This window comes from Mobula birostris, chromosome 18, assembly GCF_030028105.1.
Source record: "Mobula birostris isolate sMobBir1 chromosome 18, sMobBir1.hap1, whole genome shotgun sequence".
NCBI lineage: Eukaryota > Metazoa > Chordata > Chondrichthyes > Myliobatiformes > Myliobatidae > Mobula > Mobula birostris.
Genome location: NC_092387.1, coordinates 57017744 through 57261536, shown reverse-complemented (window position 1 = coordinate 57261536; position 243793 = coordinate 57017744). Strand labels below are relative to the sequence as shown.

The following is a 243793-nucleotide window of genomic DNA, read 5'->3' as shown; positions in this document are numbered from 1 at the left end:
TAATGACCATGCAGCCCCCCACCCCTCTCCACACAGCTGATGACCATGCAGCCCCCCACCCCTCTCCACACAGCTGATGACCATGCAGCCCCCCCCACCCCTCTCCACACAGCTGATGACCATACAGCCCCCCCACCCCTCTCCACACAGCTGATGACCATACAGCCCCCCCACCCCTCTCCACACAGCTGATGACCATGCAGCCCCCACCCCTCTCCACACAGCTGATGACCATGCAGCCCCCCCCACCCCTCTCCACACAGCTGATGACCATACAGCCCCCCCACCCCTCTCCACACAGCTGATGACCATACAGCCCCCCCACCCCTCTCCACACAGCTGACGACCATGCAGCCCCCCCCCACCCCTCTCCACACAGCTGATGAATCGAAAGGAACGGCAGAGACCGAAACAGTTTGACACCAGAGTTGCCAGTCATCTCAAATTAAGACTGCCTGAGGGACCCTAGCTCTGGATTTTTCCTCAGGGTTTAACTCCCGAAGCCTTCGCCACGTGTGAGTATAGCCGCAAGGCAGCGGAGGTTTGAGATCAGAGTTTTCCTTCTCCACGGCTGACTAGCCCCGACTGCCCGAAGCGACAGGATTTAAGGCGCCAGTAACCCGCCTTTGCTGTCAGTAGAAACGGTTCCGCCGGGTTTAGCAATTAAGGTCAGGATCTGGACTTGTTTGTCAGAGGCCATTTGAGAGGCACGACATTGAGAGTGTTTAATAGGTAACGGGAATTTATCCCCACTACCACCCCCCCTGCCGGCTATGGTAATCTTAAGGAGGCAAATCATAAACACGAGAAATTCTGTAGATGCTGGAAATCTTGAGCAAAGCACGGAAAATGTAGAAGCTCAACGAGTCAGGCAGCATCTATGGAGAGGAATAAACAGTCGACGTTTCAGGCTGAGACATTTCATCAAGTCTCTGACGATCCGGAGCTGCTAGGTTAGAGTGAAGTAGTGGGAGGGATGTGCGCGGTGGGTATACGGGGTGGAGGGAGCGTCAATTTCACCTTGTCAGTTACAGGACACGGTAACACCAGGTGGGGGGAGCGTCAATTTCACTTTGTCAGTTACAGGACACGGTAACACCAGGTGGGGGGAGCGTCAATTTCACCTTGTCAGTTACAGGACACGGTAACACCAGGTGGGGGGAGCGTCAATTTCACTTTGTCAGTTACAGGACACGGTAACACCAGGTGGAGGGAGCGTCAATTTCACCTTGTCGGTTACAGGACATGGTAACACCAGGTCAAACTGCTTCCCAAAAGCAGTGCAGAGAGTTCCCGTTTTTATTCCTGGAGGGAAAAGATTGGGGAGACCCGTCGGCTGGGACAGAGCCAAATTCTCCACCCTCCTCTTGCCTGTCCCACATTGCCCCGCTCTCCGCTCTGGGACAGGGGATTTGCGCATCGTGTGCTTAACAGAACAACTCTTCCACACCTCCAGGTCTGCCCCCTCCCCCCACTGAACCAAACCCACGAGGAAATCAGAAATTACGGCCAACCAGCGCTGTGTCATCTCCGGCATGGGAGGGGAATCTTCATAGGTCGCCAAGGACGTGAACTGCGGAGATAAAGTGGCGATGATTTTCGCCTTCGTCCTGGTGTCATCCGTTCGCCTCTATTCTATCGTGCGAGCCCAGCTGGAGAGGTAAGAGTTAATTAATCTCCCCCAGTGTTAACGCGTTAATACAACAGGAGACGGGGGCTAAACGGAGCACTATGTGGATGTCCGCGCTTTATAACCCGAGGCGTCCCTTACAGCGCGTTAGCGTCTGTTACAGAAATCCGCACTCGCACCCCAGAAGTTAAGAACTCCGCTGGGAAGCAGTTTCATTAAAAGAACGGGCATCCAATTTGTCCCACAAATTCGGGAGTTAACTGTGAATCGCGATTCTTCTCCAAATTACTTCACAGGGATCCGAGTGAACTCTAGAAACCCCCAAAACAACCAGCAAAGATGCGGGAAATTCTGCACCAGGTTGCCAATTACTTCTCCACGCTCTGTTAATTCTCTGTGCTGGGGCAGCGGAACTTTGAACGTTTCTAAAATATTCTTCAGGGCGAAACAAAAAAAATAGTTGCCATGCACTCGGGGAGTTAGTGAAAGTGAGTTGGTTTAGATTCGATTGCTAAAAAGGATCTTAAAATAAAATTGCTGACATCCTCGCCTTTAACTCAGAGGGTTTCGTCCGAACCACTCAATACACAACAGTGTGAGAGCACTCTGTAATTCCTTCGTGACAACCAACGCATAATGGCTAAAGGTTTCATATTGTTTTAATCAGCGAAGCTTGCTCTGCGAATCATGTGGCCACGTTGGAATATCGCTGCACCAAGGCGTCTGGGGAGGTATCCACGTGTTTAAGGTAAGGTTTTGGGGTTAACAAGGATTCTCCCAGCGGGGTTAATATGGTGACAAGAGGGTCAAGTTCCTGTACCCTTTGAACTACAGCTGCAAGGAACTGAGGTTGGGAGTGGATTTGAGGCATGATAAGACTGGACACCTGTGTTTTGTTATGCTCAGTGTATAGTTAGGGTTAGAGAGGCCAAGGGACAGAGAGAGAACGGACAGCTGGACCTATAGAATTATACAGCATGGAAACAAATCTTCAGCCTATCTTGTTGATGCTGATCAATTTACCCTCATCAGCTGGTCTCAGTTAAAGATACAGATTAGCTTTATTTGTCACATGTACATGAAAACATTGAAACACACAGTGAAATGTCTCAACGACCAACACAATCCTTGGCATTGGGGTCAGCCCACAGGTGTCGTCAGGCTTCTGGCACCAACATAGCATGCCCGCATCTTACTAACCTTGACCTAATATGTATTTGGAATGTGGGAGGACACCTTCTGTCCCATCGGTTGTGGAGAGCATACAAACTCCTTTAAGACTGCATCGGGAATCGAACCCTGACTGATGACTGGTGGCACTATAATGCGATTGTGCCAGCTATGCCACCCACTAGCTATCATATCCCTCCAAAGCTTTTCCATACATGTACCCGTTCAAATATATTTGCAATTGTATCCACCTCTAGAGCTTCCTCCACCATCCTCTGTAAGAAAAAAGTTGCCCTCGGGACCTTCTTAAATCTTTCCCCTCTCTCCCTAAACCTATGCCCTCTAGCTAAGACTCCCCAGCCTTGGGGAAAAGACTGTGACCATTAATCTTGTAATCCTCCCATGACTTTACAAGGCCAAACCTCAGCCTCCAATATTCTGGAAGAATGCAAACAGTCAAGCAGTGTCCTTGGAGAGAGAAACCAGTAAGCATTTCATGTCAGGATAAAAAAAAAGCAGAAACTGCAGGAATCACTCAGTGGGTCAGGCAGCATCTGTAAGGTGAGAAACAGAGTTAATGCCTCAGATTGAAGACGATTTTTCTAAACTTAAAACACACTTGGAGCATTGTGTTCAGTTCTGGTCACCTCATCATGGAAAGGATGTGGAAAGTTTAGAGAGGGTGCAGAGGAGATTTACCAGGATGCTGCCTAGATTAGAGAGCGTGCCTTATGAGGAAAGGTTGAGCAAGCCTGGGCTTTTCTCTATTGAGCAAAGGAATATGAACGGTGACTTGATAGTGATGTACAATAAGTGGCATGGATTGAGTGGGCAGCCAGAGACTTTTTCCCAGGGCAGAAATGGCTAATATAAGGCGGCATAATGAGAGAGAGGGGGATGTCACAGGTAAGGTCATTTTTTGAAACAGTGAGTGTTGGGAGCAGGGAATGTCTTGCCAGGGATGGTGTTAGAGACAGATACAGTAGAGACATTTAAGGAACTCTTAGAAAGGCACATGGAAGATTGAAAATAGAAGGCTATGCATGAGGGAAGGATTAGATTGATATCAGAGTAGGCTAAAATGTTGGCTGAACATTGTGGACTGAAGGGTCTGTAATGACTGTGATGTTGTATGTTGTATGTTCTATGAGGTATCAGCTCCTGCAAGTATTCTCATGGTGGAAATTTTCTACTGTAGGATCCAACGGCACAGTCTCAGAATAAAGGAATGTGTCTTTAGAACTGAGTCAAGGAGGGATTTCTTCAGAGTGTGGTGAATCTGTGGAACTTATTGCACAGAGGGCTGTGAAGGCCAAGTCATTGGCTGCATTTAAGGCAGAGATTGATGAATTCTTGATGGGTAAGGGAGTTAAAGGTTGTGGTTGAAATAAAAAAAACTTGTTAGCAATGATAGAATGGTGGAGAAGACTTGATGGGCCGAATGACCTAATTCTACTCCTATATCTTGTATCTTATGGAGCTCATTAAAACTGTTAAGATTATGACTGGAAGGGATATAGGTCATTCATTCTGACAATGGAGTCTGGAAGTAGGGATCATTGTGTTTTGATAAGGGTCAACTATTTAGGATAGAGGTGTGGAGAAAAGTCTTTATGCAGTGGAATGTTAATCTTTGCAATCCTCTACCTCACAAGTTTGTACGCTCAGCATGAAGCACATTCACTGGGATTGACAAATTATTAAGTAGCTGCAAAGTAGAAGATATGGAGATTGAGTGGTAAAATATGTGAGACATATTTTGAGAATGAACAAAGGGCTAAAATTGAGGGGCCAAATGGCTGAAGTTGTATTAGACATTGGTGAGTCCCAATGTGTGCTGTTTTGGTTACCCACCTACAGGAAAGATATCAAAAAGTTTGAAAGATTGTTGAGAAAATTTACAAGGATTTGAGGACCTGAGTTGTGGGAAAGGTTGAGTAGGTTAGGACTTTATTCATAGGAGAATGAAGGGAGATTTGACAGTGGTATACACATTATAAGCAGAGTAAACAGGATAAATGGAAGGAGGATTTTCCATTGAGGTTGAGAGAGACTAGGATTAGAGGTCATGGGTTAAGGGTGAAATAGTTAAAGGGGAACCTGAGGGGAAACATCTTGTTGCTGTATCAGAGGGACATCAGGGACTGCTGTGTGCTTTGCTTCCCAGAAACTTGGATGCCCCTGCTATTTCAGATACAGCACAGCAGCTCGATGACTTCATCATTCTCTGCAAAGACAGAATAGCTCAATCTTTTAAAGGCAAGGAGATGGGGTATGCTTTATGACTAACTCATTGTGGTGCACGGACATGGTGGTTCTGTCTCAGTTCTACTCACCTGACCTGATGTTAAATGTTGTCCTTTTTATCTGCCAAGGGAGTTTTCTGCCATCATCCTGGTAGTGGTGTGCATTCCACCTCAGGCAGGCAGCGGAGGAGCTAAGTTCTGTAAGCAACAGGCACGAAACAGTGCATCCTGATGCCTTCCCTATCATTGCGGGGGATTACGGGCCAGGACAGCTTGAAGAAGTGTCTGAACAACTACCACCAAGTTATCACCTATGGAACCGGGGAGCCAACACGCTTGACCACGGTTATACCACCATCAAGCTCACTTACTGTGCCATCCCACACCCACACTTTGGAAAGTCCAATCACATGGCTGTACTTTTACTCCTAGCGTATAGGCAGAGACTAAATAGCAGCACTAGTGGTCAGGATCAAGAAGGTGGAGGAGTGCTTCCAGGACTGCATTGAGTCAGTGGACTGGACAATATTCAGGGATCCGTTTTCAAATCTGAATGAATTCACCACATTTGTCACCGACTTCATCAAGAGTGCATGACTTTGAGAACGTACCGGACATACCCAAACTAAAAGCTATGGATGAACCAGGAGATTCATAGTCTGCTGAGATCTGCGGCATTCAAGGCCAGTGATCTAGAGCTATGCAAGAAGTCCAGGCATGACTTATGAAAGGCTATTTAAAGAGAGAAAAAAAACTTACCTCCAACTGAGGTTAGAAACAGAATCGAATGCACGTCAGCTCTGACTAAGTTTGCAAGCCATTTCTTCCTACAAGTGGAAACCTAACATCATGAGTGGCTGTGGTGCTCCACTCCCAGACGAGCTCAATTATGCACCCTTTGTAAGGGAGAGTAAAACTACACCTGTGCAAATACCTGATGTATTTGGTGACCCTGTGATCTCTGTCTCAGAAGCTGACATCAGAACATCTTCCAAGAGAGTGAACTCCTGCAAGGCATCGGGCCCTGATTGTCTACCTGGTAGGACTCTGAAAACCATCTGAGGAGGCTGTGTTCAAGGACATCCTCAATGGCTCACTGCTGCTGTCGATGGCTCCCACCTGCTTCAAAAGGGCAACAATCATACCAACGGCCAAGAGGAGCAGTGTGAGCTGCCTCAATGACTATCTCTCAGTGGCACTCACACCTACTGTGATGAAGTGCTTTGAGAAGTTGGTCAAGGCTAGAATCAACTCCTGCCAAACAGGGACCTGGACCTGCTGTAATTTGCCAGTTGCCACAATAGGTCTACAGTGGAAGTAATCTCACTGGCTTTCCACTCAGCCTTGGATATCCTGGATAATAGTAATACCTTTGTCAGGCCGCTGTTTGTTGATTATAGCTCAGTGCTCAACAAAATCATACCTTCAGTTCTTGTCAACTAGCTCCAAAACCTGGTCCTCTGTACCCCCCTCTGCAACTGGATCCTTGACTTCCTCACTAGGAGACCATAGTCTGTGTGGATTGGAAATAACATCTCCTCCTTGCTGATAGTCAACACTGGTGCACCTCAAGGATGTACGCTTCGCCCACTGTTCTACTCTCTTTCCTTGACTGAGTGGCTAGGCACAGCTCAAGCTCCACCTACAAAATTGCCAATGACACAATTATTGTTGGCAGAATTTCAGATGGTGATGGGAGGCACACAGGAGTAAAATAGACCAGCTGGATAAGTGGTGTCACAACAATAACTGTGCACTCAATGTCAGTAAGACCAAAGAATTGATTGTGGATTGTGGACGCACACCAGATCAGAGGTGGAATGGATGAGCAGTTTCAAGTTCTTGGGTGTCAACATCTCTGAAGATCAATCCTGGGCCCAACATATTGATGCAATTACAAAGAATTACAACTCCAAGATGGCGCTAGTGAACCACGGCAATGTGTTGTGAGCTGCTTACAAAACTTCTAAATATGCTTCTTCTGAATTACTTTCACTGCAATCTGCAGCCTGTAATTAGCTATAAGCCACGTACATTGACAGTCTTAATGAGCAAGCGATTTCATGATCTTCTTACAGACTCAGCAGATTTAATTCTCAAGCGTGCGTGTATGGCACCTTTAAGCGGGCAAAGGTACATCACCAAGGCCAAAAGAGAGGGAGGAGGGGAGGACTCCAAGCCAAACCGAAATGCTGAGGAATGGAAGTTCCTCTATCCAGCATCTTATTAGCAAATGTAGATGCTGGAGAACAAGTTTGAGAACATAAGGGCAAGATTGCTGTATTGGTGGGAAATGAAGAACTGTTGTCTTCTGTGTTTCACAGAGATATGGCTCACTTGCAATACAGTGGATATGTTGGTAAGAACTGAGGGCTTCTCGATACATGGGATGGACTGGACTGAGGGCTTCTCGATACATGGGATGGACTGGACTGAGGGCTTCTCGATACATGGGATGGACTGGACTGAGGGCTTCTCGAACCATGGGATGGACTGGACTGAGGGCTTCTCGATACATGGGATGGACTGGACTGAGGGCTTCTCGAACCATGGGATGGACTGGACTGAGGGCTTCTCGATACATGGGATGGACTGGACTGAGGGCTTCTCGAACCATGGGATGGACCGGACTGAGGGCTTCCCAATACATGGGATGGACCAAACTGCTGATTCAGAGGAAGCAAAAGGCGGGGATCTGCGAACGAATACATCATGGTTGTCATGGACTTTGTAAAAACAGCCATAGGCGCTGTGCCCCTCACAAAATTATTCAGAAGTCTTGGGTGAACCATGAGATTCACAAGCTGCTGAAGGTCAGATCAGTGGCATTCAAGGCTGGCAGTCAAGCAAGGTACAAAAAGTCTAGGTACGATCTCCAGAAAGCCACTTCATGTATGACATGGCAATTCTGGACTAAACGTGAATCACTGAAGGATGCTGGACAGGTGTGGCAGGGCTTGATTGCTATTACTTCCTACAAAATGAAACCAAGCAACATAAATGACAACAGGGCTTTGCTCGTAAATGTGTTTAATGCCTTTTATGGTCACTTTGACTGTCAAAACATTCATGAACCTTCACGGACTCCCACAACGCCCAGTGACACTGTGATTTCAGTCTCTGAGGTCAATGTGAGACCATCCTTCAGGAGAGTGAACCCAAGGAAAGCATTCGGCCCAGACAAGGTACCTGGCTGAGTATTAAAGACCTGTTCTGGTCAACTGGTTGGAGTGTTCACTGAGATCATTAACCTCTTGCTTCGACAGTCTGAGGTACCCCACCTGTTTCAAGTTGGCTTCAATTGTACCAATGCTTAAGAAGAATGTAATAACTTGCCTCAACGACTATCATCCAGTAGCACTCACATCTGCTGCGGTGAAGTGCTTTGGGAGGTTGGTGATGAAACATCAACTCCTGCCAGCAAAGCGACTTGGATCCACTCCAATTTGACTATCGTCTCAACAGGTGAACAGCAGATACCATCTCACTGGGTCTTCACTCAATTCTGGAACATCTGGACAGCAAATATGCATGCATCAGGATGCTCTTCATTGACTACAGCTTGGAATTCAGTACTATCACCCCATCAAAACTCATCGAGAATCTTCCAGTCCTAGGCCTCAACAGCTCCTTGTGCAACTGGATTCTTGATTTGCTCACGTGTACACCTCAGTCAGTTTTGACTGGCAACAACAACTTCACCATAATCTCCATCACCACAAGGTTGTGAGCTTAACCACCTACCCTACTTGCTTTATACTTACAGCAGTGAAGCTAAGCACAGCTCCAATGCCCTGGACCGAATAACAGTTCGGCATGGACTAGATGGGCTGTTTTGGTCCTCTGTGACTCTGTAATTCTATCAAGAGATGTGAGGTTAATGCAGAAAAGTGTTGCTGAGGTATGAGATTAACCTGGTCTTGCTGAACAATGGAATAGTTCTGATGATCCACTCTTGCTTCTCTCTCTTATGGAGACTTGAAACTTCAGATTGTGGAATCTGGAGCAGCACACAATCTGCCGGAGGAACTCAGCGGGCTGAGCAGCATCAATGGGAAGAAAGAAAAAGTCGACATTTCGGGATGAAACCCTGCATCAGGCAGTCCTACATCAAGAAGTTTTGATGAAGTTTTTCAACCCGAGACATCAACAATTTCTTTCCTCTCGCTGATGATGCTTGATCCGCTGAGTTCCTCCAGCAGGCTGTGTTTTCTTTCCGTTTTTTATATTCTTCTTCTTATAACTTCAGCCAGTCATTTACCCAGTCTCAGTGCCAATAATCTACCTGAACTCTGAATTTCTTGATTAGACTGATTTGTATTGTAATTTGCCGACTACCAATGCGAGGGATTATTATAGGGTTTTTCTACAAGTGAGTGGTTTAACCAATGTGGGATAAATTTACTCACCTCAACATTGAACTGGTTGCACAATCTATGGACTCACAGTCAAAGATTCTACAGCTCAATTTCTCATTTAATTATCTAGCTATTTATTTATTATTTGCTCATTTTTTGTATTTGCACAGATTGTCTTCATCTGCCCATTGATTGGTTATTAGCTTTGTGTGGTTCTGTTGTATTTCTTTGTTCTGCTGTGAATGCCTGCAAGGAAATGAATCTCAGGGTAGTACATAGTCATAGTCATAATCATACTTTATTGATCCGGGGGAAATTGGTTTTCGTTACAGTTGCACCATAATAATTAGTAATAAAACCATAAATAGTTAAATAGTAATATGTAAATTATGCCAGGAAATAAGTCCAGGAGCAGCCTATTGGCTCAGGGTGTCTGACCCTCCAAGGGAGGAGTTGTAAAGTTTGATGGCCACAGGCAGGAATGACTTCCTATGACACTCTGTGTTGCATCTCGGTGGAATGAGTCTCTGGCTGAATGTACTCCTGTGCCCAATCAGTACATTACGTAGTGGATGAGAGACATTGTCCAAGATGGCATGCAACTTGGACAGCATCCTCTTTTCAGATACCACTGTCAGAGAGTCCAGTTCCATCCCCACAACATCACTGGCCTTATGAATGAGTTTGTTGATTCTGTTGTATGTCTGCTACCCTCAGCCTGCTGCCCCAGCACACAACAGCAAACATGATGGCACTGGCCACCACAGACTCGTAGAACATCCTCAGCATTGTCTGGCAGATGTTAAAGGACCTCAGTCTCCTCAGGAAATAGAGACAGCTCTGACCCTTCTTGTAGACAACCTCAGTGTTCTTTGACCAGTCCGGTTTATTGTCAGTTGTCATACTTACTTTGACAATAAATTTACTTCAAAGTTCAGTGAAGGTCAGTGTAGATTTGGTGAGTGAAAGGGCCTTCGTCTATGTTGTTTCTCTCTTTGGCCTTATCTAAGGCTGTATTAAATGTAATTTTCCTTGCCACGGTGAAGTTTGTGGATGTCGGGTAAGTTGAGATCAGAAGAAAGGAATCGAGGCAAATCTGTTAGACCTCTGACTCTATGACTATTTTTAGCAGTGGTCCCAATCTTGGCATTTAAAATTCATGCAACACACACAAAAGTTGCTGGTGAACGCAGCAGGTCAGGGCAGCATCTCTAGGAAGAGGTACAGTTGACGTTTCGGGCCGAGACCCTTCGTCAGGACTAACTGAAAGAAGAGCTAGTAAGAGATTTGAGAGGGGGAGGGGGAGATCCAAAATGATAGGAGAAGACAGGAGAGGGAGGGATGGAGCCAAGAGCGGGACAGTTGATTGGCAAAAGGGATATGAGAGGATCATGGGACAGGAGGCCTAGGGAGAAAGAAAAGGGGGAGGGGGGGAACCCAGAGGATGGGCAAGGGGTATAGTGAGAGGGACAGGGGGAGAAAAAGGAGAGAGAGAAAAAGAATGTGTGTAAATAAATAAATAACGGATGGGCTACGAGGGGGAGGTGGGGCATTAGCGGAAGTTTGAGAAGTCAGTGAAATCCATCATGTGTTAGAGGAGATGCTGAGACAGGATAGCAATGAGCTACTCACAACTTCAGGTGGGTAAAAGAAAGTGAGACCACGAGATGTTTTGAGTCTTGACAGCGGAATGGCAGTATGGTAGTACCTCTGGGATGGAGGTAGAATGGTGTACAAGTAGTTTCTTTTCCAGGATGGAGGACTTCAGTTATGAGCAGAGACTGGATAAGCTGTGGCTTTTACTTTACTTTGGAATGTAGGAGGTCAATGAAATATCTTACAAAACTTATATAAAATCATAATGGGCAGGATAGAGTGGATGGCCACAGTCGTTTTCCCAAAGTAGGGGGAGTTTAAAACTGGAGGGCAGAGGTTTACAGTAAAAGGGGAAAGTTTTAATGAGAACTTGAGGGGCAACTTTTCTACACAGATTGTGATGGGTGCATAGAACGAGCTGCAAGAAGTAGTAGTAGAGACAGGTGCAATTACAATGTTTGAAAAATATTTAGGCAAGTACATGGACAGGAAATATTTAGAGGGATACTGGATAAATGCAGGCAAATGGGACTAGCTGAGGTAGACAACTTGATCTACATGGAAGAGCCAAAGGTTCTTTTCTGTGGTTCCCAGCATATCAGTGTGGCAAGAGCAAGGTCAGAGAGTGAGGAACGACTCGAGGTTTGGATGATTTAAGCACTGGGCCAAATAGAAAAGGTAGTAGATGGAGGTGAGGGACTGGCTAATGCAGCTTTCTGCTCCGCGAAGTTTACTCATCTCTCTGCTGAAGTGAGGCTGTGGCCTGCACCTAATGGGCTCCTGAATCGGTCACAGTGACGACTGGTTTCGTGGCTGTGGACTCACTTTTGTGAATTTCAGTTCTGGGTGTTATTTATTTACTTTTATTGTTTCCAAGGTACGTTCTTTTTTTTCTGCACATTGAGTGTTTGACGGTCTCCTCTTTTAATGGGTTCCATTGGGTTTCTTTGTTTTGTGGCTGCCTATAAGGAGACAAATCTCAAGGTTGTATATAGTGTACATACTTTGATAATGAATGTACTTTGAACTTTGAAGTTAATTCTCCGACTCCGTGACCAACTAGAGGAGTAACAGTTGCCTTGTCCAGTACGATACATTTCTACCTTTATTTGCATATTCCAGAGAACAAAATCAAGTAGTTCAGTATTGTGCAGTCATGTGCCTGCTCCTTCGCAATTCACCATTTCATTTTTCTGATCACTACTTTATCTGGTTTTGTGCTTAGGAAGGATGTAGACTGTAATAACTTTGCAATGGAAGTCTTAACAACTCACCTCTCTGAAACGCTGATGAGAATCTCCTGCAGCGTCACGAGAATTTCAAAGGCATGTTTCTGGGCTTTGAGGAAATCCTAGTAACAATGCCGAGCAGTATCGGATAATCATCAGATCAAAGAACTGGATCCAACCGCACTGGACCATAAGGAAATTCCTTTGAAAGCAATTCACTCTTTTATATGTGGCTAAGTCCAAACAAATAAGTGATGGTGAATTTATGTAATTAACTGGTGCACTAAGGTTTGTAAACACTTTGCCACTTGTTTTTGTGACATATGATATCTTCTAATATTCTTTAATTGATTTACTGCCCTTTATCTGATTTGTACATATTCACTGTTCTCCACAGAATATAGTGTCTGTCAATTCTTCTTTTCAGTACACTGCAGTCCATTTATAATGGACCAGTTTGTGCATGTTCTAATATAGGTGCTAGCATGCTTCATTAGAAATGAGATTAGTCAGAGTGCATTGGAATAACTTAGAGTGAAAAATGCAGAACAACTTTACACCAAGTAAGTCAAAAGTTCAAAGTTCAAAATAAATTTATTATCAAAGTACATATATGTCACCATAAGCACCCTGAGATTCATTTTCCTGCAGTCCTACTCAGAAAATCTATGGAATAGCAACGATAATGGGATCAATTAAAGATCAACTAGAGTGCAGAATTCAACAAACTGTGCAAATGCAAATATAAATAAATAGCAATAAATAACGTGAACATCCGATAACAAGATAAAGAGTCCTTAAAGTGAGACCATTGGTGTGGGAACATCTCAATGGATGGACAAGTGAGTGTAGTTAATCCCCTTTATTCAAGAGCCTGATGATTGTGGGGTAGTAACTGTTCTTGAACCTGGTGCTGCTGAGCCTCTTGTACCTTCTACCTGATGGCAGCAGTGAGAGAAGAGCACGGTCTGGGTGGGGGGAATCTCTGATGATGGATGCTGCTTTCCTACAACGGTGTTTCATGTGCTCAATGGTTGGGAGGGCTTTATCCACGATGTACTGGTTTGGTAACTACACGTACCAACTAACTTGCTCAGCTAAACTCATCCTGAAAGAGATTTAATGCAGGTAATTTCACCTTTCAAGATTCAAGTTGTCATATTTCAGTGCACAAGGATAAAGGAGAGTAAAATGATTGCTACTCAGAATCCAATACACCATAAAAGGACACTCGAAGCATAATAAACATAATAAGTAAACTGTTGAGGCAGGTTCGATGTTGTCATTTAAAGTTAAGTTGGACAGTTATATGGACAGGAAAGGAATGGAGGGTTATGGCTGAGTGCAGCTCAGTGGGACTAGGTGAGAGTAAGAGTTCGGCATGGACTAGAAGGGCCGAGATGGCCTGTTTCCGTGCTGTAATTGTTATATGGTTATAAGAGCACTCTTATAAACAAAATGTACAAGAAAAGGTTGAGTTTGGTCATATGTACATAAGATTAGCTGACGTACATAGATTGATTGTATGTACATAAAGTAACACTAGGTGCAGCAGTATCTGACCATAAAGTGACTGACAGGAAATGATAAAATGATTCATGGTGAGAGGAACTCTTCTAGGTAGGATGAGAACATATGAAAGCACAGTAAAACAGGAACTGTGTAGGTGTAAGTATGTGGGCTTGAAGGGTAAATTGGTGAAGCTTATCTGATGAAATCTTAAACCTAAAACTAAACTGCCTATCTAAAGTTTTCCTCTCACACTGTGCTTGTATTGAGATTGTATTGTTGTAAATGGCTGGCAGTTACAAGTCCGGTTAGAGAGGTTGAATGGGTGACTCTCACCTCCACATCAGGAGGCTGTGTGTTCAAATTCTGAACTAGAGATGAACACACAAGCCAAGCCGGGCTCTGCCTGAGATCCTGCTGTAGAGTCATTATTAGCAACCTCTGAGTAAGATTTTGCTGAGGCTCTGTCTGTGTGGTTCAGGGGATCATCGAGTTATATAGTACAGAAACAGGCCACTTGGCCCATCATCTCCGTGCTCACCATCAGCCCACAGGGCATAGCGATTAGCAAAATGCCTTCCAGTGCCAACAACCACCGATTGGGTTTCAATTCCTGCTGCTCTCTGTAAGGACTTTGTACGTTCTCCCTGTGACTATGTGGGTTACCTCTGGGTGCTCTGGTTTCCTCCCATCTTCCAAAGGCATGCAGTTAGGGTAGGGGTGTGAGTAATTTTGCGGACATGCTATATTGACGTAGCAATGGTGACACTTGCAGACTGCCCCAGCACAATCCTCTGACTTTGCTAGTCGTTGACGCAATCAACACATTTCACTGTACGTTTTTATGTTTTGATGTACCTGTGACAAATAAAGTTAATCTTATGGCCATGTGGCAGCTGAACTCCCTGCCCTCACCGAGGTCTCATCACTTATGAGGTGCCAACAGTGTAATACTATTACGTTTCAACTTGCGTCGCGAGTCTGTTGATTTTTTAACTTGTGTTGTAAATGCACTTTATGCTAAATGTCAATTTTCTGGAATATATTTCATTTTTGCTGGTTTGTTTGTGGTAATATTACTTAATGTATTGTGTGTGAGTTATAGGTACTGTATTGTGCACCTTGGTTTGGAGGAAGCTTGTTTCATTTGGTGGCATACGTGTATTGTATATAGTTGAATGAGAATAAAATTGAAGTTGCATTTGAATTTACACTGATCCTGTATATCCTTCATACTGTTCTTGGCCACTACCTCAACAATGCATTACTCTGAGTAACATTAAACACTCCCTGAACGTTCTTAGAGTAGATGATCTGATCAGTCCTCACATTATGTTTTCATGGAACAAACTGTGTGCAGTTTGGCTGATCTCTGTCCTGCATTGTGGAAGTTCCTTCCAGGTAACACCTTGGGTTTGAGGACAAGCTTCTCCTGTGGGTTTGTGGGTTCCAAAGCAGCCAATGATGCCAGTGTGGGAAACACCCTTTCACAGGTGGGGCAGGCGTGATGTAAGAGGTGGGTAGGTGGGTAATTTATGAAGTGGTAGCCTCCCTCACTCACCTACACAGTGTGATCTTAAGGTTATCCACTACGAGTGCTAGTGGGGCAGTCAGTGGGGGTGTTTCACTTCTTGAAGGAAGCTTTGAGTGGATATTTTAATCTTTATTGCAGAAGGGATGACTTCTCAAAAATACTGATATTAATATTGGTTTATTTTTGCCCCATGTACTGAGATACAGAGAAAATCCTGTTGGTGTGCCATCGAATCAGATCATGCCTTACATAAGTGCACCGAGGTAGTAAAAAGAAAATCAGAATATTGAATATAATGATGTAGCTATAGAGATTGTGGAATGCAGATTCACATATAACGTGCAAGGCCCAAAGCGAGGAGGCTTCTGAACCAGTGTGGACCACTTCTCTCGTCACTACTCTGAACTTATTCTACAACCTGCCGATTCACTTTCATGGACTCTTTACAACTCGTGCTCAATATTTTTTATTTGCACAGTTGTCTTCTTTTGCACATTGTTTGCTCATCAGTCTTTGTTTTTTTTGGTAAATTCCGTTTTTTTTTACCCTGTAAATGTCTGCAAGAAAATGAATCTCAAGTTGATATATGATGAAGTATGGTATATGTAATTTGATAATGTATTTACTTTGAACTTTGAGATCAAGAGTTTATCTTTTGGAGAATGAGAGGTCTGCTCAACAGTTTGATAACAGTGGGATAGAAGCTGTCCTTGAGTCTGCTGGTATGTGCTTTCAAGCTACTGTGGCTTCTGCCTGTCAGGCGAGGGGAGCAGAGAGAATGACGGGAGTATGATGTGTCCTTAATTACGAGGGGTGATTGATAAGCTCGTGACCTAAGGTAGAAGGAGTCAATTTTAGAAAACCTAGCTCATTTATTTTTCAACATAGGCCCCTCCTACATTTACACACTTAGCCCAGTGGTCGTGGAGCATAGGTATCCCTTCTTTGTAGAAGTCGGCGTCTTGGACCTCCAGAAGGTGGTCCACAGCAGGGGTGATTGATAAGTTTGTGACCTAAGGTAGAAGAAGATGAGTTATACAGCTCTCGTTACATACACGTGCAATTTAACTCTTTGAGTGATAATGTAGAAAGTTTGAAGTTAATAACTCATCTTCTACCTTAGGCCACGAACTTATCAATCACCCCTGCTGTGGACCACTTTCTGGAGGTCCAAGACGCCAACTTCTATAAAGAAGGGATCCGTATGCTTCACGACCGCTGGACTAAGTGTGTAAATGTAGGAGGGGTCTATGTTGAAAAATAAATGTGCTAGGTTTTCTAAAATTGACTCTGTCTACCTTAGGCCATGAACTTATCAATCACCCCTCGTATGTTGGCTGCTTTACCAAGGCAAATGGAACTGTACATGAAGTCAGCGGTGGAGAGGTTGGTTTCCAGATGTGCTGAGCTGCATTCACAAATCTCCTGTGGTCTTGGGCAGAACAAAGCTGAAAGTTTATTTATTTTCGAAGTACATATATGCGTTGCCATATACTATCCCGAGATTCTTTTTCATATTTATTTTAGAGATACAGTGCAGAGTAGGCCCTTATTACCCTTCGAAGAAATTGGAGCACCTGGGAAAAGCCACACATTCCACAGGGAGGACATACAGACTTCTTACTGATAGCACCAGCACTGAACTCTGAACATGAGAATGCCCTGAGCTGTAATGGGGTCATGCTACAGTCACAGTAGGACAAAGAAATATAATAGAATTAATGAAAAACTATACACGAAAATGGCTGACAACCAACCAATGTGTAAGTACAAAGAACAAATAATAAATAAATAAATAATGCTGAGCATATAGGTTGTAGAGTCCTTGAAAGTGAGTCCATTGATAGGCTCTTGCCATACCAAGCTGTGGGGAACATGGATAGCATGATTTCTATATTGGATCTGTAAGAATTGGCAGGTTTCACTGAGACAGGCCAAATTCCCTTGGCCTTTGGAGGACCTAGATCATCATGGTGCTTTCTTGGCCATTTTGTTTACATGGCCGGATCAGGACGAATGGTTGGTGGTTTGGTTGTAACTTGTTCTGGAGCATTCTGAAGGGAAATGAAAGGCAATATAGAATGCTTTCCTGAATTTTCCAGTTTTTATTCCCCAGTTGCCCTTGAGATATTGTGATGAGCCATCTTATTGAACCACTGTTTCCCCAATAGTTGTTTAGGGAGGGAGCCCCAGGACCTGAACCCAATAACAATGAAGAAATGATACGTTCAAAGTTCAAATAAATTTATTATCAAAGTACATATATGTCACAATATACAATCCTGAGATTCATTTTCTTGCAGGCATTCAGAGTAGAACAAAGAAATACAATAGAATCAATGAAAAGCTTTGTCTCATCATTGATGGGCACCTGGTTGACATGGAAGAATTGGGCCATGGAAGAGTTGACTATAATAAAGATGGATATTTTAAAACTGTTACCTTGCAGAAGAGGGAGCAAAGTGGATCAGTGAGGACTTAGTATGAAAGGAGATGTATAAAGAGAAATTATTCTTCATTATAGCACTCTTGTGCCATGATGAGCCCATCCTCAGGGTGGAGAAGCAACACCTTATTTAGGTAGTCTTCAACCTGAGGGCATGAATATCGATTTCTCATTCTGATTTTAAAAAAAATTCCCTTCCCCACCCCTCTTCTTCTTTTCCCCACTCTGGCCTCTTACCTCTTCACACCTGCCTGTCGTCTCCCCCTGGGTTCCCTCATTCTCTTTCTCCTCTCCTATCAGATTTCTTCCTCTCTAGCCCTACCCCCTGGCTTCACCTATTACCTTCTAGCTATCTTCCTTCACCCAACCCCACCTTTTCATTCTGGCATCCTCCTCCTTCCTTTCCAGTCCTGAAGAAGGGTCTCGGCCCAAAATGTCAACTGCTTATTCATCTTCATGGATGCCTCCTGACCTGCTGAGTTCCTCCAGCATTTTGTGTGTGCTGGCTTGGAAGTATTTACCACAGAAACAATTACATCTCAGATATTACTAACACTACACTGAGAAATAATGAAAAGTCAATCCCCAGTATGCTTAGTTTGAGCAACACACACAAAATGCTGGTGGAACGCAGCAGGCCAGGTAGCATCTATAGGAAGAAGTACAGTCGACGTTTCGGGTCAGCTTTTTGTATGCGTTGCTTGAATTTCCAGCATCTGCAGATTTTCTCGTGTTTGCGTGCTTAATTTGAGAGCAGGTTTGAAAAATATAATCATCCAGGAATTGATTTAAATCGGTTAATGTGGGGAAATTATTTTAGCATCAGGATGTCAGGTTGGTAACAATCAGACCGATTAGTTAAACAAAATCAAGAGCTGGACTGAGTATTTTGGAGGAAGATTATGGTACTGGGGATGAAGTAGGCAGGGTTAAACTCTCTGCTCTGTCTTGCTTGTGTGTTCTCTATAGAACCCTTTGCTGAGGCCGTCAGGAAGGGTGAGAGCGTAAGGGGCGTGATGTTGCTGGGCAATGGAGGGACCAATTAGTTAAACAGAATCAAGAGCTCAACTGAGGATTAGGAAGGAGAATTATGAATCAGGTGATGAAGTCAGGCAGGGTTGCCCATTCTCCCCTGCCTTGTCTGTGTGCTGTATAGAACCCTTTGCCGAAGGCATTCAACAGTGAAATTGGTCTCCAATTCCTGATGTCTGGAAACATGTCCCCAAAGTCATGATGACCTAAAAATCTGGACATGCAGTGCTGTCTTTATCAGTACCCTGCATCAAAAAGTTATTTTTTTCTGGAACAGATGACCACTTTAAGTAGTTACAGTCTGAATTCAATGCCCAAGAATGTAAAAACCTGCAAAAAGTGATGGATCAACACTGAATGCAACCTATGGACTCACTTGCAGGGACTCTACAACTTATGTTTCCGGTATTAATTATTTACTTGTTGTTATTATTATTATCTAGTTTTTGTGTTTGCACAGTTAGTTTCCCTTGCACATTGGTTGCTTGTTAGTGTTTGTGTGCAGATTGTCATTGATTCTATTGTATTTCTTTTTTGTATTGTGCATGCCTGCAAGAAAGTGAATCTCAGGGTAGTATGTGGTGACGTATACATACCTACTTTACTTGCTTAAGCCCCTCACCCCCTCTGGGGCATAGGCTGCTGACAGCAGCTCACCAGAGTCCTCTGTCCTGGGCCAGTCTTTCAAATTATCCCCAGGTGGAGCCCATCTTCTCAGATCATGCCTCACCCAGGGCTGAGGCCTCTGGAGCTTCTGTTGGAGTCTCCATGGCACTGGAGTTTTACAAGATGGGTTGCTAGTCCCATGCCAACCCTCCTCCTTTCTCCCTGGGCTTGGGACCGTCCATGGCAGAGTTGACAGATATTTAATTTGGTTGAATTTGACTTTATTACTTACATCCTTCACATACAAGAGGAGTAAAGATCTTTACGTTACGTCTCCATCTAACTGTGCAATTTATAGTAATTTATAATAAATAGTATGTACAACAGAATAATCAATACAACATAGAAATACAGTTGTGTCAGCATGAATTAATCAGTCTACTTAATCAATGTTCTTTGAAACTTGAGTCACTGCACTCTAAATTTGACACGGTGTTTCTCGTACAGTTCACAATTTTAGGCCCTATGCAAAGTTTGTATTCTTAGTCAGAAAGTTGTAATTTAGAGATTGAGTGCAGAATCTGGGTTAGTAATCTAGGGCTAAAACGTTGCAAGTTAATCTGATCTGGTGGGACAGGCAAGGTGAACTAATGTGATACAAAGGTATTCCTCAATGAACTTCACATGAAATAACTCGGTAATGATTACATCTCCCACTGCTGTTGCAAACGCCATGGCATACAGAGAGTCACATTGTAAAATATTTATAAAATGCTTTGAGATGCTACTAAGAAAGATGAAATGTAAATACAGTACATCTTTAAAAATTTAAAAATTCTCCAAGCAATTTATAAGAGAGTGTTCAGGGTTGAACCAATATATTTTAGTCCCAGGACTGCCGGTCACTGGACGCTTTTTGTTTTTTGCACCATTCTCTGTAAACTCCAGAGACTGTTGTGCATGAAAATCCTAATAGATCAGCAGTCATTGAGATACTCGAACCATCCTGTCTGGCACCAACAATCATTCCATAGTCAAAGTCACTTCGATCACATTTCTTCCCCATTCTGATGTTTGGCCCGAACAACAACTGAACCTCTTGACCATGTCTGTATGATTTTATGCATTGAGTTGCTGCCCCATGATTGGCTGATTAGATATTTGCATTAACGAGGAGGTGTACAGGTGTGTCTGAATCCAAACATCTATGATCCTGCTGCAAAACAGGTTGTATCTCACTGTGCTTGTGCATGTGGCAATCAACTTCATTTGATGTTATTTGAGAGGCTGGGAGAGGACATGACAACAAGGACAGTGATTTTAAAACTGTGACCTTGCAGAGAAAGGATGTGAAAGAACATACCAAAATGCTGATTTTTTTCTTCATGACTTGAAAGTAGTTGTACAGGCAATGTTGACAGGTATAATTACATCTACGGTTTTGCAAACATCCTACTGAGAAACCACAATTTTCATATCCCCTCTCAACTGTAGGATTGTGTCATGGAGAGCATGGATTTGATGGGTCGAAGGACCTGTTTCAGTGCTATATCTCTCTAAGGCTCTGTAACTTTAAGAATTACCACTGGAATTATGCCTTTCTTGTCCTTTAGTCACAACCTTTTTTTTTAAAGTTTATTCCACAATTTAGGTAAAAACCAGTGAAGGCCTTTCAAATTGTGGTCCCTGACTGGACACTAGAAAGTTCTCCTCTGCTCTTCTGACATTATGTGATGGAATCTTTAACACTTACCTTGATTAAGCAGAGGTATTACACAGAGATATTATGAAGAGGTATTAAGAGTTATTCTTAATATCTTATCTGAATACAAGAACCCCTAAAGCCTTCCAAATCTCAGTGGAAGGGCAGCCTACGTTGATGTACTTATTTCAGAATGAGGACTTGAACCCAGAAGCTTTGGACTTGAGAAGTGAGAACTGTATCAACCAAGCCATTGTTGACATTCAGAATTGCTATTTCTTTGGGATTCTGAGGAAAACTGACAGTAAGTCACAAGCTCAATTCAAGACAGTGATCTAGTCCCTTCTACTTAATCATATTTACAAACTGAGTGTGAGAGAAAAGGCTGATGCTTACGAATTTTAACTCATTGGAATTGTCAGGTATTTATCCATTTGGTGGAAGAAGTGGCAGTTCCTGAGCTGGGCCGACTCACCAACCAATTGCTGTAGGGTGGGAGAGGGGTAATGGGTCATCTGCTGCCTCCTTCAAGAACGGTTAGAGCCAGAGCAGACAACTGTGTTCAATGTGTGTTCCTCAAACTTGGCTTAGTGTCTAATACACAGGATGTTTTGACAACACGTCATCATATATACTGCCAGAGATTTGAAGCCCCTTGGAATAATTCAGGGTAGTTACCATATGTTTGAAGAAATATTTGATTAACCCTGATTATTGTATGCAGTTCTAGCCACTCTGCTACAGGAAAGATGTAATTAAGCTGGAAAGTGGACAGAAAATACTCAAGAAGATTTTACTGGGACTGGAGGGCTTGGGTTTCAAGGAGCTGCTGAATAGGCTGGGATTTTTGTCAGTGAAGTGTAGGATGCTGTGGGGTGACCTTAACCAAGTATATAGAATCATGAAAGGTTTAGATAAGGTTTATGCATCACTGCCATTTTCCCAGCATAGAGTCTAAAACTAGAAGGCATAGGCATAAAATGAGAAGGGAATAATTTAAAATAATTGGTTAATGAATTGTCTGAGCTGAATTGGTTAACAAATTCTCCAAACTGCATTAATTAACAAATTTTCCGAGCTGAGTTGATTAATGAATTTTCCAAGCTAAGGTAGTTAATGACTAGCCCAGGCCGATTTGATTAATGAATTGCCTGGATAAATTTTCCGAACCGAGTTGGCAACTTTTTCACACCGAGGGTGGTGGGTGTATGGAACAAGCTGCCAGTAGAAGCTGTAGGGCTGGGTACATTTACAATGTTTAAAAGATTTTTGGGCAGGTACATGGATAGGGAAGGTTTGGAGCAGGCAAATGTGGTTTGCTCAGGTAAGCACCTTGATCAGCATGGACTAGTTGAGCTGAAGGAAATAACTGAGTGTAAAGTGGCCACAATACTTTCAGATGAGTAAAAGGCCTTGGAATGCGGAGTGCAAGTACTGTAATAGAGTCTACTTTTTCAACACTATGTCAGCACTATCAGGCAGGTGGTGGTTTGGATTGACTGATGTTCTCTAGAAATTGGTCCTCCACCCCAATGAAAGTTTGGCATGTGTTTGCTCCTCCCTCACAAAAACATGGATAATGAAGTCTTGTAGCTCCTTTGGTTGGTTCCTCAGAACTACCACTGGGTCAGGAGATCCTACCTTGGAATAGCTACACTGATCTCTGTATCCAGTATGTTTTGGGGTGTGGATGAGGTGGCGGTGGGGGGATACTTCCTTGCAGAAATAAGAGCAGAAAGTATTGCAAATACCGTTGGACCTGGGTGAAAAGAAACAGCTTTAACATTTAAGTTTGGGAGAGGGAAAGAGAGGAAAGAAGTGTTTTATGCTGCAGGAAGAGTGGGATCTCTAATGGCCTAACAGGAGTGGCCATGTGAAGAAGGTGTAAGTGTTATTGAGTAAGAGGGAATGGGAGCAGTTCAAGAACGAGGAAAAAAGAGCGTAGACAAAGGAATGCAGGAGTTGTGAAAAGCACAGGTGGGAGATATATCCCACAGGTCGTGCTGGGTGTATACTCCACACCAAGAAGAAGAAAAAATTTTAAAAAGGAAAAGAAAGCACAAGAAATTCTGTAGATGCTTGAAATCTAGAATAACACACACATAATGCTTGACCCCAATCGTCGGCTCTTTATTCCTCTCCATAGATGCTGCCTGTCTTGCTGAATTCCTTCAGCCTGTTGTGTGGGGGTGGGGGGTGGGGAACTAAACAAGCTTAGCCAATATATGATTGACAAAGACCCAGAAATCAAATTGTAGAATTCAATATCAGCACTTGCACTCAACATCAGCAAGAGCAAGGAATTAATTGTTGACCTTGGGAAGGGGAAGTTGGGAGAATACTAACCAATCCTCACTGAGAGGAAAGCACTTGAAGGGGAAATTCTTGGAGGAACTATCCTGGGCCAAACAATTCATGCCAGTAGCTCTACATCATTTGAAGCTGAGGAAATGTTGGTATATCACCAAAGACTCTTACAAATGGTGGAGAGCATTTTTTGATTGCATCACTGAGGCTCCAATGCCGAGGATCGTAAGAGGATGCAGAAGGTTGTAGACAGCCAGCTCCATCATGGGCACTACCTTCCCACTATCAAAACACCTTCAAGAAGTGATGCCTCAAGATAGGTGGTATCCAATATCAAGGGTCCTCGCCATTGGGGACCTGCCCACTTCTTGTTACTACCATCAGGGAGAAGTTCCACATTCTACAATTCAGAAACAGCTTGTTCCCACTGTCATCAGATTACTGAGTGGTCCATGAACCCTACCTTGTTAATGCTTTAATTTTACACTATTTGTTTATTTTTGGAAATTGTAATAATTCTTATGTATTTTTTCTATACTGCAGCTGCAAAACAATAAATTTCACATCACCTAGTCAGTGATAATAAATCTGATTCTGATTCAGTATCGAGTTAGAAGGCTACAATGGTCCTAGTGGGCCTGTTCCTTAAGTCTGCATTGACCTCCCTGGTCTACAGGCTCCCTAGGAGACTACAGGTCAACAGGTCAGTGTGGGAGCGGTGATGGAGATTTAAAGTGACAGAGAACAGGAATCAGAATCGAGTTTATTATCGGTGACATAGTGTATGTTGTGAAATTGTTGTTTTGTGGCAGCAATGCAGTGCAATATGTAAATAAAGTTACTATTACTTTCAATAAGAGAACAAAATAATGAGGTAGTGTTGGTTCATTGTCCATTCAGAAATCTGATAGAGGAGAGTAAGGAGCTGTTCCTAAATAGTTTAGTGTGTGTCTTCAGACTCGTGTACCTCCTCCCTGATGATGGTAATGAGAGGGCATGTCTTTGATAGTGGGGTACTTAATGAAGGATGCTGCCTTATGAGGCTCTGCCTTTTGTAGATGTCCTCGGTGGTGGGGACCTGTGCCCATGATGGAGCTGGCTGAGTTTACAGCCCTCTGCAGCTTTTTCTGATCCTGTGCTGTGGCCTCTCCACACCAGACAGTGATGCAACCAGTCAGAATGCTGACCGCAGTTCATCTGTAGTAATCTGCTAGAGTCTTTGGTGATACAACAAAGACAAGATCATGAAAAAACAAACTCTAGGACAAAATCATGATTTTTTTAAGGAGCATATTAAAGGTTGGTGAGGGCAGGAGTGATTGATTATGGAAGCAGTTGAAATTTAGGGAGAAGGATATAGAGGAGTGATTACAATCAAAGAACTTGCCAAATGAGTGACCTAATTCAGGGAGGTGCAGGAGCCTGGAACTGAAATCTTGGTATGTCACCAAAAACTCTCAAAAATTTCTACACATGTACCTTGAAGAGCTTGGTGGCTATATCACTGCCTGGTATGGGGGCAAAGGGCGGGGCAGTCTACTGCACAGGATAAAAATAAGCTGCAGAATCTTGTAAAATTAGTCAGCTCTATCATGGGTATCAGCCTGTGTAGTATCCGAGACATCTTCAAGGAGCGGTGCCTTAGGAAGGCAGCATCCATCATTTAGGATCCCCGCCACCCAGGACATGCCCTCTTCACACTGTTATTGTCGGGAAGGAGATACAGAAGCCTGAAGGCACACATTCATCGATCAGCTTCTTCCCCTCTGCCATCCGATCTCTTAATGGACATTGAACCATGAACACTACCTCACTACTTTTTTATTTCTGTTATTTCGCATTACTTATCTTACCTTAACTATTTAATAGATATATATAATGTAAGTAAAGTAAAGGCATCCGTTAGTCTTGCGAGATCATGGATCTGCGCCTGGAAAGTCTTCTTCCAGGGCGCAGGCCTGGGCATGGTTGTATGGAAGACCAGCAGTTGCCCATGCTGCAAGTCTCCCCTCTCCATGACACCGATGTTGTCCAAGGGAAGGGCATTAGGACCCATACAGCTTGGCACCAGTGTTGTCACAGAGCAATGTGTGGTTAAGTGCCCTGCTCAAGGACACAACACGTTCCCTCGGCTGGGGCTCGAACTCATGACCTTCAGGTCACTAGTCCAATGCCTTAACCACTTGGCCACATGCCCACTATATATAATATAATTCATTTTTTCTATATTTACTTATTATGTATTTAATTGTATTGCTGCTGTAAAGTTAACAAATTTCATGACCTACGTGATGATATTATATTTGATTCTGACTCTGAAAGAGCATAGACATCTGGTGGGGTGGCAGGGGTTACATGAGACAGTGATACAAGACCATTGAGACAATTAGAAGGAATAATAAGCCATAAGAGTTTGTTTAATTCAATAATAGCCATGACCCAGTAGTCTGTTCCCAGAGAGTTCCCTTAACAACATTTAGAACACGAGTTTATACAGAGCATGAATCATGTTTTGATTTAAAGTAATTCAATCCAGATCTAATCAAGTTGTATAGATGTGCTATGTGCTTTGGTGAGCATTACTGGAAGTGATATGTCAGGAAGCAGCCCTTTTCAGCTTCTTTGCTTGTGCACCTGGATGTGAGCATGTGGCCAATTCATATAATACTAAAACAAAAACTGTGAGCATTAAGCTGTGAGTGCGTGCTGGATAAACTCAACTTGTTTTCTCTGGAGTGGTGGAGAGTGAAAGAGGGGCCTGAGAGAAGCTTATAAGTTTGGAAGAGGCATACACCCAGTGGCCTCTTTATTAGGTACAACTGTACACCCACTTGTTAATGCAAATATCTAGTCAGCCAATCATGTGGCAGCAACCACATGCAGAGGAGCATGCAGACATGATCGAGAGGCTCAGTTATTAATCAGATCAAACATCAGAATGAGGAAGAAATGTGATCTAAGTGACTTTGACCATGGAATGCTTGTTGGTGCCAGATGGGGTGATTTGAATATCTCAGAAACTGCTGATCTCCTGGGATTTTCATGCATAACAGCCTCTAGAGATTACGGAAAATGGTGCAAAAAAAAAAACAAAAGTATCCAGTGAGTGGCAGTTCTGTGGGCGAAAATGCCTTGATCATCAGAGAGATCAGAGGGGAATGTCTTGAATGGCTGGACTGGTTCAGGTTGACTGGAAGGCAAGTATAACTAAATAACCAACAGTGGTGTGCAGAAGAGCATCTCTGAACACACAAGGGAGGCACTGTTAATGATCTTTCAAGAATCACTAGACTCTGGAATGGTTCCAGAGGACTGGAAAATTGCAAATGTCACTATACTCTTTAAGAGGGGAGGAACACAAAAGAAACAAAATTATAGGACAGTTAGCCCGACTTCAGTAGTTGGGAAGATGTTGCAGTCCATTATTAAGGACGTGGTTTTGGAGTACTTGGAGGCACATTATAAAATGGGCCAAAGTCAGCATTGTTTCCTTGAGGGAAAATCTTGCCTGATAAACCTGTTGAAATTCTTTGTGGAAATAACAATCAGGATAGACAAAGGAAAGTGAGTGGGTGTTGTTTACTTGGATTTTCAGAAGGCTTTTGACAGGGTGCCACACACAAGGCAGCTTAATAAGATAAGAGTCCATGGTATTACAGGAAAGGTACTCACATGGATAGAAGATTGCAGTGGGCAGCCAGTGACTAGTGCTGTTCTACAGGGGAGGGTGTTGGGACTACTACTCTTCAAGTTATATGTCAGTGATTTGGATGACAGAATTGATGGCTTTGTGGCCACGTTTGCAGATGATACAGAGGTAGTTGGAGAGGCTGGTAGTGTTGAGGAAGCTGGGAATCTGCAGAAGAATTTATACAAATTAGGAGAATTTCTTTAACCAGAGGGTAGTGGATCTGTGGGGTTCATTGCCACAGACAGTTGTGGAGGCCAAGTCATTGAGAACATTTAAAGCGGAGGTTGATAGGTTGTTGATTAGGCAGGGCATCAAAGGTTGCGGGCAGGAGTCAAGAGGATGGGGTTGAGAGAGTTAATAATTCAGCCATGGTGGAATGAATGGTGGAACAGACTCGATGGGGCAAGCGGCCTAATTCTGCTCCTATGTCTTGTGGACTTCCTTTCAACAGACCTATCAGTATTTCTACTCAACAATCCTCAATTTGACAGCGTGACACTGCAGAGATTTGTGGAAACGCCCTCCTCTGTATGGACACTGTCCACTTTTTACTGTCTCGGTAAGAAGCCACCCACCCCAAACATTCTCTCTCCTCCGCTTTCCCGTCAGGCAGAACCTGAAAGCAGGTATCACCAGGCTCAAGAGCAGCTTGCATTGCACCTTTATTAGACCCTTTCTGTGGACCTCCTGTACGATCAGATGGACTCTTGTCCTCACAATCTGCTTCACAATCTGAGGAGGGGAGGAGAAGATGGCGCAACGCAGTGCGCACGGCCGCTCCGAAATGATATCATATTTGTTAAGTAGGGGCCATGCACAATCCTGATTTGATGGAGACAGACATGAGAAGCACAGAGGAACACCTGGAGAAACTTCTGAAATGCCTGCTTCGCTGCTGCTGCTACTGTGTGATCGAGAATCTCCGGAGGGGAAGGCCCCAAATGCTTGGCTTTGCCTATTACCTGTTGCCGGGGCCGGGGTTGAAGTGTTCGGCAGAGATGGTGCTCGGTGCTCAGCGTGGGAGGGCTGATCGGAGGCTCGAAGTTTTCGGACGGACTCAAAAGTCGGCTGCGGTTGGGTGCTTCCAGGGTGCTGCATCGGCAAGTTTGCGGCGCTGGAGGTTCATGGCCGGGAGAGTTTTTTTTCTTCCTTCTACCATCTGCGTGAGATGATGGGACTTTCGAGAGACTTAGAGACTTTTTTTTTACCATGCCTCTGGTTTGTTCTTTATCAAATTACGGTATTGCTTTGCACTGTTGTAACTATATGTTATAATTATGTGGTTTTTGTCAGTTTTTTAGTCTTGGTTTGTCTTGTGTTTCTGTGATATCATTCTGGAGGAACATTGTATCATTTCTTAATGCATGCATTACTAAATGACAATAAAAGAGGACTGCATGTCCTCATAATCTAATCTAATCTAAAATTATGATCTTGAATTTTATTATTCACCTGCTCTGCTCTCTTTCAGTAGCTTTTACATTTTATTCTGCATTGCTATTGCTTCCCTTATTCTAGCTTGGCGCACTGTGTAATGATTTGATCTGTACGAACAGTATGCAGGACGAACTTTCCACTGTGTTGTAATGACAATATTAAACCAATATCAATGTCACATCAATGGGTGTGCTTTTAGCCACATGACTCACCAGCCTACACATCTTTGGGAAGTGGGAGGAAGCCGGAAAACTCAGAGGAAATCCATGCAGTCGCAGGGAGAACAGGGACACTCCACACAGACAGTGCCCAACGTCAGGTTTGAATCTGCGTCACTGGAACTGCGAAGCAGCGGCTGTACAAGCCTTCCTACTGTGCTGCCAGCAGGTTTCATGGTGAGTTTCCCTGCATTGGCCAAGGATTTGTTCTCTCTTAATGCAATCAATCACCGACTTCATTCTCACAGTTACTTGAGCAAGGATTAGTTCCTGCTACTCCCTTTTGGAGCCATTCCCAATGTCTGCAGCTCCCAAACAGTATTATAAGGATGAATCTTATATTCAAATCATTCTGGAACCAGAGTTCTTGATTTTTGGATGTCATTGTAGTTAAAAATCCAAAGATAAATAAATAACTGAATAGGAAACCCATCAAATGAAAGGCCTAGATAGAGTGGATGTGGAGAGGAAATAAAATGTAATTTAAATATCCATAAAATAATTCTCTCTTCTGCACTGATTCATTCTTCAATACCAAACAGATTCACAGAGTATGGACACAATCCCAATGCAGCAGGAGTTAATAGAACATCACCCTGTCCAACTTCTCAGTTAAACTATTTGTTTGGATGGCAGGCAGGCTTTGTTAATTCCCTTGTTTTGATTACTCAAAATCCACACCATCCACTACAAGTGTGACTTCCTGGTGGGCAAACATTTTAATTCTAATTCCCTTTTCCATTCCAATGTGTCAATCTGTGGCCTCCTCTTGTGCCAGGATGAGGCCACTCTCAGGGTGGAGGAGCAACACCTTATATTCCATATGGGTACCCTTAAGCCTGATGGCATGAATATCAATTTCTCCTTCCTGTGAACAAATTCCACCCCTCCTCTATTCCCTACTCTGACCTTTCACTTCTTCTCAACAGCCTATTACTTCTGCCTGTGTCCCTCTTGTCCTTTCCTTTCTCCTATTGTCCACTCTCCGCTCCTATCAGATTCTTCCTTCTCAGCCCTTGACCTTTCCCACCCATCTGGCTTCACCTATCACCTTTCCTCTCCCCACTCCTTTTTATTCTGGCATCTTCCCCCTTCCTTCTCAGTCCTGAAGAAGGGCTTCAGCCCGAAACATCGACTGTTTACTCTTTTCCATTGATGCTGCCTGACCTGCTGAGTTCCTCCACCATTTTGTGTGTATTACTTTGGATTTCCAGCATCTGCAGACTTTCTTGTGTTTGTGATTGAAGACTCCCTTAGTATCGAATAAACTTTTCTTGGGCTTCTAACCAGTGTCGATTTTAACCGACATTTCAATGACAAACCCTGCCATCTTCATCAGGGATGATGCCTAAGTATGTCTGGCCCAGTAGTATTTATACTCCCTCATAGTCTGTCCCACCGATTGGTTAGTCATCAACCAATCAGGTTTCTGCTGTCCTACCTTGTTTACAATTGATTTCCAGTTCTTACTTGGAGCAAGACCTTCATCTTTATTAAAATCCTTATTCTTTAGTCTTATTTCGATGGCTTCCTTCACCACGCAGTCCCAAAAGCCAGTGGCGCAGAAGAATAGTTTTGTGCCATCAAAGTCAACCCTGTAGCCGTTGCACTTGCACATTTAATATTATATAGAATATTCAGATTTTCATTTTAAGGACTTATAATTTAAATAGGAGATGGCAAATAAACATAATGTAGGAATTACATGGATGGACTGAACAGAATGGTTGACGATCATTGACAATCTGGATGATATCAAGCAAAATAGAGTCAAGATAGAGAGGATACAGGTCTATCATATTGAGAAGAAATGGAAAGATCCCTCCCTTGTAAAGAGATTAATGATCTAGATTTCATTGACTTGAAGAGTGGTGATTCATTTGCCACTTTCAGAAAGAGGTTACATCGGGAGATAGTATTGTGTGACCACAGAGGGAGAGGTGGACAACGGGACAGATTAGATTGCTCTGGCAGAGGATGAATATGCACTTGATGAGCCAACGGGTCATCTTCTGTTCCACATAGATATAAGCAACAGGAATAGAACTCTTTGACCCCTCATGGCTGAACAAATTCAGCTTCAGTGTTCTGTTCATGCTCCCTGTCCACACCCCTTGACTCTATTTTTAAGGATGCATCTATCCCTTTAAAGATGTAATGCCTAGGCTTTATAAGGTGTTGGTCAGACCGCATTTGGAATATGGCGAGCCCCTTACCTAAGAAAGGATGTGCTGGTATTGGAAAGCATCCAGACAAGGTTCACAAGAATTATCCTGGGAATGAAAGGGATAATTTTTGGATAGCATTTGATTGCCCTCAGCCTGTTTTTGATGGAGTTTAGAAGAATGTGGGTGGAATGCATTGAAGCCTAGACAGAGTGAACGTGGGGAGGATGTTTCCTATCGCGGGGGAGTCTATGACTGGAGGGTGCAACCTTAGAATACAAGGACATCACTTTAGAACAGAGGTGAGGTGGAATACCTTTAGCCAGAGGTTGGTGAATCTGTGGAACTCATTGCCTCAGATGGGTGTCGGGGCCAAGACATTCAGTACATTTAGAGTGCTTATGGGGGAGAAGGAAGGAGAATACCATTAAGCAGGATAACAATCAGCCATGATAGGATGATGGAGAAGACTTGAAGGGCTGAATGGCCTAATTCTGGTCCTATGTATTATGTAACTTCATTGGATATGTGATTAGGAAAGAGGAGTTAGAATGCACAGTAATTATGGGAAAGATCAAAGGGAAGAAAGCAAGAGGAAGGCAAAGACAATTGATGTTGGAAACAGCAGCCAGAGAACTGGAAATGAATATCAATGAATTGATCAACTTGACCCGAAACAGAAGTGTGTGGGCCGTGGCAGTCAAAGCTCAATCTGGGCATGTCACATGATGATGATGATGTATTATGGTCTTATTTTGCTATCCTATTGCTGTAAATGAGATGTGCTATATGATCGAAACAATCAATTAGGTGGACAGTTATTACTCAGTTCCACTGGTGGAGAATGAAGGTGCAATCATAAAACCTGGAACCCAGGGGAATTCTGAGGTGATGTTAGGAAGTAGTTTTGACACAAAGTCAGGATGCTGGCAGGGGGGTGGAGGCAGTGGAGTAAAGGAGATTAACTACTGACACTTCAAATACGATAAAGCAAGAAGTTCACAAGCCTAATGGCCTGTGGGAAGAAGCTTTTTCCTGTCCTGACTGTTCTTGTCTTTATGCATTGGAGTCTCCTGCCCGATGGCGGAAAGTCAAAGAGGATGCTGGATGGACGGTTGGGATCCTTAACGATACTAAAGGCCCTGAGTACACAGTGCTCCTGATAAATGTCACTGATGGATGGCAGGGAGATCCCCATTATCCTCTCAGGCATTCTCACAGTCCTGAAGTGAAAAAAAATCATGTCAGCAATGGTGACAATGTTAGCAGGGTCATAGAAACCTGACCAATTCACTGATGCCATTCCCTGTCATCCTCACCTGTCCGCTCTGTTTGTTTTACGAAACTACTTTTATTACAAGTTCAAACCACTGTACTAACGTGCAATCATATCACAAAACAAAAGACCAGAAAAAAAATCATAACTGATATACAGTACATTAAACTAACAAATTCCCATCTTCATTAAGGATGGCATTTAAGTCTCCTGGTGCCCAACGGTTCCGAAACACTTCCAGGTTACCCATGCGTACCACATGTTCTTTTTCAACAACTATCCGGGCACGTACATACCCCTAACCATTGCCAGGCAGCCAGCCCAGTCAGAACCCCTAGTCTGCTCGGTGTGTGACTTCAGAACCCGAGCAAAGAAGCTGACCTTCTTCGTCTTTTGTGGCACTTTTGTTGCTTGTTTGTCATTGTTTATGATTAGTTTTTCGTAAATTCTTTTGTACTTCTTTATTCTCCTATAAATACCTGCAAGAAAATGAATCTCAGGGTTATACTGTATGTGGTAACACTAAGTACTTTTATAATAAATAATACTTTGACTCTGAAATAACCCATCAAATGACTCAATACAGGGCAATTAAGGGTGGAGAGCAGAAGCTTCTGTTACCAATTACGTCCGCATCTCACAAATAAACTGAAATTAAAATAAAAAAATGTGGAATGTATTGCATTCAAAGATCAAAGTACAGATATGTTACCATGAAATTAATTTCCTTTCAGGCATTTCCAGGAAAATAGAAATACAAAAGAATTTCTGGTAAACAAAGACTGACGGAGATGCAAAGTGCAAAAAAATACAAACTCTGCAAATAAAGGACTAACACTGAGAACATGTGTTGTGAAGAGACATTGAAAGTGACCCTTGGGTCATAGTATCAGTAAAGAGTAGTGGTGAATGAAGATATCTATGCTGGTTCAGGAGCCTGACGGTTGTAGGGTAATCACAAACAAGAGAAACCCTGTAGATGCTGGAAATCTGAGCAACACACACAAAATGCTGGAGGAACTCAGTAGATCAGGCAGCATCAATGGAAAAGGGGACAGTCGATGTTTTGGGCCGAGACCCTTCGGCAGGACTGGAGATAAAAAGATGAGGTGGGGGGATAAACAGTCAATGTTTTGGGCAGAGACTCTTCATCAGGACTACCTTGGGTCTGAAACAGTGACTGTTTGTTTCTCTCCTTAGATACTACCTGACCTGCTGAGTTCTAAGAACATAAGAACATAAGAAATAGGAGCAGGAGTAGGCCATCTGGCCCATCGAGCCTGCCCCACCATTCAATAAGATTATGGCTGATCTGTCCGTAAACTCAGTTCCACCTACCTGCCTTTTCCCCATAACCCTTAATTCCCCTGCTATGTAAAAATCTATCTAACTGTATCTTAAATATATTTAGTGAAGAAGACTCAACTGCTTCCCTGGGCAGAGAATTCCACAGATTCACCACTCTTGGAAAAACAGTTTCTCCACATCTCCGTCCTAAATCTTCTCCCCTGAATCTTGAGGCAATGTCCCCTAGTTCTAGTCTCACCTACCAATGGAAATAGCTTTCCTACTTCTATCTTAACTATCCCTTTCAAAATTTTGTATGTTTCTATAAGATCCCCTCGCATTCTTTTGAATTCCAGAGAGTATAGTCCCGGCATCTCAATCTCTCCTCATATTCTGCCAGCATTTTGTGTGTGTACCACTGGGTTTTCACCATCTGCAGAATCTCTTGTGTTCATAACTTTTTTTGTGAACCTGGTGGTGTGGGAGCTTCACAAGAAGAAATATTAATTAAGAAAATGCTTCCTTGACTGGGTCAGTCTGAGTTTGCACTAAGAATATCAATGTTACCTATTGGCTGGTTGGTTTATTATTGTCACATGTACCAAGGTACAGTGAAAACTTTGCTTTGCATGCCACCCATACAGATTGTTTCATTATAACAGGGCATCGAGATAGTACAAGGGTAGACAATAACAGAATGCAGCATAAAGTGTTACAGCTAAAGAGAAAGTGCAGTGCGGGCTGACATTAGGACGGAAGACCATGATGAGGTAAATTGTGAAGTCAAAAATCCATTTTATAGTACTAGGAAGTCATTCAATAGTCTGATAACAGTGGGATAGAAGCTGCCCTTGAGCCTGGCGGTACGTGCTTTCAGGCTTTTGTATCTTCTTCCTGATGGGAGGAGGGATAAGAGCGAATGTCTGGCGTGGGCGGGGTTTTTGATTTTGCTGGCTGCTTTACTGAGGCAGTGAGAAGTGCAGACAGAGTGCACGGTGGGAAGGCTGGTTTCCATGTTGTACTCTTTGTCCACATTACGTGCTTTCAGTGCAGAAGTGAATGTTCTGAGATCAGAAATTAATTGAAATAGAGATACCAAACTATTCTTTTATCAGCTGTGAGAACACTTGTTAACAGTGGTGTACATCTCAGTTCAGATGGACGTATTATGGATTACGTTCCAATCATCCTTTATCAGATTTAGAGTAGTGTCTCTGGATAATGTATAAAGTTGATGCATTCCAATCAGATATAAAATGCCAGCGCGTATTATCTTGAGCATGTGGAAAAACTCAACCAATAAGGCACAGTAGCAGATTGATTTACACAGTAGTAGTATTGCATTGATGTATTGAAGTAGATATGCTTATACATACCATGAGAGGGTTTTCTGAGGATTCTGCCGCAGCCAATAATACAGAATGGAACCTATGACACTTTCAGGGCACAATCTATTAATTAATGTACAAGAGAAAGCAGTCCGTGACAGGAAGTCACAGTTTCTGATTTGCGGATTAACAATGTGAATGTTTCCAAACATGATTCAGGATTGTTTAACGTCATTTCCAGTACACGCATAAAGGAGAACAAAATAATTGTTACTCCAGATCCGATGCAGCACAAAATAAAACACAATAAGATAAAGATAATAAAAAACAAAATAAATATGAATATATAATATAACTTACACACATTGATTGTATGTCCATAAAGTGATGCTAGGCACAGAAGTGATTATACATAAGGTGACTAACAGGAAATGCTGAAGTAGTGGTGGTGGATTAGTGGGTGGAGGTGTTGATCAGCCTTACTGCTTGGGCCTGGTGGTTCAGACGTGGATGCTATGTAACCTTCTCCCTGATGAAAGTGGGACAGACAGTCTGTGAACAGGGTAGTACCCTCCTTCTTGATGTTACTGAATGTAACATCAGTAACATCAATGATCATTGATGGAATCACATACCATCAATGGTATGTGACCTTTTCCAGGACTTCTCTGTATATACTGTATATCCTTGATGGTGGGTAGGCTGATGCCGGTGACGTGCTGAGCAGTTTTCACTACCAGCTGTGGGGCCTTCCTGTCTGCCGCTGTGCAGTTTCTGTACCATGCAGTAACGCAGCATGTTAGGATGCGCATCTGTCGAATAACATGAGTACAGACATGCATAGTCCAGCTCTCTTCAGCCTCATCAGAAAGTAGATGTTGGTGAGCTTTCCTAATTGTGTAGCGGTGTTCTGGGACTACGAGAGGTTGTGTGAGATGTGCATTTGCAGGAATGTGAAACCGCTCACGGTTTCCACCGCTGTGCTGCTGAGGTAAAGAGTGGTGTGAGTTTTCCTGAAGTCAATAACCACCTCCAATGCAGCACAACACAACCGAACACAATGCAACACAATGCGTTCTGAGATGCTGAAAATTTATTTATCTAGAGATGGTGTAGAACAGGCCCTTCCTGCCCAACATGCTGCACCACCCAGCAATCCACTTATTTAACCCTAGCCTAATCACAGGACAATTTACAATGGCCAATTAACCTACTGACTGGTACACGTTTGGACTGCGGGAGGAAACCAGAGCCCCTGGAAGAAATCCATGCCCTCACGGGAAGGATGTACTTTCTTCTCACAGCAAGCAGCAGAATTGAGCTCCAAACTCAGATGCTCCAAAGTCGCTAAGTTACTATCACACCCCAGATCTGGAGCATCACACACAAAATGGTGGAAGAACTCTTCAGGTCAGGCAGTACCTATGGAAGGCAAAAAAAAAGTTGATGTTTTGGGTGGAGATCCTTTGTCAGGACTGGAAATTAAGGCATCAGAAGCCAGAATTAGAAGTTGGTTGGGGGGGTGGGGAAGAAGGGTGGATGGGAAGAAGGAGTGAAACTACCAGGCAATAGGTGAAAACAGATGAGGGGAAGGTGGGTGGGTGGGGGTAGGGGGATGAAATAGGAAGCTGGGAGGGGATAGGTGGAAGAGGTGAAGGGCTGATGAAGAAAAATTTAATAGGAGAAGGCTGTGGACCGTGGAAAAAGGGAGGGAGGAAGGACACCAGAGGGAGGTAATATGCAGCTAAGGAAAAGAGAAGGGTAAGAAGATAACCAGAGAATAGAAAATATGGATATTTATACCCTTCTCACCTTAAACCTTTGCCTTCTAATTTTTGGTTCCACTCCCTCTCCTTGGGAAAAAGATTGTGTGCATTCACTCTATCTATGCCCCTGATGATCTTATACACTTCTCTGAGATCACCTCTCAGACTAATACAGTCTAGTGAATAAGGTTCTAGTGTACCTGACATCTCTCAGGTACTATGGCCCTCAAGTGCCGGCAACAGGAGAGATCGGAAAGCACACAAACTGGACATCCATTGTCTCAGAAGTCCCACACCACTAAATATAGTATGACTGTGTATCTAATGAGGTGCTTATGGTTTCTTACTTTTGCACAAAATGGCCGCACTTTCCTCCCACTGCAAGTCATTTCGATTCAGAAGGTCAACAGGGGCTGCAAAAAAGTTTGGACCATGCTATGTTAATGAAAATTCCCACACAAAGACTGCCTCCCTCTCTCTGTTTTAACTTCTTCAATAAAGACGTGTCGTAGGGAGAGCCATTATCTGAAAGCTGACCTTTCTGTGGCTTCCAAAACTCCACAAGTGCCCCATACTGTAAATAGGATGAAAATGTTTTAGGAAGCCACTTTTCCATGTCAGTTTTTGCTTATTGACTCATTGTATACTTGTTTAAATAGAAGTTACAGTGGATTCCAATTCATTGGGGCACATTGGGATCAGTATGTTCTGACTCATAGGTGGCTGCCCCAATTAGCCAAAGTTTCATGGAAATAGTTTAAAAAAGACAAGCTATGTTTAACTGAGTAACAAATTATGTATTTAAAAGAAATACAGAACATATTAGAAAATTCAAACATGAGGAAATCTGCAGATGCTGGAATTTCAAGCAACATACATAAAAGTTGCTGGTGAACACAGCAGGCCAGGCAGCATCTCTAGGAAGAGGTACAGTCGATGTTTTGGGCCGAGACTCTTCGTCAGGACTAACTGAAAGAAGAGCTAGTAAGAGATTTGAGAGTGGGAGGGGGAGATCCAAAATGATAGGAGAAGACAGGAGGTGGAGGGATAGAGCCAAGAGCTGGACAGTTGATTGGCAAAAGACAGAGGGAGAAAAAAGAGAGAGAGAAAAAGAATGTGTGTATATAAATAAATAATGGATGGGGTACGAGGGGGAGGTGGGGCATTAGCGGAAGTTTGAGAAGTCCTCGTTCACCAGCAACTTTTATGATATTAGAAAACTACTAATATTACTACAGTGCTATAAAACTCTGTATTAGTTCCTAATAGTTATCAACAGAGGAATTCATACAGTTTCAGCTGCCGGGTTCATTTGATTGACTATATATGAACAAAATCTGCGCAGACACTTTGTGAAGATAATTGACTGCCTTCATTGTCTTCCTACGTGAAGTAGTATCAAAAATGACTACTTTTAGAATCGGTGTCGATCGGCCTAAGTGGATAGCATAACACAAGTACGTGTAGCTGACACTAATTAAAAATAGCTTGCTCGAAGCACGGTGTGTCTAACAGCCACACGAGTACACGTTACTGACACTAGTTAGAAACTGTTGCATCATCCAAATCTTCATTTTTATTATAACAATCAAGATGATTGTTGATACTGTATCTTTTAATTATTGCTAACTTGCTGAAGTAGTGAAATCATTTCATTTTCACTCCTGGCCAATTTTTGCATCACCAATGCTTGAAAGTGCAGTGAGCAAAACGGTTCTGAATTGTCTTGCTGATTATTTCTCACCAGCTGTCAGTGACCGAAATCACTGCTTTTTGAACACAAACACATGCAATGGACACTAATTAAAAACTGTTCACTCAAGCACTGTGTTGTGTCTAACAGCCATGCAACACTGAAACTGTTCAGCAGCAGTCCCTTGTCCCAATTAAGTGGCATAGTGTCCCAAATAAGTGAAGGAAATCCCAGCTATTTTCTTGATTAGATTTTGTTCTTGAAGAGTTGTCCCAAATGAACGGCTGCCCAATTAACTGGAATCCACTGTATTTAAAAATACTATTTTTTAACACATTGTATAATTGTGTATTGAGACCATGTGTGTCTGCTGACTTGGACATTGGCCATTAGTTTGTAATAGACTCCCATTTTACTAATTTTCCATACAGTCTCAATCCTGTGACCAGCCAAGGCAACAGGATTCAGAGGCACGGAATCAAAGAATAACATCATCTTGCCTCACTCTTAAAGTGGCAAGAAGATGCCGCAGTTTGTGCTCCTGCCTCACAGCTTCTCTGACCTGGGTTCAGTCCTGATCCATGATGCTGTCTTGACATGTCTTGTCATCAATTTTAATAACGGCATCACAGAAAGAATCCTATCCAGATGCATCATGGCTCGGTATGTCAATTGCTCTGTCTGCAATGTGCTGAGCTGCGTCATACTGCTCGGTGTGACTCAGCACAGCACAGCACATCACAGAGAGTAAGCTCTCTTCCATGGACTCTGTCCAAACTTCTTGTTGCCTCAGTAAAGCAGCCAGTATAATCAAACACTTCATTCGCCTCAGACATTTACTCTCCCCTCGGGCAGAAGACACAAAAGTCTGAAAGCTTGTACCACCAGGCTCAAGGACAGCTTCATTCCCACTATTATAAGACTATTGAACAGTTCTCTAGTACAATAAGATTGGCTCTTAACCTCAAAGTCTACCTCATTAAAATTCAAAGTTCAAAAGTTCAAAGTAAGATTTATGATCAAGAGTACATACATGTCACCACATACAATCCTGGGATTCTTTTTCTGTGGGTATAATTAGTAATTCCATAGAACAGTAACTGTAAACATCAGGAATTACAAACTATAATTAAACTGAGCAAATACAGATGTAAATAAATAGCAATAAATAATGCACATGAAATAACAATATAACAGAGTCCTTAATAAGTGTAGCTATCCCCTTTTGTTCAAGAACCTGATGGTTGAGGGGTAGTAACTGTTCTTGAAGCTGGTGGTGCGAGTCCTGAGGCTCCTGTACCTTCTACCTGATGGAGCAGCAAGAGCATGGCCTGGATGGTGAGGATCTTTGATGATGGATGCTACTTTTCTATGGCGACGTTTCATGTAGATGTTCTCAGTGGTTGGGAGACTTTTACACATGATGTACTGGGCTGAAACCACTACTTTTTGTAGGATTTTCCACTCAGTGACGTTGGTGTTCCCATAATGGGCTGTAATGCAGCCAGTCAGCACATTTTCTACCACACATCTCTAGAAGTTTGCCAAGGGTTTTGATAACATGCTGAACCTCCGCAGACTCCTGAGGAAGTAGTGGTGCTGTCATGCTTTCTTCACTATAATATTTATATTATGGGTCCAGGACAGGTCCTCCAAGATAGTTACACCCAGGAATTTAAAATTACTGATCCTCTCCACCTCTGATCTTCTATCATCCATGATGACCTTGCACCTTATTGCCTGCCTGTACTGCAGTTTTATTGCCTGGAACACTTCATTCTGCATTCCGTTATTGTTTTCCCCTCTACTACCTGAATGCACTGTTGTAATGAAATGATTTATACAGATAGCACGCTAAGCAAAGATTTTCACTGTGCCTTGGTACACGTCACCAATAATAAACCAATTTACCAATTGACCAATTTAGCAATGTTCTTCCAATGACCAAGATGAGGCCACCCTGAGGGTAGAGGAGCAATGCCTTGTATTCCGTCTGGGTAGCCTCCAACCTGATGGTATGAATTTCGATTTCTCCTTCCTATAAACAAATATCCCCCTCCTATATTCCCCCATGTTGATCTTCTACCTCCTTTCAATTGCTTAGTACTTCCCCGTGGGTCCCCTCCTCCTTCTCTCTCTCCTCTCCTATCAGATTCCTTGTTCTCCAGCCGTTGACCTTTCCCACCCACCTGGCTTCACCAATCACTACCTATCTAGTATCCTTCTCCCCAACCCACCTTTTTATTCTGGCATCTTCCCCTTTCCTCCTCAGTCCTGAAGAAGGGTCTCAGACCAAAATGTCGACTTCATTCATTGCCATAGATGCTGCCTGGCCTGATGAGTTCATCCAGCATTTTGTGTGTGTTGCTCTGGGTTTCCAGCATCTGACGTGACAGGCTGGTAGGTTAACAGGGCTCCTATAAAGATCCCCTCTGTGGGGAAAAGAATATAAGGGGAATTACAGCCATGCGAGAGTGTCAATAAGTCTGTTGGGGTTTATACCTGTGAGGGGATGGACAGGGAATTATTTTGTTGGACTTAAAGATAGAGGGGAGACAGCCAGAAGGAAGAGGGAAGGGGAGAAGCAAGAGCTGGCAGGTCACAGATGGATCAAGATAATAGGCAGATAGAGGAGGAAAGAATGGGTTTAGTGACTGAGGCAGGAAGGTGATAGGGGCTGCAGATGTTATCTAATACCTAGCTGCCTGCTTGAAGTAGCGAAGGTGATCCCAGAGGATCGTCAGATTGGGAGTCCCAGGACTGAGGCGACAAGGAACAAGCAATGTAGTTTTGATTGTTCACAGGATTCAAGATCGTTTCTTATCATTCTTCAGCGCACGAGTGTAATGGAGAATGAAATGATTGTTACTCCCGATCCGATGCAGCATAAAAAACACAATAAGCATAACAAAATGTTATAAATACAGGTATAAATATAAAAGCAATCCCATAAAACACAATGAACAAATGACTACTGAACATCACTGTATAAACACAAGATTAGCTTGCATGCGTGCAATGATTGTATGTACGGAAAGTGACACTAGTTGTAGGAGTACCTGAACAGAAGGTGACTCTGACATGAAATGATGAAGTGTCAAAGTGACTCTGGGCAAGAGAAACTCTTCTAGGTAGCAGTAGGGTACATGAAGACACAGCAGGACAGTGACTGTTACAGTGGAGGCATGAGGGTGTGGGGTGTAAATGTAAAGTGGCAGTGCATGAAGAAGAAGCAATACCTAGTGCACGTTCTCTGCCGTCTCCAACTCCGTGATCACCCCTTTGTATTGTTGTTGGGTGTCAGTACTCCACCAAATCATAGTCCTGGCCACTGGGAACACCACTGTCTTTGTCGATTAGAAAGTGAACTTTCTGTGTCTTTATGAATAACGTTGATAAATTGAAGGGGAAGGTGGATCTGGGGTTGGGAGGATGAACACCTTCAAGTTCCTTGGCATAAACATCACTGAGGATCTCACGTGGTCTGTACACACCGGCTATGTGGTGAAAAAGGCACAACAGCACCTCTTTCACCTCAGATGGTTGAAGAAGTTTGGTATGGCCCCCCAAATTCTAAGAACTTTCTATAGCAGCACGATTCAGAGCATCCTGACTGGCTGCATCACTGCCTGGTATGGGAACTGTACTTCCCTCAAACGCAGGACTCTGCAGAGGGTGGCGTGGACAGCCCAGCGCATCTGTAGATGTGAACTTCCCATTATTTAGGACATCTGCAGAGACAGGTGCGTAAAAAGGGCCCGAAGGATCATTGGGGACCCTAGTCACCCCAACCACAAACTGCTCCAGCTGCTACCATCTGGGAAACGGTACCGCAGCATTAAAGCCAGGACGAACAGGCTCCAGGACAGCTTCTTCCACCAGGCTGTCAGACTGATTAATTCATGCTGATACAATTGTATTTCTATGTTGTATTGACTGTCCTGTTGTACATACTATTTATTATAAATTACTGTAAATTGCACATTGCACATTTAGACAGAGACGTAACGTAAAGATTTTTACTCTTCATGTATATGATGGATGTAAGTAATAAAGTCAATTCAATAACCACACAGAGAAAAGGGAATGGAAGGTACCAGAACTGAGTGAGAGAGATATGACAGACAAGGGAAAATCCGGAGATGCTGGAAATCCAGGCAACACACACAAAATGCAGGAGGAACTCAGCAGGCCAGGCGGCATCTGTGGAAAAGAATCCCGCTGAAGGGTCTTGGCTTGAAACGTCGGCTGTACTCTTTTCCATAGATGCTGCCTGGCCTGCTGAGTTCCCCTAGCATTTTCTGTGTGTTGCTTGAGAGAGATAAGAGGAGGCTTGTGCAGAGTATCAACTCTGCCAGAGTCTAATTGGAACAAAGGCGCGTTTCTGTGCTGCGAATAGACCATGATACAACATAAATCATAGATCCCTTAAACATGCCGTGCAAGATGAAAGGGTGGTTAAGAAGGCATCATGCGTGTTGGCCTTTATTAATCAGGGGATTGAGTTCAGGAGCCGCGGGACAATGTTGCACCTCTATTAAACTCTAGTTCAAAGTTCAGAGTAAATTTGTTATCAAAGTACATATATGTCATCATATACAACCCTGAGATTCATTTTCTTGTGGGCATACTCAACAAATCTATAGAATGGTAACAATAACAGAATCAATGAAAGACTGCCCTACTCGGTGCAGAAGACAAACTGTGCAAATGAAAATATAAATGAATAGCAATAAATAATGAGCGCATGAGGTGAAGAGTCCTTGAAAGTGAGTCCATTGGTTGTGGAAACTTTTCAATGATGGGGCAAGTGCAGTTGTGTGGTTGTCCTATTTTGTTCAAGAGCCATGGCTGAGGGGTAATAACTGTACTTGAACCCGGCTGTGCGAGTCCTAAGGCTCTTGTACGTTCTTCCTCTTGGCAGCAGTGAGAAGAACGCATGACCTGGGGATGCTTGATGATGGATGCTGCTTCTCTGCAACAGTGTTTCTTGTAGATGTGCTCAATGGTTTACCCACGACGATCTTGGCCTAATCCACTACTTTTTGTAGGATTTTCTGTTCAAAGGCATTGGTGTTTCCATCCTAGGCTGTGATTCATCCAGTCAATATGCTCTCCAGCACACATCTATAGAAGTTTGTCAAAGTTTTAGATGTCATGCCAAATCTCTGCAAACTCCTAAGGAAGTAGAGGCACTGCTGTGCTTTCTTCGTAATTGTATTTATATGCTTGGCCCAGGACAGATCCACTGAAACAGTAACACTCAGGAATTTAAAGTGGCTATCCCTCTCCACCTCTGACCCTCCAATGTGGACTGGCTCATGGACCTCTGGTTTCCCTCTCCTGAAATCTATAATCATTTCCTTGGTCTTACTGATATTGAGTGAGAGGTTGTTGTTATGGCACCTCTCAGCTAGATAGAGTACTATGTTCGTTTTGGGTCCTCTCATTAGAGGAAGGACGTAGAAGCTTGAGAGAGGATACAGAGGAGATGTGCCAGGGTGCTGCTTGGCTGAGAGCATGTCCTGTGAGAATAGGTTGAATGAGCTAAGCCAAGGAGGATGAGAGGAAAGGATAGAGATGTATAAAGTAGTAAGAGGCATAGAGCAGACAGCCAGCACTTCTTTCCCAGGATGGGGATGTCTAATATGAGGGGCATAGGTTAGATTATGAGGACATGCAGTCCTCTTTTATTGTCATTTAGTAATGCATGCATTAAGAAATGATACAATGTTCCTCCGGTGTGATATCACAGAAACACAAGACAGACCAAGACTGAAAAACTGACAAAAACCACATAATTATAACATATAGTTACAACAGTGCAAGCAATACCGTAACTTGATGAAGAACAGGCCATGGGCACAGTAAAAAAAGTTCAAAGACTCTTGAAAGTCCCACATCTCACGCAGACGGGAGAAGGGAGGAAACTCTCCCTGCCATGCCCGACCACAGTCCAACTCTGAGTTGTCTGAAAACTTCGAGCCTCCGACCAGCCCTCTGACACCGAGCACCGAGCACCATCTCTGCTGAGCTCTTCGACTCCAGCCCCAGCTGCCAGCAGCAGGCAAAGCCGAGGATTTGGGGCCTTCCCTCCGGAGATTCTCCATCGCGCAGCAGCAGTGGCAGCAAACCAGGCAGTTCAGAAGTTTCTCCAGATGTTCCTCTGTGCTTCTCATGGCTGTCTTCATCAAAACAGAATTGTGCATGGCCCCTATTTAACAAATACGATATCATTTTACCAGAGAGGCTACGCGCGCTGCGTTGTGCCGCCATCTTCTCCTTCTGAGGAGAATAGTTTAAGTGGATATGGGAATTTCAGAGGTAGGTTTTTAATGCAGAGAGTGGTGGGTGCGTGGAACACACTGCCAGGGGTGGTGGTAGAGCCAGGTACGTTAGGGACATTTAAGAGAGGGATGAAAGAAAAATGGAGGGCTATATGGAAGGGAAGGGTTCAAGTGATAACAGAGTAGATTAAAATGTTGGCACAATGTTGTGGTCTGAAGAGCCCGTACTGTGCTGTACTGTTCTATGCTGTATAAAACACCACCAGGTATGTAAAGTGGGAAATCACCAACACCAGTAGTTAGGAATAGGCAATAAATATGGCTATGTCAGTAACTGCCACCTCCCAAAGTGGGAATTCATATACTTATATCTGCAGCTTTAATAACAACTTGCACTTTATAGGAGCTTTAATGTTGCCAGCAGTCCTAAGTAGTGTACAAAAGAGAAATTCCATGCCTGGTACTGAAGGTATCAGAATCAGAATTATTATTACTGACATATGTTGCGAAATTTGTTGTGTCTTTTGGGGAGCAGTGCAAGACACAATAAAACATATTGGATGCCACGGTAGCATAGTGGTCGGCACAAAGCTTTATAGAACGAGGGACACACATAAAAGTTGCTGGTGAACGCAGCAGGCCAGGCAGCATCTCTAGGAAGAGGTGCAGTCGACGTTTCAGGCCAAGACCCTTCGTCAGGACTAACTGAAGGAAGAGTGAGTAGGGGATTTGAAAGTTGGAGGGGGAGGGGGAGATCCAAAATGATAGGAGAAGACAGGAGGGGGAGGGATGGAGCCAAGAGCTGGACAGGTGATAGGCAAAAGGGGATACGAGAGGATCATGGGACAGGAGGTCCAGGAAGAAAGACAAGGGGGGGGACCCAGAGGATGGGCAAGGGGTATATACAGAGGGACAGAGGGAGAAAAAGGAGAGTGAGAGAAAGAAAGTGTGTATAAAAATAAGTAACAGATGGGGTACGAGGGGGAGGTGGGGCATTAGCGGAAGTTAGAGAAGTCGATGTTCATGCCATCAGGTTGGAGGCTACCCAGACGGAATATAAGGTGTTGTTCCTCCAACCTGAGTGTGGCTTCATCTTTACAGTAGAGGAGGCCGTGGATAGACATGTCAGAATGGGAATGGGATGTGGAATTAAAATGTGTGGCCACTGGGAGATCCTGCTTTCTCTGGCGGACAGAGCATAGATGTTCAGCAAAGCGGTCTCCCAGTCTGCGTCGGGTCTCACCAATATATAAAAGACCACATCGGGAGCACCGGACGCAGTATATCACCCCAGCCGACTCACAGGTGAAGTGTTGCCTCATCTGGAAGGACTGTTTGGGGCCCTGAATGGTGGTGAGGGAGGAAGTGTAAGGGCATGTGTAGCACTTGTTCCGCTTACACAGATAAGTGCTAGGAGGGAGATCAGTGGGGAGGGATGGGGGGGGGACGAATGGACAAGGGAGTTGCGTAGGGAGCGATCCCTGCGGAATGCAGAGGGGGGGGGAGGGAAAGATGTGCTTAGTGGTGGGATCCCGTTGGAGGTGGCGGAAGTTACGGAGAACGAGGGACCAGGTTTCAGTTTGTGCCGCTGCCTGTAAGGGGATTGTACATTCTCCCCTGTGCTGTGTGCTCCAGTTTCATCCTGCAGTCCAAAGTCATACCAGTTGCTAGGTTAATTGGCCTTTGTAAATTGTCTCATGATTAGGTTAGGCTAGGATTAAAATGGGGGGGGGGGGTTGCTGGGTGGCATGGCTCCAAAGGCTAGGGGGACCTGTTCTGCACTGTATCTCAATAAGCAAGTAAATAAATAAATAGAACGGTGTAAAGAGGAATAGTGAGGTGTGTTCATGGACCATTCAGGAATCTGATGGCAGAGAGGAAGTAGCTGTTCCTAAAATGTTGAGTGTGTGTCTTCAGGCTTCTGTACATCCTCCCCAATGAGAAGAGAACGTGTCCCGGATGGTGAGGGTCCATAATGGTGAATGCTGTCTTCTCGAGGCACCGCCTTATGAAGGTGTCTTTAATGGTGGGGAGACAGGTAAGAGGTAGCACCTTAACGGAGGAAAGAGGGAGGAACTTCAGGATGGAATTTCAGAGGTTAGGGTCCTGGCATCTGAACGTACAGTCACCAGTAGAAAAGGGATTAAGCTCGGGAAGATCAAGGGGCTAGAATTGAAGTGTAGGGACACTTTGGTGAGACATTTTGGGATGGAGGAGATTGCAGAGATGAAGAGGTGTGACGTCATGGAGATTTGAAAACTGGGTGAAAATCTTCACGTTGATGTGATGCTTAAACATGAGGTGGTTAGTGATGAAGGGACAGAAGCATATGGCCTATATTTTAGTATTGTATCCCCCCTCTAACTCCTGCAACTCGGAATGACTCCTCAAGTCATAAGAATAAAGCCAGTAGGGGAGTGCAATGGCGCTTTGGGAACACCGACACTGATCTGTTCGACAATAATTCTGGATGTTTGTATTTTCTCGTGTGCACACTCAGAATGAATCAGAAATCAGGGATGTCATTCACACTCAACTGGCTTCCTTTCACATTAACACAATGTGGACAAAATGACTTTACAACAATAGAGTGCATGAATTATTGGTTCGTAAATGGTCTGAATTAGTTCCAGAAATCAGAATTATTTCCTGTACCCTTATGAATGCAGCAGATTATTTTGTTAAACTTCCTGTGGGAGACCAGCTAATGCTCAACACTTCTGAAAAACAAACAGACACACGCACAAAATACAAGCTAGCCTCCGTATTCCAGATTGCCGGCAACAAATTTCCTGGTTGCATTATTTTTTATATCCATTTCCACACAAGGCTTGCCGTGGTGTGTTGTATAGAAGTGTCAGCATGGTATAAATGCTTCTGAAGTTTGGTTGAATGACCTCAGTGGAATGAATTTTGAAGTACCCTGAGGTCTGCTGAAAGGCAATGAATTTTTAAGCAAAGAAACTCAGGTCACAGGAGTCCCTGAGTTTGAAGATCATGGTAGAAGATTGTTTGTGGTTGTCTTAAACTAGCTGACCCACTCACAATCATTTTGGTTCAATGGCAAGGGAACCAGGATCTGGAGCATGGATCTCATGTATAGACACACACTGATCCTCTCCTCATGAAAGTGGGTGACTTCTCAAATTATACACCCCACACACATAGACACACCGACACACAGTCTCACAGACACTTCTCTTCTTCTTTGGTTGTCCATCGAAATCTGATGACAACGTCCACACCTTTAACGGTGAGATCTTTGATGACTATACAGTCCTATCCTGAACCCACAGGCTCTATTGCAGGTGGGACATGTATATGTGGTAGTGGTGGCAACCCTGGCTGCATTTCTCCTGGCTCCTTCTGCTGTCTTCTGGTTGTTCTTTCCATCTCCAGAATACGAACCCCGTCCCTACACAGCTGTCGCCAAGTGGTACGGTCAGCAGCAACATCCTCCAGGTCCTCAGGTCTGATCTTGCACTTTCTTAAAGCATTCTTCATCTGATCCTTATAGCGCTTCTTCGGCCCTCCAGCTGAGCGTCAACCATGATGTCGCTGGCCGTATAACACTCTGCGGGGTAGTCGACATGGGGGCATCCTTATCACGTGCCCCAGCCACTGCAGCTGGCGCTGGGTGATCATGGCCTCAATACTCCTGCAGTTGGTCTTTACAAGTATTTCAGTGTGAGGCACCAGCTCACGCCAGGTAATTCCCAGGATGCGCTGGAGGCAGCTTATGTGAAGGCGCTCCAAGGACTTGATGTGACGGCTGTAGCTTACCCAAGCTTCACAGCTATAAGGAGGGTGGTGACAAAGACTGCTTGGTATACGGTGACCTTTGTGGAGGGATGAAGGCTCCTGTTCTGAAAGACTCTACGCCGAAGTCTCCCAAAGGCAGCTGATGCCTGCTTAATGCGGCTCTGGATGTCGTTGTCAATGCCGCTATCCTCAGAGAGAATGCTCCCCAGATATTTGAAAGATGGCACTACTAACAGCTTTTCATCACCAACAGCTTTTCACACAGACACACACACACACACACACACACACACACACACCCCCACCCCTACCTGGTGGTGTGGGACCTGATGGTTGAGGGGTAATAACTGTTCCTGAACCTGGTGGTGTGGGACCTAAGACTCCTGTACCTCCTTCCTGATGGCAGCAGCGAGAAGAGACCAAGGTCTGGATGGTGCGGGCATCAGACATATAAATGCCCACAAGTGTGAGAAAGTCTGCAGACGCTGGAAATCCAGAGCAACACACACAAAATGCTGAAGGAAAAGAGTAAACAGTCAATGATTTGGGCCGAGACCCTTCTTCAGGCACATAAGTGCCCATGTGTTTAATTATCTATATTTCTGCATGGTGAGAAAACAATAGGAAAGCTTGAGGGGAGTAGATTTGATTATCTGGTCATAATGAACACCATGAGACCATAAAACCATAAGACATCAGAGCAGAATTAAGCCATTCAGCCCATTGAGTCTGCTCTGCCATTCCATCATGGCTGATATTTATCCCTCTGAACCCCATTCTTCTGCAGTCTCCCCTTAACTCTTGAGGCTCAAGGACCTATCAAGCTCCACTTTAAAAATATTCAATGACTTGGATTACACAGCTGCCTGTGGCAATGAATTCCACAGATTCACTATCCTCTGGCTACAGAAATTCCTCCTTATATCTGTTATAAATGGGTGTCCCTCTATTCTGAGTCTCTGCCCTCTGATCCTAAACTCACCCACTATAGGAAACATCCTCACCATATCCACTCTATCAAGGCCTTTCAATATTTGATAGGTTTCAGTGAGATCGCCCTCATTCTTCAAAATTTTAGTCAGTACAGGCCCAGAGCCATCAAATGCTCCTTGTGTGTTAACCCTTTCATTCCCAGAATCATTCTTGTGAACCTCGTGTGGACCAGCTCCAATGTCAGCACATCTCTTCTTAGATAAGGGGTCCAAAATTGCTTACAATACTCTGAGTACAATCTGACCAATGCCTTATGAAGCCTCAGCATCACATTCTTGCTCTTATATTCCAGTCCTCTTGAAATGAATGTTAACATTGCATTTGCCTTCCTTTCCACTGACTCAACCTGCAAGTTAACCTGTAGGGAATCTTGCACAAGGACACCCAAGACCCTTTGCACCTCTGATCTTTGGATTTTCTCCATGTTTAAAAAATAGTCTCTCCTTTTATTCCTTCTATCAAAGTTCGTGACCATACACTTCCCTACACTGTATTCCATCAGCTACTTCTTTGCCCATTCTCCCAATCTCTTCAAGTCCTTCTTGCTTCCTCAACACTACCTGCCTTTCACATAGCTTCGTTTCATCCACGAACTTGGGCACAAAGGTGTCAATTCCTTCATCTAAGTCATTAACATAAAATGAGAAAAGAAGCGGTCTCTACACCAACTGCTGCGACACACCACTAGTCACCAGCAAAGGTTGCCTTTATTCCCACTCTTCGCCTACTCCCAGTCAGCCAATCTTCTATCCATGCTAGTATCCTTCCACTAATATGGCGGGAGGAGAAGACGGCAGCGTGCCGCGCGTGCGCAGCTCTCCGGTGAAAAATGATGTCGTATCTGTTAAATAGGGGTCGTGGGCAATTCTGATTTGATGGAGAATGGACGTGAAAGCACAGAGGAGCATCTGGAGAAATTTCTGAAACGCTCGTTTGCTGCTGCTGTTACTGTGTGGTCGGGAATCTTTTGGAGGGTAGGCCTGAAGATCCCCGGCCTTGCCTGCTTTTGGCGACCGAGAAAGAGGTCAAATCGCTCAGGCAGAGATGCCGCTCAGTACTCGGTGTCGGAGAGCTGATCAGAGCCCGAAGTTTTCGGATGACTCAGAGTCGGATTGTGGTCGGCATAGCAGGGAGAGTTTTTCTTCCTTCTCCCGTCTGCGTGAGATGTGGGACATTTGAGAAACTTTGAACTTTACTGTGCTCACGGACTTCTTCATCAAGTTATGGTATTGCTACACTGTTGTAACTATATGTTATAATTATGTGGTTTTGTCAGTTTTTTTTTAGTCTTGGTTTGTCCTGTGTTTTTGTGATATCACACCAGAGGAAATAATGTATCATTTCTTAATGCATGCATTACTAAATGACAATAAAAGAGGACTGTGTGTCTTCATAATCTAATACCATGGGCTGTTATCCTGTTAAGCAGCCTCATGTGCGACACATTGTCAAAGGGCTTCTGAAAATCCAAGTAAATGATATCCACTTACTCTCCTTTGTCTATCCTACCTGTTATTCCCTCAAGGAATTCCAACAGATTTGTCAGGTAAGATTTCCCCTTGAGGAAACCACGTTGACTTTAGCCTATTTTATCATGTGCCTCCAATTACCCCAAAACCTCATCCTTAGTAATGGACTCCAACATCTTCCCAACCACTGAAGTCAGGCTAATTGGCAATAATTTCCTTTCTTTTGTGTGTCTCCCTTCTTAAAGAGTGGAGTGACATTTGTAATTTTCCAGTCCTTGGGAACTATTCCAGAATCTAGTGATCTTGAAAGATCATTACTAATTCTCCACAATCTCTTCAGCTACAGTACCTCTTTCAGAACCCTGGGGTATAGCTCATTTGGTCCAGGTGACTAATCTACCTTCAGACCTTTCAGCTTTCCAAGCACCTTCTCCATAGTAATTGCAGCTAGACTCACTTCTGCCCCCCGACACTCTCGAATTTCTGGCATACTGCTAGTGTCTTCCACAGTGAAGACTAATGCAAAATACTTATTAAGTTTGTTCACCATTTCTTTGTTCCCCATTACTACCTCTCCAGTATTATTTTCTAACAGTCCGATATCCACTCTCACTTCACTTTCGCTCTTTAAATACCTGAAAAATCTTTTGCTATCCCTTTATTTATATTATTGGCTAGCTTATTTAATCTTTTTTCTCTTTATGGCTTTTTTAGTTGCCTTATATTGGTTTTTAAAAGCTTCCCAATCTTCTAACTTCCCACTAATTTTTGCAATATTATATGCACTCTATGTTGCTTTTTCTGCTGTCTTTGACTTCCCTTTTCAGCAACGGTTGCCTCATTCTCACTTTAGAATACTACTTCATCTTTGGGATATATCTATTCTGTGCCTCTTGAATTGTTCCAAGAAACTCCAGTCATTGCTGTTCTGTTGTCACCCTTGCAGATGTCCCCTTCAAATCAACTTTGGCCCATTCCTCTCTCATGCCTCTGTAATTCCCTTTACTCCAATGTAATACTGATACATTTGATTTTATCTTCTTCCTCTCAAGCTGCAGGGTGAATTCTATCATATTATGACCACTACCTTCTGAGGGTTCCTTAACCTTAAACTTCCTAATTAAGTCTGGTTCATTGCACACCGCCCATTGCAGAGTTGCCTTTCCCTTAGTGGGCTTAACCATAAACTACTCGATAAAGCCATCCTGTAGGCATTCTACAACTTCCTTTCTTTTGGGATGCAGCACCAACCTGATTTTCCCAATCTACTGGTATATTGAAAGTCTTCATGACTGTCGTAACATTGCCCTTAATTCATTCCTTTTCTATCTCCCATTGTAATTTATATCCCACATCTTGGCTACTGTTTGGGGGCCTGTATATAACTTCCACAGGGTCTTTTTACCCTTGCAGTTTCTTAACTCTACCCACAAGGATTCTACATCTTCTGATCCTATCTCATCTCTTCCTAAGGATTTGATTTCATTTTTATCAGTAGAGCCACGACACCTCCCTACCTACCTGCTTGTCCTTTCGATACAATATGTATCCTTGGAGTTAACTCTGATCTTCTTTCAACCATGACTCAGTGATGCCCATAAAGCCAAACCTGCCAATCTCTAAAATGCAATGTTTTAGCAATGCAATTGCAAAATTTTAATTTGATGTAAATGTGAATTGAGAACTAAGTACATTAATAATTTTTTTTTGGAAATAGCAACAACATTACACATTATAATATTAATATTTTGTAGGGACATTATTAAGATAATGTATGGACTGTGAAAGTCCTGAATGAAACTGAATAAGGTTTTTAATTTACCATGAGGAGCAACTTTAGCCTCATCGAGGTCTTTGCGACTTTGCTTTCTTTAAAACTCAGTATTTAATTCTCTAATGGCAAAGGCATTGTGATTCATCTCCACATCCTGCTACTCATTTATCCAAATGGTTTGAACAAACGTGTATATTCACATGATTTGCAATTTGCGAAGTTGACACTAATTCACAACAGAGGAAATAAAGTCCCCTTGATAGAAAACATGATGGTGTGGCCACAGGATAGGACAGGCATAGGCTTCCTATTGGAGGTGGAGGGGAGAACTGTTATCTAACACCAAAGAACACAAATATGAGCCGGTCATTAAATCCAAAAAGTGCATCAGGATAAACTTGTTTACTCAGGGAGCACCTACTGTGGAAATCAGCCTCCGTAAAGAGTGACATATTGTCAAACTCAGCTCCGTCTTGGTTACTAGACTCCCCCAACATTGAGGACATCTTCAAAAGACGGCATCCAGCATTAAGGACCCCATCACCCAGGGCATGGAGGAGGTAGAGGAGGCTGAAGACACACACTCAACGTTTTAGGAACAGCTTTTCCCCTCTGCCATCAGATTTCTGAATGGACAATGAATCAAACCATGAATACTATCTCCCTATTTTTTGGTCTTTCTTTGCACTGCTTATTCAACTTCACAGCATATGCCAGTAATATTAAATATGATTCTGAAGTTGTCTGAAGTTGTTGTACAACACAAAAAAAGGCCCTTTGGCCCAATACCCACATACTGACCCTTTTTTCTCCATCTACAGTACACTAATCCCACGCCTCCATTACATCCACATCCTTCTATCTTGCCTATTTAATGTCTGCCTAAATCTCTCTGAAAATTAGTGATTGTATCTGACTCCATTACCTTCTGATATACTGTATAACCTTCCAATATTAACCTCTTTAAAACTTCTCTCTCTCTCACCTCGGCGAGAGTAAGGAGATCCATCTATAGCAAAGGAGGTATAAGGCACTTCTTCCCTCTGCTAGCCTGTAGGCCTCCCTTGCACAAGGTGTAGCCCCTGCTTACCACCCCCCCCCCAATGATCAGGGTCACATAAAGCCATAGGAGTAGGTGGTGGCCGGTCGTATAGGTAGCTGGTGAATATCAGAAGTCCTGGTTATGCAACTGCTGATGCCAGGCGGATAATCCCTGAAGAGTATAGAGGATGGCTGTGGTCACCCATCTTGTAAAGCCACTGCCCAGAAGAAGGCAATGGCAAACCACTTCTGTAGAAAAATTTGCCAAGAACAATCCTGGTCATGGATAGACCATGATTGCCCACGTCATACAACAGGGCACATAATGATGACGATGATGGCTCTCACCTTAAGTGTCTGTCTTCTTGCTTTTGGTACCACTACCAGTGGAAAAATATTTTGTCTGTGCACCCTATCTATGCATCATATAATTTTATATATTTAGGTCACCCTTCAGCATTTTTCGCTTTGGGGAAGACGAGCCTAATCTCTCTTCAGAAATAAAGACCTCTAATGCAATTCACATCCTGGTGAATGTCCTTTACACCCTCTCTGACACAATTATATTCTTCCTAAAGTTCAGTGACCAGAACTGCACAAGATACTCAAAGTATAGGCTCACCAGTACTTTGTAAGGTTGTCAAATAACAGCCTAACTTTTATACTTGGTGCTCCAACCAGTGAAAACAACCATGCCACTTGCCTTCTTCACCCTAACAATTTGTGTTGCTGGTTTCGGGGATACAGCTGCTGAAGAACTGAGGAATGGAACTGCCATTGAATGTCAATGGTTAGATCCTTTCTTGTTGGGTAGCGCAAATTATGTGTTGGGGCGGCACAGGTTAGCACAACGCTTCACAGTACAGGTGAGCTGGGTTCAGTTCCTGCCACAGTCTATAAGGAGTTTGTATGTTCTCCCTGTGACTGCGGTGGTTTCCTCTGGGTGCCCTGGTTTCCTCCCACAATCCAAAGACATACATTGGTAGGTTAATTGGTCCCATGGTTAGGCGAGGATTAAATCAGAAGATTTCTGGGTGGTGTGGCTTGAAGGGTTGGAAGGGCCTATACTGTGCTCAATAAATAAATGTATTGGAAGTGCAAACTCTATTGTTATGAAAAGAACATCCCTTCATGTAACATTTTCTCACAATCAGAAAATGGGATGAATAATATATTACTTAGTAGGTAATATTGACTGAGGGATAAATGTCAACAGGATACCTGGAAGAACTTGGAAGAACCTGACACTCAAGGTTTCAGAATCAGAACCTGACTTATTATTATTATTATTGACGTACTGTAGGTCATGTATTTTGTTGTTTTGCAGCAGCACTACAGTGCAAGGCATAAAAAATGACTATAAATTACAAATCAATAGTGCAAAAGAGGAATAGTGAGGTGATGCTCATGGGTTGATGGGCCGTTCAGAAATCTGGTGGCAGCAGGGAAGAATTTGTTCCTAAAATGTTGAGTGTGGGTTTTCAGGCCCCTGCACCTTCTCCTTGATGGTGGAAACGAGAAGAGGACATGTCTCCAGTGGTGACAGTCCTTAACGATGGATGCTGCCTTGTTGAGGCACCACCTTCTGAAGATATCCTCGATAGTGGGGACGTTTGTGGAGTTGGCTGAATCTACACTCCCTCTGCAGTCTCATTCAATCCTGTGCACTGGAACCTCTGTACCGCCTGGTCAGAATGTTTCCCTTTGAATCATCCATAGAAATTTGCGAAAGTCTTTGGTGACGTACCAAGTCTCCTCAAGCTCCTCAGAAAGATGGAACCTCTGGCACTCCAACACCTACTGAAATTGGCAGCATTAGTCTCCAAAGTGGGAACTTATTCTGCCTTTTCACTCAGAGACGAGGTCACTACCTATGCATCACAGGTCACCTTTCTAGGACCCTTTCATGTAGATGCCATTTCACAATGAAGTTCAAGAATAGGAAGATCAATAAGATCTGGGCTGATGTGATTTGGCCTCAGCTTTTGCCTGTTCTTTGTTATCCTTGACTCTCTTGTCTGCCAAAAATCCATTTCCGCAGTGACTGTATTACATGACTCAGCTGCCATTGTACTCTGGGGGAAGGGAGGGGTACAAAGTTTCAAACACTCATGAAGGAAGAAGTATCTTCTCACATTCAGTTTAAATGAGTGATTGCTTAATGTGAAGTTAAACCTGCTAATTTGAGGTGGTACGGTAGTGTAGCACTATTACAGCATCAGCAACCCGAGTTCAATTCTGCCACTGTCTGTAAGCAGTCTCCCTGTGACCGCGTGGGTTTCCTCCGGGTGCTCTGGTTTTGCCTAGAGTCCAAAGATGTATGATTGGTAGGTTTATTAGAGCAATTTTTGGGTTTAGGATATATACATTTAGGAATTGACTTTGCCTACCAGTTTTTACACCTGAAAATGTGCCCTGTGCATTTAATTTGGAGTGCAGCTTTAAACAATGGTTTCAAAGGTACATTTAATGTCAGAGAAATGTATACAATATACATCCTGAAATTCTTTTTCTTTGCAAACATACACGAAAACAGAGGAGTGCTGCAAAGAATGAATGACAGTTAAATATTAGAATCCAAAGTTCCCCCCAGCTCCCCCACCCACACATCAGCAGCAGCAGATCAACGACCCCCCCTCCATCAGCAAAAAAGCATTGCCACCCTCCACCAAGCACTCAAGTGTGCAGCAAAGCATCAATAAAGACACAGACTTGCAGTACCCCAAAGACTACTTGTTCACCCAGTAATTTGACATACCACAGGCTCTCTCTCTCTCTCTCTCTAATAAAGGAATAAGAGATGTCCCAGTTTCACAGTGAGAGGGGAGACATAACAACAACTCGCTGATTTATGACGCTAAAAGTCTGTTGCGTCGCTTTTTCCGAGCTCTGTGCCCAAAGAAGTTGGGTCACTGGGCACACAGCCAGCAGCCAGCCCACAGCTTTCGATATTCCATGTATTCCCATGACACATCAGGTGGCAGCAACACTGAGCTCAAATCCGCCTGCCCCCAGAGCCGTGAAATCCTGGAACCCTGAAGGCGCGCTAGTCTTCTAGGCCATGTCCTTGGCATAGCGAATAGCGGCCAGTCGTGAGACCCCAAAAGCGGGTCCCATTCCCGCAAAGAACCGAAGTCAGCGGGTAACTCCAGGTCAGGGTCTTCAAAAGGGAAAAATAGAGATATTAAAAATAGAAATAGGGCTGTTTCCGAAGATGCAAGCAAAGGAGACGCCGTTAGGCACTATTGTTCTCCTAAGCTCCTCCTTCTCCTTCATGGGCAATGGGTTCCTAAACGCAGTGAATCCTAGACCAGACAATGCTGATTAAAATTCTTTTGGATGTCTGTGATGTGGATGTGAATGAGGAGGTGTGAAGGTTGTATGTAGTTTCAAAGAAAACATAGTTCGTATGTTGTAAATATGGATTTGGCACATAAAATACCGAGCCCCACATTGGACCAGGAGACCTTTTGATTGAAAATATCTCTATATGATGCCTGCTGTACCTTGTTTTGTCAAATAAAGAAGCTGCTTTGTATCTACCAGTTCTTGTCTCCGATGGCTTAGTTCACACAATGCCAGGTTAAGTGGTCACATGGGTATAATTGTGTGGCGTAGGCTCATTGGGCCAGAAGGGCCTGTAGCAGCACTGAACCTCTAATTAAATAAATTTCCCTGCAAACATTCTCTCACCTTCTCCCCTTCTCCCCTATGGGGCACCGAGAATAGAAGTTGGAATGTTCTGTTGGAGTTGTCCAAGGCATTGGTGAAAGTGACCAAGAAGTTGGAGAGACTGCAGAGGAGATCAATAGAGATGTTGCTGGGACCTGAAGGAATGAGTTATGGAGAGAGGTTGTGTAGATTGGGATTTTTTTTATTGGAGTGGCAGAAAATGAGGGGTGGTCTTATAGAGGTATATAAAATCATGAGGGACATAGAACATGTGAGTGTACATGGTCCTTTTACCATGATTGGAGAATCAAGAACTAGAGATCATAGGTTTAAGGTGCTAGGGGAGAGACTTAATAGGAACCAGAGGGCAACTCCTTCACCCAGAGGGTGGTCTATGTATGGAATGAGCTGCCCGAGGAAGTGGATGAGAGAGATAAGTTTCATAATATATAAAAGGTATTTGGAAGGATATACGGATAGGAAAGGTTTAGAGGGATACGGGCCAAATGCAGGCAAATAGGACTAGCTTAGATGGGAATCTTGGTTGGCATGGACCATTTGGGCCGAAGGGCGTATTTCCATGCTGTATGATCTGTGACTATGAATCCACCAAGTTTCAATAAATTCATCATGTGTAAGCCCACCAACGATGAGGCTGGAAAAATCCCGAGGAAGCAATTTGAAAGAACATAAAACCTCAAAAATAATAACAAAGATTCCAAAGAGATGATTGGGATTGAATACAATTTCAGTTCCACGAAATATGTTGAGGTCAGATTAAAAAAAAAGTTTCTGTTCTTTATAACATTAGCTGTTCCAAGAAGCAAGTTTATAAAAGCAATAGGCAGCAAAAAGCATGGAAGGGAATAATGTGATACTGTGGAGAGAGTGCTTCATGCATGAAGATACTGCTTCATGATTTAGGGAAGAACCCAGATCAGTGCTCGTTTCCCATTTTAAGCAATAAAATTAAGAAGCCTGCATTGGGTGGTCGGGGGGAGGGGAAGCCTGCAATTATTTCTACCAATGTGTGTTTAGTAAGATTGAAAGCAGTCCGTGACAACAGTCATTTCCTTGCAAACACTTTCCTCGCTGAAAACTAATCCTAGGTGGCACCACTGAATTACATGCGTGCCAGTGCCCTTGGGCACAAGGGATAGAGGAAGCAAGGTGCTGAAATTCAGCAGCCATGTTTCATTAAGAGTTTGAGGGGATTTGTTACGCAACCAAAGACTCAAGCAAATTTCTACAGATGTATTGTGGAGAGCATTCTAGGGTTGCATCACTGTTTGGTATGAAGAGGCCGTTGAACAGGATCAGAAAAAGCTGCAGAAGGTAGCAAGCTCAGCCAGCTCCCTCTTGGACATTAGCCTGCCCAGCTTTGAGGACACCTTCAAATGGTGATGCCTCAAAAAGGCGTCATTAAGGCACCCCCATTACCCAGGATATGCTCTCTTCTTCCTACAACCATCAGAGAGGAGGTACAGAATCAGAATCAGATTTATTATCACCGGCGTGTGACGTGAAATTTGTTAACTTAGCAGCAGCAGTTCAATGCAATACAGAGTCTAGCAGAGAAAATAAAATAATAATAATAGTAAATAAACAAGTAAATAAATTACATATATTGAATAGATTTTTAAAAAGTGCAAAAACAGAAATACTCTATATTTAAAAAAAAGTGAGGTAGTGTCCAAAGATTCAATATTCATTTAGAAATTGGATGGCAGAGGGGAAGAAGCTGTTCCTGAATCACTGAGTGTGTGCCTTCAGGCTTCTGTACCTCCTATCTGATGGAAACAGTGAGAAAACAGCATGCCCTGGGTGCTGGAGGTCCTTAATAATGGACTCTGCCTTCCTGAGGCACCGCTTCCTAAAGAAGTCCTGGTTCCAAGATGGAGCTGACTAGATTTACAACCCTCTGCAGCTTCTTTCGGTCCTGTGCAGTAGCCCCTCCATACCAGACAGTGATGCAGCCTGTCAGAATACTCTTCACGGTGCAACTATAGAAGTTTTTGAGTGTATTTGTTGACATGCCAAATCTCTTCAAACTCCCGATAAAGGGTAGCCGCTGTCTTGCCTTCTTTATAACTACATCGAGCTGTTGGTTAGATCCTCAGAGATCTTGACACCCAGGAACATGAAGCTGCTCACTCTCTCCATTTCTAGTCCCTCTATGAGGATTGGTACATGAGCTTGAAGACACAGATGTAAAATTTTAGGAACAGCTTCTTTCCCACCGTCACCAGATTTTTGAGTGGACCATGAACTCTACTCAATATTTTTGTTTTCTTTTTGCACTACTTACTTAATTTAATTTACATATATATATTGTAATTCATATTATTTTATGTATTGCTTTGTACTGCTGTCACAAAGCAACAAATTTCATGACATATGTCAGTGATATTAGTCCTGATTTTGACTTTGATTCTGGATGATGTTCTGACTCTGTCCCCCCCACCCCTATGGAGACTCTTGTCTGCTGGTAGCACAGAGTGAGAATTGTGTCCATTGCTCCCAGAGGTTATTTGATTCCTGTTAATGCTCTGTCCAACATCCTGTGTGCATTTATGGATGTTGGAGTAACTAATTTTTTTTTTCAATTTTCTTTTTGTAGGAACTGATATTAGAATTTTAGAATCATAGAGAACAGAAACAGGCCCTCCAGCCCAACTGGCCCTTGCTAACTCAGGTATCCAACTAAGCTAGTCCCACTTGCTCATGTTCGGCCCATATCCCTCAAAATCCTTCCTATCCATGTGTGCCTTTTAGTTTACTGATGTACTTCAATGAAACATCCTACATGTTTCACTGGTCTGTCCTTTATGTGACTTCAGTCTCAATCCAATGTAGTTGACTCTTAATGAACTCTTCAGTCTGATGGCAATTGGGGGCGAGCAATAAAAATTTTGCTTGCACGCATCCCATCATTGGACTAAAAATAAAGTGATTATGAGAATTAAGTGGTTTTTGTGATGTTGGTTGAGAGATAAGACCTGGCCACAGCAATCAACGAGAACTCCCCTGTTCTTTGAACTTTATCTTACATCTATCTGATAGAGCTTGAAGACTGCCTTTGAGTCTTCATCTCATGCGGTTCATTATATTCAAGTTCATTGTCATCTGCACAAGTCCATGTATGCACAGATGTATTGAAAAACTTACTTACAGTGGCATCAAAGGGACCTACCTTCATATAAGCAGCACTCACAAGAACAAAAACGTAAATTAACCATAATTGATACAAGAAAGGAATTAGAACTAAAAATGTCAATTTTAGTGCAAAGTGATCCAAGTGGTCATAGTGTTGCTAAACTGCAGTGATTAGGGTTTTGCTGATTGGTTCAACAGCAGAATCATTGAAGGGAAGTAATTGTTCTTGAACCTGGTGGTTTGGGACTTCAGGCTTCTGACCACCTGCCTGATGGTAATTGTGAGAAGATGGCATGGCCCAGATGGTGAGGATCTCTGGTGATACATAGATATTATCCTCTTGAGGCAGGGCCTCCTGTAGATACTAATGATACTGAAAGTGGGGAGGGATATGCCCAGGATGTATTAGACAGAGTCCACTACGCTCTGCTGCTATTTACGTTCCTGTGCATTCAAATTGCCATTCCAGGCCATGATGCAACCTGTCCAAGTTTGAAGTAAATTTATTGTCAAAGTACGCAAATATTACAATATATGTGACATATATTGAGAATCACCTCGAGATTTGTCACCATATACTACCTTAAGAACGTTCAGGATACTTTCAGTACACAACTGTAGAAGTTTTGTTGGAGTGTTCAGTGACAACTGACCCTCCTTAATCTCCTAAAAAAATAAAGATGCTGCCGCGCTTTCCTTAAGATTGCATCTATGTCACCTCCTTAAGTCATAAACATTTGAGCAGAGTGTCAAAGGTGGGTGAATTTGTCAGTTTGTTGAAATAATTTTGCAAAATGTGGAAGAATTCATTTGGAAAAAGCAGCAACACAAGACCATCTTAGTTTATGGAGAAGGAAACATACTCATTTTCCCCAGACTGTCAGCCAAGACCGTCTCCTTAGGGGAGGGCAACCCTTGGAGAAGGAATTGCTTTAACAGTTTAATAGCTAGTGTAAATATTTACAGATGATATAGCTTCCCTGGAGAGCAGCCAAGATCAGAAAAGCTTGTAAATTTTGTAACACCAACACTCAGGATGGTCTTTTAGAGAGAATGAAAGTCGGACTTAATCAGTCTATCTGTTGGCAAACCAAATGATTTCGTACTGAATTCAAAAAACGAGTCCGTGTTTGTAAAGAGGGTGTTGGGAGCGGATGTGAACCCCATCTATAGTGAAGAACTGGCACAAACACAGCTGGAGATGTGGAGGCCCTTCGTGTTTAATTAAAATATCAGGGGACTCCAGCCCAACAGGAGAAGGAATTTAGTGGCAGCAATCCGTGGGAATGATTCTTGGACAGCTGGTGTGGGGGGCCTCTGTGTGAGAGGTGGTAGATTCCAGCAAAGCTGGATCTATGATGGGGGCTGCGGAGTGGGTGGGCTACAAGGCAGGGCTGGAACAGTCCAAGGACTTCACAAGGGGCTCCGAGCTTAGAGATCATAAGAAGTTTACTCACAAGATGTGAGCAAAGCACAAAATCACAAAATAGATACCCCAGGGAAGGAGGCCATTCAGCCTCTTGAGTCTGTTCTGGCTCCAGGTAAGAGCAAGCCAGCAAGTCCCACTCTAGGTCTTGGCCCTGCAGCCCCACAAATTATTTCCTTTTCAAAATATCACCAGCTCCCCTTTGAACCCCATAGCTGAATCCGCTTCTGCTGCTGTCCCAGGCACTGCCTTCCTGTTCCCAACACGTGTAAAAAGACTTGCCTCTATCCTAATTACTTTAAAATTTCTAAGTAAATTTATTATCAAATTACGTATATGTCACAATATACTATCTTGAGATTCATTTTCATGCAGGCATTTACAATCGAACAAAAAATACAATAGAATTAAAGAAAGATGAAACACAAAGACTGATATATAACCAATATGCAAAAGAAGGTAAACTGCTCAAATAAAAAAAGCAAATAATAATAATAACAACAATAACAATATTGAGAACAGGAGTGTAGAGTCCTTGAAATTGAGTCCATAGGTTGTGGTATCAGTTCATTGCTGAGGTGGGTGAATTTTTCCATACTGGTTCAGGAGCCTGATGGTTGAAGGGTAATAAATGCTCCTGAACTTATTGTTTTGGACCTAAGGCTCCTGTACCATCCTACCTCTCCTAGCCTTTGACCCCTCTACCAATACTATATCTTTTGGAATATACAGTAAATTGCTTCCAATTTCTTTGAGGTTAAAACTGTAAAGTGGGGTAAAAGGCATCTTTAATGGATTGATATGACAACAAACAATTATACCATAAGACACTGGAGCAGAATTAAGCCATTCGGCCTATCATGTCTTCCCTGCTATTCCATCTTGTGGCAGTGATGGCAAATGAAGTTGCTAACTGGGCTAAATACTGTTTTATCTCCACTCTGGTCTTGCAGGGTCAGATACTGTTGTCATGTTCATGCATAAGAGATGATTGCTTTGTGAAAAATGATGGGTTGTTTGCTGTTGGTCTCCTTAGTATTTTGGTCATAACTTTCAGAATTTGAAACACCTCAGCCAAATCTTCCCTCATCTGTTCTTTGTTCCAAAAAGGACAGCCACATAACCAAAGTCCGTCATCCTTCTCCTGAAGCTGTTCCAAAGCCATTAATTTCTTTCTACCATGGCATCTAGAAACAGACACGATAATCCAATACTAGCGCTAATAAAGTGGCCACTGAATGCATGTCATGAAATTTGTTGTTTTGTTGCAGCAGTACAATGGAAGCCATACAAATTACTATAATTTACAACACAAAATTAATTGTGTAATAGAAGGATAATGTGGTCGTGTCCATTCAGAAATCTGATGGCAGAGGGGAAGAAGCTGTTCATAAAACATCTTCAGGCTCCTGTTCCTCCTCCCTAATGAAGGTATGAGAAGAGGGCATGTCCCAGGTGATGAGGTTTCTTAATGATGAATGCTGCCTTCTTGAGGCATTGATTTGTGAAGATGTCCTTGTTGATGGGGAGTCTTGTACCCACGATGGAGCTGGCTTAGTCTACAATCCTCCAAAATGTCTTTCAATCCTGTGCATTGGAGCCTCCATATCAGTCAGAATGCTCCCCATCACACATCTGTAGAAATTTGCTAGTCTTTGGTGACATACCAAATCTCCTTAGGCTCCAAATGAAGTATAGCTGCTGGCATGACTTCTTCGTGTTTGTATCACTATCTTCTTCACTGCAGTTTGGTACACGTGACAACAATAAACCAGTACCAGTAAAGCCTAGGACCTTGTATGTTTTTTAAACCAGTTTCTCATCCTGCCCTGTTCATTCAATAATCAATGGGCCTGTTTCCTCATGATCATGATCTCAAATAAAAACTGGAAATAATGAAAACCCTTGGCAGGCCAGGTTGTATCTGTGGAGAGGGAAACTAAATTAATGTTTCAAGGCAAAGACTCTTCTGCATCCCTCCCTCACCCATCTCAGCACCTTAAACCCAGCAACACACATCAAAGTTGCCGGTGAACGCAGCAGGCCAGGCGGCATCTCTAGGAAGAGGTACAGTTGACGTTTCGGGCCGAGACCCTTCGTCAGGACTAACTGAAGGAAGAGCTAGTAAGAGATTTGAAAGGGGGAGGGGGAGATCCAAAATGATAGGAGAAGACAGGAGGGGGAGGGCCGAATATCGACTGTACCTCTTCCTATAGATGCTGCCTGGCCTGCTGCGTTCACCAGCTACTTTGATGTGTGTTGCTTGAATTTCCAGCATCTGCAGAATTCCTCCTGCTTAACCTTAAAACCAACCTGTTTTGTGATTTCTGATTAAAGGTCTTCAACCCAATGAAAAAACTGACAGAAAAATCATTAATAACTAGTAGTGATATTAGTATCACTTACACTTGGATTGATATACAATGCCAAGGGAAAGTCTTACTGGTCACTGACACAGTAACATCGGCCTGTTTATCCTCATCCGATCTGATACGAGAGACAATCACCAGCAAACAACTAAAACCAAAAGAACTGCAGAACAACTGAGTTGCTTCAATTCCACCATGGACGGTCCCAAACCTGGCTGTGAAAGAAGGCGGCTTGGGCCTAGCAATCTTATCCTTTAAAAACCCAGTGCTACAGAGACTCCAACAGAGGCTTGAAATGCCTCATCTCTGGGAGAGGAATAATATGTATGGAGACAACCTGAAGGACTGGTGAGCCACTGTCGGCGGCCTATGCCACAGTAGGAGGGATGGGGCTTAGAAGTAAGATGAGCTGTCTCAGCAGAGGGAAAGGTCCCATGATGCTTCTGAGGGAGTGCTATCCAAACATGATCTATCACCCTCATGTCAGTGGATCTTAAAAGGACAAAAGGGAGATGGAGAGGTTTAGGGAGGGAACTCGGGAGCTTCAGGCCATGGCAGCAGAAGTGATGAAAATGGGGGATACACAGGAGGCTATCCTTGCTGGAGAAACACAGATATAAAACATCTGGCCGTTTATCAATAACGACAACATGTTCACTTTAACAATGATTGCAACAGTTAAAAATGGCAATATGCAACAAGTTAGTCAAGCTTGTAGCAATCAAAAGAATCTTGGAAGACTTATTTTGTGCAGTAATTAGTTAATGACAAACAGACTCGGGGTGATGTTCAAGCAGGGGAAATAGAGGCTTGTGTTGTGGTGAAGTTATGTTGCTGTATTACATAGAAACAGTAAACTAGTTCACGAATCTGAGAATTGTTTCCCAACCAAAGAAACTCAGAAAGTGAAATGAAATGTGAACAGCTTTAGCCTGACCTATGAGTAAAATTACTGTTTTCCTCAGAACACGGTACTGGGTAGTGTCAATATTCTAAAGAAGCTCTTTAACTTTATTGATGGCTGATTCAAGATTATGCTCGTCAGGATTGGCATTGGTTATAGGTTTATTATTGTCACATGTACTGAGATACAGTGAAAAGCTTTTGCATGCGTGCCATCCGAGCAGATCATTTCATACATAAGTACATTAAGAACTAAAGAGAAAGCAGAATTCAGAATATTGTATTGAAGCTGCATAGAGGATGCAATAAAGATAGACAGATGAAGTCCAGGAGCCATGTCTGTCCCTACCCCACTGGCTACACTCACCAAAGTGTCAATGAGGTTTACTGGGGTGTGGCCACTTCCGCATGCAAACAGGTACTTGGAGCCATGGGTGGGAGCTGAGTGTATGGTGGGGACCAAATGTGAGTAGGCTGCACCTTTGATCTCTGAGAACCAAATATTGATTGGTTTCTCTTTCCACGGGTGCTGCTTGACCAGCTGGGATTTTCCCAGAGTCCTTTGTTTTGGACACCAGGACATTCCTGGAACATGGGCATCCCAATATTGTTCTAATTACACTTGGACAGCACCCAAATGACACTGTGAAGCTGGGATCTGCTCAGAGCCAAAATATCACTGCAGATCCTGAACTGTTGGTCTCTGAATATTTATTTTGTTTAAGATCTGTACAGTGGCACCAGCAGGGGGAGGGATATGTTGTGGGCATGATTGGGAATGGATATATTTTTCAGAACATCCCATGGCAAGTGTTCAGAAACAGCAGACCTTAAGTCCCTGTCTAGTACTGACTTAATCCTCATTATTTTTATAGCGTTCCTTTGGCTAATAATTTTAAGACCTTAAGTACTTTATCAGAGGTCATAGGAATCTTGGCGTCAGTTTGCAAAGCTATGCAAATCCTCGAGTTTTTAAAATTGTGCTCTTTAATGAGCTGTTCAAAGAGGGTGAAATCATAAGAATCAGTACACTTTGGGGTTAAATGTCAACACATGGGCACTTATATATTTGTGATTTGAAGAAACATTGGATTACAATTTGGAAATATTCCTTTGGCACACCATGGATGGGTGAACAAACAGACAGGAATGCTTGGATCTGCTGTGCGATTGACTCCAACTAACCAGTGTTGGGTTCAAAGCCTTTTCATTTATCCACAACAGCACTGCAACTTTCACACCATACCATCTTTTTCTGGGAGCAAATGTGAAGTACACGTGATACTGTTTGCTTCATCAACACATCTGCTTCACAGATGATCTGCTCTTAATTACACTGCTGGATGTGTATGCGGCCTTTCTTATCTTGCACAGTCCCTCCTCTGACTATCTTGCAAAGATTCTTCTCTGATTACAGTCCAAAGGTCTCCCTCTGACTGTTTTTCAAAATCTTCCTCCACCTTGCAAAGGTCCTTCTTTGGCTATAAGGCACTTTGTAAGAGCGTTGACGCGTGGCCAGGTGGTTAAGGCGTTTGTCTAGTGATCTGAAGGTCGCTAGTTCGAGCCTTGGTTGAGGCAGCGTGTGTGTCCTTGAGCAAGGCACTTAACCACACATTACTCTGCGACAACACTGTATGGGTCCTAATGCCCTCCCCTTGGACAACATTGGTGGCGTAGAGAGGGGAAACTTGCAGCATGGGCAACTGCTGGTCTTCCATACAACCTTGCCCAGGCCTGCGCCCTGGAAACTTACCAAGGCGCAAATCCATGGTCTCACGAGACTAACGGATGCCTATTTATTTACTTTGTAAGGACACAAGGCTTTGAAAGTTGATAAAATGGACCACCTTCAGCGTCCTGTGCACAGTCCCATCTGGAGGACTAATGCTCTCCAGACAGTGAACTGACCCTCCTCGCGTGACCAACGGGCCACAAAGTGTAGCAGGGTCCAAGCGGTGACCACACCTCTGACCTCATCCCCAGAATGCTTATTGACTGACAAAGGGATTTGAATGCTTTTAAACACCTCTGAGAGTCAGAGATAGTTGAAAACAGCTCAAATAGATTTAGCTAATTGAAAACACTTTGAAAGAACATAATCAAAAACATATTAAAATACAAACAAAACATTAAAATTATTGGGCACTTTTGCTGCAGGCTCAGCTTGGCGACAGTCTGCACCCCAGACCTCTTGGCATTGTGCTGTGGAACAGATTGTCCCTGCTCTGCTGCTAGGCTCAGTGGGAAGTCTAGCAGTGAGCTGGAGGCCAGATGGGTCCTTGATTGTGTTTGGACAACAATGTACAAGACCCTGAGATGAATGGACCTGCCAAAGGCTGACAGTCAGGATTTCCTGCTGATGCACAGCGGCCAATCAGTCCGATTCATCCTAATGTAGAAATGCAAGACTGATAAGACCAGAAGATATAGGAGTAGAATTGGGCTGTTTGGCCCATCAAGTCTGCTCTGTGAGTCAAGTTTTTTGAACTAACACATCATATGCATTCATAACTCTATTTCCATACTGAATTCATTTGTGGACCATGAGGGCACTGTTTACTACCTGCTCCCAAACGCCCTTGAGGAGCACTTTGTTGAACTGCAATAATCTGTGTGGTCGAAGGGGTCCTCCAATGATTCTCATTCAATGCATTAACCTTCTTAATTTCTGCCGCCTTCAATCCGATTTCACAAACCTCCCATCTCCTTCCCTTCCAGCAATCCAAGCCTCCCATTCCCTTCCCTTCCAGCAATCCAAGCCTCCCATCCCCTTCCCTTCCAGCAATCCAAGCATCCCATCTCCTTCCCTTCCGGCAATCCAAGCCTCCCATCTCCTTCCCTTACAGCAATCCAAGCCTCCCATCCCCTTCCCTTCCAGCAATCCAAGCATCCCATCTCCTTCCCTTCCAGCAATCCAAGCCTCCAATCTCCTTCCCTTCTGGCAATACAAGCCTCCCATCTCCTTCCCTTACAGCAACCCAAGCCTCCCATCTCCTTCCCTTCCGGCAATCCAAGCCTCCCATTCCCTTCCCTTCGAGCAATCCAAGCTTCCCATCCCCTTCCCTTCTGGCAATCCAAATGGATCATTCCCTTCACATCTCCCAGCCTGTCCCATGAATAATTGTTAATGGGAATGAGTTGTCAGAGTTTAGCCATGTGACCATGAGAAATAGTAGCAGAATTAGGCCACTTGGCCCTCTGTGCTGCCACAGAATCATGGCTGATTATTTTCCTCAACCCCATTCTCCATCTTCGCCCCATAACTCTTAACCCTCTTACCAGTCAATAACCTACCAATCCCTGCTTGAAATACTCCCAGTGGCTTAATGTCCACAGCCTTCTGTGGCGATGAATTCCACAGTTCGCCACACTCTGGCTGAAAAACATTGCTTCTCATTGCAATTCTAAGGGGACATCCCTTTATTCTAAAGCTGTGCCCCGTATCCTAGACTCTCCTACTAATGTTAACATCCTCCCCATTTCCATCGACCCAGGCCTTTCAGTATGCAGTATCTTTCAACCTAATTATGATGTTCCTGTGTATCCGTTGCCTCTGGACGACGGAGGTCAAGATAGTGAATCATAGTTTGATCTCTGAGATGGGTGTTTCATGGAAGATTGGGCAATATGGGCCTTTACACTCAACATTTCATGCTGCCCCAGAGACCCAGGTGGATTCTGACCTTGGGTGCTACCTATGTCAAGTTCGCACATTCTCTCACTGCTTCCTTCTGCAACCCAGTGTTGTCCTGGTCAGTTAATTGGCTATTGTGTATTGTTTTCAATTTGCAAAATAAATGAAGTGGTAGTTGATAGGCATGAATGATTAGAACTAAAGGGAAATAAGAAGGGGACAATGAGACTGATGGGTTTGCTTCCTTAGAAGTTGGCTCTGACCTGATATGTTGAGTAACTTCATTCTGCCTCATTATAAACTCAATACAAGATAAGATCTCATTGAAAGACATAGATTTCTTTTAGGGGATTCTTAGTAGTGTGGAGGAACAGAAGTATATGGGGGCCTATGTCCATAGATCTCTCAATGTTGCTGTGTGAGTTGATAGGGAGTTTAAGAAAGCGTATGGTGTGTTGGCCTTCATTACCTGGGGGACTGACATTAAGTTCTGTGAGGCAATTTCGCAACTCTATGAAACTCTGGTTAGACTATTCTGTTCAGTTCTGGTTGCCTCAGGATAGAAAGGATGTGGAAGCTTTGGAGAAGATTTGCCAGGATGCTGCCTGGATTAGAGAGCATGATTTATGAGGAAAGGTTGAGTAATCTAGAACTTCTTTCTCTGGAGCACAGGAAGATGAGAGATGACTTGATAGAGGTGTATAAGTTGATAAGAGGCATTGATAGAGTGGACAGCCAGAGACTTTTTTGCTAGGGTGGCAATGGCTAATAATTTTAAGTTGATTGGATGAAAGTATAGGGACGATGTCAAAGTAAGTTTTTTACATGGTGTGTTGTGAGTACATGGATCACACTGCTAGGGACAGTGATAAAGGCAGATACATTACGGACATTTGAGAGATTCTTAGATAGGCATAAAAATGAAGGGCTATGCGGAGAGAAGGATAGATTGATTTTGTAGTAGGTTAAAAGATCAGCACAACATTGTGGGCCCAAGGGCCTGTACTGGTCTAAATTCTACGTTCTATGTTTCCTGGGAATGTCAGGAACCAGATGCTACTGTGTCAGATTATTCATGTCAGAAATGAGAAGACATTTCTGCATCCAGAGGATAATGAATCTTTGGAATTCTCTACTTTGGAAGTTTATGGGAGGCTGGAACACAGAGTATATTCAATAAACGATCAACAAACCATTTGATATTGAGGGAGTCAGAGGACAGAGAGTCAGCATGGGAAGCTGGTGCTGAGGTAAAAAGAAAATCAGCTACGATTTTAATGAGTGGTGTGAAGGTCTCTTCCTCCTGCAAGTTGTCATGCTTATAGCTTCGTCGACACTCCTAGAGTTACGCCCATCTGAAGCAGGACTGGTACTGAGGGAGAGAGCCTGGTGCAACACACTGAGTCATCTTTACTGGCTCCACTGAGTGAGATCAACATCAGCATCACAAGAGATTCTGCAGATGCTGGAAATCTTTAGCAACACATAAAGTGCTGGAGGGATTCAGCAGGTCAGTTAACATCTGTGTAGGAGGGGATAAACAGTCCACATTTTGGACTAAGATACCTCCTTAGGTCTTGGCCCGAAAAATCAACTGATTATTTACCTCCATAGATGCTGCCTGATTTGCTGAGATCAGCATCAGCGGTACCTCCTTGCCTCACGGAACTGAAATTTGCTGATTCAGGGGAGTGGAGGATGGATTATGATGGAACACACTGTTGGAAACATACCTCTCTCATGCAGCCATGTGTATACATGAGCTGTAGGTTAAGCTGAAAGGAAAGGCTACTCATTGTCCAGGCATTGATCGTGTGGATAGCCAGAAGCTTTTTCCCAGGGCTGAAATGGCTAACATGAGGGGAAATAGTTTTAAGGTGCTTGGAAGTAGGTAGAAGGGGGATGTCAAAGGTAAGTTTATCAGATAGAGAATGGTGGGTGTGTGGAATGCACTGTCTGTGAAGGTGGTAGAGGCAGATACAACAGGGTCTTTTTAGAGACTCTTAGAGAGGTACATGGAGCTTAAAAAAATAGAGTACTATGCAGTAGGGAAATTCTAGGCAGCTTCTAGAGTAGGTTACATGGTCGGTACAACATTGTGAGCCGAAGGGCCTGTAATGTGCTGTGGTTTTCTGTTTCTCTGTTATGAAGTGGTACTTGCTAGGCAAATCCTACAAGGTAGCTGCCTCCCATATTTGCCAAATTGTACTCGCTTCGACCCAACCACTTCATCTGGCAGCTCATTCCAGGTGCTCACTAAGCTCTGTGTAAAGAACTTAACTGTCAGGTCTCTTTTAAATCACTCCCCTCTCATACCTGTGCTGTCTAACTTTGGAGTCCGCAGCCTGGAGGAAAAGACTATGACCGTCCATGATTTTATAAACTTTGATGAACTCAGTGCCCTGGCTGATGAAGGCCAGCACACTTCCCACCTTCATCACCAACCCTGATGACTTGCGCAGCCTATTCCAATGAACTGTACACTATACTCCAAGATCAGTCTGCTCCAGAACACTCATGAGCACCCTGACATTTACTGTATAGGTCCTACCTTAGTCTGAATGGCCAGGATGTTGGTGATGAAGAACATGGAGGTGGTATTGCCATTAAACATCAAGGGTAGGTAGTTATCAATGATAAACCTGGTTTGTTGTGCTAACTAGTTGTTTAGTGCGAAGTGGCCTGAATAACTTTGATTTATCACTATGGACCAGAACTGCCTCCGTAACACAGTGTGCATGCAAACTGTGAGAAATTGCAGATAACGTTTATGCTGTACATTGATACACAAAAATTCTGGAACAGATAAATGATTACGTGCAAGAGATTCTGCAGATGCTGGAAATCCAGAGGGAAAAAAACACACACAAAATGCTGGAGGAACTCAGCAGGTCAGGCAGCATCTATGGAAAAGAGTAAACTGTCAACGTTTTTGGCCAAGACCCACTTTGTGTGTGTTTCTTGGATTTCCAGCATCTGCAGGTTTTCTCATCGGAGTAGAAACTCGGTTTGTGCATGGGTACACATCCTCTCAGTGAGGTAAAGGATAGCATAATCTGGTACAAACTGGGCTATAGGAGCACCGTGGCTAAATTACTGGACCCTATCAGTCTGAATCCCACTGCATACACCACCAGTAACACACACAAAATGCTGGAGGAACTCAGCAGGTCGTGCAGCATCTATGGAAAAGAATAAACAGTTGATGTTTTGGGCCGAGACCCTGAACTATTGACGAGCAAGGTAGCTCATCTGTTTAAGGACATGGTAACCATCTATTTGTTCCCCTCCGTAGATACTGCCTGACTTGCTGAGTACTTCCAGCATATTGTGTACGTTGCAAAGTATTTAAATGTGTACTTATATGGTCAATGGCGTGCTTGGGGTCACTGATTCAGAATAAATAAGTTCTCTGAGCCTTTGTTACTTTAGATCTGCTTTAGGCTTCTGTATAACAAGCAGATACATTTACACAAACATTGAATAAGCAGTCTGGTATTCGTACATCATTCTGCTTACCACTGAAGTGTGGGCAAAGCACTCCCCTTTGTCAGTGAATGCCTGTAATTAGTTACTGCTTTGAACCAATATTTAAAGGAATTCAGCTGTTTCGCAAGTTAGTTGGGGGTCAAGTCTCTTTGTGGTGAACTGTGACCCATTAAAAGCTCTGTTTTCTCAATGACTGCTCCCTCGTGTTGCTTTCATGTTCAGGGGAAGGGAAAGCAGACTATAAAGGACTCTGTGTAACTGGGGCTAGAGAGTGTGTGTGTGTGTGTGTTTGTGATTGTTTCTGGTGGGTACATCCGCACACAGGAATGTATGGCCTCAAATAGGCACATTTCGAAATGTAAACTTTCAACACTATATTTTGTTGTGCTAAAGAAGAGGCAAAATAAATACATGTGGGACAGGAATAGGATAGGATGATAAGCATTTATGAAGTTTGGAGAAAACGGAGAAGAAATATAAATCTCTGAATTGACACAATATGCTATAAAACAAGTCATATTGCTATTTACAAACTCAAATCTTTTTGCAACATGCTCCGTGCCTGAGTCAAACAAGGACTAGGGGAGATGGTTAATTATTTGAGATGACATTTGCCTTCCTGCTTCAAAATAATACACTCAATGGCCACTTTATAGGTACAGCTGTTCATCAATGCAAATATCTAAATCAGCCAATCATGTGGCAGCGACTTAATACATGAAGACACGGTTAAGCAGACACGGTCGAGAGGTTCAGTTGTTGTTCAGACTAAACATCAGAACAGAGAACAAATATGATCTAAGTGACATAAACGTGGAATGATTGTTGGTGCCAGACGGGGTGGTTTGAGTACCTCAGAAACTGCTGATTTTCTGGGATTTTCACACATCACAGTGTCTAGAGTTTACAGAGAATGGCTCAAAAACAACAAAAAAAAATCCAGTGAGTGGCAGTTCTGTGGGGTAAAACACTTTATTAATCAGAGAGGACAGGGGAGAATGGCCAGACTGGTTCAAGCTGACAGAAAGGTGACAGTAACTCAATTAACCAGAGCTGGTGTGCAGAAGAACAAATCTGAATGAACGACACCTTGAACCTTGAAAGTGGAAGGGCTACGGCAGTAGAAGACCACAATCATATAATCAGTGGACACTACATTAGGTACAGGAGATATGTAATAACTGCGTGTATAATAAAGTTCGTGTACTTCCTCTGAGATTCATATATGTTGCGAAAAGTCATAGTATTACCCTGGGTTCTTTTGACCTTGAGAATGACCCTGACAAATGACTGCATTTTAGTCAACCTCAGCAATGCAAAGAAAGTCACAGTGGCTCTTTCTGCCGCAGAAGGCAGAGTCCCCTGGTGGCCACCCATTTCAGATTGGCTTCCTATTCCCTTTCTGACATGTCTGACCACGGCCTCGTCTACTGCCATGGTGAGACCAAACTCAGGTTGGAGAGCAACACCTCCAAGTTAAGCCAAATCCAATTCTCCATTCTATCAGCCTGTGTTGCCACTGTCAGAGAACTATGGACTAGTCTGGTCTGAGGGGGAGGGAAACTGGCACCTTCTGCCTCACCGGCTGACCTTTCCCTTCCATTGATGACATTCCAGGCCTGGACTCATCACAGAAAGCTCAACTAATCTATTCCAATAAAAATGCGATTTCTAAAAGCATAATTCATCTTCGCGACAGCCAGACAACATCTCAGGCAAATAAAACATGGGATTTGATTCCATCAGTTTTTAATAACTAGAACTTTATAAAATATATATCTTTTCCTCTTTTATTACATTCTTCCTTTCTTTATCTGATTTGACATTGAGCTTACTTACATTTTCGGCTCAGATACAGCCCTTCAGTTTGTTGGTTAAGAAGATTTGAATGTAGAACAGAGAACATTACAGCACAAAACAGGCCCTTTGGCCCTTGATGTTGTCTTGACCTTTTAACCTACTCGAAGATCAGTTTAATCCTTCCCTCCTACATAATCTTCCTTTTTCTATCATCCATGATTAAGAGTTGTTAAATATCCCTAATGTATCTTCCTCTCCCACCTCCCCGTCAGCGTGTTTCATTCACCCACCACTCTCTGCCTAAAAATCTGACTTCCGACATCTCCCAATGCTATCCTCCAATCACCTTCAAATTATGCCCCTTGCTTTCTTCCAATCACCTTGAAATTTGTTGCTCAGTTGGAATGTAGAAACTCTGTTGAGGTCTGACACCATTTTCCTCACTCCGCCTGTCAAAATATGCTCAGTCTGGCTATTGCGAGCACTTTGATTCCTGCTTCCCCATTTCCCGGACATACATACACAGAAGCACTATCTGAGCATGGTAATTTATCCGTCTTGCCCTATCGGAATCTATACTTCACTGCCAATTACCGCTCATGCAGAAAATCCGGGAGACTTTCCAGTAGAAAGATGCAGAAATGAAGAGAGGAATAATGCAGTGTGATTGGAAGTTGGTGGCAGACTTAGGCCAGAGGCTCTGCTTCCCAACTGAAATCGCGGAAACCAACCTCAGACCAGACTTTGTGCTATGGTCGGCCTCACTCCATCTCGTTTACATCATTGAGCTTACAGTGCCCTGGGAGGATGCAGTGGAGGAGGCCTACGAGCGCAAGAAGCTGAGGTATGCTGAGCTTGCAGCCGATGTGCAACAATGAGGCTGGAAAGCAAGGATCCGACCGGTCAAAGTAGGCCGCAGAGGATTTGTAGCCACATCAACATCAAGGCTGCTCTGGGAGTTGGGAGTGCGAGGGAAGACACACCGACAAGCAGTCAAAGACCTCTCCAGAGCTGCTGAAAAGGGTAGTCAGTGGCTCTGGATGAAGAGAAAGGATTCCATCTGGGCCCCCAGGTGAGTGAAAGGCATCTAGGGGGTGAGCCCGGGACACCGGGATTCACTGCTGAACCCTTCGGAGGTGTCGTGGGCCTATCAGCGAAACACTGAGGAAAGAGGGAGCCCACTTGATAACCCAGAAGATGCCACCTCTCACTTGGCCACCCCACAGAGTCTAGGCAGCATGTCTCAGGAGTGCAAATAAGGGATATTAACACCTAGTCCTACATAACATACCTAGTGTTAGACCACAAGACATTGGAGCAGATTTAGGCCATTCAGCCCATCGAATCTGTTCCGCTTCATTTCCTGAACTGAGGACTTTGCTGAGAATGCAGCTAAGATAATTTGCAAGTTGATGTTCTTTACATTCCTTATCTTTGAAATGTGACAAATCAGGAGAGGATAAATTTCATGGCATACTTTAGACAAAGTAAATGATTAATCCCACAATTAGTCAGTTTGGATGCCACAGTAGCTTAGCGGTTGGCACAACGCTATTACAGCTCGGGACGTTCCGGAGTTTGGAGTTCAATTCTGGTGCCATTCTATAAGGAGTCTCTGTACATCCTCCCTGTGAAATGCATGGGTTTTCTCTGGGTGCTCTGGTTTCCTCCCACGGTCCAAAGACATGTGGTGGTTAATTAGTCACTGTAAATTGTTCCATGATCAAGGTAGGGTTAATCAGGTTTGTTTGGAGTTGCTAGGGCAGCGTGGCTCAAAAGGCTGGGAGGGTCTGCTCTGCATGGTATTTCTAATTAAAAAATAAATAAACAAACTATTGTTCCTTTCTTGCTTATTGACTTTCATACATTCTCTAAAGACTGCCTGTTGAATCTAGTTCAATTAAACTGGATGAACAATCTGAAGTATTTCAGAATCAGAATAAGGTTGATTATCAGGTTCACTGACTATGTTGTGAAATTTGTTGTTCTGCAACAGTAGTACAGTGCAATTCATAAAATATACTCTAAATTACAATAAGAGATATATATATCATATTGTCAGGGTGGAACTGGCTAATATGAGGGGCATAATCTAATCTAATAATTTTAAATTGATTGCAGGAAAGTATAGGGGTGATGTCAGAGTTAAGTACCTTGCACAGAGTGTGGTGGGTATGTGGAACGCCCTGTTGGGGGTGGTAGTAGAGATAGATCCATTAGAGTTCAAAGGTTCATTTTATTGTCAAAGTATGCAGGTACAATACAACTCTGATATTCGTCTTCTCCCGATAGCCATAAGATACAGAAAAAAACTATAGGGATTGTTGAAAGAAAAGACATCAACTCCCCCGGGCATGAAAAAAATACTCACAAACCCCAAAACCACAACCCCCTCAGAGAAAATAATAGCGACTATAACATCAAAATCCCCAACCCCCTCCTACTCAGAAAAAAGACAGCGATAAGGGCATCAAATCCCCAAACCCCTCACTCGCAGAAAAGAAGAGTGACAGTAGCGTCAACCCCACCCCCCACCCCTTCTCTCACACACAAAAAAAACTAAACGCCATCAAGAAAATCAGACCCCAAGTCCCCAACCCTTCTCTATCACAAAAACTAACATATCAGCCCCCCACCGATTGTTATTTAAGAAACTTTAAGAGGCAGGAGGATGATAGAAAAATGGAGGATTATGTAGGAGCGAAGGGTTAGATTGATCTTAGAGTAGGTTAAAAGGTCGACATAACTCTGAAGGGCCTGTATGGTGCGCTGATGTTCTACGTTATATGTTTTAAAATTAAACAGGTCGTGCAAAAAGAGAGCGAGAGTAGTGAGGTTCATGGGTTCATTGACTGTTCGGAAATCTAATGGAGGGGAAGAAGCTGTTCGTGCTTAATTGGACTCCATAAAGAATCCAGCTGAGAAGTGCATCGAGTCATGGAATTAGATACAGCATGGGAGACAGGCCCTTCGGTCCAACTCCGTTTATTTCTTTACTTAGAGATACAGTGCAGAAAAGGCCCTCCCAGCCCAACGAACCGTGCCGCCCAGCCACCCTGCTTATTTACTCCTAGCCTTTACAATAACTAATTAACCTACTAACCAGCAAGTCTTTGGCCTGTGGGAGGAAACCCACGCAGTTACGGGGAAAACGTACAAACTCCTTGCAGATAGTGCCGGAATTGAGCTCTGAACTCCGATGCCCCGAGCTGCAATAACGTTACACTAACCACAATGATACTGTGGCGCCCAACTCACCTATGTCAACCAGGTTGCCTAACCAATCTAACACCATCTCCCTTTATTGACCCATATACCACAAAACCTTTCCTAACCACATATCTGTCCAAACGCTTATTAAATGTTGTAAGCGTACACACCCCTACCTGCTAGAATGAGAACAGTGAGGACCTTTTCAGAGTGAGAATGTTAGTAAGAGTCACCAAAGACTCATGCAAATTTTTACAGATGTATGGGGGCAGTCATTCCAATTGGCTGCGTCATCAGTGTGAAGGCTTCAGTGCATGGGATTGAAAGAGGTTCCACAGGGTCATAGACTCAGATATCTCCATCACAGGTACAACCCTCCCCACCATCGAGCACATCTTCAAAGGTCGGTGCGTCAAGAAGGCAGCATCTATCATTAACTACCTACACCATTCAGGACACGCCCTCTTCTCACTACTACCATCAGGGAGGAGGTACAGGACCCTGAAGACCCACACTTAATGTGTTAGGAACAGCTTCTTCCCCTCCGCGATCAGATTTCTGAACGGTCCATGAATGCTAACTTGTTATTCGTATTTTGCACTATATACATATATATATTTTTTGTAGCTTATTGCAAATTTTTTATCTTGCGTTGTACTGCTGCTCTAAAACAAGGCATTTCACGACATACTGTATGTCAGTGACAACCTGATGATGAAGAGTGGATTTTGGGCTCTCATTCTGACTGACGCTGCTGATAAAACAATATACAGACCTAACAGGGTCTAAGCATAACAATTCACATTTTGTTGCCAGTGTGAAGGGACACTTACACCTGCACATCAAGTTACCTTAGTTGGAAATCCCATAGGAGCCAGTTGCCCATACAGGACATGTGTGAACAAGCAGCATAACATATTCTTAAGCAAACAAAAGGGTTCTTCCCATGACCCACAAGGCCTCTTGTGCAGGTCAGAACATTCAATTACGAACACTACATTATGCCCCCCACCTTTTTATTCTGGCATCTTCCCCCTTCCTTCTGGGCTCTAGTCATTGACTGTTAATTCTCTTCCATAGATACTGCCAGACTTGCTGAGTTCCTCCAGCATTTTGTGTGTGTTGCTTTGGATTTCCAGCATCAGCAGACTTTCTCGTGTACATAATTGCAAATGCTTATGAAGGGATTCTACTGGAATAGTTTGTCCAATTATAATTATGACCATTAGATTGGAGGCTGAATGCGTTATATATTGCCATTACACAATAGAAGTTGAAGATATTTAGATTATGAGGACACGTAGTCCCATTTTACTGTCATTTAGTAATGCATGCATTAAGAAATGATATATTATTTCCTCCGGTGTGATATCACAAAACACAGGACAAACCAAGACTGAAAAAACTGACAAAACCACATAATTATACATATAGTTACAAACAGTGTAACAATACCATAACTTGATGAAGAAGTCCATGAGCACAGTAAAGTTCAAAGTTTCTCAAATGTCCCACATCTCACACAGACGGGAGAAGGAATAAAAACTCTTCCTGCCATGCCGACCGCAATCCGACTCTAAGTCATCCGAAAACTTCGAGCCCTGTTCAGCTCTCTGACACCGAGTACTGAGCGGCATCTCTGCCGAACGATTTGACCTCCTTCTTGGTCGCCAAAAGCAGGCAAGGCCGGGGATTTTGAGGCCTACCCTCCGAAAGATTCCTGACCACACAGTAACGACAGCAGCGGACGGGTGTTTCAGAAATTTCTCCAGATGTTCCTCTGTGCTTTCACGTCTGTCTCCATCAAATCAGAATTGTCCACGGCCCCTATTTAACAGATACAACATCATTTTCACCGGAGAGCTGTGCACAGGAACCTTAATGATTGCATTCTGCGATTGTGGCAACGTTCTTTAAGAAGCCAAAACTAAGAATGTCTCAATGTGTTTTAAGTTTAATGAAATAAATCCTTGAACCTTCCCCTCTGTCCACCTGGTAATCTCCTCCCATGACTGAGCTCAGGATAAACTGTCTATTCTAGGAGTCTAGCATGAGACATTTGAATGTCTTATCTGCCTCACATGACCAACTAATGTAACTAGGGCCTTAAAGTTGCCTCTTTTTGTATGTGGTTGTCATTGTACAGCAGCTCATGCATACACATCACAGAGCCTGATCCAGATCCAATGGAAAGGGGACCAAGCATGGATATTAACATCCATATACTGGTGAGCACAAATGTAGGTGACATGTGGCAGGTATAACTCACTCACTCACTCTTTCTCTCACACACACATTTACAAACACAAACTTGCATGTGCACATGCACACACATACACACATATACACACACAGATAGACACAAAATACAAAAACAAGTGTGCACACGTACATACACATGCAATGTACCCAGATAGACACAGACAGACATATAGAGAGACACACATGAATATACACATGCACATATAAACACACGTAGATTGACTCACACACACGCACGTCCACACACGCACACACAAACACACACAAACACACACACAGAAAAGCACTTGGGTTCAGGCAGTCAGTAATCATACAGTATAGCAAGTTGACACAAACAATAATGACTGGATGATAACTTTTCAAGAGGAGTTTGAGGGATAAATATTGGCCAGGGCCCTAGGGAGAACTCCCCTGCTTTTCTACAAAATAATGTTGTGGAATATTTTTATATCCACTTGGGAGAGCAGATGATGCCTGGCCTGAGAGTGTCAGTGAATAATTCCCTCCCTGAGAGCAAAAATGAACTGCTAGTCTGGATTATGGGCCTAAACCTTCGGGAGGGAATCTTGAACTCTGAATCCTCTGGAAAATTTAGCCATTAATTGCACACAGTGCACAAAGGGCCCTATATGTTACATCTAATGTAAATCAAAAGCTGGCTCTATTAAGATTCCGTAAACCCAAAATTAATTCCCTTGTGAGGAAAAGTTTCATAACATTATAACTAGTAATTCATTAACTGTCCCCTTGCTGGTGGGCAAGTACTGAATAACGTATTATGCTTTACAAGTAATTATGTACAATTACAAAATGCCACAGCTGATATGTTGCTTGGTTACAAAAGCTCTTGTCCTGAGGCTATACACCTGGTTTTATCCTCAACATTAATGAATCTGAATTGTTCTACATGACAAATCCCCAGCCTTATATATGGACTGTTTAGAATTGGTACTGTATTGATAAGCCCTGATAGAGTGGACGTGGAGAGGATGTTTCCAACAGCAACAGAGTCTAGGACCAGAGGCATAGCCTCAGAATAGAAAGACATCCCTTTAGAAGAGTGATCAACCAAAAATCTCACTTTAAGAACTCTTTACCTCGTTATTTCATGTTCTTGTTATTTATTACTATTTATTTAAATTTACATTTGCACAGTTTGTTGTCCTCTGCACTCTGTTCGATCGTTCATTGATCCTGTTAGATCCTCTATTGGATTTGCTAAGTACGCCCACAGGAAAATGAATCTCAGGGTTGTATATAGTGACATATCTGTACTTTGAGCTTTGAATTTTGATGAGGAAGGATTTATTTAACCGGACCATGGTAAATCTGTGAATTCCTGCGTTTTGGCCCTGGAGGAATGCTGTTTTGTTTAGCTGTATATATGTGTATGGTCGAACGACAATTAAACTTAAACTTGAACTTGGAATTCATTGCCACAGATGCCTGTGGAGTGCAAGTCATTGGATATATTTAAAATGGAGGTTGATAGGTTCGATTAGCAAGGGTGTCAAAGGTTACGGAGAGAAAGCATGAGGATGGGGTTAAGATGGATAATAAATCAGCCTTGATGGAATGGTGGAACAGATTCAGTAGTCCAAATAGCCTAACTCTGCTCCTAAATCTTATGATATTATAGTCTTGTGCATCCTGTAACCTACCCTCTTCTCAGTTTTGGCTATTATGTCACTTCCTGGAATAAAAGAAATAACAAAGTTTTCTCCTTTCAGCGACTGTCTGTTTCTCTTTCAGTATGTAGTTTATTTTGTTGTTGTTTTTCATGTGTTTAGTCAAGAACTTTGTGCCTCATTGAGTTTCTTCTTCCTGGCCCCGGCTCCTGGAACCTTGATCTATGCCACTGGTACCACATGGACAACTATATTAATGTGACTCTTTCAGCCGTCCTCGCTCTGCCCATTGAAAACTCTGCTGCCTCCACTACCGGCACTAAGACTCAGTCACCCCTGAGCTGGCTAATCCAAATTACCCAGTTGTAAGCATGGCTCAGTTTTAAAATCCATAATCTCAGATCCTTCCCTTCTCTGGTAATCTCCTGCTCTTCCATGGTGCAAAATACCTCTAATTCTGATGTCTTACTTATCCCCAAATTTAGCCCAATTCCATAAATGGTGCCCTTGTCTTCCTTCACCAAGGACCCAAGCTTCAGAATTCTCTCCCTAAACTTTGTAACTTTCTTTCCTCCTTTAAGGTACACTTCAAATTCTACCTCCTTGTCTGTTGGGTAATCACAGACCCCAACATTTCATTTTGTAAGTCAGCATCGAAGTTGGTTTGATAATGTTCTGTAAACAGGCTCAGAGCAGGGTCCCTCTCCTCCAGCTTCACCTGTCCATACCCCAAGTACATTCTTTTTGTCCTGTTTAAAACCAACCTTTGCTCGGCTGTAGCCGGTGGCGAACGTTCTGACTGGTTTTGTCACCTCCTGGTATGGAGGTTCCGATGAACAGGATTGCAAAAGGCTGCAGGGAGCTGCAGGTTCATCCAGCTACATTACAGGCACAAGCCCCCCTCCACTGAGGACACCCCCCCTCCATTGATGACACCCCCCCTCCATTGAGGACACCTCCCCTCCATTGAGGATGCCTCCCCTCCATTGATGACACCCCCCTCCATTGATGACACCCCCCTCCATTGAGGACACCCCCCTCTGCTGAGAAAACCTCCCCTCCACTGAGGACACCTTCACAAGATGGTGCCTCAGGAAGGTGGCATCCACCAGTAATGACTCTCACCATCTGGGACACGTCCTCTTCTCATTACTACCACTGGGAGGTACAGGAGACTGAGGAGCCACATTCAACACTTTAAGGACAGCTTCTTTCCCTCTGCCATCAGATTTCTGAACGGTCCATGAACCTAAGAACACTACCTCACTATTTCACTTTTGTGCTATTTATTTATCTATTGTAATTTGTAGTGATTTTTTTACATCTGGCACTGCACTGCTGCCACAAAACAAATTTTATGACATCTCAATGATGATATACCTGAATCTGACCTCACAGTCTACACCATTATGATCTTGGGCCTAAGTGTTTGACAAGAACTCCAGCGCATTTATACCAAGATTTTTAGTTTATTGAGATACAGTGTGGATTTGGCCTTCCTGGCCCTTCGAACCACACCACCCTGATTTAATCCTAGCCTTATCTCAGGACAATTTATAATGACCAGTGGAGTCTGAACCGTGGGAAGAACTGGAGCACCTGGAGGAAACCCACACAGTCATGGGGAGAAGAAACAAACTCGTACTCTCCTTCCAAGAACTCTCACTCTTACTCTCGTTCCAAGAACTCTCACAATGCTTTATTATTTATAAACACCTTGAGCTGGATTTGAGGGATTCATGTGGTGTCTAGCCAAAATACCAAACATCATTCTCTCATGTGCTGTTGGGCATATCAGTAAATATTCAATGAACTCACTTTAATATCGCTCTGATTGCCTTCTAAACCAGATAGCAACCTGTTTTATGTGCATTAATGTCTCCACTGAAACTATAAACCTAAGAATGCAATATAAATTCACTGATCACTCATTCAATATCACTGACAGTAATTGCTCCAATTGTATATGCATTTCTCTTAACCCTTAGCTGTTCCAGTCTTCTTTAGATGGTTGACAGCCAGCCTTTGGGTCAATCTTTGTTGATCTGACTTAACCTCATCTAAGATGGTGAGGTAGCCAAGGGTGTTCAAGATTATCAGGCTAAAGAACTGCAGATTATGAGTTGGAGTAAATGTGATCTGGTCTTTGCTCAGGCCAGCATTCCTGCCTCTTGCTTGTGACTGAATGGCCATGACTTGCTCCCTGGAGTGGCTGCACAGGTTTATAGCATGGTAAAGAAGGCATATGGCATGCATGCCCTTATTTGTTGAGGCACTGAGTGCAAAAGTCAGAGTTTATAAAACTCTGGTTAGGCCTCATCTGGAGCATTGTATTCAATTCCAGTCAACACACACAGAATGCTGGAGGAATTCAGCAGGTTAGAGAGCATCCATGGAAAAGAGTAAACAGTTGACGTTTCAGGGCAAGACCACTCTTCAGGACTGAGAGGGAAGGGGGAGGTGCCTGGACTAAAAGATGGGGGGAGAGGAAGGAGGCCAGCTGGATGGGTGATGACAAGTGAAGCCAGGTGGGTGGCTCTTCCGTCTGGGTGCTCTGCAGCCTGATAGTATGAATATCGATTTCTCTTTCCAGTGAACAAATTCTTCCTTCCCCCATTCCCCACTCTGACCTTTTACTTCCTCTCACCTGCCTATTACTTCCCCCGGACTCCCCCTCCCTTCACTTTCTCCTATTGTCCACTCTCCTCTCCTATCAGACTCTTTCTTCTTCAGCCCTTGACCTTTCCCACCCACCTGTTCTCCTTGTGACCGTGTGTGATTCCTCCACATGCTCTGGTTTCCTTCCACATTCCAAAGATGCATGGGTAAGGGTTAGTTAGTTGTGGGCATGCCATAAACATGGCATCGATTGCGGGCTGCCCACAGCACAACCCTTGGACTGTGTTGGTCGATGCAAACAATGTATTTCGCTGTATGTTTCAATGCTTCAAAGTACATTTCACAAATAAAGCTCATCTTTATATTTATACACACTGCCATATTTCAATAGTTTGACAGCATCAAAAGTCCAGACGTACTCAAGGGAATGATCCTTTGGAAAGATACTGTCTGTAGCAATGGAACTGTTTGAAAACCAGAAAATGTTGGAAATCTGAACAGAATCTTTTGCAAAGATTGAAACAACACAGCCTCAAATGCAGCTTGTCTGCCGGTTACTCCCAGCATTTTCTGTTTTATTTTAAGGTTAATTATTTTAAATGTACATTGCAGGCTTAACTCTTCCATCACTTCATTATTGTTCTTACTGCTTGATAGAATAACTAAGCACGTTAGTGGTAGCTCTGGCAAAGAAAGGTGGTGAGTAAAAGAAAGGCTATTCTGCAGCTAACAAGGTGGTTACCAAGAAATATGCAATGTACACTCAGTGGCCACTTTATTAGGTACACCTGCTCATTAATGCAAATATCTAATCAGCCAATCATGTAGCAGCAACTCCATGCATAAAGTCATGCAGACATGGTCAAGATGTTCAGTTGTTGTACCAAACATCAGACTGGGGAAGAAATGTGATCTAAGTGACTTTGACAGTGGAATGATTGTTGGTGCCAGACTGGGTGGTTTGAGTATCTCAGAAGCTGCTGATCTCCTGAGATTTTCATGCACGACAATCTCTAGAGCAGCCTTTCTCAACCTTTTTGCCTGGGAGGAACCCTTGAAATAATTTTCAGGTCTCAGGGAACCCCAGCATAAAAATCATTATATCTACAGCTCACAGAATGTTAGCATGATCAAAAATAATTGTCAATGCTCTTTTGAGTAGAGAATGAATTTTTAGCCAACCTTTCTTTTTAAAAAACAGGTAGTTAAGTTTAGTTTATCTTTCTTGAAATGAACTTCTTTCTTTCCCTTTCATATATTTTGAAAACCACAAGCGCATAATGCAAAGTTCAAAAAACTTTTTTTTATCATGATCTCTCGCGGAACCCCAGTTGAGAAACCCTGCCCTAGAGATAACAGAGAATGGTACAGTAAATAAGAAAACATACTGTCAGTGGCAGCTCTGTGGGTGAAAACACCTTGTTAGTGAGAGTGTTCAGAGGACAGACTGGTTCCAGCCACGATAGTGACAGTAACTTAAATAACCATGAACAACACGTTACAATAGCAGAGTGCAGAATGGCATCTTTGAATGCATAACTCTTTGAAACTTGATGTGGATGGGCTAAGGCAGTAGAAGACCACAAACATACACTCAGTTGTCATTTTATTAGGTATAAGAGATACCCAATAAAGTGACCACTGAGTATATATGCAAATGCATATCCGCAGAATTGATTTGACGAGGTGTGCTGTGAAGGAAATAGGCTCCTAGTGTTCGCATTGACACTTGTCTAAACAAGGCTATTTGGGCTAAAGGTGTAAACAACAATCCATTCCACATTTGTGTGCATTTATCTAGAAAACATCATAAGGATGAGGACTCTACTAACACACACTATACATTGGTAACCTATGTTCTTGTCACATTATTTAAAATTTTAGAGACAGTTAATGTTGATGAAAACTGAATCACAAATGGTTTAACAAATATACACAGTAATTCGAAAAGGAAACATCAAATATTCTGAATCTAGAACTTCCTCTTCTCCATTTTCTGCTGAGAAGTTGATTAAAACTTTTTTTTCCTGAGGTAAAATTCCTGCAGTTTGATTTATCTTCAGCATTTGTTCTTTGTTTGGTTTGTACATCTTGTGGGCCACAGTAAACCCATCTCATGAACAGCTGTAGCGTTTTTGCAGATACATCTGTTATCTGTCTCCCTCGATAGTTATGACACCAGTTGCTTTTGGTTGGGTGGTCTTTATTCTCTACAGAGCAGAGCAAAACTATTCCCAGAATCAGAATCAGATTTAGTATTACTGGCAAAAAGTCGTGCAAAACAAAAAAGAAATAAGTGAGGTACATTTTCCATTCAGAAATCCGATGGCAGAGGGCAAGAGCTGTTCCGAAGCTGTTGAGTGTGTTTTTTCAGCTTCCTGTCCCTCCTCCTTGATAGTAGCAATGAGAACTTGCCACGTTCTGAGTGATGGGGGTCCTTAATGATAGATGATGCCTTTTTGAGGCATCACCTTTTAAGGTATACTCAGTGCTGGGGAAGATAGTGCCCATGATGGAATTGGCTGAGTTTGCAACTTTCTGCAGCTTTTTATGATCTTGTGCAGGAGCCCCTCCACACCAGACAGTGATGCAACCAGTTACAATGCTCTCCACAGTACATCTGTGGAAATTTGCTGGAGTCTTTGATGATATACCGAATTCCTCAAACTCCTAATGAAATATGGATGCTGGAAAGTGCCTCGGAGAGTCAGATTGTTACAATTTATCAGTGCCTCTAGGATAGGGAGAGGTGACCAGGTTTCCTTATTATAACTGTTGTCGGAAGAACCTCAGATGGTGACAAGGAGGCGTACAGGGGTGAGATTATTGGCTGGTTCAATGGTATCACAACAACAACCTTGCACCCAACATCAGTGAGACCAAAGAAGTGAATGTGGACTTCAGGAAGGGGATGACGATGGAACACACACCAGTCCTCTCCAGGGTTCAGCCATGGAAAGGGTCAGCAGTCTCAAGTTCCTGGATGTCAACATCACTATCCTGGGCTCAATCTATTGAGGCAATTAGGAAAAAGGCACAACACTGGCTATACTTCATTAGGAGTTTGAGGAGATTTGATATGTCACTAAAGTCTATCACAAATTTCTACAGAGGTACCATGGAGAGCGCCGGCTGGTGGCATAGTGGCATCAGTACTGGACTTCGGAGCGAAGGCTTCCAAGTTCGAATCCAGCCGGCTGCCTTGCACGCTTTCCGTCCGTGCTGGGTTGAGCGTCCAGCTAGCAACTTGGCCTCGTAAAAAGAAGCCTGCTAAAAAACCGCTGTCATGATGGCATCCCGATGACTCCACTCAGAGATAAGGGCTTTCTTCTTCACCATGGAGAGCATTCTAAGTGATTGCATCAGTCCCTGGTATGGAGGAGACACTGCACGTGACTGGAAAAAGCTGCAGAGGGTTGCAGAAGCTGCAGCCTCTCTATCATGAGCACTAGTATCCTTTCCATCCAGGACATTTTCAAAAGGCGATACCTCAAAAAGTTAACATCTATCATTAAGGACGCCGTCCCCCACCCCACCACCCAGGACACGACCTCTTCTCATAACTACCATCATAGTGGAGGTGGAGGAGTCTGAAAACACACACTCAACATCTTAGGAACAGCTTCTTCCCCTCCACCATCAGATTTCAGGATGGACAATGAACCTATGAACACTACCTCACTATTTTAACTCCCTTTTTGTGCAACTTATTTAATCTTATGTATTTATTTCTTATTGTAATTTATAGTATATTTGATGTATTGTACCCTCCTGCTGTTGCGAAACTACAAACTTTACCACATACGTCAGTGATAACGAACCTGATTCGGACTCTTTTGGTGACGGTTGCTGGCAGTAACAGCTGTATGGACTTAGATCAAGGAGAACTGCGATGGAGGGATAAATTCACCCAGAACCTAGTGGACAACACTTGCCTTTCACCAGTGCCTCCCCTGAACAAAAACTTGCCTCTGAGTCGTTTATGAAAGAAATAGGAAGACATGAAGTACAACACAGGGAATGCTATCACTGTGACAAAGTTACTGAACTACCGTTGTATTAACCCTCTCAACCCCATTCTCCTGCCTTCTCTCTGTAACCTTTGACTCCCTTACTAATCAAGAACCTATCAACTCCACTTTAAATATACCCAATGTCTTGGCCTCCACTGCTGTCTGTGGCAATGAATTCCACAGATTTACTGCTCTCTGGCTGAAGAAATTTCTCCTTATGTCTGTTCTAAAGGGTGCCAAAAATTTATGGGAGAAAACAGGAGAATGGAGTTGGGAGGGAAAATAAATCAGCCACGATCTAATGGTGGAGCAGACTCAATGGGCCAAATGGGCTAATTCTTTTTTTATGTCCAATGGTCTTATGATATAAGGTCTGTTTTCATGCTGTATAACTGGAAGATTCTATAATCCTCTCGAGCAAACAGGTACAAAAAACAAAACTCCTAAGGGTGCTTCACCTCTCATTAAATGAGAGTGCAGCTCAACAAAGGTTAGTTTATTATGAACATAGTTCAGTGAAACATCACTTGGCAGGAACAAAGGTACTGGAAATCTGAAACAAAAGCAGGGAATACTGGAATCACTCAGCAGATCAGGCAGCGCTCGTGGGGAAAGGAAAAGAGCAGATGACTTGGTTTAAAGGCCCTTCATCAAAACTGGAAAAGTGAGACTACAAGTGTATATCAAGTTGCAGAGGGAGGGAGGTGGAGGGTTTGAACTCCTCACCTCTGTGGAGCAGTTTGAACATTGCCTATAAAGTTGAAAAGACAGTGTTTGATAACAGAACAGAAAGGGTTAAAAAGTCTGGAACTCCATTTACTACCTAGATCATTAAAAAATATCCAACCTTCTCAATTACAGCTATTACAGTGCCAGTGACCTGTGTTCATTTCCCACTGCTGTCTGTAAGGAGTTTATATGTTCTCCTTGTGACCTCATGGGTGTCCTCTGGGTGCTCTGGTTTCCTCCCACATTCCAAAGACGTACGGGTTAATAGGTTAGGTGATCACATGGCTTATTAGGACAGAAGAGTCTGTTGCTGTGCTGTATCTCTACTTAAGTAATTAAATAACTCATCAGTGAGTGAAGCACTCCAACTTGTTATAAGGCATCTGCCCAAATACAGCTCAAAATGCTCTGCTGCAACACAAAAACACTAGGTGATCAGTGCAGTTGTTTGAAATTCCACTTCTTTCTGGGGTTTTTCAAAGGACGGCAAGGAGCTCCTTGGTGCCCAGGCATTCCCTCACCAACAAATCAACTATGGATTGACTCTATGCAGGATGCTCTGGGAGACTGCTGCTAACTTTTACTGTCTTAGAAGTTTGCGCAGACTCGGCATGTGATCTAAAACCTTGGCAAACTTCTATAGATGTACAATGGAGAGAATCCAGACTGGTTGCCTCACGGCCTGGTATGGAGATGCTGAAGTTCAGGAATATACTAACCTACAGAAATTAGTGGACACAGTCCAGTCAGACAAAGTCCTCCCTATCATTGAGCATGTCTACAAGGAGTGTCACCATAAAAAGATCAATCACCCATCAAGGAGGCCCACCATCCACTCTATGCTCTCTTTTCGCTGCTGCTATCGGAGAGATGGTACAGGAGTCTTAGGTCTCACATGACCAGGTTCAGGAACAATTATTAACTATCGACCATCAGGCTCCTGAACCAGTGTGGATAACTTCACTCATCTCAACACTGAACTGATTTCACAGCCTATGGATTCACTTCCAAGAATTCTACAACTCATAGAAACATAGAAAACCCTTTGGCCTACAAAGCTGTGCCAAACATGTCCTTACCTTAGAAATTACCTAGGATTACCCATAGCCCTCTACTTTTCTAAGCTCCATGTACCCATCCAGGACTCTCTTAAAAGACCCTATCATATCTGCCTCCACCACCGTCGCCGGCAGCCCATCCCACGCACTCACCACCCTCTGCGTAAAAAACTTACTCCTGATGTCTCCTCTGTACCTACTTCCAAGCACCTTAAAACCGTGCCCTCTCGTGCTAGCCATTTCAGCCCTGGGAAAGAGCCTCTGACTATCCACATGATCAATGCCTCTCATATTCTCATTATTTATTAAACTTGCACAGTTTGTCTTCCTTTTCACATCAGTTGTTTGGTAGTCTTTGTGTTGTTTTTCATTGATTATATTGCAATCCTTTGTTCTACCGTGAATGTCTTCAAGAAAATGAAACTCAGGGTAGTATATGGTGACAGACGTACTTTGATGATAAATTTACTTTGGACCTTGAGCAGAACAGTCATCCAGAAAACAGAGACTGCACCTCTGGTTCACTCACAACGAGCCGGAGATCCACAAAACAGAGACTGCACCTCTGGTTCACTCACAACACGCTGGAGGAACTCAGCAGGTTGGGCAGCATCCATGGAAACGATCGGTCGATGTTTCAGGCCGGAACCCTTCGTCAGGACTGTAGAGGGAAGGGGCAGAGGCCCTATAAAGAAGGTGGGGGGAGGGTGGGAAGGAAAAGGCTGGTAGGTTCCAGGTGAAAAACCAGTAAGGGGAAAGATAAAGGGGTGGGGGAGGGGAGGCAGGGAGGTGATAGGCAGGAAAGGTGAAGAAAGAATAGGGGAAAACGCAATCGGTATTAGGAGGTGGAACCAAGAGGGAGGTGGTAGGCAGCTGGGGGAGGGGCAGAGTGACATAGGGATAGGGGAAGGGAGGGGGAGGGAATTACCCCAAAGGGCTGGAGAATACCTAGACACTATATGAGGTGTTGCTCCTCCAACCTGAGTTTAGCCTCATCATGGCAGTAGAGGAGGCCATGTATGGACATATCTGAATGGGAGTGGGAAGCAGAGTTGAGGTGGGTGGCTACCAGGAGATCCTGTCTGTTGTGGCGGACGGAGTGGAGGTGCTCGACGAAGCGGTCCCCCAATCTGCGTCGGGTCTCACTGACGTAGAGGAGGCCGTACCAGGAACACCAGATGCAATAGATGACCCCAATAGACTCAGAAGTGAAGCGTTGCCTCACTTGGAAGGACTGTTTGGGGCCCTGAATGGTGGCAAGAGAGGAGGTGTAGGGACAGGTGTAGCACTTGCGCTTACAGGGATAAGTGCCGGGTGGGAGATCCGTGGGGATGGACGTGTGGACCAGGGAGTCGCGGAGGGACCGATCCCTGCGGAAGGCAGAGAGGAGTGGAGAGGGAAAGATGTGCTTAATGGTGGGGTCCTGTTGAAGGTGGCGGAAGTTGCGGAGGATAATGTGTTGGATCTGGAGGCTAGTGGGGTGGTAGGTGAGGACAAGGGGAACTCTGTCCCTGTTGTGGTGGCGGGAGGATGGGGTGAGAGCCGAACTGTGGGAAACGGAGGAGATGCGGGTGAGGGCATCATTGATGACAGCAGAAGGGAAACCACGATCTTTAAAGAAAGAGGACATTTGAGATGTCCTGGAACGGAAAACCTCATCCTCGGAGCAGATGCGGTGGAGACAGAGGAACTGGGAATAGGGAATGGCATTTTTGCATGTGGCGGGGTGGGAAGAGGTATAGTTGAGGTATAGTTGCACCTCTGGTTATAACCCTGAACTCGTTTTGGAACTTGTACGCTTGTACAATCAAGGGAGAAGAGGTGCACCTGTCACTAAACTCTGCTGTTACACTCCATGTGGAGTTTAGCTATAAGCCCTGGTCTCTCTGGAGCCCCTCAGCACTGCGCCAAGTCAGAGTCCGCACATGATCTGAGACCCCATCAATTTTAATCGAGGTAAAAAGATAGGAAATAATTTCTTTTTGACCAATTAGTTTGCTTGAGTCTTTTTTTTACTTTCCAGGCATTTTTATAGATTTTTAATACAGAACACAGAACAGTACAGCACAGGAACAGGCCCTTTGGCCCTCAGTATTGTGCTGAACTAATTAAGCAACTGACTTCTAATCCCTTCTGACTGCACATGGCTCACATCATTCCATTCATCTGCCTAAGAGCCTTTTGAATAGGTCTATCACATCTGCCTCCACCACTATGCTTGGTGGCACATTCCAGGCACCAGCTAGTCTCTGCATAAACGTCTGCTTTGAACTTTCGCCCCCCCCCCCCACCTTAGATGCATGCCCTCTAGCACTGGACATTTCAACACTGGCAAAAAGATACTGGCTGATCTCTCTCTCTACCAACATCTCTCATAATTCTATGAACTTCTAACAGCAATTTTAATTTTAGTTAACAAGTTTAAGAAGAATTAGACCATAAGACCATAAGATATAGGAGCAGAAGTAGGCCATTTGGCCCATCGAGTCTGTTCTGCCATTCAATCATGGGCTGATCCAATTCTTCCAGTCATCCCCACTCTCCTGCCTTCACCCCATACCCTTAGATGCTCTGGCTAATCAAGAATCTATCTATCTCTGCCTTAAATGCACCCAATGACTTGGCCTCCACAGCCGCTTGTGGCAACAGATTCCACAGATTTACCACCCTCTGACTAAAGTAATTTCTCCACATCTCAGTTCTAAAAGGACGTCCTTCAAATCTGAAGTCATACCCTCTTGTCCTAGAATCCCTTACCATGGGAAATAATTTTGCCATATCTAATCTGTTCAGGCCTTTTAACATTTGGAATGTTTCTATGAGATACCCCCTCATTCTCCTGAATTCCAGGGAATACAGTCCAAGAGCTGCCAGATATTCTTCATATGGTAACCCTTTCATTCCTGGAATCATTCTCGTGACTCCTCTGTGGACCCTCTCCAATGTCAGTATATCCTTTCTCAAATAAGGAGCCCAAAACTGCACACAATACTCCAAGTGTGGTCTCACGAGTACCTTATTGAGCCTAAACATCACATCCGTGCTCTTATATTCTGTACCTCTAGAAATGAATGCCAACATTGCATTCACCATCTTCACAACTGACTCAACCTGGAGATTAATCTTTAGGGTATCCTGCACAAGGACTCCCAAGTCCCTTTGCATCTCTGCATTTTGAATTTTCTCCACATCTAAAAAATAATCTGCCTGTTTATTTCTTCCACCAAAGTGCATGACCATACACTTTCCAACATTGTATTTCATTTGCCACTTCTTTGCCCGTTCCCCTAAACTATCTAAGTCTCTCTGCAACTCTCTGTTTCCTCAACACTACCCACTTGCCCACCTATTTTTGTATCATCGACAAATTTAGCCACAAATCCATTAATCCCACAGTCCAAATCATTGACATACATTGTGAAAAGCGGCAGTCCCAACACCAACCCCTGTGAAACTTCACTGGTAACCAGCAGCCAGCCAGAATGGCATCCCTTTATTCCCACTTTCTGTTTTCTGCTGACTAGCCACTGCTCCACCCATGCTAGTAACTTCCCTGTAATTCCTCGGACTCTTATCGTGCTCTTATCTAGCTTACCTTGTCAAAGGCCTTCTGAAAATCCAAGTACACCACGTCTATTGCATCTCCTTTGTCTACACTGCTTGTAATTTCCTCAAAGAATTGCAGTAGGTTAGTCAGGCAGGACTTTCCTTTCAGGAACCCATGCTGGCTCTGGCCCATCTTGTCATGTGCCTCCAGGTACTCCGTAATCTCATCCCTAACAAACAATTCCAACAATTTCCCAACTACTGATGTCAGGCCAACAGGTCTATAGTTTCCTTTCTGCTGCCTCCCACCATTCTTAACTAGCAGAATAACATTTGCAATTTTCCAATTTTGCAATTTACCAGAATCTATCAATCCTTGAAAGATCATCGTTAATGCCTAATATTATTTTCTTAATATTGTTCATTTCAATGTAATAGTTGTGAAATGTCTGTAAATGACAGAGGCTCAAACACAAATAAAATCAGTTATAATTTTTGTAGTATTTTGAGTTGTGTAATTGATTACTACCAGGAGTTATAAATACAAGTAGCTGCAAACAGATCAACCAGTACATATCTCTGTCTTCCTCTGTAAAGCAGGTTCTTACAACAGTAGGAAGGATTCTGTTTCAGATTTATTTATTTATCACATATACAACAAAATATACATTTGTGTTAATAACCAACACAACCTAAGGCTGTACTGGGGGCAGCCCGCTCACACATGCATTCCAGTGCCCAGAATAGCATGGCCACAATGTTCAGCAGGACAACACAAGCAACAGCAATAGAATAACAGCAACAAAACAACACAACAACAAAACAAGCCTCTTTCATCCCTCCCACCCATCCACCCAACCACTCACACACAGATAGTCTCCGGCAGTCTCCGGGCCTCCAGCCTCCATCTGACTCATTGACTTGCTGACATCGGATCCACGTCTTCCCCAATGGACGCGTAGGCTTGCGAACCCAGGGCTTCAGCAATCGGGCCTCGACTTCAGACTTCTGATCGACTTTCGGGATTCGATCTTTGGTATCAACCCTTTGACTCGCCAATGACAGGACCCCGAACTCCCAGCCTCGAACTCTGAACCCACCAATAACAGGACCCTGAACTCTGAACTCACCAATGACAGGACCCTGAACTCCAGACTTTGAACTCTGAACTCACCAATGACAGGACCCTGAACTCCAGACTTCGAACTCTGAACCCATCAATGACAGGACCCTGGACTCTAGGCCTCGAACTCTGAACTCACCAATAACAGGACCCTGAGCTCCAGACTTCGAACTCTGAACTCACCAACGACAGGACCCTGAACCCATCAATGATAGGACCCTGAACTCCAGGCCTCAAACTCTGAACTCACCAATGGCAGGACCCTGAATTCCAGGCCTCGAACTCTGGACCCACCAATGATGGGACCCCGAACTCCAGGCATCGAACTCCAGACTCGCTGATGATAGAACCCCGAACTCCAGGTCTATCCAGCAAAACCTTCGTTCCACTGCTTCAGCCGTCTATGCAATCCCTGATCACCAGTACTAAACTAACCTACTCCTCTCACAGTCTTGGTGCCATCGATGTTGAGGAGCTGCCATTTGGAACACTGACATTTGCGCTCACACGTGAATGTAAAAGGAGACCTGTCACTATTGGAATAATCATTCTCCTCAGTTAAAAAAAACAGTTGGCTGGAGGAACACAGCATGCCAGGAGGTAGAAGGACAGTTGGCATTTCGGGTTTAGACTCTTTCACATCAGTCCAGGCTAATATTTAACCTTCTGTCCAGATCATAGAGAGGAAATGATCTGTTCTCATTGCATTGCTGGGGGTGGCATCTTATATTGCAAGAGCTGAGTGAAGGAAGGTGAGAGGTGACTTGGCAGAGGTGTACAAGATGGTAAGAGGCATAGATTGGGTATACAGCCAGAGACTTTCTTCCAGGGTGAAAATGGTTAATACCAGAGGGGAATAATTAAATAATTTTAAGATGATTGGAGGAAAGTACGGGGGCAGATGAGAGAGGTAAGATTTTATACACAGAAAGTGTTGGCCACATGGAATGCCCTGCCAGGGTGGTTGCAGTGGCAGATATATTAGGGCATTTAAGAAATGCTCAGATAGGCAGATGGATGATAGAGAAACAGAGGGAAAGGTTAGATAGATCTTACAGTAGTTTATATGGTTGGCACAACATAATGGGCTAAAGGGCCTGTACCGTGCTATAGTGTTCTTCAAATACTACTTAATTGCTTGTTAAATGTCTTGGAATGGCCTGAAGCCATAAAGGGTACTATGTAAATACAATTCCTTTCTTTTAATTATTAACCTTTGACACAATAGGGAGTTCAGTGTGGGCACTTCAATGTGTTTTTGAAGGAAGAACATCATGCAAGACTTCTTGGAAATCTGCAGATGCTGGAAATCCAAGGCAACACAGACAGAAAATTGCTGGAGGAGCTCAGCCGGTCAGGCAGCATCTATGGAAATAAATAAATAGTCACCATTTTGGGCTGAGACCCTCCATCAGGACCCTTCAACCTAAAGCATTGACTGTTTATTCATTTCCTTAAATGCTCCCTGGCATGCTGAGTTCCTCTGGCATTTTGTGTGTGCTGCCTAGGTCATCTTGTAAACCTTCTGTAGGTTAAGGTGCAGCTGTGGGGCTCTTGTATTCCGGTAAACAATTGGCCTCAAAGGGAGCAACAAGTTCAGGGGCCTGCTGAGGTCTTGAAGGCCAACCTATCTATGTCATAGGGGCCAGAAAGTGGGGATTCGGGCACTACTGAGACTTGGTTCCACATCTCCTTGGACTGTAGTGCATCCAGGAATGAAAACATCTGCTTAGTAAATGGGGTGACAGTGCAGCACATCATAAACTATTGTTAAGATTCCCAGATTCTTGCTAATAATTTTATCAGTGATGACTGGATCTGTTCCAGTGACTTCATACACTGTTGCACATTGGCAGAGAGAGTACTCCTAAAGTTTTGTGAGTGGTGTCCAAGTATCTTTCTGTGTGTCTAACAGTGAATTGTGTGCCTAACTATTTCCAAAGACATAAATTCCACAGCATCTCTCTGACCTCAGGAGGCCTTCAATGCTTTCGTTAGCTCGTGAAGTGTTTCTTGAAGTGAGGTTATTGGAGTAATGTGCAAAACATTGTTATTTTGCGTTGTTCTATCACAGCTAGATGAACACTGAAAATTTAACCGGAAAAAAACACGACACTGGGACACACTCAACGCCCAACACACACTCATCATTTTAGGATTAGCTGTTTCCTTGTTGCCATCACATTTCTGAATGGACAATGAGCTCTTGAGCACTACCCCAGTCTTTTTGTTCTCCTTTTGCACTACCTATTTAATGTATGTATAGTTATTATTGTAATTAGTATTGTACTGTACTGCTGCCACAAAGCAATACATTTCAAGACATTTGTCAATGATAATAAACCTGATTCTGATTCAGAGGAACCACTTATAGGAGAGCAATCTGTTTCCATTAACAAACATTTTCATTAGCTAAAACACATAAAGGGAATAAATATTGCACAGTGTAAAGGAGATGGTGCTGTGCAGGTACAGAGCTAACACTGCATTGTCCGGGAAGTAGTCAATTTGTTCAGTACAGTAGTCTAATTTGCAGAGGCAGTTGACCAAAACAACTTCTCCTATTAAAAGGATGATAATACACTCACTGGCCACTTTTTTGATGCCTCCTATAACTAAGAAAGTGGCCACTGAGTGTATATTTGTGTTCTTCTGCTGCTGTGGATTATCTGCTTCAAAATTCCATGTATTGTGCGTTCAGAGATGCTCTTTTACATACCACTGCTGCACCTTTCTGTCAGTTTGAGCCAGTCTGGCCATTCTCCTCTGACCTCTCTCATTAACAAGGTGTTTTCGTCCACAGAACTGCTGCTCACTGGATGCTTTTTGTTTTTCACACCATTCTCTGTAAACTCTAGAGACTGTCATGTGTGAAAATCGCGGGAGATCAGCATTTCCTGAGATACTCAAACCACCTCGTCTGGCACCAACAATCATTCCACAGTCAGCCATTTAGATCATATTTCTTCCCCATGCTGGTGTTTCTTCAGCCCATTACCTTTTCCACCTATCCCCCTCCCAGCTTCTTACTTCTGCCCTCTCCCCCACCCACCTAGCTTCCCCCTCACCAGGTCCTACATGTCACCTGCCAGTTTGTACTTCTCTTACCCTCCCCACTTTCTTATCACAGATTCTTTTCCAATGCAAAATCTCAACTGTTTATTCCCCTCCACTGCTGCTGCCTGACTTGCTGAGTTCCACCAGCGTTTTGTGGGTGTTGCTAAAGTTGGTTGCTTGATTGTCTATAGATTGTTTAATAGAAATATGGGGAAAATAATAGGCAAGTGGTGTAAATGGGTTCTTCAGGTTTAATATCACTGGTGTATATCGTGAAATTTGTTGTTTTGTAGCAGCAGTATGTTGCAAACATAATCAAAAACTATAAATTACAATAAGAAACATATTTAAAACTTAAATAAAATAAGTAATACAAAGAGAGAGTAAAAAAATGAGGTAATGTCCGTGGGTTCATTATCCATTTGGAAATCTGATGGCGGAGGGGAAGAAGCTGTCCCTGAAATGCTGAGTGTGTGCCTCCTCTTTGATGGTAGCAATGAGAAGAGGGCATGTCCAGGGTGATGGGGTGGTGGGGTCCTTAATGAGAGGGATGTCAACTTTTGAGACATCTCCTTTTGAGGATGTCCTCAATGCTGGGAAGGCTATGGCCCATGATGGAGGTGGCTGAGTTCTCAACTTTCTGCAGCTCTTTCTGACCCTCCTCCATACCAGATGGTGATGTAACCAGTTACATCATAGCACAGCTCTAGAAATCTGCAAGAATCATTGGCGACATACCAAATCTCCTCAAATGCCTAATGAAATATAGTTACTGTTGTGCCTTCTTTGTAATTGCATCAATATGTTGGGCCCAGGATAGATCTTCAGAGATGTTGAAACCCAGGAACTTGAAACTGCTCATCCTTTCCACTTCTGATCCCTCGATGAGGACTGGTGTGTGTTTCTTCGACTTCATCTTCCTGAAATCCACAATCAATTCCGTGGTCTTACCGATATTGAGGGTGAGGTTGTTATTGCAACGCCACTCACCCAGCTGATCTAGCTCACTCCTGTACGCCTCCTCATCACCATCTCAAATTCTGCCATCAATCGTTATGTCATTAGCAGTTTATGGATGGCATTTGAGCTGTGCCTAGCCACACAGTCATGGGTGTTGAGAGAGTAGATCAGTGGGCTAAGCACTCATCCGTGAGGTGTGCCAGTGTTGGTTGTCAGCAAGGAGGAGATGTTATTTCTGATCCACACTGACAGATGCAGAGGGAGTTACAGAGGCCCAGGTTTTGATGCGAGTTGATTAGTACTGAGGGTATGATGGTTCTGAACACTGAACTGTAGTCAATAAATAGCAACCTGACATAGGTATTGTTATTGTCCAGGTGATCCTAGGCCGAGTGGAGAGCCAGTGAGAGTGCATCCGCCGTAGTTGTCTTGTGGTTCTTGATGGTTAATTTGGACAAGGGTCCTGTTTCTGCCTGTGTGACTCAACAGCTCCATGATGTGGCAAAGGTCAAACTGTGAAGAAGTAATAGGACTGAAATGCATTAAATTGACTTTATTTCTTACATCCTTCACATATGTGAGGAGTAAAAATCTTTACGTTACGTCTCCATCTGAATGTGCAATGTGCAAATTATGGTAACTTTTAATAAAGAGTGTGTACAGTAAGATATACAACAGAACAGCCAATATAGCCTAGAAATACAATTGTATCAGCATGAATTAATCAGTCTGATGGCCTGGTGGAAGAAGCTGTTCCAGAGCCTGTTGGTCCTGGCTTTTATACTGCGGTACCATTTCCCAGATGTTAGCAGCAGGAACAGCTGGTGGTTGGGGTGACTCGGGTCCCTAATGATCCTTCGGGCCCTTTTTATACACCCGTCACTGTAAGTGTCCTGAATAGTGGGAAGTTCACATCTACAGATGCGCTGGGCTGTCCGCACCACTCTCTGCAGAGTCCTGCGATTGATTGAAGTACGGTTCCCATACTAGGCAGTGATGCAGCCAGTCAGGATGCTCTCAATTATGCCCCTGTAGAAAGTTCTTAGGATCTGGGGATTCATGCCAATCTTCTTCAACTGTCTGAGGTGAAAGAGGCGCTGTTGTGCTTTTTTCACCACACAGCCGGTATGTACAGATCACGTGAGATCCTCGGTGATGTGGATGCCGAGGAACTTAAAGCTGTTCACCCTCTCAACCCCAGATCCATTGATGTCTGTAAGGGTTAGCCTGTCTCCATTCCTCCTGTAATCCACACCCAGCTCCTTTGTTTTTGCGACATTGAGGGAGAGATTGTTTTCTTGACACCACTGTGTCAGGGTGATGACTTCTTCTCTGTAGGCTACCTCATTATTATTTGAGATAAGGACAATCAACGTAGTATCACCTGCAAATTTAATTAGATTGGAGCTGTGGGTGGCGACACAGTCGTGGGTGTACATTGAAGCACTAAAGGTCTTTGTCATCAGATTTCTGAATGGTCCATGAATCCATGAACCCATCATTACTTCTTTTTTCTGCATTATATACTGCATTTATTTTGTAATTTCTAATTACAAAAAATTATGAGAAGGCATAATTTGAAGGTGATTGGAGGAAAGAATAGGGGGAAATATCAGAGGTAATTTTTTTGACTAAAAGAGTGGTGAGCGTGTGGAATTCACTGCCGGGATGGATACATTGGGGACATTTGAGAGACACTCTTAGATAGGTACGTGGATGATAGAAAAATGGAGGGCTATGTTGGGGGGAAGGGTTAGATTGCTCTTAGAGTAGGTTAAAAGGTTGGCACAACATTGTGGGCTGAATGGCCTGTATTGTGCTGTAATGTTTTATGTTCTATTATAATTTTATAATTATAACAACAAATTTCACACCATATAAAACATTGATACAGTACTGAGGAGCACACTATCAAGTGGGCTTTCTGTTGTGAAAGAAGGGAAAATGAAGTTGAAGTACCAGAATATTTAGATAACAAAAGGCTTGAAGCATCTCTCCATTCAGTGGTGAACCATGATGATGATGCATCTGGCTACCACTGTTGCTATAGAAACCTGCAGTGCAAACTTCCAAATCTCCCACTCTTCTATAAGTGCTAGCTGTCCAAGACAAGCACAGAGAGTGCAGAGATGGCAATCCTTTTGTCTGTAAATGCAACTAAATTCTCCCAATCCAGGAATAGTAATATATTCCCAGGACATCCAAAATGGGGAAACTCCACATCTCCCCTCTCTTTGCCTTCACTTTGCCCCACAGTCTTTAGACTTCATCGTTCCGCAGAACCGTTCTCAATGACCTTGACGCTTTTCCCCATTGTTAATCGCACCTGGACTCAACCAGATGAGATGAATTTAAGTAAGTATCTTACCTTTAACAAAGACCCAACCAGTAATAAATTGCAGGCGCCAAAACCCAAGTGAAGTGGTGTTACTCATCTCCGATCCAGCTCAATTTCAACGTTTAAGAGAAATTTGGATCGATACATGGATAGAAGGGGTAGGGAGGGCTATGGTCCCGGTGCAGGGCAATAAGAGTAGGCAGTTTAAATAGTTTTGGCATGGACTAGAAGGGCCCAAGGGCCTGTTTCTGAGCTGTACTTTTCCATGACTATTAAAGGACCAATAATTTGGGTTGAGTCAAGTAAGTTTCTGTTATTCTACACTCTCAGCAATCATTGAAGCACTGTGAGAAAGCATTTAGTCCCAGTGATAAAGGAAAGGCAATTCTCTCTGCTCAGAAAGCAGACCTTTTTCAGTCCAAGCATGTACTTCATTCCCACACGGAAGTTATTTTTGAATCTGTTTCTCCTGCCCCCTCTCTTTCCCAGCCTTTTCCCTACCCCGCATAACAGAAGCAACTCCAAATCTTGCAGTTGTTTCAAAGGTCTAACAAGTTAGCTGCCTGTTATAAATTATGTTGTATTGTGGCTGAGTGGTCTATGGTGCTGGATTAAGGCCCTAGTCTTCGCAGATGCTGGATGCCATTATGTGTATGTGTATTCTTTATGTTCTGCTGAACATGGTGGGCATGCTTTGCTGGTGCTGGAGTGTGTGGAGACACTTGCGGGCTTAGCCCAGCACGTCCTCAGATTGTGTCGGCTGTTAACACAGATGTCTCGTTTCACTGTATAGTTCAATGTGCCTGTGGTTATCTAATCTAATCTAAACAGAGACATGCCAGTGTAAACTAACTCAGATCACATTGCCCACTGAGGGATTGCAGAGAGGCCCTGACTCAGTGACACTGGTGGATCCTGCAGGTCAGTGTGGAGTCCGTGCAGCACCTTGTGGACAACCCTCAGCTCTGCAACCAGCTCGATCAACACCAGAGACCGAAAACTAGCCACGTACTGCTTGATGGCCTGTCCGCTGTAACTAATGCTTACAATGTGTAATTAAGTTATTGAACCTTATGAGTGTTTGCAGTTTATTCAGTGATCAGAACTCCTTCAGGCAGCATCCCCATTGCTATGTAATATACCCTGTCCATTATTTTATGCTTGAATTACCGTTTCAGGTAATCTTCAAATCAGAATCAGGTTTTATTATCACCGGCATATGTCGAAAAACTTGTTAACTTTATGGCAGCAGTACAACGCAATACATGATAAACATAGAAAAAACTGAATTACAGTAAGCATATATATGTATATTAAATAGTTAAAATAAGTAGTGAGGGAGTGTTCATGCGTTCAATGTCCACTTAGAAAGCGGATGGCAGAGGGGAAGAAGCTGTTTCTGAATCACCGAGTGTGTGTCTTCAGGCTTCTGTACCTCCTTCCCGATGTGGGGAGGGCACGTCCTGGGTGATGGGAGTCCTTAATGATGGATGCCACCTTTCTGAGGCACCATTCCTTGACGCTGTCTTGGATACTATGGAGGCTAGTACCCATGATGGAGCTGACTAATTTTACAACTCTCTGCACTTTACTCCGATCCTGTGCAGTAGCACCCCTCCCCCTCACTGCCCACCATACCAGACGGTGATGGAGCCAGTCCGAGTGCTCTCCACAGTACATCTGTAGATGCTTTTGAGTGTTTTGGGTGATAAAGCAAATCTCCTCAAACTCCTAATGAGATATAGCCACTGCCTTGCTTTCTTTATAGCTGTATCAATATATTGGGTCCGGGATAGATCTCGGAGATATTGACACCCAGGACTTTGAAATTGCTTACTCTCTCCTCTTCTGATCCCTCCGTGAAGATTGGTTTGTGTTCCCATCTCTTACCTTTTCTGAAGGCAACAATCAGCTCTTTGGTCAAATAATCCTTATGTTATACTTAGAGGTACAGCGTGAGCACGCACCAGCAATGACATCCGTGTGACAAATTAACCTGTACATTTTGGATTATGAGAGGAAACTGGAGCACCCACAGGAAACTCCCGTGGTCGCAGGGAGAATGTACAAACTCCTTACAGACAGCAACAGGAATTGAACCTGGGTCACTGGCGCTGTCTTGTAAGGATAAATATGACCATTTCATGTTCCATTTTAAGGTAGAGGAGAAATTTATCCTAAATGTCTGGACTAGGTTCAAGATTAACATGCTTAAGATAGTAAAATACCTCTAATGTACTTCCCAAGAACGCTCATAAACACTGGTCCACATTTTAAGAAAAGTACAGTGCTGTGTAAAAGTCTCAGGAACGTGTGTGTGTATATATATATAGATAGATAGGTAGATAGATAGATAGATAAATAGATAGCTAGGGTGCCTAAAACTTTAGCACAGTACTGTATTTGTCAATGTGGAGCGGAGAGCAAGTTTGTAAATCTGGTGGGAGGAGAGGATGTTAGGAAGGGCGGGTAGAGCACCTCGGGAAGGGTGTGGACAGATGGCAGAGGAGGAGTGCCAGGGGTGTGGGTGCAGACACACCCAACCCTGAGACACCAGGCAAGCTCACTTGATTCCAGACAATTAGTTTATTGATCATTATAGAACGTCTCTCTGGTGTTTCTCACTTACTCCTCTATCCCTTCCCCTTTTCCCAGCCATGATTCCTCTCTCTCTGCCCCCTTCCCACTCACAGTCCACCACAGAGACCAATATCAGAATCAGACTTATCATCACTCACATATGTCGTGAAATTTGTTTCTTTTTTGCCGCAGCAGTACAGTGCAATACATCAAATTACTACAGTACAGTGAGAAAAGCCTTAGGCACATTAGCTATATATATATATATATACGTGCCTAAGATTTTTTTCATAGTAGTGTATATATCAGTTTCTGCCATTGTCACCAGTGTTAACCTGTATTAAAATAGCATGTTCAACGTGACAAGAAGCACATATTTACAGGATGCACAGCATCCTATACAGAAATATTGGGACAAATGCTTTGTTGAAGGAGTGTTTTACAGAGGAAGAACTCAGCTAAGAGTTTAAGGGCAAGCCTGTAAGAGTTAGGACCTGGATAGCTGACAGCACTGCTGAAATTGTAATGCAATGAAAAAAAAAATACTAAAGTCGTGAAAGTTGGAAGAAGACAGGTTTCTTGGAGCTGTGGGGGGAGTTAAGAGGACAAGTCCGACTAGAACACTCATTTGTCAATCAGGTGAAGTAATAGCAAAACTGCATGATCCAAATTGTCAATCAATTTCTGTCTCAATCATCTACATGCAAGCTGATGGCACAGTGTGGTGAATGGCATCTATCACTTCATCGATGCAGGAGAAAGAGGAGTGTTCTTGTAAAGGTGTTTTAAACCATGTGGGGCATAGGTAGGGTCAATGTGCACAGTCTTTTTTCCCCAGGCTTGGGGAATCAGGAACTAGAGGGCACAGGTTTTTTTCTGGTGTGTGCCTGCGTGAGTGCGAGTCTGTGCGTGTGCATCTATGATGATGTCTTTTTCTTGGCTTTTTACAAGGCGCGGAGCAAGAGAGAGAGACTGTGTGGCGCACCACTCCTCACACAGACATTTTTGCAGTATTTTTCTCTTTATTTTACGAGGTCGAGTTACGATCTCAACACTCAACCCGGCACGGATGGAAAGCATACTCGGGAGCGGACCCGACTGGTTTCGAACCCGGGAAGCGCCGCTCCCAGGTCCAGCGCCAATGTCATTGCGCCATCAGCCTGCCTAAGGGGCACAGGTTTAAGATGAGAGGGTTGAGATTTAATTGGAACCTGGGGAACAACCTTTTCACCTAAATGATGATCTAAGGTGCAGAGGAAGTGATTGAGGTAGGTACATTAACAACAATTAATAGGTACTTGGGCAGAAAAATTGATAGGAATGTTTTAGGGGAGGGGTTCCCAACCTTTTTTATGCCATGGACCCCTACCATTAACCAAGAGGTCCGTGGACCTCAGGTTGGGAACCGCTGGTTTAGAGAAATATGGACCAAATGCAAACAAATTAGACTAGCTTTTATGGGTATTGTGATCAGCATGGACCTGTTGGGCCGAAGAGCCTTTTTCTTTGACCCTGTGACTTCATAATTGTTTATCACTCTATGAGCCCAGGAAAAGAGCTTTCCGTCTGATAGTGCTGGCTGTTATCATTCTGGCGTTGACCCAATAGGTGCATCCAGCAAGATCACTGGGAACTGATCATGAGTTGAGAAAAATCTCCTTCCCCGTTCTCATTTGGGAACACAGCCCACAGCCTGCCAACTCAGGACAGAGTCATAGAAACGGGCCTTTCCTCATCCCATGTAGCCTACACTGTCCATCAAACACCCATTTACACTTGCTTCACATATCCTACACTGTCCTTCAAACACCCACTTACACCTGAGCCAACAACCCTTTGACTTGGAGGAGAGCAGCTGAATCATTGAGATAAATAGGGTGAGCCAGTGTTCGGTCTTAAGTTGTCCACAAGTCTCAGTTCACCGCTTACTGTATCAAGGAGAAAGGATTTCACTTGCCATGATGCTAATTCTTGTGTTTCATTTGCAGGAAGAGATGTTGCAAGGGTTACAGATATGTACTAGGACAGTGTATCCCTGAGGGTAAGTTGGGACTTATTTATCCTCCTGTTGTATTACTCATTGTTTGCATAGTTTAAGAAACATCAAAGGCAACAATTCACCTGCAAATCTGTCGATCTACTGTATCCAGTGCTTTAGGTGCATCTTCTTCTGCGTTGGTTAGACCTGATGCAGATTTGGGATCCACCTTGTCAAGCAATTTTGCTCTTCCTCCACAAGAGGCAGGATCTCCTGGTGGCCCCCCATTTCAGTTCAACTCCCCAAGCCTCCTCTGTTGCCAATATAAGGCCAAACTCAGGCTGGAGGAGCACACCCTTTCAATTCTTTTATATAAACATTTTACAATGCCAGTCTGTACTAACCTCTGCAACACACACACACACAGTGTAGGAGGAAGTCCCACAACGTCAACTGTACTCTTTTCCAGAGATGCTGCCTGGCCTACTGAGTTCCTCCAGCATTTTGTGTGTTGTTGCTCAGATTTCCAGCATCTGCAAATTTTCGCTTGTCTGTATTAACCTCTCCTATGATGGAGATCTGGTAATGTTCTGGTGAATTTCTGCATAATTGTAACAGAATTTCCTCCTCTCCACCCCTTTAACATTGCTGGAAGCCACTATCTCTGTGGATCTATCCTGAGCAACATATTGATGCAATTACAAAGAAAGAACGCCCCTCACTATATTTCACTTGGATTTTGAGGAGATTTAGTACGTCACCAACGACTCAAGCAATTTCTACAGATGTACTGTGAAGAACATTCTAACTGGTTGCAGCACTGTCTGGTATGGAGGGGTCACTGCATGGGATCAGAAAAATCTGCAGAGACATCTCTAAATGTGAAATACCCTTAGAGAGTAAGACCATATATTTTGGGTATATACCTCAAGAATGGTTAAAAAGAGATAAATATTTAATGAATGTACTGCTGGTGGCTGGTAAAAGGACCCTTACCAGGAAATGGTTATCACAGGAGAGCCCAACTTTAAATGCATGGATGGAAATTACAATGGACACTTACAAAATGGAGAAAATAATAGCATCTGTTAATCATAAGTTGGAACAATTTTATTCATACTGGAAAAAATGGCTTAACTACATAACACCTCATAGGCCTGATTTTATTCTCACAAATCAATGAATATGTTGTAAAAAAAGATCACTCCCTACTCTGTACATAGTTTTCTTCTTTCGATTGTTCTTTCTTTCCTCTCCTTTCTATAAGTGTATACCTCAGATAAATATTATGTGGAGATTTGTGACAAATATGATTATATGATATATATGTACAGTATCTGAAATACATCTTATGGAAATGTTTGTTTGATGATGAAATTCAATAAAAAATAAATTACAAAAAAAAAGAAAAATCTGCAGAGGGTTGTAAACGAAGCCAGCTGCATCATGGGCACTAACCTCAAAGGGGACAGCTTCTTTCTCTCCGGCATCATATTTCTGACTGATCCACGAACACAGTCTCAGTATGCCTCCTTACACAATTTATAATTTTAATTTTTATCGTAACTTAGAGTAATGTTTATGTCTTGCACTGTACTGCTGCCACAAAACAACAGATTTCATGACGTATGTCGGTGATAATGTACCTGATTCTGATGCTGAACACCATCAGGGACAAAGCAGGCCTCTGGAAGGGCAGCTCACCAACAGAGCTAAACGCTCTTCTCCTCCGCTCCCAACACACCGTGATGGAGGAGGCCGAGCCTGCAGCCCTCTGCAGCCTCTTTTGATCCTGTGCATTGGAGCCTCCATAGCAGGCAGAGATGCAACCAATCAGGATGATTGCCAAGTGCATCTGTAGAAATTTACTAGAGTCTTTGGTGACAAACCAAAACTCCTTAAACTCCTAAGAAAGTATAGTTGCTACTGTGCCTTGTTCATGATTGCATTAATATATTGGGCCCAGGAGAGATCATCTCAGGTGAATTCATGTGTTGTACTCATTCAGACAAATGGAGGGTGCTCCATCACACTCTTGACTTGTGATGGTAGAAGGACTTTGAGGTGTCTATGAAATGTACTGCAGTTTCTTGCTTGGTTTACACTGAGGGCACCACCCAAGCCAAGAAGAACATGAACGTGCAGACATAATCACTATGGAATGGATGTCGTGATGCCAGAAAAAGTCCAGTAACGTCTTGAAGGATTCCACCCACCCTGCTTGTGGATTGTTTGTCCCAGTCCCATCAGGGAGGAGGTTATGTAGCATCCATCCTAGTTATCCCCTCTATCTATAACCATCACTGCACTGTACTGTAAGCTCTCTAAACCATTTTTATTACTCATTTTATTTTGTACTTACTTGCTAGTGTTTCTGTATTTATGCACAATTTATTCCATATATCTACATCATGGCAAATTCCTAATACAGGTACATGTAAATGTACAGATATAGGGCAAGTAAAGTTGATCATTGAAATTTGCAGGGCCTGTTGAGACTGTGGTTAAAACAGCACAAGGATCTGTGTTGCCTACACTGAAGAAGTTTAAATCTTCTGTTCGACAAGGATCTGTGATATTCATTTTCCACATTGGGGTTGCTGACAAGGCCGCATTGTGCTCATTGAGAAGGCGTTGGCGAACCATCACGGTTGATCAGATTAGCTGCCTGGGGGACAAACTTTTAAGATGGCATGAAGTTTGTGTTTTAAATGCCTTACAGTGCTTTCCAGAAGTGAGCTGATGGAAAAGGCAGCTTGCAGGGAGGGTAGTGTCCACAATGATATTTTAAGGATATACGTGCATGTAAACCCAGCTCCCTCATTCCTACTCATCCCAGGGGCTACAACCAAATCTGAAATTGTACCTTCCTGATCTCCATTGTCTGAAGCCAACACAAGCAGGTGCTACCAGAGGGAATCAGTGGGTTCTGACATGGTGAGAGAAAAGGGAATGGAAGATTTGCATTTGTATACCACCCTCCAACATGCTGGGATATCAGCTGATGAAATGCACTGATGTGTGAACACGGGCAGTGTGAAGGGTACCGCTGACAGTTCAGACACAGGAAACTCTCAATCATCATCAAAAAATATGTTTTAGCGATGAAGACTAGGGAATAAAAATTTGGTCTAGACATTGCGGAGACCTCAGGCCCCTGAAATGATCAGATCTTAGCGTGAGGTGATGGCGCCTACAAGAACGTAGCACTTCTCTGGGACTTGAGTGGAGTACGTTGCCTGTTTTTTTGTGTGCATATGAACAAAGATCCATAAGTAAGTCTGCAAGCCCAGTGAGCCCCAGCAGACATTTTCAGGCAGTTTAAATATTGTGTAGTTGATGAGAAAACTAAACATTTGCCTTAATGTAACATCTTTTATACCTCAAGATTATATAACGGACTGCCTTGAGTTAGAGGGCTGTGTATGTGCGCGGCTGGGAGGGAGGAACGGGGCTTGCTTTGTGATTGTTTTTTTGTTGCTTGTTGTCTTCTATATTGTTCTGCCAAACATTGTGGGCATGCTATGTTGGTGACAGAATTTATGGCAACACTTGTGGGCTGCCCCCAGCACGGTTGTGCTGGTTATTAATGCAAATGACACATTTTACTGTATGTTTCGATGTACATGTGCCAAACTTGAATCTTGAATCTTGTATCTCAAAACTTACCAATCCCCTTTGTGGCTCTTGAAATCCCTTGAAGTTTGATCAGCTGGAAATAATTCAGAAGATGTGTAGCTCGAGTGGTTGATGGTTGGGCTGAGTTGTTCTCCGACCTTGGCAATTTACTTGCAAACGATTTGTCCCCACGTGAGGAGACATGTCAGAGCGCTGTTGATTGTGGTATTCCCCCCGAATGCTTGGCCTTAATGTATCTTTCAATCAGCTGATTTGTCATCATTTTGGAAACTCAATTGTGATGTTTCTGAAATGACGACAAATGAGCTGATTGGAAGGTATATAATGGCCAAGCATTTGGGGGACACGCCACAATCAACAGCGCACTGATGATGTCTCCTCGCATGGAGATGAAGCATTTCCAAGTAAACTGCCAATATTGGAGAACAACTCAAACCAACCGGTTTAATCGGTGTTGTAATGTTACCCTGAGAAAACTAAAGACAAATTTACAGTCTAAGAAGTGGTAGGTTCTTCTGTAGATGTTGGTCAATATTGAGAGCTTTGGACAAGGCAGTGAGTATTTCCTTTCACATCATCTCAGGAATCAGAGTTACAGTTCTATTTCTTCTGTCAGCAAGATCCAAGGTGAGCAGTACCTGACTATGGTTACTACCAGCCTCACCATAGCTTCTTACAGTCAACCTGTTCAAGAGAGAGAAAAAAAGGGGGAAAAAAAAAACAAATCTAAGGTCATTTTTAAGTATCTTTTAAGACTAGAGAACCATAAGACATTGGAGCCAAATTAGGCCATTTGGCCCATTGACTCTGATTTGCCATTCAGTTCTGGCTGATATATTATCCCTCTCAACACCATTCTCCCAGTTCCACCCCATAACCTTTGATGTCCTTTCTGATCAAGATCCTAACAACATCCACAGCCATCTGTGGCAATGAATTCCAAAGGATCACCACCCTTTTCTGGCAAGGTTCAGGTCTGAGCTTCGTATGACTGTACTTTCAAAAGCTTATGTTTGGTGTGGCACCACAGGGACAGGCTGTTCGGTCTCTCTGGTCAATGGCAGTGCTTCAGCTCGCATCAGTTCCTTCCAGCCTCCCTTCAACATTTCTTTCCATTCCTCTCTCCCGCATGTACGCATTCACCTTTCCCTCAGGAGCACCAATAGCAGGTCCCTTGTCCATGTGATACCAAGTTACACATTCTTACTGCACAACAGACGCTTCTTTAAAATCATAAACCCAAGAGATTCTGCAGATGCTGGAAATTTCGAGCACCACACACAAGATGCTGGAGGAACTCAGCAAGTCAGACAGCATCTATGGAGGGGAATAAACAAATTGATATTTTAGGTGGAGACCTTCCATGGTGGCTGGAAAGAAAGGGGAAAGAAGCCAGACTGAGAAGGCAGGAGGGGAAGCGGTACAAACCAGCAGGTGAGGGGGAAGGTGGGGGAGGGGTGATGAGGTGAGAAACTGGGAAGTGATAGGAGGAAGAGGTGCTGTGAAGGACTGAAGAAGGAATCTGATAGGAAAGGACATTTGACCATGGGAGAAAGGGCACCAGGAGGAGGTGATGGGTGGATGACGAGAAGGAGTGAGAGGAGAAGCAGAATGAGGAATGGAAAAAGGTCAAAAAAAAGGAGGGAGAAATTAGCAGGTTAGAGAAATTGGTGTTCATGCCCTAGGGCAGAGGTTACCCAGACTATGCTCCTCCAACCTGAGTAGGGCCTCATCAGGGCAGTAGAGGAGGCCATGGACCCACACTTCAGAAAGGAAAGTCAAATTTAAATGTATAGTTACCAGGGAAATCTCACCTTTTGTGACAGATAAACTGAAGATGCTTGACAAAGTGCTCCCAATCTACATCGGATCTCGCTGATGTAGAGGAGGCCACACCTGGAGCACAGGACGCAGCCGATGAGCCGATAGACTTGCAGGTGTACAGTCGATTACCCCGACAGACCCTTGAAAGTTCCCACTTGGATTACTTGCTGGGAATCTCGGATTCAATCACCATGCATCTATCCATTCTAAGAGTTACTTCAGCAATCCAATAATATTGAGTAAAATCCCTAGAGGAATTATCTACTCATCTTAAACATCCATTTTTTTTAGATTATGAGCACACTCAGTCCTCATTTATTGTCATTTAGTAATGCATGCATTAAGAAATGATACAATGTCCTGCCAGTATATCACAGAAATGCAAGACAGACCAAGACCAAAACTGACAAAAACCACAAAATTATAACATATAGTTACAACAGTGCAAAGCAATACCATAATTTAATAAAGAGCAGACCATGGGCACGGTAAAAAAAATGTCTCAAAGTCCCGATAGCCCCATCATCTCACGCAGACGGGAGAAGGAAGAAACTCTCCCTGCCATGAACCTCCAGCGCCGCAAACTTGCCGATGCAGCACCCTGGAAGCACCCGACCACAGCCGAATCTGAGTCCATCGGAAAACTTTGAGCCTCCAACTAGCCCTCTGACACCGAGCACCGAGCACCATCTCTGCTGAGCACTTTGACCCCGGCCCCGGCCGCCGAGCAACAAGCAAAGCTGAGGATTCGGGGCCTTCCCCTCTGGAGATTCTGGATTGCACAGTAGCAGCGGCAGCGAAACAGGCATTTCAGAAGTTTCTCCAGATGTTCCTCCATGCTTCTCACGTCTGTCTCCATCAGATCAGGATTGTGCACGGCGTCCTACTTGACAAATAACAGATATTTATCACTGGAGTGGCTGCTGTGCGCTGCGTCGCACCGCCATCTTCTCTTCATTTTACCTTTGAATTGCATTAATATCGCTTCTGCACTTTCTGTGTTCTCAGCTTCCTTAGCGAGCTTATGTAAGCAGAGATGTTGCCACACCTCCTCAGAAGGACAAGTTTCATTGCCCTTGAAAACAGGCCACAACACAATGGTGACCTCAGTGGCTATGGCTGGTGGCAACCAGCACCTTCCTGACAGTGTGCTGGTAGCTCCACCCCTTGATGTGTTATGTGGTGGGTGGATATGGTGTCAAGTGAAAGCAAGGCTCCAGTATAGGCCCAGAACCACTTTACTATCAATTCAGGTCTGTTTCAATGCACTTAGCTGGTGAACTCCCTGTCTGGAAGAGTAAGGGAGGCACAATCCCCTTCCACAGGAAGTACAATGAGAAGAATCATGATCTGCAGGGCCGTGAACTGAGAGCTGAGAAGTGGGATTAACCTCTTGAGATTTGCCCTACAAAGACATGATAGGCCAAATGGCCTTTTTCTCTGATTCTCATCAATCTCTGAAAAACGTACCTCCCAACCCCAGTGATTCTGTTATATCAAAGCTGAATGTATTTACTAGCAGCAGGCTCGGCATTGCTTGAAATCAGGGGCTGAATGAACCAGTGATCAGCCCCATAAAGAAGCCAGCTTACAGTTGTCAACAGTAATTGGGATCCAAATTTAGTTTTCCGGGTTGTGACCGGAATTTTGAAATTCCTGGCTGCCCGTTATCAGCTGCAATCCTTGTGGAGGATTGCCAGTTCAATGAAACACTTCTCAAAAATCATTTTTTTTACAAGTTTTACTCAAAATTAATGACACATCCTTTACAAGAAAATTGCCCCGTTCATCCATCTTCAATTATAAATCAAGCTGAAGATGGAAGAGAAACATCTGGTAGCGTACGATCCTAAACATTGGGAGATTTGTTCTGGCTTTGTTAGGTCTCACAGTAGTTTGAGTGAGATTTTGCCAAGTTGCTTTGGAGCCTCTTTCCACCCAGGCATTTTCTACAGGGTTGGCAGTGGACGGAGATGGGGTAGTGGGGTTCAAGAGGCTTTTAGATAGGTCCGTGAAAATGCTGGGAACGGTAAAAGATTAAAGATAAAGATAATCTTGTATTTGTCACATGTACATATGTGCATACAGTGAAATGCTTTGTTTGTGTCAAATCAAGTCAGCAAGGATTGTGCAGGGCAGCCTGCAAGAGTCGTCACACTTCTGGCGCCATCATAGCATTCCCACAACTCATGAAGCCGAACTGTACATCCTTGGAACATGGGAAGAAACTGGAGGAAACCAACGCAGTCACAGGGAGAATGTACTAACTGCTAAGAGGCAGCGACGGGAATCGAACCCTGATCTTACAGCTTGCTCTGTAAAGTGTTTGCGCTTACCGCTATGCTGCCTTACCGGATCATGTGCAGACAGAAGAGATTTGCTTAATTTGGTGTCACTTTCAGTGCAGACATCACGGGTTGAAGAGCTTGTTCTTCCGTCATAGAGTCATAGAGCAATAAAGCATGGACACAGTCCCTTCAGCTCAACCAGTCCATGCTAACCATGTTTCCTGGACCATTAGGACAAGGACTGTTAGAGTGGGAAACAGCTTCTTCCCCAGGGCGTGAGAATACTGAACGCGCTGCCACCACCCAGGTCTTATCACATACGAATCGCCAGTATTGTTTACATTTTAATTTGTATTGTAAATGCATTTTATTATTTGTGGTAATATTGCCTTGTGCGTTGTGTGTGAGTTATGTGTGTGTGCTGTGTTGTGCACCTTGATCCGGAGAAAGAAATCAGAATCAGGTTTATTATCACCGGCATGTGATGTGAAATTTGTTAACTTAGCAGCAGCAGTTCAATGCAATACATAATCTAGCAGAGAGAGAAAAAAAGAATAATAAATAAAATAAAAAAAACAAACAAGTAAATCAATTACGTATATTGAATAGATTTTTTTAAATGTGCGAAAACGGAAGTACTATATATTTAAAAAAAGTGAGGTAGTGTCCAAAGCTTCAATGTCCATTTAGGAATTGGATGGCAGAGGGCAAAGGTTGTTTCATTTGGCGGTGTACATGTATACGGCTGAATAACAATAAACTTCAACTTGAGTCCCTGCATCTGGGCCCATCTCCCTCCAAGCCTGCCCTCCATGTACCTATCCAAGTGCTTCCTCCAGCCACTCACCACTCTGGGTGAAAAATTTGCCCATCGGGTCCCTTTTAAATCTTTCCCTTCTCACTCTAAACCTATACACCATGGTTTTTGTCTCCCCAACCCTGGGGAAAAGACTGTTCCCGTCCATTTTATCTTTGCCTCTCATAATTTTAAGCACCTATCTAAGGTTGCCCCTTCACTCTCCTGCATTCCATGGAACAATGTCTCCTTTTAACTCTGAACCTCTAATCCTGGCAAACACTTCTGCACTCTTCCCAGTTTAACCATGTCTTTCCTATAATATGCTGAGCAAACTAGTACGCAGTACTTCAAGTGTGGCCTCCACAGAAACTTACAGAACTGCAACATCATGGTCCAATAGGGAACACGGAACTCTGCAGTACAGTACAGGCCCTTCGGCCCACGATTTTGTGCTGACCTTTTAATCAGCTCCAAGATCAATCTAACCCTTCCCTGCTACATGGCCCTCCATTCTTCTATCATTCATGTGCCTATCTAAGAGTTTCTTAGTGTATTAACTTATCTACAGTACCTCTACCACCACTGCCGCTAACCATTCTGTTTACCTCCGACACTCACACCCCCCATACTTTCCTCGAATTGCATTGAAACTATTAGCCATTGCCACTGTGGGAAAATGTCTCTGGCTATCCATGCAATCTAAACCTCTAATCATCTGATATAGCTCTATCAAGTCACCTCTCATCTTCCTTCACTCCAAAGAGAAAAGCCCTAGCTCGCTCAAGCTTTTCTCATAAGATGTGCTTTCTAAGCCGTCCAGCATCCTCGTAAATCTCCCCTGGGCCCTCACTAAAGTTTCCACATCCTTCCCAAAATGAGGCAACCAGAACTGAACACAATATTCCAAATGTGGTCAAACCAGGATTTCATAGAATTACATACACGGCACTTGAACTCAGTCCCCTGACTGATGAAGCCCAACACACCATATGCCTTCTTAACAACCCTATCAACTTGTAAGGCAACTTGGAAAGATCTATGGATGTGGACTTCAAGATCCCTCTGTTGCTCCACACAGCTGAGAATCCTGCCATTAACCATGTATTGTTTTCAGCTTTGACCTTCTAAAGTGAATCACTTCACAAATTCCACTTAAGACTCCTTCCGCCACTTTTCAGCCCAGTCCTGCATCCTGTCAATATCCACAAATTATGGGCCGTTTCCCTGTTGAGAAAAAGAGATGGCTTTAGGCCAGCACCAGGGGACAGTCTGCCACCCAGGGGTTGGCGAGATTGAAGATCATCCTCTCGCTCAAAGAGATGCTGAGGCTGCAACCCATTAAACTTTGGGAAGACAGGGTGGGGAGGCTAAATGCAAATTGAGTTGCAGTACAGAGCAGTGATAATGTGACACTGCTGGAACAAACCAAAGGATCTGGTCATCCTGTTCAGCTAAACAGCTTATATTTTCAGTCTGGCTCATATGTTCTGCTGCATTTGATCTCGTCCTTTGTGCTGCAGCCAGACCATTGTCCAACAATATCATATTGGCAACCAAAATAAATAAGAGTCTGAAATACATTCCATATGAAGACACTAGTCATCCCACACAAACTGCTGGAGGAACTCAGCAAGTCAGGCAACATCTATGGAGAGGAATAAACAGTCGACATTTCTTATCAGGGCTGGAAAGAAAGGGGAACAAACTAGAATAAGAAAGTGGCAGGGAGGCAGAGGAGAACAAGCTGGCAGGTAATAGAATCTTTCCCATTTACCCATCTGCTAACATTTTTTAAACTTATTCATCTTTTCTCGATCTGGATATTGCTGGCAAAGCCATCATTTCTGCATTTCTGCACATCTCATTACAGGGAGGATGTGGAGGCTTTGGAAAGGGTGTTAATGTGGTTCTCCAAGAGGCTACCTGGTATGAGCTATTAAGAGAGATTGGACAAACCTTGGTTTTCTCAGGAGCAGCAGAGACTGAGGGGAGACCTGACAGAAGTTTATACAATTACGAGAGGTATAGATAAGGTAGACAGTCAGAATCATTTTTCCTTCCCAAAGTAGAAATGTCAAATACCAGAGGACATGCACTTAAGGTGAGAGGGAAACAATTTAAAGGAGACTTGCTGGGTGTTTTTTGATACAAGGTGTCTGGAATGGGCTGCTAGGGGTAGTGTTTGTTTGGTTATTTATTTAATTATTTATTGATTGATTGATTGAGATGCAGCACAGAATAAGCCCTCCAAGCCCTTTGACCCAACCTGCCCAGCAATCTCCCGACTTAATCCTAGTCTAATCATGGGACAACTTACAATGGCCAATTGACCTACCAACCGGTACGCCTTTGGACTTTGGGAGGGAACGGGCACACCCGAAGGAAACGCATGTAGTCATGTGAAGAACATACAAACTCCTTACAGGCAGCGGTGGGAGTTGAAGCCAGGTCACCTGTACTGGAAAGCATTGTGCTGACCACTACGCTACTGTGTTTGAAACAAATATGATAGTAACATTTAAGAGGCAAATGCAGGGAATGGAGGATATGGACCTTTCATTCAGTCGGCTGCCCATTTCCCTCCACAGATGCTGCCTGACCAGCAGAGGTCCTCCAGCATTTTACTTTTGTTTTGCGTCAGCTTCCAGTATATGTAGTGTCTCATGTCTCTAAGAGTAAATGAAGGTCAAGATCACAACAAGGCTGCAATTTTCTGATTAGACTGTTCAAATGTAAGCTCAGGAACCATTGCTACGTACAGAAGCTGCTCCTATAAAAAGCATGGGCTGATTTTTCTAACTCAAAATTGGCACTGATGAATTTTATTCAGATCAGTGTACTTAGGTTGATAGAACCATGATGTGTACATAGAGCTGAGATACTAATCAGGGAAGGTTAACTTTAACGGCGGCTGAGGCCTAAGGGGGTGAGTGACCTTCTCGAGTTAATAAGAAAATTTAAGTTCATACTATCTAGTTGCCATCTGCTTATATGCCACTAGATGGGGCTGCTCACTGTTCTTGTCTCACAGTGGCAAGTGCTACTGTGTTGAATGGCTAAGCACAGAGTTAAATGTCAAAAACTACAGATGCTGGAAATCTAAAATAAAAATCTAAAATGCTGGAAATATTCAGTAGGTCAGACAGAATCAGTAGAGAGAGAAAAATAGTTACCACGTCGGGTCTGGGATCCTTGGTTAGCGCTCGGCAGATCTTTGATTGTCATTTATCGCAGATGATGGAAAGCTGAAATAAATCAGAAAAAGCCGGGAAAGTTCAGCACATCAAGAAGGTGCAGTAGAGTTGTGCAGTTGTGATTGGGTTAAATAGGGTAAAAGGAGACAAGTTGTGTTAGCCAGAAGTTTGTCAACTGGACTCAGGCTTACTCTGATGGACACAAGAATGCAATAGAATGTGAGGGAAATTATCTTTTAAACAGAGAGTGATGATAAACCTGGAACTCTGGTTAATGGTCAGCTAGTCAGTCTCTGGAAAAATATTTAGGGCTAACATTTTAGATTCAGGACTTGAAGCATTGTCATATTTCTTGAACTTTGGATGGTCTTTAGGAGATTTGAATGCAGAACATCTTTGCTGCCAAAGAAAGCTCATGGTCGTCTTTCAGTGGAAATGCCAGATTTTTGTGTTGGACACGAGACAAAGCCATTTGAGCTGAGATTTAATATCTACAACCTTTCATAAAAAAGTTCTCCCAAAATTCCTTCCTACCTCTCAAGGGAAACATAATAGTCAAATGAGATGTCAGGACATTTTTCATAAAACTGATGCCGCAAATTAAAGAATTACAGCTTGTTAACACAAGTTTTCAGGCAAGGTTATAATGCTATGTTTGCTCTTGGGATTCTTAGTGCGGAAGAGATGAGTGCGGGATTTGCTGCCTTGCAAGCATTAGGGGTGGCAGCATGGTAGCGTAGCGTAACTCTACAGCACCAGCTGTAAGATCGGGGTTCAATTCCTGCCACTGCCTGTATGCTTTTTGTACCTTCTCCTCATGACCACGTGGGTTTCTTCTGGGTGCTCCAGTTTCCTCTGACTTGCCAAAGGTGTATGGGTTACGTTTAGTGAGCTCTGGACATGCTGTGTTCATGCCAGAAGCATGGCAACACTTGCAGGCTGCCCCCAGCACACCCTTGACGCAAACAACGCATTTCACTGTATGCTTCCATGTTTTGACATACACGTGGTGAATAAAGCTAATCATTTTGTACGCTGTGAGCACTTATCAGGCAGCTGGCGATCCAGGTAACTCCCGCAGTAACATAAAACCTAATGCAACAACAGATCTACTTCACTGGGGTCTATCGCTGTCTCTGTCAATGCTGGAATGACCATACCCTTCCTCTGGTTAGGGAGCAGCCCCTTCCCCTGGCAGCCTTGACTACTCACACACCTGGCCCCTCTCTCCCAGGCAATAATGGGCAAATCCCTTTATTCCAGCTTGTCACATGAAGAGCGTTTGATGGTTCTGGGCCTGTATTCACTGGAATTTAGAAGTATGAGGGTGATCTAAATGAAACTTTTTGAATGGTGAAAGGCCTTGATATAGTAGATGTGGGAGGATGTTTTGTATGGTGGGAGTGTCTAAGACCAGAGCATACAGTCTCAAAATAGAGGGACGTCCTTTTAGAATGGAGATGAGGAGGAATTTCTTTAGCTAGAGAGTGGTGAATCTGTGGAATTCTTTGCCACAGGCAACTGTGGAGGCCAAGTCTTTATGTATATTTAAGGCAGAGGTTGATAGATTCTTGATTGGTCAGGGCATGAAGGGACATGGGCGGGGGGAGAAGACAGGAGATTGGGGCTGAGAGGAAAATTGGATCATCCACGATGAAATGGCGGAGCAGATGTGATGGGACAAATGGCCTAATTCTGCTCCTGTTTCTTATAGTCTTATGGTCTAAGTTAGACTGTGACATCCTACCAGCAAGTTGAAGCAAACTAAGAAGATATCTGGAGTCATGGAGTCATGGAGCATAGAAACAGACTCTTCAGCCTGATAGGTCTATGCCAACCAAGATTACCATTTAATCTGAAATCCCTTCACTTGGCCCATATCCATCTAAACATTTCCTATCCACGTACCTGTCCAAGTGGTGTTAATGTGCCTGGCTCAACCACATCCTCCAGCATCAACTGACAGCCCTCTGGATGAAAATGTTGCCCCCTTAGGTTCCTATTAAGTCACTCCCCCCATCTTAAATCTATGTCCTCCAGTTCTTGCTTTCCCAATCTTTGGGGGGGGGAGGAGGGGGGACTAGAAGGCACAGGCTTAAGGTGAGAGGTGAATGATATAAAAGGGACCAGAGAGGCAACTTCTTAATGCAGAGGGTGGTGTATGTGTTGAATAAGCTGCCAGAGGAAGTGGTGGTGGCAGGCACAATGATAATCTTTAAAAGGCATTTGGGTAAGTATGTGGATAGGAGGGGTTCAGAGAAATATATGCCGAATGTGGGAAAATGGGATTATTTTAGGTGGCCACTGTGTACAGCATGGATGAGATGGGCTGAAGGGCTTGTTTCCCTGCTGCTTTACCCTATGACACCATGATTCTTCAGAAATTTTGCAATGCTGTTACTGTTGTAAAATAGTACACACGGCAGCTAATTTGTGTATATCATAAGGTAAGGGGCAGACAATCAGCCTTGTGAAGTTGGTTAAGGAAATATTGACCAGGACACCATGAAGAATTCCATTGAACAGAGCCTAGGGATCCTGTAAACCTTCCGTTGAGGATAGGTGGGGCCTTAGATGTCATGATGGACAAAGTCAGTGGTGTGTTAGTTACAAAGCTCTTCCCCGTGGACTATAGCATTCAATTCAGCCAAGACACATAACTGACTTGAACCCTTCAAAGACTGTTTCAGATCAGTATTTCCTGGCATCACTTGGACGGGAGTGTGGCAGAAGTTGTGTTGTAGGGATGGAGGGGCATCTCCCTGGAAGGTATGTGCTGATATGGGCCCCTTTGGCCTTAAGTGAAAAGTACCACTGGCAACATTATGATTTCAGCTGCGGTGGGAAGTTCTCCATCATATCCCCACCCATCTAAGCCCCTTCTGCAACAGGCAGCATTTGCTTGCCGCCAACCATTTTAATTCAACTCCCTATTCCCATTCTGACATATTGGTCCATGGCCTCCTCTACTGCCAAGATGAGGCTGTTCTCAGGTTGGAGGAGAATCACCTCATTTTCTGTCTGGACAGGTTCCAACATGACGGCGTGAATATCAGTTTTTCTACCTTCCAGTAATTTCCCCTTTGTTTCCTTTCTCTCTTTTTCAATTCCCCATTCTGGCTCCCCTCTTTTCCTTTCTTTTCTCCTCACCTGCCTTTCATCTCCTCCTTTCCTCTCTCCCGTGGCCCACTCTCTTCTTCTATCAGATTTCTCCTTTACCTCTTCCACCTATCACCCCCCAGCTTTTCACTTCATCCATCCTTCCTCACCCACCTTTCCCCTCATCTGATCTCACCTATCACCTGCCAGCTTGTACTTCTTCCCCATGCCCCAACCTTCTTTAGATTGGATTATGAGGACACGCAGTCCTCTTTTATTGTCATTTAGTAATGCATGCATTAAGAAATGATACAATATTCCTCCAGTGTGATATCACAGAAATGCAGGACAGACCAAGACTGAAAAACTAACAAAAACCACATAATTATAACATATAGTTACAGCAGTGCAACAATACCATAACTTGATGAAGAACACGCCATGGCACAGTAAAAAAGTTCAAAGTCTCTTGAATGTCCCACATCTCACGCAGACAGGAGAAGGAAGAAAACCCTCCCTGCCATGCCCGACCACAGTCCGACTCTGAGTCGTCCGAAAACTTCGAGCCTCTGATCAGCTCTCCGACACCGAGTACCGAGCACCATCTCTATCCGAACGCTTCGACCTCAGCCTTGGTCGCCAGCAGCAGGCAACGCCGGGGATTTTGGGGCCTTCCCTCTGGAAGATTCTCGATCGCACAGTAACAGCGGCAGCGAACTGGCATTTCAGAAATTTCTCTAGATGTTCTTCTGTGCTTTCACATCTGTCTCCATCAAATCAGAATTGTCCACGGCCCCTATTTAGCAGATACGATATCATTTCACTGGAGAGCTGCGCGCACTGTGTCGTGCTGCCATCTTCTTATTCCGACTTCTGACCCCTTCCTTTCTAATCCCTATAAAGCGTCTCAGCCCGAAACGTGGACTGCTTATGCCTCTCAATAGATGCTGCCTGACCTACTGAGTTCCTCCAGCATTTTATGCACGGCAGCAGTTTGGAGCACACTCACAACACAAACAGGAGATTGACAGTGGTGCATTAATCCTTTCAGTAACTTTAGAGGATTTTTGCAGCGACAGAATTGGTAGTATTTTTCCCATGCCCTGAGTTTGGTGTGTAGGTAATTCAGGCCTCAGATCAAAAGCAAGGTTGCACTGCATAGTTACGTCACCAAGGAGTGGCAATGGTGTGTTCAATTCAGAGGCAAACTCTTTTTCCCAAGAAAAATGCCAAATACTAGAGGGCATTTAAGGTGAAAGGGAAAATGTTCAAAGGAGATGTGCGCGGCAGGATTTTTACACAGAGGACTACAGAGGCAGGTAACTGAATGCACTGCCAGGGATTGCGGTGGAGGAAAATACCATAGAGGTGTTTACAAATGGAGAAATTATGAATTACGAATTATAAGAGAGAATGAGGGATATGGACCATGTCCAGGCAGCAGGGGTGAGGTATTATTAGCTTAATTAGTTTGACATGATATCATGTGTCAAAGAGCCTGTTCCTGCGCCATAAATGGATGTATAGGCAACTATTATAAACAGAGTAACGCATACAGAAGACGGGACAGTGGGGTTGAGAGGGATAATAAATCAGCCATCATGGAATGGCAGAGCAGATTCAATTCTGCTCCTATGTCTTGTAGTCTATGGTCTTAAAATGCAGGAGGAACTCAGCAAGTCAGGCAGCATCTGTGGAGAGGAATAAACAGTTGCATTCTAGGCCGAGATGCTTCATCTGGACCATTAGTAAACAGAGGCTGTAAAGAGAAATGCATATTTATGAAACATTATTTACACCAGGAACAATCTGTGCCATGTCGATGACCCCTGTACAGTTTTTAGTATTAACACACAATGTTGAGACATTCGGTTTTCTCACCACCTTTAGTCAGCTCCATCATGGATACCAACCTCTGTAGCATCCAAGACATCTTCAAGGAGTGGTGTCTCAGACAGGCAGTGTCCATCATTAAGGACCCCATCACCCAGGACATGCCCTCTTCTATCGGAAAGGAGGCACAGAAGCCTAAAGGGAGACACTCAGTGATTCAGGAACAGTTTCTTTCCCTCTGCCATCTCATTCCTAAATAGACATTGAACCCATGAACACTACCTCACTTTTATTATTTCTGTTTTTGCACTATTTTTAACTTAACTATTTAATACACATATATATATGCGTAATGTAATTGATTTACTTAGTTATTTTTCCCCTGAATTATCATGTATTACATTGTACTGCTGCTGCTAAGTTAACAAATTTCATGACACACGCCGGTGATATTAAACCTGATTCTGGATTAAGTTCGTTTGCTCCAAACTCATATTCGTGCATGGAAAGTGATGTTAGAGCTATGGCACTTCAAGAATGGGCTGGTGTTGCCAACTCCACTTAAGTATAATCCCAGAGGTTTCATTATATGACATACCTCCAACCAGTCAAACAGCCTTTTCCACCAAACTAATACCCATGACACAAAAATTAAGCACACAATTATTTTTAAAAATCCAACCAATGACTTCTCAAGAGAATTACAAGCACATTGATCCAAGAGATTTTGATTTAATTCCTGGAGTTATTGCAACAAACTCAAAGAATTATATGGGCTAGCAGCCACATTCAGCTAACAATAACCATGATTGAGGATTGGTAAAAGAAAAATGCTTTCAGTTTTTCAATTTATGTCTTGGATGGTGTCTTAATGTGGTGTTGTTTTGTTATGACAAGTGTTCTAAAATTTGGTACTTTTAACATTTGCTAGTTTTACTAGCTGGTAAAAAAAATTGGATAAATATGTCAACTTCCAGTTTCTATAATTGGTTATGACTCTGTATAGGATAAACTGATGAAGGGTGTCATCATGAAATGTCAACTGTTTATTCCCCTCTATAAATGCTTCCTGATGTGCTGAGCTCCTCCAGCATTTTGTATGTGTTAGTCCCTAGATCATTTTCATGAGGTACGGAAAAGTTCAAACTTAATACTATTCAGAGTTTCCTGTAGCAACTTCATCAAGTACGGCATATGGGAAAGATGATTATAAGTCCATACAACCTTGTTTAGTCCATGGAACCTTGTTGAGTCCATGGAACATTGTCATTGGGTCAAAATAATATTTATCCAAAGTTTTCACCGAAGTGCAGAACACCATGACCTACTTGTAAAATCAGCAAGTTCAACTCATCGCTGCCTAGGAGGTTTATTTATTTATATAGCATAGAACAGGCCCTTCAAGCTTTGCCGCCCAGCAACCCCCGATTGAACCCTAGCCTAATCACAGGACAATTTACAATGACCAATTAACCTACTAACCTGTAAGTCTTTGAACTGTGGGAGGAAACCGGAGCACCCGGAGAAAACCCAAGCCTTTCACAGGGAGGACATACAAATTCCTTACAAAGGACGCCGGGACTGAACTCTGAACTCCGATGGTCCAAACTGTAATAGTGTTGTATTAATTGCTACACTATCATGACACCCTACTCTACGTTTAGAGACCCTAACTGTCTACAACATGATGAAAAGAAAAACAGGCTTGCATTTATGGATGATCATATACCATGTTCCAAAGCCATACTTTTGAGATGTGGTCGAAGTCAAAGTCAAGTTTATTGTCAAGTGCACACCACCGTTGGTATACACAGCATATACACACCTCTGCGTGCACACACGCACAGATACAATTAAAAGCTTACTTGCAGCAGCATCACAGGCATATAGGATCAGATAAGAAAAAACATAAATTAAACACAAATTGTTCAAGTTCAAGTTTAATTGTTAATCAACCATATATGAATGCTCATGAATGCTGTCAAACGAAACAGCATTACTCTGGGGCCAAGGTACAAAACACTGTAACAATAATCATACACAACACAAGACACACATAGCACATGTAAAACAGCAGTAAAATACAGTCACACAAAAAAAAACATAGTCTAAGTTCCTGAGTCCATGAATGTTGCAGCAATCTGCTGCAAACAATACATTTTGCCTTCTGCTGAGCGAACACTGGAGATCTGCACTGACTCCAGCATGGACACCAGGCCATGCGGTCTTCAGCACTCTGGTGGAGCACACTGACTCCGAAACCTCTCTCCTGGGCAGCTACAAACAGGTGACACCACAGCTTGAGGCTCAGTCCTTGCTACAACTGAGGTCATGCAGCTCCCCCACCATCTGCACCCACTGTTTGCCAATGAAACAGTGAATCGGACTTGTAGCATTCCACATTACTAGTGTCCAGCTGGGTCTTGCGATCACAAGAAAAGTGACAAAGACGATCACTTGCTATTATACTGCACGCCACTTTCGCCCAGCGACTCTTCTCTGCCACAGGCGGCAGCACGATACATGCCAAGTCCAACTCCTTCAGTTTCTCTGCCAACGAGCAAATCACTGATGGGGTAGATTTGCAGTACTTTAAGTTCTTAATGTCCAGCAGTGGCTTGCGATTGTAAAAAATGCACTTTAAAAAGGCAATAGCACCTTTGGTTGGCCCCATAGAAGCTGCTGTGTCTGGGTGTGCCACCTTCTTGCAGGAATTTTACAAGAAAGAACACAATTAGAGAAAAAAAATACAAGGTGTAAAGTGATCAAAGTGGTTACGGTGCTCCTAAACTAATGATTTAAGATTATGCAGGTTGGTTCAGGAACCGAATGGTTGTAGGGAATTTGCTGTTCTTGAAACTAGTGGTGTGGGACTTCAGGCTTCTGTACTTGCTAGCAGCTGGTAGATAGCTGCAAGATGGCACAGCCCAGATGGTGGGAATCTTCCTTGATGGACGTTGCCCTCTTGAGGCAGCCCCTCTTATAGATATGGTGGTTTGCGCTCCTACGGTACTGCAGCTTACCTCAAATCTGTGCTTGGATATCTGGCACGGGTCGTGAAACCACAACAGTGACTAAGAGGCAGGTGTGCTCTTAACTGAGCCAATACCTAATTAACACACATCAAAGTTGCTGGTGAACGCAGCAGGCCAGGCAGCATCTCTAGGAAGAGATACAGTCGACGTTTCAGGCCGAGACCCTTCGTCAGGACTAACTGAAAGAAGAGTGAGTAAGAGATTTGAAAGTGGGAGGGGGAGGGGGAGATCCAAAATGATAGGAGAAGACAGGAGGGGGGAAGGATGGAGCCAAGAGTTGGACAGTTGATTGGCAAAAGGGATATGAGAAGACACGTACCAAGAAAGGATATATGGCTGTGATAGCGAGTCTGAGTTAAAATGTGGTCGAAAAGTTGAAGAGCCTACCATTTCGGATCTCCCCTTCCCCCTCCCACTTTCAATCTCTTGCTAGCTCTTCTTTCAGTTAGTCCTGACGAACGGTCTCGGCCTGAAATTCCAGCATCTACAGATTTCCTCGTGTTTGCAATACCTAATTACTCTGCACATATGCAAATAAGGTGTGAGGGGTGGGTGGAGCCAGTGAGCCTTTGATACTTCTTATACAGCATCACTTTCTTTTGTGACATAGCCTATGTTATAAAATTAATTCAAAGAATCACAGACACAAAATAAGCTGAGTAGCAGGTTGAGACTGATCGAATCAGAAATTTTGATGACTGCTTAATGAGTAATCCTGCTTTAGAATTAGAAATAAAATTAATACAGTCATTTATTGGTTTATAAAGAGTTAGTGCCTTAACTAAATCTTTCTTATTTCTCGCCAAGTCTATTAATCTTTAGCTATGTCACACGTGATCCAAATTTCTGCAGTCAATGTGACTTTTTTAACTTGTGCAATCCTAGACTGAAGTATTATGTCCATTCCAGTTGGGTAATATTACTCTATGATTCAATGACTCAGTGGTGTTCAAATGGGACTTGCTTATATGGCCATCAAAGCTAGTCCCAATTGCCTAAGTTTGGCCCATATCCCTCTAAACTGCTCCTACCTGTCCAAGGATCTTTTAAATGTTGGTAATGTACCCGTCTCAACCACTTCCTCGAAAACCTCATTGCATGGACTGACCTCACTCTGTATGCAAAGGTTGTCTTTCATGTTCCTGTTAAATCCTTCCCTCTGACTTTAATCCTATGTCCTTTAGTATACATAAGCACTTGATGGTTGGATTGGGCATGGCCAACATGCCTGTATCTGTGTTGTACAACACTGAGACTCTGTGGCTGCCCCCCTTGTACTCCTATCGAGTTAATGTTCAAAATGCTAATGTTCTGCAGTGATACAATTGCTGCACTCACTGACAGCTTAATTAGCAAATAAAAAAATGTCCCTTGCTTGGCACCACGATCCAAGCACAGACTTTCACCATGTAGCCTCCAAATGAATCTTATGATTGCACTGTCATGGTCCGGTCTGTGAAGTCCTCGTTCTGGTTCACGGTCCAATCCCTGGACTCTGGACTCCGAGTCTTCTGGCTGTCCCTTGTTTCATTTGGGCTTAATCATAGGCACCTGATGCTCGTCTTGGGGCTGGGAATATAAGTGGCCCTGGGATCGAGTGTGGGTGTTGGTTCGTCTTGTCAGTATCCCCTTGGAGCAACCTGCTGGTGGAAGGCTAGAGCAGCTAATTGTGATCTCTAGGCCTGGCTGGAGGACCACTGCTTCTTAGAGCCTTGTTGTCTTTAGTTGGAGTAGTCATCATGGTATGGATTCGGCTGTTTCTGGGGCCAGCTGAGTGGCTGTCTGCCATTCCGAGCTAGATATGGATTCGGCTGTTTCTGTAGCCAGCCAAGGTTGCTGGCTGCCCTGAGATTTGGAGCCATCCCGGACTGAGCTCCCTTCCTGTCCTTGCCTCCATGGGGTAAGTCAGGCCGCCCTTGCTGTTACCCTGCGGTTGGATCTGCCCCTTCCTGTCCTCGCCTCTGTTGGGTAAGTCGGGCCATCTTTGCCGTTATCCTGAGGTTGGTCTGTTCCCTTCGCCTCTCCATCTGAATCCTTGACAGTGTCCTCGGTGGTTTACCTCGGCAGTCTTCCTGGTCCCGCGTCCTAGAAAGGGTCCTGGCCCTGTGTTTCAAGAAGGAGTTCCTCGTCCTGCCCAGGAGTTCCTCGAAGAATCCAAGCTTTGTCCAGTCCTGTAGCCATGTCATGTTTTCGCCTAGTTCTGGAGTCTGAGCCCAAGTCAAGACCCAGGTTCTGGGTCCTTGCCCAGTCTCTGGCTCGGAGTCCATACCCAAGCCTCGAAGAATCCAAGCCTTGTCCAGTCCTGTAGCCACGTCACGTCATCGCCTAGTTCTGGAGTCTGAGCCCAAGTCAAGACCCAAGTTCTGGGTCCTTGTCCAGTCTCTGGCTCGGAGCCTCGTCTAGTCCTGTAGCCAAGCCTCAAAGAACCCAAGCCCCATCTCATCCTGTAGCCAAGCCTTGAAAAACCCTAGTATAATTAGATTATGAGGCACTCAGTCCTCATTTATTGTCATTTAGAAATGCATGCATTTAAAAAAATGATACAATGTTCCTCCAGAATGATATCACAAGAAACACAGGACAAACCAAGACTAAAACTGACAAAACCACTTAATTATAACATATAGTTACAACAGGGCAAAGCACTACCATAATTTGATAAAGAGCAGACCATGGGCACGGTAAAAAAAAGTCTCAAGTCCCGATAGCCTCATCATCTCATGCAGATGGTAGAAAGGAGTAACTCTTCCTGCCGTGAACCTCCAAGTGCCGCAAACTTGTCGATGCAGCACCATTGGAAGCACCTGACCGCAGCGGACTCTGAGTCCATGGGAAAACTTCGAGCCTCTGACACCGAGCACCATCCTCTGCCGAGCGCTTCAACCCTGCCTCGGCTGCCGAGCAACAAGCAAAGCCAAGGACTCGGGGCCTTCCCCTCCGGAGATTCTGGACCGCACAGTAGCAGCAGCAGCAAAGCAGGCATTTCAGAAGTTTCAGCAGATGTTCCTCTGTGCTTCTCACGTCCGTCTCCATCAAATCAGGATTGTGCACAGCGCCTTACTTGACAGATTACAGCCATCAACACCGGAGTGGCTGCTGTAAACTGGGTCTCGCCGCCATCTTCTCCTCCTGTAATAAAACGGGAGGAAAGAATGTCAGGAATGGCGAGGGTGGAGGGTGGGAGTGGTGTGGGATAGGTGGAAAAGGAGTGCCAGGAGCAGGGTGTGATACCGATTCAGATACAACCAGCCCTGAGACACCAGCAAGGTATTTCGATTCTAAACAATTGGCTTATTGTTCATTACAGAATGGGTCTCTGGTGCTTCCCACTTTCTCCCCTGTCCCTTCCCTTTTTCCCAACCATAATTCTTCTTTCCCTGCCCCCTTCCCACTCTCAATTCACAATAGAGACCTATATCAGAATCAGGTTTATCAGCACTCGCACATCAGGAAATTTGTTTTTATTTGTGGCAGCAGTAAAGTGAATACATAAAATTACCACAGTGTTGTGCAAAAGTCTTAGACACCTTAGCTATATATACTGTATCTCTCTAAGACTTTTTGCACAGAATGTAACTGCCTGAAACACTTTCTCTGGCAGCTCATTCTATATATACCCCACACTCTACATGAAGAACTTGCCCCTGATGACCCTTAAAAAATTTTTCTCTCTTCCCCCACCCCGCTCTGATTTATGCTTATAATTCAACGTTCAGACTGGAATTTGAGGACCATGTCCTGCACAACTCAGTAGCCACCTCATTACATTGGCTTGTTAATGCAAATATCTAACCAGCCAATCATGTGGCAGCAACTCAATGCATACAAGTATGCAGACATGGCAAGAGGTACAGTTGTTGTTCAGACCAAACATCAGAATGGACATGCAATGCGATCTAAGTGACTCTGATCGTGATATGATTGTTGGTGTCAGATGGGGTGGTTTGGGTATCTCAGAAACGGCTGAACACCTGCGATTTCCATGCACAACAATTTCTAGAGCAGTGGCACTCAGTGGGGGTGGTTATGTGTCCTCAGGGTGCGTTCAAGATTCTTGGGGGTGTGTGGTAAGCTCACCCTAACATGAGGAACGAGACCTGCCCGACTATTAGTGGAGCAGGCACTTCCAATAAAAAGGATGAAGCACTAGAATACAGGAAGAACCTTAGCTCTGCAGGTGGTGAGCACTCGACGTCACAACGTGTCTGAAACTCGGCAATCTCTTCCAACCTTACCAACCAAACAGACATTATTGGGAATGCGTAAATTAGCAACCAGAGTGCTCAGCAGTTCCCCTTGTTTTGCGGAACGAGTTCATGCAATTTAACAGTTGGTAAGTTAAGTACACCCTCTCAACTTTCAGTACAGATCTATGGAAAACAGGTCGCGCAACAATACATTGCTGGCCGGAACCATATGGTGAAATAGAGCCAATCAGTGAATCTGCCAACTCCAAGGATCCCTCTTGAGGTGTTCAAAGTGATTCTCTTTTGTAAAGAGTTAAAAACAAATATCAACAGAGAATCAATCTATGGTGAGCTCAAAGTGTATATTGAGGATAAAAGTTTTCAAATTGGAAATGCGATTCCTCATGCTAGATGAAGCAGCATGACAGGTCACCATGTAGGTTTAGTGGCATTTATGAAAAAAGAAATTCCAAGTCTGTTTGCAGTCCACTGTCATCATCAACATCTCACAGCCGAAAACCTCAACCAGCAACTTTTTTCAAGCATGACTCGTGTTATATCTGCTATCAACCAAACTAAAGCTAATCTATTAAATAGCAGAATATTTTGCCAGTGATGCCAAGATAACAATGAAGAGTTTGAATGCTTGCTTCTTCATACTGAAGTGTATTAGCTGACAAAAGGCTGCTGCTTAAAATGTTTCTTTGATCCTTTTGACACTGTGGTTGAATTTTTGCTCAAAGTCGACAAGAACTTGGAAACAAGATTGAACTTCTACATAGAGATGTGGCATACCTAGCTGATTTGTATGACAAAATAAAACTGCAGGGAGAATTTCAATTTTATCCAGGCAAAAAGTGCAATGTCCACTTTTATCAGAAAATTGGAAATATATAAGCAAAACATTGGGAGAAGAATGTTCTCACAGTTTGCTTGCATTGAGAGTACGGCACTCTCTTTCACAGATGCTGATTTGCAAGAGTACTGCTTACAGTTGCAGTCAATGAAGAAAGATTTTCGGAATTGATTCAAGAATTTGAACAACCTGGAAATTCCAGACTGGGTAATTAACCCATTTCTTTGCAAGGTGGAAGAATAGGAAGAGAGTTTGCAAGAAGAAATTACGTGAAATTCAGAATGAAGAAGAAGCAAAAATACTTTTTTTAAAATGTCGGCTTTTGTGGTATGTGGCTGCACTGTCATACGAAGTTTCCTGGTTGTTGGAGAAGAGCCAAACTGCTCTTCATTGCATTTCCATCCTCTCACTTAATTGAAAGAGGCTTCAGTGCAGTGAACGACAGACTCACAAAAAACAGAAACCGCTTGGGGACTTGAGGATTTTGCTGTCACAACTTGAACCAGATATTCCAACTCTTGCTAAAAACCACCACGCCCAAGGGTCACATTGATATCAAAGCTGCTGTACGGTGCACAGGTATTGTATAAACTAGGTTTAAAGACATAAAAATTTTAAGCAGAATCATTTTTCTCATATTAGCATATGGTAGACATGTTGTTATGCTCTGGGGGTGCTGGAAAATATATTGTGCCTAAGAAAGGCATTGGCAAGTAGGAAGGTGGTCTGGGGTGCGTTGGCAAGTATGAAAATGCTTTAGGGGGATTTTGGGCTTAAAAAAAGGTTGGGAGACACTGTTCTAGAGTTTACAGAGAAGGGTGAAAAAACAAAAACAAACGTCCAGTGAGCAGTAGTTCTGTGGGTGAAAATTCCTTGTTAATGAGAGCAGCGGTCCCCAACCACCAGGCCGCGGACCGGTACCGGGCCGCAAAGCATGTGCTACCGGGCTGTGAGGAAACAATATGAGTCAGCTGCACCTTTCCTCATTCCCTGTCACACACTGTTGAACTTGAATAGGGTTGCCAACTGTCCCGTATTAGCTGGGACATCCCTTATACTGGGCTAAATTGGTTTGTCCCGTATTTCCCCCGCTAAGGTAGAGCGTTCCTATGAAACCTTTCGTGCCGAAATGGCGTGAAGCGAAGAAGCAATGAAGCAATTACCATTAATTTATATGGGAAAACTTTTTAAGTGTTCCCAGACCCAAAAAATAACCGAACAAATCATACCAAATAACACATAAAACCAAAACTAAATAACACTAACATATAGTAAAAGCAGGAATGATATGATAAATACACAGCCTATATAAAGTAGAAATAATGTATGTACAGTATAGTTGGGAAGATGAAGGCAAAACCGATTAGTGGGAAAAAATTTGGCACGTACGCGCACGTCACATATGCGCACATCACGCATGCGCACGCAGGTGCCCGTGCAAGGCTTCATGGTCATAGTAGTCTTTCCTGGGGTAAAGTGTCCCGGGATTTGACTGCTACTTTTGTCCCTTATTTGGGGGTGAGAAAGTTGGCAACCCTAACTGTAAAAGACATGTTGAGGTGAGTTTAACCCTATTTGAACACCCCCCCCCACCCCCCAGTTGGCCGGTCCGCGGTGCAAAAAAAGGTTGGGAACCCCTGAATTAGAGAGGTCAGAAGAGAATGGCCAGAAAGGTTCAAGCTGACAGGAAGGCAGTAGTAACTCAAATAACCATGTGTTACAACAGTGGCGTGCGGCAGAGCATCTCTAAGTGAGCCTGTCGAACCTTGAACTGGGGGGGCTGCAACAGCAGTTGCTGGAATCTGAAGCATCAGTCCGCTGGAGGAACTCAGTAGGTCGAGCAGCATCTGTGGTGGGGAAAGGAATTGTCAATGCTTTGGGTGGAAACCCTGCACTGGGCCTACGAGTGAAGACGGCCGGTATAAAACAGAGATCCATTTCCTCTACTTACCTACCAGCCTGTCTCCTAATTCTGCCCAGCAGAATCAATGACTCCAGATACCCTGGGGATTTTCCCTTCTCCCCTCTCCTATCAGGCAGAAGTTAAAAAAGCCCCAAAACTCGTACTGCCAATTTCCATCCTAGTGTAACAAGATTATTGAATGGCTCCCTAGTGTAATAACAAGGACGCCTGACTTCAAGGTCTTCCTTGATATGATTTTGCAACTTATTGTCTACCTGCACTGCACCTTCTCTGTGGCTTTATTCTCTATTTTGTACCACCTCAATGGATTGTGTAATAATATGATTTTCAAAGCAAGCTTTTCATTTTACCTCAGTACATGTGACAATAATAAAGCAATTCCAATTCCATTATACATCACCTCACCTCGTTCCATCTATCACCCTCTCCCCTCTGTGTTCTCAATTCCGATGCAGTCTCAAGGTGAACTGTCAATTATCCCTTTGCCTCCACAGATGCTGCTTGGCCTGCAGGCCCTCTGGCAGCTTGATTTGCTCTTGCATTACAAGCAAGTTCCTTTCCAGTAATCTGAGGGCAGACAGATATTCCAATGAGACGCTAAGGGAGGACCGCGTTTTTTAAATACCAAGTATCACCTGAAAGGTCTCAAGGCACTTTTCCGGAGAAGGGCAAGAAATTAACTCTGTTATTCCACCCAATATACATCCCTCAATCAGCACAACTGAATCAGGTCACCTTTATGGAAGCGAGTGGTTTGCAAATTGTTGTCACCTTTCCCACATCACATCACTTCAAAAAGTGTTTCATTGGCGGTAAAGTGTTTGGGGCTGGGGTGTGCACAGAAATCGCATGGTAGTCTCTCAGGGCCACTTGAGACAGACACATTCTGTATGTATATACAGACGTGCATATTCTTGATGCCTTAGATGAAGCATCCATAATCATATCCATAACCCTGACAACCCTTGCACATACCCTTACTTCGGACCATGCAAGGGCACTAGGAAGGCAGCCATAAACGCAAAGGGTTTGGCAGCATAGTGGTTGAGGTACTGAACTAATATCGATGTGGTCTGGAACTCTGACCTAGGACATGAGTTCAATCCCCGTTACATCAACTGGAAGTCATTTGATCTGGTATTAAAAAGATGCTATCAGATGTGCTGATCATAAAGCAACTGGAGTATCTATCAGTAATTACTTAATTTCCTACAGGGAAGCAATCTGGCATCCTTGATTAATTCAACTCCAGTCTGGTCAGCTCTTGACCCTCTCTTCAAATTAGGGGTAGCTCAGGAAGGACAATAACTTGCCACCAGCAGTGAATGAGTAAATTAAAACTACATTTAACTTAATTCTGATTTTAATCAGCTCTACCTGGAAAAAAAAAGCTCCGCATTCCTCCAACTTCTGCAACACCAGCCAAGCCTCTGTCATGGGCTCACCCCTCCCTTCATGGAGGGTCATGTGACAAAGAAAGGGTTTAATGGGGGTGGTGGTGGAAGATCACAGGACATATTAGACTGTGTCAAAAGAAAGGACAGGTTGAGGAAAAGAGCCTGATCAGGAGTGGGAACTGTGCAAACACTGTGCAACCAAGCACCCAGCTGTGGCAGAGGCCGGATGAGAAAACAATGTTTGGGAAACTGGATGTCCTCTTTTAAGACAGAATGTTGGAAATGTTCCATTGATCCATGCTGTGCCAGAAGGCTCTTTCACATGTGAAACATCATCATCTTCCTAGTTCTGTCATGCAATTACATTATTGCATAACATAAGTTTATGTTTTTCAAAGGTAAAGGCAAGTATTTATCATGTTCGGAACTCTATTTCACCTATTGATCTCACTAATCCCCTCCTTCCTGGATTTTTGTCTCAATTGCATGAAATATAATTCCACTCAGTTGTTTCATTGCCAGGGATAAACTTTATCTTAGTAAAGCTAAACATCTTGGCAGCTTGCTTTGCGTGCGGGCTCCCATGGCACCTTGATGGTTGCATATTTAAGCCATGGGAGTGGTCGAAACTGCTACCCGCTAGTACATGATGAATTCCATCTATTCTTGACTGAGCTGCTGTAGCCCGCTGCCACTGGAATAGAATGGTTGATTGACTTATCATCTCTAACACAATGCAATTTGCATTGACCAATCCTAAACCAGCCTACTAATCCACCAAAGCTCCATAATTAGGACGCTACTGCATTCTGGGAAGAACAACTAAGAAGAAAGACAAGAGGAATTAAAGTAATCTAATAAAATACTGCACATGCTGGAAGTTTGAAATAAAGCCAACTACTGCTGGAAATTCTCAGCAGGTCAGGCAGTATCTGGGGAGAGGGAAGTAAGATACTGCAGAATGCAAAATGCAGTAACAAAGTACTACTGTCAGAATCAGAATCAGGTTTACTATCACCAGCATGTGACGTGAAATTTGTTAACTTAGCAGCAACAGTTCAATGCAATACATAATATAGAAGAAGAAGAAAAAATAATGAAATAATAATAAAAAATAAATAAGTAAATCAATTACAGTAGACGTATATTGAATAGATTCAAAATCGTGCAAAAAACAGAAATAATATATGTTAAAAAGTGAGGTAGTGTTCACAAGTTCAATATCTATTTAGGAATCAGATGGCAGGGAGGAAGAAACTGCTCCTGAATTGCTGAGCGTGTGTGTCTTCAGTGTGTACTACAAAGTAATGTTTCGGCCTGTTGGCCTTAGGTCAGAACTGAGAAAAGTTAGAAAAGTTAAAGTTGGAAATCTTTATCTTTTAAAAGGTTAAACTGAAAAGTGCGAGGAGAGGCAGAAAGAAAAAGAGGAAGGATTATTATTAGGTGGAGGTGAAGAGAAACTGACAGATACAAATTGCACTGATTCTGGCTGACACGTGGTAAGTTGAGTCTGGAGTGCATGCAGAGGTGATGAATGAAATCCACATTACTATAAGAAGATAGAGAAAAAATAATGTAGAGTGCAAACTGGAATGGTTGATTATCTAAAAGAGTTGACTTCAGAGGCGAACCCTGAATGTTGGCAGGTGAGGTGAGAGGCTGCACCTTGAGCTAATATTAAGCATCACTGGAATCGCATCGCAGGGCAAAGACCAGTCATTTTACCTATGGCAGAAAGGAGGATATAGGGAGGGAGGGAGGAAGTGGCAGGGTGGAATGTCTCATTTCCACAAGGCTACAATACTTCAAAAGGGAGTTTGCAATGCAAATCGCAACTTTTAGGTAACATCTGAAATTGCTGTCCCTCCTTATGTAACCTATTGAATATTGAAAGGCCTAGATAGAATGGACATGAAGAGAATGTTTCTTATCGTGGGGGAGACTCGGAGCAGAGGGCACAGGCAGGAACAGAAGAACTTACCTTTAGAACAGAGAAGAGGAGGAATTTCTTCAGCCAGAGCTTGGGTGAACTTGTGGAATTCATTGCCAAAGACAAATGCAGAGTCCAAGTCATTGGATACAGTATATTTAAAGCGGAGGTTCAGAAGTTCGTGGTTAGCAACGTGTCAAAGATTGCGGGGAGAATGCAGTAGAGGGAGATAATAAATCAGTCATGATGGAAAGGTGAAGCTGACTTGATGGGTCGATTGGCCTAATTCTGCTCTATTTCTTACTATTATATGGTCTTCAGCGTACTGCCCAATTTGTTTCCTTCCATTGACTTGCTCTTGGGATTTGGATGTTGCCTATTTTCTGAGCCATGCACTGTAGCCATTTCAGTTTTAGACCCAACCACATCCATGGGTCTGGAACGATGCTTAGACCAGGTTAGTAGATTTACTTCTTGAAGGACATTGGCAAGCCTGATGGATTTCCTTTCTATTCATTCACGATCTGGGCAACAATGCCAGTTCACTGTTCAATGCCTATCGGGAAGGAGGTACAGCAGCATTAGGTCCCACACCTCCAGGTTCAGGAACAGTTATCACCCTTCATCCATCAGGCTCCTGAACCAACACGAATAACTTCACTCACCTCAACTCTGAACTGAATCCATAACCTATGGACTCACTTTGAAGAAATCTGTAACTCAGGTTGTCAGCATTAATTGCACAGTTTGTCATCTTTTGCACATTGGTTGTTTGTCAGACTTTGTGTTCAGTTTTCATTGATTCTAATATATTTATCTGTTCTACTGTGAATGCCTAGAAGAAAACGAATCTCAAGGTGACATATACCTGCTTTGATAATAAATTTACTTTGAACTTTGAATTGGCCTTGGTAAGCCACTTTCTTGAACTGCTGCAGACTTTTTGGTGAATGTACCCTTATGGAGCTCTGGGTCAGAGAATCCCAGGATTTATACATAGCTACCGATGGTGAAAGACTGGTGACGTATTGTCAACACAAGAGAATCTGCAGATGCTGGAAATCCAGAGCAACACACATAAAGTGCCATAGGAACTCAGCAGGTCAGGTAGCATCCATGGAGAGGAATAAACGGTCGACATTTCGGGCCAAGATCCTTCATTACGGGGAGGACTGGAAAGGAAGAGGGAAGAAGCCAGAAAAAGAAAGTGGGAGGACAAGCTGGCTGGTGATAGGTGAAACCAGGTAGGCGGGGGAGGGGTGAAGTGAGAAGCGGTGGGGTGAAAGGTGGAAGAGGTAATGGGCCAAAGAAGAAGGAATTTGATACGAGAGCACAGCAGAACATGGGAGAAAGGGCAGGAGGAGGGGCACCAGAGGCGGGTAGTGAGCAGTTGAGAAGAAAGGAAGGGGTGAGAGGGGAGCCAGAATGGGGAATGGAAAAAGAGAGAAGGGGGAGGGGAGAAAGCACCACAAGTTAGAAAAATCGATGTTCATGCCATCAGGTTGATGAAGAGAATTGGCCCACAATGTCAACTACTTATTTCACTCCATAGATGCTACCTGATGTATTGAGTTCCTCCGACATTTTGTGTGTGTTGATGTATTTTCACGTTAAGATTTTGGGTGTCATAGAGGGAACTGCAGGAGGCAGTGTTTCAACGCAGCTGGTGCCTTTGCACGTTGCTGAGAGGGATCAAGCTTTAGGGAGCTGCTGTCAGAGAAACCTGTTCAACCCTGCAGTGCATTTCTGTAGATAATACACACTACAGCCACCCTGCACCAAATGGTGAAGGCAATGAATGTTTTAGGGTGGTGAGGGGGTAACAAATGCGGGCTCCACACAAGAGAACTGCAGGTGCTGGAAACCTTAAACAAAACACACAAAACGCTGAGGGATCTCAGCAGGTCAGGCAGCACCTATGGAAGGAAATGGATTGTTAATGACTCAATGAGACCCTTCATCAGTCTTTTCCCCAGTGTAAGGTACACCAAAACGAAAGAGTTTAGATCGAGTGTAGGAGGGGAAAGATTTAAAGGAACCTGAGAAGCAATTTGTTCATGTAGAAGGTAGTGAATATGTGGAACAAGGGTCTGAGACAGGTACAATAGTGTTATTTAAGAAGCACTTGAATAGGTACATGGAAGGACAAGGCTTAGGGAGATATATGGTCTAAACAGAGGAAAGAAGTAATGGCTAGGTGGGCACCATGGTTGGCTGGACTTGTGCGGTCAGAGGGCCTGTATCTGTGCGGTATTGTTCTATGACTATGACAGGATTTGAAAACTAATCTTCAATTGGTACTTCTGGTCTCAGAATAATTGGACCTGACTGTGCTGAGTGACAGCTTCAACGAAAGCACTCTCACTTCCAGGTTATAAGGCCATGGGTTCTAATTCAACTCCAGGTACCTCAATCCCTATTCAATAGATGGCCCAGTCAGGCACTGGGTCTACCACTGGTGTTGACTCTTAAGTGAGAAGTTAAATTAAAATCTTCCTTCTCGTGAGGCGGTCTAAGATTACATTAGTTCAGACTACTTCTGACCAAGACTTACCTGGCTACTGACAACACTGAAACATCCATTACAATGGGACATCCAACACAATGGGTCATCCAATAAAGTGGAACATCCAGTACAATGGGACATCCAACACAGTGGGACATCCAACAGAGTGGTGCTTGTAAGATTTTGCTCTGTATAAATTGACTGCTGTACATTTTATAATAAAACAGTGTCCATTTCACAAGGCATTTTGTTGACTGAGAAGTATCACTTTCAAATGCAACTTTTCTTTGTGTAGGACTTTGGCTGAAGAAGTGGCTGCAGAGAAGTTCTTTGGCCAAGTGCAATTAGATCTCCAAGCCAATTGGCCACTGACTGGAAATTCCCTGGATGAATAATGTTTATGTGAATATAATGGGAGCATAAGGATGAAACATAGGAATTCTCAGCATGTGGTGGCTCGTTATGGAAGGTCTCTATGAAGCAACGTATTGAGATTGGAGCAAGAGCATATCCAACATAAATTATGTCAAATGCATGAACTACTCAGCGTCTGACTTGTAAAATGTTCAATTGGTGGTTCCAAACTTATTTACTATTATTTCATTTCCACTGAATAGTTGTATCATTGCCAGATACAATAAGATACATTTCTGCTTGTAATGACTTGAATGTAGGATGCCTGTGGTTATCTGCTCATAGGTTTCCAAGATTCTTCTGTGGTAAAAACATACATCCAAGTAATTTCCACACAAATGATCAATAATCAGCCTGGCCACATTCATCAATCATAGCTGAATGCTAGATTATAGTTCCCTCCATGAATTCCAATCATAGTTCTCTTTTGTGACTTAAGTTATTACACTTCCACAGCCTTGATTTTCTTCTGTGGCTGTTACAACACACAAACAGGCTATTCAGCCCAAAGGATCAATGCTTGACCTACAACTCATTTCCTTGCATGCTTCTTTGAGCCAATCATATAATAATGGCTACACATCAAAAGTGCTTAAGAGTCGTAGAGAAGCACAATACGTATAAAGGCCTTTCAGCCTGACTTGTCCATACGGACCAAGACGCCCATCTAAACTAGTCCGATTTGCCCAAATATGCCTGTATCCTTTGAAGCTTTTTTTATCTATGTTTCATAGTCTGCATGCTGCATTGGGGCATCCGAAAGGTTCGAACAGTGATACTGCATATAAGTGCCAGGCCCATCTTTTTTAAACCTTTCTCATTCCTATGTTAATCTATTTTCTGATAGAATTCTTTTGTATAATTTTCTTGTTTCACAATTTTCATGGGTACATCAAGGGTCAAGGGAGTGATTATGTGAGGTAAAGGATCGATCATTTTAGAGAACAGAACAGGCTCAATGGCTCCTACTTGTGGCTCCTGTTTCCCTGGAGATCCAGTCATCACTCATTCAATTCAAGTTCAAATTCAAAGTATATTTATTATCAAAGAATGTATAAATTATACAACCTTGAGATTTGATTGCTTATAGGCAGCCACAAAGCAAGGTTCCAAAAGAATGCAATTTTTAAAAGGCCAATCTCCAATCCGTACAGAGAAAGAGAAAAAAAACACAAATCATGCAAATAATAGAAATGAGCAACAACAACAGTATTCTGTACCGAATTGAGTCCTTAGGTTCAAATCTCCAGGGCAGCCTGGAGAAGGTCCAAAGCCTCAGTCTCAGTTCATCATATTAGCAGGGCAAATCGCCCACAAAGTTTGCAGACATGAAGCACAGCAGCCAGGGGCAGTCTCACAGCCTCGGTGTCACGGAGAGGGAAGTGAACATCGCAGGAGAGCGAGTGAAATTGGCCTGACTCTCAACACCCTGCTTTTCCAGTCTATCTGGGCCACTGCTTAAATTGTCTGTCTAGCTGATTGTACGTCGTATTAGGACCCGGGCTCTGCCATGGCAAATTGCTCCTGGCCTAGAATGCGCTGTCCAGTTATTCGCTACAGTCCTAGATTTTGCTGCTGAAGAAACCATTCTCGACCTCTCCAAATCGGCTCGGCAGTTAAAGCGATCCAATCTCGCACAGCTCTCAACACCTTGCCTTTCTAGTCTATCTGGGCCAGCCCCCTCTATTGTAAATTACTAAACTGATTTACGATTGTCGTATGTACTGAGGTACAATCAAAAACTCATAGCGCATAGCTTTCATACAGATTAATTCATTACATCGAGGGCTGAGGCCTCGGTTGGTTAGGATTGACCATGGATACTGAATCCTAGCCATTGAGGTACACAAGCCTGGGCAGGACGATATGGAGAGCAAACTGTTGCCCATGTAGCAAGCTCCCCCTCTCCACATATCTGATGAACCCAAAGGAATGGCCAGAGAACCGATACAGTTTGGTAGCAGCAATGTCGCAGGAGTTGCCAGTCAGCGTTGAACTCAATGTGGGACTGCCTGAGGGGCAGCAGCTCCGGTCTTTTCCCTCGGGGTTTATTCTAGAAGCCTTCCCCATGAGTGGGTATAGCTGCAAGGCAAGAGAGGTTTGAGATCAGAGTTTCCCTTCTACTAGAATAGCGGCCAGCCACAGCTTATGAGACCTGTCTACCCAATATTGAGGGGGTACAAGACAAAACAATAACAGAGTAACAGTAGGGGTGGCATGGTACCACTGTGGTTAGCACAATTGTTTACCACACCGGCAATCAGTTTCCAAGACGACACTACATTGATTGGCCTAATCTCAAACAATAACGAGGTGGCCTATGGGGAAGAAGTCATCTCTCTGACACAGTGGCGTCAAGAAAACAACCTCTCCCTCATTATCGCAAAAACAAAGGAGCAGGCTGTGGATTACAGGAGGAATAGAAACGGGCCAACCCCTATTGACATCAGTGGATCTGGGGTTGAGAGGGTGAACAGCTTTAAGTTCCTCGGCATCCACATCACTGAGGATCTCACGGGGTCTGTACACAACAGTGCCTCTTTCACCTCAGACGGTTAAGGAAGTTTGGTATGGGCCCCCAAATCCTAAGAACTTTCTGCAGGGGCACAATTGAGAACATCCTGACTGGCTGCATCACTGCCTGGTATGGGAACTGTACCTCCCTTAACCGCAGGACTCTGCAGAGAGTGGTGCAGACAGCCCAGAGCATCTGTAGTTGTGAACTTCCCATGATTCAGGACACTTATAAAGACAGGTGTGAAAAAAGGGCCCGAATGATCACTGGGGACCCAAGTCACCCCAACCATAATCTATTCCAGCTGCTACCATCCGGGAAACGGTACCGCAGCATAAAAGCCAGGATCGACAGGCTCCAGAACAGCTTCTTCCACCGGGCCATCAGACTGATGAACTCAAACTGACTTGAGTGTATTTCTATGTTAGATTGACTGCTCTATTTCTTACAAATTATTTTAAATTACTATGATTGCACATTGCACACTTAGACCGAGATGTAACGTAAAGATTTTTACTCCTCGTGGATGTGAAGGACGTAAGAAATAAAGTCAATTCAATCTGATTTCTGCCTCTGTTTGCAAGGAGTTTTTATGTTCTCCCCGTGACTACATGGGTGCTCCAGTGTCCTTCCATGTTCCAAAGACGTACAGCTAGTGTTATTGAGTTGTGGGCATGCTATGTTGATGCTGGAAATGTGGTGACACTTGTGGGCTGCTGAGAGCAATCCTTGCTGATTTGATTTGATGTAAATAACGCTTTTCACTATATGTTTCGATGTTCGTGTTCAAATGAAGCAAATCTTATCTGAATGCAAATGAAACTGAATCAGAATCAGAGTCAAGTTTATTATCATTGACATACAGTACGTTGTGAAATTTGTTGTTTTGTGGCAGCAGTACACTGCAAATATAAAAACAACCATAAATTACAATAAGAAATATATATAAAAACCTTAAATTAAGAGAGAAAACTTAGTGAGGTCGTGTTCACGGGTACATTGTCCGTTTAGAAACCTGGTGGTGGAGAAGAAGTTGTTCCTAAAACTTTGAATGTATGTCTTAACTTCCTATACTTTCAACCTAATCGTAGCACTGGGAAGAAGGCATGTCCTAGGTACAGTGCAAGGTCAAAATGGGGTAGACTGTGAGGTCAAAAGTCCATTTTATCATACTAGGAAACCATTCAATTGCCTTGTAACAGCAGGATAGAGTGGCCCTTGAGCTTCATGTTATGTGATCTCAGGCTTTTGTGGTATGTAGTATGTGTATATTCCATCAGTAAAATAATCTTCCAAAAAATGAATACACACCTCATCCTACTGTAGCCCATTAATTCACAAACAGAGGTTTGTTCAGGTATAGAATTAAAATCCCGTGCAACTATAGTCAATCCAAGCCCAACAAGGCCTGAGAATTTGTAAATTTTTCCATATCTAACTGTCATTATCAGTTGGTTGTTCACTCATCAAGTGCCGAGCCATATGATGTGGGTAATCATGGTCTTGACCGTGATTGTTCTTGGCAAAGCTTTCTGCAGAAATGGTTTGCCTTTGCCTTCTTCTGAGCAGTATCTTTATAAGATGGGTCACCCCGGCCATTATCAGTACTCTTCAGAGATTGTCTGCCTGGTGTCAGTGGTCGCACAACCAGGACTTGTGATAAGCACCAGCTGCTCATACAACCATACACCACCTGCTCCCATGGCTTCAACTTGGCCCTGCTTGGTGTGTGGGGAGGGGGTTGCTAAATAAATGATACACCTTGCCCAAGGGTGACCTGCGGCTAGTTGAGGGAAGGGTAACCTTTGGTTGAGGCCTATCTCCAGCCCGCCAGCCTAATTGGTAAATTAGTTAATTGGGTTATTATTCTCACATGTTCTGAGATATAATGAAGTTTTTTTTGCATGTTATTTTTTACATTTCATTACAACAGTGCAATCACAGTCAACTCAAATGTGCTGATGATTTGTCTGAGGGTGAAACACCAAATGTTGATCAAAAATTAGAGGATGGATGTAGCAACGTTAGAACGAAAGTAGTGTCTTGGAGCTGGGCAGTGTGGAACAGACTGACCCAGCCTGAGCTGCACAAATAGATGAGTCCAATCTGTAGCTTAGCTCCATTCACAGGACCTCCATACACGCACCCCCCCCCCATTTCGTTTTAGCTTCTGAAGACGGAAAACCTCAAACTTCACATTTCCCCATCACTAGGCATAAATAGCCTTTAGACAACCTCAGTTTTCTAACATCCACAGGGCGTGGGTGTTGTTGGTGAGGTAGTGTTTGTGGCTAATTTTTAATTGTTCTTGAAATGATTAATGGGTAATGCCTCTGAACTCACAAATGGACCAGAACAGGTAAAGTATTTCCTTCCCCGAGAAACGTGATCGCACCAGGTAGGTGTTTATGAGACAGAAGAGACTGCAGATGCTGGAATTTGGAGCAACACACAAGCTGCTGGAGGAACTCTGCGGATCTAGCAGCACCTGTGGGAGGAAAGGTAATGTCGACATTTTGGATCGAAATCCTGCATCGGGAAACCCAGTGGGGTTTAAGCCCGAGACATTGCAATTTCCTTGAGATGCTGCTTGATCCGCTGAGTTCCTCCAGCTGATTGTTGTTCTAGGTGTTTATGAGTAGTTTTGTCACCACCGACACCACAGAGTCGTAGAGCGCTCTAGTACAGAAACAGACCCTTCAGCCCATTTAGTTTATGCCGAAATGTTATTCTACGTGGTCCCATAGATCGGCACCTGTCCCATAGCCCTCCGTACCCCTCCCATCCATGTACTTATCAAAACTTCTCTTAAGTGTTGAAATTGAACCTGCATCCATTACTTCCTTTGGCAGCTCGTTCCACATTCACACCACTCTCTGAGTGAAAAAGTTTCCTCTTAAATATTTCATCTTTCACCCTTAACCTATGATCTCTAGTTCTAATCTTGCGCAGACTCAGGGGGATAAGCCTATCTATACCTCTCATAATTTTGTGTACCTCTATCAAATCTCCCCTCATTCTCCTACACTGCGGAATAAAGTCCTCACCTATTCAACCTTCGCTATAACTCAGATCCTCAAGACCAGCTTTCTAAATACTCAGTTCACTGAATTTAAATGCCCCAGCTGTCAGGGTGGATTTGAACTATTGCCTTTGGAACATTCTTGGGCTCTGTCTTGCTCTTTCTGTAACATAATGACAGTATCGCCTGATCGCTTGAATCTACATTGCTATGCAATGAGACGTCTCAACGCAGAAGCTATGGGATCCAATAAACCCTAATAGCAAGAACTTTCATGGGTAGCTCCCATTACTCACTAGGTGCCTTCTGTGTCTCCAGATATCGATGTCTGTGCTGGCTCACCCTGTGAACAACAATGCACTGACAGCTTTGGACGTGTTGTCTGTACCTGCTATCCTGGATTTCGCTTTGACCGAGAGCGCCACAGAAATCATCAGACACCCTACTGCCTTGGTGAGATCTTTGATTTTGTTAAGATGATACTGGTGCTGCAGTACTGAGTTCCACTTATCACTGCAGAGGCTCAAAGTCAAAGCCAAGTTTACTGTCATCTGCACGAGTACGTGCCTGCATAGGTGCAAGGTAAAACTCATCTGCAGCAGCATCGCAGGCACGTAGCATCAAATACACAACACTCATAAGACCAACATAAATCATTGGTGAACTGCAAGTTAGCCATTTCAGTGATGGTATTGCAATTGAATGTCAAGAGTAGAGGGTTGGATTGTTTGATAATGGAAATTATCATTGCCTGGTGCTTTATGGGGTAAATACAATTTTCCTCTTACCATATGCCTGAATGAATGCCTAGGTTTAGCTGTATGAAAGCATAGGTAGCTTCGAATGGAATTATGTGCATCAATAGAGGCCTCAAATTCCAACATTGTCAAAGAGAAAATATCGGTGCAGAACAGCTGGAGGTGTTTGGACCTAGAACAGAGTTCTCAGAAACACCTCAGGAGACATACGAAGAATAAATCTTCTGAAAGTTACTTATGGGAAACGCTTGTTTAGAAGATGGGGGGTGGAGATTCTCATTGAAACCTAGTAAATAGTGAAGATTGAAAAGCCTAGATATAGTGGGCACAGAAAAGATGCTTCTTATAGTGGGGAAGTCTAGGACCAGAGGGCTCAAAATAGAAGGACATCTCTTAGAACTGAGATGAGGAAGAATTTCTTTAGTCAGAGGGTGGTGAATCCGTGGAAATCACTGCCACAGACAGCTGTGAAGGCCAAATAATTGGATACATTTAAAGAGAGTTTGACAGGTTCTTGATTAATAAAGGTGTCATAGGTTACAAAGAGAAGGCAAGAGAATGGGGTTGAGAGGGATAATAAATCAGCTATCGTTGAATGGTGGAGCAGACTCGATTGACTGAATGGCCTAAGTATTGTAAAGTTTTGTAAAGTATTGTAAAGTTTTGTAAAGTGTTGTAAAGTTTTATGGTCTTAACTAACAAAGTAGATCAATAAAACCATGAAATTCAGAAGTGGCCATATTATGGCTGTGTACTAATGGTGATGTGATACCTAAATCATTCGAGCACAGACAAGCTAAGTTAGGACATTGGATACAACTTTACCCTTTCCTCTGTTTGGATCAGATTCACAGGAAAAGCATGTTTTCCATTTTTACACTGAGAATAATAGCCTTAGGATCAATAGACACAAGAGTTCTGCAGATGCTGGAAGTCAAGAGCAGTACTAGAACATAGGCAGGATCTATGAAGGGGAATAAACAGTTGACCTTTAGGGCTAAGACCTTTCACAAGGACTCAGGAACAATGAGTTTGTGCTTCTTTGAGATGCATAATATATCTCTCCCTGCCCTCTACAGATATAGATGAGTGCTCAGTGCACAATGGCACACTTTGTGATCACAAGTGCATTAACACACGTGGAAGCTACAGCTGTGAGTGTCGAGAAGGATTTTATTTGCACATCGATGGCAAGTCCTGTCTCAGAAATTTTAATGGTAAGCTTTTGTTTGACCTGATGAATTCTACAAAACAGCCCTTTGAAAGGTTTTCCTCAGCTTCCAGTTTTCAGGAAAGCTTTTGAGTTCAGCATTAATAAAGAAAGAAGAGAAATTAACTTTATTTGTCATAAGTATATCAAAACATACAGTGAAATGTGTGTTTGCATCAGTGACCATCTCAGCCCCAGATGTGCTAAGGGCCAGTAGCATGCCCCAAATTACTAACCCTAACTTGAACATCTTTGGAATGTGAAGTAAACCAGACCACCTGAAGGAAACCCATGTGGTCACAGAGAGAACATACAAAAACCTTACAGACAGTGGTGAGAATTGAACCCCTGTCTTATAGCTGCCACTGTAAAGCATTATGCTAACCACTTCAAGAGTTCCATCATGATGGTCAGTTTTGCAAACTTTCTCTGCTGTAATAAACTTATGAATACACTGTATCTGGCTGCCATATATATTAATCATCTGGTTAGTGAGGCCACTGATAGGATTGAGTAATCCTGTAAAAATCATTGAATGTTCCAGTGTAGGAGATGATATCTGCTTCATGATGCCTCTTCTGGGACTGCAATTAGTTTCTTTAAGTGCATTCCAGTTGACACCAACAAAGTCCAGAAAAATTAATCATGCCTCTCCCTGATTCATTTCCCAGGTAGCTAAAACGTCTGGTAGTCAATCAACCAGCTCTTTCTGTTAGTTTTTTCAAAACCCTTCATGATGTTGCATACTTTCAATAAACCATCCCTTCACATTTTTTGTCCTAAGGAGGATACTACATATTTTTCTAATCACTCAGCAGAATTAAAACCCCAAATCTTTAGTGTCATTTTAATAGATCTGTTTTTTCTCTCTTCCTGTCTTTCTTTCTCCCTCTCCCACCCCACCTCTCTTTTGCACCTTTCTCCAAAACATCTTTCTTAAAAGAGTGACTACCAGAATTAAATGCAAGACTCCATTTCAGACCTAATGTCTAATCTTTGAAGGCCTGGCGTAACTTTTACACTGTCTTTGGTGTTTCTGAATTGCCTACCTGCAGTGAACCATCAAACCTACTCAAAAGGGTTAGTGCAAAACCTTTGCAGGTCATTATTGTCAACAGTGTTCCCAACAGGGCCTGATCGTCAGTGCCGAGGTCTTGCGTTGTGTCAGGACCTTGTGTGTTGTGGAGGGGGGCAGATCAAAAACCACCTATGAAACAACAAAGCCAACTATTAACATCAACTGCCACCTAAGCTTAGCCAACTGTCAAAACAGCAACAATTAAATATTTCTGTATGTTAATGAAATACAGAAATATAAAGGAAAATCATAAACTTTTAAAAAAGCAAACACTTAAAATAATTTCAAAAGATTTAAGAGAACATTTTTAAACAATTAAGAATATTTAACTTAAACGTAATTGATTTAAATGACTGTAAATTTATACCCTCCTGCTTTGAACTCCACAATCCTGGCATAAAAAGGCTATGACTATCCACCTCATCTATGCCTCTCTTGATTTTTCTACCTCTTTAAGGTCACACCTAAACCCCTCACCCTCCAAGGAAAATGTCCAAGCTTATCCAGAGTCTTTGTATAGCTCAAGCCCTCCAGTCCCAGTATCAATTTTATACTGCACTAATCTATTTTAGTACCATTCTTTCATAGCTGGGTGACCAGAAGTGCACATAACAATTCAAGTGTGGTCACCAATGACTTACACAGTCATGTGTGTAATAGGATTACCTTTCTTAAAGTGCATTAATTAACCGTGTAGTTTTATAACATTCAGTACTTTTAAAGTTTTGAGTTCTGTTGTTTTATCCCAGATTATTTATATACCACTGCTTCCTTGTTGAGATTTGAACACATCTCTGGGTCCAGGTCCAGTTGTCTGGATTTCCATGAAGCTAACCTCTATTGGGGCTTGAATCAGGGATAAAAACAATACTTACTGAGCCATAGATGACCCTGGGGAGTGAGGAGAAGGAACAGCCAGTTATAAGAGTCCTGAGCTGTGTCCTAGGAGGTCGTTCCCCATCGATCACGAGGGACAGGATTGATGTGTAGGTCTAAATGGCCCCCATGTCAGCAGTGTTTCCACAATTCCACAGAAGGCTAACAGTGATGGAAGGCAGGCAGGCATTCTGAGAACTGGAAAAATAAAATGAGTCAGTGTCTTTCTCCTGAACTGCTTCAGGATGCTGGGATTGTACGCTGCTTACTGCTTAATCAGTGTGCAGGCTGAGTAGATAAGCTATGATTAATGACAGCGTAGCATTTAGTAAAAGTCAAAGGAGAGTTTGAAAGGGAAATCATGTTTGACCAGTTTACTTGAGTCCTTGGAAGAACGTGTACCAAGAATAAAGGGGAACCGGTCGATGTACTGTTTTAGATTTCCAGAAGGCATTTGATAAAGAAATTGCAGAAAATGAAAGCTCACGACGTCAAAGGTAACATTTGGCAAGGAGCGAAACTGGCTGGTTGACAAGAAGCAGTGAGTAGGCATAAATGGGTTTGCTTGGCAGGATGTAATGAGTAGTGTGCCAGAGGCCATGGTGATGGGGTCTCAAATTCTTGCAATTTATAGTCATGACTTGAATGAATGCACCAAAGAAGTGGTTGCTAAGTTTCCTGATGACGCAAAGACAGGTAGATAAACAAGTTGTGAAAAGGATGTATGGAGGCTACCTTGAGGTAGCCTCAAGGTAGTGAGTGGGTGAAGATCTGGCAAATGGTCACGTAGAGATTAGCATAACGCTATTACAGCATCAGCAACCCGGGTTCAATACCCGCCGCTGACTTTAAGTAATTTGTACTTTCTCCCATGACTGTGTGGGCTTCCTCTGGGAATGCTCCCAGATTCCAAAGACGTACAGGTTAATTAATCACATGATAATTGGTTCGTAGGTGAGTTTGTATGTGGTTGCGATTTGGCAGCGTGGTTTGGGCTGGACAGGCCTGTTAGCGTGCTGTGTCTGTAAATAAAAATAAAATCAAAATGTGGGGAAGTCTGAAACTGTCCAACTTGGCACAAAAAAGTTATGTTATCTAAATAAAGAGAGATTGCAGGGGGATCTGAGTGACATGGTATGTGGTTTATAAAGGGTTAGATTGCAGAAACAGCAAATAATTAGAAAAAGTTCAAAGAGTTATCAGTTGTGTGAGGCTGAATGTTTTGCTTCAGTTACATATTGTGAGATCGTACCTGAAGTACTTTGCAGAGTACTGGCAGCCTGATACAAGGAAGGATATAAATGTGTTGGAAGCAGTTCAGAGGAAGCTGACTTGACTGATACTTGGAATATGTGTGTTTTCTTAGTTAGACAGGCCAGGCTTGTACCCACTAGAATTGAGAAGCTTGAGAGACTTGGAGGGAAAACATAAAATCCAGAGGCAACTTGACGAGGTGAATAAGGAGGTGACATTTCCTCTTGCAGGAGAATGTAGAGCTTGGAAAAAGATTAAGGATTTGCTTTATTTTGTCACATATACATCGCAAACCACAGTGAAATGTGTCAACAACTGACACAGTCCGAGATATGACACAATGCTTCTGGCACTAACCTGGCATACCTACAACTCACTAACCATATGCCTTTGGAATGTGGGAGGAAACCAGAGCACCTGGAGGAAATGTGTGCAGTCACAGGGAGAATGTACAAACTCCTTATAGACAGCGGCGGCGAGAATTGAACTCCGATCGCTGGTGCTGTAAAGTCTTACTCTAGCCACTACACTGCCCTGCCACCCGGTTTAAAAATAAAAGGTTGCCAATTTAAGAGATGAAGCCAATTTCTTTCTCTCAGAGGGTGGTAGGTCATTCAAGGTCTCTTCAGCAAAGGATAGTGGAGGTAGTGTGCTTGAATATTTCTTATGGTGGGGGGGGATAGATTCTTGATGAATTGGGGGGGTGAAAGGTTATCGATGTTAGGTGGGGGTGCAGAGTTGAGGTCATAATCAGATCAGCCATGCTGTTAGTGTGTCACGGAATGGACTCAAGGGGATGATGGGCTGAGTGGACTCCTCCTGCTGTAAAGTCACCAGCGTTTCAATACTGGAATCATGACTGGTTAACTGAGGAGTGTTCCTCCCTCTTTCAGACAGCAGAGCAGTGAAGGCTGAGCACCCGATGAGCGCAGGCACTTGTTCAGTCACTTGCGAGGAATTTCTACACATGAAGCAGACTCTGGTGCAACTCAAACAGAAGGTAATAAGTGTTGTCTTTCACTGCACCATCCTTATAACCCTGCCATTCACACCAGCAAATCCCGTCCTACTCGCTGTTGCTCATGTACTAACTTTAATGGTACTGCCAATACTTAACAGTTAGGCTTTAAGGAAGAAATGCAATTCTACACCACCGTCCTTACATCAGCCATTCCTGTCTGGTTTGGTGCAGTATCTTCTCACAACATAAGAAGACTACAGTGACCTGTCAGGTCTGTGGAAAAGGTCACTGGCTGTATTGCAGTGCTTGTATGTATCCAGGACAAGGAAACAGGCAGGAAACATCAGCAAGGACACTCCCCACCCTACAAACTGCCTTTTCCAAAAGCTGCCTTCTGAAAAGCACCACAGGGTTACTAAAACAAAAACTTCACGCCAAATGTTTCTTCGCCCAGGCAGTTAATCTGATCAACCATTCTTGTTAGCCCCCCACCCCACTCTCCTCTACTACCCCGTCACTGACAAACACTTTAAACCACTTTTTATAATGCTGTTTACATTGTAAATGCATGCAGGCATTTATGCATTTATTCCATTAAGAGGTACATTTTCCTCGAACTTTATTTTTTATATAATTCTTTATCTTTTATAATTGTTGAATGTTGCACCAACACACAACAGCAAATTCCTAACACATGCGAATGTATATAATGAATGAGGGTGACCCTTGATCCTTGATAATGATCATTTTTTTATTGGCCGTACCACAATTCTTACATAACAGTAGTTGCAGATCAGAAATGTTTTCAAGAGATATTGAGGCCCTGGTTAAGAAAAGAAAAAGGAGGTGCATAGCAGGTATAGACAGCTAGGAACAAAGCAGTCCCTATGGAGTAAGAAATGCAAGAAAACACTTGAGAAAGAAATCAGGAGGACTAAGAGAAGGCCTGAGGTTGCCCCAGCAGTTAAGATGAAGGAGAATCCTAAGGGATTCTGCAGATATGTTAAAAGTAACAGGATTGCAAGGAACAATATTGGTCCTCTGGAAGTTCAGAATGCTAATCTATGTGTGGTGGCCAAAGAGATGGAGTAGATCCTAAATGGATTTTTTGCATCTGTATTTCCTCAGGAGGTGGACACAGATTCTATAGAGGTGAGGCAAAACAGCATTGACCTCATGGACTCGATACAGATTACAGAGGAGAAGGTGTTTGCTGATTTGTGGCAAATTAGGGTTGATAAATCCCCTGGGCCTGACAAGGTGTTCCCCCGGACCCTGTGGGAAGCAACTGCAGAAATTGCAGGGGCCCTAGCAGAGATATTTAAATCATCCTTAGAGGCAGGTGACTGCTTAGGGATAATCAGCATGGCTTTGTGCGTGGTAGGTCATAACTAACCAATCTTAGAGTTTTTTGAGGAAGTTATCGGGAAAGTTGATGAAGGCAAGGCAGTGGATGTTGTCTATATGGACTTTAGCAAAGCACTTGACAAGGTCCTAGAAGGGACAAAAAGGCTTCCTTTGGTGCTGTATTTTTCTATGATTCTATGTGCTTCATTAGCTGGGGAGTAAATATTGGCCTGGGTGCTGGAATAGTTCATTTGCTTTTTTTTAATCCCAAAGAAATTTCCAGGTCCATACTTCTGAGCATTTGGAACCTTAGGGTAGTAATTCATCTGAGAGATTACAACCCTGAGAGTGTGGCACATCCTCAGTGTTGCCCCGGAGCAAGGCCCGAATCCATGCTTAAAACCCTGGAGTTATACTTCAACATATAACCTTTTATGCCAAACTGAATTTAGGCTAGAACCACAGCCAAGGATTGCAACTTTGAACCCTCTGTTGGATCCACTTTGATACCTTGTCCATGTGGCAACTTTGCATCACAGTGAGAGTCATGTGATAATCAGAGAGTCATAATCTGAGCTTGACCTGTGCTACATCAAGTTTAGTACAGATGCAATTCTGCCTGATGGATTGCAAGCCACTGAGGTCAACTGTGCGGCTTCTAACCCTGTTCAGGAAGTATTAGATGGCCATATTGCATCAAACCAGAGAACATCAGCGTAGCACAGTAGTGTAGTGGCAGCATCAGTGGCCTGGCTTCAATTCCCGCAGCTGTCTGTAAGGAGTTTGTATGTTCTCGCCATGTCCGCATGCGTTTACTCCGGATGCTGCCAGACGAGGTGGTAAATGCGGGTTCTTTTTTAACATTTAAGAATAAATTGGACAGATACATGGATTGGAGGTGTATGGAGGGATATGGTCCGTGTGCAGGTCAGTGGGACTAGGCAGAAAATGGTTCGGCACAGCCAAGAAGGGCCAAAAGGCCTGTTTCTGTGCTGTAGTTTTTCTATGGTTTCTATGCTCTGGTTTCCTCCCACATTCAGAAGACATACAGGTTAGTAGATTAATTGATCACATGGGTGTAATTGGTCGGCATGGGCATGTTGGCCCAGAAGGTCCTGTTACTGTACTAAATCCCTAAAAAAAATGTTCAACTGAAGCAAAATGTGCAGGGTGGAATTCTGAAGCAAAAACTGAAACACTCTTCTGAAGAAAGAAGATCAATCAGGAAGATTGGTTCTTTTCAGTTTTTCCAAAGATCTGGTCAAGATTTTGGAACTGACAAGTCCACAGAATCAGAAACTGCCTTGCAGTTAATTCATAAAAAGACCTCAGAGTAGTTTTTGTTATACTACATAAAGATATTTTTATTTTTAAATTAGTCAGCAACCTAATATTAGATCTTAATCAGCTTCAAGGGTGTTAATACTAAAAGCTCTCTCCTTGAATATCAATGGGTTCTTGATAGATTAAACTTTGCTGTTTATTATCTTGTAGCGTGAAAGTATGTGAGATTGTACAAAATGGAGAACTTCAAAACATAAAATTAAAACATTTTGGAGCCTTCAACTTTTAAAACAAGTTTAAACACTTCAAAAAAGTCCTATTAATTATTGAGAACATGAGTTGATATTGGGCAGGTGTTCTTCCAACAACACCTGAGGGTATATTGTGAATTAGTACTGTGTATTTTAGGATTTATCATTGAAGCTGCATCAAATTAAGGTTATTTGTTGTTGGATGTCTTCAAGATTTTCTTGTTATTTCTGAAGTTATTCTGTTGAAGGTTGAAGGTCTTCTGTATATGTAAATTGTTACCAGACAACGCACTAAACAGCTCTTGATTTCCAATACAAAGATAAAAATAGTTCTGCGGAAATACTTAAGTAATTGTACCACACCTTTATGTTAGTAACATTTCCTAGTGATGTTCCAAAATTTGCCTTACCCGCTTGACTGAACAGCTCTGATTCTGCCCTGGCCGGTTTCCCATATTTCATTGTCTCTAAACGTGAGATCATCTGAAGTGTTCTTATGTTCCAAAGGGACTGATTGCATTTAAGACCCACTGCAACACGAGAAAAGCATACAGTTCTTCATATCTGCTCTGTCATTCAGTAGAATCACAGCTGATTTGATTTTGACCTCAACTCCACTCCCCTCCCTGCTCCAATAACTATTGACTTGGATTGAATTGACTTTATTTCTTACATCCCTCACGTACATGAGGAGTAAAAATCTTTATGTTACGCCTCCATCTAAATGTACCAAGTCCAATCGTAGTAATTTATAATATTTTATAATAAATAGAAAAGGCAATGTAATGTAGAGTACACTCAAATCAGAGTGAGTTCTTCAGTCTGATAGCCTGGTGGAAGAAGCTGTCCTGGAGCCTGTTTTTTCTGGCTTTTATGCTGCGGTACCACTTTCTGGATGGTAGCAGCTGGAATAGATTTGGTTGGGAAGACTTGGGTCTCCAATGATTCTACGGGCCCTCTTTTCACACCTGTCCTTGTAAATGTCCTGAATCATGGGAGGTTCACAATTACTGATGTGCTGGGCTGTCCGCACCACTCTCTGCAGAGCCCTGCAGTTAAGGGAGGTACAGTTCCCATGTCAGGCAGTGATGCAGCCAGTCAGGATGCTCTCATTTGTGCCCCTGTAGAAAGTTCTTAGGATTTGGTGGCCCGTACCAAACTTCCTCAACCGTCTGAGGTGAAAGAGGCGGTGCTATGCCTTTTTCACCACACAGCTGGTGTGTACAGACCACGTGAGGTCCTTGGTGATGTAGATGCCGAGGAACTTGAAGCTGTTCACCCTCTCAACCCCAGAAAACAAAAATCTGTTTATTCTGTCATTGAATATATTCAACAATTTGGGCTCCAAAACACTTGAGGGTAGAAAATTGTTAAGATTCACAGCTCTCCAAGAGGAGAAATTCTTCGAATCTTAACCACTTTTTCTCAAGTCCGACAAGTCTGTCCACGGCCTCCTCTATGGTCACAATGAGGCCACTCTCAGGTTGGAGGAGCAAACTTCATATTCCATCTGAGCAGCCTCCAACCTGATGATATGAACATTGAATTTTCTAACTTCTGGAAATTTCTTTCTTGAGAAGAGAAGATGGCGGCACGACACAGCGTGCAGTGGCCACTCCGGAATGAATATCTGTTATTTGTTAAGTAGGATGCCATGCACAATCCTGATCTGATGGAGACAGACGTGAGAAGCACGGAGGAACATCTGGAGAAACTTCTGAAATGCCTGTTTCGCTGCCGCTGCTACTGTGCGGTCCAGAATCTCCAGAGGGGAAGGCCCCGAGTCCTCAGCTTTGCCTGTTGCTGGTGGCTGGGGCAAGGGTCGAAGCGCTCGGCAGAGATGGTGATCGGTGCTTGGTGTTGGAGGGCGGGTCGGAGGCTCGAAGTTTTCGGACGGACTCAGAGTCGGCTGTGGTCGGGTGCTTCCAGGGTGCTGCATCGGCAAGTTTGCGGCGCTGGAGGTTCATGGCAGGGAGAGTTTCTCCCTTCTGCCGCCTGCGTGAGATGATGGGGCTATAGGGACATTGAGTCTTTTTTTTACTGTGCCCATGGTCTGCTCTTTATCAAATTATGGTATTGCTTTGCACTGTTGTAACTATATGCTATAATTATGTGTTTTTTGTCAGTTTTAGTCTTGGTCTGTCTTGTGTTTCAGTGGTATCATACTGGAGGAACATTGTAAACAAAAGGAATTCTGCAGATGCTAGAAATTCAAGCAACACACATCAAAGTTGCTGGTGAACGCAGCAGGCCAGGCAGCATCTCTAGGAAGAGGTACAGTCGACGTTTTGGGCCGAGATCCTTCGTCAGGACTAACTGAAGGAAGAGCTAGTAAGAGATTTGAAAGTGGGAGGGGGAGGGGGAGATCCAAAATGATAGGAGAAGACAGGAGGGGGAGGGATGGAGCCAAGAGCTGGACAGGTGATTGGCAGACGGGATATGAGAGGATCATGGGACAGGAGGCCCAGGGAGAAAGAAAAGGGGGAGGGGGGAAACCCAGAGGATGGGCAAGGGGTATAGTCAGAGGGACAGAGGGAGAAAAAGGAGCGAGAGAGAAAGAATGTGTGTATATAAATAAATAACGGATGGGGTACGAGGGGGAGGTGGGGCATTAGTGGAAGTTAGAGAAGTCAATGTTCATGCCATCAGGTTGGAGGCTACCCAGACGGAATATAAGGTGTTGTTCCTCCAACTTGAGTGTGGCTTCATCTTAACAGTAGAGGAGGCCGTGGATAGACATGTCAGAATAGGAATGGGACGTGGAACTAAAATGTGTGGCCACTGGGAGATCCTGCTTTCTCTGGCGGACAGAGCATAGGTGTTCAGTGAAACGATCTCTCAGTCTGCGTCGGGTCTCGCCAATATATAGAAGGCCACATTGGGAGCACCGGACGCAGTATATCACCCCAGCCGACTCACAGGTGAAGTGTCGCCTCACTTGGAAGGACTGTCTGGGGCCCTGAATGGTGGTATGGGATCCCACCACTAAGCACATCTTTCCCTCCGCCCCCCTGCTTTCTGCAGGGATCGCTCCCTATGCGACTCCCTTGTCTATTCGTCCCCCCCATCCCTCCCCACCGATCTCCCTCCTGGCACTTATCCTTGTAAGCGGAACAAGTGCTACACATGCCCTTACACTTCCTCCCTTACCACCATTCAGGGCCCCAGACAGTCCTTCCAGGTGAGGTGACACTTCACCTGTGAGTCGGCTGGGGTGATATACTGCGTCTGGCGCTCCCGATGTGGCCTTCTATATATTGGCGAGACCCAATGCAGACTGGAAGATTGTTCGCTGAACACCTACGCTCTGTCCGCCAAAGAAAGCAGGCTCTCCCAGTGGCCACACATTTTAATTCCACGTCCCATTCCCATTCTGATATGTCTATCCACGGCCTCCTCTACTGTAAAGATGAAGCCACACTCAAGTTGGAGGAACAACACCTTATATTCCATCTGGGTAACCTCCAACCTGATGGCATGAACATTGACTTCCCTAACTTCCGCTAATGCCCCACCTCCCCCTCGTACCCTATCCGTTATTTATTTATATACACACGTTCTTTCTCTCTCTCTCTTTTTTCTCCCTCTGTCCCTCTGACTATACCCCTTGCCCATCCTCTGGGTTTTTCCCCCCTCCCCCTTTTCTTTCTCGCTGGGCCTCCTGTCCCATGATCCTCTCAGATCCCTTCTGCCAATCACCTGTCCAGCTCTTGGCTCCATCCCTCCCCCTCCTGTCTTCTCCTATCATTTTGGATCTCCCTCTCCCCCTCTCACTTTCAAATCTCTTACGAGCTCTTCTTTCAGTTAGTCCTAACGAAGGGTCTCGGCCCGAAACGCCGACTGTACCTCTTCCTAGAGATGCTGCCTGGCCTGCTGCGTTCACCAGCAACTTTGATGTGTGTTGCTTGGAGGAACATTGTATCATTTCTTAATGCATGCATTACTAAATGACAATAAACAAGGACTGAGCGTCCTCATAATCTAACCTAATCTAATCTAATCCTCCTTCATTCCCATTCCCCATTCTGGCTCCCCCCTTACCCCTTCTCTTCTCCTCACCTCTCTCTTGTTCTCCTCCTCCTTCCCTTTCTCCCATGGTCCCCAGTCCTATCATATTCCTTCTTCCTCAGCCCTTTACTTCTTCCACCTATCACCTCCCAGCTTCTTCATCAAAAATTCCCCTAATCTGCCCCTATGCCTTATATGGAAGGGATCCCTCTGATCAGCATAGACATGGTGGGCTGAATGGCCTATTTCCATGTAGTATAACTTTGTAAACTCCATAATAGTTTCAAGCATTCAATCTAAGCAAGATTTTACCTGACCATTTTGGAGAATCATTTTCTGTGATTGGAATTAAGCAGATCTGTTTCTGTAATAGCAGAATGTTTATTGTCATGTGACCTAATGGCTGAATCCCTCTTTCTCCCAGCTGCTGCTAACAAGCCTGGACAACTCCAGTGAAAAGTTACAACTGTTAAGGAAGTGCCCTCCACATATAGTAGGCCGACCTGGTGCCCCTGGACCTCCTGGTAAGGCTTCCAATGAGATTCTTAAGAAGGTTTAGTATGGGTCAATCCAGATCTATCAACTACGGAGCCTAGCCCCTCTCCTGTTTCGAGAGTGGTGTCGTGTTGTCAACTTTAAAATAATGCACCAAATGACAGACATCTATCAGACCATCCTTGCCATACTGGGAACAGTTCTGATCTCCTTACTTGAGGAAGGACATAACGAACTTCGAATTCAGTGGAAGGATTCTTGGGATGAGAAAGCTGAGTTATAGGGAGAGATTGAGTAGAATGTTCTGGAGTTTTGGATAATGAATATGATCCCATGAAAAATTCTTGTCGTAACAGAGTAGGTTTTGGAAGGCTGTTTCCCACATTGGGGTAGAAGCTTAGGATAAGTTGATGGCGGTTTATGGCCACAGTGAATTCCCTAACCCAAAATCCTGTGGATTCTCAGTTATTAGGTACCTTCTGTACCTAATAAAGTGGTCACTGAATGCATATCCATGGTCTGCTGCTGTAGCCCATCTACTTCAATGTTTGACATGTTGTATGTTCAGAGATGCTCTTCTGCACACCACGGTTGTAACGGGTGGTTATTTCAGCTACTGGCGCCTTCCAGTCAGTCTGGCCATTCCCCTCTGACCTTTCTCATTAAAAAGACATTTTCACCCTCAGAATTGCTGCTCACTGGATGTTTTGATTTTGTTTTTCCACAACGTTTTCTATAAACTCTAGAAACTGTTGTGTGTGAAAATCCCAGGAGATCAGCAGATACTCAGACCGCCCCATCTTAAGGTAAAAATCACTTAGATCACATTTCTTTCTGATTCTGATGTTTGGTCTGAACAACTCTTGACCATGTTTGGATGCTTTTATGCATTGAGTTGCTGTCACATGATGGGCTGATTAGATATTTGCATTAATGAGCAGGTATACAGGTGTACCTAACAAATTACCCCTGAGTGTACTTGGCCTTTTCTCCTTGGAGCGACGGAGGATGAGAGGTGCCCTGATATAAGTGTATAAGATGATGAGAGGCATTGAATATGTGGATAGTCAGAGGCTTTTTCCCAGGGCTGAAATGGTTGCCACAAGAGGACACAGGTTTAAGGTGCTGGGGAGTAGGTACAGAGGAGATGTCAGGGGTAAGTTTTTTTACATAGAGAGTGGTGAGTGTGTGGAATGGGCTGCCGGCAATGGTGGTGGAGGCGGAAACGATAGGGTCTTTTAAGAGACCTTTGGATAGGTACATGGAGCTTAGAAAAGTAGTGGGCTATGGGTATCCCTAGTAATTTCTAAAGTAGGGACATGTTTGGCACAACTTTGTGGGCTGAAGGGCCTGTATTGTGCTGTAGATTTTCTATGTTTCTATGTAATCACACATTATCGCAGTGGTGTGTAGACGAGCATCACTAAGCATGCAACGTGTCAAACCTTGAAGTGGATGGACTACAGCCGCAGAAGATCACAAGCATACACTCAGTGGCCACTTTATTTGATATCTCCTGTAAAATCCTGGTTAGACCACTCTTGGAACATGTCTCCAGTTCTGGTTGCTTCATTATAGGAAGGGTTTAGGGCTTTAGAGAGAGAGCAGAGGAGACTTACCAGGATGCTACCTAGATTAGCGAACATGTCTTATGAGAGGTTGAGTGAGTTAGGATTTTTCTAGTTGGAGTGAAGAAGGGCGAGAGGTGACTTGATAGATGTGAACAAGATGATAAGAGACATAAATTGAGTGGATAGCCAGTGACTTTTTCTCTTGGAAGAAATGGCTAATACAAAGGGGCATAATTTTAAGGTGATTGGAGGAAAATATAAGGGGGAGGGTATCAGAGGTAGGTGCTTTTTTTTTTACACAGAAAGTGGTGAGTGCATGGAATGCCCTGCCTGGGGTGGTGAAGAGGCAGATAGATTCGGGGCACTTTAGAAAATCTTAGGTGCGTGAACGACAGAAAAACAGAAGATTGTGTTGGAGAGAAGTGTTAGTTTGATCTTAGAGAAGGTTATAAGCTTGGCATAATATCCTCGGCCGAAGGGCCTGCACTGCACTGTAGTGTTCTATGTTCTATAACCATTGCCATTAACTCACTGATGTCATTCAAGGGAAGAAATTGCTGCCTTATTCGGTCAGCTTTATTTACGACTCCAATCCCATCAGTCTGGAGACAACTGGAGTAGACAAAATGTCAGCATTATCCACATCCCATGAACAAATACACTTTAAATATTCTGCAACACAATTTAAGGAAGATTTCATCATTAATACAATTTTGCAAAAAAGTCCTTTCAGTAAAGCAGTTACAATTTTTGTGCTGATACATGGCTGGTTTTAAATTGATGGAATGTTCCGGGTAACATTATTTAAGATTGTGTCATTGTAGTCTCATTTCAAACTATTATCATAAACCACAAACATAATATTAAAATGATTTTTGCAAGAGTTCCCTGCACCATGTGACAGCTTACGAACCACTAATTATTATTTTTTTATTGCATGTGTATTCTTTGCAAGACTTGGCAATGTGTTTAATGATGGCTCATGCTGACTGTATGAAGCTTTGCGTGACCAACTATCTTCTGAGACAGACTAGGTTCCACCCCTGTTTTGTGGGGTTCTGGGGGGGGGGGCGCGTGGCTGAAAGATGAACGTGAGAGTGAAGAAACACCCACAGATGAGGCAGGATGGAGGGGAGAATGGTGGGTAGGTGCTTTGTGAGGTGGTTCACTCTTCCAACTGGACTACAGATAAATGGATTGGAAGTTCCAAATACCATCTTGAATGTTCCTTCTCCACTTCAGGCACCCACAGGCCAGTGTTTCCCAAGAATCAGAGGAAATATTGTACTTTTTCCAAAGAGGCTTTGAGCACTTCCTTAAACCTTTCTACTGTCCCATCTTGTAATCTCTTTCTGTCAACAAAGGGTTGCTCTTGCATCTCAATGGCTACCACTGTAGCGTTTGAAAATGCCTTATGATCCTTCAGCTCACTTTAGCAGATATCCAACATCCTTTAGGCATCAGTGTATGCACCCCAATACTGGAAACCTCAGCTGAGACCAAGAAAGACTTCAGCTCCAAACTTGGGAGAACAAACTAACAATCGGCCATACAAGATAGGAGATTATAGCTTTAATGCTGGATTCTACAGCAAATTTCTTGCCTTCCAACACCACAGAGGCTTTCCACAATTTACAAAGCATAAGCCAGGAAGGTGATGGAATACACTCCACTTGCCTTGATGAGCACTGCTCCAACGACTCTCAGGTAGTTTAGCTTCATCCAGAACAAAACAGCCTGAATCATTGGCATCTTATTCACTACCTTTAACAGTCTCTCCCTCCACGACCCTAAAAATCACGTGTATGTAGCGTGCACCACCTACAAAATACACTGCAGGTCCTTGAATAGGTTGATCCATCCGCACTACCCCTAGCATGAAGTACTAAGGCAGCAGGTGCATGGAAACAGCACTGCCTACAAGTTCCCCTCCATGTCTCTCTCACCGTCTAGACCTGGAAACATATTGCTTTTCAATCATCACTGCTGCCTCCGAATCTTGGAACTCCTTACCCAGTAGCTGTACTTTCACCAGAAGGACTGCAGTGGGTCAAGAAGATGATTTACATACCATTTCTTTAAGATTCAGATAAGATTAACATTGGCTTTATTTATCAATGTACAGTGAAATGCATTGTTTACATCAAATCAAAGCAGCGATGATTGTGCCAGGCAAGTGTCGCCACGCTTCCAGCACCAACTTAGCACGCTCACAACTCACTAACCCTAACCGTACGTCTTTGGAAAATGGGAGGAGGCTGCAGCATCGGAAGAAAACCCCAGTGGTCACGGGGAAAATGTACAAACTCCTTACAACGCATGGCAGGATTTATATATTTAGAGATAGACCACCAAATAGGCCCTTCCTGCCCTTTGAGCTGCACCACCAGCAACCAATCGGTTTAACCCTAGACTAATCACAGCACAACCGACAATGACCAATTAACCTACTAACCAGTACATCTTTGGAGTGTCGGAGGAAACCGGAGGACCCAGAAAGACCTCAAATCGTAAAACTGCTTTTTTTTCCCCCCAAAACCTTTCTTCTGCCTTTTCCCCTTTTAAGCCACTTGGTGTTGAGTGTCTTTGAAATACTCTACCTCTGATCTGTGAGTGCCATCTATGATATTTCGATCATTCCTGGATTGAACATTGGGTACTAAAGCCTCCTTGAAATAGAAGATAGGCTGTTACATTAAAAAATGGAGCAAATTCTGTGGACTAAGTGACCTTGACCCTATTTCTTATGCTCTAGGAGTCACAGGTATAAAGTCAGAAACAGGCCCTTCAGCCCGTCTAGTCCATGCTGAACTGTTATTCTACCTAGTCTCATTGACCCCCACCCCAGACCATAGCCCTCCATACCCTTCCAATCCATGTACTTATCCAAACATCTCTTAAATGTTGACACAAACCCACATACACAACTTCCAAAGGCAACTCGTTCCACACTTACATCATCATCTGAGTGAAGCAGTAACCTCACGTTCACCTTAAGTATTTCACCTTTCACCCTTAACCCATCACCTTAGTGGAAAAAGCCTGCTCGCATTTACCCTATCTATAACCCTCATAATTTTGTAAACTTTGATCAAATCTCCCCCATTCTTGGGAATAAAAAGCCCTAGCCTATTTAACTTTTCCCTACAACTCAAGTCATCAAAACCTGGCAACATCCCTGTAAATTTCAATCTTATTGAAAGCTTTCCTGTTTCTTGTATCCATACAAGTTGTACCAGTCTGGGATGTACTGCCTGAAAGGATGATGGAAATAGACTCAGTAGAGTGTTCAGAAAGAGAATTGGGACTGGGGGACTCATGTTGTCAATATTAATTAATTATTTGTTTGCTTTTCTATCTATCTGTCTATTTATTTATTCTTTTTGTATTTGCACAATTTGTTGTCAGTCCATCTGTATTTCTGTGCAGTTTTTTTCATTGTTCTATTATGTTTCTTTGTATCTACTATGACTGCCCACAAGAAAATTAATCTCAGTAGTATATGGTGACGTATGTATACTGTGATAACAAATTTACTTTGAATTTTGATATAACGAGAAATGGAATTAATTTCATAATCTTTTGAAGAGAAGAGTACAGCCACAATGGACAAATATTCTGTTAAGTAGCTTGGCTGAAGTGGTAGATAGGTTCCACAGTGTATAAAGCAAGAATTCACTCCTATGAATAAATGAAAATCTAAGTGTTGGGTTTCTCTTCAGTTAAACTGTTACTTTCTATTCAAAATTCACTAGGAATCAATTTCAAGGGCAGTAATGTCTAGTGTAAAGTAGGTTCCCACAATCCTTTGGCCTGGTTTAAAACAAAGCTGGCACTTATTGCTAAGTTGACCTTGCCCCTGATCATCATGATTGGTTCCTGCCAAATGCATCTGGTTTAAAGGAGACTTTAAAAATTAATTTCTGTGCTTTTAGGCATATGCATCTAATTTCAGAGGATTTTGAGATTTTTTATGTACTGCTAAATGCAATTTGGATATATTTGTGTTACTTTGGGCACAGCCATGAGCAAAATAAATTGCTTGCAAAGTGAATGTAGGTTTTTCCTGCAATTTACTGACAGAATCTGAAATGAAAAATCCAGGCCTGGGTGTCTGGATTTTTGTAAATAAATTAAAATAAGATAAATTAAAGATTAGCTTTGCTTGTCACATGTATATTGAAACATCAAAACATACAATGAAATACATCATTTGCATTAACAACTAACATAATCCGAGGATATGCTGGGGCAGCCCGTAAGTGTTGCCATTGACTCCAGTGCCAACATAGCATGCTCACAAGATTAGAACTTATAATAAATATATATTATTTATGATAAATAAAATATCTGTTTATATTAAATAAATAGCTACTTTTACATTGTTAATTTTGTAATTTATAGTAATTTTATGTCTTTGCTCTGTACTGCTGCCACTAAGCAACAAATAAGACAGTGATAATATTGTAACATGAACAAAGTCTCTGGAGAGACAATAAAGTGGGTGGATACACGAGTATTTTAATCAACAAAATGAGACACTCTCAGAGGAAGAGGCATGATCATCCCAATATTACATGACATTTTATATGCTGAAGATCAAAGGTAATGGCAGGACAGTTGTATAGTTACAGTATATCTACAGTGCTTCCTTTGAGTTGCATATAATTTTCACACCTCCTCATTTGCACCCACACTCCAGACATCCAAAATGAATGTTAATCAACATTGTCTGGTTTTCAATCCACTGTTGTCCACGGCTCCAGTAAACTAATCTCCAGAGCTGCATTTTAAATTTAATCTCCAATCCACATTCAAGTCTAAAGAATGGTTGCTGGTTAATATTTGCTATATACCCTAACTCCAGAATATGTCCTAACAATAATAAACATGATTCTGATTTTCATAATGGAAACTACAGCCAATAGGATCAGGATTACTACTACAGTAAGGTACAGAGAGTGAAAGATAGATAATAAAAAATACTGTGCAATGCAATCACTCCAGAGCTTCACAGTAATGTGGTTTCCAAGGTAGATTGATGGGGGAAATGCCAGCACGGCAGTCTGCCATCAAGCCTGGACCACTGTCCTCAAGGCTTCAAGACTTGCCGGGTAATATCCTGGGAAAAACAAAAGCACAACCAAGAGCCCAAAGGACAACAAAACAGTAAAGTTCCTCCCTAACATATGAACAGCAGATGAATTGGCATTTGGGAGACCAGCAGGATGGATTTGCCAGCTGCCGTGGGGATGCAGGAGTCTTCTGCCACGTGGAAACGTGGTTCACAGCTGCATTTCTGACTTGTAAACGGTTTCCATGATGAATATCAGTTCTTTTCTGCTATATCCATCTCAGTCCACTGGAAAACCTCCTCTCACCTATCAGCTCAATGGCAGGAACACTCACCTCTGAAAGAGAAAGTTGTTGATTGAAGCCACACTCCAGAGGGCCAAGCACGTTACCAGATTAACCAGTGTGGTGTTGTCAGTTCCAATATTTGAGTGAGAGATTAAATTTCTTAGGAGGTCTCAAGAGTTTGCATTTTGTTTCATAGAGAGGAGCAGGACAGTCTTCTTACTCTTCAACCGACACCCAGATCAGAATTGTGTTTGTAGGAGCCTGCTACGTGTAAATTGACTGCTGTGCTTCCTCCACCAGTACCAGCGATCAAATGTCCACATCGTCTATGAAGAATTTAGGAGCATTTGGTGGTTATGGACCTGTTGTCGCCGGAGTTTAGAAGAGTCAGTGGGGATGCCATTGAAACGTATCAAATATTGAAAGAGCTAGACAGAGTGGGTGTGGAGAGGGCGTTTCTTATAGTGGAAGGGTCTAGGATCAGAGGCACAGCCTCAGAATACAAGGATAGAGATGAGGAGGAATTTCTTTAGCCAGAGGCTGGTGAATTTGTGGAATTCATTGCTACAGATGACTCTGGAAGCCAAATCATTGGGTATATTTAAGTGGAGGTTGATAAATGATTCATTAGTCAGGGCATCAAAGGTTGCGAGTAGAAGGCAGGAGAATGGGGTTAAGAGGGATAATAAATCAGCCATAAAGTAATGGAAGAGAAAAAACGATGGGCTGAATAGCCTAATTCTGCTCCTATGTCTTATGGTCGATGGTTTTTAGAACACGTTGAGACCAAGAAAGGTGCTATATAAATATGACTCCCTTCCTCTGCCAAATAAACTTATATTCATTTCCAATTTCACTAATCTTAATTAATATTTTTGACAAGTAGATGAAAGAATTGTTTCAGAATAATCAACTTGCAGTGTGAAAAACAAGATAATTAGATACATTATTAAGATTTACAAGTCAGGGATTGGGAATACAAGTCAAGTACAGGCAGGTAGGGAGAAAAAACGCTTCATTCATTTTTTGAACTTCTATCGGTATTATTTTGAAGTGATGCATATTTCACATGATACTTTGAAATACCGCCCGAGGGAGAGCTTAGGAACATGCTCCAACAACAAAAAAATCAAGTCTCGTTTCCTAGAATCAGAAGTTATGGCAGGAGGCTTTTCAGCTATTTCTATTGATTTGGGTCAAAGATGTCAAGCTGGTGCTTGAAGATTACTAGCAGGAGCCAAACGGAATACTGGGAGGGAGGAAAAGATGGTGGCGTGATGCAGCGCGCGCAGCCGTTCTGAATTGATATCGATTCGCATTAACTGGGGGGCCGTGCACAGTCCGGATTTAATGGAGACAGCCATGAGAAGCACGCAGGACACCTGGAGTAACTTCTGAAATGCCTGCTTCACTGCCACTGCTACTGTGTGATCGAGAATCTCTGGAGGGGAAGGCCCCAAATCCTTGTCTTTGCCTGTTGCCTGTTGCCGGGGTTGGGGTCGAAGCGCTCGGAAGAGGTGGTGCTCGGTGCTCGGTGTTGGGGGCTGGTCGGAGGCTCGGAGTTTTCGGACGGACTTGGAGTCGGACTGTGGTCGGATGCTTCCAGTATGCTGCATCGGCAAGTTGGCGGCGCTGGAGGTTCACCATCGGCGTGAGATGATGGGACTTTCGAGAGACTTTGAGATTTTTACCGTGCCATGGTCTGTTCTTATCAAATTACGGTATTGCTTTGCACTGTTGTAACTATATGTTATAATTATGTGGTTTTTGTTAGTTTTTAAGTCGGTTTGTCATGTGTTTCTGTGACATCATTCTGGAAAAACATTGTATCATTTCTTAATGCATGCATTACTAAATGACAATAAAAGAGGACTGTGTGTCCTCATAATCTAATCTAATCTAATCTAATCAGTTTCTCTAAATCCTGCTGAAGGGTCTCAGCCCGAAATATTGACTGTACTCTTTTCCATAGATGCTGCCTGGCCTGCTCAGTTCAGATTGGCAAAATCATCTCCTCCACAATCTCCATCAACACAGGTGCACCACAAGGCTGTGTGCTTAGCCCTCTGCTTTACTCACTTTACACTGATGAGTATATTGACTGGCTGCATCACAGCCTGGTATGGAAACACTAACGCCCTTGAATAGAAAATCCTTCAAAAAGTAGTGGATCTGGCCCGGTTCATCGTGGGTAAAGCCCTCCCCACCATTGAGCACATCTACACAAGAGTGCTGTCGCAGGAAAGCAGCATCCATTATCTGGGATCCCCACCAGCTCGGACATGCTCTTTTCTCACTGCTGTCATCAGGAAATGGGTACAGGAGGTGTAGGATTCATACCACCTGGTTCAGGAACAGTTATTACTCCTCAACCATCAGGCTCTTGAACCAAAGGGGATAACTTCATTTGTCCCATCATTGAAATGTTCCCACAATCTATGGATTCAACTTCAATGACTTTTCATCTCAGGTTCTTGATTGATAGATAGATAGATATTAATAATTTTCTACTTTTTTTGTATTTGCTTTTTGTTGTCTTTTTCACACAATGGCTGTCCGCCCTGTTGGCGTGGTCTTTCATTGATTCTATTATGGCTATTGAATTTGTTGAGTATGCCCACAAGAAAATGAATCTCAGGGTTGTATATGGTGACATATACATATTTTGATAATAAATTTACTTTTAACTTTGAACAGCTGCTTTAAATATACCCAGTGACTTGGCCTCCACAGCTGTCTGTGGTAATGAATTCCATAAATTCACCAATCCCTCTTCTCTCATCTGTCTTCTAAAGAGATGTCCTTGAATACTGAAGCTCTTCCTGATATGAGTGGGACAAACGGTCCATGAACAGAGTGGGTGGGATTCATGATATTTCTGGCCTTCTTCTGGCACCTTTTTGTATACACCTTCTTCACAGTGTCTTTGGGTCAAGAGTTTTGAAAGAGAATTTTGCAAGAATCACTCTGCAGTAAGTGAGAATGTGTTTATCACATTAACGTTGTAACTTGGAAACACCATTGAATAGTTACACTTCATGTGATATACCGTCAAAGCAATTTCTTCAAAAATGTGCCTTCAACGTGCCTTTGAAGAATGCTTCCGTGACTAACCTGAATCTTTCTGATTTTTTTGTGGCTGCAATCCAATGCAAACTTAAACAATCAGGAGATTCGTTGTCAACTTGGTGTTATCTATCTTCTGTTTTGCAAGTAATGGAATCAGGAAAACGCCATCTCCCAAAGAGAAAAAAACACCTTTGTTGGTGTAAGGAATTTGTACCTTTAAGAAAGCAGTGTGATCACCAATATTTCTGGTTCAAACAGAGAAATGAGAAGAAGGTCAAGAATAATTTGTTCCACGTTAATTCCTAGGCTCTTATTTCAGAAGCAAAATTAATACACTCTCTTACGAAATCAGATGTCAAAAATAGAAACAGCCCTGATGCAGAGATCCCACGCAAAATGTTAACAATTCCTTTCTCTCAGGTGCTAAACCACCCACTGAGCTCCTCCAGCAATTTGTTTATTGGTCCAGATTACAGCAGCTGCAATCTCATTCAAAATACCACAACAATATGAATTTATAAGTTTACTGGTTCTTTATTTCCCTACATGTCCATAGAACCAATGCACAACAGGATCACTAAGAAGTTGCAGAGGGCTGTAGTCTCAGCCTACCCCATCACAGGAACAACTCCCCCCCATCAAGCACATCTTCAAGAGGAATCAAGAACCAATTGACCTCCATTTTACATATACCCAATGCCTTATCCTCCACAGATGCCTGTGGCAATGAATTCCAGATTCACAGTTATGGTAGATACATGTATAGAAGCTGAAGTATGTTCTAATCTTCATGTTGAATGGAGAATGAGGAGGATGCAGAGAGGCTTGGGAACCGTACAGACAGACTATATGATTTGGAAAGGACATGGCAGGTGGAATATAAGGTGCAAAAATGTAAAGTCATCCAGTTTGGCAGAGAAAATAATAAGGTGGAGTATTGGTTTAAATTTTAAAAAAACTGTTGGTGTTCAGAGGAACCTAAGAGTCCTCAAACAGAAGTCACTACAAGTTGATGTACAGGATCAAGAAATAATTGGGAAGACAAGCAGCAAGTCAGCCTGTAATCCAAAGATGATTTGAGAACAAGAGAAGTGACAAGAAGGGGCACAATGTTGGGCAGACAGAAGAACTGCTGCCTCACAGCATCAGAAACTCATTTCAATCCTGACCTCTGGTACTGTCTGTGTGACCATCTGAGTCCCCCACCCCACCCCTTCCCCCCTGCCCCACACTGAGTACTCGGGTTTCCTCTCACATCTCAGTGTCAAGCCATCTTGTGGATTAACTGGCTACTGGAATTTACCCTAGTATGAAGGCGGGGGAACGATCAGTGGGGAATTTATGGGAAAGTGAGAGAATAAGAAGTGAGATTACTGTAGGATTGGTGCAAACGGGTATCTAACTCTCAGTATGGAGTTGGTGTGCCGTGGGGCCTGTTCCCATGCGGTCTCTCGCTATGGCTCGATGAAACTATGTGAAGAGGAGAAATAGAATTCCTTTTGATCGAATGACTTCCCAGATCATGTTTCAGTGATCAACATTTTTTTTCATTCGATACAGAGTTTGAAATAGAACACAGAATCAAACTGCTGATTGATTTGTAGGAGGACGAAAAGGTATGTCATAACATGAGGGGCTCTGAGCATGCACAGTGTTATGTAACAGTACGTTGCATCTCATGACAGGAACTAAAGATGTGGAGTGAAGCATGTTGAGAACTGAATGTGTGAAATATGACCTTGCAAGACCTTAGACTGCACCACACAACATGGTAGTGTTGCATTCAGGTCGACGTTTCCTCTAGATATTATATAGATAATTCCAAAGCATATTGTCTAAACTGTTTATGAGAATTCAACCAAATCATTTAACTGTGAACACTTTGAAAGCGCTCGCATGTCAGACAGTATCATTGGAGAGTGATGCTTGACCTGCTTCGTGCTCCCTGCATTCTGTGTCGGAATTCCAGGATCTGCAGTTCATTGCTTCAGTAACAGTGAATACTACAGCTCAATAAAATGTCAGGGTGGGTGTGGATTGACTTTGAGTTTCAGTGTTGCCAAAGGAAAGAATGTCAGAGTACTGGAACAAATCGGGTGGAATATAAACACCAGCATGGAAACATTGGATTGATTGGCCTCTCAGTTCTGTGCAACTCTGGCTACACAGCATTGCTTTACATTTAAACAATGTGAGCTTTAATGGCCACTTTATTAGGTACAGAAGTAGAACCACATCCATTTCTAGATTCAGCATGTTGTGTGTTCAGAGATGCTCTTCTGCAAACCACTGTTGAGATGCATGGTTACTTGAGTTACCGGCACCTTCTTGTCAGCTTGAACCTGGCTATCCATTCTCCTCTGATCTCTCTCATTAACAAAGCATTTTCACTCACAGAACTACCACTCACTGGATTTTTTTTGTTTTCCGCACCATTCTCTGTAAACTCTAGAGACTGTTGTGCATGAAAATCCCAGGAGATCCGCAGCTTCTGAGATACTCCAACCACCCCATCTGGCACCAACAATTATCGATTGGTCAAAGTCACTTAGATCACTTTTCCTCCCCAGTCTAGTGTTTGGTCTGAACAAGTGAACCTCTTGGCCATGTCTGCATGCTTTTATTCCTTGCATTTCTGCCACATGATTGGCTGATTAGATATTTGCATTTCTGAGCAGGTGTAAAGGTGTATCTAATAAAGTGGACACTGAGTGTATGTTAATATGTGAGTGTGGCTTGTTTTAAAACAGCTTTAATTATAGTAGAGGTCAGAAAAATTGTAAACTGTTTTGTAAATTTTTCCACAGATTAAAAAAATGAAACTGATAATAATACTTTGATTTTTGTCATTGTTAATACAAGAGAGATGTAATAATCTTGCAAACTGAATGATAAGATAAGGAGCTGTTCATTTAACACAGGGGTGCATCGAGGTTTCTTTTCAAAGAGGGTGGTGAACTTCAAATTCTCTATCCCAGATGGTTCTAGAAGTCTTGATCACTAGAAATGTTTAAGATTAAGGTATGTACATTAATGGAAGATTGAGGAATTGAGGGCAATGGCGAACCAGCACAGAAGAGGAGGTAAGGCAAGTGTAGATCAGCCATGATCATTTTAAATGGCAGGGAAGGCTTGTGATGCCTGGTAGCCAATTTCTACTCTTATTTCCTTCTGTTCTTATACAAAAGCATCTTGGTCAAAACACGATGATGAATTGGGCTCAATAATTGTTTCTTGCCTTTCTCAATTTCTGTTTTCAGGTTCTCCAGGACGTCCAGGAGCTCAAGGCATGATGGGACCAGAGGGAGCACCAGGAGCTCCTGGTCCCCGTGGGCCCAGAGGCTTCATGGGCCCCATGGGTCCCACTCCTGATCTGTCCTCCATCAGGAGAGGAAGACGAGGTCCAGTGGTAAGTAGATTCTGAGTGTCACCGGACTGCGTGACAAAGGTACTGATCTCGGAAGACACTTCAAAACCAAGACTTGAATTTCCACCACAAATTTCACAGTCATTTGAATAGTGTTATAGAGCTTAATTAAACATGAGTGAAGATGAGTCATTTACTTTTCCTGGTTTTTATTAATGTATTATTTAAATATTTAAGCATATAGTAAAATGCAGCCTACTTCAGTCTTTGGCAGTGGTGGACAGTCATACTTTCCAGATATTAGTGCCACTTCCAAACATGATCTTAGTTCACCTTTTTTTAAATATTACCTTTAATTTTCTAGCCGACCAGGTAAGCTTAAAAGGGAGCACAGGATCTAAGGTCATGATGAGGGGGGAAGAAAATGCAGGAGCTGGGGCCCTGCTGAGTGGATAGGGAGCTCAGGAAGTGTGTTCTCGATGAGGGGGAAGACAGCCTGGGAACCAGGCCCCTGGTGAGCTGGAACAGAGTGTGGAATTAGGACCCCGGTGAGCTGGAAAATTACACTTAGCTGTTGAGCCAGATCTGTGACCATTGGGAACTCTGAACAGTGCATGCAGCTTATTGGAGTTTTACTAAAAATATATCATTTTTGAAAACTAACTTACACTAAAAGATATTATTAAACTGGAATGAGTACACAAAATAATTCTAAAGATGTTGCCAGGACTTTAAGGTCTGAGTTACAAAGAGGTTGGACAGGCTGAGACTTTATTTCTTGGAGCACAGGAGACTGAGAGATGATTTTATAGATGGTGTATAAAATCATGAGAGTATATCAAGAGTACATTCACTGTGCCTTTTTTCTCCCCCCAGTGTTGGGTAATCAAGAACTAGAGGGGATAATTTTAAGGTGAGAAGGAAAAGGCATCTGAGGGGCAGATAGTGGTGTGTAGATGGAATGAACTGCCAGAGGAAGTGGTTGAGGCAGGTACAATAATGAGGTTTGAAAGCCAGTTGGATGGGTACATGGATTGGAAAGCTTTAGAAGAATATATGCAAATAGGTTGGAGGGGCATGGTTTTTTGGTTGGCATGGGCCATTTGGGTTGAAGGGCCTGTTTTCGTGCTGTTTCATTCCATGACTCCCCTCCTTTATACTGCACACATTTCTGTCACACGTCCTCTCAATATTGAGTTTTTTGAAACTGAGAGCCTGCTGAATGAGTTGGAACTACAGCTGCATTTGAGCATTCGCCTATGTCAACTTCCCCCACATTGACTTCCCTTGAGCCACTGGGCACCTGGCAAATGTTGTCGCTCACCAGGTTGTGCAGTATTCCAGCAGCTCTGATCGCAGGGGCGTTTTGCTCAGTCTTCCTTACCAATTAATGTAGCAACCTGCCTCTACAATGTATACTCTCAATTATAAATATTATGCACATTAAATATATCTGTTTCATTTCTAGGGTGCACCTGGCACACCAGGAAAGAATGGAGTAAAGGTACAGCATTGTTCAGTTACTTCTCTTGAGCAACACTTTTTTTGTGAAGAATCCTCTTTGTGACCTGTTTCAGGGTATACAGTCTTTGCTTCTGAGTTGAATATTGCAGATTAATTAACACTCCAAATTATACTTAAGCATACCTCGGTAAAGCACCATTCAGAAAAGGCCAGTTACTAGTAACCCAGAACTCTGTAGAAGTAAGAGGCTTAGATTGAGTGGACATTCCCCAGAAGCTTTCTCACAAGGCAGAAATGGTTAAAATGAGGTGGCATAATTTCAACGTGATTGGAAGAAAGTATTGAGGGCGAATGTCAGAGTACATTTTTCCACACAGAGTGGTGAGTGCCAGGAGTTGTGGCAGAGGCATTTAAGAAACTCTTCACTAGACACGTGGATGCTAGAAAAATGGAGGGCTGTGTAGGAAGGAAGGGTTAGATTGGCCTTAGAGTAGGTTAAAAGGTTGACACAACATAGTGGGTCAAAGGGCCTGTACTGTGCTGTCGTCTTCTATGTTCTAAATGCTCTGGGACCAAGTTCAAAACCTATTATAAGAACTGTATAATTTAAATTCAATAAACTAAATAAATCTGGAATGAAAAAGCTAGCCTCATTAATAGTGGCTACGAAACTACTGGATTAGCGTGCAACCCCATGTGGTTCATTGCTGTTCATTGGAGAAGGCATTTAAGATTTGGTTGATGAGTCTACTGAATCAAGAGTAAATTTGAAGCATTATTGCAAGTGCTTAGAATGCAAATGTTTTAGCAGGTTACACAGACATGCTGGTGGCTTCTTCTGAAGATGTGTTTCAAGGTGATTCAGTTTTTCTTCACTCCCTCCCTCTCCAAGTTCCTCTCTTGGCTTCTGTCTAAATAAGATAGATAGCCATGTTCATTGAATCGGACCCTAACTAATAGATGGGGGTCAATAATCAGCTCCTAAACGAGGATGCCTTTATTTAGCAGGGATGTGCTTGGGTGTAGACAATTCAGTAAAAGTTGATGAAATATTAAAAGCTCAATAGGACCAAGATGCAAGAGATTCCACAGGTGCTAGCAATCCAGAGCAATACAAACAAAATGCTGGAGATTCTCAGCAAGTCCGGTGGCATTTATGCAGGGAAGTAAACAGTTGACATTTTGGGCTGAGACCCTTCATCAAGACTCACAGGATCAAAGTTGGTTAGGGTAGAAGTGCTGGCCAAGAAACTGGGAAGCAGGCTTCTCTGACTCATCTGAAAACCTTAAATTATAGGGCAAAAAATCATTATCAGTGCCACATTGGCAGCCTAGATTAAATGCCCCAGCTCCAATCACAAATTTAGATCCCAGCCACCTACACAAGAACAGTGTGGGCTTAAGACTGGCATTTGAGCAATGTGTAGTTATGGGTATTATATTGCGCTGGGTTGGTTTAGCAACTTCGTATTGTATTGGCTTTGTTATTAGATTTGGCCATGCTGATGTGATTTACCTTCATCTCCATCTGTTTCAATGCCATTCCTGTTCTGGGCGTGTTGGTTTCAATATGTTGTTCTTTTAAGTTGTCTCAGGTTTCATTAGGCATCATGTCTGCTTACTATTGGGAAAATAACAATACTTGTGCAGTCTAAATATGAGATTGCACCCTGGACCTGCTGACGCAGAGGGTGGGTTATATTTTATCTACTCATGGGAGGTAGGTATTACAGGGAAGATCAGCATTCATTGTCTATTCCAAAAGGGAGTAAGTAAAGTAATCTTTCAAACTATTAACGTGGTTTGGTAGTTGGAATAACTTGCTAGGCTGTTTCAGAGGGCATCTGAGTTAATCATTGCTTTTATTCATTTATTCTTTTCAGCATGGAGCCCAAACCAGCATTTTTGTTTACCATCCTGATGTGTCATAGAGTCCAAATAGTCCATGCCGACCAAGGTGTCCGTCTAAGCTAGACTTTCCCACATTTGGCCCATATCCTCTGAACTTTTCTTATCCATCTACTTTTCCAAGTGTCTTTTAAAAGTTGTTAATGTACCTGCCTCAACCACCTCCTCTGGCAGCTCATTCAAGAAATGGACCACTCTGGGTGAAAAAAATGCCCCTCAGGTTTCTATTAAAACTATCTCCTCTTACTTTAAATCTGTGCCATCTATGTAGTTCTTGATTCCCCTATCTTATTCAATGTTTCCCTATAACTCTGGTCCTCATGTCCTGGCAACATCTTTGTAAATTCTCACTCTACTTTTCAACCTTATAGACATCTGTCCTGTAGGAAGGCAACCAGAACTGCACACAATAGTCCAGATTTGTCCTTACCAATGTCTTATACAACTTCAACATAACATCCCAACTCCTGTACTTGTTGCTTTGATTTATGAAGGCCAATGTGCCAAAATCTCTCTTTACAACCCTATCTGCCTGTGGTGCCATCTCCAAACTGCTGTTTCCTTAGGTCCTGAACCATAACCTCTAATACCACAAGCAGCAGGGGATAAGAGTATGTGCAGTCAGCCTAGGTATACTCAGTTTGACTTTATACACTTCTATGTCACCTCTCTAGATGAACCTCATAGGAGAACCTATGCTCCAGTGAATAAAGTCCTATTCTGCTCAACCTCTCTCTATATTTTCATCGTTTTTGAAAAGGTGGTGCTTCACTCTTGCTGATGGTGCTCCCACTATGTTATTCAGCATAGAGATCAGGAATTTAGACTCAGGCAATGATGGAATAGTAATTTATTTCCCTCAGGATGGTGTACAACCTGGAGGGAACCCAGAATATGGTGGTGTTCCCATGTACCTGCTGCTCTTATTCTTCATAGTATTGGAACATATAGTTCGGGGACTAGGTTATGAAAATGTATTTTGAAGATGGCATTACAGGTAGGCAAGGTCACAGAGAGCTTTTGGCACATTGGCCTTCATAAATCAGGGCACTGAGTACAGGAGTTGAGATGTTATGTTGAAGTTGTATAAGATGTTGGTGAAGCTGAATTTGGAGAATTATGTGCACTTCTGGTCACCTAAAGAATGACAGCATCTCTACTTCCTTAGGAGTCTGTGGAGATTTGGCATGATATCTATAACTTTGACAAACTTTTATAGATGTGTAGCACAGAGTGTAATGACTGGCTCTATCACAGTCTGGTATGGAAACACCAATGCCTTTCAATGGGAAATCCTACAAAAGGTAGTGGATTCAGCCCAATACATCATGGGTAAAGCCCTCCCAACCATTGAGCACATCTACATGAAATGCTGTCATAGGAAAGCAGCATCCATCATCAGAGATCCCCACCACCCAGGCCATGCTCTCTTCTCATGGCTGCCATCAGACAGAAGGTACAAGAGCCCCAGGACTCACACCACCAGGTTCGAGAACAGTTACTACCGTTCAACCATCAGGCTCTTGAGTAAAAGGAGATAACTACACTCACATGCCCCATCTTTGAAACCTTCCTACAACCAGTGATTTCACTTTACAGTTGCTTTATCTCATTATCTCATGTTCTCGCTATTTATTGCTATGCATTTATATTTACATTTGTACCGTTCGTCGTCTTCTGCACTCTAGTTGATCTTCATTGATCTGGTTATAGATTTGCTGAGTATACCCACAGGAAAATGAACCTCAAAGTTGTATATGGTGACATATACTGTATATAGTCTGATAGTAAAACTTACTTTGAACTTTATAGGAAAGATATAAGCTTGAACGAGTTCAGAGAAAATTTACAAGGATGGTGCTGAGACTTGGCCTGAGTTATAGAGAAAAGTTGTTTAGGCTGGGACTTTATTCACTGGAGTGTAGGAGAAAGAGGGAATTCTTATGGAGGTGTACACAATTATGTGGAGTACAAACAGGTGAATGCTTGCCAACCATTTCCTCACAGGCTGGATGAGACCAGAACTAGAGGTCATAGGTTTAGGGTGAAAGGTGAAATATTTATGGTGAGTCTGAGGGAGAGCTTCTTCACTCAGAAAATGTGGGATGAGCTGCCAGTGAAAGTATTGGATACTGCTTCAACTGTAACATTTAAGAGAAGTTTGGATGGGTACATGGATGAGAAAGGTATGGATGGCTATGGTCCAGGTGCTAGTAGATGGAGGCAGACAACTAGGCTGACAAGGCTTATATGGGCAAAAGGGCCTGTTTCTGTGCTGACGTACTCTGGCTCTTTGATGCACATTGCAGGCACAGTGCGCCTATGGTGGAAGGAATTAATGTTTAGGGTCATGTTCGAGAGGAAAATCAAGCAGGCTGCTATGTCCTGGTTGCTGTAGATCTCTTGAGTGGTCATCGGGGACCTGGGGTTATGTAGGCCAAGCAAGGACAATATATTTTCTTCCTAAAGGTCATTATTGAACCATTCCCACTTTATGATTAATAAGATAGATTAAAATAACTAACTTCAAAGTAGAGAAATTGAACATATACCTTTAGTGTGGAACTCTCGATTACTTGTCCAGTAATTCAATCACCTTACCACATTTCCAGAGCTTGCACCTGAACACGTCCAGCACATATCTTAGCATCCACCTCTTCTGACCATTCTTGTCTCAAAGGTTAGTAGCCTATCTTCACAACTTTGCTTACTCCAGGCATTGGATAACCAGCAAGATGAAAACTAGATGCTTGATACCAAGTACTTCAAAAAGTAACTTAAATTATCTTTAACAAACAATAGAGAATTTAAACAGACTGGAGGCTATGGAGGTCATTATTCATCCATGCAAAGTGTTGAATGTAACCCTGCTTACCAAATGAACTCTAAATATCCAATTTATTTTTAGCTTCACCGATTTTTAATATATGAGATGCTTGTTAAAGTTTATTGTTCCTTTACAACCAATATTTGTTGATATTTTTATTCGGAGTTAACCCACTACGCAGGAACTTGAGTTCCTTAGTGAAGCTGAAATTGCTGACTCCAGTCACAACCCCCTTTTAGGGTCAATTTGTTGTCTTTTCTACAAAAATGTTTCCTTTTGAACATGTAAACGCTATCATGGAAGGAGTATCTTCAATTCAGCATGTGTTCCTCAGTGATATTGCACAGCTAAACAGAATGTAGAACAGTATAATTCAAGGACAGGCCCTTCGGCCCATTATGTCTATGCTGAACGTGATACCAAAGGAAGATCAATCTCTTCAACCTATACATGATTCATATCCCTCCATTCCCTGCATACTCCGTTGCCTATCCATGGAATTCATTGCCACAGATGGCCGTGGAAACCAAGTCATTGGGTATATTTAAAGCAGAGGTTGATAGGTTCTTGATTAATAAGGGTGTCAAAGGTTACAAGGAAAAGGGAGGAGAATGGGGTTCAGAGGGTTAATAAATCAGCTATGATGGAATGGTGGAGAATACTCGATGGGCTAAGAGGCCTAAAATTCTGCTCCTATGTCTTATGGTCTATCTAAAAGCCTCCTAAATGCTACTTTCATATCTGCTTCCACCACTAGGAGCCTGTTCCAGTCACCTACCACTCTGTCTAAAACTTGCCCTGCATATCTCCTTTAAACTTTCCCCCTCTCACATTTGACATTTTTACCCTGTTTCACACACATTTTAATAAACTTCTATCAGGTATCCCCTCAGCGTCTGACACTTCAGAGAAAACATCTCAAGTTTGTCCAACCTCTTCTTGTAGCTCCCCTCTAATCTTGGCAGCATCCTGGTAAAACGTTCCTGTGCCCTTCACAAGGACTCCGCATCCTTCCTGTAACAGGATGACCTGAATTGCACAGATTATGTATTTCTGTTCTCAGTGATCATGAGGCAAACATGAGCAGGATGAAATTGTTTATGGATGGCTTGAGAGTTGGCCCTTAATTGACAAACTTTACTGTTTTTTTTTCCCCAGGGTGAGCGGGGACTTCCTGGACCACGAGGCCTACCGGTAAGATAACCTAGTTTGCCTTAAAATAATCAGAATCAGAATCAGGTTTATTATCACCAGCATGTGACGTGAAATTTGTTAACTTAGCAGCAGCAGTTCAATGCAATACATAATCTAGCAGAGAAAAAAAAATAATAATAAATAAAATAAAACATAATAATAAATAAGTAAATCAATTACGTATATTGAACAGATTAAAGAAAAACATGCAAAAACAGAAATACTGTATATTACAAAAAAAAGGAGATAGTGTCCAGAGCTTCAATGTCCATTTAGGAATCGGATGGCAGAGGGGAAGAAGCTGTTCCTGAATCACTGAGTGTGTGCCTTCAGGCTTCTGTACCTCCTACCTGATGGTAACAGTGAGAAAAGGGCATGCCCTGGGTGCTGGAGGTCCTTACTAATGGACGCTGCCTTTCTAAGACACCGCTCCCTAAAGATGTCCTGGGTACTTCAGCCATCCCACCTCTCCTGGAAGTTCTGGGAGTCTCCCGCATATTCATAGTGGCTCCCTGATGCCTGCAAATTATATACAATGTCCTGGAAATCAATTTTTTTGAGAGAGAGAGAGAGAGAGAGAGAGAGATCCAAAAAAAGAAAATATAAAACGTACGTCACCCCAGACTACACTAAAGTGTACCCCTGCCTCATAGGGGTCAAAAATAATGACAGTGTTGCTCGCTGCACTGTTTGCAACAGTGACTTTTCTATTGCCCATGGTGGGTTAAGACTGTAAAAGACATGTTGAGGTGAGTTTAACAGGTGTCATTCGTTCAATAGCATAGCTAATGTTATTTAAACTAGCTGGCTAGCTGCTAAGGAGCTACTCTATTGCAGACATCTCACTTCTCCTGGAAGTTTCAGGAGTCTCCCGCAAATTGATGGTGCTACCTCCCTGAAATGAGTTTTTGCAGGGTGGGATGTCTGGTACTTTGTAGGCTAGTGCCCAAGATGGAGCTGACTAGATTTATAACCTCCTGCAACTTCTTTCGGTCCTGTGCAGTAGCCCCTCCATACCAAACAGTGATGCAGACTGTCAGAATGCTCTCCACAGTACGACTAAAAGAGTTTTTGAATGTATTTGTTGACATGCTAAATTTCTTCAAACTCATAATAAAGTATAGCCACTGTCTTGCCTTCTTTATAACTACATCAATATGTTGGGACCAGGTTAGATCCTCAGAGATCTTGACACCCAGGAACTTGAAGCTGCTCACTCTCTCCAAAGATTGGTATGTGTTCCTTTGTCTTACCCTTCCTGAAGTCCACAATCAGCTCTTTCGTCTTACTGACATTGAGTACCAGGTTGTTGCTGCGACTCCACTTCACTAGTTGGCATATCTTGCTCCTGTACGCTCTCTCGTCACCACCTGAGAGTCTACCAACAATGGCTGTATCATCAGCAAATTTATAGATGGTGTTTGAGCCCTGCCTAGCCACACAGCCATGTGTATATAGACAGTAGAGCAGTGGGCTAAGCACACACCCCTAAGGTGCGTTTAAGGCTTATGTATCCAAAGCTTAGTACTTTGGAGGACAAAAGCTATGCATTCTTTAATGGCGAAGTATGCAGAAAGGAAAGCAGTCACTTCATATGGAATTCTATTTAAGGTTCATTGTTACACATTGGGGATGCTCAAAAGAAGTTTGAAGGACCTGTCTCGTGAATTCTTACACTGAGAGTTAACTAACCTGCAATTGGTTAGTTTAGGCAATGTCACCACAAGGTATCTTTCAAAATACAGACCAAATTAGGAATAAGATGTCAACACAATTATCCAGACAAGCCAATGCTGTAAAGTGACAAGTTGTCTTGGAAGAGAAGGAAAATTAAGACCATAAGACATAGGGGCAGAATTAGGCTATTTGACCCATTGAGAACTGCTCTGTCATTCAAATATGGCTGTTTTCTTCCCCAATCCCATTCTGCTGCCTTCTCCCTGTAATCCTAAACCCCCTTAGCAATCAAGAACCTGTCACACCTTGCCTTAAATATGCCCAGTGACTTTGCCTCCATAGCCCTCTATAGCAACAAATTCCTGATGGTCTCTACTCTCTGGCTGAAGATATTCCTCCTCATCTCAGTTTTAAAGGGACGTCCCTTTATTTTATGGTTGAGTCTTTGGATCATAAACTCTCCTATTTATGGAACCATCCTCTCTGTGTCCACTGTATCCAAGCCTTGAAGTATCCGATAGGTTTCAATGAGAACCCCTCTTATCCTCCTGAACTCCAGTGAGTATGGGACCGGAAGCACCAAACACTCCTCATACATTAAGCCTTTCATTCCTGGGATCATGCTTGTGAACCTCTGGATAGTCTCCAGGGTCAGTGCATCTTCCCTTAGATACAGAGCCTAAAATTGCTTGCAATATTCCACATGCGGCCTGACCAATGCCCTATAAACCTCAGCAGTATATCCTTGATTTGATGAAAACCTTTTGAAGAATTTATGGAATTCATTTGTAAGATGAATTGTGTAAGTCCCAAGTTTTAATTTTGGATAGGCTCATGACAGACATGAACTGATGAATGAACAGAGATACGTTCAGTGGAAAAATAACCATCACACCTCCCTGTTTCAGTGTCCAGATTAGGGTGCACTAGCCAGAATGGCTTCGATCATATTTAGACTTTGAATTAGCATTCTTGGGTTGTGGACTTTGATAGATGAATTAGCTCTGCAGCATATAAAAACAGCTGGGCATAGTATAGTCCCAGGGCAGTGGTTAAGTTAATGAACAAGCAAACCAGAGACTTGAACTAACAACCTGGAGAATTTTCTTTAAAAAAAACAGAAAATGCTGGAAGAGTAAGAATTTCAGGTTGTATACTGTATACATTCTCTGATATTAAATGGAACCCATTGAAACAGACAGCAGGTCAGGCTATACCATTGGTGGGAAGAGAAATAATGTCAAGGTTTCAGGTTGAAGAACCTTTATTTGCTGAGTATTTCCAGCATTTTCTGTTTCTGTTTAAGAGTTTCAACATCTACAGTTTTTTTCAATTTTCAGAAACAAGTTCAAATCCCATTGTGGGAGAGATGGAATTTAATTTCAGTTAAAAATAATATAAAAATAAAAGAATACTTAAAGAAAATATTGTCTTGATGGTGACTAATGTTAAGGACTGTTGTAAAACCGACCTTGCTCACTAATGGCCTTCAGGAAAGTCCACTGTTCATAGCACTCCACATCTGCTGCAGTATGGGTGGCTCGTAACTATAATGACCTAGTGGACCATTCCATTGTTTAATAACTCTTCTATTACTGCCTTAGTTGAAGAAGCTAGCTTGCCATTATCTTTTCAATGGAAGATTGAGCTGGGCAATAAATGTTGGCAGTTCCCATGGCAACGCATTCTGATAAATGTGCTAAGGCTACAACCAGAGTTCATGGGTTAAGGGTGAAAAGTGACAAGCTTAACAGGAGGGGAAACTTCTTCACTCAGGGGGTCGTGAGATTGTGGAATGAGCGAAGTTTGGATTGGTACATAGCTGGTAGGGTTATGGAGGGCTATCCTGGTGCATTTCGATGGGTGTAGGCAGTTTATATGGTTTTGCATGGACTAGATGGGCCGAAGGGCCTGTTTCTGTGCTGTACTTTTTTATGACTCTAAATGGATGAATTGAAAGATCCATTCTGCCATTCAACTGGATTGTGCCTAATTTCTCTAACTCCACCTCATGGTTACATAACCGTCTCAACTCTTGCCTAATAATCTCAGTTATAGCCTTTTAAGCTGACATCTCCTCTGATTCTCACTGCCCTCTAAGTGCGAAAATTTGTTTCCTAAGTTTGGAGCGGATTTCAGGGGAGCTTTTGAGTGTCAGTCTGGGAATAAGGTTCGTCCACCGTCATCGATGAAGACCTCGACACCATTAGTACTTTTTACGAGGTCGAGTTGCTAGCTCGACGCTCAACCCAGCACGGATGGAGAGCGTGCAAGGGAGCTGGCTGGATACGAACTTGGGACATCTCGCCCTGAAATCCAGCGCTGATGCCACTACGCCACCAGCCGGCTTATGATGGTGTCGAGACTAGCGCTTGAGTTGGATTTAAGTCAGGGAGAGTTGCACAGCGTCAGCCTCACTCTCTTTTCCCAATTCCCATCTGGATCCAGTGGCAAGACAAGAGTCGAGACGGCTGGAGATGGGACTAGGCGCAGTGGATGACCAGGACGTCTTCTGTGTCTTGTCCTGCTCTACACGTTCCACGATGCTTGCAGAGGCCGCCTTCTTGACCATTGGACCTTCCATTGGTCTCGTCCGCTCAATCCGCCGGAGTCTGTCCTCACATGCTGGGATAGAGAACTGCCTATCTCACTGAGGGTTTGAGACCCGTCGGCTACCCTCAGCTGGTTTAGCCGGCTTGTTGAAGCCGTTGCCCGGGGTGTGGCCGCTGTCGCATGCAAACAGCTATGGGGAGCCACAGGTGAGAGCTGAGTGCCAGGTGGGAACCAAAGGTGGACTAACTGCCTTGAAAAGGATGCGACATGTTCCCCCACCAGAGTTGCTACCCCTCCCTCCCATACACCCCAGTCTGGGAATAAGGGAGGAAAGGAACAGCGAGTGGAATAAACTGAAATTGGAATATTCCAGGAGCTATTCTATGGAGAAACAGATGGAGTATGGTTCTTACTCATAGTATCTGGGATGAATGTAAATGCTCCATATATTTCTAAAGAGGCATAACACACACTAAAAAGCATAAATAAGCATAACCATCATTGTCAGTAAGAATATAAAAACTATCAATATCAGTAAGAACAAAAACCTTTACTGGTTTAATCCAGTACAAGAGAGTTCTTCTACACCTCCAGCAATGCTCACCCTGGCAAAGCTCTGAAGTAAAACTAAACTCTTTGCAACCTTGGTGTCATATTTCACCTTCAGATTGGCTTCAGGGAACATATCCAGACCATCTCTAAGCCCATCTGTTCTGACCTCTGCAGCATTCGACTCTGCCCCATCTCTGTCTCAGCTTGCCGGCTGCTGAAACCCTCGCTCAAGCCTTAACTACCTCTAGAAACACCTTCCTGGATGTCATCCCAAGGTATATTTTTTTTCTGCAACTCTCTTTACTATCTGCAAACTACAGATCACCCAAAACTTTGCTGTCTAAGACAGCACACCACCTCCTGCTTGTCCACTATACCTTCTAAATGACCACTGTTGTCTGCTGATGAATCAGTGCCCTGATTTTAAAAACTCTACCCTGTTGACTGATGCCTGTATGATCTTGTCGCTTGTTATCTTTGATATCTCTGTGCACCTCTCACTTCAGCCGTCTACTCATCCCCAAGTTTATTTGCTCTAACACACACAGTTGACCTTGCATCTACCATATTTCATGGTAGAAGGAATAACGGCATAGAATATTTTCTAAACGGGGAGAAAATTCAGAAATCGGATGCAAAGGGACTTGGGAGTCCTTGTGCAGGATTCCCTGAAGGTTAACGTAGGCTGAGTCGGTGGTAAGGAAGGCAAATGCAATGTTAGCATTCATTTCAAGTGGACAAGAATATAAAAGTATAAATGTAGTGCTGGGTTTTACAAGGCATTTTATAAGGCATTGGTGAGCCTGCACATGGAGTATTGTGAGCAGGTTTGGGCTCCTTATCCAAGAAAAGATATTTCGGCATAGGAGAGTATCCTGAGGAGGTTCACAAAAATAATTACGTGAATGAACGGGTTAATATATGAGGAGTGTTTGATGGCTCCGGGCCTGTACCTCATGGAGTTTAGAAGAATAATGGGGGAATCTCATTGGAACCTAGCGAATATTGAAAGGCCTAGATTGTGGAGGGAATGTTTCCTATAGTGGGGGAGCCTGGAACTAGAGAGCACAGCTTCTCCTCATGGAGATGAGGAGGAATTTATTTAGCCAGAGGGTGGTGAATCTGTGGAATTCATTGCCACAGACAGCCTTGGAGGCCAAGCCAATGGGTATATTTAAAGCAGAGGTTGCCAGGTTCTTGATTAGTAAGGGCAGCGAAGATCACAGGGAGACAGCAGGAGAACGGGGTTGAGATGGATAATAAATCAGTCATGATGGGATAGCGAAGCAGATTTACTGGGCCTAATTCTATTCTAAATAAAGCTCTCCATCTCGTATTCCTCCTTTAGGAGATTTGTTTGATTCCACCTCTGTGACCAAACTTTTGGGTATCAGAGTTTTAGATACGAATGAATAGGTAGCTCAGTAGCAAAATCTCTCGATGAGTTACTTCACAACTCCAACAGCCATTGTTCAATCCCAACATCCGGGACTGTAAGGACTTTGCGTGTTCTCTCCACAGCAGCATGGGGTTTTTTTCTGTATCTCCCACATCCCAAAGACACGCAGGCTGGTACGTTAATTGACAGCCTCAAATTATCCCTGGCATTTGTGGTAGAATCTGAAGGGAGTTGACAGGAGAATAGATCAGACTTTTCTGAGTGTGCTGCATACACTCAACAGGCTGAATGGCCTCCTATGTCACAATAAATATGTATCAAGGGATGTATGATTTGTGCATGAAAATGGTAAGGATAAAGGCTCATCCTTGATGTGTGTGAATGGTAAAGTAGGCACTAGAGACCTACAGGTCTAATTCTGTCTCATTTATGTTCTTAAGCTTAATGTAAGCCCTCTTCAGTCTGTGAACACCCATTTAATGTACAGCCTGTACGTACAATCAAGTGTTTGTAGACCAGCGGGATGCATTTGCTGACTGCTCAAAGCCTCTTCTGCCAGGTGGGAGTGAACGCAGACACTTTCCTGATTTGTGAACTGTTGCTGTGGTCTCGGTAACAGGACCTTGTTGGAACCCGGGGAGGATCTGTATCTCCTTGAGCTTTTCTTATATTTATTGCAAAGCTGGTTATGCTTATTTCTGTTCTCTAGTGTCCGTTGAGCCGCTAAGGAAATAGATGACCACATTGACCGATATGACTGGTGGCTGGGTCTCACTGGGACTACACAGAGGAGGAGGGTGGTACAGAAGTTTGGTTTTGGAGACATTGATTCTTAGGCCAAAAAGAGTGGCAGCAAACGAGAAGCGGTCTACATTAATCACCTTAACACCAGTAGCAACCAGGGCTGAGTCGTCTGCATACAGAAGCTCTCTGACATATATCTCTCTTGATTTGGTTGGGGCTTTGAGTCTTGATAATTTTCCATCTGAGCGAGTCCTGATGTACACATTTTTGTCCAGGTTATTGGATTAGATTAGATCATGAGGACACGCAGTCCCCTTTTATTGTCATTTAGTAATGCATGCATTAAGAAATGATACAATGTCTTTCCGGAATGAAATCACGGAAACACATGACAAACCGACTTAAAAACTAACAAAAACCACATAATTATAACATATAGTTACAACAGTGCAAAACAATACCGTAATTTGATAAGAACAGACCATGGCACGGTAAAAGTCTCAAAGTCTCTCGAAAGTCCCATAATCTCACACAGACGGTAAACCTCCAGCGCCGCCAACTTGCCGATGCAGCATCCTGGAAGCATCCGACCACAGTCCGAGTCCGTCCGAAAACTCCGAGCCTCCGACCAGCTCTCCGACACCGAGCACCACCTCTGCTGAGTGCTTCGACCCCGGCCCTGGCAACAGACAATAGGCAAAGCCGAGGATTTGAGGCCTTCGTCTCCGGAGATTCTCGATTGCTCAGTAGCAGCGGCAATGAAGCAGGCATTTCAGAAGTTACTCCAGGTGTTCCTCCGTGTTTCTCACGGCTGTCTCCATCAAATCCGGATTGTGCACGACCCTCTAGTTAACACATAATCGATATCATTGGGAACGGCCGCGCGCACTGCATCGCGCTACCATCTCCTCCTCCTTGGTCCATTATGGTCATTATTTCCGAAACTGCAGCAAGATATAGTGTGAACAAAGCTGGAGCAAGAACGCATCCCTGTTTTACCCCGTGGTTAATGGTGAAGGCTTCACTGACGTCTCCTTCGATAGATACTTTGCCAGACATGTTCTCATGAAACAACTTGATCATTGTAACCAGCCTATCCGGACAGCCATAAGTTTTCAGCACTTCCCAGAGTGTTTCTCTGTCCACCGTATCAAATGCTTGTGAGAAATTGATTGTGTTGTGTCACAGGCATTTACGCCAAATATTACACATCAAGTAGCAAGAGAGGGTACCAGATGTGGAGATGCTCAAACGTGCTGGGACAGTCAGCATAGAGTTGCTCATTACAGCTTCTCAGCTGTGTTTGACTGGTCATGTCACAAGAATGAGTGATGATCGTTTACCCAAAGCTGTTTTCAACGGCGAGCTACATGAAGGAACGAGGAGGCATGGTGATCAGAAGCTGCCCTACAAAGATGTGCTCAAGCGCCATATGAAGAACACCGACCTGAATGTCAACACCTGGGAGAAAGATGCTTTGGACAGAAGAAGATGGCACTGCATTGTCAAGAAGTCAATCCCAGCTATCGAGGAGAAAAGGCAGAAGAAATATGAAGCAGGTCATGAACGCAGTCATTCGATGATAGACCAGTCAAATCACAAATGCAACCGATGTGGGAGACAGTGCTGGCCTTGTGGCCCATAAACGTGCCTGCAGAGACTAAACTCTCAGCACAGTCAACATCCAAATCGATGGACAGCCGAAGAAGAGAAGAAGGAAATAGATGAAGCATTTAAATTCATCCCAGATACTTTGAGTAAGAATGAACTACCATCTTTTTCTCATGACATAGCTCCCAACATCAAACCACAAAGTACCAAATGACATAATCCTAATAGATCCATGTAATTCTCAGTATCATATTTTATTTTAATAACACCCTGATCAAGTTGTTTGATTCATTTTGCTACATCAGGGATGGTACATAACGGAAATAAAAAAAAACAGTGGATACGGGAAATCTGAAATACAAACAAAAATACTGGAAACACTCAACAGATCAGACAGCATCTGAAGAACAGTCTCAGACATAACATGTTAACTGTTTCTCTTTTCACAGATGCTACCTGACCATAAGACCACTAGTCCATAGGACATAGGAGCAGAATTAGGCCATTCAGCCCATCAAGTCTGCTCACTATTCCATCATGGCTGATTTATTATCCCCCTCACCCCCATTCTCCTGCCTTCTCCCTATAACCTTTTTAAATGGAAATTGTGACTCGTCATTGGGAAGCTATTTATTAAGCAAACTTACACAAGGAGGTCAAGTTAGGACTCGGTAGAAGTAAGCAGAAGGACAAAGAGCAATTAATTCTTTAAATAATAACGATTGAATCTTGAATCTTTAATCTTGCATTAGCTTTTAAAAGATTACTCTGTTATAAGAGATACAAATGCTGGGACAAGTTAAAGAGGATGAGTGAGTGCCTGTTGCTGCTGTTGTTCTTTTGCTCCAGAGGATGACTCTGAATCACGGAGCTTTTGTAGGAAGCAGAGATCAGTAATAGGTGAACAGCCTCAGAAGAGCGTTGGGTTGAACAGAGTTATTCATCGGCCTACCACAGTCTCACCTGCCCACACCTAGCTGAGCTGCATCCGGAGCTGTCCAGAATCTGCCTTTTAACTGTCGTCTCTTGTTCATTTAAGCACTGTGCCTGTCATTCTAGCTTTAATAGAGCATGCACATGCATGATGTGGGTTAAGTGTGTGGTGTGCCGAATGCATATTGTCAATACGGCACATGAGTATAACTGCATTGTGTTGTGTGAGTGAGAGAGAGACCTTTCATGCAATTCCATTCTGCTGAAGATTCCACCCTTAAGAACCTCATCGATGTCACGAGATCCACTAAGAGCTTCCAGCATTTTACAAGGTTTACTTTATCTAGAGATGGCAAATGATACCCGTGTACAGAGTTGCGTGATTCCATACCAAAAGCAGAAGACTTTTCTGCGGTCTCAACAACACTGACACAAAGGCGACAGCTGCTGCACCTGGAAATACTTCGTGTTCTCTCCAGTTTAATGCAACTTTGATGTTACACATCATAGATTATTGACATGCACAAGTGCCTCTAACTTCAACACAGGAAGTCTACAAAAGCATGGAGATAAAGCGACAACAGAAATGGAATTTGAAACAAGTAGCACAAAGGAAGGTCAGGCTTCTGTGCATGAGCTATGTGTGAAAGTAAGTACTCAATACACATAGACAGAGGCTTTAAATATGACATCTTAATTATGGTTTTACCTTTGGTGTCAGTGGCATCACATGATCAATGACAGTAGTTGCTCTGATGTGTTTCATTCCGTCATTCCACGGTCAAAGTCACTTAGATCACGTTTCTTCCCCCATCCTGATCTTTGGTCTGAACAGCAACTGAACCTCATGACCACATCTGCATGCTTTTATGCATTGAGTTGCTGCCAGGTGATTGGCTGATTAAAGATTTGCATTCACGAGCAGGTGCACGGGTGTACCTAATAAAGTGGCCACTGAGTGTAAGCTGAAGTATTACCCGATGCTGTCCAATATTTGCAGCTGACAGTGCATGGCTAAGTAGGGATCCAAATGTGGTTAAATACATTTCTGATTAGAAAATAAAATAAATGAGCACAATCCACCATTGCTGGACAAACCTAAATATTCCTGGAAATTTAGAATGATTTAGCATCGTTCCCGGATGTCTGGCATCCTAACATGCTTCACCATGTGGTTTGGAAACTGTACTGCGGTAGATAGGAGGGCTCTACAGTGATTATTTAAGACAGCCCACTGGCACCAGCCTGCCCATCACCAAGGACATACATATAGAAAGGTGCCGGAAAAAGGCCAGCAACATCATGAAGGGTCCTGTCCACCCTGCACGTGGACTGTTGGTCCCACTCCCATCAGGAAAGAGGCTACACAGCATCCATGTCAAGACCACCAGACACAAAACCAGTTACTTACCCCTAGTCATCGGGTCGATCAACCATTAACCCACCCCACCACTACCACTTTATCATGTCCTGTCACCTTACGTATCTAGTGTCAGTCGATGTATAAACAGTCTATTTTTATAAACTAATCTTATGTACTTATACTTAATGTGTTTTATTGTGTTCTTTATGTTTATTGTGTTTTTTTATGCGGCATCAGATCCAGAGTAACTATCACTTTACTCTCTTTTACACTTGCATACTGACAAATGTGTGACAATTGTGTATTTAAGGTTGTCATAGCGGACGGATGTAGTGGAGATAAGATCCCACTACCTATTAAATGCTCCCAATGTCGTGCATCTCAAATAGCCTCTGACAACTAAGTCCAGCTCCTGGCCTGTCAGGGGAAAGGGCAAAGGCTGGTTACTGGCACATTAGAACCAGTCTCTTCAGGTAGATGGGTCTCACCAGCCGTGGTTGGCAGCTCATCCAGGAGAAGGAAAACTCGGATCTCAAACCTCTGCTGCCTTGCGTGGGGAAGGCTTTGGTAGCAATCTCCCAGGAAATATCTGGAGCTGGAGCCCCTAAGGCAGTCCAACACTGACTGGCAAATCCTGCGATGCCGCTGGTGCCAGACTGTGCTGATCTCTGCCGTTCCTTTGGATTCATCAGCTGTGTGCAGAGAGGGGGCTTGCTGCACGGGCAACAGCTTTCCCTCCACATCTTACAGCCCGGGCTTGTGTTTCACATAGACAACTAGGACGCAACGTGCATGGTCAACCCTGGCCAGTGGAGGGCCCACTGATGAAAGACAATATGCAGTCTTGAATTTAATTAAACACTTTAAGGAAATCTGATAAGATAGGAAGGGAAACAATTTCTGTAGATTGGAGAGTCAAGGACCAGGGCCATGACTATTAGTAAAATGTATCTCAAGGTAGTATATGGTGACTTGTTATATACGTACTTTGATAATAAATTTACTTTGAAATTTGAACAATTGACCTGAGCATTGTCACTGCTAATTCAACTATAATTTAATGCACAATAGAACTACCTGCTTTCATGTTGCATGAGGGATATTTTGGTTTTACTCATCTTGATTTGCTTTGCTGGCTCCAAACCCTGGTCCATATCTCACTCAACTCACAGGCACGAAGAAATCCATTCTCCTGCATGGGGTTTCTGCCACACATAAAGAACAAACCTGCCCTTTTAAGATCTGAAATAGAAAGAATAAACCACTCACTTCAGTAAACAGGAAAGCAGGGTGTTGCTGTAAAAATTGATCATTGATTGTTATTCGATAAATCTATTTTTCAGGGCCCCCCTGGATCATTTGATTTCCTCCTACTGATGATGGCTGACATCAGACATGATATAATCGAACTGCAGGAACAAGTATTTGGCGAGCGACGGGGCATCACTCTTGACACTCTGCCCCTGGACGCACAAGACATGGGATCAGGGCAGGAGGAGGTGCTTCCCACAGAGTCTGCCAGTAGCAACAGGTGACTGGATCTTCCCTGCTCTATTGAACACGCCTTTGTCTCCTATTCTTATAAGACTTGGTCAGATCAATCAATCTCCACGGATTATGCCATGAACTACTTACAGTATTTGATATATAGCTGATGTTTGGTTGTTTCCAAGGGGGAAAGTTATACTCTTCTGCTACACGTCCAATCCCACTGCCAATCCTGTCTGTAATCACTCTGCCCTCCATTGCTTACCTCAACAATCAGAAACCTTGTCCTTCTTTATTTTATTTTATTTAAGGATACAGAATAGTTACAGCCCCTTCTGGTCCAACGAGCCCACTCTGCCCAATTACACCCATGTGATCAATTAATGTACTAACCCAAGCAACACACACAGAATGCTGGAGGAACTCAGCAGGCCAGGCAGCATCTATGGAAAAGAGTATGGTCACCGTTTTGGGCGGAGGCCCTTCATTAGGACTTGTTTGTGATTGAACCTACTAACTCATACGTCTATGGGATGTAGGAGGAAACTGGAGCACTCGGAGGAAACCCCTGTGGTCAAGGAGAGAATGTACAAGTTCCTTACAGTCCGTGGTAGGTATTGAACCCAGATCACTGGCGTGGTGAAGCCTTACACTAACCACTACGCTACTGTGCTGCCCTTCTCTAGCAAGACCAGCTCTATTTCCCTTCCACCCTCTCTCTTCTGCTATGTTTGGCTCAATAGCCTGGATCTGATTCCTTCTCGACATCCTCTGCCTTTGGTCACATCACTCATCTATTATTACGGCATCCGTTAGTCTTTTGAGACCATGGATCTGCGCCTGGAAAGCCTTCACTCTCCAGGACGCAGGCCCGGGCAAGGTTGTATGGAAGACCAGCGGTTGCCCATGCTGCAAGTCTCCCCTCTCCACGACACCAATGTTGTCCAAGGGAAGGGCATTAGGACCCATACAGCTTGGCACCAGTGTCGTCGCAGAGCTCAAGGCAACGATCCCTCGGCTGGGGCTCGAACTCACAACCTTCAGGTAGCTAGTCCAATGCCTTAACCACTTGGCCACGTGCCCACACACCTAATCCTGTTCAAATGAAGCGCTTGGAAGTTTTATTTTGCCACAAGCTGGTTAGAAGTGACTCCTGCTGACCTCTGCCCCCGATTGTTGGCTGACACCGGTCTTAGCTGAGTGGGTGGCGCTCTCACCTCTGCGTTAGGAGGCTCATAGTGCAAAGGCCTGAACAGGCATTCACAGGCGGACATTTTAAAGCAATATTCAGAGAAGACGTCTGTCCCTGGAGACATGAGAGACCGCAGACGCTGAATTCTAACAGTCTGCTGGAAAATCTCAGTGGTTCAGGCAGCATCTGTGGGGAGGGGAAGAGGAAAGAGAAGGAATTGTCACTGTTTCAGGTCGAAACCCTGCCGGTTCTTTTCCCGACCGCCCTCCCCACAGATACTGCTGAACCTGCTGAGCTCCTCCAGCAGATTGTTTGTTGCATCATCCATCAATAATTTATCCCTCTCATGGTTTTAAAAGCTGCGTGACACAACGCTCATACCTCCACCTTGCTGACAGATTTGCTGGTCGTTATCACACTGCTATTTATGGGTGTCTCTCTGAGTGCCAGTTGGACGCTGCACTTTCTGCAGCAAGGGCAAAGTATTCGAAAGGGCTTCTCAGGCTGAAAAAAACTTCAGGATATTCTGAGCTCATGAATCATTACTACAAGAGGAAAAGCTGCCCTTGTATTTTTTTTTGCCAACTTTCCTTCCAGTAGCAACTCAATACAGCTGCCAAGGCCTTAGACCTCTGGAATTTCCTCTCCCTTTCCTCCATTAAGAGAGTCCATTTAAAAAAAAACCTGTATCATTGCCAGAGGTTGAACATTATCTTACGTGGCTAAGTGGCAATTTTTGAATGAGGAGACTTCTTTCAAGTGACTTGCAGTGTAGGCCTACATTTAAATGGCGCCAGAACAATGAATGGTCCTTTTATTTTAAAACAGACATCTTGGAATCATTTAAAGTACTTTCCCTGTGGTGAGCAGAGAGAGTTAGGTTGAAATAATCTCAGGACTGAACAGTCACTGATTATAGTTATCGGTGGTTTTAGGGAATCATAAAGGAGTCCATGGTTTTACTGAATGAACTGAACAAACACAAAATGCTGGAAGAACTCAGCATGTTAGGCATCACCCATGAAGTGGAACAAACAGTCGGGTCTTCAGACCGAAACCCACTGCCCTCCACTCTCTCCCCACCAATCCCAACCTCACTATCAAACCCGCAGACACGCAGGATGCTATTGTGGTCTGGGGGGACTGGCTTTTACCTTGCTGGGGCCAGGCGGCAACTCTCAGACACCTCCTCTTATATCTTTGTGTGTTCGTCCATCATCGACGTCTCAGACAGAGTCGAGATGGCTGGAGATGGGACTAGGCACAGTGGATGACCAGGAAGACTTCTGTGTCTTGTTCTGCTCTACACGTTCCACGACGCTCGCAGAGACTGCCTTCTTGATCCTCTTATATAATCCTTGAAAAAGACCCCTCTCAGGAGCATCAGGCCATTGTCTCCTGCACCATCACCGACCTCATCAACTCCACAGAGCTCCCACCAACCTCGCAATTCCCTTACTCAGTACTGCTCATTCCTACCTCTTACAAAATAAGCCCTGATGAAGGGTCTTGGCCCAGAACACCCACTGTTCATTCCTCTCCATAGATGCTGCCTGACTTGCTGAGTTCCTCCAGCATTTTCTGTTGGTTCCTCTGAATTTCTAGCATCTGCAGAATCTCTCATGTTTGTGTTGTTGAATGAATTGTCCAGCTTAGATCCAAGTCTCAGTACCTCTACCCACCCCCATAAAGCCATATTTCCCTTCAAGCATATGACCAATGGTTCCATTTAATATCAGAGAATGCATACAGTATACAACCTGAAATTCTTACTCTTCACAGACATCCATGAAACAGAAGAAAAACCTCAAAGAATGAATGACAGTAAAAGGTTAGAACCCCAAACGCCCCCTCTCCCCTCCCACACACGAGCAGCAGCAAAGCATCAATCCTCCCCATTCCCCTCCTCCCACTTATTCCAGCAGAAAGCATCAGCCCTCACCACCACCCTCCAAGCATTAGCAAGCCTCCAGAGGTCACGAGCTACAGACCATCAAAAACCACTTTCATCCCTACAGTTCGACATCCCACAGGCTCTCTCCTTCTCACTAACGAGGGAGAGAGTGGTATCACTCCTTCCACAGCAAGGGAGGGGACAACAGCTCACTGTTTCGATGTTACAGGCTGCAGCACTGCTATATTTTGAATTTCCAGTGGGATGTAGAAACACAGAAAACCTACAGCACAATACAGGCCCTTCAGCCCACAAAGCTGCACCAAACATGTCCTTACCTTAGAACTACCTAGGCTTACCCATAGCCCTCTATTTTTCTAAGCTCCATGTGACTATCCAGGAGTCTCTTAAAAGACCCTATCGTATCCACCTCCACCACCACCGCCGGCAGCCCATTCCACACACTCACCACTCTCTGTGTAAAAAATTTACCCCGACATCTCCTCTGTACCTACTTCCAAGCACCTTAAAACTATGCCCGTCCCGACAGAATCCAAGACTGAAACCTCTTAATACGGTTTAGTCCTGATCTTAATACTTAGCATGAAGAATTTTTTTTTCTCTGCTAGCTTTGTTTCCCCAAGTTAATTTAAATGTCTTAAATAACATGAAACAGCATCCGACTGAGCACAAGTGAAATTTTGGTCCAGAAACATTGACATTGCTTTTCTCTCTCAAGATACTGCCTGACCTGCTGTTTCTTTTCCAAATTTTCAGCATCTCCAATATTTGCTTTTTAAATGTTTAAATGTGAAAATTAGAGTGCATCAGGTAAAAATCATCCCCATGATTTACACTATTATCTGAATTAATTGCACCATGCATTGGTCAGTTTTGATTTCATATCTACTATCCCTTGCTAATGACATGGTATTGGAGTCTTGCTGAAGGGTCTCAGCCCAAAACATCGACTGTACTTTTTTCCATAGATGCTGCCTGGCCTGCTGAGTTCTTCCACCATTTTGTGTGTGTTGTCTTGGGGTCATGCTGCCTACAAAGTACTTACACTATACAACCACTTCAACGAGATTATTTACTGGGTACATAGAGGCAATTTTTTCACACATTTGTGTGTGAATATTTCTTTGGAAAGTACATGTAGAATTGTTACAGCCCAAAATAAGGTCCTTCAAATCACCAAGTCGACACTGGACTGCTAATGTCTTCCTTCCTCTTTTTTGAAGTTTTTAATTTCGCTTCCGTTACAACATTTGCAATTGCAGCTGCACTTCACATTTAATTTGTTGTGCAGGCACGTTGTAACATTTTATAGGGCACTGTAAATGCAAAGGGATTTATATGAAATTTACCCAGATAAGTTACAAAGCAGTTTGCTGAGCACCTGATACTGAGTTTAAAAGCTGTGCGCGGATTCTTGCTTTTCAGTAGCCAATGCACTCAAGTGATAGCATACTGCCTTAAACAAAACAAGCGGGCCTGTTTAATAAAGCAGATGTAAAGGGAAACCTGTGTGTGTTCATTAAACTGCGCACAGCTGCCTGCAGTTCTGCCGAAGGCTATTCTACCGAAGGCTAAGGAAAGCACTTGCCGTCCATTGAGCTACTGTGCAGACCGTCCCATAAGACCTTAAGACATAGAAGCAGAATTAGTTCATCTGGCCAATTGAGTCTGCTCCACCATAGCTTCATCGCAACAGATTTATTATCCCTCTCAACCCCATTGTCCTGCCTTCTCCCCAAACCTTTGATATCCTTACTAATCAAGAACCTATCGGCCTCCGCTATAAATATATTGAATGACTTGGCCTCCACATCCATCTGTGGCAATGAATTCCACAAATTCACTACTCTCTCACTAAAGAAATTCCTCCTCATCTCTGTGCTAAAGGGACTTCCTTGTATTCTGAGGCTGTGTCCTCTGGTCGCACACTTTCCCACTGTAGGAAACATCCTCTCCACATCCACTCTGTCTAGGCATTTCAATATTCAACAGGTTTCAGTGAGACTCCCCCTCTTTCTTCCAAACTCCAGCAAGTACAGGCCCACAGCCATCAAGTGCTCCTCATACGTTAACCCTTTTAATCCCAGGGTAATTCTTATTTGCCTCCTCTGAGCCCCGTCCATTGCCAGTACATCCTTTATTAGATAAGGGGCTCAAAACTGCTCACCATCTTCCAACTGCAGCCAAACCAATGCTTCATAAAGCCTTGGTATTACATCCCTGCATATATCATCTTTCGTTCCTCTCAAAATGAATACTAACTTTGCATTTGCCTACATCACTGCTGATTCTCCAGTACCTTTGCTTCTCTGATTTCTGAGTTTGAACACCATTTAGAAAATAGTCCATGCCTTTATTCCTTCTACCAAAGTTCATGACCATTCATTTCCCTACATTGTATTCCATCTGCCACTTCTTTGCCCATTTTCCTAATTTATTGAAGTTCTTCTGCAGACTCCCTGCTTCCTCAACACCCAATACATGCTCCTCCTCTTAGTCATAGTCATAGTCATACTGTATTGATCCCAGGGGGAATTGGTTATCCTCTGCAGACTTGATCAGTTCCATCAACCAGATCAACAACAAAATGTCTCCACAACATTATTTGCTATATCTTCTAGGTGAACCATTTTCTACTAATACACACAGCTTTTTTCAATAGCAGAGGCATATAGCCTGCATTCTATTTTTGATCAATATCCTCTCCTGATTTCTGTTGTCATGATTTCTGGTCAGACTTCTGTGTCAATATTTAGCATAAAAATTGCTATACCAACAATTTGTTTAGTTTTTTTTTGCCACTATGCAATTTTAGTTTCAGACCTGCATCTCACCTTGTACATACTGTAAATAATATCTCATAATTATCAAATGATTGCAGGAGCTATCACTGACAATGTACTATATCTTATAAAGATTTTGCAATGGATGTTATGTTTATGACACAAATTTGTAACTGTTACCCTGTAAAATATACAGATGATTGTCCTTGTCCTTTACGAAAGGCTTTAAGAGTATTTGTGTCTCAGGTTCATAGTATTTCTGAGATCTTTATGTTTGAATATGCATCTGTGAACTTACAGAATGAAAAATATACTCAGGTATTTTTGTATCTTTGCACTGTGTTCGATAAAAAAAAGGAAGGTCTTGTGGAAGGAAAGGGTTAGGTTGATCTTATAGAAGGTTAGAAGGTCACCACAACGTCGTGGGTTGAAGGCCCCTGCTGTGCCATGATACTCTTTCTTTTTCAATCTCTTTATTAATTTCAAAATATAGAAACAAAACATAGCAATAATACAGATAGTAGGAGATATATTGTTACACTTAAAAAAAGTAATTGTAAAATCAAATAGTGTAAATTAACAAAGCTCCCAATCATGTAGAACTAACAACGGATAATACAAAGCAAAAAAAAACTGGAAAAAAAATCATGAAAAAGAAAAAAAGACAAAACAAAAAAAAACAAACCTCGTCCCCAAAGAAAAACAAAATTAATCAACTAAACTAAAAGACTTGGGCAAAACTAACAACTTAAAAATGGAAAAGAAGAAAACCTTAGTGTCGGCGACTCCATTCCCCTCCAACAACAATACAGAGAAATAAAACAAGTTTGGAAATGATCAAATTACATCAGATGAAAATGCTGAATGAATGGCCTCCAAGTTTTTTCAAACTTGATGGAAGGGTCATAAACTGCACTTCTAATTTTTTCCAAATTCAAACACACCATAGTTTGTGAAAACCAATGAAATACCTTAGGAGGGTTAATCTCTTTCCAATTCAACAGAATGGATCTTCTAGCCATTAAAGTAAGAAATGCAATCATCCTTCGTGATGAAGAGGTTAAATTATTTAAGTCTATCATTGGTAGTCCAAAGATAGCAGTAATTGGATGAGGTTGTAAGTCTATATTTAGGACCGTTGAAATAATATCAAAAATATCTTTCCAATATTTCTCCAACAAGGGACATGACCAAAACATGTGGGTTAAAGAAGCAATCTCGAAATGACATCTGCCACATATTGGATTAATATAAGAGTAATAACGAGATAGTTTATCTTTAGACATATGAGCCCTGTGCACTACTTTAAACTGTATCAACCTATGCTTTGCACATACAGAGGATAAGTTCACCAACTGAAGAATTTTTTCCCATTTTTCAGTCGGTATATTAATCTCAAGTTCTCTTTCCCAGTCAGCTTTAATTTTATTAGAAGCATCAGGACATAAATTCATAATTATATTATATATAATTGCTACTACACTTTTCTGAGAGAGATTTAAATCTAAGATTTTTCCAAAGTGTCCATTGGATATGGGTGTGGAACATTAGGGGAGACAGTAATTAAAAAGTTTCTAATCTGTAGATATCTAAAAAAGTGAGATCTGGGTAAGTTATATTTATTAGAGAGTTGACCAAAAGACATAAAACAATTATCCAAAGATAAATCGCGAAAAGATATTATACCTTTGGTTTTCCAATCAAAGTAAGCTTGATCCATCGTGGAAGGTTGAAAAAGAAAATTTGATATAATGGGACTTGCTAGAATAAATTGATTAAACCCAAAAAATCTTCGGAATTGAAACCATATACGTAAAGTATGCTTAACTATTGGGTTGTTCATTTGTTTATATGATTTAAAAGAAATAAAAGGAAGTAAAGTTCCTAAAACCGAACCCAAAGAAAACCCTTGTAATGAATTAGATTCAAGATTTACCCAATGAGGGTTTAAAGATGCATCCAAATCTTGTAACCAAAATTTTAAATATCGAATATTAATTGCCCAGTAGTAGAATCTAAAATTCGGGAGGGCGAGCCCCCCCTCCTTTTTAGATTTCTGTAGATACCTTTTACCTAACCTAGGATTTTTATTCTGCCAAATATATGAGGAAATTTTTGAATCTACGTTATCAAAAAAAGATTTTAGGATAAAAATTGGAACCGATTGGAATATATACAAAAATTTGGGCAAAATGATCATCTTAATAGCATTAATCCGACCAATCAAAGACAAAGAGATTGGCAACCATTTGGTAAATAAAAGTTTAATCTGATCAATTAAAGGTAAAAAATTAGCTTTAAATAAATCTTTATATTTTTTCGTAATTGTTATCCCTAAATATATAAATGAATCAGTAACCAATTTAAATGGTAAATGTCCATAAATAGGTACATGCTTATTTAAAGGGAATAATTCACTCTTACTAAGATTCAATTTGTAACCAGAGAAGTTACTAAATTGAGCTAACAGATCTAGGATAGCAGGAATTGACTTCTCCATGCAGATGATTTGTTGTGATACTCAATGTTCTATGTATCTGTTCAGAAATCATTTGTGCACCATCCTCTTCTGTGCCTGTTGAGTTCATTTGAACCTTCTTGAATTACAATCATTTTCCTCAGACTCCTAGTTGGGAGAAGTAGGAAGAGGAACAGAAAAGCATCAGAGGCGAAATTATACTCTTTATAACTTTCACTATCGCTTCCAAACTGAATAATAAATAGTTATAGTCCCACACTGGGCAGCAACAAGATGTTGCAATGGACTCAGCATCACAAATCAGAATGTGGGAGGGTGGGAGTGCTTCAGTGTCCACACTGACCAATGGGACCAGCTCATACTGTGATGTCTTCAGTGTCCACACTGACCAATGGGACCAGCTCAGACTGTGATGTCTTCAGTGTCCACACTGACCAACGGGACCAGCTCAGACTGTGATGTCTTCAGTGTCCACACTGACCAACGGGACCAGCTCAGACTGTGATGTCTCTCATGGTTCAACTCATTGACAATATGCTTTTTGGATCAAGGATCTTCAACAGGCAAATTTTGCATTGAATAGTGGGCAGAACGTTGCACCTAAGTGTGGTTAAAACTAGGGAAGGGGGTTTCCTACCAAATGCATCACCCAAAACTACAAGTAAAAATAGTTGACTACCATCGTTAACTATGAAGTCGACAGCACAAAAAGAGACCGTTTGGTGCAACGTCTCAATGCTGTTTCAAAAGAAACCTTTAGTGACACTATTACCACTTCCTGGTCGACAGCTTTGGCATTGATAGTTCACTAAATTTTCACTGATTTTTCTTTATATAAATGGTACAAGGTTGAATGCCACACTACACTTTTAGGCAGCAAATTTTAGACCCCCCCCCCTCCCTCTGGGTGATGAAAGTATCTTCTCAGTTACCCTGTGTTCATATTGATACCCGAGCTGCACTGCTTCACTATCTCATTGCATGTTAAGGAATTATTTTCCAAAGGTTATTTTCTGTATAAATTGTTAATCCAGTCACATATTACAAATTGGACCAGCCATCACCTTGCAAGACCTTTCATTTAAAACTGCTTGGTACTGTTAGGTAAACATTCTTTTGTATGATTAAGATATTGTTAAGCGCGTAGTGGCAGGATTCAGATCCAGGGACAATGGAGAAGCAAGCATATAAGTCCAATTCAGTATGGTTTGTGATTTCACTTGGAGAGGAACCCACAGGTGATAGTGTTCCTATTTCCCTGCTGACCTAGCAGTCTTGTGGGTTAACGAGGAGATTTTGCCAAAGTTCACTACGTAAGCACGAGATAGTGTCTGACATTGTACTTTGATGTGAAAAGATACCCAACTGTTTAGGTATAAGAGCTGATAGAATCAAGGCCAAATCTAAATCACAAATCTAGCACACCCCCAATTCAGTTCAACGTGCCATTTGGTTAACATTTTCAAAAGTCTGGATACAATATATAGCATTAAGTCTAATGAGTGCACTTATTGTGATAAATATCCATATAAGCAGTCGCTTTTGTTATACCCCCTGTGAGGCTGAAGTATCTTATTTTAACATAGAACATAGAAATTTACAGCACATTACATGCCCTTCAGTCCACAATCTTGTGCCGACCATGTAACCTACTCTACAGGCTGCCTAGAATTTCCCTAGCACATAGCCCTCTATTTTTCTAAGCTCCATGTACCTAAGGGGCTTTTAAAAGACCCTATTGCCACCAGCAGTGCATTCCATGCACCCACTACTCTCTGTGTGAAAAATTTACCCCCGACATCCTCTCGGTACCTATTTCCAAGCACCTTAAAACTATGCCCCCTCATGTTAGCCATTTCAGCCCCGCGAAAAAGCCTCTGGCTATCCACAAGATCAAATTTTCTCAAAGAAATATTGGTTTCCCAAATTGGCTCAGTTTCTTTTTCAATTAATTGACAAGTAAGATAAATAATGTCAGAAAATATGACTTTAAAATGCCAAAGCCAGCTATCATGTGCTCTCTGATACTGACACACCCAGAAAGTCTAACTGGTGTTCACTCTTGTCTAATGCTAATCCATGACAGCAATATATCCAGGTATTTGTTGTGGCTGTGTTGTTAGTGAAAGCAGCTCGGGGATGCAAGTCTAATTCCAATCACGTGAGTACGAAGAATCTAGGCAAGCTGTCCAGTGCACATGTTGAGGGTCTCACATTGTCATAAGAACAATCTTCCAGACAAAGGTTGAAATCATGGCCCCAGCAGATCCCATGGTACTGATTTGAAGAGCTGAATCTAGGGGGAGGGGGAGTGTTCTCCCTGGTGTCTTTGGAAAAATTTATTTCTCAATAACATAACCACACAAGATTTGCCATAATTTAATTCCTGCACAGTAGTGGGACCCTGCCATTTACAAATTGATTGTGGCATTTTTACCTTTAAATTAAAGGCATCCGTTAGTCTTGCGAGACCATGGATCTGCACCTGGAAAGTCTTCACTCTCCAGGGCACAGGCCTGGTCAAGGTTGTATGGAAGACCAGCAGTTGCCCATGCTGCAAGTCTCCCCTCTCCACGACACCAATGTTGTCCAAGGGAAGGGCATTAGGACTCATACAGCTTGGCACCAGTGTCGTCGCAGAGCACTGTGTGGTTAAGTGCCTTGCTCAAGGACACAACACGTTCCCTCGGCTGGGGCTCGAACTCACGACCTTCAGGTCACCAGTCCAATGCCTTAACCACTTGGCCATGTGCCCACATTTTTATCTTTAACAATATCAATATTTCCAAAATAAATAACTATCCGCACAGAACTTTGGGAAGCTCTAAAATAATATAAAATCAAGTGTATTTTACCTTTCTATACAGTACATATGTGTGTGTACACATGCAAGCACTATATAAACACACACCTGTAGATTACAATTCCGTGAACTCACATATACATATGTGTTTTTACATGTGCACTCACAGTAAGAGTGAGAAATCATGAAATAGCAATAGAAAAAACTGTCCAAAAAAGAACGGTCGGGGTACCCCATCAATCTGCTCCTCTGAATACACTGAAATGAAGTCTGATCAGTTCATTCGATTTGCGAAAGGAGATTAATAAAATTAGTCCGGTGGGAAGGAGATACAGAACTCTGTCAGTGTTCATTCAAGCAGAAACACCATCAGATCAATCTGCCTCACAATCTGTATTATTCAGCCCCGTTGTTACATTCCATGGCTGACAAATTTTGGAAATGGAACATTTTTCAAAGGAGGTTTATCTACCTATTTGATTGCAACTCTCGATCCATTTTTCACCAGAAAATTCTCTGTCTTCTTCCTAAAGTTATTAATAAATGTAACAACCTATTGTTACTTCTTCTCCATGGTGGGAATGGTGGTTCATTTTCCAATGTGAATTCTTGCTTCAGACCTGCTGCCTTATCACTGAATATCCATCTGAACTTCAGATTTGTTTTTATTTTACGGGTCTAGATCTCATCTCTTGGTGTCCTTTTCATCATGATTTACCCACACTTGGCCAAGTAGTCATGTGTGAATTTATAAAGATAAGCTTAATTTGTCACGCGTACATCAAAGTACAGTGAAATGTGCCATTTGTGGCAAATCAAATCAGCGAGGATTATGTTGGAGACAGCCCACAAGTCCCACTATAGCATACTCACAACTCACTAATCCTAATAAGCCTTTGGAACGTGAGGGGAAATGAGAGCACACAGAGGAAGCCCACGCAGCCACAGGGAGAATGTACAGGCTCCTTACAGGCATCGTTGGGAATTAAATCCCGATCAGTGATCACTGGTGCTGTAAGGCGAGTGCTCGGCACTACACGGGAGAGCATTCCAGCTGCAAATTGGTTACTGGCCTCCTACAGAATCCCACTGAGATGGTTTCGCTCCTTTAGTCGGCCACTGAAGAACATTACTGAGATCCAAACACAGTGAGAATGACATGAGGGACACACTTGGAATGTCGGCTCTGATGTTATCCTGTATCAGTTGTCACAGGAATTTACGACGACCAGCTCCGCAGGTTCACATAAAGACCAACATTCTGTAACTTCCTTTAAATGAATGGTCATAATACTTGTTTACCCCCACAAATTTCTATCAGTGCACCACAGAAAACATTCACAGCTTGGTATGGCAACTGCTCCGCCATGAACGCAAGAAACCGCAGAGAGTTGTGGACACAGTGCGGCTCAACACGGGAACCAACCTCCCCTCTAGGGACCCTATCCACACTTGCCACTGTGTCAGTAAAGCAGCCAACGTAATCAGAGACCCCACCCATCCACACCCCGCCTATTGGGCAGAAGATGAGGTAGCCTGAAAGCACATAGCACCAGGCTCAATGACAGCTTCTATCCCATTGTTATAAATTTCTGAATGGTCTCCTAGTACAACAAGGAAGACTCTGGTCCTCAATATGGCCTTCGCACCTCTTGTCTGCCGGCACTTTCTCTGTAACTGTAATGCTATTCCACATTCTGTTATTGTTTTTCCTCGTATTCATTCAATGCACTGTTGTAGTGAACTGATCTATACGGACGACATGCAAAACAAGTTTTTTACTGAACTTCCACATATGTGACAATAAGACGCATGTGAGAGAGAGAGTAGGAGTGTGGGCGAAGAGAAGAGGAAGAAAGAGAGAGAGGGAAGGGGAGGGAGAAGGAGTGAGATGGAGGGAAAAGGAGAGGGGGAGAGAGGGAGACTGGAAGGGTGGAAAAGGGTTGGAGGGGAGAAAGAAAGGGGGTGAGGAATAACGAGAGAGGGTGAGGGTGAAAGGGGGAAATGGAGGGATTAGCAGAGAAAGGTGGGGAGAGAAGAAGGGCAGGGGAAGGGGATGGGCTAGAGAGAGAGTATCACTGGGGGAAAAGGGTGAGGAAAGACAGAGCAGGGGAGGAAGGGAGGATGGGGTAGGGGGAGAGGATAGAGGGGAGGGGGAAGAGATCAACCAAGGATTAGTGGATAGCTCTCCTGCTTCACCATTTTGTTGTACACTTGAAGCCTAACATGGCAGTCAGGCCAAGAAATTAACACTAAGCTATGAAACCAAAGTCTCACTTGCCTGAAGATTCTGAAGTACAATATAGAGTTGGAAAGAGCTCTGCCTGTGTAATAACCAAACTTAATGAAATACATCAAATCAATGGAGAAAAACAGAGAGTATTTTCCATCAGAATCCTGCTGGGCACAGTCACTGACCAGAAGTATTATCCCTGTTTCTACGGTATCCACAGATATAGCACAGTCCATTGAGCTTCCCAAACTTGCCCTGTTTATTACAAATTTCCATATTCTATAGTATTTTGTTGTCAGTCAAGGTGGTGAAAAACATGCTAAATGTGCAAATAATACCAAAGCAAGGGGAGCAGCAGAGGTGGAACTTTTGATGGAGAGTTTGAGTAGATAACAACTAAATAATAAGAAAGTGCATGGCATTCATTGAAAAGTATTTTTAAAATGGAATAAAATTGGCACATTGGTAATGCTCTGCAGAACATACATGTGACTTGAGATATGAGTTTTGCATGCTTATAGATAGTAACTTTAATTTCAGCACCTTGATATTCAGAGTTATAGAAGGAAGGGAGGTGCCTGTACTTGGGAATTGACTTTGGAGTCTTCAAGAGTTGAAGAGCAATCTTCAGACACCACACAACTGAAAACCCTGCTGGGAGTGAAATTATTGGGCCAATAGTTCATTCTCAGTTTCTTTAAACTCCTCAATTATTAAAAAAAATGAGACACAAGCATAAAAATTGAGAAGTGTGGCTAGGCACAGCTCAAATGCCATCTATAAATTTGCCGAGGAAACAACTATTGTTGGCAGAATTTGAGATGGTGACAAGGAGGTGTACAGGAGTGAAATAGATCATAACAACAACCTTGCACTCAATGTCAATAAGACCAAGGAATTGATAGTAGACTTCAGGAAGGGGAAGTCAAGGGAACACACACAAGTCCTCATTGAGAGATCAGCAGTGGAAAGGGTGAGCAGTTTCAAGTTCTTGGGTGTCAACATCTATGAAGATCTACTCTGGGCACAACATATTGAGCAATTTTATTAGAAGTTTGAGGTGACTTGGTATGCCACCAAAGACTCTCACAAAATGTCTGCAGATATACCGTGGAGAGCATTATAACTGGTTGCATCACTGTCTGGTGTGGAGGGGGCCACTGCACAAGATCGGAAAAAAGGCTGCAGAAAGTTGCAAGCTCAGCTAGTTCCATCATAGGTACTCACCTCCCCAACATCTTCAAAAGGCAATGCTTCAAGAAGGTGACGTACACCATTAAGGATCCTCACTGCCCAGGATATGCCTTCTTCTCACTGCTACCGTCAAGTAGAAGGTATCGGAGCCTGAAGACAAACTCTGAACATTCAGGAACAGCTTCTTCCCCTCCACCATCAGATTTCCCAATGGATAAAGAATGCATGAGTGCTACCTCAGTAATTTTTTTCCCTCTTTTCTTGCACTACTTATTTAATTTTATACTGTATATACATCTCTTATTTTAAGTTATAGTTTTTTTATTGTAGTGTTCTGCAAAACAACAGATTTCATAACATATGCCAGTGATATTCAGCCTGATTCTGATTCTAATTTATGGCTAATTTCTAAGTGTCTCTGTGAAGGTAGTGGTAAGTTGCCCAGATACTATTGAAGACTCCAAGCAGCAGATCCAAAGTTGATGGATGCCAATACATTGCAAAAGTAGTGTAGATGACCAAGGAGAACCAACCACATGGGTCAGGTTTGGAGAAACATCCAGATCAGATCAGCTGATTTCCTTCCAAGCCGAGCTTGCTGGACAAGGTTTGTTTTTACCACAGTGCAGTTGTCTCCAGTTCTCACGCTAGCTTTTCTTTTTAGTTAAATAAATGGTGGTAGAATTAAATCCCAGATTAATTAGTTAACCGAATTTGAGTCCTCCAGCTTCTGTGCTAGAACGTGTGTTTTTAGCTTGGATCTCTGAATGAGTAGCCCAATAAATGAACCACTAAGCCACCTCCACACTCTTTGGTCAGCGATCAAGAACCTTTGATAAATTCTAAAACACTATTTTTGTCATTTTAGTATTTAAATTGGCATGAGGGGTGGACCATAACCAGAAAATGTTATTCAACAATCATGGGAGCCAGGAAGTGGGTTAGAGATCATGTGATGAAACCAACTCCAGTTGGCAAACCTTAAATTGTAAGCAGAAAATAAACTGAAATGAACAAAGACTTTTAGTGTCTGGTTCACATTCTAGACAAAGAAACAAACCAGACTGTCTGATCTCAAGGTGGTTAAATGGCAACCTATTTATATAATGGAATATACACAAGGTTGTTATCATGTTTCAGTACCTAATATACGTGGGAAACAGAACTGCTGTTCAGGTGAGATGTTCGCAAACAAAAGTTTATAGAATGGGAGAGTTCTCTCACAAAAATCTGATTCAATTAATTATTCTAAAGCAAGATTGTAAACCTTAAGCCAAGAGAGACCAGAGATTGGTTTGTTACAAAGACTGCCTATATTAGGAGCAGCACAGCAGCTTTGCAGTTAGTATAACTCTCTAAAGCACCAGCGATCTACCTGGGGTTCAATTCCCTCTGCTGTCTGTAAGGATTTTGTATGTTGTTCCTATGACTGCGTGGGTTTCCTCCAGATGCACTGTTTTTTCCACAGGTTCCACAGTTGTATGGGTTAGAGTTAGTGAGTTGTGCGCATGTTACGTTGGTGGCAGGAGCATGGTGACATTTGTGGACTGCCCCCAGCACATCCTTGAACTGTATTGGTTGTTGACGCAACTGACCCATTTCATTGTATGTTTTGATGTACGTGACAAATAAAATTAAACTTTTTTGAAGTATCACTCACCACTATTACTCTTTAATTCTTGTGCATAGCTCATCTGCTGGTTTACCCACTAAAATAAATATTAACTTATATGACTAAATTTGACTTTCCAAAAGCTCTTTTCCAATTCTGACAAAGGGTCTTCGACCCGAAGCATAAACTCTGTTCTCTCCCTGCAGATGCTGCCTGAGCTGCTGAGTCTTTCCAGTATTTTCTGATTTTTTTTCTGGCATGTGCCTGCCTGCGTGCGTGCGAGTCTGTGCGTGTGCATCTGCGTGTCCGTGCGTGCGCCCACGATGATGTCTTTTTCAAGCCTTTTACGAGGCGCGGAGCGGGAGAAAGACTGTGTGGCGCGCCACTCCTCACACAGACATTTTCGCAGTATTTTCCCTTTATTTTACAAGGTCGAGTTGCAATCTCGACACTCAACCCGGCACGGATGGAAAGCATACTCGGGAGCGGACCCGACTAGTTTCGAACCCAGGAACCTCCGCTCCTGGGTCCGGCGCCGATGTCGTTGCGCCACCAGCCCGCCAAGTATTTTCTGATTTTATGTCAGATTTCCAACATCATTGTTTTTTATTGATAGTCTTATGAATGACCTGGTAGAGGTACTGTATATAAAATTAAGGAACAGAGCGAGAACATAGTCTCAATTATTTCCCCAAGGAATGGGTATCGAAAGCAAGATGCTGTTAAATCAACACTCACAACATGCTGGAGGAACTCAGCAGGTCGGGCAGCATCCGTGGAAATGATGAGTCAACGTTTCGGGCTGGAAACGTTGACTCATCGTTTCCACGGATGCTGCCCGACCTGCTGAGTTCCTCCAGCGTGTTGTGAGTGTTGCTTTGACCCCAGCATCGGCAGAGTATTTTGTATTTACGATTGCTGTTAAATCAATCTGGGTGGGGAGATCATGAGAGGAAGAAGTCTTTTAGAGGATGTGAGGGGGAATTTGTTCACAGAGGGTGTGCGTTACTCTGAACTTCAAGCATCTGCAGAATCTCTTGAGAGTGTGATTGCTAGCTGGAATTCACTGCCAGAGAGGTGATGGAGTCAGATATAGTCAATGTTTAAGAGAGATTTAGCCATGCACATAAAGAGACAAGGGTCAGAAGGATATACACCGAGTGCAGGCAAATAAGATTAGTGTATATGAGCAAAATGTTTGCGATGCACGTGGTGGGCAGAAGAGCCCATTTCTGTGATATCAGTACTGTGCAAAGGTCTTAGGCACCCTGAATTGATTATTTTTTATTGTGTGGTTTCAGAAGGTATGGCCTCCACTGAGCCTTGATCTTAACATCATTGAAGCCATCTGGGATTACCTGGAGATACAGAAGCAAGTGAGACAGCCAAAGTCTGAAGAACTGTGGCAAGTTCTCCAAGATGCTTGGAACAACCTACCAGCGAATTTTCTTATAAAACTGCACAACAGTGTACCTAAGAGAATTGATGCAGCTTTAAAGGCAAAGGGTAGACACACCAAATATTGATTTGATTTACTGTTTACTGTTCACTGCTCTTTATAGTATTTTATCAAATTTAGAAACCTTTCATTTCATTATTTTGAAAGCATCTTCACTGCAAGAAATGTTTACATGTGTCTTAGACTTTTGCACAGTGCTACATGTCTACGACTCCATAACTTTTTGACCAAGACAGATTATGTGGTCAATATCACATTGCTGTTTATAGCAGCTGTTTTAGATTTCAGATTCAGATTTATTTATTACATGTACATCAAAACATACAGTGAAATACACCATTTACATTAACAACCAAAATACCCAAGGATGTGTTAGGGGCAGCCTGTGAGTGCCGTCACATGTCTGACTCAAATATCAAATGTCTTCACTCAAATATGCAACAATTTTTCCTTCATTACAGCAGTAACCATATTCCAAAGTTCTTCATTGCCTGTAAAATGCATTGGGATGCTTCGATAGATTTGTGGAAAACTCTACAGAAAGTCCAAGTGTTTTTTCCCCTCAGCCCAGGACCAGCAATCCAGATTCAAACACATCCAAGCCAGAAGGGGTCACTACAGAGCAACCTGCGGCTGGCAGCCCAGTTGATCTATCCTGAATTATTGAACTTTGCAGACCCAGGCTCTATTCTGCAAATAGCCGAGCAGGGTTTATCAGGGTTCAGATGCGAAACCAACTTCACAAAATATCAAAGACGCAGAGCCAGTGCCCAGATGAGAACCAGATTGCTAACCAGCCGCCTGGATAGAAGAGAATTCTTGGAAGAGTTTCTGAGTAGCCGTGATTACGTTCTTAAAGTAACAGTTTCCGTGTGAATGAGGTAATAGATCTCTAAATTTTCCAGGTGAATTACACTACATCAAAGATAATAATTAAGAGTAACTTTTTTCAAAACAAGTTAGTGATCAGAAACAATTAGCATTGTCCAACTAAGGCTTGATTAACTTGAAACGTTAAGTTTTCTTTTTCCTCCACAGATGTTTCTGAATTGCTAAGTACTGCTATGATGTTTTGCTTTTGTATTATCATCCATGGAGATTAAGTCTATGCAGGAAACTGCAGACTGTTCACCAATGTTTCATTTTCAAAAATGTCACTGAAAGCCTGCCATTTTGAACACAAGGTTTATCACTAATCCAAGGTGTCCCTCTTTTCCCCCCATCTTCAAGTAACAACTTATACTTCATATGAAAGAAAGAATGAAGGAAAGAGGAGAAGGAAGGAGGAAGGTAGAAGAAGGAAGAAGAAAAGAAGGAAAGAGGAAGAAGGAAAGAGAAAATATTAACCAGTGGCTTCACAATAGAGTCAAAACAAGGGTATTGAAATGCCAAGCCCCTTTGAAGAAGTGCAACATCTCCACTAACTCCTTGGCAGCTCTGACCCATTCCTGCACAAGACTGAAGCAGCAGCTTTTGGAATGGAGTGGAAAATTTGAAATTTGTGCATCAGGAGTGCACAGAGGCCTTACGTTAGCAGAGGAAGGGGTGCACTACCTCATAAACTCCCCATCAGCCCACACTGTCTGCCATCATCTGCTCCATGAGAGTGTCTGCAGATCCCACATCGGCTGCAGTAGTCACTTTGGGACCAACAAGATGAAAATAAAAACAAGTCATCCTGGACCCCTAAGGGAATGCATAAGAATAATTTTTTAAAAAGGAAAAATGTTGGAAATGCTGTGGAGAGAGAAATTTGTAAAGTCAATCTCAATTCATAAACATACAAAGATACAAATTGAAAAGCCTAGATAGAGCAGCCATGCATAGGAGAGTATCCATTATAGGTTTATTATAATGATTGCAGGAATGAAAGGGTTAATGTATGAGGAGCGTTTGCTGGCTCTGGGCTGTGCTGCTGCAGTTTAGAAGAATGAGGGGGAATCTCATAGAAACCTAGAGTATATTGAAAGGCCCAGATATACCGACTATGGACAGCATCTTTCCAATAGTGCAATAGTCTAGGACCAGAGGGCGAGGTCTCAGAATAGAAGGATGTCCCTTTAGAACAGCGATGAGAAGGAACCTCTTTAACCAGAAGATGGTAAACCTGTGGAATTCATTGCCAAAGACGGTGTGGAGACCAAGACATTGGGTATATTGAAAGCAGAGGTTGATAGGTTCTTTATTAGTGATTAGGGTGTCAACAGTTATGGGGCATGAGAATGGGGTTGAGAGGGATAATAAGTCAGCCATGATTGAATGGTAGCAAAATCTCAATGGGCTGAATGGCCTTTTTCTGTTCCTATGCCATACGATTAAGGTGCATGATCAAGTGAGAGCAAGAGAGATTAAATGACTGATGGTATATATGCTTTATTTTTTAAAATATAAAAAGTATTTCTGTGGCCTAAGCTACTTCCTTACACCCCTCCTCCCAGAATTAACTACTGTAATGTAAATTAACACAATTGTTTGCAGCCCAGTTTGTCCCTCAGTTAGACAGCTCTCTAGTGTGCAATGCCCAGGTGAATCGATAGGGGGCAGCAAGGAACAATTCTGCTGGTGCTAGTGAAGAGCATCAGGCAAGCACGCCAGACTGATAGGCACTTGATAAACACATGAGGTTCTGCAGATACAGGAAATCCGGAGCATTACACACCAAATGCCTGAGGAACTCAGTAGGGCAAGCAGCATCCATGGAGAAGAATGAACAGTCGATGTTTCAGGCCGAGACCTTATTAGGACTGGAAAGAAGGGGAAGAAGCCAGAACAAAGTGGTGGGGGGAGGGGTAGGAGTACAATCTGGCAGGTGATAGGTGAGACCAGGTGAGGGGGAAGGTTGATGTATGGGGCAGCCAGGGGTGGGGGGAGAATGAGAGTAAATAGCACAAAGTTTCTTGGTGTGCACATGTCAGATAATCCAACCTGGACCCACAACACCTCCTCATTAGTCAAGAAGGCACAGTAGCATCTACACCTTCTGAGGCAATTGAAGCCTGCAAGCCCCCCCCCCCCCATTTTAACAACTTTCTACAGGAGCACAACTGAGAATGTCCTGTCTGTCTGCTTCATTCTGTGGTATGGAACCTGGAAGGCCCTACAAAGGATGGTAAAAAGGTCATCGTGGTCTCTCCCCCCACCCCCATTTGTGACATTTACTGGGAATGTTGTAGACGAAGCATTGTTGAGGATCCCTACCACCCATCCCTCAATTAGTCAGGTTCGGTGCCAATCCTAATCTCAATCCTAATTGTCGACCAAAATCAACACGCAGTTAAGGACGTAAATGTGCTTAGTTAGAGCACTCAACAGTAAGTGTATCCACGTAAATCTCTCTTAAAAATAAATGACATTCGACTTCCTCTGCATCGCTGAGTCATGACTTTTGGCCCATCAAGACTACTCAAGCTCTCTGCAAACCAGCTCAGCCAGCCCATGAACTTTAAATCTGTGCTCCTGATTCCTGAACCAGTCGCTAATGGGAACAGTTTCCCTCTACCTACCCATTTGGAGTTAGTCTGCTTGTGCACCTCAATCACATCTCTTCTTTCTTCGTGGAAACAATCAAAAAAAGAACAGGATGAGTTCATTTGGCCCTTCGAGCCTTCCCCACCATTCAATACAATCGCAGTCGACAATAGAAGTGACAGGCCACTATGCCCATGCTGATAACACATACTCATCTATAATAATCCTATTTATCATTGTTTGGCCCACACCCTTCTAAGACCCGGCAATTCAAATATCCTTCTAGATACCTCATAAATGCTAAGAAAGTACCTGCCTCCACTGCCTTCTCAAGCAATGTGTTACAGATTCCAACTATACCATCCACGCCACACCCTCTTCTCACTACGACCATCAGACGGAAGGTATGCCTTAGGTTGCACACCATCAGGTTCAGGAGCAGTCATGACCCTAAACCCATCAGGCTTCTGAACAGACATGGATATCTTCATTCCCCAATGCTCTGAACTGATTCTACAACCTACAGACTCAATTTTAAAGACTATTTAAAGCTCGTGTTCTCGGTATATTTTTAATTGCACAGTTTGCGTTCTGTTGCCAATTGGTTGTTTGTCAGTCTTTGTTTCTCTATGCATAGCTTTTGGTAAAAGTCTATTGCATTTCTTTTTTCCTGTAATTGTCTGCAAGAAAATGAATCTCTAAGTAGTATATAGTAACATATACTCAGCACCATTTTTTTAGGTACTTTCTGTAACTAATGATGTGGCCACCGAATGTATGTTCATGGTCTTCTGCTGCTGTAGCCCATCCACTTCAAGGCTCGATGTATTGTACATTCAGAGATGCACTTCTGCACACCACTGTCATATCACTGTCACACCACTGTCATATCACTGTCACACCACTGTCACATCACTGTCACACCACTGTCACACCACTGTCACACCACTGTCACACCACTGTCATATCACTGTCACATCACTGTCATATCACTGTCACACCACTGTCACACCACTGTCATATCACTGTCACACCACTGTCACACCACTGTCACACCAGTCATATCACTGTCACACCACTGTCATACCACTGTCACACCACTGTCATATCACTGTCACACCACTGTCATATCACTGTCATACCACTGTCATACCACTGTCACACCACTGCCATACCACTGTCATATTACACAGATATTTCAGTACCTGTCGCCTTCCTGTCAGCCTGAACCAGTCTGCCCATTCTCCTCTGACCTCTCTCATTAACGAAGTGTTTTCGCCCACAGAACTGTCACGCAGAGGATTTTTTTTTGTTTCTCACACCATTCTCTGTAAACAGTCTAGAGCAGGGGTTCCCAACTTTTTTGATGCCATGGGCCCCCACCATTAACCGAGGGATCTGTGGACCCCAGGCTGGGTAGAGACTGTTGTGTGTGAAAATCCCAGACGAGTAGCTTCTGAGATACTCAAACCACCCCATCTGGTACCAACAATCATTCCATGGTCAATGTCATTGAGATCACAGTTTGTCCCCATTCTGATGTTTGGTCTGAACAACTGAACCTCTTAGCCATGTCTGCCTGTTTTTATGCATTGAGTTTCTGCCACATAATTGGCTGGTTAGATATTTGCATTAACAAGATGATATGCAGGTGTAACTAATAAAGTGGCCACTGAGTGTATTACCATGTAAAAGCACCATCATGTTGCTCTTCTCTCTTCACTTACTAGACATCTATCACTGTCTGTTTTAGATGTTCTTTCTTCTATTAATGCTTAATAAAACAATTGTGAAGCCACAAGTTTTGTGTTCCTTCATGACTTCCAAAAGATAGGCATCCGTTAGTCTCGTGAGACCATGGATTTGCGCCTTGGAAGGTTTCCAGGGTGCAGGCCTAGGCAAGGTTGTATGGAAGACCAGCAGTTGCCCATGCTGCAAGTCTCCCCTCTCCATGCCACCGATGTTGTCCAAGGGAAGGGCACGAGGGCCGATACAGCTTGGCACTGGTGCCGTCGCAGAGCAATGTGTGGTTAAGTGCCTTGCTCAAGGACACAACACACTGCCCCAGCTGAGGCTCGAACTAGCGACCTTCAGATCACAAGACTGACACCTTAACCACTTGGCCACGCGCCAACAGACTTCCAAAAGACCCTTTGATTAAATGAATCAGAATCCAACAAGGGTTAGTATTAGTGTGTGTAACTTTTGTTTACTTGATATTTCTCTTGTGAATTTATTTATTTAGATACAGAGTGGAGTAGGCCCTTCCGGCCCTTTGAGCCACGCTACCCAGCAATCCCTGAGTTAACCCGAGCCTATTCACGGGACAATTTACAAAGATCAATTAACCTGCCAACTGGTACGTCTTTGGACTGTGGGAGGAAACCAGAGCACCCACATGGTCACTGGGAGAACACACAAACCCCTTACAGGCAACAGTGAGAATTGAACCTGGGTCTCCAGTGCTAACCTCTATGTTACTGAGAATATGAATTGTATGCTGCTAAGAGCCTATGATGTTGCTGCAAGTATGTTTTTCCAGGAGAATTCATTACAGCTGTCACTTTATAATCCATTGGGTCTGCCAAGTTATCTGAACAATGAGAGTTTGTTGGGTGTCTAGCTGCCACTAATCAAGTGAGAGAGTCAAACCACTTAGGATTCAGCTGGCTAAAAGCAGCAGATGAAGGGGGTTAGTGATTTAGATCAGAATCAGGTTTATTATCACCGGCATGTGACATGAAATTTGTTAATTTAGCAGCAGCAGTTCAATGCAATACATAATCTAGCAGAGAGAGAAAAAATAAATAAAATGCAATAAAATAAAACATAATAAATAAACAAGTAAATCAATTACATATATTGAATAGATTATTTAAAAATGTGCAAAAACAGAAATACTGTATATTTAAAAAGTGAGGTAGTGTCCAAAGCTTCAAAATCCATTTAGGAATCAGATGGTATAGGGGAAGAAGCTGTTCCTGAATCGCTGGGTGTGTGCCTTCAGGCTTCTGTACCTCCTACCTGATGGTAACAGTGAGAAAAGGGCATGCCCTGGATGCTGGAGGTCTTTAATAATGGACGCTGCCTTTCTGAGACACCGCTCCCTAAAGATGTCCTGGATACTTTGTAGGCTAGTGCCCAAGATGGCGTTGACTAGATTTACAACCTTCTGCAGCTTCTTTCGGTCCTGTGCAGTAGCCCCTCCATACCAGACAGTGATGCAGCCTGTCAGAATGCTCTCCATGGTACAACTATAGAAGTTTTTGAGTGTATTTGTTGATGTGCCAAATCTCTTCAAACTCCTAATAAAGTACAGCCACTGTCCTGCCTTCTTCATAACTACATCGATATGTTGGGACCAGGTTAGATCCTCATATTGGTATGTGTTTCTATTGGAAACATTATTTCAAAAGGATTCCTGGGGTTGCAACAAGAGACAATAGCTACTACGTAGGGGGAAAATAAGAAGAGGATTATCACTTCGGGCGCGGTAGATACATGCGCAATGCTTCACAGTGCCAACAATCAGAAGGCTGGGGTTCAGTTCCCGCCGCTGTCTCTAAAGACTTTGTACGTTTTCCCTGCGCTGCATGTGTTTCCTCCAAGTGCTCTATTTCCCTTCCACATTCCAAAAAAAGTAGAGGTTATGGTTAGTAAGTTGTGGCCACGCTACATCGGCGCAGGGAACATGGCAACATTGTCGGGCTGCCCCAGCACACCCTTACACTGTGAAGGCCATTGATGCCAATGACGGGTTTCACTGTACACTTTAATGTTTCAAAGTGCAAATAAAGCTAATCTCTAAAACTTTAGTTGTCCTGCCGCATGTTGACAGTCTTATCGTGGACACTTTGAAGTATTGCTCAGAATGACTACACTGACAAGGTGTAGTATCAATACATAAAAACTATATAGGCAATTAATTATAACCAGTTATCAAAAACTACTTAGACCATGTTCAGTAACTCAAAATCCTGCACCTGCATGATAACCACCCTTTCAATTATGTTACTTCCATCTGTATTTAGATGTGTCATGGTAAAATGGCACTTCCTTTAAGAAAATTGTTTTAGTTCCTACTCACTTACAACCAGGTAATTATCACATAAATGTTTCAACCCTTCAGGCAGAGTTCCAGACAGAGATAAATGGTACCTTCTTTTTGAAGACATTCATGCTAAAATATTACCTGCAGACATGGGATGATTCGATTACAAAACCTCACAGTGAAGGTTCAATATATTACCTCACATTTAACCTCTTCATGATTAGTAATCATTAGCAGTGCAAAAGAATAACGACAAACTCCGATGAAGTATATTGACGTACCATTCAATTGTCTAATCCCCAATGTCTGGTTATTCGCTCACAGGATACTTCGTATGAATAAAATAGTTGAGGGGAAAAGGCTCACAGTTCAAAGTAAAGTTATTATCAAAGTCACCATATAATACCCCCAGATTCATTTTCGAAGACAAATTAACCTACCAACCAGTACATCTTTTACAAGAAAATAAAAAAAAGCCATTTATGAAAATCTGTCTATCATCAAGGACCTCCACCATTCAGGCTATAGTCTCTTCTGGCTGCTGCCATTGGATAGGAGGTACTGTGGGCTTTAGGGCCCATGCCACCCAATTCAGGAACAGTTGTAATCCTTCAATGATCAGGCTCCTGAATCAGCATGGATAACTTCAATTAACTGATTCCACAACCTATGGACTCACTTTCAAGGACTCTACAACTCATGTTCTCAGGATTGATTGATTATGTATGTATGTATTTATTTATTTATTTAGTATTTGCACAGTTTGTCTCCTCTTGCACATTGGTTCTTTGTCCATCTTTGTTTGAGTGCAGCTTTTCATTGATTCCGTTGTACTTCTTTGTTCTACTGTGAATGCCTGCAAGAAAATGAATCTCAAGGTAGTAGAGGGTGACATATACATACTTTGATAGTAAATTTACTTTGAAGGGGAGGAGAAGATGGTGGCACAACGCAGCGCGCGCAGCCGCTCTGAAGTGGTATCGGTATCTGTTAAGTAGGTACCGTGCACAATCCTGATTTGATGGAGACAGACGTAAGAAGCATGGAGGAACATCTGGAGAAACTTCTGGAATGCCCGATTCGCTGCCGCTGCTACTGTGCGATCGAGAATCTCCGGAGGGGAAGGCCTCAAATCCTTGGCTTTGCCTATTGCCTGTTGCCGGGGCTGGGGTCAAAGCGCTCGGGTGAGGTGGTGCTCGGTGTCGGAGGGCTGGTTGGAGGCTCGAAGTTTTCCGTCGGGCGCAAGAGTCGGCTGTGGTTGGGTGCTTCCAGGGTGCTGCATCGGCAAGTTTGCAGTGCTGGAAGTTCATGGCAGGGAGAGTTTTTCTTCTTTCTACCGTCTGCGTGAGATGATGGGACTTTCAAGAGACTTTGAGACTTTTTTTTACTGTGCCCATGGTCTGTTCTTTATCAAATTACAATATTGCTTTGCACTGTTGTAACTATATGTTATAATTATGTGGTTTTGTCAGTTTTTCAGTCTTGATTTGTCTTGTGTTTCTGTGATATCATTCTGGAGGAACATTGTATCATTTCTTAATGCATGCATTACTAAATGACAATAAAAGAGGACTGCGTGTCCTCATAACCTAATCTAATCTAATTTTATCAAAGACTGACAAATATCTAATGCTCAACAGAAGACAAATTATGCAAATAATAAATAAGTAAACAAATAATACTAAGTTGTGGAGTCCTTGAAAATGAATCCAAAGGTCATTGAGTCAGTTCTGCAGTGAGGTGAGTGAAGTTATCCACGCTGGTCCAGGAGCCTGATTGGTGAAAGATAATAACTGTTCCTGAACCTGGTTGTGTGGGGTTGCAGGTTCCCGTCCGATGTTAGTAGCATGGCCTGGATGATAAAGGTGTGTCCACAACCTCAAGACAACCCAAGTTCTAGAGAATCAGTGCTGAACTTTACAAGTGGAGACACAAGAGACTGTCAATGCTGGAATCTGGAGCAAAAACTGAGTTGCTGGAGAAACTCAGCAGGACAGGCAGCATCTGCAGAGGGAAATGGACAGTCAACATTACGAGTTGAGGCTCTTCAGCTGGACTGAAAGAGAAGGGGGGAGATAGACGGGATAAAGAGGTGATGAGAAGAAGTGAGGCAAGAACTGGTAAGCAACTAAACTTCATAAACGTTGTAATATTTGCACCTAAGAATACATCTCCCTCCACCAGCAATGCAAAACTGACCAAATAATCAGTTTCAGTGGTGTCATAGAACATTGCAGCACAGTACAGGCCCTTCGGCCCACAATGTTGCACCAACCTTTTAATCTACTCTAACATGATTCTAACCCTTCCCTCCTACGTAGCTCACCATTATTCTATTTCGATTTTCATTCTTCCGAACTCCAGTGCACAGGCCCAACCTTGCTCACCCACCCCTTGCGAAGCATGTACACTGGGGCAAATAAAGAGAACACAATGCTGACATTTTGCTGTGTCTTGTTCTTCACTAATACAGAATTGAAGACAATGAAGTCATGGTCTACCTGAAACCAAAAGGAGCACTGATGGAACCTGAATCAGCAAGGTGAGGCTACAGCAGAAATCTGAAAGTCACGCTGCAAGATACCAGTGGAGAAGATTGGGAGCAGCTTTGTTGAGCACCTTCGCTCCGTCTGACACAGGCACTGGATCTCCTGGTGGTTACCCATTTCAGTTCAACTTCCCATTTCCATTCTGACATGTCTGTCCACAGCCTCCCCTACTGCCACAATGAGGCTAAACTTAGGTTGCAGGAGCAATGCCTCATATTCCTTCTTGGATGCCTCCAGCCTCATGGCATGAACATTGATTTCTGTAACTTCTGGTAATTCTCCTTCTTCCCATTTCCCTTCCCCCATCTTCTTACTTTGGCTTCTACCACCTTCTTTTCCCCTTATGAAGGGTCTCAGACCAAAACATCAACTGCTTATTCCCTTCCATAGATGCTGACTGACCTGCAGTATCTGCGGAATCTCGAGTTTAAGAGAAGTGAATGGGGTCTCTTTGTGAATAGCTGACCAACATTATCCACCTGTCCACTCTCCCCAGTTCCAAAGTAGGAAACAACACTTCCTTTCATGGGGGGGGGGGGGGGGGAGGGGGCTCTTCTTCAGCCCTCCCATTGATCCCATTCTTGGAAACAGACATTTAACAGAGTTGATAGAATGACCTGCCTGCACCTTTTAGCAACATCTGAAGACCTGCTAACCAGAGTGATTAGTGAAAAAGCAAAGAGAGAATATAGTAGCCCTGGAAATACTGTAATAAATTAACCTTAGTCAGCAAGCTGACGAGAGCACTACACTGAACAAAGACTCTGTCTCCCAATGTCAAATCTGGTCAAATCACGCCTACCTACCTACAAGTACCCATTTAATATTTTTTTCCCAAAATAATGAATGATGACAAGCAAAAAGTCAAAGGTTGTCAAGTTAATAAGATTAAAATATTCACTGAAGCCAATAGAACTTCCAAGTCGGAGAGGCTGACTTTAATTATATCAGTAGGCCATCTGTAAGGAAGTTGGATGTTTTGGAGCAAAGAACAAAGAACATTACAGCATCCTTTGGCCCACAATGTTGTGCCGACCTTTCAGCAATCTAATCCTTCCTTCCCACATAGCCCTCCAGGTTTCTACCATCCATGTGCTAATCTAAGTCTCTTAAATGCCCCTTCTGTAGCTGTCTCTACCACCACATTCCATGCACCTAACAATCTGGGTAAAAATCCCCCTACACTTTCCTCCAATCACCTCCTACCATGTTATCCATTCCACCCAATGAAAAAAATCTCTGGCTGTCCACTCAATCTGTGCCTCATCATTTTGTACACCTTTATCAAGTCACCTCTTATCCTCCTTCACTCCAAAGAAAATAAAGCCCCATCTCGCTCAATTTATCCTCATGAGACATGCTCTCTAATCCAGACAGCATCCTGGTAAATCTCCTCTGCACCTTCTCTAAAGCTTCCACATCCCTCCTATAATGAGGCAACCAGAAATGAACACAATATTCCAATTGTGATTTAATCAGGGTTTTATAGAACTGCAACATTACCTCAGGGTTTTTGAACTCAATTCCCCAACTAACAAAGGCCAACACACCATATGCCTTCTTAACCACCCTATCAACTTGCACAAGAACCTTGAAGAATCTATGGACGTGGAGCCCAAGATCCCCCTGTTCCTCCACACTACTAAAAATCCTGCCATTGACCCTGCATTCTGACTTCAAATTTTCTTTTCCAAAGTGAATTGCTTCTCATTTTTTTTGGGTTGACCTCTCTCTGCCACTTCTCAGTCCAGCTCTGCATCCATACAAAGTCCCACTGTAACTCTCGACACCCTCTACACTATCCACAACACCACCAACCTTTGTGTTCTCTGCAAGCTTGCTAATCCGCCCATCCACTTCCTCATCCAAGTTATTTATAAAAGTCACAAAGAGCAGCGGTCCAGGAATAGATCTCTATGAAATGTCACTTTTTATCTTTTATTGCTGCTGTTTCAAATATTTATATGACTGCCTGTTTTATTATAATAGTGCCAGTAACATTATACTGTCTCACATAAACATGCACCTACCTCACACTTTATGTCAACTTGTCAATCTTCAAACCATGCCACTTAGGGACTTGTGACTGTATGTGTTGGATTGTAATCTCGTGTTGTGAACTATGCTTTGTACTTCGGCTCAGAGGAGCAATGTAATGTGTACATGTGTATAGTTGAATGACAACTAACTTGAATTTGAACTTGAAAGGGCATCAAGGATTCCACACCGAAACACTACAAACACAGTAGAGGGTATTAATGTGTTGAGGATAGAGCAAAGTCTGCCTTTCTCATGTTCAAAGCGACATTAAATGTCTGGGACCACACATTACATAGAAGCAGACCTTTCAGCCCATTGTGTCTGTGACCATCGAACATCCATAAGACCATAAGACAAAGGAGCAGAAGTCGGCTATTCGGCCCATCGAGTCTGCTCAGCCATTTTATCATTAGCTGATCCATTCTCCCATTTAGTCCCACTCCCCCGCCTTCTCACCATAACCTTTGATGCCCTGGCTACTCAGATACCTGTCAATCTCTGCCTTAAATACACCCAATGACTTGGCCTCCATTGTCACTCATGACAATAAATTCCACAGATTCACCACCCTCTGGTTAAAAAAATTTCTTCACATTTCTGTTCTGAATCGGCGCCCTTCAATCCTTAAGTCATGCCTTCTCGTACTAGACTCCCCCACCATGGGAAACAACTTTGCCACATCCACTCTGTCCATGCCTTTCGACATTCGAAATGTTTCTATGAGGTCCCCCTCATTCTTCTAAACTCCAAGGAATACAGTCCAAGAGTGGTCAAACGTTCCTCATATGTTAACCCTCTCATTCCCAGAATCATTCTAGTGAATCTTCTCTAAACCCTCTCCAACATCAGCACATCCTTTCTTAAATAAGGAGACCAAAACTGCCCACAGTACTCCAAGTGAGGTCTCACCAGTGCCTTACAGAGCCTCAACATCACATCCCTGCTCCTATACTCTATTCCTCTAGAAATGAATGCCAACATTGCATTCGCCTTCTTCACCACCGACTCAACCTAGAGGTTAACCTTAAGGGTATCCTGCATGAGGACTCCCAAGTCCCATTGCATCCGGTTAACCTTGTCCCTACACGAGGGGCAATTTATAGTGGCCCATTATAGTGTCTAAGATGTGGAAGCATGCAGAAGAAAACCACAGGGAGACAAAGACTAGGTCAATTGAGTTGCCTATTTTAAGTGTAATTATGATGCAGCAATGGCAGAGGGTTGGGTAGTGTGGTTTGCGGACGCAAGGTCAATGATACTGTTGAGTAGCAGGAGGAGATAGGAAATAGGATTACCACCATATCTGTGTGTCACTGTGAGACGTTACTTCATTTCTATAGACTTAGTGTGGACAGCATTCTAACTGATTGCATCACCGTCTGCTGTGGAGGGGCCACTGCACAGGATCAGTAAAAACTACAAAGGATTGCAGACCCAGCCAGCTCCAAAGCGGGCAGTAACCCCCCAGCCTTGAGGACATCTTCAAAAGGCAGTGCCTCAAAAGGGCAGCGTCCATCATGAAGGACCCCCATCACCCAGGACATGCCCTCTTCTCATTGCTACCATCGGAGAGGAGGTACAGGAGCCTGGAGACACACACTCAACATTTTAGGAACAGCTTCTTCCCTTCCACCATCAAGTTACTGAACGGACAGTGAAGCATCCCATGAACACTACCTCATTATTTTCGCTCCCTTTTTGCCCTACTTGTGTACTGGCTTCGACATCTAGAACAACATCTGTAATGTATGGATCCGTTAGAGCAATGACTCCCCTTAGCACTATGTATGATCATGTGTATGGTTCTCTCTTTCTCTCTTGCTGCAATGTGAATTCACCAGTTAAAGCCATCTCCTGCGTGCATGCTTTTATTTAATTGATATGTCGTTACACAGACACAACAACATCCATGGTAGACCCCAACTAACGGAGGGCCACACACACAAATGTATATATTTTTATTGTAATTTATAATTTTTGTGAAAGGTGCTGTGCTGCAAAGCAACCTATTTCACAACACGTGATAATAAACCTTATCCTAAATCTGATTCTTAAAATAGGAAACAAGAGAAAGAAAATCAATTCAGTTTTAATGATATTTTCATGTAGTATTCACCAATATAAAGACCCACTTTGTAAATAAGTGGGTGTTCAGAGAGAATGGGTTCAGTCCGACCATTACCTCTATGTTACTGTGTTTTTATTCCTTAGCAACTCTTCACTGTCAACCGCACCATCATATTAAGTACTACATGAGGGCATTCACCTGCTGGCAGTGGTTTCCAGCCTCCCCTATAAATTCACTATTTTACTTAGTTTCAGGGGAGATCGGGGCAGGAGCATGGAGATTAGATGAAGAGATTCTGATAACGCAGGTGTAGTTTGCTTTAAAACATAAAATTAATGCTGGATCATTAAACAGTTGAATTGTTGTATTTGAAATATTAGAATGTGTTTTGACTTCACTTTGTACTTGATCCTGCATATTTTTGTTAATTTATTATAAAGATTTTTTTATTTTTTACCTTTATATCTTGGCTCTTTGTTTTTAATAGAAAAAAAATCAAGAAAGAAGAATTAGCTTTATTTATCATATGTACACCGAAACATACAGTAAGACGTGCTGCTGGCATCGAATCAAATCAGCGAGGATGTGCTGGGGGCAGCCCGCAAGGGTCGCCACTCTTCCAGTGTCAATATAGCATTCCCACAACTCACTAACCCTAGCCGTATGCCATTGGAATGTGCTATGCTCCTGGTAGGGTCACCCATGGCGGTAAGGTCGAGGGTGTGGTCCCTGACAAAGAACAATCCAACCAAGACCTCAGCGGTGGAACAGGCGGACGAAGTTACCTCGAAATCAACGGCTGTGAAGGCGGATGAAAGCTGCGACAAATCCATCAGCTCCAGTCGTCGTGGTTTCCATGCCATTGGAATCAGTTGGTTGATTTGTGAAGTATCGTGTGCTTCTTGGAGTGCAACATTAAGTACACGTTAAACAAATACACGCACAGGCGTCTTCACTCTGCAGGCCACTTCTTCAGAACGAAGACCACTATCCTCAACCTCGATGACGGAATGTGGGAGGAGACTCAAGCAGTCCAGGGAGAATGTACAAACTCCTTACAGACAGCAGCAGGAATTGAGCCCCAATCGGTGATCACTGGTGCTGTAAAGTGATGCACTAACCACTGTGTTACCATGGAGCCCATTTTCTTTCCCATTCTGGAGACCCTGTTCCCTTTTTGAATTGAGATGAAGGGTCTGCTCAAGTTCAAGTTTATTATCACAGACATGGACAGGATAGAAATTCCATGCTGTACATCGGTGGGCACGTGGCCAAGTGATTAAGGCATTTGACTAGTGACCTGAAGGTCGTGAGTTCGAGCCTTGGCCGAGGCAGCATGTTGTGTCCTTGAGCAAAGCACATAACCACACAATGCTCTGTGACAACACTGGTGCCAAGCTGTATCGGCCCTTGCCCTTCCCTTGGGCAACATCGGTGTCGTGGAGAGGGGAGACATGCAGCATGGGCAACTGCCGGTCTTCCATACAACCTTGCCCAGACCTGCGCCCTGGAGAGTGAAGACTTTCCAGGCGCAGATCCAAGGTCTCGCAAGACTAACGGATGCCTTAATAATAATAATATAACATCTCTAAGGTATGTGAAAAGAACTGTAAAGCACTTTAAGACATAAATCATACAAATAGGAGGAGTGGACTATTCAGTGAGATCATGGTTGATCTTAGTGTCACTTTCCCATCCCTTTAATTTCCAAACTCTACATCCCTTTTGTCCTGCGCTTCCATAATCTTCTGGGTTCAAGGCCAAGTATTCGGGATCCCGTCATAACCGAGTATGGAGTTCAAGACCTAATGTTTAGTGATTGGCGTGCCCTGGGACCAATGACAAGGATCAAGTCCTGAGGGTTTAATCAGAAGTCCAGAAGCCGAGACCCACTGGCTGGAGCAAAGCCTGCAGTTCTCTGCAAGTCGGCTGGAGAGGTTGAAGCCCAGTGTCTGCAGGCCAGAATCTGAATCCACTCGAAGCTGGAGGCCTGTCCTAGGTCAATGTGCATAGATGGAAGGGAGGAACAGGGCTTGTTCTGCTGTTGCTTATTGTGTTCTGTGTTGTTCTGCCAACCACTGTGGGCGTAATATGTTGGTGCTGGAATGTGTGGCAACACTTGTGGGCTGCCCAGCACACCCTTGGGTGTGCTGTTTGTAATACATACAATGCATTTCACTGTACGTTTCAATGTACCAGTGCTAAATAAACTTGAATCTCTGAAATCACTCAAAATCTCGAGTAAAGAATTCCAAAAGTTCATGACTCCTGAGTTGTAAAGTTCACACTCATCAGCCATGGTTACAGTTTTAAAACAAGAGATCAGCTTTACCTTAAGACCATGACCTCTGGTTCTAAGACCTCCAGCAGGTAAGACATCAACTCAACACCTATTGTGTCAACAAGCCCCTGAAAAATGTTATACGCTGAAAGGTACTTTGGAAAGTGTTTTTTTTTCCCTGATTTTCTTCTCATTTCTGCTTAGCTTCCAATAAAGTCTGCTTCCTTCCCGCCGAGTTGCAAATTTCAAATGTATTTACTGGGAACTGGGTGGGGGAGACAGCACAGGGGCAGTTTACGATCTTCCGGTAAGATTGCGGTGTGCTTAGTTGCAGTGGCCTCTCCAGGTCCAACAAACAGAGCACGTGTTTGCTTTAAATATTTTTCTTGTGATTGCAAGACCGTGTTGGGCATTGGTAATACTAAATACTGCAGGTCCAGTTTATTGGCGACGCAGTCAGCAGAGGATCTGAGTGGCCTCGATTTGTTGTGCAAACCAGGCCCTCGTGCTGCAGTGTCGCCTGTTGCAACCACCCAGGGTAGGGGGCTCCAGAGGCAGTGTGGTAGAGAACAGAGCACAGCAGGTGTGCTGGAATCTGTACTGGGTTGGGGGCTGGCCCCTGCAGGCGGGCTGTGCTGTCAGTGCTGTTCTCCAGCATTTGCTCCCTGGAAAACAAGCTGGATTGCCTTCACCTGCAGCTGAGCCTGCGTGAGATGAGGAACTGCTAAATGCTTGTGCTTGCAGAAACATGGCTCTGGGACAACACCCCATGCACCATCAGACCATGCCATTCAGAGACTTGTGCTGATATTATTTTGTGACTGTATGTGCTAGTGTAACTATATGTGCTGTATGTGACTGTATGTAATGTGTTTTGTACCTTAGCCCAGATGAACGATGTTTCGCCGATGACACAAAGCTGGGTGGCAGTGTGAAATGTGAGGAGGATGTTATGAGAATGCAGGGTGACTTGGACAGGCTGGGTGAGTGGGCAGATGCATGGCAGATGCAGTTTAATGTGGATAAATGTGAGGTTATCCACTTTGGTGGTAAGAACAGGAAGGCAGATTATTATCTAAATGGAGTCAAGTTAGGAAAAGGGGAAGCACAACGAGATCTAGGTGTTCTTGTACATCAGTCACTGAAAGCAAGCATGCAAGTACAGCAGGTAGTGAAGAAAGCTAATGGCATGCTGGCCTTCATAACAAGGGGAATTGAGTATAAGAGCAAAGAGGTCCTTCTGCAGCTGTGCAGGGCCCTGGTGAGACCACACCTGGAGTACTGTGTGCAGTTTTGGTCTCCAAATTTGAGGAAGGACATTCTTGCTATTGAGGGAGTGCAGCGTAGGTTCACAAGGTTAACTTCCGGGATGGCGGGACTGTCATATGTCGAAAGGCTGGGCTTGTATACTCTGGAATTTAGAAGGCTGAGAGGGGATCTTATTGAAACATATAAGATTATTAAGGGATTGAACACGCTGCAGGCAGGAAGCATGCTCCCGCTGATGGGTGAGTCCAGAACCAGAGGCCACAGTTTAAGAATTAGGGGTAGGCCATTTAGAACGGAGTTAAGGAAAAACTTTTTCACCCAGAGAGTGGTGGATATGTGGAATGCTCTGCCCCAGAGGGCTGTGGAGGCCAAGTCTCTGGATGTTTTCAAAAAAAAGATGGATAGAGCTCTTAAAGATAGCGGAATAAAAGGTTATGGGGAGAAGGCAGGAACTGGATACTGATTGTGGATGATCAGCCATGATCACAGTGAATGGCGGTGCTGGCTCGAAGGGCCGAATGGCCTACTCCTGCACCTATTGTCTATTGTCTATTGTTTAGCTGAATACATGTGTATTGTTGAATGATAATTAAACCTGAACTTGTAATTATCAAGTAGTAGAAGCAGACAAGAAAAAGGAGGACGAGTAGGTCAGTTGCTTCCTGAGCATATGTCAACCGGTATAAGTTGGACAATCATGTCAAGGAGAATGATTGGCACGTGCAGATTCAAAGGAAAGAGTTAAGTTTCATGATTTATTTCTAAGTAGTGAATATGATCCGAGGTGCAAGAGTTCACAGCGGGTAGGTTTACGCAAGGATAACAGCACCAACTGATCATCTCTGCTCAACACCGTGCTAGAATTACAAACAATCATGTGCCTTGCTTCTTCGGTAATTTTTTTTTCCAACTTCTGTGTGTCAAAAGCACAATCAAATATTCTAAGACTTGGTACTTTTAAGATTAGGAACTTTCTCTACCTAACAAAGTAGTCACTGAGTGTATATTAGTGGTCTTCCGCCCGTGCAGCCTATCCATTTCAAGGTTCAACATGATGTGTGTTCAGAGATGCTGCTCTGCAAACCACTGTTGTAACGAGTAGTTACTTGAGTTACTGTTGCCTTCCTGTCAGCTTGAACCAATCTGGCTGTTCTCCTCCGAACTCTTTCATTAACAAGGCATTTTCACCCACAGAACCACCACCCACTGGATGTTTTTCATTTTTTGCACCATTCTCTGTAAACTCTAGAGACTGTCATCCGTGAAAATCCTTGGAGATCAGCAGTTTCTGAGACACTCAAACCACCCGGTAAGCGTCGAAAATTTATTCCCATTTATTCCACAGTCAGAGTCACTTAGATCATGTTTCTTCCCCGTTCTGATGTTTGGTCTGAACAGCAACTGAACCTCGTGACCATGTCTGCATGCTTTTATGCATTGACTTGCTGCCACATTGTTGGCTGATTAGATATTTGCATTAACGAGCAGGTGTACAGGTGTACCTAATAAAGTGACCACTGAGTGTATAACATACTCATAATCAGAAACTGCATCAGAACATTAGTGGAATGGATGGAAGAGGTTTGGGTTTCTGCTAAGATACCTTGCTCACAATTCCTGCCCGGACATACGTTGTCTGAGTGCAGGGGGTCAGCTGACCTGCTACTCCTGCAGAGCATCCAGGGAGGTACTGTCCACAGTGAATAGTCAAAGGTATGTAAAAACTACATTTAGAGATTAAATAATGCAATTAAAAAATACATTTTAATAAACTAAGTAATAAAAATAAACTTAGAAGTACCACAACCTACAGAAAAGAAACAAACCAATTCAAACATTCACCCACACTTAACTTTTTCTACAACTGAGATAAGCTCATTTAGATTAAGGTAACCTTACCTGTATACTGGGTTTCTCACCAGATATTCGAGATGCTCCAGACTTCGAAGTTTGTTTGTCAAAATCTGAAATAAGCTAGTCCACAAATGGCTGATAGCTGATAATTTTCTGGTGGAGCCGCTAGTTTCTTGCCATAGCAACAAAACCATACTCAGGACTGGAATCTGTATGGCGGTGTAGTAGTGTATCGTTGGCAGAGTCAGTAACTTCTGTTCAATTGTGCCACTGTCTCCAGAGTTTGTACACTCTCCCTGTCACCATGTAGGTTTCGTCCAGGAAGTCCAGTTTCCTTCCACACTCCAAAGGCATACGGGTTAGTAGGTTAATTGGTCACAAGGACATAATTGAGTGCCATGGGCTCATTGAGCCACAAGAGACTTCGTACTTAATTCCAAGTAAATCATCTGAAACAACGATTGTCCTCCACAGAACCTGCCTCGACCACCAAGTCCTCCAGCACTTGATTTTTTTAACTGAAAATATCCCAAGTGCTTGGTCAAGAAGGTAAGAAATGTTGGCAAGACGCAGAGACCACGAGGTCTGGCGAAAGAATTACAGAGGGTCTAGGCAGCTGAAGGTACCAAAATTAAAATAGTGTGTGCCTAAAAGACCAAATTAGTTGGATCCGAGCTATGTTGAAAAGTAGATTGTACTTTTTGATTGTCTTCTAGAACCAAAAGGGTTTGTCCCAAAGTGCTTCATAAAGTACAATTGCTTGAATTTAGGAAAAAGTGATTTTGTGCCCTGTGGGCTACCAGGCAGCAAATGTGGAAAGGTTGTGATGTAGGTTTTAGTAGGAGGATAAATATTGTCCATGACTGCAGGAAGAACTCAAGGAGTTGTAGAGCTGCAGAATGTGGATCAGGATTTTCAGCGCATGCCAGCCATCAAACACAGTTTTACAACAATAAATAACATTTTATTCCCCTCATATTCCCATCAGCTGCTTCCAGATTCTACTGTTCACCTCCACATAAGGTCTGGCCAATTAAACTACCGACTTACAAGTGTTTGGGATGTGGGAGCAAACCGGAGAATCCTGAGGAAACACACATGATCACAGGGAGAACATGCAAACTCCACACAGACAGCAGCCGAGGGCAGGTCAGGGCTGAACCCAGGTCAAGAGTCAGACAGCCGCTGCACCAGCTGTGCCAATCCGTCGACCACTGCTCTTTTGCCCCATGTCAGAGAGAGCAGCTTGCTGAGCAAGGGGCTTGCCTGCACAGCTCTTCCTCCTTGAGCTGGGGGAGTCAAAGGCGATCGGCATTTGGCAAGGCAAGAGCGTGCTGATGTTTGAAGATCAGGCTAAGGGAGACACAAGAGACTACAGGTGCTGGAATCTGGAGCAACAACAAACCACAGGAGGAATTGAAAGGAGTCCAGGCCTATCTGTGGAGGGAAATGGGCAGTCGACATTCTGAATCCTCGCCCGTCATATGGACTGTCCATATGATGACCCTTAGTAGAACTATTCTTGAGTACTTTTGTATACAACTGAAAACAGCGAGAAAATTCCTGTCTGGATGAAGGGACTCAACCAGGAATGTTGACCATACATTTCCCACTACAGATGCTGCCTCACCCTCAGAGCTCCTCCAATAACTTGTTTTTTTTTGCTTTAGGAATCTGGAAAGTGGAAAAGGGGTGTTGGACCAACTGCAATCTGTAAATAGGACCGTGCATAGCAGAGTTCAGGGAGCACGGAGACATGCCCGACCGAGAACGGTGCAATAAAACACCTCACTGAAAGCTTGGCTGCAAGGAGCCCGTCAGTCTGACAGACCAGGATGTGGCAGATACTATCATCTACCTGTTGGTTGCCTGTAAACGGGAGGGAGGGGGTTGGTGAGAAGATGGCGACCGCGCCGGGTTGGATTAAATCTGCCGCAAGACTGAAAGCGAGCAGCTTGTTTCAGGAGTTAAGTGCCCTGAGAGAGTGATGCCTCTGGCGAGGAAAGGGTGCTGGGAACAGGCGTGTTCCGGTTCTGCTTGCTTTGGACTGTTGCGTGACTAAGTGCGCATAGTTCAAGTTGCTGTACCTGCCATAAGATTCCTGGCATCTCACGTACCCTCAAGTCACGTTCGCACGCAACCCCGCTTTTTGTCTCCTTTGCACGATAGCCAATTGTTCAGGCTGGACAATTACTCCATTTCTGGATCTCGTTACACACGAACTCTCAATAATTCCTTTGTGTCTTACTACACCACTGCTCATAGCGCGGTCATTCAGTGAAGCATGCTAGAGTATGTCCATATCTGTCTGTCTGTGTGTGTGTGTGTGTGCGTGTGTGGGTTTAACACATGGAAACGTTCCAGGACTAATTCCTCTGTGAACACACAAGTATGCACTGAATGTGCAAAAAAATGGGGAATTCCATTTTACAGCTAAACGGGTTAAGAATCAAAATATTTGTATTTGGAAAGTATAAACCCACGAGTTTAAGTCGTAACTATTTCAAAAAAAAACCTGAAAGATTTACATAAAAAGTGAAAAAATCACTATAAATATTGCGTGCAATTCTGTAAAAGAATGCAGGGGAGAACGGTTTAATCGCAGTTTGGAGTCCAAATCTGGACCATGCATTATTGGGATGGTGCGAGGGGACATGTCAAATTCTGACTTGTGGCAAGTCAGATTTTGTGGCAATTATCTTGCGCACTGGTGGTGTAGTCCCAGTGCTTGGGAGATATTTATCCATCAACCAACATCACTAAAATTGAGTAGAGGTATGCAATAGATGTGGAAATCTGGAGCAACAAACAACCTGTTGCAGGAACTCAGCAAGCTGAGTAGCATCTGTTGTGGAAGGAGGGGGTAAAGGAATTGTCAACATTTTTGGGGCAAATCCTGCATCCAACACTGATCATCCCTTCACTGAAACTTTGCTCATTTTGGGAGCTTGCTGTTCCCTAGTTGGCTGCCCCTTTTATTGTAGCACAGCATAGCCCACCTTTTAAAAGTGGCTATAAAGCACATTGGGACATCCTGAAAACGACATGCTTTAAGCAGTCTGGAATTTCCTGGATTTTGTGAATCATCATCATCATTATGTGCCGTGTCTGTGTGATGTGGACGATCACATTCTCTCACCATGATTGTTCTTGGCAAATTTTTCGACGGAAGTGGTTTGCCATTACCTAATTCTTGGCAGTGATTTTACAAGAAGTGTGATCCTAGCCATTACAAGATTACCTGCCTGGCGTCAGTGGTCACATAACCAGGACTTGTGATATGCACCAGCTGCTCATACAACCACCCGCCACCTGCTTCCCTGGCTTCACGTAACCCCGAATGGGGGGCTAAGCACTTGCTACACCTTGCCCAAGGGTGACCTGCAGGCTAGTGGCGGGAAGGAGTGCCGTACACCTCCTTTGATAGAGACATATCTCCACCCCGCCACCTAACGAATTTGTGAAAGACATATTATAAAATGCAAGTCTTTTTCCTTCTTAACTGTAGAAATGCTGGTGTTGAGAGTCGTCGTCATAGAGCACAGTGGCACAGAAACAGGCCCTTGGACTATCTAGTCCATTCAGAACTGTTGTTCTGCTGAGTCTCATCGATCGCACCTGGACCGTAGTCTTCCACACCCCTCACGTCCATATACTTAACCAAATCTCTACTAAGAGTTGCAATCAAACCCACTATCGTTCCACAGTCTCACAACCCTCCGAGGAAAGAAACTTCCCCACCCTCCCTTCTCCCGCCTCCAGGTTCCCCTTAAATATGTAAACACGAGGAATTCTGCAGAAGCTGGATATTCAAGCAACACACATCAAAGTTGCTGGTGAACGCAGCAGGCCAGGCAGCTTCTCTAGGAAGAGGTACAGTCGACGTTTCGGGCGGAGACCCTTCGTCAGGACTAACTGAAGGAAGAGCTAGTAAGAGATTTGAATGTGGGAGGGGGAGGGGAGATCAAAAATGATAGGAGAAGACAGGAGGGGGAGGGATGGAGCCAAGAGCTGGACAGTTGATTGGCAAAAGGGATATGAGAGGATCATGGGACAGCAGGTCCAGGGAGAAGGAAAAGGGGGAGGGGGGGAAAGTCCAGAAGATGGGCAAGGGGTATAGTCAGAGGGACAGAGGGAGAAAAAGGAGAGAGAGAGAAAGAATGTGTGTATATAAATAAATAACGGATGGGGTGAGAGGGGGAGGTGGGGCATTAGCGGAAATTAGAGAAGTCAATGTTCATACCATCAGGTTGGAGGCTACCCAGATGGAATATAAGGTGTTGTTCCTCCAACCTGAGTGTGGCTTCATCTTTACAGTAGAGGAGGCCGTAAATATTTCACTTTTCAATCTGAACTTATGACCCCTAGTTCTAGTCTCACCCAAGCACAATGCAAAAAGCCTGCTTGCATTTACCCTATCTATACCCCTCAATTTTGTATACCTCTACCAAATCTGCCCCATTCTTCTATGTTCTAGGGAATAAAGTTCATATCCATTCAACCTTTCCCTATAGCTAGTGCCCTTCAACTTCTGGCAACATTCTAGTGAACCTTCTCTGTACTCTTTCAATGCTATTGATATCATTCCCGTGAGTGGTGACCAGAACTGCACACAAAGTTCCAAGTTTGTCCTCACGAATGTCTTATCTCCAATGTAGTATCTCAACTCTTGTACTCAATACTTTCTATTTATATATTCATTGAGATATAGCATGGAACAGGCCCTCCAGCCCTTCAGGCTACACTGCCCAGCAATCCCCAATTTAATCCTAGCCTAATAGTCATAGTCATACTTTATTGATCCCGGGGGAAATTGGTTTTCGTTACAGTTGCACCATAAATAATAAATAGTAATAAAACCATAAATAGTTAAATAGTAATATGTAAATTATGCCAGGAAATATGTCCAGGACCAGCCTATTGGCTCAGGGTGTCTGACCCTCCAAGGGAGGAGTTGTAAAGTTTGATGGCCACAGGCAGGAATGACTTCCTATGACGCTCTGTTTTGCATCTTGGTGGAATGAGTCTCTGGCTGAATGTACTCCTGTGCCCAACCAGTACATTATGTAGCGGATGGGAGACATTGTCCAAGATGGCATGCAACTTAGACAGCATCCTCTTTTCAGACACCACTGTCAGAGAGTCCAGTTCCATCTCCACAACATCACTGGCCTTACGAATGAGTTTGTTGATTCTGTTGGTGTCTGCTACCCTCAGCCTGCTGCCCCAGCACACAACAGCAAACATGATCGCACTGGCCACCACAGACTCGTAGAACATCCTCAGCATTGTCTGGCAGATGTTAAAGGACCTCAGTCTCCTCAGGAAATTGAGACGGCTCTGACCCTTCTTGTAGACAGCCTCAGTGTTCTTCGACCAGTCCAGTTTATTGTCAATTCGTATCCCCAGGTATTTGTAATCCTCTGCCATGTCCACACTGAGCCCCTGGATGGAAACAGGGACAATTTACAATGACTAATTAACTTACCAACCTGTATGCCTTTGGACTGTAGGAGGAAACCAGAGCACCTGGGGTAAGCCCACGCAGTCATGGGGAGAACATACAAACTCCTTACAGGCAGCAGTGGTAATTAAACCCAAAACTCCTGTACCGTAAAGCATTGGGCTAACCTTTACGCTACTGTGCCACCTTATGAAGGCCAATATGCGAAATTGGATGGTGAGGTGGAGCCATGTCTCTGTCAAAGGAGTAGTAAGGTGCTCCTTCCCTCCGCTAGCTTGCAGGTCACCCCTGGGCAAGATGGAGCACTTGCTTAACCGGCCCCCCCCCCCCACCCGAGCAGGGTCACGTAAAGCGAGGGGACCAGCTGGTGGATGGCCGTATGAGTAGCTGGTGCATATCACAAGTCCTGGTTATGAAACCGCTGACGCCAGGCAGACAATCTCTGAGGAGTATTGATAATGGCTGGGCTCACCCATCTTGTAAAGACACTGCCCAGAAGAAGGCAATGGCAAACCACTTCTGTAGAAAAGTTTGCCAAGAACAATCATGGTCACGCGTTCATGATCACCAAAGTCATATGATGATGAATGTGCCAGAAACTCTCTTTATGACCCTATCCACCTGTGATACCACTTACAAGGAATTTAATTTTCATTAAACCATTAGACTTGGACTTTGAGAAGCACACATGTGAAAGGTATAGAAAATTCATCTCTAGAACATGTTTAATAGATGTTTGTAGAATCAGGAGAGTGAAATTTATCACCAGAATACTAAAACAGAGACCAGCATTACAAATGGTTAATGTTAAACCACTGTCTCACAATTTACCAGATTATATTACAACTTCCAGACCCTGAAAGCTGGTCATATGAGTCAGAGTGATGAGTAACCTGGAATTAGATGGCAGATAAATGATAGTGGAACATCTCATCGATCATATCCATGTTGGGAGGAAATTTGATATTACATTTCAAAATTTAGAGGAAAGATCCACACATTGATATTTTAAATACAAGTAGGATAAAGTTGAAAGATCAAAGTAAAATTGTTAACAAAGTATGTACATACAGTGGCCACATATTAGATACATCCTGTACCTAATAAAGTGGCCAATGAGTACATGTTCATGGACTTTTGCTGCTGCAGCCTGTCACGGTGTGCTCTGGCAATGTTGGAGCCCAAATGCGGAGGAAGGACAGACTCCAGTGTAGAGACAGTGACCATAAGAATTCCAACTGAACATAGGCAGCGTGGCTGACTGACACACAACATTCTTAAAACTAGGACCCTGCGATTAGCTCCAATCAGGCGTCTGCTTAAGTAATACAAGTAACAGAGAATTCCCAAACCTATCAAAGTAAACTTAACGGGTTTATACAGAAAGCACCAGAAGACCTCAATACAAAGAGCAAGTCAGTCAAAGGCAAACACAAGGAGCTCTAAGCGATTAACTACCCTTGTTAAACAACAATTAACCAATTCAGGTGATCTAAAAACCTTGGAGCACAATGAGCTCTAGCTCCCCACACATGCTCAAAGAGCTTGCTAAGGCAGCACATCCATTTCAAGGTTCGACATGTTGTGCATTCAAAAATGCTCTTCTCCATGCTACTGTTCTAATTTGTGATTGTTTCAGTTACTGTCACCTTCCTGTCAGCTTGAACCAATCTGGGCATTCTCCTCTGACCTCTCTCATTATCACGGTGTTTTTACCCACAAAACTGCTGCTCACTGGATGCTTTATCTTCTTTTTACCATTCTCTGTAAACCCTAGTGACTTTTGTGTGTGAAAACCCCAAGAGATCAGCAAACCACCCTATCTAGCAACAACAATCATTCAACAGTCAACGTAACTTTGATCACATTTCTTCCTTATTCTGATGTTTGGTCTTTACAATAACTGAACCTCTTGACCACGTCTGCATACTTTTATGCATTGAGCTCCTGCCACACGATTGGATGATTAGATACTTATATTTATGAGCAGTTGAACAAGTGTACCTAATAAAGTGGCCACTGAGTGGCATGTCAGCATATACTACGCTGAGATTCATTTTCTTGCAGGCATTCACAGTAGAACAAAGAAATACAATAGAATTAATGAAAAACTACACTCAAAGACTGACAAGCAGCAATATGCAAATGAAGAGAAACTGTGCAAATGCTTAAAAAGCAAATAATAATAATAAATAAGTAAAAAATAAAACTAAGAACTCTGGTGATCATGGTGAAGTAAGAGACATCATGGGAGTTGATTTTCATTTCTGAAAATGGCTGCAGCATGATATTCCATGCTAATTTGACTTGAATTCTCACTTTTATTGCAAAATCAGAGTGCTCCTATAAAATGATACCTTAATGGTCATTTCAGATGTGAACTGGGTGCAACCTGCACCATGCAGATTTCAACAGCCCCAAACAAACAGCAAAAAAGAAGCACATATCACATCGGAACTTATTTCCGATATCCTGAAGGAGTAGGAGTGATTTAGCTCACAGACTTAAAATGAAATATTTCAATGCTGATTTCTTATACTGTAAGTCATGGTAGTTTCATTGTTAGGGAGACCAATTGCATCATTCTGATTTAATTGCTCACTTAAATGCCTATGCCTTCCAATCATCCCTTGAAAAATAAGCATTATAACCAAGCTCAAAATTCATCTTATTAATTAAAGAAGATAAGACTTATTCTGATCACTACAGCAAAATACAAACAATTTGAAGGATTTGCAATCTTTAATCTTCTACAGCCAATCATGGGGCAGCAACTCAGTGCATAAAAGAATGCAGACATGGTCAAGAGAGTCAGTTGTTGTTCAGACCAAACATCAGAATGGGGAAGAAATGTGATGAATGGAGTGGTTTGAGTATCGCAGACATTGATTATCTCCTGGAATTTTCATGCACAACAGTCTCTGTTGTTTACAGAGAATGATGTAAAATACAAATAAAACATTCAATCAGTGACAGTTCTATGAGTGAAAGTGCCTTATTAATGAGAGAGGTCAGAGGAGAAGGGCCAGGCTGGTTCAAGTGACAGTAACCTGAATAACCACACCTTATAACAATGGCATGCAGAAGAGCATCTCTGAATGCATAATACGTCAAACCTTGAAGTGATGGGCTACAGCGCAGCAGAAGACCACAAAGATATACTCAGTGGCCACTCTATTAGGTACCTCCTATATCTAATAATGTGGTCACTGAGTGTAAATGATTGGAATCCCAGCAATTTGTCTTTCGTCAAAATCAGCTTATTTTCTATGTTTTGCATTACAATTGCCAGTATTCAGAATATTTCTAAACTCTGACTGTTCCTTACTCTTTTATTTTTGTCATCATTTACTTGGCTTCAGTCTTTCACAGGTCAGTAAGACCCCTATCTACACCCAGCTACACACTTCTGAGTTGACCTACAAGTACCGTGAAAAAAAAATGTAGTCCTTCGTCCTAAAAGGTGAATGGTTTAACACAGAAGGAAGCTATTTGGCCCGTGAGTATGCAGCGAATGTTCTATCATGTTCCCTTTCTCTGACAAGGTTCCCTGGTGCCCAATGACCTTCGTAAACTATCCATTGATTCCACTTCATTTTAGGTCAGTCATTGACACAAATTGTAGTAAAAATATTGAAATAAATTACTTTTGATCTTTTGTCAATAACCTTGAACTTAGTTTCCATCTGATTCTCCTGCAGGGGAAGTAAATCTTTCATGCTTTCTCTATTAAAAAAATCACATGATTTTGAACACCTATACTAAATGCACCATTATTCTTTACAGCTTTATAAACCTTGGATTCTTCAGTGTCTTCATCCAACTAATTCCTAGAATCATTCCAGTAAATTTCCTCTGGATTCTCTCCAAGTCCTTGATATCCGGATGTCCAGTTTGGAACACCCTTTGAAAATAACCACATTCTATATCCTCCAGTTCCAAAATCCCTGACATTATGATTTTAAAATAGCTCTACAAGTAATTATCTCTATCCCAACGATAAGCTTAGTTTACAAGGCAAGGATTGCATCTTTTTAGTGATGGGTGCATTCAAGTTAATTGTTACACCACATGTCATCTTAATAAGCATCATGTTTTTAAGTGTATAGTAATTTTAGTTTTGTTTGTAGCATACTATCAATTAAAGAGCTTGTTTGCCATTTTAATGTTTTGTTATTTATAATGATGCATGATCTGAGACTTCAGGAGTGTAAAAATGGACCACAGGATGTTTACTTAATACATTCAATTGACATATTTTCAATCTGATAATGTGAAAATAATATACCACTTAAAGTATATAGGATAATTCTTCCCTTATCTCTCCCATCAAGGAGGACAGTAGCAGCAGACTCCTAGAAACACCACACCTATATGTTCCCCTCCCAAGTCCCATGGAAGCTAACATGGAAATCTATCACCATTCCCTCATCGTAACCCTGCCCAACAGCATTGCGAGAGCGTCTTCATGACTTCATCTGTCGTGGTGCCAGAAAGCAGATCACCATCAGCATCTTAAAAGTTGGCCTGATTCCCCAGAATCTGTAACATAAATGGAGAGGGGAAGATTAGTTAGGTTTCCTTGCATTAATCTCATCTCTATCAGAATATAAGAGCATTTTACAGCCAATTAAGTTTATTTTCTGCCGGATGGATTGCAAGTAAGTAGTTTGGAGGCATAGCAGCATAACGGTCAGCATAATATTTTACAGAGAAGGCGATTGAAAGATCTGGATTCAATTCCTGCGGCTCTCTGTAAAGAGTTTGTACGTTCTTCCCGTGTCCACGTGCGCTTCCTCCCGCATTCCAGGTTAGGTCTCGTGTGCTGTGGGCATGCTATGTTGGCACCGTAAGTGTGGCAACACTTGCAGGCTGCCCTTGGCACAACCTCGGACTCTGTTGGTTGTTGCTACAAACAATGCATTTCAGTGTATGTGTCAATGTACGTGTGACAAATAACCAATCTTTATCATCTTTACCTTTAACCTTTAAGTAGCAGAGCATTATGGGCACTTTTTTAAAGACAGGGTATGCACTTAAGTAGCACCTTTCACTACTTTTGTATGATGTAACATGGAATACAGTTTTACTGTCGTTTGTGGAAACTAGTCAGTTAAGTTATAGAAAATAGTCACTTTTTGTCATAGATCAAAATTAACACATTTCCATGTAATATACACTAAACTACCCTGTACTTTGGGGAATTCATTATCCAAGGTTTATTTTTGTCTCGTGTATCTGTGCTTAACTTCACTGACTGTGGAATCAAACCATAATACTGCATATCATGTCTTGAGTAGCACCACTTTGGAGTACTTTTGTACATCCCAGTGAAAACAGTGAGCAAATTTCAGTCCAGGTTAAAGGCCTTGACCCAGAACACCATTTCCTTCCACAGATGCTATCTATCAGGCCCAAAATATCAACTGTACTCTTTCCCATAGATGCTGCCTGACCTGCTGAGTTCCTCCAGCATTTTGTGTGTGTTGCTTGGATTTCCAGCATCTGCAGATTTTCTCTTGTTTGAGTTCTTCCAGTAGCTTGTTTGTTGGAGCAAATCCATGATCATCCCATTGCTGTTGTAAGGCATATTTACTTATGAAGCAATTGCAACTAGACTTACTTATTACATGAAACTGATCCAAAGCATTTTATTTTGGGTTTGTGGGTTTAGCTTCTTTGCCATCAGAAGAGAAATTTGTATGTTGATTTCATTGTTCTAATCTCTATCAGAATGTAAGAGCACTTTACAATCAATTAAGTTTTGTTGGTTATTGTGATCACTTTTATAATGTAGGAAACAAAGCAATGTGATTGGGGCACAAAAGCTTCACACAAATAAAGTAAAAAGCAAACCATTCACCAACTACTCCCCCGCCTGCACCATCAAACACCTTCTGACCCATAAGTAGTTACCACATTACAACCACATTAGGGACATATAAGATACTCTTAGTTAGGCACATGGAGGGCCATGTGTGAAGGAAGGGTGAGATTGATTACCCACTTCAACTCTGCTTCACATTCCCATTCAGATATGTCCATACATGGCCTCCTCTACTGCCATGATGAGGCTAAACTCAGGTTGGAGGAGCAACACCTCATATACCATCTAGGTAGTCTCCAGCCCCCTTGGTATGAACATTGAATTCTCCAACTTCTGGTAATTCCCTCCCCCTCCCTTCCCCTATCCCTATGTCACTCTGCCCCTCCCCCAGCTGCCTATCGCCTCCCTCATGGTTCCGCCTCCTTCTACTACCCATTGTGTTTTCCCCATTCCTTCTTCACCTTTCCTGCCTATCACCTCCCTGCCTCCCCTCCCCCACCCCTTTATCTTTCCCCTTACTGGTTTTTCACCTGGAACCTACCAGCCTTCTCCTTCCCACCCTCCCCCCACCTTCTCTATAGGGCCTCTGCCCTTTCCCTCTCCAGTCCTGACGAAGGGTTCTGGCCTGAAATGTTGACTGATCGTTTCCACAGATGTTGCCCGACCTGCTGAGTTCCTCCAGCGTGTTGTGAGTGTTGCTTTGACCCCAGCATCTGCAGAATATTTTGTGTTTGAGATTGATTGTCAAACAGGTTAAAAGATCGGCACAACATTGTGGGCCAAAGGACCTGTATAGTGCTATAACGTTCTTTTGTTCTCCGTTCTTAAAGAGATGGAAGATAATGGAATCCACAACAACAGCAAAAAACAAGAGTTCTAGAAAAATTCAGCAGGTCAAGCAGCATCTGTGGAGGCAGAAGGTGGAGGCCTATGCTTCGGTCTGGACCCTACATGAAGACTGGGAGGGTACAGAGATAATTGACAGATACATGGTGGGGGCAAACTAAAGGATGGTGGGTGGATCTGGAAGGGATGATGGGCTGATGAAACGAAGTGAAGGTAAGGGATGAAATTAGGGAATAGAGCACCGACAGGGAAGGTTACCTGAAATTGGAAAACTCAATAAATATATCATTGGGTTGTCAGCCATCCAGAGGAAATATGACTCACAACATGCTGGAGGAACTCAGTGGGTCGAGCAGCATCTGTGGAAACGATCAGTCAATGTTTCGGGCCGGAACCCTTCGTCCTGATGGAGGGTTCCGGCCCGAAAAACACTTCCAGGGATGCTGCCCGACCTTCTGAGTTCCTCCAGCGTGTTGTGAGTGTTGCTTTGACCCCAGCATCTGCAAAGTATTTTGTGTTTACAGAGGAAATATGAGATGTTGCTCTTCCAATTTGTGTTTGCAGTGCTGAAGACGGGACAGACAGGATGGTGAGGGAGTGAGGAGGAGTGTTAAAATGCAAATTTACCATTTTCCCACTACAGAGATGCTTCCTGAACCACCAAGTTCTTCCTGTGCTTGGTGTCTGTTCTCTAGTTTCCACACTGGCCTCAAAAGGCATCTTTACCACTTAAACTGGAGTAGAAACAAGTTATCTTAAATTGTAAGGGATTGCCTATAATGACAGTGACCAATTAGTGTAATTACTAATAATGTTGATCGTGGGATGAAAATAGACCATCCCACTGGGGATACATTTTCCTGCAATGAGGTAATATCATGGGATAATTTGCAAATGCACGGTAGCGTATTGCTTTACGGGGCCAGTGATCACTGATTGGGGCTCAATTCCCAGCCACTGTTTACAAGAAGTTCGTACATTCGCTCTATGAATGTGTGGTTTTGCTCAGCATGTCCTAGTTTCCTTCCACGTTATAAACATGAACCATTATCATTAATGAGTGTGGGCATGCTATGTTGGGGCCACAAGTGCACATTTCACTCCAAATAAAGCTAATCTTTCAATTTTTAAAATGATTGACAGAGATGTTTTACATGCGCACAATTCTCACTGATTTGATTTGTTGCAAATGATGCATTTCATTATATGTTTTGATGCACATGTGACAAATAATAATCTGGTGTCAAACATTATGGGCAGAAGGCAGAAAAATGGGGTCGAGAGGTATAATAAGTCAACTATGATGTAATGATAAATCTGACTCAATTGGCCGAATGGCCTAAGACTTATGTCTGATTATCTAATTTTGAATCTTTAAAATAATTGGCAGAGATATTTCATATCTCACTCCAATTATTGCACTCGTTCCTGCACCAGAGCAACAGAATCAAATATCTACAAAGTGCTGCAAGAACTCAGTAAGTCAGGCTGCATCTGTGGAAATGAATAAACAGTCAATGTTTTGGGCTGAACTCCTTCACTGGAACTGTAAGGAAGGGAGAAGAAGCAAGCAGCCTGAGTTGCTGAGTTCCTCCATCATTTTGTGTGTGAAGCTCTGGATTTCCAGCATCTGCAGAATCTCTTGTGTTTAGTCTCAATATTTTTTGCTCAAGGCACACTGAATGAATCATCCTGGCACAAAGATCAATGAAGTAGTTTTCAGATTAGGTTTAAATCCAGACAAAGATAAGAAATTGTAAGAGGTGGGAATGTGGTACCAGGAATGACTTTAGAGGACTGGAGGTTCATTACAGTTACACATTTGTTTAAAAAGGGAGATAGGATTTGTTTATGCAAGTACAATCCTACTGATCTAAATGTGAGTATTGGCAATTCCATCAAATAGTACTGTTGTCATATAATTCAAAATTTGGAAAGGCACAGATAAATAAAGAAAATCAGCATGAATTTGTTAAGGTAGTAGTGTGTCTAATGATTTAATTTGTAGAGATAGTTACAAAGAACACTGGTGAAAATTACATTTTTGTTTTTGTCTGCATGGATGAAAGCAAGTTTTTTGACAAGATTCTGCACAGCAGACTGGTCAAGCTTTAGGATCCAAAGGAAATGGCAAGCCAGAGGCAAAATTGCTTTGGACTAGGGAAAGATGTTTCCATTATGTCCTACAGGGGGCAGCACTGGGTTCTTTTCTTCTAGTTCATAGTTATATTCATACTTTATTGCTCCCGGGGGAAACTGGTTTTCATTACAGTAGCACCATAAATAATTAAATAGTAATAAAACCAGAAATAGTTAAATAGTAATATGTAAATTGTGTCAGGAAATAAGTCCAGGACCAGCCTATTGGCTCAGGGTGTCTGACCCTCCAAGGGAGGAGTTGTAAAGTTTGATGGCTACAGGCAGGAATGACTTCCTATGACGCTCTGTGTTGCATCTTGGTGGAATGAGTCTCTGGCTGAATGTACTCCTGTGCCCAACCAGTCCATTATGTAGTGGATGGGAGACATTGTCCAAGATGGCATGCAACTTAGACAGCATCCTTTTTTCAGACACCACTGTCAGAGAGTCCAGTTCCATCTCCACAACACCACTGGCCTTACGAATGAGTTTGTTGATTCTGTTGGTGTCTGCTACCCTCAGCCTGCTGCCCCAGCACACAACAGCAAACATGATAGCACTGGCCACCACAGACTCGTAGAACATCCTCATCCTCAGCATTGTCCGACAGATGTTAAAGGACCTCAGTCTCCTCAGGAAATAGAGATGGCTCTGACCCTTCTTTAGTGCGAGGATAAGACAGAGCCAAATTTCTGTGGGTTGTCCAGAATGAAGATGATGTTCCATAATTCCTCCCAATTACTATAGCTAAAGATTTTGGTGAAATCAGAAGAACTGTAAGAACAGAGTACTATGTTAAGTTCCAGTCATAATATTGTAGATAGAATGTGATTGTTCAGAGAGGCTGCAAAGATTTACAACATCATGCCATGATTGTGGATTTTTAAACGAGGGTAGATTGACTGTGGGAGCTGTTTGGAACAAAGTAAGTTTAGAGCAGATATACAATACCTGAGCTGCATAAGAATTTAAGGAGGGTGGCAGTGAGGTCAACTATCAGAGGTTATAAATCATAGAGTCTTAGATTTATCTAACTAATCCATGTTAACCAAGCTGCCTACCTGAGCTAGTCCTATTTACCTGCATTTGGCCCATATCCATCTTAAATAACGTCACTAAAAGAATGATTAGGGAGTTCCTCAGTTACATATTGGATTGGCAACAACATCTCCCTCAGCACATGTGCATTTACAAGGCTATGAGCTAGCCCCCTGCTCTACTCACTTTACACTTATGACTGTGAGGCTAAGCACAACTCCAGTGCCATATTTTTGATTGTTGATGATACCACTGTTATTGGCTGAAACAATGGTGGTGAAGAATCAGCATACAGGAGGGAGATTGGAAATCAGACTGAGTGGTGCCACAACAACATCCTCTCACTCAATGTCAGCAAGACCAAGAAGAAGATTATTGACTTCAGGAGGAGGAAACTGGAGGTCCATGAGCCAGTCCTCATTGGGGGAATCAATGGTGGAGAGGGTCAGCAACTTTAAATTTCTCAGCGTTATAGTTTCAGAGGATGTGTCCTGCACCCAGCACTTAAGTGCCATTACAATAAAGTTCGGCAGCACCTTTACTTTCTTAGAAGGTTGCAAAAGTTTAGCATGTCATCTAAAACTTTGACCAACTACTATAGATGTGGGGTGGAAACTGTATCGACTGGTTGCATCACAGCCTAGTATGGAAACAACAATGCCCTTGTATGGAAAAGCCTACAAAAGAAGTAGTGGATATGGCCCAGTCCATCATGGATAAAGCCCTCCCTCCCCACCGAACACATCTACACAGAATGCTGTCACAGGAAAGCAGCGTCCATCATCAAGGGCCACCACCATCTAGAGCACGCTGTCTTCTCGCTGTTGCCATCAGGAAGAATATACAGGAGCCTCAGGACCCACAGCACCAGGTTCAGGAACAGTTATTAGCCTCAACCATGAGGCTCTTGAACCGGAATTGATAACTTCACTCATCCCATTACTGAACTTTTCCCATACCCTATGGACTCACTTTCAATGTCTCTTCATTTCATGTTCTCAATATTTATTGCTTACTTATTAATTATTATTATTATTTCTTTTCCGCTTTTTCTTTTTGGTT

At 43.1% G+C, this 243793-nt stretch overlaps 1 protein-coding gene across 5 annotated transcripts; it reads left to right on the top strand.

The window, feature by feature from the left end:
• Window positions 1-495: 495 nt before the first annotated feature.
• LOC140212137 (collagen and calcium-binding EGF domain-containing protein 1-like) lies at window positions 496-210600 on the top strand. Of its 5 annotated transcripts, none has more exons than XM_072282739.1 (13): window positions 496-515; window positions 1457-1660; window positions 2298-2378; window positions 105113-105165; window positions 143883-144017; window positions 145402-145539; window positions 149634-149740; window positions 157016-157115; window positions 170348-170496; window positions 171923-171958; window positions 177812-177847; window positions 190023-190210; window positions 207680-210600. In XM_072282739.1, exons 2-13 carry the CDS (start codon window positions 1593-1595, stop codon window positions 207696-207698), a joined length of 1110 nt encoding a protein of 369 aa, XP_072138840.1. In that variant the 5' UTR covers window positions 496-515; window positions 1457-1592; the 3' UTR covers window positions 207699-210600. The 5 variants fall into 5 exon arrangements, with proteins under 5 accessions (XP_072138840.1, XP_072138842.1, XP_072138843.1 ...); XM_072282741.1 differs by lacking the exon at window positions 496-515 and adding an exon at window positions 888-953; XM_072282742.1 differs by lacking the exon at window positions 496-515 and having other exon boundaries at window positions 1207-1660; window positions 207683-210600.
• Window positions 210601-243793: the final 33193 nt, after the last annotated feature.

Coding starts and splice junctions, on each gene's coding strand:
- LOC140212137 (XM_072282739.1), top strand. CDS start 1,593: ATGATTTTCGCCTTCGTCCTGGTGTCATCCGTTCGCCTCTATTCTATC. Junction 157,116..170,347: donor TGGTGCCCCTGGACCTCCTG/GTAAGGCTTCCA, acceptor TTCTGTTTTCAG/GTTCTCCAGGACGTCCAGGA. Junction 170,497..171,922: donor GAGGAAGACGAGGTCCAGTG/GTAAGTAGATTC, acceptor TTTCATTTCTAG/GGTGCACCTGGCACACCAGG.